This window comes from Marmota flaviventris, chromosome 13, assembly GCF_047511675.1.
Source record: "Marmota flaviventris isolate mMarFla1 chromosome 13, mMarFla1.hap1, whole genome shotgun sequence".
Classification (NCBI taxonomy): Eukaryota; Metazoa; Chordata; class Mammalia; order Rodentia; family Sciuridae; genus Marmota; species Marmota flaviventris.
In genome coordinates, this window is record NC_092510.1 from 36283651 (window position 1) to 36532066 (window position 248416).

Sequence of the window (248416 nt, forward strand, 5' to 3'; positions counted from 1 at the left end):
ATTTTCTAACAATATGGTGTCTTTTCTTGTGTTGGGGGTTTGGTTTTTTGGCAACCTACTCCTTGTGTTTAGGGAAGGGGAGAAAGTAGTTCAGCTTTTATTGATTGCCTCTCTGGACTTCTAAAAAGGTGACCAAATCTCCTGGACCTCTCATTAAGGAAGGGATATCATGTTTTCAAAAAACACCTTTCCTCTTCCTGCTGAAACCTGAGGAGGTGGCACTGCTTCCTACCCCTTAGCTTAACCTTAATGGCATTATATATGGCATCCCACACATTCCCCCTGCAGTGAGGAAGATAGGTCTCTATATCTAAAGAGAGACTCAAGGGGCTAGGTGTTTTGGCTCAGCGGTAAAGCACTCACCTCTAGGCGCTGGGTTTAATCCTCAGCACCACATAAAAATAAAGGTGTTGTGTCCAATTACAATGAGGGCAGGGAGAGAGAAGGACAGGAACAATTTTGAGAATGGTTACTAGAGTGGCTTAGTCATTTTTTACAAACATGTCAGTTATCAGGAGTTCATACAGAAGGGTGAAACTTGCTTGAGAATGTTTAGGGGGTACTGCTGCAGTGGATTCTGGGTGATTTGGGTAGGGTTTAGGAGCAGGGTAGGTGCTGCTTAAGTTTTTATAAGGCATATCTTATAAATAACCATACTTTGAACTTGCCATTGTGGTTCCTTAAATGGTTCCTTACTGGAAAATCACTTAAGAGTTTCCCCTTGCTGGTTACTTTTTCATGCTGCCTGGACTTGGTATTTTTGCAAAGCAAAAGGTTAGCCAGCTGTTGTTGATAGGAATTTTAACCAGGCAGTTACCTTACTCTCAGGTAAGATAAAGCTGAAAATAAAGATGCTTTAAAGAAAGAGGGGGCTGGGGTTGTGGTTCAGTGGCAGAGTGCTTGCCTCGCATGTGTGAAGCACTGGATTTAATTCTCAGCACCATCAACTAAAAAATTTTTAAAAAGAGAGAAAGTAACACCAAAACAAAACAAAAAAAATGAGGGGAAAAATGACCTTTCTGGTGGAAGAAAGGATTATGCTTCATCACCTCCACATTGTGAACAACTACTCTTTCCCAGTGTGATCCTGCCAGCACTTCCCTGAGGCTCATCAGGTGCTACAGTGGTTACTGATGTCATACTGGCAGAGTGTACATGAGGTTGTGTGGCTGTTGTCAAACATGGCATACCTCTTTTCGGGTGGGGCTAAGGGGGTAACCTTGGTGTCAACATGCAAGATCTTGCCCTTAGTGTGTACAGTTCACTTTCCAGGATGCAGACGTCATTTTTGACTTTCATGGGCTTCTTAGAGACATGGTCGATCTCCCTCCATCACCTGCAGCTCACAGTCCAGAGGTGAGTCCTGGACCATGCATCAGAGTCACAGATATTTGATGGTTTATCACAGACCTGCACAAAATGCTCCTTTTAACCAAGATTCAGCACACATTTATTGTTAAAATAGGGGTCTGTTGGGAAGGCAACTGCACTTGCACAGATTGGGACTCAAAAATGGGTTGAGTTTCCCAGAGGCTTTTTTTTTTAATTAGTGCATTTTAATTATACAAAATAATGGGTTTCATTGTCTCAGAGTACTCTTGAATTGTTTTTTTTTTTTTTTTCCCAGAGACATTTATGAATACTGGATGTAAAAATAGAAATGAAAAAGATATATGTACCAAAGCCCCTGCATTCTACCATACTTCTTTTACTCCAGAGTTATGCCATTGATTTGCAGTATCTAAAGCTTAGTGTTTCAGACAGTAGACTCTGCAGAGGCTCTGGGAAGAACAAAAAGTGGCAGGGGTTCCATGGGCAAGGGACTTGCAGGGGTAAGGAATCAGTCACCAACATCCATCTGGAGAGACCTGCCAATAATTTACCTCTTAGTTCCTTTTAACCCATATTAGGGTCCTTCTATTCCAGTTCACTTACAGCCATGTCCAGGAACACCTCTGCCACTGGAGTAATATAGCCTGACTTTCTTCCCTCTGACCTCACCCTCTATCCTTCCATTATAGGCCCTCAATTTGTCAGCTTTCCAACTCCCAGTCTTTATTTTTTGCACTTACTCATTTATCTACTAATTTATTTCTTCCCTCTTCAAGGTAGGCCTCAAGATCTCTCAGGCAACCTACATTTAGCACTGCTCCAAATGGGCCTAATTCAACCCCATTTAATCCTTACTCTCTGGCTAAACCCTTTCTCTCTACCTTTTCCAGGAATGTCTTCCTATAAGTGACTGATTGCTGTTGGATTTAAATCTTATAAATCTACTAGAACCACGCTAAATTCATGATACACACTAGCACTAAATAGAGATAATTCACTCATTCATTCCCCCAAATTATTATTCTATGCTTAGTTTCAGTTAACAAGCCTTATGGAGCTTAGGTCACTGATTCCTTATCCACTCTTCTATACTACTCACATTTTTTTCAAACCTTCTGCACTTTCTTCAAAATAAGGCCATCTCCACTTAGCAGATGTATTGGACTCATAAATCACAAAGGAACTGAAGCCATTCATATGGGATCTTGGCATGAAAAACACTTCACTATCAATTCCTCTTTTCCTCCTTTTTTCCTGTTATATAGAATGTTTTCCTTCCAAGGTCCCAACCTCAAAGGAATTACACTCCCAGAATGTCTTTACTGAGAGCTCAAATCTAGCTTTGACAGATTGTCCCAACCTTGTCAACCATTCTTTTTGGTCTTTCCCTCTCCTTATGAGGCAGTCAACATTTTCTCTTTTAAAAAGATTATTACAAAAATGTTTAAACATATAGGGATGGATTAAACAATAAAACTCCCCATGTACCCTATACTCAACTTTAATAATTATCATTTGACATGTGCGGTGTCCCCCATCTTTTATATTAAGATTAAAAGTCCATCTCTCAGGTGATATGCTATGTAGGCTGTGTCAATCATATTCCCATGATATTTATCATACAAGAAACACATGCAGAACACAGGTATATAGCATTGGCGATTAAAAACAGTGAGCATAATTTGACAATCTGTTCTGCTCTGCCTTTTAACACTGAGGAGTCATTCAATTCCTTCCCCAACTTCATTCAAGAAGTAACCTTACAAAATTCAGTGCACAATATTGTCTTCTTGTAACTACATAGAAAATACAAATGAAAAAAAGAATAGAAGTAGTAAAGTGTACATGTGTATGTCAGTCAAATTTGCATATTTGTGATGCAAATACCTAACAGAAAAAATGTAGAGGATAAAAAACTTATTTTGGCCATAGTTCAAGAGGTTTAGTACATGGTCCGCTAAGTTCATGACTCTGGGTATAAGGTGAAGCAGAACATCATGGCAGAAGGATATGGTGGAGGAGGTGGAGGAGCACTGATCCATTGATCCATTCACCCATTCATGGCAGCCAGGAAGGAAGGAAGTAGGGAGGGAGAGGGAAAGCAGGGGAGTAGGGAAGGAGGGTGGGCTGCTGCAGCAAAGGCAAATCCTTGTGGGGCACATCTCCAGTACCTACTTCCTTCAGTCATGCATCTCCTGCCTATAGTTAACACTCAGTCCATTCAAACTAAAATGTTCCAATTAGGTTACAGCTATCATCATCGAATCATTTCACTTCTAAATATTCCTTCAATAACATAGGAACTTTTTGGGGACAACTAATATCTAAACCATGACAGTGTAGATAAAAACTTGAGATTGTAAACATATAAATTGCTTACAAGAATTTAGAAGAAAATAAATTTTTCCTTTCACATGATTAAAATGAATTATGTTTCTAGTTAACTGTATTATACAGTCAAACAGTTGGGGGACCATCCTTCCCTAAATGCCATTAGAAATAAAGGATTTTATGAAAAAAATAGTTGAACTCATTAATCTTTGGGGAACTATAATTTAAAACCACCAAGATATTACTTCACACACTAGGATGGCTAGAATAAAAAATCAGATAATAAGTGTTTAAGAGAATATGGAGATATTGGAAGACTCATACACTCCTATGGGACTATAAAATTGTGTGGCTGTTTTCCATTTACTCAAAATGTTAAAAACAGAATTGCCATATGACCCAGCAATTCCACTCTTAGGTATATACATAAGACAAATGAAAACAAATCCATACAGAAACTTGTACACTAATGCTCATAGCAGTATTATTCATAATATTCAAAATGTGAAAACAACCAACATAACCAACCAATTAATGGACAATTGGTGTATGTGCATACAGTAGAATCTAATTTATCCATAAAAGGAATAAAATAATGAAGTAGGCTAAAAAATTAATGAACCTTCAAATCTTTGTTAAATGAAAGAAATCGATTACAAATCACCATATATGATATCAGTCTTATGAAATATCTAGAAAAGGGAAAATATACAAAGATAGAACATAGAGCAGTAGTTGTTTAGGGCTGGGAGAATGAAGGGTAAGAGGAATGCTAACTAAAGTGTACAGAGTTTATTTTGGAAATCACAAAAATATTTTAAAATTCACTTGTGATAGATGCACAACTCTCTAAATACATTACAATCATTGATTATACACTTGAATTTTATGTATGTGAATGTGTTGATTAGCTTTCCATTACTATGACAAAAAACCTGAGAAAATAAGCATAAAGGAGAAAAGACTTACTTTGGCTATGGTTTTAGATGTTTCAGTCCATGGTCACTTGGCCCCATTTCTATGGGCCTTTGGTAAGGCAGAACATCATGATGCAGAGCATGTGGCACAGCAGAGCTGCTTGCCTCATAGTGGCCAGAAAGTAGAGAGATGAGGGAAGGGATCAGGGACAAGATATACCCTGCCAGGGCATGCCTCCAGTGCTTTCCTTCCTCCCACTGTGCCCCACCTTCTACAATTTCCAACACCTCCCAATGGTGTATTCAATTATGAACCCATCGATGGATTAATCGACTGATGAGGCCAGAGCCCTTATGACCTAAACACTTCCCAAAAGTGCTACCTCTGATTATTGCTGGCTTAGGGCGACATTACAGATCCATAATATAACAGAATATATCTTTAAAAAAACTGCTTAAAAAGTAAAGTATTTAAAAAGAAAAATTGCTTCAGTATGATAAGGAGAGGATGTTACAAAGGGAGTCAATGCATTTTTTGAAAATGAGAATCCTGTGAAGAAGAGGTAAGTAACTTAGTAAGCAGAAAAAAAACATCTGAAAACCAATTACCACAAAATCCCAGAAGACATGTGACCAGTGGTACCAAATTGGAAAGAAAATAGGAGTTATATGCTATAAACATAGTTTCTTAAAATTTTGGCTCTTTGGTTTTACGTTGTGTATCATTAACAAATATGTATGTTTTGTTCTCTTCCCTAGTATTTTGTAAAACTCTACTGAAATATTAGTTGCTTTACATGTGAGAAAGAATCCTAGGTCCATGGTAGAACCTGAGACAAGTATTTTAAAGCAGATACTGAGCATTACTGAGGGTCGGGTGCAGTGGGAACAGTTGATGGAATTTAAAATCTCAAAGGTTAAATATGAGAACAACATAGTCGGTAGTCCATTTGAAAAATATCGCTATGAAAGTAATTAAACTTGCAGAAAAGTTGCACAAATGGGAAAATAGTGTACCTGCTATACAGATTTACCTATTGTTAATATTTTGATCCATTAGCAATCTCTCATTTTATGTATGACATACATCCACAAAAAATACACATTTATTCCAGAATATTTGAGAATATAGGTCATATAGTTAGTTTTTCTTAATATTTCATCACATATTAAGAATTATCCCCTTTGGTAAATTTAACTGGCATAAAATTTTAAGCTGATATCTCATCCATATTTCATTTGTTTGTGTCAGTTTATCCAGTAGTATCTAGCTTTATTTTTATTTTAAATCTATATTACAAAATCATGTGTATAAGCATGCATTGCATTTAGTTGCTGTGTGTCTTTAGTCTCCTTTAATCTGGAAAAGTTTCTTAGCCTTTATTTTTATACACCATTTCTGAAGAATACATTCTATGTGCCATTTTTTTTTATTAACCCCTTCACATCTGGAAATATTTGGTGAAGGTTATCTTGCTCAGATATTAAAGGATGTTTTTACATTTCTCAGTCCTGGGACTTCAGGGCTGCAGCACTAGATTTGTATAGACAAACAACAATCCCAAAGGCTCTATGGAGGCATTTTCCTGAAGAGCACAGATCTCCTGTGGTCAAGGGAGGGTAGATAAGAGGAGGCAGTCTTGAAGCAGACAATGGAGAAGCTGTGGATACAGAAGACAAGCAGAGAAAGGGGCTGTCATTACTGGAAAGCCCTCATCAAACAGGAAAGGAAAGGAGAGGGTGTCATGGGACCAAGGCAGATACATCAGACTCAGTGGGGAAACAGGAAAGAAATGGAAGGAAGTGACACATGGTTTATTTTCAGCTGTTTATAATCTAAAGAACAGAGCTTTGGGGGTTATAAATGTTAAGCATCTAACACAGGAAGATAACACAAACATATAAATAACATCAGCATAAGCGACATCTTGTTTTAAAAATATAGAAGAGGTCTGGGGCATTGCTCAGTGATAGAGCACTTGCCTAGCATGTTTGAGGTCCTGGATTTGATCCCCAGCACAAATCAAAATAAAAAACCAAACCCCAAAACAACAACAACAACAAAAAAATATAAAAGAACCAATCGGCCTGTTAGAAGAAAATGGATGGAAAAACTTATCATAAAGCCTTTTATGGAGGAAGTAACTATAGGTGTGCTTCAAAACAAAGACTTTGCTAAGTATAATTTCAGTTATGCTCACAAGAGGTAATATAATGATAAAAAGAAGCCTACTTCCTAAATCAGGATGGTTTTGGTGTGCAGGTTGTTGTCCAGCACAATTGTTCTGTGAAATTGAGGCAGATTTTAAAATGTTAAGGAAAGGACAGAGGGGATTTGGTACAACAGTGAAGGAGTAGCAGGGTGGACATTGTGTGGATAGAAGGAGCTGTAGTGAGAGCTTTTAAAAGCAGAATAGCTTACTAGGGATTTGGGCAGAAAGAATTACTAAACAGTGTTTAAGTTGTTTGCTATGGGTGTGCCATACCTGTATCTTCCTCCTATCTTGCCTTCTATTTCTTAGTTCGGATGACTGTGGACTAAAACACTTTTTATGTTTTTTTTTGGTAAACATGGATCTCTTAGAATATATATGCTGCTGAGTATATGTTTAGCTTCATACATTTCAAAAAAGGGAAAAAAAAGCATTGTGTTTTGGAGGAAGCTATAGTTGAAGACACAGTAGATTTTGTGGGCATGTGAGGTTTTCAAAGGTTATATGTTTTTCAGAGAGAGATCATCAAGCAGAAAAAGGGTCTCTTGTAATATCTATGTAGCAGGTGCAATAAATATAAAATGTTGTTGAGGTAAATATATGGTATAGTGAAAGATGTGGTTGGAAAGTACGGGCAGAGGGATCCAAAGGGCACCTGAGGGTAGACAGATCAATTGTGCTTAGTAATGGGGTGGTCGAGGAATATGGGCTCTTCTCCCATAGGTTTTGGCCACCTCTCCCCAAAGCCTCTAGTGTTGTGTTGAAGTTCTGGGATGTAGGCCTGGACCTGGGGTCTAGAAAGGGCACATACTCTCAGTCCCCAGTTTCTGGTGGTGGACTACTTCTTTGTCCAGGGAGACTTGCTAAGCTCTAGCTTGTCCTTTTATTTTCTTTTCTTTTATCTTTATGGTGCTGGGGATCAAGCCTAGGGGCTAGTTTACTTTCTGAAAATTCCTATTCTTGTGTTGGCTGGCTCTCATCCTTCTGTCCTTATGCTACCTGTGGAGGAATCTATGTTTCTCCATGTTTTGGAAACAGATATTAATAAGGTAAGCAAAGCACAACTGCACAGAGATTTTAGATGTTTTTTTAACTTTTAAAAAGTTTATTCTAATTTGTTATATATGACAGCAGAATGCATTACAGATTCATATTTCACATATAGAGCACAATTTTTCATATCTCTGGTTGTACACAAAGTAGAGTCACACCATTTGTGTCTTCATACATGTACTTGGGGGTAATGATGTCCATCTCATTCCACCGTCTTTTTTTCTTTTTAATATGTACATTTAATGCTATAAGTTTCCCTTTAAGCACTGCATTTTCTGCATGCCACATATTTTTAATGCTGTATTAAATTTTTTTTAATTGTAATTGAACACAATACCTTTATTTTTATTTGTTTTTATTTTTATGTGGTACTGAGGATGGAACCCAGAGCCTCGCATGTGCTAGGCAAGCGCTCTACCACTGAGCCACAGCCTCAGCCCCTAATGCTGTATTTTTATTTTATTTAATTTAAAATATTTATCTTGATAATTCTTTTTTTTAACATTTTATTTATTTGCTTTAATTAGTTACACATGACAGTACAATGATCTTGACATATCATACATTTGAATCAGATGGGATATAATTTCTCATTTTTCTGAGTGTACAGGTTGCAGAATTACATTGGTCATGCAGTCACGTATATACCCACAGCAATAATAATGTCTATTTCATTCTACTGTCCTTCTTTTCCCCCCTTCCCCTGCCCTCCCCTCCCATCACTTCTGTCTACCCAATCTAATGTGACCCACTTCTTTTTTTTTCCTCACTTGATAATTCTTTTTTGATCCATGTGCTAAAAGTATGTTGTTTAGTCTCCAAATATTTTGGGATTTCACAGCTCTTTTTCTGTTTTTGATTTCTGTTTTTATTCCATTGAGGTCTGAGAGCAGACATTGTATTGTTTCTATTTTTTTTTCAGTTATGGGGAATTTCTATTATTTTATAGTTGTTAAGGTGTGTTTTATGGATCAGAATATGATCTATCTTGGTAAATATTCCATGGGAACTTTGAGAGAAATGTATATTCATTCCATTGCTGGGTAAATTATTTCAATGTTAGTTGGATCAAGTTAAATGATGGTGTTGCTCAAGTCAAAGATATTCTTGATGATTTTCCTACCTGCTAAATCTGTCAATTAATGAAAGGGAGGTGTTGAAGTCTTCAACATTACTAGTGAATTCAGCTGTTTCTCATTGCAGTTTTTGTCTTATATATTTTGATACTCTTTTAAAATATATACATCTTAAAGATTATTGTGTCTTCTGGGAGAATTGACCCTTCCCTTTGTTATTATGGAATTCCCTTTTTATCCCTGATAATTTTTCTTATTTTGAAGGCTGATTTGTCTGAAACTAATAAGACTACGTCTGTTTTCTGTTAGATTAGTGTTAGAATAATACATTTTATACATCCCTTTATTTGTAGTTTATTTGTATCATTATATTTAATGTATCTTGTAGGTGACATTTAAAAAATTTTTTTAAACTTTTTTGAAATGGGGTCTTACTATGTTGCTCAGGCTGACCTCCAACTCCTGGACTCAAGTGATCTTCCTGCCTCCATCTCTTGAGTAGTTTGGACTGAAGGTGTATGTCATCATATCCAGCTAGCAATCTTGTTTATTTTATTTTTATTTTATTCGATCCATTCTCATAGTCTGTCTTTTAATTAGTGAATTTATTTAAATCACTTTAAAAGTGATTTTTAAAATGAAGTTATATATTTGGATTATAGCCATTATACCTTCAACAGTTTATTATTCATTGTATCTAGTCTTTATTTTTCTTCCCATTTTTTGAATTGATTTTAAACAAGACTTATATATATATATATATATTTTAATTTTGACATTCTATTTCATTTTCAGTTTCATGTATATTTACAATTATAGCATGAGGTTTTTATATACCTAGTGAAATGGTTTCTATAGTCAAGCTAATTAACAGCCATCATCTCATACAGTTACCTTTGTGTGTGGGTATGTGTGGTAAGAGCACCTAAAATATACTTTCTTAGCAAGTTCTCAACATAAATCCAATATTATTAACTATATTACCCATGATGTACATTAGATCTCTAGACCTATTCATTTTATGTAAATCCAGCTTTGTATCCTTTGACCTACCTCTTACCATTCTACCAACATTCATTTTACTCTGTTTCAATGTACACATTTTTTCCTCCAGATTTTACATATGACATCACACAGTATTTTTCTTTCTGTGTTTGACTTGTTTCACTTGTTTTAGCATAATATCCTCCAGTTTCATCTGTGTCATTTAAAACAACAAAATCTTCCTTTTTAAAGCATGCCTAATGTATGTGCGCATGTGTGCGTGCACACACACATCACAATATTCATCTCTTAGGGCTGCTTATGTTAGTTCCATATCTTAACTCTTGTGAATAATGCTGCAGAAAACATGGTTTCACAAATATCTCTACCAGATGAACATAAAGTCCATTTTGTTTGACATAAGTTTAGCCACCATATCTCCCTATTGGTTTCCACTGCATGGAATATCTTTCAAGCTCTCCATTTTCAGCTTATGTGTGTCCTTAAGGCTAAATGAGCTTCTTTTATATAGCATCAGATGGATCTTAATTTTTAAAATTAATTCAGCTACTCTACATCTCACTATGGACAAATTTAATCTATTTATATTGAAAATAATTATTGATATGTAAGGACTTACTATTGCCATTTTGTTTTTTGTCTTGTAGTTCTTTTGATCCTGTTCTTATGGGCTGACAATTTTTTTAAACAAACATTTTATCTGACTCAGCTATCTCTTAGTTTATTTCTTTTAAAAAATTAGTGGTCACCCAAGAGTTTGTAATGTACATTTACAACAAGTTTATGCTACTTTCACATAATGCTCTACTGCTTCACAAGTAGTATAGGTACCCAACACTAAAGACTACCCATTTCCTTCCTCTTGTGACTATAACATTTCTGTCATTCATCTTTTTACTATTCCATATATCATAATTACTCAGTGTGGTAGGGGTGTTATTGTTATTTTTATGCCAATTACAAATAAAAAAATAGCCACATTTGTTTCTGGATATTCTAGGAATACATTGCCTAACTTTACCCAGTTTCTAAAGACTTTGTTTGAAGCCCCTTATACCTTAATTAATTAATTAGGTTGTCCTGGGGATTGCAGGAACCCACAGCCTTCCTTGTGACAGGCAAGCACTACTATAAAGCAATATCCCCTGGCCCCATTTACCCATTTTAAAAACAAACATTAGAATGGCAGATAGAGGGATGTTCCATTTCCAATTGCTCCACGGCAATGGGAATAGTTTCTCAGTGAGGTGGGTGACAGGGGGAATTCACTGAAATTCAGGATCAGGCAGTCAGAGTTTCTTAGAAACTCAGAAATTTGGGTGCATTGGACAAGGAATAAGAAAGAGTATGTTAGAACCAAACCCATTGCAGCAGCAGCAGCAGCAGCAGCAGCAGCAGTGCTGGTTTACCTCAGAGGGGAGGGATAATACAAACAGAGAGAAACACAACTGACAGATTTGGCACAGAAAAACCTGTACATCAGAAAAGCAAATAGAACTTAACTGATGCAGACGTTGCACAGTGAATTGTGTTTAAAAAGTGTTTTGTATTTCTCAACTGGAAAATGGAGAGCCATCCTGAGGAGGTTACACTTCATCTTGCTGCTTTTGGAACTCATAGCAAACACTGCTATACTGCCCTGGCAAGCACATAACATGTGGCCTATGGTGTTCCTAGCACAATGTTTGAAAAAGGCACAAAGAAGACTGTAGTCAGGGAGATTCAAGTCAGAAAAAATAAAGGGGAGCCAACTTGTTTTTCTTTGGGGTCTGACAGCTCATACAACCAGCTGAAGAGGGCCAGAAAGCTGAACAGAGTGGCGTGAACACACTCAGTGACTAAATGTGGCAGCGTTGTGATTATGAGTAGCAGAGTGTGTGGAGGATTGGTTCCCATGCTCTGCAAGTAGAATTCTTGGGACGCTCCTGGGATCCAGACTCCCAATCAAGATTGGCATCTGCCAGAACCTAGAGGTGTGTTGATCTAATCCCTTCAGAGCAGATACCACCTAATGAAGCCTGTAAAAACCCATAAGACCTAGGCTCCAGTCATTGGAACTCCGCACACAGAACTCTTCAGTAGCCCTGTCCTGAGAGTGCATGATCTGGGTTGTCCAGACAAAATTTCAAAGAGTACTTTTCATTCCATCCTACCTTATATAGGTGAGAAGGAAATGTTGAAAGTCAGATTTAGGCCACTCCAACTAGCAGATTGGTGAGCAACACAAAAAGGAGAAGAGGTTAACAACCCCAGCCCTTGCTCTGCCTGCTACTCTTTCTCTCTCTCACCAGTCATTTTCTTATCTTTTATATGGATCGGATAACATTATTTTTCTTCTCCCTAAAGAGTTTAATTTAACTTTTTTTCCCCTCTATACTTGGCATTGAATCCAGGGGCACTCTGCAATTGAGCCAAATCCTCAGACTTTTTTATTTTTTAAATTTTAGACAGCATCTGGCTAAGTTGCTGTGGCTGTCCTATAACATTGCATTCTCTTGCTTCTACCTTCTGATTAGCTGGGGTTATAGGACAAAACCACCCTACTGGCCCCACATTTTTTGTCTTTTCTTGCAGGATGATTCTTCTAATAATGATTCCTTCTCTCTCTTTCTCTCTTTGTTAGAGAAATATTTCATTTATTTTTCAATTTTGAAGTATAATTTCTCTGGATATAGAATTCGAATTTGATGCTTCTTTTTATTTCAACCCTTTAAATATTTCACTCTACTGTTTCTTTATGTTTGCATGGTTTGTGTTGAATTTGTCTGCAATTCTTATCTTTGTTTCTTTTTGGATATTGGTTTTTTTTTTTCTTTTGGTTCTTGCCATTCGAATTTTATATGCTTGGATGTGGTTTTCTTTATTTTCTTTGTTGATTTGTTTATTTATCTTAGTATATATACTTTCCTGTTTTGTTTTATCTGAACTTCCATGATCTGTGGCTAATACTTTAAGTAATTTTAGAAAATTCTCAGCCATTATTCCTTCAAATATTTCTTTTGCTTGAATCTTCTCCTGCTGGTGTTCAAATTACTTGTATGTTACATACTTTGAAGCTTGTTCAAAGATAATTTGGATTACAAAATTGTTTTCCCCATTTCATTTCAGTTGGGAAGATTCTATTGAGATTTATTCAAGCACACTTATTCTTTATTTGGCCATATGTAGTCTAGTGATGAGCCCATTAAAGGCTAAAATATTTCATCCAAGAATCGCATAATATACATTTTTCTAAAGCTCATATGGAACATTCACAGATTATTTCTTTGTAAAATTTTTTTTTTGTAGTTGTAGATGGACAGCATGCCTTTATTTTGTTTATTTTTATATGGTGCTGAGGATGGAATCCAGTTCCTCACATGTGTTCTGCCACTGAATTACAACCCCAGCACTCACAGATTATTTTTTGCAACAGAAATATAGCCAGTTCTTCCCTCTTTGTGTAGAGTCTCTAGTGGCTGCTCTCCTGTTTCTAGGATCAATTACTCTCTAGAGTCTTATTCTATATTATTAAAAAGAATTTGTAATGCTCCTGCAGTCCAAATGTGGGATCAAATATCTCCTCCACGTCCTTAGTCCCACGCCCATCCCTCAACCAATATATGTCCCCAGCCATAACACAAGAGTCTCTTCTAGTAATCATCACTCAATTCTTTGAAGCCACAGTGGCCAAATAATGTCAAATAGATCCCCATCTATCATCAAGTTCACAGCTGTTTAATGGCTGAACGCAGTGATAGCTGGTAAGAAAAACATCAAAGAAGTTGGAGCACCAACAGAGGAAAGAAATGTGATATAGAAGTAAAGATGTAGTGAAATCATCATGAATTGAAAGTGAAAAGAACCTGACATACCAGTATTCAGACTTGCCAGGTGTAGGGGAGAATTAGGTGCAATAGGGCTCATCCTGGCTCCACCACAGTTTCTCCCCTTTGTCCTGGCTCCCTGACTACATGCCTATAAAAACAACCTTTAGATTCTATGAGACAACGAGGCTTATTATTATGGTTTGGGTGTGAGGTGTCCCCCAAAAGCTCACATGTGAGACAATGCAAGAAGGTTCAGAGGAGAAATGATTGGGTTGTAAGAGTTTTAACACAATCATTAGAGGGAATCAGTCAGCCAGCTAGCAGAAAAGCCAGTATGAGGAAATTCAGAGCATGTGACTCTCATTCTGGAATGATTTCCATGTACCCTAGACCTGAGGACTCTAATCAATCCCCTCATAGGGATTAACTGACTGATAACTGAAGTGGTAGGGTGTGGCTGGAGAAGGTGGGAATTGGGGGTGTGACTTTGAGGTCTATATTTTTTATCTGGTGAGCGGAGTCTTTCTCTGCTTCCTCATCATCATGTGAGCTGTTTCCTCTGCCATACTCTTCCACCATGATGTTCTGCCACACCTTGAGCCCCCAGGAATGCAGTCTGCTGTCTATGGATTGAGACCTAAAACTGAGAGCTCCCAAATAAACTTTTCCTCATCTACAGTTGTGTTGGTTGGGTCTTTAAGTCACAGCAGCAGAAAAGCTGATTAAAGCACTTATTGAGGAAGCAAATGATATGGGCTTCAATGTTTAATTTCTGTTATTATTAATACATTCAATGTAGTATACCTATCATCTCAAATTTGACTCACAGCCTGAACATTAGAGGGAATGAGTCACCCAGCTAGCAGAAAAGCCAGTACGAGGAAATTCAGAGCATGTGACTCTCATTCTGGAATGATTTCCATGTACCCTAGACCTGAGGACTCTAATCAAGAGATGTGGAGGATGAAAGAGTTTGAGTGATTGGCTTGAGGTCACATAAGAAGTCATACCTGGCACCCAGATATTCGCTTCTATTCAGAGAAACATTGGATGAGACAGTTAGAGTTTGCATTCACAGAGCATCTAGGAAGTAATCTCTCCAAATTGAGGTGAGCAAGGGTGAGCCCACATGATGATTATGTAAGTTTACCAATGCCTTACTGTGGGAGAGAGGTTATGCTGGCAACAAGAATGGGTGATTTCCTCTGTAGGGATTCTTGCTCTACCTACTTATACAACTTTATTTAGGTCATCTTCATTTGTGGCATGGTCCTTGACCAAGTTATATTCTGATGTTTCTACTCCCTACCAGAGGGAACACCCACAGGAATCAAAATTGTTTCCATCTTTGTCTCCCAGAAATTTCTGGGCTCTTGGATCCAAAAGTTACTAATATTTTTCATGTTTCTTAACTTAAAACAGAAGTTTTGAGACAAATGTTAGATAGTGTGTTGGATAGTGCCATCCAGATTTGCATGTGGGAAAGATATTTAATTAGTGTTCTGATAAGGGAAGAAGGAGGAGGGCAAAGTTGACACAGATCCTAGGTTGAAAGAGAGAGAGCTGTTTAATGGTAGTAGCAGCTCCAGTAACTTCAGAAAAACAATATAAAGATGGGTTTCTTAAGTGGATGGGTGCTATGTTGAAGTCCTCTAGGAGGTAGAAGGATTTTTTAAGGGATGAAATGATGTTTGCTGATAAGACTAGTAGTCAAGGCCCATTAGCTTATGAACTGAGACAAAACATTGCATTGTCCAACGTTGGCATATTGCTTTATACTAAATAAACAGGCAAAAGGTCCCCACGAATGACTAATATTGGATATCTTCCTACTTTTCAAAGTGGGTTTTTTTTCACCAAATTTAATTTAGAAACATCACATACTGCTTGTATTTAAGAACTTTGGAAAACATTTTCTCCTGTTCCTCACTTTTATTTTGTACTGCTAGGGATTGAACCCAGGGTCTCATGTATGTTAGGCTAGTGTTTTGCTACCGAGCCATCCCCCTACCCCCAAATTTGTGCCTTTATGTATATTATAACATTTAATCTTCATAAGGCTTTGAAGCAGGTAACTTTTCCTCTTTTTTCAAAAGGGTAACCTGAGGGATATAGAAACTAGTATATTTATTGGGCTAGCATGGAAAAGGAAGCCAGGAATGGACAGTCCTTACTCCCTTATTGTGAGGAATTAGTCATATATAAATCACCTTGAACATTATGGTTTGGATTTGGAAATGCACTCTCCACAACATATTAGCTAATTCAGAAATGTTCAGAGGTAAATGATTAGATTATGAGAGTTGTAGCATCATCAGTGGAGCAATCCATTTGATGGGATCATAATTTGAATGGACTACTGGGTGGTCCACATAGACAGGTAGGGTGTAGCTGGAGGAAGTGGGACACTGGGGACTGTCCTAGGGGAATGTATCTTGACCCTTGATGCTTGGGTGCTTTCTGCTTCCTGGCTGCCATGAACTGAGCAGCTTTCCTCCACCATGTTCTTCCACCATGTTGTTCTGCATCACTTCAGGCTCAAAGCAATGGAGTCAGCTAACCATGAAGTAAATCTCGGAGACTGTAAGCCCCAAATACACTTTTCCATCTCTAAGTTATTCTTGTCAGGAATTTTGGACATAGCAATGAAAAACTGGCTAGCACAACAAATATAATTCAATTGACTTAAATAAAAAAGAGAAGTTGTCAACTCAGGTACCTGAAAAAAATTGGGAAGGAAGGCAAGCTTCAGGCAGCAGGGTTCATGCTGGGCCTCAATTGATGCCATCAGGATCATTTTTTTATTTGTTTCTATTCATGCCTTTAATTCTAGACTCGCTTCATTTTAAGACTTTGAGTCTAGTAAGTTCGTAGCTACATCCTCTAAGTTTCAAGGGTAGGAGAAATGGGTCTCTCACTAGGTCCTTTCAAAAATCCCTTTGATTTTTATTGTCTCCACTTGGTTCCCACACCCTTTCCTTACAAATCACTGCTACCAGAAAAATGAAATGCTCCTTTTCACCATTTCTGAGTTATAGATCATCCTTAAAATAAGAGTAGAGAGGAAAGACAACTTCACTTGCTCATGGTCTGAAACTGAGAACGGAGTTAGTTCCCCAGAGGGCAATAAGGTGAGTGAATGCTAGGTGACAAAAACAAAACCCAAACAGATGTCTACTACAGCATTCTTTCTTACCATTCCATTTCTACTTTATTCTCCAAAGTGATGTCATTTAGTAAGCATAGAGTTGCAGGAAGAATGTTGATTCTGGGGAGTCTTTTGGAGAAGAAAGAGGTGGATTGATTTTCAGAACAAGGGGCTTTAAGTGGGAGGAATCACTTGGAGGACCCAACATCCAGTTGAATAGGCCATCCAATAACCTGACCTCTCATGCACCCTTTCTCATCTTGGAGCCAGTTACCCTCATTCCAGGTCAGTGATTGCCACTCCGTAGAACTTAAAACTAGGAATATCTGTGACCTCTGAAAAAAATACAGACTGACATTACACACTTTGTCCTTGTGGCTTATGCCCTCAATATGCCAATGTTTCAATCCTATTCATCCACCAATATTTCTCTAAATTTCTCCTCTTTCCAAGAAAAATTTCATAGCCTACCCTTAACCACAAATCTGAATAGCTTCACTTTAAACGGTCTCTCCCAATCTCCTATCATCTTTTCTGTGCAGCAAATCCAACTCTACCTTTTTTGGATCTGTCATCTAAAATGGGGCTACTTCTCTGGGGTAATAAACACACACACACACACACACACACACAAGTATATTGGTGCCACCATTAAGTCATCATCTACAATTAAATGGTCAGTTTCAATATACCTGAAGAGAATCCTTTCATTCCTTCTCTGATTGGTTTGTGCTAGGCACTTGGGACACACCACTGAGGAAACAAAGCTCTTATTAGGAGTTTATATGATTGCTTTCTTAGTCATTTCCCTTGCTTCTCTACTCAAAACTATTTCACTTTCTTAAACTTCTCTAGTCTCCTCCATTAAGCATATGTTTTGGACCACCATAGAAGAATAAAAACTGAAAAGTTACTCTAAATACCTTGAACTCGCATACCTCCTTTGCTCTTTCCTTCCTATTATTCTGCAAAAGATTTCCTTGGATGCCTGCCTTGATTCTCCCAGGCTGGAATCTGTCCGTGCTTTCCAATTCACAGCAGTGTGTTGGGACATTAAGCTTAAATTCTACCTCCCAGGATGCGACCATGTCTACCTTATTGATGGCTTTGTACCCAGCATTTGGTAATTGGAATCTAGTGGGGCTCAGAAACATCTGGAGGGGTGAAGAAGCAATGGGGAGGATTTCAGATGGATGCACTGGGGTGAGGCGATGCTGGGGGCTGGAGTGGTGCCGGGGAGGGCCTCTGCTGGGGGCAGGGCAGGGCAGGGCTGTGTGGGCGGGGCACGTGGGCGGGGCCAGAGAAGTCCTTGTTTGGCTTCTTAATGTTGGCAGTGGGTCTCAGCTCTGTCTTCTTGATCCCTTTTCCTTTACTTCCTGAAGATAAGAGTTGCAATTTGTCTCCAGATGAGGTTCTGCCAGGGGTTTCTGTCACCTGAGTGATCTTCTTCCTGCTCTGTCTGAAGGTCAATCTTTTTCCCTTCACCTCCATGACTGACCCGGAGGTGGAGCCTACAGGCCGCAAAGCTGCTGCACTCCAGCAACTCAGAAATGGCTCAGAGGCCTGTATGTGGGGCTGTGCCTGGGAAACACTCTTGGAGGAAGATTATACTAATTAGAGAACAATAGTGACAGCTGTTAAGGCTTCACTTCGCACAGGCTGAGTGCCCTTACCTAAGTCACATAACCTAAGTCTCTTAGCTCATATATGACGTGGGAGATACTAATCCTTAATGACAGGACTGGGCATGAGAAGTGGAATGAACTAGTAGATGAAGAGCTCTGTTCAGGTAGGACCCAAGTTAAGGAGTGGGCCCAGGGCCTTCTGCAGTTACCTCCTGGGCTTTGCCAGGCTCAGAGAGCCCAGTGCCTTGGCAATGCCTGAAGTGGATAGAAGGAACTGTGTAAGGGTCCAAGTGCCAGTTCCAAATGCTGCATTAAGAAAGCATCATCCCTAATTCTGTAGGACTAGAAACTAGAAGATGGATGCTCAGAACTCATTGTTTTCATAGGACTCAACAGTTGCTTCAATCTGCTGTCTCACATGGACTCCAGTGAGTCTAGTAGGAGTGGTTGGTGGGTACCCTGGAAAAAGCTTATCAAGACCTAGTGCCAAGGCTGACAGAAATGAGGTCTGCTCCTAAGGTGTAGAAGCAGAATTGTTTGTCACTCCCTTAAAGATCCAGGACAGTAAGATCTGAGGCTCTGCAGTAGATAGGACTGCAAACTTTTTTAAGGTAATTCTTTGTTTAATGATACATTCATTTATTTATTGAATTCCTACTGTGTGGTTTTGTAATTCTACCTCTTCCGAATCTAATCATGCTTAGATTCGGAAGACATAGAAGGGAATCCTTTTAGTAATTTTCTGTTTTAGAGAGAAATATGTAGCAAATTTGAAAGAAATGAAAAAGTAGAAGGAAGAACCCCACAGATTTCCAGCCTCAAAACAATTAGTCTTAATATTTTGATGTTTCTTTTCAGATATTGCTAAGTTTATCTTTTACATTGCTTAAAAAAATGCCCTTAAAAGGAAAAACACACTATTCATACACATTTTTGTGTTATATTATAAGCTGTATCTTTTGTACATTGTCTTCATTTTCTTCAGGTATATACCCAAGAACGTTATAGCTGGATCAAATGGTAGCACTATTTTTAGTTTTTTAAGGACACCTCCATATTGTTTTCCATGGTAGCTGTACTAATTTACAGTCCCACCAATAGAATATAAGGATTCCTTTTTTCTCCACATCCTCACAAGCATTTTTTTTTATGATAATAGCCATTCTTTTGTTTCCTGAGCTATTAGAATCCTGAGGAAATCTTTGCCTGTGCTGATATCTTAATGTATTTCACCTATGTTTCCTTCTAGTAGTTTCAGAGCTTTGATCTTATATTAAGGTTTTTGGTCCATTTTGAGTTGATTTTTGTACTGGGTGAAAGAGAAGGATCTAGTTTCAATCTTTATGTGGATATCTGGTTTTCCAAGTACCTTTTGTTGAAGAGGCTGTCTTTTCTTTAATACATATTTTTGCCTTCTCTCTGATGAGTAAGTTGACTGTTGATGTGTGAATTTATTTTTTGGACTCTCTTGCCGCTGTCTGGCTGGCAAAATCACGAGCCACTCACAGCCTTGTAGATTCAAATAGCAATTCTTTATTCTCGAACTGTCACCGGCACTCTACGTGCATGTTCTGGGAAAATCCACACACTCCATGGGGCTCTGCATACCAAATACTCTCTGAATCCCATGAGAACTCAATGGGAACTCAAGGAGCGGGCACCTGAGGCAGCAGGATACGCCCTATTCCCAGCAGGATCCACCTTAAACCTGGAACCACCCTATTACCAGCAGGATTGACCCTAAACCCAGATCCACCCTAAACCAGGATCCACCCTGGTCCTTGAGCACGGTCACCTTTCTCAAACATTCATGCAATGTTACTGCAAATGACCTGGGTCCAAGGCAAGCCCATTTCCACAATGGAGAGTCCTCCCTCTAAGCAACATTGGGTAGGCTGACAAGGAAATTGCCATGCGTAATTCCTACTTGTCTATGGCTCTCAGCACTCTCTATTCTACTCCACTAGCTTATATATTTTTGTTTATGCCAATATAATTTTATTTTTGTTACTATGGCTCTATAGTATATTTTGAAATCAGGTATTGTGATGCCTCCAGCATTGCTCCTTTTGCTCAGAATTTGTCTCTTTGTGCTCTTTTGTGCTTCCATATGAATTTTAAGATCCCCCCCCCCCAAGTTCTGTGAAGAATATCATTGGTATTTTGGTGGAAATTGCACTGAATCTGTAGATTTCTTTGGATAGCTCAGCAATTGTAACAATAGCAATTTTCCTAGTCCATGAACATTGTGTGTGGGGGGGTGGGGGGGTGTATCTTTCTACCAAAACCAAGACAAGACACCCAAAATAACAAGTACGTTTCCTCATTTAAAAAATTAAAAGTCTCATAAGACTAAAGATCACACCTTCCTAGGAGGTAGACACTCTATTACTACATCAGTTTGATGTGCATTCTGTTTTGACCTAGAATATGGGTAGTTTATTTATTTTACACTAAAAGGTATCATGTGTGTGGCTCTATAGCAATAGTTCCTTTGTTCAACAGATATCTTGTCAATCAAGTTCCGTGTGTGTGCGTGTGTGTGTATTTAACTGCTACATAGTTTTTCTTTAGATGGATATTTCATGGCATGTTTTCAGATTATTTTACATGTATTTCCTGTTTTTATCATTATAAAAATGCTGCCATAAATACCCTTCTAGATGCCTCATTGTACATTCAAGTGCTTTTCTAGATTGTATACCTAGAAATGGAATTTCTACATCAGACTGTTCAAATTTTTAAAAACATGTATTCTTTATTTAAAAATTTCAGTGAAGAAGTTGATATATGTAATCTATGTGATAAATGCACGTTAGAAAATCACTGGAAAATTTTGTAATGAAAATTAGTCTTCTCAGTCTGGAACCAACATAGTTGATGCTTAACTTACAATGAGTTAAATATTATAAGCCAGTTATTTTAATTATGTCTTTCATTTTGGGTTTGTGTGACATTTCTCATGTTTAGTTTCATGTTATATGTCTTTGGTAGGAATAGCACACAAGTGAGACTGACTTCTTATTTCATCCAGTCTGGTATTACATGATTTAAATTAATCCCATTTCTAATGTTGCTCAACTGAATCACTTGATTAAAGTACTGCCTGTTGGACTTTTTACTATAAATTTATGTGTTTTTGTTTGTAACTGCTATTTTGTATTCTTTGATACTAGTGCTTATTTTGTTTTTCATCAAACTTTTCATTTATTTATTTATTCATATTTAAATGGCCTAATGGTTTCTATTTTATTTAGTTAATTATATTTCATTCTTTTAATATTCATTTTGATGTTCATATTGTCAGAGATTTGGACAGTTGGAGACATTTCAAATTGACTTCTTGGTCCTTTTGAGGTATCTTCATTATTCTTTGAACACTTTCTTATCCAACTACACATATAAGGGTCATCTTATATTTTTTCCTGCACAAGTCCTACTATCAATTGTTTCTCTATGAAGCCTTAATTCTATTTGCTGGAGAATAATAGTTAGAATACAATATTTAGGGAATAAGTATATTCATTGCTATTGGGATATCATTGCTACCATGATTTCTTAGTGGACAAATCTTGTTAAATACATATAAAATGTATTCATATTTATTTCTCTATATTCATTGAAAATCAGAGTTTACACCTATATTCAATTCCAATTAAATACTCTATACTACAGGGTTCATTTGTTTTCTCCCTCTCCACATATGTGGCTCTTTTCATCAAAGGTAATTCTTTTCTTAAAACAGGGAAGATTAATGCTGTGCTTTTGGTAGACCAATATTAATTCTTACTTTCTCATTCGAGGTATGTCAATGACAGTAATCATGCAATATGAATGCAGTGGATTATAGAGCTTTATCTGACAGTTGAATGTGCATGTATCCTCTTAGGAGATGTCAAAAGGAGTAAAATATTTAATTTCACATTTGTAGATATTTATACTGTATTTTGACTGCCAAAGAAGCAAAATCTTAATTTGGTATCTCAGGAGATAATCATATTGTTACACTTCAGATGAAGGAAATAAATTTTGTAATATGAAAATATCTTCACAAAAAGAAATACAACTAATTGTATGATCATTAAAGTCTTTAACAGTTACTGATTGCAAGCTTCAACCTCAGGTAACTCTCTCTGACTTTAAGCATTATTTAGAAAATGATCTCTATATTTGGAAATATTTTTGATAATTATTTAACTTTTAATTAAACCATTTTAATTATATATTTTGTATATTGATATGTTTTTATTTTAAAGATTATTATTATTTTTTTTTGGTGGTAGTGGGTATTAAACTCAGGGCACTATACTGCTAAACTATGTCTCCAGCTCTTTTTATTTTACTTTGAGATACAGTCTTTGCTAAGTTGTCCAGAATTTTTAATCCTCTTGTCTTAGCCTCCCAAGTAGCAGAGATTACAGGCATGAACCACTATTCCTGGCTTACACTAATGTAGTTATTTAAAGGTGATGTTTGATTCGTTGATTATATTTTTTTCCTAAATACAAATATTTTAAATGCAGTATCAACTGTTCTTTTTCAGTCTTTGACCTGAGATCTCTTCTCCATCCACACATTTACTTTTTCATATCTTTAAAATACTGTACATATGCTGACCATGCTTTACTTCAACTTTGTATATCAAATTGTTACTTCTGTCAAATAGAAAGCTTAATCTTACTATGTACAAAACCAAACCCCTGTTTTTGTACATTTAAGTTTTAAATCAAACCTTATCCTCTCACATTTTTTTCTTATTTCCGTAAATGACAATATCTTTCTACAAGTTTCCAAGGCCCAAAACTTTAGAATCAGCTTTGACTTCTTTCTCATTCTCCTACCAAATAATTGGTTCATCATCAAATCCTTTATAGTATATCCAGAGTCTATGTAATTATATCTTTACCTCCTCTATCATTTGGGTCAAACCACCTGATTTCTTTCTTTTTTTTTATTATATATTTAGTTTTTAGTTGTAGTTTGATACAACACTTTTATTTTATTTATTTATGTGGTGCTGAGGATCAAAACCAGGGCTGCACACATGCTAGGTGAGGGCTCTACCACTAAGCCACAACCCCAGTCCCCATCTGATTTCTTGAAATAGCCTCCCAGTTGTCTTCCAGCATCCATTGTTTGCCTTTAAGTCTGTTCTCCACTTTGAAGCCAGTATTATCTTTTAAAAATATATATCATGTCATGTTACTTCTCTGTTCCAAACTTCCAGAATCTTTTAACTCAGTAAAAAGCCCAGTGTCCTCTGAGTTTCTTCCTTATGATCTTTTTACTTCTGTAGCCTAGTCTCCAACATTATTTCCTTTGCTTATTCTACTCTAGCCATAGTAGGCCCTCTTGCTCTTCTTTGAACAAATCAAGAATTTCTTATATGTTCCTTGTGTTTTGAACAGTAATATTGTTATTCCATTAATATTTTATGGAATAAATAAATTTAAACTCTTTCTTAGAGACTCTATTGTTCCCAGATTCTAATAGCAGCAGTCAAATTGCACCATTTCCTAATGCTTCCTTCTCCTCTCTTTGCCTAACTCCATCTCTGATGAAGCAGATTCCACACTTTGATTCAACACTTTGTGTGTGGAAATGCGAGTTGGGTGGATAGGAAAATGGATGTGGGGAAATAGGGAAGAGCAAAACTATGCCCTCCTCCCCTCACCTCCTCACTCCCCTTCCAGCTTGAGAGTACTACCCGTTTGGCAAGAAGGTAAAATTTTAACTTCAAAGGAAGTTGGTATTTTGATCAATAATCATTGAGCTCCATCATTTCTGACATTGTGAATGACTTAAAAGAAATTCTAGGTGTGGTGGCACACAACTGTAATCCCAGCTACTTGGGAGCCCAAGGTAGTAGGAGGATCCAAAGTTCACAAGTTCAAGGCCACCCTGTGGAACTTAGGAAGTCCCTGTCTTAAAATAAAGGGCTGAAGTTGTAGCTCAGTGCTTGTTTATCATGTGTGAGGCCCTGGGTTCAATCCTCTGTTAGCCCCTCCCCCCAAAAAGTAAACAAGTAAAATAAGAAAGAAGAAAAGAGGATGCATGTTGAAGTAAAATATGGAACCTTTAACCACCAACATTTCTTTTGGAAGGCTAGACAAAAATAAATCTCCAGATTGGTATAAAGGGCTTGTGAGGGCAATAAATGATTTTTTATTTTTATAAAAACAATTCCTTCCTTCCTTCCTCCCTCCCTTTTTTCCTTTCTTTTTTGCTTACCTCATGGAATTCTATTATTCAACTTAATGGTTATTTTTCTGCTGTTCTATTTATCACAATGATTAGTAATCTTTGTTTCTGTGCTTCCCTTTACCCAGCAGAAGACAGAAGCTGCCACAGTCTGGCTGGGCACAATTCACGAGCCACTTGTCAAGCAGGAACAAACTTTATTTTTAGAACACACGCTGCATTTTGATTTGATAGTGATCCATGAGATTCTATACTTTGATTCTGATTGAATGTGACCTGAGATATCATTGATTTGCATCTGGGATGGAAAATTGTGACAATAGGGAAGACTGCATTGTTATGAGAGTCAGCAAACTATGACCCATGGGCTGGTTGGAACATAGCCAGATGTTTTGTGACTCTTTAAGAAAATTAAAATATGTAGACTTATGATGTATTGAATTATTTGTCAACATTTATTTCTAGCCTCCCCCTCCCTACCCAACTAATGTCATATGTGTAGAGTTTACTTCCCTGTCCTGATAACTTACTGTCTATGTGAGTTGCTTTGGCCAGTTGAATGTGAGTGAAGAAGATGGATTATCATTTCTAGTATGAGGTCTAAAAAAGCATTGCAGTCTTTGGTACACCCTCCCTATTCTTTGACCACTCATAGTGACAGAAACATATACTGGGTAACTGCTGAGCCCCAATGAAAAGAACCAGTCATGGGTCTCAACAGAGGTCTCATAAGATTATATCAGCTAGTGATATTGTAGCTAACTTAGTTTGACTAATTACACTCTTTTGATATTTGCATCATAACAAACTGCCTGATAACACAATTTAGACAGAATGCATCCCTATTGTAAAGTTACACATGAATATACATCAAGTATATCTCAACCAAACCACAACTTGGGCCAAGCTCAGGTAATAAAGTACGCTCAGCAGAGACCCAACTGACATGAAGAAAGATTGATGACAGAAAAAATAATATCTGTTTTGGAAGCCACTGTGTAGGATAATTTTAAAAAATGAAGTCTTGTCCTCAGTTCTTGGCAGAGAGCTCCTAAGACAATTAGAATTATGGCATTTTGTAGGTTAATGATATGTAACATGATGAGAGGGGGTCCTAGATAGCTTCAAGATGAGGGTCACCAGAAAAAAACAACCATATTATTATAAGATTTGAAATTTTAGCCCCACATACAAGTCTCTGGGGAGAGGAAGGGTCTGCAAACTGAGATCAATCATCAATAGTCATTGATTTAATGAATCATACCTTTATAAAGAAACCTGTATAAAAACTCTTTAGCAATCTGATTCAGAGAGCTTCTGGGTTGACCAATGCATTCATCACATGCTGGGAGACTACTTCACCCAGAGAGTACATACAAACTCAGCCTGTTCATCCCCTCTCCTCCTCTCCTAATTCTTTTTTTTTTTTTTTTTTAATCCATCAGAGATATTTAGTAAGAAAATCCTTTAATATACCCTGGGTTTAACATCCAATCAATGGTCTAACCGTGCCATCTAAATTGTCCAGATTTCATAAATTGGAATAGAATATACATTCAGAAATTAAAAGGAAAATTACAAAATCCAGTTCCAAAGCAAGAGTATCCTAGATTGATGGTTGTAGACAGAGGTATTAGGACATGTTTACATTAATTACAAATTCACTGTTCTGAGATTGTCCCTCTCCTAATCCTTTACCATATATATCTCACCATTGATTATTCTTCTCTAGAGTCCTTTATGATAAACTGGTAATTGTAAGTAAAACACTTTCCTGATTTCTGTAAGTGGTTATAGTAAATTATCAAACGTGAGGAGGAGATCATGGGAATTCCTGAATTTTTAGTGTGCTGGGAAGAAATGGGAATAACTAACTACCCCATTTGCAAATGGTGTTTGAACTAGAGACAGTCTGTAGAGTCTGTGTTAACTCTGAAAGTTAGGTCAAAATTGAATTGTTGGATACTTGGTAAATAGAATTGGTATGACAAAAAGGCACATATTTGATGTTAGAAGGAAAAAAAAACCACACATACTATATTTGGGGGGATACATTTTAGATAGCATATTTGCAACACAAATGTGACAAATACAAATAACTATTTTTAACATAGATTTTTTAAAAAGCTACATATTGAAATGAATTTGATTAATTTACTATAAACTTAGGAATAAAGTTCCCAGTGCTTTTAATGTGATCTTGATGTACATAAATTTATTCAAGTGTAGCTGGATGCTTAGTCAAAAGAGGCAAACTATAGGAGGTCCTAAGAAGTTTTAACTCATTAATACAACAAAAATTGTGAGGTACTGAAGTAATACTTAAAATTTTTTGTCATTTATATCTTAGAGTAATTAAACTTATGAAAGTCTTGTTGAATGATTTTGTTTTTTTAAAGAAAACAAATGGAACATGACAGCACTATATATCAAACGAACTTAGAAGAGAGAAGACAAATTTTATTTTTAATTTCTGCTTAAGGCATAAGACATAAATGCCATGATGAACCTACTCCACTGGAATACGTTTAGTGGAGAAAATTTTTCTTTAACTTTTATATTTTTCAAAAGTTGTTTCCCCCATGTGATCTATTTTTTTCCCTGAGATATTGTAGGTTTTTGTTAAACCTTAGAGTTGTTTTCAGGGTAATTGCTAGTCTCCAAAGCAGACTGCATACAGGAGAACTTGCATTAAAAAAAAAAAAAAAAGTTTACTGTCCAGAATTCCACTAGAAGAGACAGGAACAATGGAACCAAATTTAGTCTTTCCAAGTAGTATCTCAAAATAAAAGTTTGTTCAATATAGCTTGGAATTTGCTAGAGATTTGGGGTGGCATAGAATTGCTTTAAGCTGTTATAATAAAAAATCAAAATAGCCTATTTAAAAAGAGTCTTTAACTGCATGTTTGTGGCACGTCATATAGTATTGTCATGCTGAAGGAGAATGGAACAAACATTAACTGAACATCTGACCCAAATATTGTATGACTTTGGAATGAGGCTTCTTAATATTTCCCTTTTTATTGCATAATATTGTGTATGGTTTGAAAATACACTGAAATATTGGATGAGTGACAGTAAAAAGTGTCTCTCCATTCTAGAAACACATTGTACATTATTTACTCCATAAATAGATGTACTGAAAGGTGAATGGATGTGGTTCACACTTAACTGCACTTGTACAGTTCCAACTTTTGAATATATGAAAAGACACAAGAGGATGAATTCATGAGCAATGTTTCCTGCTCTTTCAATTCTCTGGAAACCTCTACTCCATTAATGAGGTCTTGATCTTCTGTTTGAATGGCCTACCAATAAATTCTTAATCTTTATTCCGCTCTTTACAATGGTTCTCTTAATCACAGACAAGTTTCTTTAGCATGGGCAAGCTCACTGTACTTCCTTTGGGAATCAATTCCAGTCCCCCAGGACAGGAGCTACTCACTGTAAGTAGAGTCAGACCCTCATTTGGCCACTTGGATTCCTTGCAAGTATCGCTAAGTAACATCTGCTGTGGAGTGGCTCCCTAATAGCCACTTTTCTGAAACTCAGGAATTCATGACACTGTTCTCAAGAAGTCTGTGAGAACCAAAATTCAAACTGAAGTCTGGCAGGCTTATTTTCTTCTTCAGAAATCCAGAGTTCTTTGCAGACCAACAGAGCACACCACTGTTCTTGTTTACTTGCCACTGTTAGTCGGCTGTCCTCTGCTTCATTCAATCATTCTCTCCATCACAGTCTTGGAGCCCTGCCCTTAGCATCCCCTCTAGGCTTTACACACAGTGCCAACTATTGGCCCTGTGTACCTTGACTGGAGGGAGTGTATTTGCTCTTGTTTCCAGAGATAACTGGTATCCCAAAGACCCAAAAGGTAAAGCCAGAGGGCTTCTTCTCCATTCTGAATCTCAGGGACCCTGCTATATATACCTTCTTGTGTGCAAAAGGTAGTTCTGGGATTTTTATTTTGTATCTACCCCACTGACGTTTTTTCTATCTGTTGTGAGATACAGCTGGGACATTAGATGTGAGGTCAAATCCAGCTGGTTTTACTGATTTTCAGCAAGCAAAAGGTGACTTTTTAACCTTAATTTTTTTAATTTTATAGTTTAAAATTGGCATGCAGTCTCCATGGCTGGAGACTCTGACATAGATGACTGAAAAGCCTTGGAACATAACTATATTCAATAAACCAATAATTCTGCCTGCCTTGCTGCTGCTCCTACAGGGTATCTCAGAGCTGGCAAACAGAAGGGTAATGGGAATTAGAAGGAGGGGAAAAACAGCAATAAAAATATAAATCAAAGAAAGAAGGAAATCCATTTTCTCCTTGGCAGCAGAGACAGTGCTCCGCTAATCCATGCTGAGTGCAATCCAATACTCCTTTATATAATCCTGTGCCGGTGGAAGAAAATTAAAGTTTAATGCAATAATGGCTGACACAAATCACTTTTGTTGCCCAGAAGCAGATTAAAGAATAGTTAAAATCATACAAATTTAATTTCTTTTTTGTTGTTGTTGTCGCTTTATTCTGTAACATCTTGATGCTTTAATCCCTAGCATCGGTTTTTGATTATTAAACATATATTACCAACATAAGAGAGATTGTGGGAAAAACAGTGACAGCCAGGAAATTATTTGTGCTTAAATGGTACATGTTAAAGCTCTTTCAAAATCCATAAATTTTTCATAGGTTCATAGAGGTCCATGCCTTTAATAAATCTGTGTCAAGGAGATTTTAAAATAAGCATAAAGGTAATGGAATGCTATCAATCATAACTGGGCTGGAAAGACCCATCAGGGTCCATCAGCTGTCACTCCTGAATTATGTGTATGTGTATGTGTGTATGAGCACATGCCTTGGCATGATGTATTTCCATTATCTATCTTTGATTACTGCTAACAATGAGATAATTTGAAGACCTTGTATAAAGACGGACATGAAATAAAAATAAAATTAACTGTGGCTGTAATTTCTCCCTTTCTCTCCTCCCTCCACAGGAATTACTTTCTGTCCCTGTAAAGACAGTGACTTGTCTCCTCTGTGCAGTACACTTGCTTCATCAGAACAGAAGGGTTTTCAAATGTAAAGCTTTCCTACTTTTTTAATGTATATAAAATGTCCTGTCCTGTATACAAATGCTACAAAGGGTTGACAATTTCTGTGCCCTACCTGGAGACCCTGGATCCACACAGTTAAAGGGAAATTTGTGCAAATTTATTCATAGCAGAATTATTATGAGACAAAGAAGTTTTTACAAAAGCTCCTGCTGCAATTAAGTTCAACTTTGGTTCTTATGCCATGGGATTCCTGCAGCATTCTAGGTGTTTTCCATGGAAGGTTGTGAAGTCATCTCAATTTCATGGGAATTTTGTGGCTAATAGAAATTACTCTTCAGCACATAGTGTCAGCAAGAGATTTCTAAGTAAAGACAATTCTAAATTCATGCTTTACTTATCAATAGGATTCCTTTCTATTCATAAGCAGTATCTGTGTGTGTGTGTGTGTGTGTGTGTGTGTGCATGCACACATGTGTTTTAAATTTAATGATGGAAATTTCAAACATCAAAACAAAATATAGTATTGCTCAACTTGAGAAATTATCTACTAATGTCCAGTTTTAATTTCCTTTCACTAATATTTTATCCTTTCTTCTCCAAATATTCATGGATTAAACAATATGACATCAAAGATTTCACAGAAACAAATCTCTGATATCATATGGAATCCATAAATATTTCAGCAGAGATCTCCAAAGATAATTCTTTTTCATAATATAACATTATGTCAACTTAGAAATTAATGATATATTTTAAATATCATTAAATGTCCAATCACTGCTCAGGTTTCCATGATTGTCCCATAAATGCTTATTTTTAAAACTTCATTTATTCAAGTCAAGATTAAAATTTTTCCAATTGCAGTTCATAAATATGTCTCTCAAATACTTTTAATCGAAAGACTTCTTTGTTACATCTCCATCGCTTTCTTTCTGTCTCTCCTTTTTTAATTGGTGTAGAAATCTTCACACAGTTTCTTATTTGAATTTTACTGACCAGATTCCCTTTGTATCATTTAACATATTCCTCTCCTTGGTATTTCTTGCAGCTTAGTAGTTCAATATACAGGCTTAATCTGTTCCAAAACAGGTCCACCTGGCTCAGTATTATTATTGCTTCAAATACTGACAAGGTTTGATGGAAGGTATCTGAAGGCCACTCCAAGGGTGGGTTAAAACATAATAATTCAGTAGTCTTGCAAAAAAAAAAAAAAAATTACAAATGTCAGAGGCTTTGTGTGGAAGGGGTCGTTGCAGAGGAACCTGGGCCTTCCTGGGATTCATTGATTTCTGATTGACCCAAGTTATTTTTTTTTTCTTGTTCCATCCACTGTAGGTATATTTTTCAGTGAATTTATAGACCCTCAGAATTTTGAATCTGGATATGGTTATAGAAATTCTAATCTCAACTACTAAATATTTATTTTAAAAAGGACACTGGGGCCAAGAGAGAATGTCTAACTTGTTCAAGGTTGCATGACTTTTTAATCAGCTGACTCTAGAATTCCTATATTTACTAAATCAAGAGGTAGGCTTCAGTTCTACAGAGTCAGCTACTTCTCTAATGTATCATGTATACTTCCATAAGGCAAAACTTGTATTCAGGGTGCTCTGCACTTTAATAATCATTCTCTTTTTTGGAATCTTGTTGGTGCCATAGGATTCAACATTGTTTTATAACAAGTTAACTTATATGTATTTCATTCACTACCAAAGTTGAAAATCAAACCTCTATAAGTAGAAATATATGGCCAAAAGATTAACTTGTTGAAGATTCCTTCAGTATTAGGGAAGTTTTAAAAATCAGTGGTACCATTGCTTAAAGTAAATATTAATTTAACCATGTGACTTAACTACATTTAGAACCAAAAGACACATTTATGTTTTTATCACCTGTTTCTAAATGATTCCAGTTCAGAACTTTAAGAGGGAGCCCTTTCTGGTGGTATTGCTGATGATTAGTACTCAGTTCATAGAAACAAATGAAATATAATTTCAAGAAGGATTAAAAATAACTTCAATTGTTTAAACACCTTTCTGCACTTAGTGTAAATTAATACATATAATGACTCTAAGGAGCAGAGAGTTAATTATTACTTTATGCATGAGGAATTGAGCCTCACAGAGTTTAAGCAAAGTTGCCCAAGTTCACTCAGCTAAAATATGGAAATTCTGGGATTGAACCAGTATTGTCTGAATCCAAATAACATGGTCTTTCTGCCATGATACATTTTCTCTATAATGATGGGATTGGGAGTCAGAGGATCACAGCCCAGCTTCTAATTATCTGTGTTCAAACACAGCAAATCACTTGACCTTGACCTTCTAGTTTCTCACTTTTCAAAATAGATAATAAAAGAATTTAAATTTGTCATTAGAGTCAAAGTGCTAATGTATGTGAATGACACTTTATAAATGGTACTATATTATACAAAGCCCTGCCATTTTTATTTACTTTTTTACTCTAGCACATCCATGACAATCATTTGACCTGTGTGACTCACTAGAGAATTGGAGTCAAATGAAAGTCTCCATCCCATAGCCTAGATGGACTTCCAGGGTCAGTAACCAATGGGAATACTTGTGAATACTGTGTAGAAGAGATATCGTTTTGCATGGCATGCTGTGGTGGACATGGAGAAGCACTAATCAGATTGTTATTTAAGGAACGAGCTATTGCCCAACTTCTGGGAATGCTATCAGCATCCTTTGAATCCTATCTAAATTGTTTCAACTGCAAAAGCTGCATCCATCACATAAGAATAAACTCTTCTGGGGACAGTTTAAATCTAATGACTGAGTGCACCAAGGATATAAAGTCCCAGTCAGTAAGTTGCCCTAGAACACTTATCCGTATACACTTCAGAGTTTCCCATGAGTTTGCCCAAGGCTTTGGAGGCCTGAACCTCAGTTTGACTTATCTTTGGCCAATCTTGATTTCTTTTTCTCACTTCCACACATATGGATTCCTAATCAATATCTGGCATACCATACTCCATTTTCGCATCTGTTTCTAAACAGCCTAATCTCTAACAGGTATAATTCCAGTGATATTTTCTTTTTATGTTTCATTCTAGGGAAACAAACTATAATGTACTATTATAACTATCATAAACCTATAGTATAACTAATATAAACCTATATTATAACTATTATAAACATATCAGTTTCAAATATGCTTCCTTCAGACTTAAAGTACAATGTGTTTAGAAATTTGTAACTCAGGTAGGATATTTTGGGGATGATGTCTTTAAATAACTTGAATTAGGAATTTTTAAAAATTGCCTTTCCATGCTGCAATACCTGAATATATCAACTTGATGTCTTTAGTAACTATGCTTATGACAAAGAGAGTATATCATCATTCAACTCTTCCTTTATTGAGAAAAAAGTCTTTGTAGATTTGATATTTTATTTGGATTAATGACTAGATATGCTCTGAGGATGGAGTAGTAGAAAGATGATTGGGAAAATGGAATATAGGAAAACCATAGAATTAGAACCAGGCTATAGCCTTGCTGGTACTCCTAAACATACATAAAATTAGGAGGATGTGAATAAAGACAAAGAACTCATTGTACAAAATAATAAATAGACCTTTTGGTAAGAAAGTATGGTTGTAAAGTACATACTATCTTTTTCCAGTGCTACAGGCTAGTTTGAATTTTTATAAAATTATTTGTTTTTTTTTTAAATATTGAAATATATTAAGAAAATGGCCTTTTATTTTACCACTCAGATAGCACATATAAAAATTAGTTATATATAAGAGAAATAGAAAATCATTATGTATAATGAAAATGAAAGTTATAGTATATAACTTCTGAAATATATGAAGCAAACACAACAAAATTAAAGGGAATAATATACAGTTATACTAAGAAAGTGGGAGACTTCTCTTTCTACTCTCAAAAAAGGATAGGACAATAAGAAGATAATTAAAAAATAGAGAATTTAAACCAAACAAACCAAACAGATTTAACAGATATGTATATAACAGTGTAGCTACCAACAGCATTCACACTCTGGTCAAGTGTACAAGAGATATTTTCCAGGAGAGACCGCATGTTAAGCCATGTTAAGTTTCAATGGATTTTTAAAAGATATATAAAGCACCTCTGTGACCACAATGGGATGAAGTTAGAAATCAGGAACAGATGTAAAATTGTAAAATTTTATAAATTTGTAGAAATTAAACAACATAATCCACTACCAATGGATCAAAGAATAAATAAAAATATAAATTAGGAAAAACTTAATGAAAAATGAAAATAAAACATAACATACCAAAACATATGATACACAGCAAAATCAGTTTATAGTTATGAACACATCAAAAAGAAATAATGATCTCAAGTCAACGACTAACTTAAGGTACTTGAAAAGAAGAATAAACTAACCTAAAGCTAATAAAATGAATAAAATATTGAAGATTAGAATAGAGATCAATTAAATAGAGAATGGAGAAAATGAAACCAAAAGTTGTTTCTTTGAAGAGAACAATAAATAAAATAGACAAATCTTAATCTAACAAGAAAAACAAAAAGAGTAAGAGGAAGAAGAGGACAAGGAGGAGGATTATTCATCAAGTCACTCAAATCAGTTATTATTATGGATTCTACCAAATATAAGAATTACAGAAAGTTCTATGCACAATTGTGTTCCAGCAAATGGATAAACTACTGAAATGGAGAAATTCCTAAAAACATAAAAAAAAAAAAAAATCTTACCAAGATTAAATCATTTAGAAATAGAAAATATAAGTAGACTATTGAATTTCTGGGAAGTGACATTGGCCCAATTATATTGTTAAATTGTGTGCATAGGCAAATATGTAGCAACAAATCATTATGTACAACTATATTGCACCAATAAAAAAGGTGGAAAGGAAGAAAAGAAAAGAAACCCCAAGTAGATTTGTAACTACTAAGGAGATTTAATTAGCAATCAAACAACTTCCAACAAAGAAAAGTCTTGGACCTGATGGTTTAATTGGAGAGTTCTACCAAATACTTGCAGAACTAACACCAATTATACCAACTTTTCCAAAAAGTTGAAGAGACAGAAAAACTTCTTATTCTATAAGGTCAACATTATCCTGATACCAATGCTGGACTAAGATACTACCAGAAAATTACAGACCAATTTCCCCCATAACATTCATGCAAAACTCCTTGACTAAATGCAGACAAACCAAATTCAGCGCATATTAACAAGAGTATACTTCATGTCTAACTGATAAGTGATATTTACTCTTGGAATACAAGAGCAGTTCAACTTACAAAAATTAATCAATTTAATACACATAGTACAATAACAGAATTTTAAACTCTTTCATGACAATTACTTAACAAACTATGAATAGATGCATACTATCTCAACATAATAAAACTAATATGAAAAACCCACAGTGAACATATTACTCAATAGTGAAAATTAGAAAGCTTTTTCTCTAAGATCCAGATCAAAACGAGGATGCCTACTCTTACCACTTCTATTCAAGCTGGTATTGTAAGTACTAGCCAGAGCAATTAGGCAAGAAAAAGAAATAAAGAAGTCTAAATTGGAAAGGAAGAAGTAAAATTATCTCTGTTTATAGGTAACATGATCTTGTATGTAGAAAAACCTAATATACCCCACAAAAAATTGTTAAAACTAATCATTGATTCACCAAGTAGAAAAATACAAAGTCAACTCATTAAAAAATCAGTTGTATTTCTACAAAATAACAATGAACAATCAGAAAACAAAATTAAGAAAATAATTCCATTTACAATAGCATCATAAATAATAAAACATTTTTAGGAAGTAATCAATGAAGTTAAAGACTTACATAATGAAAATTATAAAACAGTGCTAAAAGAAATTAAAGGAAACATATTAAAAGGAAATATTATTGTTGAAGAATTGGAGGACAACATTGTTATCAAATATATCCAAAGCAATGCACAGATTTAATGCAATTACTATGAAAATGCCAATGTCAGGTTCTGTTGTTGTTATTATTGTTGTTTTGGGTAGAAACAGAAAAACAAATCTTAAAATTCTTTTGGAATATCACAGGGCTCTGAATAGCCCAAACGACCTTGGAGAACAATAAAGCTAGAGGAATAACATTAGGCATTTTTGCCTAAAACTTTCTTATTTATAGTTTTATTAAATTGTAATGTTATTTGATATACATTAGTAGACAGTATATACTCTATTACATTGCTTTTGCTTTTGGTTTGTGAAGAAAAACTTTTTTTTTAAGGGGGAAGGGATCTAAGTAACTTACTTTTTGATTTAACTGTATTTCTGATTTGCTGATAAGTGTGCTGGCCCATAAAATAGATCAGAAAATGCATGTATTGAAAACATAATTCACATGACCAGAAAGTGTTAAAATACTTTAAAGTCTTAAATTGAGGTTTGGATTTAGAGATTAAATTGTTAGAATAAATACTAAATTGTTATTTATTTTGGACATAAAGAGGAAAAATCTCAAATAGGGAATGTGTTCTTACTATATGAATTTACAAATTTGAGTAATTTTTGCTTAAACTTTAAAAAAATATGGCTTAATAGAATCCTTCATAAAAGAGGTTCTTTAGATTTTTACAAATAGGTCAAGAGTCTTGTTTCACTGGATCAGACTCTCAGAATTCTTCATGGCCTATTTTTCAGAATTGTTTAAGAAATATTCAGTGCCATGAATTATGCCTTGTCATTTATTTTGTCTAAAATTTGGTTCTTATCTTTTTGTTGTGGTGGTGGTAATTGAATCAGGGTTCCTGCATGCTAGACAAGCATTCTACTACTGAGCTACATCCCTATTCCTTTTTATTTTTTGCTTTCAAAGAGGGTCTCCTAAGTTGTCCAGGCTGACCTTGAATTTGAGATCCTCCTGCTTCAGTCTCTGATAGCTAGGATTATAGTGGCATACCACCTTGCCTGAGGTTCTCATCCTTTTATTCAACTGAGAACATGTTTTCCACCCTACTTAAACTCCTTTCTTCTAAAGTTAGATTTAGGGCTGGGTGGAAGAGCTCTGGCTTAACATGCCTGAGGCCCTGCAATCTTCTCTGTGAAAGCAGTGGAGAGTTAAAGTGATCCTTAACTTGATGGGTCACTTAAAATGAGTTTCTTAACTTCTTAGCATACCTGCTATGGGCTTGGGAATTTGATTAGATTTTTGTTTATTTGCAAATATTTAATCTTTTCAAATTGTTTATAAGCTTCTTAAAGGCAGAAGATTATATAATAGAGTTTTAAATTCAGTCAGAGACTCAAGGTCCTTTTCTGATAGAAGGAAATCCACAATGGATATTTGTCCATTAAGCAAAACCCATTTAACTATAAATTTGCCATTTTTTAAAAAAATAGTGATCATTATAGCAAGGCAATTTTATTACTTCCATTGGGTTTATTTGCTTTCTTTTGTTCAAAACATATTAAGTGGTGTGAATTAATGAATTTTGGATATTTCATCAAATACAAAGTCTTCTAGTGAGCAGTAGCTTTTGGCTGACTTTAGGTCTCTTCTGACCTTTTCAAGTGATATTTTGTAACCTCACTCTCTATATATGCATTTCACCTATCTATCTGAAATTTTATATTTGCTTGGGTTTTATTTAGTGTTTAAGAAAACTAATTTCTTTGTTTCATAAGTTTTGGGGAATAGTTTATTAAATCAAGTACCTTCAATTTTAGTTGTGGCAGAATTTCCTAATGCTGCTTACAATAGGAAAAACACAGGGGTGTTATTGGAATTTTGCTTTTTTTCTTTTTTCAGTTTTTTAATAATAACTTTAAATTTTTTTTCTAATTAGTTCTACATGACAGCAGAATGCATTTTATTTCATTTACACAAATGGAGCACAACTTTTCATTTCTCTGCTTGTACATAGTGTAGAGTTGCCTTAGTTGTGAAATTATACATGTACCTAGTGTAATGATGTTCTCATTCAACCACCTTTCCTACCCACATGTCCCTTCCCTATGGCCCCCCCACCCCACCCCTTTGCCCAATCCAAAGGGAACTTTGCTTTTTAGTGGACTATGTTGAATACCTCAGACCTTTCATGTTTCTCCTTTGCTGCTTAATTTCACTATGCTCACAGGGATGTTAAAAGTGCAACATCACAACTTGAGTTCCAGGGTTGTACCAAGGCAGTTGATTTAAATAATAATAATAATTTAGGAAACTGAAAAAATTTCTGTAGGAAAAAGAAGTCTGCAATAATCAGATGTGTTGTTGCATTTGAGATATTTCAATTAAGGTTGAACAATGGAAATATAGGGTTATCTGCTTTGATGTCTACTAGAGAATTTATTTTGGTAAACCTTTATTTTTATATAAAACTCATTCATAAATCCATATAGCCCTTTTAAAATTTTATTGTAAAATTTTTAGAAGGAATTAATATTTATAGCAACCTAGGATAGGCACAGCATGCTGCAAACAGCAGAAGTTATAGAGAAAGAAATCAATTTGACCACATACAAAATGCCAAATTCTATGAAAAGAAAAATCTAGACTAAAAAACACTTGTCATAAGGCCAAAGGAAAAACATTCTTCACATATAAAAGATGTTACAAATAAATAAAAAAAAATGCCAAACTATATCAAAATAAAAGTGAAGGATTAATCAAGTTTTAAAAGAAATATACATTCAGTAGCTACTATAACACTAATAATAGAACATGGGAACATGTGGAATAGTAAACAGGCAACCAAATGAAATATGTTATAAATCTATACTCATCCAACCCTCTTTAATCAGTGTATTTTTATCACGTACCATCTCATAAGATACCGAGTTTATTATCAGTTATGATGTCATTTTAGCTTTTTCTAGACCCAAGGGGCGCCTTTCAATTTCTGTAACAGAAATTTAAGTTATCTGCTTATTTCACTTTTTATATTAATTTAGGCAAATACTGGTACATTACAATATGGGCTAAGAAGTGAGCTGCCGTGGAAGATTTGTCAGTGAACAAAACTGATCAGGCCTCTCACCTGAGAAGCTAACATTCGAATATTTTGGGGATGAGAAACAAAATGAATAGACATATAGTATATATAGATGGTTATAAATGCTAAAGAGAGAAATAAGAAGGATAGAGAAGATAGATGATGGGGTAGAGAAATTGCAGTATTAAGTAGGGTGATTAAGAAGACCTTACAGAGAAGGTAACATTTGAACAAAGAAATGAAGAAGGTAAGTTTTTGGTAATTTCTTCAAATATTTATTATATTAATGCTTTTGATTGATGCCTTCCTGCTATATTAGTCATGAAATAGGAACAAAACAAATGTTGGTGAAAATGTGGAGAAACTGAGTCCCTTCTACATTGCTAGTGAGAATAATAAAGGATGCAGCTACTGTAGAAAAGAGTTTTTCAATAAGTAAAACAGAATTACCATATGACTCAACAACCTCATCCATGGATTTATATACCCCAAATCATTGAATGAGAAGCTCAGATACTTATATAACATATTCTTAGCAACAGTATTTATAAATAACCAAGAGGTAGAAACAACCCAAATGTACAATAAACCAGTTGTGCCAGTTACAAAATTATAAATATACCTTAAAAATTTGAACAGAATTTACACATGAAGTATTAAATGTAAAATGAAAATGGATATATAGAAATTAGAATTTGCTGGAATGCAGTTTGATTAGTTAATCCCCAGATTGGCTAATCTTAACTGGAACAGCAACTTTGCATATGATAGTTTTTATGATAATGATTCTCTTTCATGTCTTATAAAATGTGAAAGTAGAATTGTTTATATAGATAATAGGTAACATTATCTAGTATCTTTACTCACAATTTTACAAATAAATTTAATGAAAATGAATTTAATTTATAAAATTTTGCATATGCAAAAAGACAAATGAGGGGTTATTTAATGAATAAATGCTTCAAGAACTCGGAACATAAAATTAATTTCTGCATGTTTCCTACTATATGGTAGATATCAAAATATTATAGTCTACTATTAGAAATTAAGAAGTTACATTTTTGGCCAACTGCTCCCAAGAATATAACATCAATGATAGGATTAAATTATTTGATTTTTCTTTCTGTGCTCTAGTGAGTCTGACATACCTCTCTATTACCTTTGTAAAAATAGATTTTAAAAATATTTTGACTCACTTAAATTATTTGCAAAGGATATAAAGTTTTCTATTCCAATAAAAAAAAAAACAACTAAGTATTTTAAAAAGATCTATTTAATGGTCAAATGACAGAAGAGACTGAAATGACCTAAATTTTGATTAGGAAAACACTCAAGAAGTGTGGACTTTTAACCATGAGAATTGGAAACTCTGAATCAGAAATTTCTTGAGAACTGATCTTTTGAAATCTCAAAAGTTTCCCACATTAGCGAAAAAAGAAAGAAAAATATCTTTCTGTTGTGTTATGTACTAGAACCATGGAGTGCAGGCATGAATGGAAATGAAAGAGAGTGAAAAAACCTTAACAACCTTTTGAAACTCAGTAAAATTTTGTTCATGATTCAATTTGGCAATTTGCATTTTCCATGTTTCCTACTATTAATATTTATTTAATCTAAAAATATGAGACTCTATATATATTATTTTAAAAAATTTATATGGGCCTTGTTTTATCTATACAAACTTTATGTGAAGAAGATAATAAAATAAAAAGATATACTCTGTATTTTAAATAAGTTTTTAAATTTTATTTTTTAGTTGTAGGTGAACACAATACCTTTATTTTATTTTTATGTGATACTGAGGATCAAACCCAGTGCATCATGCATGCCAGGTGAGCTCTCTACCTCTGAGACACAACCCCAGCCCATGTATTTTAAATAATTTTAAGGTTTTACTGTTTTTGTACTAAATGACATTCTAGGTCGCATTTAATTATATTCATAATAGCACATTTAAGTGTGGCCAGTTGAGTTCTTATACAATATTTTATACTTATTTTTTTCATTTTCAGATAAATGTATTTTAGAATACAGTAGCTTCAAGCTGACTTTAAATTAGTGTGATGTGCAGACTTTTGTTTTTTTTTTTTTTGGTTAAAAAAAGAAATCCCATCTGGACAGAAAATGCTAGAGTGAAGTACTAGTAGCCAGGAAAATACAATTTTTTAAATATAAAATTAAGTTTGCTTGCTGTATAGGGATTCACGTAAGATCAAAATTGTATAGACTGATTCCAACAACTTTTAAAGACTTACAAATGAATATATGGCTTGAAATTTAAAATTTATTCCAAAACTAACTTGTCTCAACCTACTCAAGCTTAGTATTCAAATTCATACAATTAGAAGACAGATATTTAAATTGTGTTTGAAGTTTAATTTTGTTAAGCCTCATTGCAGAATGGGAATTAAATTTGGTAGGATGGTACATGAAATACATTTCATAATTTCAGAGAAGTTATTCAGTTTTCTGCTAAGTGTAGAGACCAAATACAGAATAAACTGTTTTTCAAATCAAAATTTGCAAGACAAAGGACAATTGTATTGTGTATTTAAAATTCTAAGGGAATCAGATTCTGGAGCATAAACCAGTAAAGAATTTACATAGTGAAATTTTTTCATGACAATATCACTTTTCATCACTTTTAGTCAGGAAGCTTGGTGCAGATAATAAGAAACACATTGGCAATTTATAAAAATTGGGGACGATGTCAGTGGATTTCTTTTGTTTTCACTTATTACTTCATAAATTTATAAGGGTGTTCATTGATATTATATGTAAATATATCTAAGCATCTACTTTAAGGTGGTGGGGAATTCATACCTCTTTTTGTTGTCTGTCATATTTAGGGGGAGAAGTATAAATATATAACATCTTTCCCTTTTCTTCTACTACATTTATATGCTTTCTTAAAAAAATTAACAAAAATCATCTGTGAACAGTGTACTTGAAGTGCATACTTAATCGCCAATTTCACAAGCCAAAAGAATGCTTTTACTTTATTAATGTCAGGGAATAGTGGAAACTGTACCATTTCTTTAAAAGTAAAGGATTACCATTATATGCTTATACTGATGCAGGCAAAAAATAGTTTCAACTGCTTCTATCAGTATCTGTAATAGCATTTTTACTAATCATTGGAGAAAATAGCTTTGTTTGTAACAAGGCAGTTTAAAAAGCACCATCACTTAAAAAGGTAATCTAAGCTATCTATGTAATTCCTACTTGCTTTATAGTGGAAATACAATGCTTGTGTAGTTACATAGATTTTTCTCTTAAAATACCAGTTAACCATTATTGTTAATAGGAACCAAGTCTATAGTTCTTAACATGATGTAGGTGACGAAGAAAATGCTTTTTTTAAGAAATTAAACTTCACTGAAGACCAAGATAAATTCATTTCTCATCAAAGGTAACTATGGAAGGGACTGATCTGCAATTACAGATTTTAGCAATTTTTTGCTATATGAAGGGGAACTTGTCCTTGAGTAAAATAATTTTTCATGGTTGCCTGAAATGGGAGTGTTCTTACAATTAATTTATAGGGGCTGGCACATCTCTAGGTTGGCTTTTTTAATCAAAAAGAAAGTTAAAGATTGGAAAACAGATCATTTTCCCCCTTTTACTACAGTTTTGCTCTAGGCTGCTTTCATGCAATATTCTCTGTTGCATGTTTTCTATTTGACAAATTTAAATAAAAATTAGGATCATTCCACATTGCAATGTCACCTCCCCAAACTTCCTGGGTGGAATGTATCAGAACAAAAGCATCCGTAGTTGTCTGCATTTAACTTACTAGGAATAGGTCTAAGGACGTCGGGGATGAGAATCTCCACCAAAGCCTGGTACATCCCATGGTCACAGTTACACATCCATTTCAGAATAGACTCATGTTTGCACAGAGTTATCAGCTTTGCTTTCGGTAGTCGACTTTCTATTTCACTCAGATTGCTGGTGTGAATAAATGTAGCAAATGAATAGATGGCAAATGAGGATAAAAAAGAAAATGGACTTTAAAAATAGTTTATCAAATATTACTGAGGTTAGAACTATACCACCACTGTACTGGTGCCATATGGCTGGAGATATATATATATATATATATATATATTCCCCCAGAGCTGCCTATACACATTAAAATTTTCTGACAGTCTGAAAGGCAGATATGATAGCAATTTCATGAGGATGAAATAGCTCTACTGTAGTCCCCCATATCAATAAAAATGGGAGCTATATATGTGTGTGTATAAATATATATATATACACACACTGAAACCTCAAGAGAGCAGTTTGTGGTTTATTTCTAGGATGGCCAAAACATTAATCTATTCACTTTATTTTATCAGTAAGGTTCACAACTGGTATACATATCTCTAATTCATTAGCTGTAACACCTACTCACTCATGAAAATGAATTGGAAAAGCATATTGATTCTGACCTTGATTCGGTAATAGTAGTGCCATCAGTTGGAGTAGAGGGAGAATAGCGCCAGAGTGTTTGCCACAATTTTTCTATCAAGCTAAATTGAAGATTCACAACAACATCCAATATTGCCTATAAAACAAAATGGTATCAGTATTACCTCACAATATTACTTACCGGGTAGGTGAAAGAGCCTAATGAGACTTTATATGGTAAATATCTCATTGGGTTCATAAGTTAACAAATAGTGAAAGTGAACTAAATTTTACCAATGGAAGTAAACAAAGTGATTAACTAGAAAATAAAAGGAAAAATAACTCTTGTAAAATTAAGCAGGATAACTTGTATTCCTTCTATAATGGCATCATATCCTAGCCTCGCTTTCACCTTTCTTTTCTTCTCCATTTTTATGCTTGTTTTTCTTTTCTCCATTTTCTTCCTTATTTTTCTTTTGTTCCCTTTCCTGCTGCTTCCTTCTGCCTCTATCTATTCTCAGACCAGGAACAGTATAGCAAGTGATCAATTCACATTTGTCCTCTTTGGGCTAAGTGACCACTGGTCATCAAATGGGGCACAAGAGTGCAGAGGTGCTTCTCTATGGAAAATGGAGTTAGGGTTGAATTAACTCTTCTAAGGCCACTGACCAGGATGTTCCTAGCCAGAGAGAGGCTTTAACAAAGTATACAGTCATCAGGCGTTCAGAGGATGGCACCTAACTGGGTAGAAAAGGATACAAGAAGCACCCTCCTTTGGTCACACAATGCCTTCCCTTTAACATCAAAGAATCTAACCCATCTCTGCACACTTCCTGTAGAGAGCAGCTTTAAGACTAACCCCTTTTTATCCCAAGGGTCCTCACCTTCATTTTCTCCTTAATTTTAGTTTTTAGAAGCATTTTCCAGATGCATCAAGGAATTTTCCTTTTCTTTATTTTCTTCGTGCTTTTTATTAAATGATGCTAAAATATATTACTTTTTCTATTAACTTTGATGATGACCAAATTTAATCTCACTCTACCATTACAATTAATTTATAAATTAGCTGTTAGATATGAAGCCAAAAGGACACTTATTTATGAAAAGACACACGATTCTGTGAATATTTTGAGCCTTTAAAGACAGAGGTAACTTATATGCATGTATAATGTGGAGTCATCAAAAATTGAGAACCAGAATACGTAAAAGAGCCCCATCAAGATCTTCAAAATTCACGGAAGGCAGAGAAAATTGGCCAAGTAGAGTCTGTCTGAATATTTTGGGCAAAAAGAACAATAATTTATATTCTATAATTTCATAATTATAGAATTGTGCTATTTATGTAGAGATAGCCCTATACATGATACACAGAATAGCTGACTTAAAAACCTAAGACTAACTCAAATATTTAAAAAAAAAAATCTGTTTAGAGTTACTCTTTTGGGAATGAGTAGGGAATGCTGCAAGTAGTTAGTTGGACAGTGAAAATGAAGTCAATACATTCCTCAGCAACATTCAAAAATATAAAACTGAGCTTTGAGCAGGGAGTGGTAGCATTTGTCTGTATTCCCAATTACTAAGCAGGCTGAGAAAGGAGAATTGCAAGTTCAAGACCACTCTGGGAAATAGCAAGACCACATCTCAAAAAAAAAAAAAGTTAGTAAAAATTAAAACAAGCCCTAAAAATAAAGGACATACAGATGTCCCTTAGCCCAAACAAAAATAAAAACTTTCTCCAAAAGCAAATTATTATAGTTGCTTTCCAAAAATGCAGTTTAGGCATACCAAGAGATATCTCTAAGTGTGAAGCAGCTATTATATTTTACATGCCTCTACTATGAGACTGTTGTAAGAACACTATCTATGTATATGTTAAAAGAAAAACATATAGCTGGAGCAAATTGTGTAGAAAATTGTACTTGCTCCTTATATAACAAAACTAGTGACATTTATAAAATCTTTGATAAACAAATTATGAGAATTCCAAATAATAAGCAAAGTAGGATTATTAGTCTTTCTTTAAAAATATAAACTGTAGGAAATGTGCAATAAAGTAAGGTAAATAAAGGGGTTCAATGCATCTTATATTCAATATATCCTTGAATTAAATAATCTCAAATAACTCTTTTGAAAAGGACATCAACATCAACCTCATTTGAGGCAGTTTTACAAATGAATAAAACATTTTATTATTTGTCCACCCACTTTAAGATATAAATTAAAATAATTCATATTCCACTGCCTTAGGGCAAAGGATTATTTACAGGATTGGACATGAGATTTAGGGAGCTGTATTTCAAAAATGTAAAAGTCTGAGAGGAAAAAATAATTAGAGTATTTCTTTTCTATGTACACCACCCACCCCATGAAAAGTGGCACAGACACTTGTGACTTTGAAATGAATAGGGATTATTTTATGGGCCATCATTTCCCACACAGATTAATTATTATACATGTCTTATCTCTTCATGCAGAGAATATTTATTCCTGACAATTGGTATGTTCATGAAAACTTTATAATCCAAAACATATTTTCACCTTATTGGAGGAGTCTCTTACTTAGAATAATCATACTGCAATTCTTTAGGAAGTAAATAATCTTACAGTATATTTATGCTCAAACTTACATTCTGAATAAATATGAGAAACTTTTTTTAAAAATTCAAACTATATTTTTACAGGCTGGTTGCTTAAAGCAGGGTTCATTTGAGCACAGAGAAACAAAAACTTGTTTAGAAAAAATTGTACACAAACATTCATTGAATTTGATGACAGCTGTAGAAAGAATTTTTCCCCATGTATATAAGGATAATCCAGAAATTTTCTCATCTTGGCGAAAGCACAACAGTCAAAGGTAAATGACACTAAGTAGCTTTCATCATGCAAAGAAATGTTGGGAACTGGTAGGGAATACTGAAGAACATTTCTGGCACATACTCTGCTAATAAGGAGAGAATTCACCCTGGTTGTCAATAACTTAGCATCCTTGACGAATACTTCGATTCACCCAAGCAATTCTTATTTCTGGAGTGGGAAAAAAAATCTGTGAGTGTTATAAGCTGAAACTTCTTACTGCACATTGCATTGTCAGCAGTCAGGAGGACTATCCCAGATATTCAACGGATAATCTTCAACTTTTAAGCAAATAACAAATATCCTTGGAATACAGCTATTTAAATTCTAAATAGAATCCTCTTTCAAAAGAAGAAGCACTTAAGAAAACTCTGTAATCCATGATGCCTTCCCTACCAGGTGAGCTGCAGATTTATTAATATGCTGGCATGCAGAGAGCTCACCTTCTAGACTACATCATGTGGGAAGGACAATAGGAACAGGGATCAAAAACACCAAGAGAAACTTAATTGACCACAAAAAATGAAACAAAATTAGAGCCTCATGCTCCCTCGAAGGAAAACCTGAAGTGCTTTATTGAACATTTCTAGAAATCATTTTTAATAGAAATACACCATGGTGTAAAATTCAAAAGGATAAAGGACACACTAAAAAAATCAGTCTTCTGATTCCCAGTCACTTGGTTTCCTTTATAAAGACAATCACTATTAACATTCTCTTGTTCTTTCTGGAGAAAGAACTTAAAAGAAAATATGCTACATATAGTTTTACACTATGATTTTTCCTTTAACATTAAATCCTGGCACTTGTTCCATTTTAGTATATTTAGAGTTGTCTGTTCTCTGGCTGTACAGTACCAGATTTTTATCTAGTTCCCTATTAGATATAGCCAACCTTTTAAATTAAAAAGAATAATGCAACAAATTCCCTGTACACTTGTCTTGTCACCCATATGTAAGTATTTTTGTAGGATAAATACCTAGAAGTGGAATTGCTGCATCAAAGGATTCAGATTAGGATAGGCTTAAGAAATGGAGAATAAAATGTACTCTCACTTTCCTGCATTCCTCACCTCTCCACTCTGAGACAAGAAAGAAGAAAAATGAATTTATTAGTGCTCAAAGAAATGCTCAAAAGAATTAGTACTAACTTCATGTGTACTCTAGGAAAAAGCTTGATTATTTTGCTTTAACAAATTTTCTGGCAAAACTTAGCGCATGTTCATACCACGTTTGAAAAGACTTACCTCACAGTGCTCTCGATAAAGACTTTGCAGTGACTTGATATCCTCAAAGGTAGTACCATCTGGCAGAGAAGAGATTTCAACTTCTCCAAACTCTGGAAGTGCTCGAGATGCATCTGTTACCATGACAACATAACAGAAAAAAGCTTCTGTGGATAGTGTCAATTACAGATTAATGAGGAAAAATTTCAGAAGACTAAAAAGAAAAAAAAAAAAAATTAGGTCAGAGGGCCAAAGAACAAGGACTTTTCAAATTAATATTTTGCAAGCAAAACTTAACAACATGATCAGCACAAAATATAAGAATAGAGGGTACACACTTAGGAATTTTTAGAAATCAAATTTTCACTCCAGTTATATCAGAAATCCTACAGCCCAGGCCTCTATTAAAAGAAAATATTTCAAGCTTGCTGGTATCAAATTTAGTTATTTTCATTATCATGCTACTTAACTTCACAAAAATAAATGTAGCCTTAAATTTATTATGTTCAGATAATATAATCAGAAGCCAAGAGAGTTATGAAATACAAAGAAAACCATAAAAATAAAGTTAAATTTAACAACATTAATTTGATGTAATGGATGATACTATTGTCCTATAACTAAATTACCTCTTGTAACATGAACATGGGATCGGCTGTTGCAGTACAGGACTTTTTGCATTTGATAGGCCTATTCCAACATATATTACATGATTGGTACTTCGCCCATTATTCTTCTGCATTCAAATGACTGTGAAACTTGCCTCCACAAAGAGAATAGGGGCATGATTTAGCCTTCCCTTGAGAGGAAGGCATAATTTACATAGTCTCTTTCTGTTCTTTTTGTTGTTTTTTTTTTTTTCATTAGCTCTGGACAATTATCATAAATACACTTTGGTGCTTGCTTTATCATAAACTCAAATATAAATGTGGCAAGTAAAACTGCAGAACTGTATTTAGTTTTAGCTTTTAGGCAAAATTCAGGACATGATTTCATTATTTTTTGACATTATTTGAAATTAATTGAAAGCTCAAGGGTCCACAAGACTATATCTAAGGACTTTAATTTGGGAAATACTGCCATATTTTCAACTTCAGTAATTATTCCAATTTGAGAATCTCTTCCAGTTGTCTTTGTTGGAAAGTGCATATGGATACATATATACACACACATAGGCACACACACTCTCTGACTGCATCTATGCAAGTTGATATGTTGTATGAATACTATGCATGCTCATTTCCAGAAGAATTCTGCATTAAATTTAACTGCTACTTTTGCTCTTAGGCTATGGCAGTAATATGTAAAATGTTGTAGTTCTACTTCCGAATTCTTTCAATAACAAGAAACATAGACACTATCTAAAAATTACAAAAATAGAAAGTACTAGGATCAATGTAAAAGAATAAATTACTTTTTTAAAGTTTAATACAATTTTCTTCTAATCTAATACAGTCTGCAAATACAACTTTGTACACAGAAAAAGAGAATTCTTTTTGGTCCTTGAAATAACTACTGCAAGTAAACAAAGCATAATTTTAATAACATAAGACAATTAATATAAATTCTGGAAAATACTTTTATAGCCTTTAATGGATTATGCATTTCAAAGTCCTACTTTGCTCAAGCCTTTTAAAAATAAAGTTCAAGTGGGAAAGTAGAGATGAACTAGAACTATATGATGTACATAGTTTCAACACCAAAACAATCTTTCTATGTAATTAACATCTGTAACGGACATTGTACTGGGAGAAAAGAATTATTGTTCTCTTCAAAATCCCAAGAGCAACTAATAGGCAGTACACCTTAACATACCTAAAAACTGTTGATGATGTTGACTTTGGGCAATTACAGTTTGCTCAACAGATGTGCCTGTCTGTTGACCACTTCCTGTGAAACCATCTGCAACCCCATCCACTTTCTGCATAGGCTTGTACCTAAAAATATTAGATGGAAAAAAAAAATTATTCCTTACTTTTTTGTACTATCCCGAACTCCAAGGCATTCAGTTGTAATTTATCTTTAATGTCTCATGATAGTTGTAGGAATTTTTTTCCCTTAACAATTTCATAAAGTTAGGATGTAGGCATTTTTTCCCGAATAGTGAAAAGAGCAAAGGGGAAAGAATAACAGGAAAAGGAACCATGTTTGAAAATCCAGGAATTTACATAAGAATGAAAGAATTATGAGGTATTTCTATGGATGGCAGCAGCAGATGTCCAGGCTTCTAGTATTAGTACATATTTTGAAAACTTTTAGAGGCCAATGGATCAAGTTAGAAACATTTTTAATACACTGGAACTTGAATTTGAACTAAGATCTAGGAGCCTACTGGGACCTAAAAAATGTTGATGAGTGGCTTTCAACTTATTAGTATTTATAAATATAATCAGTCTATAAATCTCATCATACTGTTTTCATATTTCCTAAAATCTCATATGCATCTCAACACATTCATTTCTCTAGACTCTTATCCACATTTGCAAATACAAAGACTATGTGCATCCTTTTGCAGCAAAATACATGCAATAATACATCTACAAACCTAGTTTACCAAAATAAAAGAAGAAAAAAGTCAGCTACAGCAGTGTATTTATCTTTAGATCTTATTTATATGACCTTATGTGCTTTTCATATTGCTAAAATAGAAAAAAATGTACATCAGCAGCAAGCAGAAAAAGAAAAATAAACTTTTTAGAAGAGAAAAATCATATATAAAACATCTCAGGCAAGTCTTCTAGGACAAGTGTACATAAAATAAGTAAGCGGCAGCTCTAATTTCTTCTTTTCTCAGATTGTAAGTATTTTTCTTCATTTTAGAAATGAGAGAAAAGAATTTTTAAATAATCTACAATAAACTTATCACCTAGAAATAGCTTCATTTCCATTATCATATTTGTCCTTCCTTTATTGCTATTTTCAACTGTGTTTATAAACATAAGAATTAGATATTCTCACCACCTACTTAACCCTTGTTTAAACCAAAATTCAACTACATCAATAGTGTGAAGTTATTGTAAATATCAGTGCCCCTAACTTGTGATTACTATATACTTAGAGATGTCTGTACTCTGACAACAGGTATGAAATGAATGGATCTGGTGAAACATCGCACAAATAATGCTCAGGCTACTTAGGAAATGATTCAGACTTGCATGTTATCAATTATAACTTAGAAAAATGAAACTTTCATGAAAATTTCAAAGTTTCTCATAGTGATATTGACATTTATTTTTTATGTTACAGTAGCTTACAAACAACTATGGAAAGCAAAGATAAGTCAAAGGATGAGCCGGGTGAAAATGGTACAACTCATCTCATTCTATGGTTATAACTTTAGGGATGACCTCCTCAACAACAAAATATTAGTTGGTACTTTCTAATATAAATATATAAAAATATACTCTTTTATTTATTGGTTCTTTTAGTTATACATGACAGTAAAATCCATTTTGACATAATTCCACAAGCATGGAATATATCTTGTTCTAACTTAGGAATGCAGTACCTCTCCTTCCCTTTCTCTCTCTCCCCACCATTTGCTCCCTTTCCTCTATTGATATTTCTGTCATTTTACCCATAGTTATTTCTTTTAAGTAATTTCTTGTGGATATACATAATGGTGAGATTCACTGTGTATTTTTTTAAATTTACATAAAGAAGTTATGCCAGACATTTAAACCTACTCTTTTATTGAATAGAAAAATATTCTGGAAAGTTTTTTTTTTTTTTTCCCCCATTAAGGACCATACCAAAGACGATGGAAGATGTGTTAGAAGTGTCATTTATGAAAAATCTAATGTTTTTTCTGCATTTTTTCTTCTTAATACTAACCCTAACCCTAACCCTTTGTGAGGCAAGTACTTTGTGTACTTGTGTAAGGGAGCAGTTACTTAATCATTCTGTTCTAGCAGACTTGAATGATTACATTCTTATTTCATTTAGGGAAGTTTCTTATTCTCATTTATTTTTAAATTTGATTTTAGCTCTTTTTTTCAACTATGAAATTTTATATCACTAACAATATATCTGAAAACTGTTTATGTTTCTTAATTTAAGTTAGTGGAGTTTGGAATTCACAGAGTTTAACCAAAGTAGTTAAAGGAATCTGAATCGTTTACGCTGGAGAAGAGGAAAAAAAAATATTTCCTATAGACTTTAACTTACTAAGTTTAGATGTGAGTTTATAAAGTAATTATGATACTCTGCCCAGCTGTGCTTTATAATGTTCCTTTGCCATATATAGCACCTAGTATTAAAGACATGAAACCAAGGACAAGTGGGGAAAAATGTCATATACTCCTCTTAGAATAAGTTTTCTGAGGACAGATGCTATGCCACAATCTACCTGCACACAGTGCTTAGCAAGCCTATAACCTACAAGCAAAATTACCTTCTTCTTTAAGAAGACAGCATTATCATTGTATCAAACACAGTGTAAGTGTCTATGAGTAGGAAATATTGTATTTTTAATATGCAGTCAAAATCACAATGAATCACAATTGATGTATGATGTTTAATAAGATTGAGTGGGAAGCACTAATTAGAGGTCTACTATATTAAGTGGGAGATGGCAAATGCATCAAGGCCAGCTTACAAGGAAAGAAGGAGATAAACTGACAAATCCAGGAGAAAATGTATAGAGCTTTAGAAAAGCTCTTACATAGTGGGGATGAAGGGAAACACAGAGAAAATACAGTCAGAGCTGGGAAATGAGTGCTTTTATTATAACCATAAGAATAAGGATAGAAAGATGAATATTAGATTGAAAGACAGGCACAGATAATACTGTATGGGTATTTCCTTGGTGGAAGTGCTGTAAACCGGAAACTTATATTGTGACTCATGCTAGACTCCAGGGACAGAGTTCAAAAAGCTCTACCAAGAATGGCACCAGCAAGGGCAGGGGGTTGCATTAGTGTGAGCCTGAAAGTATGGAAGAGCTTCTAGGTAATGTTAACTTTTGCTTTTCCTCTTTGTTAAGTAATGAATCACACAGTGGCACATTCAAAGTTTATTGCTTGACACTGGATTAGTGCTTGCAAGAAATCCCCAGAAACCAGAAACATTGGGCAGCAAGGGGCTGGATGTTCATCTGCCTGATTCCATATTTAAGAAAAACATTCTATCTCCTACCGTCATCTCAGAGGGTTGGGTCTTCCCAGAAGAGAAGGGAGTTTAACAAGGAGTCAAAAACAACCACATTAACAATAGGCTAAACAAATACCTATACCTATAAATTAAATATGTAAAATACCTAAAAAATTCAAATACAAAAATTCAAATATCGAGGCTCACTCAAGACCTACCTAATAAAATCTTTGAGAATGGGGCTTAGCAACTGGTATTACATGCTTCTGAGATGTTTTCTAGGCAGCATGCACAGTCCTAGTCCATAGGAGCCTCTTGACCCAGTAAGGAGTCCTTCAGACCAATGGTGTAGAAATATACCCATTAACATTAGAGAAGAGCCAATTAAAAAAAAAAAAAAAAATTCATCAGTTTTCTATTTCCCCCATGAACTAAATTTGAAATACATGATAAATATCTTTAAATGGAGAATGAATGAATAAGATAACTTTTCATTTTATCATGCCATCAGTTAATCTTAACATACTTTTAATGAATTTAACAAATATTTATTGAGCATTTACTATACATAGGGCACTATAAGTTCAGGGTTTTTAAAAGGTTCAGTATAAATGATTTTTTCTCTAAGTTTTAAAATATTCTATTAACATGATAATTCTACATTATTTAATTCTGGTTGAATTTCAACTAAATTTTTAGCAATGAAACAGAACTTATAGTTTCTTGCCTCTTTGCACTCTTTACAAATCATTTATAAATATTAAATTATAAAAACATTCTTTCTATTGAAAACAAACAAACCCCTCTGTGTTGAATTCTTTAAAACCTGAACTTTCAGTATTTAAAAGTATTATCCTTCCTTTACCCCCATTTATTTTACAAATGTATGCTCTTGAGTTATGGTGTGTTCTTGATAATGACCTGCACTGCATCAAAGGAAGAAACAGCTTTGGATTTCAAAATTAGTAAGAGGCAAACGATCATTTTAACAGCTTGCAACTCCATGGGCAATCAGAACTAAAGTTAATGATTAGGAAATGAAAGAAACTCTAATGCTTTAATAGCTGAGTATTTGTAGGAAAAGAGGGATGGAGTACAAATTAACTAAACAAGCTATGTTAGTGGATTAGAATAAATGTCCACCAGACTCATTAAGGATAAAGTTAATTCATTTATATTTCATTATTGTGGATTAGATATTTGAGCAAATATTTATTCAACTCTTGGGAGTTGACCAATATAAAAAAATATAGCACACTTCAGTATCTGACACTTAAAATACTGAGTTCAAAGCAAACTGGTGAAGATTATGTACTTTCAATTCTCACTATTCTCATATATTATCTGAGAAAATGTTTCTAATCTTAATGAAAATACTGTATAACTGCTGCTTCATGAAATGAAAATTATTAAATAGCTAGATTACCAGGTGGCTAGAATTTAAAAGTGTTTCAAGTTCAAGGAATTTGTAGGGTTTTTTTAAGTAAAAGAATAAAATTAAATACCAATCCCTCCAGTATAAAACAACTACAGTCCTTGCTACTCATGGTGGGAACTTCATTAAATTATTAAGGTGTCATGTGATTTCATTTTAAGAATCATAAAACTTCACTGCACACAAGGAGCAATGCTAGTATGGTAGCTCTGTGTATGAGTGGTTGTATATATGGAGGAAGAGAGAGAGAAGAGTGGGAAGAAAGGGGAGAGAGAGGGAGAGATGGATTGAAAGATGCAGATGAGGAGGAAAAGGGCAGGAGATGTGTGTGTGTGTGTGTGTGTGTATGTGTGTGTGTGTGTAAGGATGGAGTAAAAGACATAGTAGCAAAAATTTTCAAAAAATGCCCTGTTAACTGGAAGCTCAAAATACATCATGGCTTGAGTAAAAACTGATAAAAGTAACACAATGTGTCAATCAATATACAAGGGACTACTAATATGTATATACAATAAGTAATCAAAAGCAATCAAAATGAATTAAATAATTATTACTAGAATATAGAGGAAGACAGGGAAGGAGGAAGGAAGAACCACATCTTGTGGGTATAGTTAGTTATACAGAGAAGGGATAAAGTGGTGGTTGAGTAGAAAGTTGACAAATAATGCCCGACATTCTGATAGTGGCAGGTTAGTGAAAATTTTAGGTATAGAAAACAAGATAAGATGATACAATGTATGCTTGAGGAAGAGTAAGACTGACTGGAAGATAACTTCCCATTTAGGGATGGATATATTAGGTTAGAGAGACTGCACTGTTTTGACTGGGATCTTGGGTTAAAAAGGATGTGGGCCATGGTTGAAAAGTATTGAGAAAGGGAAGTAATCTGATAAAGAGAGTACTTCACATCATTAATCTAGTATAGGATACGAGAGAATCAGGACAGGAAAACCAATTTGGAAGTTATGATAATGCACCAGGAATGATGTGAGAGTGAAGAGGATGAATATAAATATACATTAGAATTAGAGATCTAAAGCTGCACAGTCTGAGGCAAAAAGGATGGTAGTGTCTTATTATTACTTGAAATGAACACAATGGTGTTTATTTCATCAGTGTGTGATTAGAATATTTTAAATACACATATCAAATCCATTGACATGAACAGATTCTAAAATGTTTTCCAGTTAATTTCTCTACAGGATGATCTTTATTCTAAAAATACTGATCATTTGGTTATTGAAATTTCAACTCTAGTACATACAGATTAACAAATATCTTTATGACAATCTGAAAGTCAAGAATAACTCTAGGCCTCAGTGATCTCTTTTCTTGGGCATTACTCTTTTTATCTCTCTGTCTTTTCCTTTCTCTTGGATTCTCTTTCAATATTTAAAAAAAAATCTTTGCTTTTTTCAACTTAATGGTACAGAGCCAAATAATATTTTTATGACTAAAGAATTCCCCCTACTCTCCTTTTTTCAACTAAAAAAACAGACATGGTAAACACTGTTCAACTTTGCCTTAAACATTAGATTATGATTTTTTGAAAAAAAAAATTAATTCTCTGAGCTAAGTTAACAGGGTCCAGTTGCAATGTAATTTACATAATCATCTGGGACTGAGTCACCAGTCGTATTTACATTCTTCATATGATTGTCTTAGAATACATGGTGTTTAGGAGTTAGGACCCAATTCATGGTGGTGCTGGATTTTGTCTCATAATCAGGTAAATACCTATGGCAATTCCTCCGAGAGCAAATGGTAGATCACTCAATTTGGGATGAGACACTCAGTCTGGAAAGATAGGCTTACAGAGCATTAAGATGAGATGAGGGTGAGACTTCGAAACTCCTCTATAGACCAGCAGCTAAGAAACTGATATTCACTTCAGCCTTATGGACACATAATTATTTGGGGTAATTTAAATTCTTTTCTAGAAAATAAAGAAAGACCTTTGGCAATATACTTGGAGTGATTAAAATCCCTTCAGTTTCACCATTTAAAACAGGATTTGTAAGAGAATAGAAATCTAATGCTGGTTATTAGCCTAGTCTGGGACCCCTTCAGCCAGTGCTGCTGGAAGCCATAAAACTTCTCAGTAAATGGAGAGGAGGTGTTATGGTTTAGATGTGAGGTGTTCACCAAAAGCTCCTGTGTGAAATAATGCAAGAGGGTTTCCAGGTGAAATGATTAAGAATAAAATCAGTGCATTAATCTGCAAATAGGGATTAACTGGGTGGTAAACTAGGCAAGTAGGGTGTGGCTGGAGAAGATGGGTCACTGTGGGCATATCTTTGGGATTTATATTGTGTCTTTGTTGAGCAGAGTTTCTCTCTCTCTCTCTCCTCACTACCACCACTTTCTCTTCCTCTTTCTCCTCTCCTCTCCTGTCTTCTCCTCTCTCTTTCCCTCCATCCCCTTCCTAGTGTCATGTCCTGAGGTGCTTTCCCCACCTCCCTCTTCTACTATAATGTACTGCCTCTCCTCATGCCCTAAGGAATGGAGTCATCATATATAGACTTGAGATCTCTGAAATTATGAGCCCCCAGGGAAACTTTTCCTCCCCTAATTGCTCTTATCAGGTCTTTTGGTCAAAGTGGCAAAAAAAAAAAAAAAAAAGCAGACTGAAATATGAGGATTTGTGGTGTGTTTTGATAGAATATGGAAATGTTAGAGGGCAGGCCCCTGAGGCAGATAAATGATCAAGATTGATGAAAGATTTCCTGGCCTTAGGAATGGTATGCCATCTCAAAGTCTCAAATGCTGCCCTGAAAGAATGCCTGGCAAAGTATGAAAAGCTAAAGCTCAGGTACAACTACCTACATTCATAGGCCAGATTTCTGACCACACATTAGCAGGAAACCAAAGACTTCATGACATCATGTCACAAAACAATATGCTACAAAGCATAATTAGAAAAATCAAAACTGGTTAGATCAACTAGCTATGAGTGCAATTTACAATGAAGATAATCCAGAGAAACTAAGACTTCTTTAGAGAGTAGAAGAACTTCCCTGTGCTCCGACCAATGGGCTTTGCTGTAACTTAATTTGGTTGAAAAGAGAGAAAAGTAACACCAAGGATATAAGAAAATAATTTTAGAACTGAGGCACCAGGTAGGAATGGAAGAATTAAAATAAATACAGATGTGATTCCGCTGTTTCAACTGAACACTGGATTCTCAAAAGACATGATCCCAGGGAATGGTATAACTAGTTTAACCTCAATGGGGCAAAAGGGTCTCCATACCAATTAATTTACTTCTGTTATAGAAAGAGGCATGGTTACAAATGTGGTAAAACATGAACACACAAATAGACTTTAGTATTTTGGGGGCAGATTCAAGAAAAAAAAAATACTTTGTAAGGCAAAGTATACAATTTGATTACACCAAATATACATATTTTGTGGCAAAGGAAGAGCAAAGGGAGTCTTCCATGATTTCTCATAAATTAAGGTGACATATTCAGAGAGGCAAGAGAGATGTAATATTTCACATTCAGAAGAAAAAATAATTACAGTATTGCCTTTACAAAGATAAAGCAACTCCTTTTAGGAAGTTGAACAAGACAGTATACTATTACTTAATGAAAGATACTAAGTGTGATAAACATGACTCAAACCATAGGCTGAAAACCCTTTGTGTCATGAAAATACTAATGCTGCCTTGTTAGAATCAAGGGTAGGTAGAAGCTTTCAAATATCCAAGGCCACACTGAGGTCTATGCTATATCCAACCCTGAATTAGTATAGCAAGAGGAACCTTAGAGGGCTAGGGTTGTGGCTCAGCGGTAGAGCACTCGTCTTCGCAAGTGCAGGACCCGGGTTTCGATCCTCGGCACTACATAAAAATAAATAAGTGAAATAAAGGTATCGTGTCCAACTACAACTAAAAACTAAATATTTTTTTAAAAAAAGAACCTTAGAAAAATCCCACCTAAACCCTAAAGAAAAGAAGTAGAGAGTACGGAGAAAAAGGGTCAAATGAGGTCTGAAGACACATTAATATTGTATTTGTATTCTCTTTTCCCAATCTCAAAGAAGAGATGAACAATATTGTCTTATTCCTATAACAGTGCATATTTTTAAAGAGAAAAACTGTAAAAGAAAGTTTCCTTGTTGTCATTACCCAGTGCTACTTATACTTGCCCACTGCCTTCTATCAAAAGAGAATCTTTCTAATATGGATGGGCTCATGATTTTCGGAGTTGCTTCTGAATGGTGAGAGATGTACAGGAGACTAAACTGATCTTAGATCTTAGCTTTGAGAAGATTGATGGTGAATGCTCATTGGACAGACTGGAGAGAAGAATGTGAAGTAGTTTTGTGTGACTAAGCTTTGGACAATATGGTACTAAGCCTTCAGTTCTTTGTCTTACAAAATTTTCAGTAAAATATATGCTATTCCCAGGTACTTCTGATATAAGTAAGATAGGTTGGAGTACAGAGCTCATTTAGGAACGGTTGATAATGACAAAAAGCTAAATTTCAGTTTGAAATACAAGAAAATGTGAAGAGCTGGTGTTTTGTATGACTTACATGGGATTAAAAAAAAAAAAAGGCCTCCCTGCACATGTGATTTATATAGACATGTATGTACATCAATGCAAATAAAATATTATATACAAAATTAGGATTCTTTCTTAATGTAAATATTAACATGTTATTCAACAACATTACTAATAAGACAGAAGGAAAATTGTATCATTTTACTTGTAGTTTTTATGGGTCAAGGCATATTCTCTTGACTTTTAAATGTCTTTTTAAAGTTTTTTTAAAGGCCAAAGGTCAAGATTTGTATATCCAACTATAATTATAAATTAAAATGAAAATATAATTAAAATTGGTGTCACACTCTATATTTTTTTCCATTTTACAACTATTAAAGTGATGTAAAATAGAATACTAGAATATTTTATGATTTGTAAATCTTTTTACATTAAATCTCATTTGATTTTCAAAACAACCTATAAAAAGTATGAGGAAGGAACATTATCTTCTCTTCCAAGATTAAAAAATTGAGGCTCTCTGGAATTGAAGGATTTTCATGAGATTACAAAGATATTAACTATGAGATCAGAATCTAAGATTTATCACTCTAAATTCAATATCATTTTCATTTTATAAAAAAATATAACATGAATCTAAATTGAGTGAAAGTATCTCATATTATTTTAATGAAAATATTCTATGAGGAGCGGATTATAATATCCTATGAAGAGCAATTATAACTTACTAAGTAATTTATTATTAATAAGATTTACTTTCCAATAGGAAAGGGTTTAAATGTGATTGCTAAGTATTATGAAAATGATTTAAATGTGTTCAACTTCCAAATCAACAAAAAGTTTTGACTGCATAGTTAATATTAATATTAAAAACAATTATCCTAATATATAATACGTATATTTTCTTATTAATACAACTTACTCTGTTAACCACCCAGTGAGCACTTTCTCAGAGAAATAACATTTCTGTTTCCCTGTGAAGGAATAGTAAATTCTTTAGAGAAATTCAGTCATGAGAATACACTTAAGACCAGAAACTTTTTTCTAGGTAATTTATCTTCTGAACTTTAGGGTTTTAAATTTTGTTTGCATCTCAGAAAAGGGAAAACCTAAATATTTCTACTTGATGACTTTTGTTTGGAAAATTATCTGTGATAGCTGGCAGGGACATGTAGCCACCACAGTTAACATGAGTTTGAAAAGACAATCTCGAATTGAGCGTGTGTGTGTGTGTGTGTGTGTGTGTGTGTAGGCTCTAAAAGGAGACTTCAATAATAAATAAAAAAAACCATTTGAACTTTATGTCTAGTCTACGAATCACTAAAAACAGAAGTTTTTCAAAATGTGGTATTGAGCTAGTAGTATCAGAATCAACTGGGCACTTGTTAAAGATGCCAGGTAAAAAATATATAAATAAACAAACAACAACAATAAAATTCAATAACAAAAACACCCAAGGTGGGTTCAGTAGTGCAATCTTGTAATATCAGCAACTATGGAGGCTAAGGCAGGAAGATGGCAAGTTTAAGGTCAGCCTTGGCAATTTAGCAATGCCTTGTCTTAAAAATAAAAAGGATTTGGAGTGTAGTTCAGTGGTAGACAGTCCTTGGGTTCAATTTCCAGTATTAAAAAAACTCCACAGCCAATGGAGAGTTTACAATCAGGTCTTACACAGGTACTGATAATGCTTTGACATTCTCCTCAATTTGCCCAAAGCAGAGTTGCAATGTTTTTTGTTGTTGTTTCCTTTGTTTGTTTGGTTTGGGTACTGGGAATTGAATCCAGGTTTGTTTAACCTCTGAGCACATCCTCAGACCATTTTTATTTTTTTACTTTTTATTTTGTGACAGGGCCTCGCTAAGTTGCTTAAGCTGGCCTCAAAATTGCCATCCTCTTGCCTCAGCCTCCTGAGCCACTGGGATTACAGACATGCACCACCGCACCTGGCAAAAGCAATGTTTTCTAGAATGTAAAATGCAAATCATCAGTGGGTTATAAAATCAATTATGTCATGATGATTCTTAAAAAAAATAAGGAAATTAAATAAAGTAGAAAATAAGCAGAGCCATTGTATACCATATGGATGTTTCATTTCATGGAACTTTGATTTTAGTCATATGTACATGTATACATATATAAAGCAGACATGTGTATAGAGATGTGCTTTCATGAACATAGATATGAGTCTGTGAGTATAAGGATACAGTGTGTAAAGGTATTTCTCATAGATACCATAAAACTTTGAATGCCTTGCACTAGCAGTTATATCATTATAAACTCCCTTTTAATCAAGGGACATCCTCTAAGTATCTACAGGGTATGTTTGGGGCCCTGGTGGCCTGGCAAATGCACAGAGAAACACACCTAATCAAGCTAAGGCTCTGGCTATGATACTGCTCTTTAAATTTTAAGTTCAAGTGAACTATTAAGTCATTATGTAAATGCATTAACTCCACAGTGTGGCTGAAAAAAATTTAACTGTGAGAGATTCAGGACATACTATTCTTTTTAAAAAATTTCAGAATGCCCCCCAAAACACATCTAGCCAGCTTTGCTTTTCATGTCTTCTTGAATTAGAAAGTAGCAAAGGATGAAATCTTGGTCTTAACACACTAAACATTTACAACAGACAAGTTTGAGATCTTAGTAATGTTCAACTATGTAAAAATCTTCTCCTTTCTGTTCACTGATAATTTTATGATATCTAGAGAAAAATTCTAAAATATTACACTTTCAATCTGAAATTTTGGTAATTTTCTAATGCCTTAATCTATTCTGAAATTTCTTAAGGCCAAAAAAAAAAAAAAAAAAAAACAACTTAGCTAAACATGTATAAACTAAATGTGTTCTGAAAACCTTTGGGATGGTAGGTTGAAACCAAGATTGTTTGTCGTTTGGGATTTTCTCTAATTACTTTGTCCAGCCCACATTCCTCCACCTCACAGGGACCCCATAAGGCTGCTATTATCAGTTTGTGATGATAAAACTAGTTTCTGAAACAGCAACTACAGAAGCACCTAGAGGTTAGAATAACCTTTAGGAATCTGCTGCATTAGCATTAAGTTATAGGATTTCAGATCAAAGTTAAATTTTCAAATGATCCTTGCCTTTTGCAATTTAATCTAAGTACTAAGAACATTTTCACTTTGTGTATGGTCTATATGATCACTAAAACTGAGATTTTTATTGAAGTGTGGTCCTCCACCTACTAGAATCATCTGGACACTTGTTAGAAATGCAAATTAATTATGGGGCCCTTGCTCACAATGACTGGATCAAAAGCCCTGGGAGTGAGATACAGTTATATATTTTAACCAAAGCTCCATATACACATTCAAATTAGAGGACTACTGCACTAAAACATAATCAAATTTTTTTCTTTGCTAGACAGTAACTACTTAGGTAGGTAGTATAATAAGCAGTCAGACAATTTAATTAAAGGGTGATTTTTGCAGTCAGAGGATTTAGTTTTGTACTTCTCTTTTAACTTTCTTGCTACCCAAACCTATAGAAACTTAGGGAATGCTTGAACTAATATTTGTAAAATTATCAGAAGAAAGGGACAATATAGCTTATTAACATTTATACCTTTAAAAATAATATGGTGAGAAACGTCAAAATTAATCACTTAACAAAAGTTTGAGGACTATTTGTGGATTTCCATTTTTGCCTTGGAGACGATTAGGTGGCTTTCATTGCCATGACTAGCTCCATTAGTCCATTGGGTGAACCCTCCCTTTTGTGGAAGTGCTTAGTGAACAGTGATTACTCATAAATGTTTGAGAGAATGAGTAACTAAAGAAAGTAATCCAAGGGTTTGGGGTATAGCACAATGGTACAACACCTGCTTAGCATGTGTGAGGCCCTAGGTTCAATTCCCAGCACTGGGGCGGTTGGGGGTGGAGGGGAGTGGTTAGGTTTAAATGTTATGAAATGTAAGCACTATGAAATAAGAAAATAATTTGGTCTAAATACATAAATACAAATACACAAATACAAAACATTCACTTTCATTCCAAAATAATGAATAAGAATGGATGTAAAAAAAAAAAAAAAAAAAACAACTAAATTTAGTGCAAGTTTCATTGTCTAAACTTTCAACAGTCTAAAAAAGGACTATATATAATGCATTAACTAAAGTAGAAATAAACAGAAGGAAGACTGATAGAGTAGAGAAAGGGAATCAGGGAGGGAGGAGAAGAGAGGGGTAGTACTGGGGACTGAAATGGAGAAAACAATGTTACACATATTTTTTTAATATGTCAAAATAAACACCACTATCATGTATAACTATAATGAAATAAAATTAACATTTCAGAAGGAGGACTTTGGATCAAGGTTTAATTTCAATTGTGACACCTTATAGACAAGCTTAATACTGGCACCTGAAGAAAAGGTATTTCAACTACATGCATTTGGAGAATAAGATCAATTAGATAAACTTTACAATCATTTCTACATTGCTTGAGATTTTAAAAAATAACAAATTACTTCTTAAGATATTATATTCATACACCTCCCACTTCTTTTTAGTTACATGTATCTATTATATGTCTAAAGATGTCTTTGTGCCTATATAAGCATGTACAAATACATGGTTTTATTTACACACACTCATACATTACTCCTTGATTTTTTAATTGCTTTTGGCTTTTTGTTTTGGATATCTTTCCACATTAAAGTATATATGCAATGTTTCACTCTATTTAAAACTACACTAAGGAATTGTAATTCAATGATAAACCACTTTTCTAGCATGCAAAAGGCCCTAGGTTCCATCCCCAGTAACACATGCACGCGCACGCACACACACACACACAATATATATATATATATTTTTTCTTTTTGAAAAATCCACAGAAAGGATAAATATTAGGATTTTCCACTATTTTAATTTAACAAGTAACTACAAGAAATATAGTTGTTTATGCAGTATTTGTGTGTGTATGTGTGTGTCAGTGTGTGTGTGTGTGTGTGTGTGTATCTGTAGGATAAATTCTAAGGGTACACTCACTGGTTCAAAGGATATGTGTATTTTCAACTTAATAAACATTTCCACATTGCTTTCCAATCTTGTACCAGTTTAGACTCCCATCAACAGTGATTGAGAATGCCTAATTTCTTATACACTTGTCAAGGCTTACTTCTTCAGCTTTGCTCACGTACAAGAAGAAAAATGGTATCTAATCATACTATATTTTTCATTTCCTTTTCAGTTGACAAACTATTCATATACTATCTCCATTTTTAATTTTTTCTATGGATTTGTAAAAGTAGTCTACATGTTAAAAGAAATTCCTCCTTTGACTATAATGTTTCAACATGTTAAGCCATTTTATTGTTTCTACACTGCCTTTGTTTATTGGGCTTTTTGTTATACAGAATAATTGAGTTTATCAATACATTCTTTATAGCATCTGGATTTTACATCATGCTTTCTACTTGAAGAGAATAATAAACACATTTTCCATCCAAGTGAAATTTAATTTTGGTATAAGGAATAATATATGGAACTAATTTAATTTTCTTTTCTAAACTGTTTATCCTACTATTTAAAACATCATTTATTTAATGATAATTTATTACTTCTCCACTGATAGGCAATGTCATCTTTATTCTCTACTATATTCCTATATGCATTACTCCTATTTCAGTTTTCTAGTCTATTCCATTTGTTGGTCTATTACTGTGCCTAGACAATTCTGCTTTAATTATAACTTTATACCTGTTTTCATAAGCAGTTGTCTGTTTCCTCCCTGCTCGTTCCCTATTCTTTCTCTTTTTACAAAAGTTTCTCTATTATTCTTATATATTTATTTATACAAAGAAAAAATATATTGGTATTTTGATTGAGGTTATGTTAAAATAGCTTCTTATGTAAATTTAGGGAGAGTCAACATTTGATACTGATATTTCTTATCTAAGAATATGGTATGTATTCTAATTACTCAAGTTTCCTTTTGTGTCCCTCAGGAATTTCAAAAAATTTTATTTAGCAGTTAGATTTATACACACATTAATAGTTTATTATCATATACTTTTGTTTTTTATTGTAAATAAGACCTCTGCTTCTATCAAATTTTCTAAAATTACTGTTTTTTGCATCTTGAAAAGCTGTTGATTTTATCATATACTAATTTTTAACTCAGTCACCTCTCACATTACAGTTTCATCTGATTCTCTATGATTTTTATTAGGTACACAATTATATCATCTATAAACTGTAACCTCTTTATTTCCTATTTTTATATTTAATTTCCTTCTCTTGCCTTACTGCATCTGTTCTGTACTTTGGAAAGCACAATTAAATATCACACCGTCCATTCTTATGAGACAGATGGGAAAGTCACTAAAACTCACACCAAGCAAATTTAAAATAAATGTTTAAAATTATTTCTAACAGTCTGTAGCTACATTATAAAACTCTTAACCCATGAAATTTACTGCCATCCACAGTTTAAATTAAACACTGTAGCTAGATTTTAAGACGAACCAGATAATTTCTGTAGCCAATAAACAGAACTGGAATTATACATACTGAAAGAGTAGTAATCAAATCATACAGTTTGCAGGATGAACAAATAATGGGTCATGAAGAAATTCCCTATTAGAAAAGTGATAACTAGTCATAGCCCTTGTGTTGTATTGTATCCCATTAAATTAGAAGAAACAGTACTGAAACTTTCTGGGTCTAACTTAGAAGCTATTCACAGGCAACAGTCTATTTCATTTTGCCACTAATACACTTCATGTTTTATCTGATTTACCTGATTTTTTTCCTAGCTATTTCTGGCAATGTTATGATACACCTCTGTTCTGAAATGCCATGTAAGTTTAAAATAGCTGAAAAATAAAATTACTTATTACTATATTTGCATTAAAATTTCAGGGGAATTCATTGGTTGTACTCAAGAGAGACTGAAGGCCATGTCATTCTGTTTGTCTTACTCTTCTAGTTTATCAAGATTTCTAGGAGAAAAATGTTTTACAGCCTTAACTGTAAAATTACTGTCTCTAGGTCTCATCAGCTTCAAGGCTGCAGCAGTGTGGAACTGACTGACAGCTAAATGGAATATAGATGAAATGATGGAGACCACAAGTCACTCAAAGTCCCATTTTATTAAGTGCTTTGAAAAATCATGTCCTAGAACCTTCAGTCAATTTATGATTTAGTACAAGAAGCAGAAGATTTGTACTGTGTCTAAGGAGTTTCATTTGATGGCTCAGATTGCCCTAGAGGAAAAGGGACATAGGAAAAAGGAAATGCTAAGATCATAAGAGAGATACATGCTTCTGCTTGAATAAGTGAAGAAGTGTTTATTCCCTTAATCATTGAGATTGACTAGAATATAAAATTGTTTTTTAAAATAAAAACTATGAATTATGCATAATTTGCATACTACTAACTTAAAAATTATTTTCTTTCAGTAATGCCTATATATATGATAATTAAACAGACACTTTTCATCTCATGTAATTACATTATTTTTTAATCTCAATATAGCCCAAACCAATAATCCATCATTATTTTAACACAGTGTTTCTTTTAGTAAGATAGATGAACAACTCAGCTACTTTTCTTTTGGCGAAGGGTGGTATTGGGGATTGAATTCAGTGGCACAGTACCACTGATTTACATCCCTAGTCCTTGTACTTTTTATTTTGAGACAGGCTCTGTCTAAAGTTGTAAATGCCGGCCTCAAACCTGCCATCCTCCTGCCTCAATCTCCGAAGTTTCTAGGATTACAGTTAATTACAGTCGTGCACCACTGCACCCAGCTCAGCTACTTTTAATATAATCACTTTTTATAAATATAAGGAGTCCTTCAATGTACTGATATGAAAAAACAAACTCCCAAATCATGCTGTAAGGTAGGGGGAAAGCAAAATTAAGTATTTTTGCTATAATATATCTGAAAAAATTAAAGGAATTCTGCTTGTATATTCAAAGAATGTTTCTCGAATGATGCTTAAAGAACATGATAACATTGGTTGGTTCTAAGAAATGAAATTAACAAAAAATTTCAAACAAAGCAAATGGCCATTGGCATCATATCAGCAAAAAAAATAAGAAGGTAAAATGATTTTTCAGGGAACTAAAAACATTCATCCTAGAAAAAGCATTTCCCTATTCCAAATTCATAAGCATATAAACCCAAGGATAAAAAAATAAAAGTACCTAAAAGTCTGATACAAACTCTTAGCTTTCATAAATAAGTTAAGCTAAACTTTTACAGCAGATAGACATTCATATTTTCTTCCAAAAACTAAAGTAAATTATAATATTTTATATTAATGAAAGAAATATGAATAACAATTTCAAAACATTTTCCTTATGCTTGTTATTGAAATCTAATCTTAGCAAAAGCCATTTAACATACATAATTACTAAAAGTAAATAAATAAAGGCGTTAAGATTAGCTTTCATAGCCCAGTCTGAAATGCTTAAAGTAATCTTATTTTATTATTAAAACCGCCAAAACTCAACAAATCAAACTCTATTTGATTATAGGAATAGAAACACTAAAAGGAGGCGCAAATAAAGCTTTTTAAAGCATATTACTAATTATTGTATAGTTTAAGATAAACTATGCTATGATGAGCATAAAACAACCAGCTTTCTTCATCAATGTATACCTTGAGAAACTGTTTATACATTAAGGTAAACTTTTCTTTGTGGCAGGATATCATTCCTAATAATTCTAAATGAATGTATGTCTGTATAGAAATAGTTTGAATGTAAAAGAGAGTCAACACAATTTTTCTGAGAACTATTGCAAGAAAATTTGTTAGCCAGGAATTGAATAAGAGTGGGCAGTTGCTATTCCCAAGTATCCAAATTTAACTAGTTCCACATCAACTGAATGTATTGATTCTACATTCCACTTACTTCTAAGCTTGTAAGCAATAGTCCAGTTGACTAAAAAATTCCTTGGTATTCACAGGCTACTGGTTCTAGGAACCTCCTCAGACACCAAAAGCTGTAGATTCTCAAGTCCGTTATGTAAAATGGTGTAGCAGTTGTATAAAACCTATGAGCACCCCCTCCTGTATATTTTAAATCATGTCTAGATTATTTATTATTTACAATACCCACTTAAATGTAAATACTATATAAACAGTTATTACATTATATCATTTAGGGAATAGTGACAAAAAATCTGTACATGTTCAGTACATATACAAATTTCTTTTTTTGGGGATATTTTCTACCTGAGGTTGGTTGAATACATGGATGTGAAACCTGTAGATATAAAGAGCTGACTGCATAATTTCCAGTCAGGAATTTTGTCCACAATATAGGATACTACTATGTAGTCAGTTGAATCATTCATGCTATAGGTTATAGGTTGAGCAAGAAGAATAACCAGAAAAACTGAACTAAGTGTAGTACAGTTTGGCCCAATATTTGGAAAGAAATAGATTGAATCTTGACCAAGTAGTTGCCAAAGATTGTGCTCAAATACACCATTTTGTGTGGTTCTATGATAAACAAAAAAGATGAATTCAAGCAAATTCCCTTCAATTAACTGGCAAACTAGCACCTACTTTAAAAAAAAAAAAAAAAAAAAAGCCTTGATTTCTACAAGTTGAAACAAACAAAAATTGACCAATTTTCTGACATTTGGTAAGAAGAGGCTGGTAGAAAATCTTAATTAGGTCCACAGTCCTTATTAAACACTGCTAACTTTACTACTATAATGTGAAGTGCATACTGGGAATCATTTTGTCACTCTGAATCAAACTCATGAAAACCTTCAGATTGAGAGGGGGATCTAAATAAAATACATCCTTTGGTAATAAATGCAAGGTAATGCTATAAACACTAGTAGATAAGTGTGTACCACCACATGGGATTTGATGAGGGTACATTGTGTTTTATTTTCATATAAAAGATATCTTCAATTTTTATACTTTTTGTTAAAAAATAAAAAATATTCTTATTAAAAAGGAAAACAACCCCAAAATAATTTCAGACAGAATTTTCATCATTAAGAAATCAATCTCAAATATGAATATTTTAAAATGTAAATGAATATGTATAATTGATATTATGAATTGATGATTCTTAGAAGAATTTTCAAACATTGCCAATTATATTTAGTAATTTTATGTGTCTAATTTATTGATGAATGTAGTAAAAATCACATATCATATTTGTGTATTGGGTAACTGAAGGGGTAATGTTACCTTTCCTGTACTATAGAGAAGACCTTCATCAAAAAATTCTATCCATCTAACTAAATATATATATACACATGTATATATATAAAAATACAAATATATAAACATATATATATAGATATATATATGTTTATATATTTGTATTTATATATATTTTTTCTGTTAATGTTTGAAAATATATTTACATGACTTGGAATATACATCTTAGCTAATTTAGTGATAGAACTAGTAGGTTTAATAAACCTAAATATGGTTGCTGGGGATGTTTAACAAGTAGCTAAAATAAGTGTGAAGGCAAGTGGGAATGGCAAGAGAAGGTAAGGTAGGAAAGGATGGGATACCAACATGAGAGAGGGTAGATGAAAAGAGAAGTGTGAAAGTACACATTTGCCTTGCTTTTCAGTTTTCCTAGGGCCTCAATAAGTGGCAAGTACTTGAATTCGCATGGAAAATAACTTTCTAGGTGGCCTTCATTAGGAGTGCTATCAAGTACTGGTATCTTTTTTCTCCTTTTCATTTTGTGGTTATGTTTACATAGTATTTTATAATTTAAAAAAAAATACTGTGACTCTTAAAAGCCAGAAGGAAATTAGGAAATAATTTACTTTAAACAACCCCTTATTTTATTGATAGGGGAACTGAGGTCCGGAGAGTCTATGATTTATTAATGGCAATTCTCTTTACTTTCTAATCTATATAAACATACTGGTGTGACCAAAAGGTTTAGAAATACTATATTTAATATCAGTAACAGCCCAAGACAAATACACAAAATGCTTCAAAAGCACAAATTACAGAAAGGGACTCTCCATTTAGAACAGCTAGTTATCTATTCTGATGTTAATAACAAATCCTGAATTAAAAACAAAAGGCTTTAAAAATGGATTAGGGAAAAAAATCACTAAATGATGAAAGTGTGAACATATGTAATCATCACAAATACGCAAAGTACTTACCACATACATATAACATCTTGAAGAAAACCCACTAAATAATAAATATAAATCTCTCTTAGTATTTCTCCCAACTTTATTTCTACCTTATTTCATTTCAAGAACAAACTCTATGGTAAGATGGTGGGAAAAGGATACATCTACTTAGTTCAAATCCCTACTACCCTTTTATATGAAATATCTATAAAATCAATTTCACTGCTACTTCAATTTAAATGATCATTCTCTCTTATATGCTTGGTTGATATAAAAATAAGAAATTCAGGTTATTAAGTTTGATATTTAATCTTATACTACTTTCTATGATTATTTCTGTGACATCATTTGAACACATTAAAGTATATTGTGTCAAAGTATTTAATTTTAAAAACTTGAAATCCCAGATACAAACATGCCAGGCAAGTTTGCTACTGCTGAGCCACAACCCCTGCCCCAACATAAATATTTTTCATCTGAATCAACTGTATATGTGCTTCACAAATCTCTGGTAGAATAGAACATGACTTTACAAATGGCACTTGGGCAGCCTTTTTAAATTTTATTAGTTAAGTACTGATTTCAATATGAATTAGGGGACAAAACTACACATGACTTTTTATTTTAAAAGTGAATCAGGCTTAAAATGTATTAAGTAAATAATATTACAGGCAGCAGGTGAATATGATAAAACTTAAATATCTAAGGTACGGGAAAACTGTCCTACATAACTAACACCTCTGTGAATGAGCTGGAATAAACGCAAGTGAAGAAAACTGAGGAAAATTCCACATTAAACTATATTTTATTTTCTATTTTACTAATTGACATTTACCTTATAAAGTAAGTAGCATAATAAAAAGTTATTTCAATAGAAATTGCAAGTATTTAATAATATCACTGAAGAAAGCCTATTAAAATCAGCAGTTTAGGAGTACAACTCAACTCTAACTTCCTATTACTGATAAAAAGTTCCTAATTCATTTAATTGGGGGCACACATATCAGTAACATTCTATGTAATAATATATATATATATATATATATATATATATATATATATATATATATATATATATATATATACTACATGCTATACACTATCATAATACTATAATTGCTTAACACATTCTTGCCCCAGTCCAGTCTTTGTGGTTCTTTTCCCCTACAGAGGAAATAATGTACAACAGAAGTCATCAAGAAGCTAAACTGACCAAATGAATACTTACTGTTGCTGGGGAGGCCCGAGTAGTGTGTGTCACTGAGTGACCAGAATTCTCCATTGAATTGCCAATCAGATAGGTTCCTCCAGAGCTGCTGATGAGTTGACCTCCTGTGACACCCATCTGGATCCCACCAGTACCCACCATACTGTGGGAGGAGACCACGGTAGTCACCTGTGCAGAACTCCCTTGAGTATCAAAGTAATTTCCTCCAGTGTTTTGGCTGTACATCTGTGTTTCTGTGTAAGGATAAGTTGTTGCTCGGCTTTAGAAGAAGAAGAAGAAAGGAGAAATTTACTAGCTGATTTATATCATCTGATTAATTTATCTTCTAATATGGGTCTATTTAAAATAGACAATTTAGTCTTTGGAATATGACAAGTTTTTCATTTTTGTAAGAAACTTAATTCCTGGAAATAGTTGGGTGTACTTTCCAAATTAAAGGTACATTTCTTAAAAAGGTATCTCAGCACCCTTCTATACTTTAGGGGGTTGGCCCTCTTCAGCTGCCAAATAAGCTCTGTTGTTAACTTCACTCAAAGGAATCTTGCTGATGGATTTTTTCACTTCCTTATAAAACCACCTGCCAGGCAGGCACAGAGATGCACACCTATAACTCCAGTGGCTAGAGAGGCTGAGGTAGGATGATCACAAGTTCGAAATCAGCCTCAGCAACTTAGCAAGATCCTTAGTATCTTAGTGAAACCCTCAACATAAAAAAATTTAAAAAATGACTCAGAGGTAAAACACCACCCCACACACCCTGGGTTCAATTTCCAGTTCCAAACAACAACAACAAAACCAATCCAAACAAAAAACCCTTACAAATCCCAGTTTTAGAAAAACAGCTGTGCCATGAATGGAGGCTGACAAGTGAACTTTCTATATCCCTTCACTTTCCTGAATGACTCCTAATACCCCTCCATGAATAAGGTAGCTTGCACGAATCTCCTTCTTATTACCATAAGGACCTTGAGCAAAAACAGTTTTCCCATCTTGGACCCAAAATCCCTATCTAACATCTCTTTCTTCATACCTAAGCCTCTCCATTATGAGATAGCTATGCCCCCCAACCCCCATCTTGTTCTCACTTTCTGCTTTCTAACAACTGTGGTCAAGCTTCTGTCCCTAGTCTTTTATTTAAATTGCTTTTAATAAGGTCATTTGTGACCAACTCTAAATATCAAGCTCAAAGGCTCCTGTCAGCCCTCATCTTTTTTTAACCAATCTGTAGTATGACATTGTTGATCACTCCATATGGCCCTTTTCCTCTTTTTTTTCTGTTCTGATTTCTTATTTTTCATTTTCAATTGACTCTAACTTACATTTTAAGATGAATTTCCTTTTAATTTTATAATACATAAATGTTCACAGAAGTTACAAAAATATACAGAAATACAAAAATGTACAGTCACAAAAATACAACATATTATGTTTTAAAAATTCAAATACAAAATTTAATTCCCCAGTTCGTGCTATTCTCTTTAATTTCACATCCCAGAGCTAGTCACACGTGACAGGATGGCATGCACGTTTTCAAAAAGTTCCTATACTTCTGTTAAGGCTTTTCTATCTTAACCACTCCTGTCCCTTAGTTTCAAAGGCATTTTGTTTCTACTTTTATTTTTTGTCTCCATTTTCCTGGCACTTTATTTTCTGAGGTTCAGATTTTTATGCTTATTTTAAGTTATACCATTGCCTTACCACCTACTACATAACAGATGCTGTTCATAGTAAGTAATCATCAGAGTTGATATCTCTGCCTCCTTTATTTTCTAGTTATATATTAAGAATTTTAAATCTGAGTTTCTAACAGCCAATCAAAAGTTATTTTTATTAGGAAACCCCACAACATATGGGCAGCTTCATATGTAAAATCTAACATATGATGAGATTACTTCTCTGTTTTGTTCTTCTATAGTTATCCTCTCAGTGAGCAGCACCACCATCTTCAGTTTTGGAAAATAATGCTGATTCTTCCCTCACTTAGAAAGACATGAATCACAAAGTGCTATCAATTTTACCTTCTAAATAAAATTCAAAATTTCCAATTCTCTTTTTTCTTCTCATATTCACTGCCTTAATTCATAATGTTCTCTATTATAACTGCTTATACTTGGTTTCCATTCCACTAATTGGGCTGTCTTCCAACCTACCTCCAACTTTGCTGCTCCAGTTTTGTTTCTACAGGAATTTTGTAAAATGCAACTGTGGAAACAAAACTTTACTTGAAAATCTTTCCATGATTCCCTCTTGCCTTCAAAATTCTCTCTTTCCTTCAGAAAATGTTCATAAACTTTGACAGATTTATAGAAAGCATGAGAGTATGATGCCTACATATTAGGACTCAGTTCTAGCCACATTCTCGAAGGCTTTTTTCACTAGTATTATAATGACCATTTTGCTCATGCTCCCAAAGTGTGATTTTTCTCTTGCTTCTGGTTTACTACATATGGTTTCCTCTGCCCAGAAGGTCTTGGTATTTATCTTCAACTCCCTGCCTTTGTCATAATCATCCTTAAACTCTCATCTTAAGCTACTTATTTTGAATTATTTTCTGCATCTTTTGCTTTCCATTACCACTCCTCAGAGTGATGTTATATTTTGTTTTCTGTATTTTTCTAACACTGTGTATTCCAGAAATACAACTCTCAATATGCTTATTCTCATAACTTTGTATTCCCATGAAATTTTTACTTCTTCCCATCTGTAATCTCAATACTTAATACATTGCTGGTACACAATGAGTACATTACATGGTCAAAAAATTAAAATATGATTCTATTTAAAGTATACTGGATATAATAACCAGGTTCATAAATTTCAATAATACAAATTCTTTTATATTTGTTAAAACATGAGAAAGCATGCCTAAATTTTAAAGATTTTCTGTATTTTTAAGCCATTGTAATGGCTATAATTTACAGTATGAATTTTAGTAAGATTATAATGGTGTTCAGAAAGTACTTCATATTGGATAATATTAATCCTTTCTAGAAAGCACCATAACAACTTCAGGTATAAATTTTAGTTTGGGGTGATGATAGAAACAATACCCTAGAGAACATTCTTTTAACAGATTAAAAAAAAAAAAGTCATTTAAATATATATGTATGTGTGTATACATTTGTTTCACCATTGCTCTATTTTCTGGAAACCTCATTTATTAAGTAAAATAACAATGTTGATTTCAAATTTACATAACAAGAGAAATGAGGCCATTTTAATTTATGCCCACATAATACAACAGTGGCCTCATTTAACTGTGCTTAAAGTAACACAACCTGATGTTGTTATTTAAGTATAGTCAAATAAGTTGTACAGATAGATATAGGACAATAAATACTTTGAAAGATATAGCACACTGTGATGACTTTCTTTTCAATATTCCAAACAGGGAGAATAAGTATACCTTTTAACAGAAGGTAGATTTTACAAATAAAAAATACAATAATAACTAATGGTAGCTCATATTTATTAACCATTTACTATGCAACTGACTATTCTATGTGCTTTTCACAAACTCATTTAATCTTTATGACTACTCTTTGAGGTAGGTATAGTTATGATTTTTGTTTCATTACACAAGCTGAATAACTGTAGTTTGGGTAGGTTAAGAAGCTTTGTCCAGAGCACACAGCTGATGAACCATGGATTTGGAATCTGAACTGAGCCCACACTCTCAATTATTTCCTAACATAAAAAAACTTTAACATTTTATGCATGTCAATGATAAATGAGAACAAATACTAAGGAACAGCCATAACAGTTGGTATATAGGGCATATGAATTTTCTGTTGCTATTTGGTACTTCCTGACCCCTTAACTCACTGTTTACTGGCACCTAACTAATCCCTGTTCTCACCCAGAATTCTCACCCAGGCTGATGATGCCCTTGTAATGGTGAAAAAGCACAGTTGGATAAGGCAGAGCCAACTGAAAAGATATTTACCACCACACAACTGAATATTAGAAGTTCTATAATCATGGAATTTCCACACCATTATAGGAGGAAATATCCCAAGGGATTTAAATCACTCTATCTTTCTGGCATGCCCTTTTTATGTAATTATTTCTTGGTGAACAAAGTAATACAAATGCATCACAGAGATATGTATAAACTCTATGTAACCCACTACTCAGTATAAAAATGTAACAGTAAAAAACAAACTACTTAATTTTCATACTTCCTTCTAGCTGGATGTGATTCATGAGCTATAAAAATAACCAAAGAACAGCAGAAGGAAGTAAGATGCTAAAGAGCATGTCCAATCTATAAACTATCACCATTACTCCAATATTCAATCATGGAGGATAGGACTATGAAGAAAGTTTGGCTACTGCATAAACACAATTCAGGCTAAAGACTGGCAATTTCTAAAGAGTAAAAAAATTATGTCAAGAAATGAAGTGTCATGAATTGTCTGAACTTCACTTGGACAAAAATACACTTGGAGACTTTAAAATACTGGGTTGAATAGAGGCAGACATGATTTCTTTAGTCACTGTTCTTTAAAGTTAAGAAAGCCAGCTTTAATCCATTTATTGGAATCATTTGAGCCTGAGCTGAAGTCATGCACAAGCATCTCCTAAAAGACTTTTCCATATCTAAGTGCTTTCAGCTCCTGAACAAAAACTGAAGAATTTATTTTTCAAAAGAAGTACCAACAGCAAAAGCAAGTAGTTCCTACTTAGGTAGTAGAAATAAGATTCTTTAATTCTGACACATCAGATCAGCTTGTTTTTCACATTGTATATATTTAATACTTCTTCATATGAGTTATTGCTTGCACACTATTTCCCCTAGAAATCTCTAAAACATATGTTCAAGAAAAGTACTCAATTTTTGGCATATCAAATTGAAAGCAGCTAACTATTTATGGACTATATATTCCTGAAATAGCTAAATCCTAAGCAATTTTGTACACATTTAAAAGATGCTGCTGTGTTCATTTTGTTTTATTGATTTCCACAGACTGTCATGAAAATAATGTGTCATATTGTTTCTATAGTAGAAGAGAAATCTTTCCATTGTTTCTCAAATGTATCCAGTAATGAATGTGAACACACAGATATGTGATACTTGCTGACAGAAGCTTCTTCAAATCTAACTCTATTATAAGGTTTTATGTAAATGTCAGAACTCTGATCCATTTACTTCAGTAAATTAGTGCTGCTTTCATCCCATCATGCTTTAGCATATACCTAGTCTAAGCATGACCCTGAATATTCTCTGCTTACTTATTTATTATAGCCAATCTTTCTGTTTCCTTGAGTTTCTACTGTCTTATCCACAAGTCCAGATACACAGTCTCTCTAAATCATGTGTTTTATGTTTTACCAAGGTTTTACATATCCTCCCAATAGGCTTGTCACTATAAAATCAAGCAATGATATGAAAGTAATACATTAAGAAAATAAAACGTCTTGCAAATTTCATGCCATAAATTATATTACAAGGATAGAATATAGTAATGGTGATCATTATAATATTTTACATTAGTTGTGAATAATGTAATGTAATTTTTCAGACTACACTGTATGCATTATTTTAACAAATATTTACTAACCATTTGCTCTGGCACTTAGAATATAATGGTACCAAACAAACATGATCTCTATTATCATAAGGGCTGTATAATATAAGGACTATGTGGGCAAAAATAAGAAAGGAAATAAGATAGGTAGAAATGTTTTTAGGTAATATAAAAATAAAATATTAAAACAAATGGGAGGAGACACACTAAATAGTCAAAGAATGTTATCTCTGAAGGATAAATATTTAGGTTGAGACTAAAAGATGAAAAGGAGTCAGCCCTATAGAAAATAGGGGTAAAGAATATATCAGGAAGAGAGTACAAGAATTCTTGCAACACAGGAAAAAGCCAAAACACAGAAAAGATGCTGATATTTAGGAAGAAATGATATAAGTCTATAAAATTCTAGATTTTTTAAAAAGGCTATTATAAAGAAAGGACGTTAAATAAGAAGGTAAAAACTAAACATGCCGGCAGAGTAAACAAACACTTTTTTTTTTTAAACTGTGATTCATGATCCAGTAGAGGGTCATTAAATAAATTTCAAAAGGTCACAATAGCATTTTTTTAAAAACAACAAAATAGAAGAGACAGACTAGATTAAAAGACATCAGAGCATATTATACTTAGTGAGAATAAGAACTAACTTTAGGAACTTTAGTTTCTGTCAGAAACTAAAACCTCTGCCTTAAACAGTATACATGTTCATATGCACATGCATGTACCTGAGTATAAAATGTATGTGTGATTTCTTCACTGGTAGATTCAAAAGCTTAAACGCAGTTGTTTTAGATAATCGCAAGAAGTTTGGATTTAGTTGGGACAGGGTAGAGGGGCATTTGGATAGGTGAATTCAGAAGAATCTTCTAGCCAAAAAGAAACAACCTGAACAAAGACCTAAGGCCAGAGAATGAAGGGTTACACCAAGGGGAAAAAAAGGTCAGAGAGGTGGAAGGGGAAGGGAGGGGGCATGGGGTTATTAATGATGGTGGAATGTGATGAACATTATTATGCAAAGTATATATATGAAGACACAAATTGGTGTTAATATACTTTATATACAACTAGAGATATAAAATATCGTGCTCTATATGTGTAATAAGAATTATAATGCATTCCACTGTCATATATAAATTTTTAAAATTAATTAAAGAAAAAGGAAAAAAAAAGGATTAGCCACTGTCTGAGGTCAAGATTCTAATAAACAAAAGAGAAGGTCAGCTACTCTTTTCTCTTCATTATTTGATAACTTGCTAAATTACTTTCAGTGTTCAGTATGGTGCATAAACTCTTGTCTAATTAAAGTTAAATATTGACCTCAAAATATCAAATAACTAAGAGTGAAACATGTTCCAGTTGAAGGGGACCCAGAAGACAGAGCAGAATCTGTTTTCTCCTCTTCGCATGATATACAGCCAGACCTAAGCCATTCCTTTCATCCCAGGACTCCACAGCACACAGTTAGACAACCAATGTTTAAGTGATGTGTGTGTGTGTGTACTGTGTGCTGTGGGGAGAGAGAAAGAAGAGATTTCTCCAATAAAACAAAGCTGACATAGTCACTACCCACATAGGAAAATTCATTAATTTCAGGGAACTGCTAATACCTTAAATACTATTGAACAATTTAAATTTTTGTAATTTATGGTCAGAATGATCTATATCCTACATTGTTGTGTAGAATTCTAGTCCTTTTTTTTATCACTGTGCATTCACTGATTCATTATAACAGATACTTCTGTAAATTTTTATTACACCTCACTCCCTATGCTTCTATAATTCCTTACTTTGTGAATGTTGATGGGGAGACAAATCCCACTTATAACTATAACAGCCCAGATTATCAGATACCAGCCTTCCCAATCTTCTTTGCAAGTGGACCAGAGGAAATCAGCTTAAAGTTCAAATAATCATATGAACTTGCCTTAAATCAGAGGCTAATACCAGCACAAAGCAACAGGAATGATGGTATGATGTAGGAGTCACACCCAATATCCAATGGCAGTTAAGAAAAAAAAAAGACCAGTAACAGGGGTGGCAATGGCCAGCATGTTTGGGATGACAGCAGTGGCATGTTATCCATGCGATGGTGTCCTCTGTGGTGGGGTTTTGTCTGTGGTCTAGTTGCTGCCTAATATCACTTGTACCTCCCTGATTCTCCAGACTTCCTGGAAAACCTGAAAGCCACAGATATCTTCCAATAAATTATTTTTTTTTTTTTTCAAATAAATCAGAGGTGGTTTCTGTTGCTTGGCACCAAAACCTCTGCCTTAAACAGTTTCCCATTATGAATTTTTTACATGGACCATCAAAGCCATGTATAGAAGTAACTACATCATATTGCATTCATGAGGTAGTTTCAAACTGGATCTTAAATTGACTGCTCCAAGTCAACTGAAGGCAAAAGACACACCAGAAAAGTGACATGTCCATTTTTTAAAAAATAGAAAAAGGACAACAATGCTTTCAGAATTCAAGTGACTAACATTTAACTTCTTAATACCAAATAAATTAAAAAATAGATTAAATATAAAGTAGTAATTACTAGTAATATCATTAATAAATCACTTGCTTTCATTTAAATTCAGACATATTTATTTCTGATAACTTTACCTTCCCTAACATTAAGTAAAAAATAAAAGCATTAATTATACTGTTGCCATGCCTACTGGAGAGCAATTCAAGAATGAATGCTAAAACTCATTAAAACTTCATGTACTTACTAATTAAGTTTTATTCTTCATATGTAATATTTTCAATACTGTATATGTTGAAAACTTACAGACTATTAGAATTATAGCTTCAAACTCATATCATCCTATGATATTTATGCAAATACATCTGCACATTTACACTTTGCATTAAATTCTTTATTCCTGTATTGTAGAGAGGGGTTTCTCATCAGAATCATCTGCTGGGCTTGTTTAAACACCAATAGCTGGGTTTCACTCCTGAATTTCCTCATTCAGTAGAAGCAGATTGGGCCCCGAAAGTTAGCATTTCTAACAATTTCTTAGGTAGTGTCAGTGTTGTTTATCTGCAGAAACACTTTGAGAACCTCTGTACTAAAGGATACTAAAAATGTAAAGCCCAAATTTCACAAAAGTTACAGAAAAGAAAGGTTCTTCATAATTATTAACTCTTTTAGCGCATTTAAATTTTTTTAAAGTCAAACTCTATTGTTATAAAGGATGTTTTATAGTCTGTGGCAGCTGCCTACAACATTACAAAATTTCAATTGCTATAATGGCTTTTGAAGCATATTAAATGCATAGTTGTAATAAGTACATATATAGGTCACTTGCCCTGAGAACAGAGATCAAAGAAGTGAATGAGTGGCAATCAACTTTGGCAAAAGTGACCTTGTAAAAGATTTAATCCACAGTCTTGATATAAATTTGTAAGAAAAAATGAGCAACTATATACATTTATTTATGTGTGTGTGTGTGTGTGTGTGTGTTTAAGTTCAAAGCGTTCCACCTGAAAAAAAGAATGAAATAAACAGAAGGTGAAAATTCCACACACACACAAAAATGAATAAACAAAGCTTTGTGAATATCAACTCAGATTAATTAATTGTACCTTTTGTACTTAAAACTATCAATTAGCCTGCTCCTGTCAGGCCTGTCACTACATGCTATTTTTTTCAATTATTTCAACAAATATAAATTGAGTACCTCTGATGTTCACTGTTCCATGTTTTAGAGAGAATGGGAAGCAAACAAACATGTTCCTTGTACACATGACACATTCTGGTGAGGGAAAGATAAATGATGGATAAATTAAAATAGTTGAGAGAATGACAGGTTGTGATCAGTTAAGAAAAATTTTAAAAGGTGGTCTTGGTTAGAGAATTGTAGGGAAACATCCATACCAATATGATTCTGGACCTTAGCCAAGAAACAAAAGATATTTGGACTGAGAGGGAGTCAATAAGGTAGGAAGCAAACAAAAGAATGTAAGAGTCAGAGAAGCCAAAAATGAAACAAACAATAAAGCATTAATTCAAGGACAGTGTGGTTGATTGACTGGTTGACTGCTAGAGATCAAATACAGTTAGTATAGAACATCTTTTAGATTTAACAACTGAAAGCCATCCACGACCTTGATAAGACCAGTTTCTGTGCAATCCAGAGAAGAAAATCAATTTGGAAGCAGCTAAAGAATATTCAATCAATCATGAAAGACTTTAAGATGGAAGCAGCTAAGACATGCCTGTATGTTGTTGAAGCCAAGAAGAGTACTGAGTCCAGGCCACCAGATGGCATGCCCACACCCAAATTAGGTGCATAATAACACTGAAAGCATCTAGGACCTTCTATCAGAGTCAAGATTATTTAGGCTGGGTGCTAGAAAGCTCAACCTTGTGACAGCCTTAGATTTTATAAAGTGGGGGACTTTAGTCTCTTTTTAAGGATTACAACATAAAACTGTGATTCCCAACCTTTTGATATTCATACTTCCAACAAAAATCTTTTAATCTTGCTTCAAATATTGTTCCAGCAGAGATTTTTATCAAGCCTTAGGTTCATGTGGAATTTCATAAAAATAAGTGTATCAAAAATGAATACTTTTTAAACAATAAAAATTACCCCACTTCCCACCCCCTCATTACTTCTTCCCTTTCCTAAACCTGGCCTGGTTATAAAATAATGCTATTAACTATCACTCCCAATTTTACAGGTTAAGAAATCTGGGGAAAAATATGTTATTTGCCTGAGGCTATACTAGTAGTCATGAGAGAAATGATACTTGAATACAAGTTTCTGAAGTCCATTTTAAGAAAATAAATATCACACTTCGGTTCTAAACATAAAAGAATCATATCAGGATCTCTTTCATTTGCTCCTTTCTCAATAAAAAGAAGAGAAAGTAGGTGAAAATTTAAGTATCTAAATTCTTTCATGTTTTATCATGCAGAACTATTCTGGGTGTCAATCAACTGAATGTGAAAATTCACAGTGCAAATTTCCCTTAGAAATTTGAACAACATTTGGTTCTATTAGTGAATAATAATAAAAAGGCACACAGATAGGGCAGTCAAATAATTATTCCCTTGAAAAGCTATTTAACTAAAACATCTGATGTTGGAAAATTATTAAATAAGGACTTTTCTACACATTTTATGACTACCCAAAAAAACAATTTATTTTATTTATTTACTTTGTGGTTTTAGAGATGGAACCCAGAATCTTGTGCAGGCTAGCTACATCCCTAACCCAAAGAATGCTTTATTTTAACAAAATTAATTTAGCTATAAAAACATACATATACAATGGGATTTTTAAAGAAACATGAAAAGAGATTGATAACAACAGATCCTTTAGTCTTTATAATTAGCCACTTAAAAATTCAGAAGTTTAATTATTATTTATCCACATCAGATAAAATAATATTATATTGCATATAATATTTACTAAAAGTATTTTTAGCTGACCAGTCCTTGTACCACTAAGTCCAAAGTAACTTAGAATCAAAAGACCAGTATTTGCAATCGATGGAAAGGATCATGTTTTGAAGGTCAGAAAAGACAAATTCTAAAGGTGAGATTATATTTCACCTCTCTGGGACTCAGCTTACTCATCTGTAAAGTGGAAGAACTAGAAAACAACTATGTCAATTCTAAGATATTTGAATGTCTTCCATCTTTGGAGTGATGGGAATATTTATGTGATCATTAAAATAGGTCTTTCCCTAACTACATGTTCTTCTCTACTGAAGGACAGTGCTGTCTCCAAGAGGGCTTCCTATGTAACCAGCCATATGCCTACTGGAATCTAAATGGCATTGGATTCACAATCCACTTCTCTTATACCTATCAGAATGTATATTAGTAGAAGCACAAGTGAAGAAAGCATCCTCTCTATCTCAACTGCAGAAATTCCATACAACCACTTCTAATCAGAGAGCATTTGAAATATTATAAAATAGTGCAACTTCTTCTGCAAATACTGAAACTTACTATTTTGCTTAAAGAGGGTAAAAAGAGCTTAAAGAGGCAGGATACCTTCTGAAAATGTGCTAACTACATGATTTTCAAAAGATGACTCTAAAAAATTAGAGTCCAGTTCACAATACTTACAGATTCTGAATAAGCTACCAATGTCAATAATTAGTGTACCATCTCCGGTGGCCTGAGGGATATTATAGATACTATTCAGATAAAAAGTTCATATTTTCGAATACTGGGTTTCTTTTCTATAGGACTTCTCAGAGCTTTTTAAAGTCTAACAGGAATTGAGGGTCCTCAAGAGGAAGGTAGTCTCAGTGTGGCACTGCTTCTCTAACCACAGACTCTTTTATGGGACTAAAATTCTGTGATCATGGTTTGGGAAATTTTGTACTAGAACTGATGACAAATCTATAATCTCAAGGGAAGACTGTGAGAAGGCTGGCCAATCCTTATTACAACAGATACTAATATGATGAACAGTTTTATACTTTACATTGATCGTCTCTAAATAGTAAGACAAGCTTCAGAGAGTGGCTAATACAGAAAAATTCTTATGAAATAAAGATTTCTTAATTTGGCCACGATACTGCATGATATCATTATTTCCACTTTGACTAGCACAATGTAGGAATGAGTAGGGGAAGTATGAGTCAATAAATGGCATGGGGGAAAGAAGAAAAATTATTTTATTTAAAACTGATTTCTTAACTACACTATGAGATTTTAACTGAAATAGACTCTATGTGTGTGATATTCCTTGGCAGGTTTAACCATAACATTCTTTCTACGCAATAAGAGATTATAGATGATAATTATTTGTAGAAATGCAGATGACCATAATTTAGATTTTGGAAAAAAACTCCTGGGAAAAACTATTGCAAGGAAATAAACAAAGGATAAAATAAACAGGAGCAAAAGGGAATTAAGTAACCTTCTCCCTTGAGTAAAAAGCTATGCAACTCTAACACCTAGCACTGTAAAGCAGTCTGAATTGTTCAATTGAAATATATGCTCACTCGAACTCATACTGTTAAGCCTGTTACACTGGCAGCAATTGTCAATATTCACTGTGAGAACCAGGTAAACACTGTAGTATCATCAAATTATAATGACTACATATTCTCACAAGCAATGACACATATCTGTGAGGGCTGTCATCACCTCTTGAGAGAGACCCCATGCATTATGGCTACACAATGTGAGAATGCTGGTGACAAGAGCATCAATGAACCAGTACTGACTAAGCATGAACAGGTTGTATACTGGGTGCTTGAAAGTTCATGATAAAGATCAGAGTCTCTATCTTATGGGAGTATCATTAGCAAACAGTGTTTATTATCACATAGAAATGGGACTCTGTGATCCCAGTCAGGGTTTAAATACTGGCTGTTTATAAATTCAATGGTATAGAATAGAAGAACATGGCACTATTCTTTACTAATATACATAGAAGTATATTAGTAAAGAATAAAATACATTAAAAAAAGGATTACAAAGAGTCTAAAATGAGCATTAGAGATAAAAATTTCGTAGTCAAATGGCAGCACTACGAAATTACAGAAAATTGGAACAGTTTAATCTGAAAAAAGAAGAAATTATATTTGGTCATGTTTGAGAAAAAAATATTCATAGTCTTCTAGTCACTAAAATTTTGAATATAACTAATGCCAGCACAATGATATTTCCTTATTAAGTATAAAAGCAATTCTACTGCACCTCTATTCAAAATTTATAATTCATAGTAATAAAAGATTGAAAAAGATGCATCTTCTCCTTCTTGACTAAGAGTACAGATTTGTGACATAATTGCTGCAGCTGAGTTTGCAATGTGGGCCCACAAAGACCAGATCAAAGCTAATTGGACTTTGTGACAAATGAACTCATGACCTAGACCCTCATTAGTCATGATCTAACCAACCAAACTAGTGGACCATAGAAAATACATGCTGGCACTAGATATTTACTTTGAATCATTTCTGTGCTTAAATGGTTCCTATAATTTTAAAGTACCAAGTTTAGAGATGCTGTTTTTCTAAGGTTTTGGGAATGAATAAATTCATTCAACTCACATTTACTTATCATATGGAGAACTCTAAGGTCAGTGGTGGGGTAGTTCTAAAAAGCACAAGACAATATTCAGAATTTATAATCACAAGGAGAATAGAAAATGTAAACAAATAACTAAAATACAAAACTGAACAGCAATAATTAATGTCTATTGAGTGCTTACTATTTCTCAGATGGTACATAAAGCACTTTTCAAAAGCTAATTATCTCCATTTTGCATATAAAAAGGGGAAGCACAAAGTCATGCATTCATGAGTGGTAGAGTTAATCTTTCCACCCTGCTTTGGACCAGTACAAAACGAAGAATGACTGTGACAGATAGTGCCCTTTTCGCTTGCCCCTTCTATCATACAGAAGTGAAATCTATAAACTTCTATTCTCATATTTCCCTATAATCATTACTATATGTCATAAACAAGGAAAAATGGAAATTGACAAAGGAGTGGCCTCTAGTAGTGTTCAGAAAGCCATTTATTTCCTCTGATAAAATTACAACTGGCAGGCATTTCTTTTATTTGGTATGAACATCAACAGTAGTTTGGGGTTATAATAGAAATTCCAAAACCATACTCCAAAAGGCCCTGGACCTACATCACCTATAGGTAAGAATATTCAGTGTGTCTAATATATGCCAAGAATTACTGATTTCACCAGAGTAACAGAAATTTATCAACTTTTTCTTAAGCTTCAACTACCTAAGTAAATGTAAACTGAACAACAAAATAAAAAGTTCCCATTCAGAGAGAGTTCTTCCTGGTACATGAAACATAAAAAAGCAATCATCACAGTGTAATGCTGGAGGTCAAATCACCATATAGTACTGTCCTTTATAGTGGAATGATAAGCTTATTGCAGAGGAGAGTGAAGGTCCATGCCACAAAAGTGGGAGTAGTGGGAGTCTGTAAAAATCACACCTCAGGGCTAAGAGGGGCTGGAAAGAACGAAGAATACATAGAATGCTATTTCATCAGGAGAAAAAAAAAAATCTCCAAAAACATGGACGAATGAAAGCAGAGTATTGGGGAAAATGCACAAAGTTGACTATATTAGGGACAGGTAGACGGTGAAGACAGGAGTAGTGGCTTTCTGAACACTACTACTCAGTTACCAAAAGTAGTAAGAAACAAGAGAGAGGTCAAAGAAATGCTTTGTTTCTGTTATATATCATTTATTATGTACCCAGGCTCTGTGTTAAGCACATTAAATATATTTCTTCAAATTCTCAAAATAACTCAATAAGAGAAAACTATCTTCCCACTTCCATGAAATGAATAATAGAAAGTTTAGAACATTTAAGTACATTGTCCACAATAATAAAACTAATGCATAGCTATATGAAGATTCTATTTTTTAGTTATAATAATATGCAACAACAATTGACCTCTTCATGTCAGGCATAGAGCTTATAGGTTAACATCATGGAGATCAATGAAATCACTCAAGGAAAGAGTAGATCAGTAGGAATAAAGAAAGCAGAGTTATCATCCTGGCATATACCAAGTCTGAAGGGAAGGGAGCAGAAAAGTCAATGAAAGATTGAATTCATTTTCAGGTAAATCCAGAAAGCCAAAAGTTGTAATCAAAACTCAACTTGAAGACCATCATGATGACTTTTAATAACTTTTAACCCCTTTATTTATAGAAACATTCTGACTCTTAATCCAAAGTAGAGGAAAATCTAATGAATTTGCTAATTTGCATTATTGTTAATGCAAAGGAGATAAGTTAGTGGGCAGATACAGACAGGAAAATAAAATTTACTGAGTAACAGGCAGCTTTATATAGAATATCTAACTTAGTAAATGTACAAAGACTCACAAAACTTCTAATGCTAGTTTCATACTAATTTACAGGTAAATACATACCCACAGAAACTCAACTTATATATAAAACAAATATCATAGATTTCATAAAGTATTATGAAAGCTCTAAACATCAGTTTAATTTCAATAATTTTGTTCTAGTAAAAAAAAAAAAAATAACTGTGAAAACAAGGAAACAATTTGGAAAGAGTGAAATGTGTTAGAAAGTAAACTATTTCTCTCCGAGTGAGGAAATTACAAAGACGCCCACATACAAACTTACATTGCCCCATTGGTATAGACAGTGTCACTTCCTTCCACATACTGCACCTGAGCTGGATAGACATGCTGTACCTGCTGCACAGTCTGTACCTGCTGTACCTGCAAAACAAATATTGGGATGTGGTGAGAAGCAGACATGATGGAAAGAACACACAGCAGGGCCAGGGATGTAGCTCAGTGGTAGAGCACTTGTACAGCATGCTCAAAGCCCTGGGTTTGATCCCTAGTACTCCGGTAGCGGGTGGGGGGAACACCAAAAAACAAGAGAGAATATATAGCTTTAGATTTACCTCAATAGTTTCTCTAGAGTGTAGATCAACCTGTGAATGCTAACTTCAAGATAAGCCTGTGTTGGGTCAAGATCAAATAGAGCATCATTGCTAAATAAATTGTGCAATTTTCTTGCAGGTATATATGGAATATACACTTCAGGCTTTCAGGTTTAAAATTCTGAAAGTTCCTATGTTGATGATTTATTCATGAAATGCCTTCCATTTTAGTTTTGAAAATAAAAGTAACTTAGTTTTTAATTAAAAACAAGTAATCACAGAAATTTTAAGCACTCAAACATGAAAAAATACTTCAGTAAATCCTATATACTCATATTCTAAGGTAAATACCCACCACCATCAACAGTCTTCTCCTTTTAAACCCTCAGAGGATTATTTAAAAGCAATCCCAGATAATACATGATTTCACTGGTAAATATTCAAACTTGTTAGACAATAACATCACATATTAAAAATTAACACTTAATATCATCGAAAATTTAGTCATTTTTTAAATTTCCCGAATTATTTCAAAGGCTCGGCAGTGTTGATTTCTTCAATTCAGAATCCAAACTAGGTATACAAATTGCATTTGGTTGATATTTTGTTTCTATTTTTGGATCTAACAATTTTTCATTCTTTTTATTTCCTGCCTATTACCGCTTAAAGAAAATGTATCATCTACCTAAATTTATGGCATTCCAGATTTAGCTAAAAGCAGTCCTAAAGTGCCATTTCGTATGTTCCTTGCATTTCCTATATATCATATAAACTGGTAGTTAAAGTCTGTGGTATTGAACAGTTCCATTTTTTTTAAAAGTACACTTCTTATTGTATCATATCAGTTGGCATATAACTGGATGTCTTTCTGTCCTTAAGTTTGATTGATGGGGTTGTGTTTTGTTAGCTGGATTGGTGTATTTAAGGCTCCCTATCATGTTTTACCTGAAGACATTAATCCCCAAGATATTATAATTAATAAAAATTTTAAACTTGTGGTAGTCCAATTCAGTTATTCTTTCTTCATTTACTACAGACTTTTTCAAACAAGAAATTTCTCTCATTAATTACTTATTTTGAAATAAGGCTCTTGCAGGAAGAATAAGACAAAGCAATATCCTACTATTTTTATTTTAAAACAATGATGAAATCTTCCAGCCCTTCAAAGGTGACTAATGCAGTATTTTGCTTATATTGTTTTGTTTTTGTCCTTATGATTTGCAGCTTTTGACCATATTTTATGTTTTCATCCCTAACAAGTCTGTTTTTCTTGTTAAAATTCTCCCATCTCTGGTCAATGATAGCCTCTTCAAACTGGTTCCTAGGAAATGACCACAATATCTTTCTTAACACTGCTGCTTTCTGTTATGAAATGATATCCCAGCCTTCTGTCTTATATATTCTACCCCAGAACTAGAGTCATATATTTCTTCAAAAAGACTGGCATATCTTAGTGGAAAACTGTATTTAAAGACTGGACCTATGAATGGTGACCACAAGGGTGCTTTGCATATTTCTACCTCTTTTCACTGGACTGAACTAGAAGATGCAAATATTTTTAGAAAAGAAAAAATATATATCACATTCTACTGATTTTTTTCAATTTAATTACATGTATATATAAATTTAACAGACTGTGACATAATATGTGCACATATTTGCTTTATGCTAAAAATTTTGCTTCATGGAGATTTTAACATGACCACTTATTTACTTTACTATGAAATCTGACATAGCTTTAAAATAAAAATATAAATATTACTAAAATACCAAATACTGTAACTTTGTTCCCTTTTTTCACCTTAACATGTAACTCAACGGTTATATAATAATGTTATGGCTTCTATCTGAAAAGTCCATTCAAGTTTCATGTATTGAAGGCTTGACCCCCATGCAGCGAAGTTGAGAAGTGGAACTCCTAGGAAATAATTCTATCATGAGGGATCTGACCTCATCAGTTGATTAATCCATTGAGGTATTCATAATCTGATGGCATTATTGGGAGGTAGTGGAAACTGTAGGAGGTAGGATCTAGTTGGAGATAGTGGGTCACTGGGGGCATTTCCTAGAAGAGCATATTTTGTTCTGGCCCCTTCTTCCCTGCATCTGTCTATCTCCCTCCACCCCTTTTCTCTCTCCTTCCTTCCCTCCCTCCCAACTTCCTACCTTCCCAGCTGCCATGAGATGAACAGTTTTACTCCACTAAATGTTTTTGCCTGGAAGCCAGCCACAAATAACCTGAAACTTCTGAAACCATGAACCAAAATAAGTCTTTCCTTCTTTAATTTGTTTTTCTCAGGTATTTTGACTCAGCAATGAAAAGGTGAGACATGGTGTATCCCTATGCTTTAGAATGTGTGGAACTAAGTCAACAACTTGCTATACAGTTAAATTTATTTGTTTAGCTTTTTGTTATTTTTAGGATTTCCTGTATTTAGTTTTAATCCTATTTATCATTATGGGAAGTAGTTACATGTTTTCAAAAGAAAAATTATAAAATAGGATCATATTCGGGTAAACAATCTTACTTCCAATCCTAAGTCTATCATACTTACTCCTTCTCCCTACGGGTAACCATTTTAATTAATTTGTGGTTTATCCTTTTCTTTTCCTTTATGTCCTTTTGGAAAATAAGCAAATATGTATGAATTTATGCATAAGTACCCATTTATGGATACATCTACACACATGTACACATGCTCGCATACACACATACATATGTATGCATACACCTTATTGTATCACAAAAAGTAGCATACTATACACATTATTGTGAACCTTGCTTTTTCCTTAATTACAAGAATAAACCTTGAAATCATTACATGATAGTATATTGTGCCATAAAACAATATATTAATGCATTTCTTTTACCCACCTAGTTGTTAATTTGCCTGGCTACAAAATTCAGAAGTAATAAAAAATATATTCATGAAAAAATTTTAAAATTGTTTGTATGAAGACATATATATATATATATATGTTTATAAATTATATATATATGCATTTATATACACACTAAGCAAAACTAAAAACAAATGTACATGTGGAATTTCACAAGAAAATGACTAATAGTTCCTGTTTCTATATTTTGCATATGAGAAAAAAAAATTGACCCTTGATTTTCTAAGTCTGGCTTATTTCAGTCAGCATATTGCTCTCTAGTTCCATCCATTCAGCAGCAAATGACATAATTTCATTCTTTTTTATGGTTGAGTAAAGCTCCACTGTGTCTATACACCACATTTTCTTTATCCGTTCATCTGTTGACAAGCACTTAGGCTGGCTCTATAACTTGGCTATTGTGAATTGTACTGCTATGAACATTAGTATTCTTATATCACTGTAGCACGCTGATTTTAGTTCTTTTGGATAAATGATACAGAGTAGGACAGCTGGGTCACATAGCAGTTTCATTCCTAGTCTTTTGAGGAATCTCCATACTGCTCCCAAAGTATAATTTGCAGTACCACCAACACTGCATGAGTGTGCCTTTTATCCCACATCCTTGCAGTTATTGTTATTTTCATTCTTGATGATTTACCATTCTAATTGTACTGAGATAAAATTTCAGTGTAGTTTTGATGCACATTCCCCTGATTGCTAAGGATGTTGAACATTTTTCATATATTTCTTGGTCAAATGTATTTCTTCTTTTAAGAAATGTCTTTTTAGTATATTTGCCCATTTATTGATTGGATAATTAGAAGGAAGAACAGTGGACTAGAAAAAGGAGATCAAAGGGGAAGGAGGAGAGATGGGAAGTGGGAGAAAATGTGGAATGCAATTGATTAAACAATGCTATATGCATATATGAATATACCATAAGGAACTCTACTATGTATAACTCTAATTCACCAATTAAAAAACAATTAAAAAAAGAAGGAAAACCAATAGAATAAATGAAGAATATAAGAGGAGGGAGGTGGAAGGGGAGGGAAAGGGAAGTACTGAGGATTGAAATGAACAAATTATGCTACATACATTTATGAATATACAAAAATGAACCCCACTAGCATGCAAAACTGCAATGTCCTAATAAAAACATTTTTAAAAGAAAAATATTAATAGTTATATAAAAGTGTTTATAGAAAATCTATATGGCCTTGGGTTTGGTGATATTTCAGATATAATACCAAAGGAGTGACCCATAAAACAAAGAATTGATAAACTGAATTTCATTAAATTTCAAAACTTCTGCTATGTGAAAGACACCACGAAGAGAACAAAAAGGTAAGCCACAGAACAGAATAAAATATTTGCAAAAAATATACCTGATTAGGACTGGAATCCAAAATATATTAAGAATTCTTAAAACTCAACAATAAGAAAATAAACAACTTTGTTATCAAAAGCACCAAAATAAGAAAAAACACCAAAGAAAATGTACAGATGGCAAACATGTGAAAACATGCTCTATATCGTATGTGATCAGAAAAAAAAAACAACAGTGAGACATCAAAATCCAGAATATCAAATTAAAATAGCCAAAATCCATCAGGACAATGGCAGATGCTGATAAGGATGTGGAAAAACAACAATTTTCATTGCTGGTGGGAATGCAAAATGATACACACTTTGGAAAGTATATTGAAAGTTTCTAACAAAACCAAACTTACTAATATAATCCTGTAATCATGCTCCCTTATATTTACCAAAGGAGTTGAAAACTTATGTCCACACACACACACACACACACAAAAAAAGGGCACATGTTATAGCAGCTTTATTTATAATCACCAAAACAGGCTAGCTACTAAGTTTATCTTCAGTAGTTGAATGGATAAATAAACTGTAGAGCATTCAGAAAATGGAATATCATTCAGCACTAAAAAGAAATGAGCTTCCAAGTCATGAAATGACATGGGTGCGTATTAATAAATAACAGGGGCCAATCTGCAAAGGCTACAAACTATATGATTTCAACTACATAATATTCTGAAAAATACAAAAAAAAATCAGAGACACAAAAGATCAGTGGTTTCCAGGAGTTAAGAGAAGGCAGGAATTAATAGGAGAACACACAGGATTTTTAGGGCAATGAAACTACCGTGGATGTTTCCATTATGGTAGACATATTTCATTATTCATTTGTTCAAAACCATACAACATGCAATACCAAGATTGAACTCTAATGTAAATTATGGATTGTGGGTGATAATGATATGGCAAAGTAGGTTCACCAATTTTAACAAATGTACCACACTGGTGGGAGCTATTGATGTGGGAGAGGCTTTGCACGTGTGGGAGTAAGGGGTATATGGAAAATCTCTGTATTCTCTCAATTTTGCTTTAATACTAAAACTGCTCTAGACAAATCTGTGTTTTACGAACTAAAAATATTTTAAAAGTGTGTATATACACGTACATGTAAATATTCTATTTGAAAGAACAAATATAAAAATGGATAGCATTTAAAAAAAACTGTGTAAATATTTATCATCTTGAGAGAAATCTTCCAAAAAATAGTTGAAGGCCAGCCATATTTGAAATAACAAAAAAAGAAAAACATTTGTGGGGTAAATAGCAACATAAACAGAGTTTAAAATCTTGAAGTACACCTGAATAAATACACTATATTTAATATCATATCCTGTATATAAATACTCTTATAAATCAATAAAAAAAGAACTAAAACAGTAGAAATTGGAGTATATTATTAAACAGGTCACAAAATTTAAATTACAGATGAACAATAAACATGGATTTTAGAAAGGCACAGATCTTCAAATTAAAAGAAATATGTGCATGTATGAGTATGTCACAATAAACTCCACTATTATGTATAATTATAAAGAACTAATAAAATATAATTTAAAAAGGAAAGTTACCTTTTACTCTAGAATCATAAAAATTACCAAAGGGATTATATCAACAATGGACAATTTCTTATGAAAACAGGCTTATGTACAGTACAGAATAATTATAAATATGGTCAATTTTGAAAGAAAATTTATGAAATGGCATGATATTTGATATATTAGTGAATTTCTTCTACAGGAAAATTTACCATCTGAAGAGTTGCTGTACAATATTATTTTTTAAAATACAGTTTATAAGAATAAAATGTCAAAAGAAAAATCTTAATGACCAGGAAAAGTAGAATCATTTAATAAATTACCATAAAACCATTCTGGAGAATACATGGTTGATATTTTTTAAAAGATTGTATTTTAACAGCAAAATCTTTATATTCCCAAGTAAAAAGGTATGTTGCAGAACAATACTTTTAATGATTGGATTTGTGGTTATATATAAAAGTAAATATATTTACACACACAAGAGTAAGTCAAGTGTGTTTACATGTGTTTTTATCTACACACGTGTATGTATACAGGAAGTTACACAAAGGAGATTAGGATACACAACCAAACTTCTTAAAGTGGTTACTCGTAAGTGACAAGAAGTGAGTTTTAAAAAGGAATTAATAAATTCCTTTTTAAAAATGTTTTAAAAAGGAATTTATTAATTGTGTACCTAAGTTTTTAAAAAAAAAAAAAACAGTATACAGGGGCTGGAGTTATGGCTCAGCGGCAGAGTGTTCACCTCGCATGTGCAAGGCCCTGGGTTCGATCCTCAGCACCACATAAAAATAAATAAAAGTTACTGTGTACAACTACAAAAAAAATAAATATTAAAAAAAATTAAAAAAACAATACACAGGACTTCCACTTCTGGCCACGGTGAGTAAATACTACTGGAAATGCCCTTATGCACATAAGACAAACTGTGTAAAAATGATGTTTTCAGTCATTCAACAAAAGGCGTCATAAGATTGTAATCCCCATGAAAATGAAAACAAAGTACATCCTGCAATGATCCTGGCTTCTCACCTAGAAGCATTTTCACACTGAGGTGAGGAGACAGAGAGCCTATAACTGGGGAGGTCTAAGGCAGTTCCAATTTGTGGCAGTTGTCAGAGAAAGGCTTAGGTGAGAAATAGATACATAAATATACATAGAGATCCCCCTGAGTCTACTGTTAAATACTAAGCTACACATATGTAGATGCAGAGAGTTCAAGGTCTGACCAGCCATAGTGCAAAGACTTTAGTGAACACATAGGGCATTCTATACACATGCCAGAAGAATCAAGTCTTAGTAATAGGGCTAAACTAGCCCTGGAGTAAAAACTACCTTAGGCCTATCTTAACAAAGCCAAGAAACAAGCCTTGAAAAGATCAAGCTAAATTACAAGGAATTGAATGAACACTGTACAAAAAGTAGTTAGACATTTAAGAATCACAATGCCTAGAAACTAATGAAAAAAAAAACAGACATATAAAGAAGCAAGAAAAATGTGATATATCACTAGAAGAAAAAGAAATCAAGATTATGATACATATCAGCAACAAACCTAGAAATAACAAAAAGTAGTAGGCAGATTCAAGAATAGCTAATGATAAATAGATATAAACATAAAAATGATGAGAAAATAAAGAAAGAAGCTATGAAATAAAAAAACAAGTACTATTTATTTAGCTGGAAAAATATAACATCCGAAATGAATAATTCACTGGAAGTGAACAGATTTTTATAATGAAGAAAAGACCAGTTGTCTGGAAAGCCCAACAATAAACATTATCTGTCATGAAGAACAAAGACAAGAAAGAAAAAACAGGGAATCAATGAATAATTTCAAATAGTCTAACTTGTCATATAGGAGGAGTCCCAGACAGAGAATAGAAAACATATTTGAGGAAAAAATGGTAGAATTTCTTCCAAATTCAATTAAAACTATAATTGCAAAGATCTAAGAAGTTTAATGTACACTAATGTATAGGCAAAAAGATTAGCCTTATAAATAAATTGCTGAAAATCAGTAATAAAGAGGAAAAAATTAAAGCAGACAGAAAAAAAAGATCCCTAATTGACAGGACAAGAAATATTAGAATGACTGAACACTTCTCAGTCAAAAACATCATAAGCTTAAGACAACTAAATATATATACATATTTTTTTTCTTTAAAGTAGTGAGAGAAAAAAAAGTCAACCTAGATTTCTATAACGAATGAAATAACTTTAAAAATGAAGGGAAATCATTTTTTTCTCTAGACCTAGAAATGCTTTTCCAACAAATATCTAAAAAAGATAACGATAAAGTTCTTTAGGATGAAGAAAAATAATATCAGATGGAAACTGGGCCTACACACAAAAATGAAGGCCATCAGACATGCTTAATTTGTAGACAATTATAAAGGGACTTAAATTTTTTGTATAAAAGGTAACTAAGTAAATCAAAAATAATATTATATAATGAGGTTTAGGACACATGTAGACATGAAATGTATGTATGACAAAAACAACACACAAAAAAAAACAGGAAAAGAAATTGGAAAAATACACTTTGCAATATTCTGATATATTAAGTGGTATAATATTAGTTAAACACAGACTGTGATAAATTAAATGTACATACTTAATCCTTGAATGAAGACAAAAAAAAAAACATAGAGCCAATATTTGAGAAATTATATGAAGGAAAAAATAAAGGAAATGAAAGGAGAATGGATAGGTTAAATAGAAAACAACAAAATGCTAAGATCCAATACAAAATTCTATGAATAATTATATTTAATGTACAAAACTTAAATCCTGATTGTTGGGATGGGCAAAATGTGAGCTCCCACTATAATGCAACCTATCAAAACATATTTAAAACTCACAGAAATAGGTTAATAATAAAAGGATATAAAGATATGAATCTTTCAAACACCAATCATAAGAAAACTTCAGCATTCTATTCTTATAATTGATAGGTATCAAAAGACAAAGAAAAGATGTAAAAATTATTAACCAACTCAACTTGAACAACTTTCACATGATGCTCCATGCAACAGAATAAACATTCTTCCTAGTACACATGAACATACATCATGAAAGCTCAAATGCTGAAAATAAATCCCAATTAATTTAAAAGGATTAAGACAATATAGCACATGTTCTCAGAACCCCAAAAAATTGAAATCAAAGAAAATAAGATTTCAGAAAAATATAAGATGTATTTTTTAAAATTAATATTTAATATAATCTATGATCCATAAAAGGAAAAGGGAAATTAGAAAAGCTTTTAAATTGAATGATTCTCAAAATATATGAAAATTTTCAGAGTATAGCTAGTTTTAAGAATCTAGAAAGTGAATAACAAATTAAATCTAAAATAAGTAGGAAGAAAGAAATGATTAAAAAAAAAAACAGTGAAAGAGAAATCTAAAAAAAAAAAAAAACAGAAAATGTAAATGAAATGATAAACACCAGGTACACTCATCAAAGAGAAAAAGATGACACATATTACAAATTCTATGGATGAAAGGGGGAAGCATCATTATTCATCTTAAGAGACATAAAGTAGACAACATAATGTCAATTAATTAAATCATTTACACAAAATGGATAGAGTACTTAAAAGAAACAAATTATTAACATTTGCAAAAAAAAAAAATCCCAACCCTAAATCACACATATATAAAAATAAAGTTATTCCCAGAGATGAAACTCTAGGCTCAAATGGTTTCACTGATAAATTTCTGCAAACATTTCAGATAGAGAAAAAAATGCCAATCTAACACATTTTTTTCAAAAATAGAGAATAAGGGAACCTCTCCCAACTATTTTTATGAGGCAAGCCTAATCCTGAGACCCAAACTAGAAAGATAACATAAGAAAAGAAGACTGCAGATTAATTGCCTTCATAAAGTCAAAAATCTTTAACAAAATATATCTAATACAATAATACAGTTAAAAGTGGGGTTTAGCCCAAGAATATTAGAAACACCATGAATATAATTCACAATATTTGCAATAAAAAATGAAAAAAAAACTTTTCAATAAATGATGGGAAAGCACTTGACAAAATTCAACATTTATTCATGATTATCAACAAAAAACAAAACACACACAAATGCACTCTCAGTAAGTTAAGCATAGAAGGAAACTCCCTCAATCTATCAGGGCATCTATGAGAAAAAGTACAAATATCCTATTTAATAGAAGAATACAAATCTTTAGAATTTAAGAATACCTACTCTTTCTGCATAAATGCAACTCTTCTGTTTAAATTAGTGTTTCCTTATTGCACTTTAGATAAAAATAAAAAAAGTAATCAGACTAGGATACAAAAATCTTCTCATTAATAATGACTAAAACTTGATAGTTATTTTCCAACAGTCTCCCAATTTTATATAATCACCCATTAAACTTTTGTATATTAATTTTATCTTTTCATGTTATGCCCATGTTGTTTTCTCCATATAAATTCTCTCACCAACCAATCCACTATTTCCTTCCAGGCCTGATCAAAATTTTATCTGCTTGGAGTGAGGGATGTGCTCAACAGTAGAGTGCTTATTTGACATGCATGTGGCACAGGATTCAATTCCCAGCATCATATTAAAGAAATTATCATTTCTCTACAAATTTCTTCTATAACTTCTTTTATCCCGTGAGAGAATATTCCTTTGTTTTTGCTCTTAGGACTCATTAAAACAAGTGGTAGCACATGGCTTAGTAATAATTTATGTTCTCACATGGTTTCCTTTGTGGAGGCCAGTAGATCATAATAGAAAGACCTGTTAATTTGGAAGTAGGATAACTAGTTTTAAGTCCTTGTGAGATACTAGATGTGTGTATATTGGGACAATGAATTTATTTCTTTAAATCACAACTTACTTTGTATAAAATAAAAATATCAAATCTATCCTAAAGGCTTTCTGTGAGGATTCAAAGCAATTAAGTAAAAATCATACATAGTATAGGCCTATATGATAATTATAAAAAAATCTTTAATAATTAGTATTATTGTCAAATACTTCAAAAACAATTTTATCTTTATGTCTGTGCAAATTTCATCTTTGTATCCCACTTGGCTTCAGTCATACATATATACAATAAATGTTCATCAAGGATCCTTTAAATCATTTGATTCTGTAATTAAAATAGAAATGAAACTTAGAAAATATCAAAAATTTTGGGAAAAAAATGGATCAATGCAGGCTAATTCGTCAAGGACAGCAATATATAAAGATGTAACTTGATTCTGTGGAGACTTTACAGTAGGATGTTAAAACAGGGCATAATTCTTCACATTATCTACAAGTTAAGGAAATGACAAAGTAAATGGAAACCAAACTAAATAATAAAAATAATAAATTACAGCATATTTTGAAGATAATGCACTTTTTACTATCTCCCAAGTATGCACAATTTTTCTATCTACCATTAAGAAAGTGGATAAAAGTTCCTTGAAACAATACAGTTACAGTGAGAAATGGAATTAGACATAACTACTTGTAGTTTGTGCAGGTATTTCTTTTATGAACATAATGATAGTGGAAGAAGTAAGAAATAAAAAAAAGAAGGGGGCAAAAATGAACAGAAAAAGATAGGAGGAAGAAAAAAATGTATATATTCAAATTCTTCTAATAGTATAGATATATGTATCGATACACACACACACACACACACACACACACACACACATCTAGTTTCACCAATTAGAAGATCCTTGAAAAATCTTATTTTTCTGTTTAGGGCTTATCATCTAATTTTGTTGATTTGTTTGTTTGGCAGTGGAGTTCTACCTTTCTCAGTAAAGGTAGAATGGAAAGTCCTAGAAATTCTCCCTTCTATCCCAAATTAAAATCATTGAGGTCCAGGAAAAAGCTGTGTCCCCAGGGTCAGTCTATCTGGACTTACGGATCCAGTCACAGGATGGAAAAAGAAAATGGCAGAATCCCAACCCATGACTACTCCACACATACAACAACTACATTTTTTATATGTTAGCATACTGTGAAAAAAATTATAAGTATATAATGATTACTTAATAATTAAATAATGCCCTGTACTTAACAAAGGAAATGCCCAGTGAATATCTGTAAAATATGTAATATCCTATAAATGTGAACAAATATATATATTTTTTAAAAAATAATGAAATCAACAAGAAATTCTTATCATTCCAAAGTAACCTGATGTGATCAAGTTTAATGTAACATTAAAAACTGCAGGTAAAATTATAAAATTGCATGCTATTTTCTCTTTCTAAAATAAGTGTGATTAAAATTGCTCAAATATTATTTGATATTCCTTTTATGTTAACATTAATTTCTGTTCAAATATTTGCTAAATTGTTATGTATTACAACCTTATTTCCTATTGTAATTACAATTACCTTAGTGCAACGAACTACTCAGGGTAAGCATCTCTAAAAGAGAAGGGAAACTAACATCCAGAAGTCATTTCATTACCAGTTTCAATAACTTTATTTCCCATCCTCTTTGTGAAATCATAAACTGACATTTGCTGCTTGCACTATCCAGGCCATTACAGAAGGAGGACATGATGAAATAAATTCTATATAAAATTAATTATCTCTTAATTTCATTTCCTTTTCTAAAATGAAAAGCAAATAAACAAATTTTTTTTAGTATTTTTAATTTTAATAAATAGTGAAGTATACAAAATGTGAACTGGAAAAAGATAGATAAAGGTGTAATTAGCAGAAATAATGAACAATCTCTGTTATTAACTATTCAATGAATGAAAGTGCACTGAACATATCAAGTTAAAAATGACCTTGGGCTAGTTTTTAAAAGGTTACCTGGTACATCAGAATGTTGGCAGTAATGAGGTCTAATGGTAATAATATTCTCTACCAGAAAGTTATCTATTGTGTCAACTGAAGGAAAAAAATTGTCCCTCCAATATAAATACATACAATGATGTAATTATATTCATAATTTATATTCTTTATATTCATAAAGACTAGATAAGACACTTACCACTCTTGTAGTATTTAAATAAATGAAAGCATCTCATGTTATTATTCAAATGTAGTATTACAAATGTATTTCCTTATTTTGTGTATATTTTTCATAGTTTATATTATTTATAAAGGAAGTGAATACCAAAACACATTACATACCACAGGAAAATGTGCTAGCTCACAGAATCAATTAGTACATTTTAATGACAAATTTATACAATATGTTATTTTGGATGTGCTTCAAGAAAAATAATGAATCATACTTCAAAACAGAAATCCTTTTTACTAGTAAATGAAATAATTTGTAATTGTTAAGCTCATTAGTCAGCTAAGACCCATTCTAGTATCATTGTAAAAAATTATTATGCCAAGCTCTTCATTATCCTTCCTTACATAAGAGCATTCCTCACACATTTAGTTGGCACCAAACATCTCAAACCTAAGTTCTCAGAAATCAAATGCTGCATTAAGATCACTTTACTAGATCTACAAAAGATATGAGAAAACTCTTAGCAGATTTAAAACATGGGATATTAGGAGTTATATTGGAGGCTGCTATGTTACTGACCAAATATGAAGCAGGAAAAAATAAGGAGTCACATAACAGGTAATAATAAAAGGACAGCAGCAAGAAAAGACATCCACAGCAGCAGGAGAGTTAATTAGAAAAGCTGCCTTGTGAGAAAAGAGATTGAATAGAACTCGCTATTTCTGAATCAGTAAAACTGAAGGAACTGAAGGGATGGAGGAACAACAAATCAAGAAGTCAAGAAAGTACAATGTGGGTATGCTAGAAGAGAAGATATAAGAAAAGAAAAAGCACAGGGGAAACTGATTTGCCCATGAAGCAGGGGGTTATAAAAACATAAATCAAAAACTGAAAAACGTATTTTTTTTCAGTTTTGGTAAAAATTAAAATTTAATACATCACAGATTATTTAATAAATCTTGACAAGAAAGAACCTACAAGTATTATGAATGTTCAAAAAAAATTGTAGGTAAAAGATGTTTATGTTTTATGACCACAGGATCACAGTGAATAACAACAACAAAAAGTTAAGTGACAGGATAGGCTGAAAGAAAAAAGTTACTTAAATTCTCGCTGTATTTACTGAGGAAAAAGAAGTTTCCTTGGATCTTTAATATTAATTTATAGAATTCTTCCTAAGATATTTGCTATTAACTACAAAATCACTGTTAATCTTATAGAAATAGTAGCCCTTTTGCACCAAAGAATGTGATAAATATAAAAGATTGAAAATTAGTGTATTGGGGATGGGGATGTAGCTCAGTGATAGAGTGTTTCCCTACCATGTGCAAGGCTCAGGGTTCAATAACTAGCACTGCTTAAAAAATAAAAAAAATACAACAGTAACAAAATAGCATATTACTGTTCATTTAAATGACAGAATTCATCATATGTAGAAAATTGAATTGGTTTAATTACATTATAAATTCATTCACTGGCTCTGTTTAAGATGACCTTATTACTTACAAACTATATAGCTTCTTCTGTTTTTAAGAAAACCTCAAATCTTTGGATAGAGTTTTCATGTAGTATACTTTAAATAAATGATGTGTCTAGCAGATTCAAATCCAACAAACATCACAAAGTTCCTCAATAGGGCTATGCTTAATCATGAATCTTAAGTTTTATAGAAATTATTTATTAAAATTCTGATTGCTTAGAGGTAACTTGAAGATGTTAATAAGTGTAGTATTATTGTTACACTTGGACTTCAAGTAGAATCATGTGAAGTCTAACATTCAATGGTAAGGTCCTGACTGGCTCCCTTGCACTTCTGATCACCTAGGAAAGAGGGAAATCATATGGTCGTGAATTAGCTCAATAAATAACTCTTAACTGAATACCATCTATCTCCCCCCAAATTGACTCTAATCAAAGAGCAGAAGTCATTTGAAAGATGTAAAGCAGGTTTCTAAAAGCAAGAGAGGAAATGTTTTTGGGAGCAGGAATGTAACTCAGAAAAATATTAATTTACAATGATTTCAATGACAAAACACAATGAATATTACACAAAATATTCAAACTTGTTTTTCTGAGTAAAAATGAACACAATAACAATTACTTCTTGCAAAGTGAATAACATTTCATCATGATTAAACAATGTCTTCATGTTATTTCCCTGGGGGCCAAGCCAAGCTGACCAATACCAAGAATCTAATACACTAAGTAATCATTGCTGGGGGAAAATATACTATGAAATTCTCTGGTGACCAGAGAGAGCAAAAGAGCTAAATACATCATCAGCCTTACTGCAATATTAGGAAAGGCATCCAGAACACAAGGCTTCTCTAGTCTTTCTAGTAATGAATAAAACTACAAACACATAAAATACCAATCAATGTAAACAGTATGTCAGAAGCTCTAACTCTGTACAAGTTTTTAAAATCTAAACAATTAGAATACTCACTTTAAATGTAATTCTTGATGAGAGTACACAGACACAAATTCTATACTTGCTCCCAGTATCTACTGAAATGATGGCTATTTACAGAAGAGAAAAATGGGTTCTTTTTTGGATAGAGTATTTGGGAATTAAGAGAATGAATTATTAAAACTAGGTTTTGGAAGCCAAAGCACTATATAGCAGACATAAATAGCAGATCTTCTTAGTCACATATTATTAAATTAATACTAATACTACTATCAATGTTATTTCACTTGATCTTTCCAAAAATCCTAAAGTGAAGTTAAGCTGGTAGGCATTTTTATCCCCATTATATAAATGATGATATAAGTACAAACAGAGATAACCCAAAGATATGGTATGGTAAGTAACACATGACAAGAGATTTCAAATCTTTTAACTCCAATCCTAGATTTCTTATCACAATTATCAGTGTTTCCCAAAATATGAGATTAGTGCAAAGGCAAGGCATTAAATAACAATGAGTCATATACTAAGAACTTAATCCATTTTTAATTCTTTGTGAAATCATTCTTATATGTCAATAAAAAGTCTCACTTCTAACATTTAATAATCTCCTATTTAATGGCAAGTAAGTCTTAGTGTCAGGTCTTATTAAGTAAAAGCAGCTAGCCAAATCATATAAATATTATTTTTATGTTTATGCTATATCCATGATCAGAGATTTTGGTTTTTCATTTTAGGTAAAATTTTTTCATTTTAAATTATTCATTTAAGTAATTTTATAGAAAACTCAAGTATCAAAATTACCTTACAGTACACTTCTTAGATAAAGCAATACTTCAAGGCAGTTTGGAAAAGATTAAACATTAAATACTATACTTATTTCATTGTATCAACAAGAAATTCATCTAAATCCCTGGGGGAAAAGTAAGTAGAAGCTATAATACTGCCATAATAAAGGCAATTTTAAAGTGAACCATTGGTATTTCACCCACTTTTTAAAAAGCAGCATCTTATGTTATTAATTCCAATATTTTTATAACAAGACATACATAAATATAATTTCCTAAAAGATTCAGTGAAAAAAATGTGATTATGTCTTTATGCCCACTTGCTTCCTGCTACTCCAGTTTATAGAGATAATAATGAACCATAGGATCATATGCATTCCTCCAATCCCACACCAATAAATTCAACATCATGTGTATGTATGTTTCTGTACTACCCAGAAGGTTAACAGTAACTGCCAAAACAGACAAACCCATGTGTGTGATGCCTAAATTACACAAGAAGGAAGAGAAACAGGCCCTGATCCAGATGGTCACTTGGAGATCCTGGTAAGAGGCTCTGTCAACTCATGGTTGTATCATCTTTTTATTTTATTTTATTTAGGGAAGAATTAAAATTTCTTCATTTTTTCTTTTTTGTAAGGACAACATGATCTATGTAGAAAATGTGTCAAAAATTATACGCATACATACATACACACACACACACACACAAGTACTAATGGTTTAGCAAAGTCACAGAATTGAGGTCACTATGAAAAATCAATTCCATTTCTTTATATGAATAAAGAACATTTAGAACTGGAAATAATTAAGAATAACATCACAAAATAGGAAATATTGGGTAGTAAATAAAATACGTGCAAAATTTATACTTTAAAACAAAATATTATCAAGAGAAATTAGAAAAGATTTAAAATGAGAGCAATTTGTGGTTCAGTAGACTTGATATGGTTAAAATGTATAAGTCTCTCAAATTAAATCTAAAGTAGGTCTTCTCCACCAGGTTTCTCAATTAGAATTAAGTCCTAATCCTCTATAGCATTCATTACAGATGACTTAACATTTCTTCTGTGAATACAGAATAGTACTAGCTATATACCAACCTTGAGGGAAATGACAAAATAGTTATTCTAATTATTTTCTGTAAGATTCTGAAAAATGCTCAATTCCTCTTTCGTAGAAACTAAGCTAAGAAATACTGATAGATCACCATGAAAACACCTGATGACTTCTTTGTAGACATAAATTATAAGTAGATTTGTTTTAAATATTTATTTTTCAGTTGTTGTTGGACACAATATCTTTATTTTATTTATTTATTTTTATGTGGTGCTGGATCGAACCCAGGGCCTCTAATGTCCTAGGTGAGCACTCCATCATTGAGCCACAATCCCAGCCCTATAAGTGGATTTTTAAGATTTATATAGAAGTTCAAAGGCCTAAAGTAACTAAGACTTATCATGAAATAGAAGAATACTTTCAGAGGACTTTGTGCCACCCAGTTTGTATACTCACAATAAAACTTTTAACAATTAAGATAGGGAAGTATTGGCATGGGTTAGTTAAAATGATCAATGAAACAGAATAGAGCTAGTCTCAAACAGTCCCATAAACATGTAGCAACTTTTCAACAAAGGTGCCATTATATTTCATTGGGAAAGTATTTGAATTGTAAAGAAAATTAATCTTGACATGTCCACTATACTCTTGACGTAGCCTTGTAGGAGCTGAGAATTCACAGAGGCATACTGAGATCATAAATGCCTCAGTTCAAAAATAATACACTTTTTCTCACAATCTACTCTACAGTGTATGCTACAGGGTCCAACCTAAGTATAAATGGAAAAAAAACACAGGTAAGAATTTTGTGTCTTTGATTCTGTTACTTTTTTCTAGGAGAGCTACATATGAACCACGTAAGATATAATGTGTTTCTTTCTATTACTTGCTTTTCTTCCCTTAACAATATATCTTAGAGCTGTTTTCAGGTTATAACCATGTGTAACTGCAGGTACATATATCCACAACTACTTTTATCTAACTTCAGAGTACTCTAGAGTATAAAACATATTTAGCCACTTCAATATTAATGAACATTTAGGTTCCTTTTTTCTCTATTATAAAAATTGCCATAAAGAAATAATACAGCTGTTTTTATTAAATACTCTTAAGGTAATGCTTCTTTCAATGTGTTTACTGGTGATTTTTTTTCATGTTTTATTGATGAACAAACAATATGAAGAACTAATATTCATATGGTTTAATGATTAATCTATTGCATTGGTTAGTCTTTACTGACCTGTAGACTCTTATTAAACATAATTGATTTTTTATTCTCCTAAGCTTCATGTCTTTTTATCATTAGGATTATTAATGATGTTTATTAACTATTTTATTTTGATTTTTAATGCATTTATTTATTTGTTTTGAGACTATGGTTGCCTGGCTGCCCTCAAATTTGCCAACCTCGGGCCTCAGCCTCCCAGTAGCTGGGATAGCCATGCATTACCACAACTGGCTTCCACAACTAGATTATTAACCTTTATTTGGAAAAATATATCAAACTTTTTCCTATAAGCCTGTGGTGTATTATGTTCTACATAAGTTGATCTCCTCTTCCTAAGATTAGGAAATAAGATTCTCTTGTTTTTGTTTCTACTAGAGGTTTATAGTTTTGTTTGTTTGTTTGGTACTGGGGATTGAACTCAGAGGGCACTCGACCACTGAACCACATCCCCAGCCCTATTTTTTATTGTATTTAAAGACATGGTCTCACTGAGTTGCTTAGCACCTCACCATTGCTGAGGCTGGCTTTGAACTCTTGATCCTCCTGCTTCAGCCTCCTGGGTCACTGGGATTACAGGCATCAGCCACCTCACCTGGCTTGAGGTTTATAGTTTTAACACTAATTAGCTCTATAGTCTATTGGGGATCTTAAGACAAAGTGGAACTTCACTTCCTTCTAAAAAAGACATTTTCCCTAAGACCATTTATTATACTATCCACTTTTTATTTGAAATGATACATTTATCATGAAACAAATTATCTTTTACAGAGGAATCTGCTTATTTATTCCTGATCTAATACCACTAAGTTTTTATTACTATGCATTTTTAGCATGTTGTGAGATTAGGCAGAATAAGTTTTCCTCCATCACCATTCTATTTTAGCAAATTTTATTGGCTATTTTTATGTATATTCTTTTCCAGAAACTTTGGAATCACCATTTCAATATTAAAGGAAACTCATCTAAGATTTTCAGTTTGATTATATTGAAATTACTCATTCATTTTAGAGGGAAATTCTCATTCCTTATAATACTCAGTCTTCCATCAAGAAATACAGTAGTCTCTCCATACAACCTTTGCAGCAAAATTAATTCTCATGTTAGTCTTTAGGATTTCTTAATTGCCCTTCTTATGTGAGTTGTATGATTCACCCCCAGGTCAGTGATCCTGAGTGAGCTAATATGAAGATTGTTGGTAGATTTCAAAGTGGTATGGTAGGGATAATTTTTAAAATGCTCCCCCCAAAGATTAAAAACCCTAATTCCTATATGAATAGGAATAGGAATATGATTTAAATATGATGAGAAATTCCTCCTATGATTATGTTTTATGTCACAGAAAATCTTTTTAAAAATGAGTCCTGATCTAGCCCTATAAGCCCTTAAAAATGGAGGGTTTCTCTGGCTAATGGCAGAAAGGGAAATAGGAGAGCCAAAGCATGAGAAGTCTTCATTATTGCTTTGAAGATGGAGCAGCATTACTGTTACTTTGAGCATGGAGGGACCACAAGAAAAGATATGAGAGTAGCCTCCAGAACCAGAGAATAGATCAGAGCATACAGCAAGAAAACAAATCACAATCCTCTAATTGAAAAGAAGGAAATAAATTCTGCCAACAAACTGAATGAGTTTAGAGTAAATCCTTCTCAGGACTTCTAGGGCCTAGAGGAATAGACACATTAATTTGACTCTTGTGAGATATGGAACAGAGAACCCAGTCAAGACCATCCAGACTTATGAACTACAGAAACTATGAGATAATATCTGTGTTGTTTTCAGCTAAGATTTGCTGCAATTTGTTAGAAAGGAAGGGAAAACTAATCCAGAGAGGCTCCAAAGCAACTGTTACCAAACTGTATACCTCATGTGTTTTCCAGATTCCCAGGGAAAAGAAAATACACTCCCAACCACTTTCCCCTTCTTCAATTTCATTGTTACTGAAATTCCCTCATCAAGACTAACAGACACAGCAACCTGAATACTGAATTTCCTACTATATTTTAAGGCTTCAGTAAAGTGAAAAAATAGTTTTTCCTCATAAAGTTTGAACAGTAAAGGTAAAGATTTAAAACAAAAAACATATCAACAAAATATATCAAAGAACAAGAAGGAATCTGAATATCACTGAGTAAAAGACCTAATAAAAATTTAGAACAATAACTATTATCAAACCCCCAAATCCAAAACTAATTTCACCATATATATGAGATAGACTTATTTCAGTATTTTATCCATATACTTGTAGTGACTATAATGTTTTAAGTATACTTCAAGCAATCTCACTAGTATAAATTGCTTACTGTTGACTCTCTACCTCTAAGTGAAAAAAGTTAATTTACTATATAATACATTAAATTTTTGAGATTTTTTTCATATTCTAAGAAAATACTTAATTATTCACATTCTGAAATCAGTTTGAAGAAATCTGTACTGACATATAGCTGAATTATATAAATTTAAAAAAAAGATATAAATTGAAAAAGATATAAATTTTAAAAGATATTTTAAAGAAAATTTATAATTGTACAAGGTTTACAAGACTGGAAATGTTTCACCTTTTTTTTTTTTTGTCTATATGCTTCTAAACTGTTTGAAACCTTTTTAATAAAATTGTTACTTTTAGCACTTATATGTTTTTCTAAAGGAATAAGTAAGCTAAAGAAAGAAAAAAGTAGTAAATATGAAAGATAATGATTTCAGTTCCAAAAGAATTGGGAGAACTAAATTACAAAATCGATGGTGGGAGATAGGAGGAGACAGAGGAAAGTAAAAATATGAAAAAAGAATTGAAATTAAAAGATTAAAAAATATATAATACAGAATGATTACCTTCTATTATGGTTTGGATCTTAAATGTCCCCCCAAAGGCCCATCTATTGAAGGCTTGGTCACCCAGCCTGTGGCATACTGGGAGGTGGTGAAGCCTCTAGGAAGTGGGGCCTAGTAGAAGGAAGTTAGGTCACTAGGGCATTCCCTTGAAGGGAATATTGGGACCCTGCATCCTTCCTCTCTCTTTCCTTCCCAGCCACCATGAGGTAGAAAGGTATCCTCCACCAAGTGCTTCCAACATGAAGTAATGCCTTGCCACAGGCACAAAAGCAACAGAGCCAAATAACCACAATCTGAAACCTCTGATACCATGAGTCAAAAAAATCTTTCCTCCTTTAATGCTGATTATTTTCAGATATTTTGTCATAGCAATAGAAATCTAACACCTACTTATTCAAACACTGACATGAGAGTTGATGAAAAAGACACATTCACTCATTCCACTGACTAAAATAAATTTCAGAAGTTAATTCTCTTAAAACTGATTTTTGGAATTACTGACCAATACCATTCTTCTCAAAATTCTAATTTTGATAAAATTTTAAAAACTCATGATAGATTTAGAAATCAGTGTCTTTCCTGAAGCTTTGATAGTTGGCATGTTAGTAAGAGATTTCATTTTTTTAAAATTGATATTCTTTAATTTCTCCATGGTTTTTGACTCAGTAAAAAAACTAGTTTAAAAAAAAAAAATATATATATATATATATATAAATATAAATAAAAATAAATATCTCCCCCCAAGGTATCCCTCACATTGTTGGGGCCAGTTTCAGTTAAATGACAATTATCAAAAACACCTGGCCACTAATTCCCACCTATCTGGCCAAATGTCTGGAACCTCACAAAAGAGAAAGATTCTTCTGAGTTAATGTTTTGCCCATTCCTGAACACAGGGCTTTATAATGTGAATTGGAAAGGGAGTTAACTTCCTTATTATGTCATCCATTTATAGCTTATAATAACTAGGTTCCCCCCAAAACAATGCCAGTTCTGATATGGATAAGAAAAAGATAAGCTGGATCCCTGAAGGCAGGGATGTATCTCACTCTTTTACTACTTATCACAATTCCTGGTGCAGAGTAAATCCTTAGTAAAGATTTGGCAAAGGAAAGAAGGCAGATTCAAACTGATTACAACAAATAGCTTTGTGCTATAAAAAAAAAAAAAAAAAACCACATAGGCAGATGGTACATCAAGGAAAAAGTATATCCTTAATTAAATTTTAGTGGCAGGAGCAAGAAAATTTCAGTTCTCATGCTATTCCCGTCTTGATCCATTTGGGCTGCTGTAACAAAATATCATAAATTGTGTAGCTTATAAACAATAAAAATTTATTTTTCATAGTTCTGGGGGCTGGGAAGCCCAAGATTAAGGCAGATGTGAAATATGATGAGGGCCAGCTTTCTGGTTCATAAACCACAACTTCTTATTTTGTCCTTACATTGTAGAAAGGGAAAGGGGTCTCCCTTGGGCTTCCTTGATAAGGGCACTAATCCTACTCATGAGGGTTCCACACCTCATGGACTAATCATATCCCAAATATCCTACCTCATGGAGGTAAGGATTTCAACATATGAATTTTTCCCACAAATGCAAACATTCAGATAGTAGTTTTATTTTTCCTGACTTCATGGTGTTATTTAATAGCTCCACAGACAACTCTTTTATTTCAAATTCTTTTATAAGGTATGTGATTTTTTTAAAAGAGAAATCCTATTAATATGTAATCTGTGAATTAGAACAGTGCTTCCTCCTGAGACTGGGAGATGGAGAGGGTAGAAGCTGACTAAGAAGAGACAGAGTAAACTTTCTAATGTAATAAAACTGTTAACATCTTGATAGGAATGAGGGTAATACAGATACAGTCACTTCTCAAAACATATTGAACTCTATCAATTAAATCCATGTTTCACCGTAAATAAAGCTCACTGTCAATTAAAGGCAAATAAATATGTATATAAAATATTTTTTTCTTTTCTTTACTACATATAAAACATTTAAAAACTAATGTTCAGGACCGGGGCTGTAGCTCAGTGGCAGACCACTTGCCTAGCATTCGAGAGGCACTGGGTTCAATCTTCAGAACCACATAAAAATAAACAAAACAAAAAATAAAGGCATTCTGTCCATCTACAACTACAAAAAAAATTTAAAAAAAAAAAAACAACTAATGTTCAAATCATGACATGTGGCCACCATAGTAGGATAAGTATCCACTGGGTAATGACAAGAAAATAATTAAAAAGGAAGAGCCTTTAAATATCATTTTAACATAAAATAAATCCTTTTTTAAGGAAGCAAATTACTGAATCATTTTATTCTGCTTAAAGGAAAAACTGATTAGACACAGCATTTAATTTACTTGATATTGTATATGTATCACTGAAATGGGACTTAATAAATGCTATCAAGGGTGAGTTCTATAAACATAACAGTTGTCTGTTTATATTTGTAGTAGCTTTTATTTTTCAAAATGAAGAGATTTCTATTTATAGTGCTAGCAACTTTTTTTTGCCAATGGAGTTAATAAGATAAAGAAAATGACTTTAGATACTTGCCAAATAATGTAACCAACTCATTTTTTTAGCAGCACAGTTAATTCCTACCTTTAATTTTAATACTTTATTTATATTAGAGCAAAGTGCTTAGGATTAAATCAGTGTTTCCACTTACACAGTTCTAAAATATATTATAATTAGCAATCAAATAATGGATACAGATATGCTATAACTTTGGAGATAATTTCAGTGATTTGTATAATTAAAATCATTTAAATTTCCATTCAATGAAGTAATAAATTATTAATCAACTATGAAGTTTTACATGTACCCAGAAATTTAAATTACATAAGACATGTATTTAATAAATGCATCATCTTGAAAAGGCAGCTATCGAAAATAAACTCATCAACTTAAGTAAGATGAACAGAAGCTGGAGAAAGTCCAAATTACTAAATGATTGGAAAATGGCTTAACAAAGGAAGCCTAAAATAATGTGGGTTATTAAAGAACAGAAAGCTGGGGTAAAATTTAGTAATATTTTTTATTCAGTAGTTGAACTAATAGGATGAGCACACTGACCTTCAGTAATCTCTGTCCATTGAGAAACAGTCTAAAAAGATAAAGTCAAGTAGTGCCCTGAAATGACTGTTTAGGTACCTAGAAAAATTCCCTTTCCAATTTAAAGACTTTAGAGACAAATACCAAAATAGCTATAAAATTCTTATCTCTGAAAATATTTAGCCACAGTAGAAATTACTTCTTAATACATATGTAGTGAATATTATGTGCTGTATGCCATGTCTACACATATACCCTTCACCACTCCAATGAACAAAGTGCAGCTTCTCACTACAGGGGAAATTTATCAGAACTTAAGGACCCTCTTGCCTACCTGAACAACAATCAGCAAAGCCAAGAAAGTACCAATCCCATGGATATCCCTCTGCCAACGACTGGCAACATTCAGTATATAAGTACCCTGAGCTTCCTCACAACTCAAGCAGAATAACTTTGAGATGTGCTGTGACAATGGCTCTCAGATTTCTCCATTGTGATTCATCATCAGTTATCCACAGTTGTAACTTGTATAATAATAAAATTCATATTGAATAAAGCCCCTCACTGTCTCATTTTTCCAATATCCTACTGGTATTTCTAGGGATTACCTCTCAACTAAACTACTGGTACTCAAATTCTTGTTAAGAGTTTGCTTCTTTAGTACTCAAACTAAGGTAACATATATGTCATTTCTATGTAATATCTCTTATACTTGTATTTCATAATCATTTTAATGGTTCCCCCAATTTTATTTAATTAAAAAACTTTATAAAACAACAAGAAAGCTGGGTAAAGAATTTCAGTTTTCCAAGATGAAAGAGTTCTTGGAATTAATTTTACAACAATGAGCACTTAACAATAAAATTTACCATCTTATCTACTTAATAATAGTTAATATGGTAAATTTTACCACAATTTTTTAAAACTACAGGTTTAAAAAAAATCAAAACACTGGACTAGATGATTGATATTGAAGATCTCTTCCATTGCATAGTCTTTGAATTAGTATTAACAAGAATTACACAATTTATCACTATCCTAATACAAAGTCCATAAACAAAATTAGAACAGAAAATTATTTATTTCATAAATATTATCCATGATATTGTAACCATTAATCTCTATGATCCAAGCTTCCACAGCACACCTCATAGCATTCTCACAGTTAAACCTAGGTCAAGACAAGTCATGCCCATTTCTGCCACCTCATCCTGATTCTGAATACCATTGAATAAGACCTTAGCATGCAAGACTGTCCTGTCTTGCCCAGCTCTATGGCAAATTGCAGCCACTGAGTTTATTAAATTGACTGAAATCAGCAAATCATCTGCCCATAAATTCCTAAGTTTCTCAATACAAGCTGATAAGATTTCTAAAGTAAATAAATTTTATTGTTTTATTGTAATATTTATTTCCTAACAAAATATGTTTATTATTAATTTATCATTATTAAATTATCTATATTCTTACTCTGTATTAAATTTAAAATTTTAAAAGATTATTTATACCTATTTAAGTGTATTGTGGAAATATATTTAATAAACACAAATTAACTGTTCAATAGTGGAAATAGAAGAAACTATTAGTGATCAAAGTAGTAAATATTTAGCTCACCAATAAACACATAAGGCTCAATATCATTATTTATCAGAGAAACACAAAACTATAGTTCAGCCACAATAAAACCCACCCACATGGATAATATTCAAAATATTGCCAAAATCAAGAAGGAATTATTGGAGTGATATACTTCAAAAATATATGGATTTTGATTTTGTAATGTTTCTACAGGTAACTATTATTTGTCAAAACACATCAAACTGTGTACTTAATTAGGTGAATTTTATTATTGGTAATTTATACCTTTTTCTATAAAATAACAATATGGTAAACAATATTTTAGTTCAATAGTTTCAAAAACATTTTTGATCATTTCCCCCTCTTAATGAAAAAAAATACTTATAATTTACATAGGCACTCTACTGTTTAATGAAAGAATATACTATATAGTATAGTACATTTAAAAATAGGGATTATGAAAGAAAAGGATAAAGATCAAATATTTAAATAAACTATTAATTCATTAGTGAATTTCATGGCATAATATATTATTAGGTAACAGGTTCATCATGGAAAATAGTAGACATAAATCCATACATCAAAAATTATGTCAATATTCAGAACTTTTAGAGGTAGCTACAGTATAGACAATGTATTTAATTTGTTATGCGACTGTCAAAAAATGAAAGGAACCCAACCTGTCATCTTCATTGATTCTACTTGCCATGTTAGTGCTATCTTTCAACCTATAGGCTATGTGTGGGAATTTTTTGAAGCCACTTATCCATACTATGAAATTAGTTTAATTAAAATTAGATCATGCATTCCATTAATCCATCTTCCTGAAAACAAAAAATGCAACAAACATGTAAAAGGCTAATAACAACTCCTCTTGCCTCAGGATGGCTCATTTACACATGTGATGTGTATGCTTGTATCTTAACCATATTTTTTAGGTAAAAGAAGAAACAAATTCTAATATTTCCTTCCTATATTCTAAAAGTCTTCTTGTACAAATGTGGACTAAACATGCTATACGTTAGATTTTTTTTCTTTTAGTCTAATTGCTGTGGCTAGGATTTCCAGGACTATATTGAATAGGAGTAAATAGTTCAGCCACAATAAAACCCACCCATAAGTAAAAAGAGGGCATCGCTATTTTGTTTCAATTTTTAGAAGAATGCTTTCAATTTCTCTCCATTTAGAATGATGTTAGCCTTGGATTTAGCAATACAATTTATATAATGTTGAGGTATGTTCCTACTATCCCTAGTTTTTCTAGTGTTTTAATCACAAATGTACGCTGAATTTTGTCAAATGTTTTTATGCATATTTTGATATAATCATCTGATCTTTGTCCTTAAGACTATTGACGTGATTAATTATATTTATCAATTTCCATATGTTGAACCAGGCTTGAATCCCTGGAATGAACCCCACTTGATCATGGTGTACTATCTTTTAAATATCATTTTGTATGTGATTTACTAGTATTTTATTAAGAATTTCGGCATCTATGTTCATCAGGGATATTGAAACTATCCTTATTTGCCGATGACATGGTTTTATATTTAGAAGACCCAAAAATCTCCACCAGAAAGATTCCAGAACTCATAAATGAATTCATCAAAGTAAGAGGATACAAAATTAACATCCATAAATCAATTGCGTTCCAATACACCAATGATGAGTCAGCTGAAAGAGAAATCAGGAAAACTGTCCCATTCAATATAGCCTGATAAAAATAAAATAAAATATCTGGGAATCAATCTAACAAAAGAGATGAAAGACCTCTACTTTAAAAACTACAGTACACTAAAGAAAGAAATTGAAAAAGACCTTAGAAGATGGAAAAATCTCCCATGTTCTTGGATAGGCAGAATTAATACTGTTGAAATAGCCATACTACAAAAGCACTACACAGATTTAATGCAATTCCTATTAAAATTCCAATGATGTTCTTCATAGAAGTAGAAAAAGCAGTCATAAAATTCATTTGGAAAAATAAGAGACCCAGAATAATCAAAGCAATCCTCAGCAAGAAAAGTAAAGCAGAGGCATCACAATACCAGACCTTAAACTATATTACAGATCTATAGTAACAAAACAGCAATGTTATCAGCACAAAAACAGACATGAAGACCAATAGAACAAATTAGAAGATACAGAATCAAACCAACAAAAATACAGTTATCTCATAGTAGACAAAGAAGTCATACCCATACATTGAAGAAAAGACAGCCTCTTCAACAAATGGTGCTGGGAAAACTGGAAATCCATATGTAGGAAAATGAAATTAAACCCAGGGTGGGAGGAAAAGGGAAGGGGTAGGAGAGTAACAAGGATGTGATGGTCATCATTATACAAAGTACATGTATGAAGACTTGAATTTGATGTCAACATATTTTATATACAAACAGAAATACAAAAAGCATGGTATTTATGTGTATTAAGAATTGTAATGCAAAAAAAAAATAACATTACGTTAGATTAGGTAGAGGGAATTGAAAGGAGGGGAAGGGAGGGAATGTGGGGAAAAGAAAAGTAGTAGAATGAAACAGACATTATTACTGTATGTATGTATGTGACTGTATAACCGATGTGATTCTACAATATGTATACTCAGAAAAATGAGAAATTATATTCTATCTATGTATGATACATCAAAGTATATAAGTGCATTCTACTGTCATGTATAACTAATTAAAACAAATTTTAAAAATTAAAAAAATTAATAAACCCCTATCTATCACCCTGCACAAAGTTCAACTCAAAGGGCCTTAGGCATTAGAACAGAGATTCTGAGACTACTAGTAGAAAAAGTACATCTAGGTTCGCCCGCCCACATCTAATCACCTCACCTCGGGCCTCGGGGCCCCGTCGCACGGCGGCGGAGGGGGGGCGGGGTACGGGCGGGGTCGCCGCGCCGACGGTGGAGCCGCGGTTCGCTCTCTGAGGCCGTGGGACGGTGACTGCGGTGGACGTGAACGCTCCTAGCTCGCTCCCTCGGCGGCTCCTGGGACCCCAAGATGGCGGCGGCGCTGAGGCGGCTGCGGACGCTGGGCCGGCGGCGGCGGCGGCCACTTTCACTCACTGAGAGGAGCGGAGCAGGGACACGGGGAGCCATGGCGGGGGGGAGGAGAGGCGCCATAGCCAGGCCAGAACAATCCAGCCGTTACTCGGCTGGCTTACCCCAGCCCCACCCACGCTCACTGCTACTCGCCAGCCCGTGGCCGCTCGCAGTGCCGCTGTCGTCAGTCTCGTGCAGTTCGTACCCCGCGGCTACCGCCTGACGCCCCGCGTGGACCGGGGTTCGGGGGAGACCCTCATCCATGCCATCTGCGTGCAGATTGGTTGGGGCTGGGACTAGCGAAGATTGCCGAAAGGCGGCGGGGAGGAGGATGTCTTCGCTAGAGTGAGCAAGCAGATCTCGCGGGAGCAAATCTCGCGAGAGCTCTTAGATCCGCAACCGCCAAAGAAAGGTTACTTTTCCCGGAAATAACGTCAATGGGAACCGCCCCGAATCCTGGGAATATTTGTTCTCAGAGAAAAAAAAAAAAAATTGTGTTCCCCTGACCCCAACTGACCAAGTGGAGAGTATGAAGTCTGGAGAGCATGACTTTGGGCTGTGTTCAATGGAAATGGGAATCAAAACATGATTCTGGGCAAGCATAGGTTCTTTGTGAACCCTTCAGACTCTGTGGCTATCATTGCTGCCAATATCTGCAGCATTCCATATTTCCAGCGGACTGGGGTCTGTGGCTTTGCACGCAGCATGCCTACAAGTGGTGCTCTGGACTGGGTGGCTAACGCTGCAAAGATGGCTTTGTATGAGACCCCAACTGGCTGGAAGTTTTTTTGGGAATTTGATGGATGCAAGTAAACTGTCCCTTTGAGAGGACGAGGGCTTTGGCACTGATTCTGATCACATTTGTGAGAAAGGTAGACTGTGGGCTATCCTTTCAGGGCTCTCCATTCTTGCCACCTGCAAACACAGTTCAAAGCATATTTGCAGAGATCATTGGCAAAAGTATGGCCTGAACTTCTTTACGAGGTATGATTACGAGGAGGTGGAAGCAGAGGGTGCAAGCAAGATGAGGAAGGACCTGGAGACTCTGATGTTTGCTCCTTTGTGGCAAAGCAGTTCTCTGCAAGTGACAAAGTCTACACTTTGGAGAAAGCTGATAACTTTGAATTCAGGGACCCCATGGAGGAAGCATTTCAAGAAATTAGAGCTTGTGAGTCACTTTTGCAAACAGTTCTCACATCATCTTCCAACTAAATGGCACTGGGAATGCAGGGCCCACCATTCGACTATACATTGACAGCTTTGAGAAGGATGTTGCCAAAATCAATCAGAACCCCCAGGTCATGAACTTATAATCTCCTGCCTCAGCCTCCCAATTTGCCGGGATGACAGGTGTACACCACCATGCTCAGCTCAACTCTATGGATTTTTGAATCTCAGAAAACCTTACTCCAGGAATTATAAAGTTATCATCATTTAAATATTGATAAATAAAAAAAATAACCACATTTAGAACTTCTCTTGAGAAATCAGAAGTTCTGGCAATCCTGGGTTCTGTTTCTGCTGGCAATAGGAGGCTGGAAATGAGGTGTGTGTCTCCAGTTCACCACAATCCTCACCACTTCTCCTGCCTCCTATCCCATCTACTTCCCTAAAAAACAGTGCCCACCCCCTAAGTTTTGATGAAGAGACTAAGTTCAAGGCTTGATCTGGTAGGTTTTCCTTCCTCTACCTGCCCTATCCCTCTTCAGTTCCTTCTCAAGGTCTGTAAGTGACTCTGGTCCTCTGTTGACATGTCTCTGCCTGGTGGGACACAGGTGGCACCACTGCCCTCCCCGACCCTCGCTACCACACATATGGACGCACGTCTGCTGCTGCTGTGAACTCAAAGCTGCTGCAGGCCCGGGTGATGAGCAGCAGCAACCCAGACCTGGCAGGGACACACTCTGCAGCTGACGAGGAAGTTAAGAACATCATGTCTTCAAAGGTAGGGAAGATGGCAAACCCTGTTTCTTTTAATGTGTATAATGCCTTGTACGGTATGGTTCATGTGAAAAACTAAGACATTAACACTGGTACATTACTATTAACTAAAACCGAGCTTCGTCAGGTTTTCTGTTAATGTCATGTGTATTTTCTAAGATAAATCCAGGATATCACATTGTGCAGATTTACCTTTGCTTTTAATATAACTTATTTAAATGTAAGCTTATATAATTTTTAAATAATGTCCTTTCACAACTGTCTCAAAAAAATCCAGAAAATTTATTAATCACCTCTCAGAAACTGCTGAGCCAACTTCAGCACATCCCTGGGTTGATTTTGTGAGTCTAAAGGATAGAATATCAATAAATTGGTTCAACCTATTGATCATCAGAATCTCTGGGAGTGCAATGTTTTAAAAGAGCCATAAATGATTCTTAAGTTCAGCCAGAGGTTAAGACCTCTGCAGGGGGAGGACAGAGGCCAAGGGCAGGTGACTTGCATAGGACCACACTGCAGGGTATGTCAGCACCAAGACCCAATGCTGGAAAATAAAATTCATGTTATTCACTATTTCTGTGTGGCTAAACCAGCTAATGCTCTGACAGTCTCCTACCACTGTTAACTGATTCTGAGCAGATCTTTAAATGACAGTCTTGCTGCTACATCTTTCAAAATGGAATCCATCAGTTCAAAAGAAATGAAGATTAATCACTCAAGTCGAGCATTAAGTATCTGACCGACACAATGGGCCTTAAACAGCTGCTTTTATGTTATTTCTCCAAATTCTAGTTTAAAAAAATTTTTAAAGGCATTTACAGGGCTGGGAACATAGTTCAGTTGGTAGAGTGCTTGTCTTGCATGCACAAAGCCCTGGGTTCAATCCCTAGTAAAACACACACACACACACACACACACAGGCATTTGCAAAGCTACAAATAGAAAGCAGAAGTTCTAGGGTTTCAGAGAGTGCCATGGTTAACAGCATTGTATTGAATATTTCAAAATAGGTAGAAGAGAGAATTCTGAGAGTTCTCTTTTTAAAAAAAAATATATATTTTTATTAGTTATTGATGGACCTTTATTTATTTGTTTATATGTGGTGCTGAGAATTGAACCCAGAGCCTCACACATGCTAGGCAAGCCCTCTACTACTGAGCCACAACCCCAGACCTCTGAGAGTTCTTACCACACAGAAATGATAAATATATGAGGTGGTGAATATGCTAAACACCCTGACTTGATTACCATACCCGTGTAGAAACTTCATACTGAACCTCATAAATATGGATATTTATTACGCATCAATTAAAAACAAACAAAAGAAAAATTTTTGTCTAACCAAAAGAATAAAGCATGACCCTTTCAGAAGTGGTTTTTGGCAATTTATTAGTGCTTAGGGGACTAAGTACAGTACCATGCTAAACCACAGAGGGGCACTGTTCTCACATTGTTTCTGTTTTCCCAATAAAGTCACAGAATGTTAAAGGAACTATTCAGTAACTGATTCTAACTAGTTTTTAGCTATAGGATGCTAAACACCAAATTATTATGGTGATTAACTTAGGAACAAGTGAAATTAGGTGTGAATTTACCTTCTTTACTTTGTTTTGACAAAGTATTTTACCTTTGTAAGTAGAAAAAAGTAAGAAATGTCTTAAAAATCAATTCTGAGCCTAGTAGAGTAGTGTACACCTGTAATCCCTGCCACTTGGGAGGCTGAGGCAAGAAGATCACAAGTTTGAGGCCAGCCTCAGCAACTTAGTGAGATCCTGCCTGTCTCAAAATAAAAATAAGAAGGGCTAGGGGTGTGGTTCAGTGGTTAAGCACCTCTGGATTCAATCTCCAGTAGGGAAGGAAGGTAGGGAGGGAGAGGGAGGGAGGGAGGAGAATTTTGATATGGTGATTTCCAGGCTCACTCACCCAGGGTGTCAGTGTAAGTTAGCTGACTGTTGAGTCATTGTTTGTGTGTTTCAGATTGCTGATCGCAACTGCAGCAGGATGTCTTATTATTGCTCTGGCAATAATGATGTTCCAGGTTCAACTGCAGCCCCAAGGCCAGCCAGCAAAAAGGTACTGAGCAATTTGGAGATAATTCCAGGACAAGGAAGGACTGGTCTGGACCCTGCATTATGATTGGAAATAGACACTATCAAAGTACTCTCCAGTATTGTCCCGGCCAAGCTAACATACTAACATACAACACACACACACACACACACTCACACTTACAACCTTATTCTTTACCCTTCATTTTTTAATCACCTAACTGTCCATGAACAACAATTCTCCAACTTAACCATGCATTAGAATTACCTGGAATGCTTCTTAAAACTGATTACTAGATCCTACCCCCTGAGTTTCTGATTCAATAGATCCAAGCTAGGGCTAAAGAATTTGCATTTCTAACAAGTTCCCAGCTAATGCTATTACAGGGATGACACTTTGAGACTCATTGCTTTAGCTGCTTTTTTAGTGAAAGATGAGCTTGGGATAATTCATCCATGACAAAAATGAATGGCAGTAATTAAATACAATTATTTCAATACTATTTAAAGTGATATAAATGCTTCCTCATAATTCTCTATAATCAGCCTTATCTCTGAGTTCAGAAACTTTACAAGATGTAGAATTTCTTAAACCAAAAGAATTCCTTAATCATAGCCAAAGCCAGGGTAGTTTAAGAGAGGCATGGGGGGTGGGGTGTGTTCAAAAGCTTTCTGTCAAGCCAGCCTTCTGACAAGTTTTCCCCTGAGCTAGGCACCCAAGAGTCTCACGATTATGGTAACTTCTTAAGGTCTATAGTGTCTTTCAAGACTCTAATTAAAATGTGAATATGCTAATTGCAAAGAAAGCCTCTTGCAAAAGCTAATGCCACAGGGGAAAGTTTGTTAAACAGGCAAGGAGGGAATGAGCCTCAGCACAGCTTTCTTTGGACTGGAGGAAAGATGAATCAGAGACACTGTAGGACCTAGTGCTGAAAACTTTGCAGTAGTCCAGGCCCTATATGTTAGGGAGAGGTACCAGGAGTTAATTATAAAAGGAAAAGTGAAAGATGTTCTTAGGCTAAAAATTTGTCATCTACCCTAAACGTTAGCATTAGCTGTCATAGCCCCTTCTCAGTGACTGGTTACAAGTACCATCTCCCTTCTTAAAAAAAAAAAACATTTGCCTACACCCTGACTTCCTTGTAGCGTGTCCTGTTTGGTTTTGCAGTTGCCTTCTTTTGACCTGAAATGACCAGAAGAGAATTGTTTCATTGCAGGGGGAAGTTTAGCCAATGTGTTTCCTTAATAGCTCAGCAAACAGGGTTTTGCGACTTGGTTATTTTATCTAATGTCTAGAGCAAGGTGTTCTTGTGATAATGCCGCCCAGTAAGCAGCAAGCTTCATAAATTACTTTAAGAAGCAGCTTATCCTTGTCTAATCTCTTCCTGCCATAAGACTCTGGTAGTCAAACTGACCTATTTTACAGAGGCTAATTCTGACGTTGGTGGAAAGTCTCTTTCCCACCATGGGAAGATCGAGGTGTGGCCAAGTTATATTGCGCGCACAGTTGACCACCTGCTAGACCTACCACTCAACCCCACACCTCTCCCAGATGGCAGAGCCTCACTTAAGACCCTAAACAGCAAACAAATGTGTTCACATGTATGAAGATTATTAAACTCTGACTAACTTGCAAAATAAAGTGAGACCACCTGATGAGCTGAACCAAACGGGGATGGAATCAGTTAGATCACACAAATGTCCGCACAGAAATTTTCCATTTGTCTCCTTTTAGTTTAGCTAAGTAGCTCTCAAAATTTTAATATTCATAAGAATTAGTAAATTGCTTGCATGCATACTGTATCCTATGGGTAATTTAAAGGATTGTTGAATGTGATCTTATATAATCAATTTTTGCTTTAGGCTGATTTTAAAACTTAACTCCACATCAGGATGTGATATTAGGGTCTTCAAATAGTTTTAACTTTCTAAACCACTAAACAATACAAAAAAAAATGAGCTACTTCATCTATATTTATTCTAGGTTCTGTAGGTATAAGATGAATGGAAGCCACAGAAAATTCCCAGATACTGCTTTTGCCTTTAGTTAGGGTTTTCCCAGAACTAATGGGGTCTCCAAGATGCAGGACTTTCCAATGTAAGACTAAGTCAGCTACGATGAATTTTGTAGTTCAACCTTGAGTCCTAAACTGCTTCCCCATTGAAACTACTGTCAAGAATATTATTAAGGGGCTGGAGTTGTGGCTCAGTGGTGGAGTGCTTGCCTAGTCTGTGTGAGGCACTGAGTTTGAGCCTCAATAAAAATAAATTAAATAACGATATTGTGTCTATCCACAATGAAAAATAAAAAACAAAAGAATATTATTAAATATCCAGAGAAGTTGAAGAATGGGAAAGATGGGAAAGGTAAAATTCTGCTCCATTTGCTATGGAGCAGACAGGGCTTGAAGGGAAGTGAAGACATAAAGTGGAGCTGAGGGATGTTCCAAGCTTCTGGCTCTGGGAAGGAATGTCAAGTTTGCAGGTTCCAGCTACCACCATGTCCCTCTTCTCATCAACCCATCCAATCACATTTCCTACATAAAGCCATCATGGGAGTATGCAAAGGAAAATTATCCAATCAGGAAGGGAGTTTACATACCCTCTAGATGGTGGTCCCCAAACTATGACTGGACCAGCAGCATCAGTGTCCCCTGGAAACTTGGTAGAAATGCAAATTCTCAGACCCTGCCCCAGACCTAGCATCTCCAAGAGTGATGTCCAGCCATCTGCGTGTTTTATTTATCAAAGTCACCAGGGGATGCTATTATATATCCAAATTTGAGAACTGTTGCTACCTATCAGCTGATTTTATAGATGAGAAAATTGAATACAAAGAGAGGAATGGTTTGCACATGGTCAAACTCGCCCCAGGCAAACCACTCATCTCTTTGTACTCCATGCCTCCAATTTCAACTGCTACCTTGGAGTGCTTCCCCTGTAGGTCACAGTTTCACTCACATGCTGAGTCTGTTCCTTCAAACCTAGCTCTCCTGCACAGTATCAACCTCACCTCGGGTTATGTCAGCACTGTCTTTGCTGTTCACTGCCTATGGCCTAGGACATCTAGGATATATGCTTCAGGAACTAACAGGCTATTAAATTGGGAAAGAAGAAGAGGGGTGTTGGTGAGTCCTGTCATCACAGCTTGGTTTTCCCAACTGTTGTCAGCATTTCCACGAGGAGCTTGCCCTGCAGATGGTGGTCAGCACTGGGATGGTGAGAGAAACTGTCTTCAAGTATGCTTGGTTCTTCTTTGAACTTCTGGTGAGTCTCGCATGTTCATATCTATGTTCTACAGGGCAAGAAGAGAACATGGCAGAAAGACAGTGATGCTTTCCATATCAGGAACTGACACCTTGTTCACCTAGTTGTTCCTACTGAAAACCTAGGGTTATTCCTTAAAGTATGACTCCTCTCACCTCTTCATCTATCTTCCATAGAATCGCATGGATTCTACTTTGAAAATCTGCCTCTAACCCATAGCATCTCATCCTGTTCCCCACCTGCCAAGCCACTGTCCTTGTTCACGTACCTCTTGAAGTAACTTCCTCTTTCTCCCCCCTCTATCCACCTTTGCCCTCAGCCCATCCATCCTACACAGGAGAGCCACCATTAAACAGTGTCACTCCTCTCTTCAAACCCCTTTAGCAAGTTGCAATGTACTGGCAAAAAAAAAGCATAAATACTTATCATGACTAAAAAGCCCTTGTATGACTCTGCTCTTTTCCTCCATTTCTCACTTCATCTCATTCCATATTCCCCCCTCATCCAGCCACATGGTTACTCTTGTAGTTCTTGGAAGGTATTAAGTTCTTTTTCAGCCTCAAAGTTTCAAGTTCTCTCACTAGTTCCTACCTTTCACTCCCTGCCCGATCCCCAACAAACATACACTGTGTTTTCTTTAGGCTTCAGCATAAATATCACCACCTCCAGTAGCCCTTTTCTGACCACCTTATATTGTAATGTAATTCTTTTTTTATCATTCTCCTTTTAAACACCCTATTTATCTCTACTTATCACCTAACCCAATTTGTAATTTCTTCTTTTTTCTTTTTTGGCTCACCTACTAGATTTCTAGAATTGGGGTCTGTCTTCTTCATTCTCCTATCTCTTGCGCCAGCACTACCCCAGATCCCTGCCAACAGGATCACTTGGGGGTGCTTGGTTAAAATAAAGCAGATTCTTGAGCTTTTTTCTAGAACTACTAAATAAAATCAGGAGGCAGTGGTGTTCAGTTGCCTGTCCTACCAAGTGGCTTCTAAGCACACCTACAATCCACAGATTCACATCACCTCTGCTCTGTAAGTCCTAAATAAAACTGAAGTCTTTGAAATGTGTACCCAGCCAGCACAAGCATTTTGCATTCTCCAAGCTAAGCTGGTTAAAGTGAGTGGCTGCAGCTCACAAGTCCTGGGACAAGACTGCCAGCAGTGGGACGTAAGTTCTGGCAGAAATGGATGGTCACAAACTACTCCCCTCTTTTTTCTTGAGGCATGAGAAGTATTAAAATCAACACTCTAGGACCTGTATATCCTGCTCTTACTTACCTACCTCACCCACCATCAAGCTTCTCCATAAAGAGGATTCACGTGGGTTATGATCCACCATCTAAACAATTTATACAAATTATCCTGAGTTCGACTGTCAAAATTGCAGTTAAAAAAAAAAAAAAGCATGAAGCAAAAACTAAATTTGATATCTTGGAGAGTCTCATAGAAAAAAGTCTCGAACAAAACAGCATTCCAACTTAAAGATGGTTGTATTACTCCTACACTTGAAGCACACTTCACCTAATCCATTTTTAGATATTATCTAATACTTACATGCTACAAAGCACTATAGTTGTTTGACCGGGTAACCAAGTCCCTTGGACAGTGTATCTCAAGCTCTGCTATGTAAGCATTCTAATAGCAGCTCTAGGGACTCTTTAACTCATCCTCGCAACCTTATTAAACCCCTGTGAGAAGGCTGGGGGTGTAGCTCAGTGTTAGAGTACTTGTCTAGCATGCTTGAGGCCCTGGGTTTGATCCCTAGCACCACAAAATAAATAAATAAATAAAAATAAAATTTGGGTGAGAGAGTAGTGGTTATCCCCATAGCACATACCAAGGCTGAGTAGGGAATTGCTAGCTGCTCTGCCAGTGAGGTACAAAGCCTCAGTTCTCCAACTCTGAAGTCCAGATTCCTTTCTTCTACCACTTTGCCCCTTTGGGAAGCCCAACCTTACAAACCATCTTCTTAGGCTAATGTATTGATAACATGGAAACCCTTTGCCTTTAGGAGTCAGCCGACTTTAATGCAGAGCTACATTGTTATTTCATACCTAGTAATCACAAACTCAGTATTGCTAAGCCTGAGTGGTTCCACAAGGCACCTTAGAGCTCTGTTTTGAAGGCCAATTTGCATTCTCTTCAGGTGTAATGATATCTCCTTCATATAACCCCAGTAACAGCTGACATCCCGAGGAAGAAAAAAATAATAGCATCCAAAGTATACTAGTCATCTTACTATATATATAATGTGCCAGGTGCTGTTTTAAGCATTTTGAAGCATTATCTCATTTAATCCTCAAGCAACCTTTGAGGCAGGGGTTTTTACTATTCCCAAAATACAGACATGGTTAGAGGAAGGATAGTAGCCATAAAGAGAGTCTCCAGAGGCTTCAGCAGTACTGCTTCACTGCCCCTAACTGCAGGGAGCTAAGAACCATTGAAAAGTTGAAAACTGCTCTTGATCTCACACATCTATTTACTAGGACTTGGTGGACCTCAAAGAGAGAGCAAAAAGTAAAGCAAATAGCCCTCCTTGCCTCCAGCGAGCCCCTGATGCTAAACAGATGAAGTAGTTGGGAACAAAAGTGCAAGTTTAAACACTCTAATGGGGTTGGTCAACTTGGAGATCAACCAAGGCAGCAGTTACACAGGACTCTGCAGGCTATACCCTGTCAGGGTTCTAGCAGGACAGAATTGAATAGGACTCAACAGGATTAACTGAAAAGCATTTATCAAAAGGCCTCTGCCTGAGGAATACACATGGTTACAGGAGTCAATAAGGATTGGTGAGGCATACGGGAGCAGCAGCTGCTGGAAGACTTTATCTATCCTAGCTGTAAAGCATGAAGAGTAGGGAACAATGTAACTGGGGCCTGGAGAAAGCTGGAGGCAGAGAAGAAGGTCCATACAACAGGAAGTGGAACCTTAGGAAAATATTGCCACCGCCAGAACCACACTATGGCAGGGATTAGGGCAGGAGGAGTGGCTAACCACCCAAACCCCTCTGTTCTTCCACACCCTGGTCCCCTGCTAATACCTCCCATTGCCAACTCCAACCAGCAGCCAAAGAAAGGGTTGGGGGCCCAAATAATGCAATACATAGGGACATCTTCCCAGCATTCAGAGGTAGAAATTTAAGGTAAGAAATTTAGCTGAGGACTGTAACAGAGGCAAATGGAAACTCTTAGTGTCCAAAGAAGACTTTGCAAGAAAATTAATCTCAGGGCACCCAGTCCTCCATGTGTTGTTATGGATTACCTGACCAATGCCTGGGAAGTTACTAAAATCCCAGTTTTTTACCCAAGGATCTTGATGAGAAAGAAACAACAACTTCCTTGGGCTTAGCCAACAACCTGGGCAGTTTAACACCCTTCGGTTTGTGTTGATGGCCAAGCACTAATGAACAACCACTTTGTCAAGAGAGCTGTTGAATACAACCCTTGGGTGAATTTCACACTTGGCTAATGAATAAGCCCCTGTGCTTCTGGGAACTGCTGAGCCAGACCTTGGAGACCCAGAGGTAAATGGGTGACCTAGTTTACTCACTGAGGACATGAAGTCCTGCATTAAGGAGTTCTTGAAAGCTACCCCTACTTTGAATGGGCTGCAGAGGCCAATATGAGAGAAAAGACTTTGCTGTTTCACCTCACCCTACAAATAATGAGCCACACATCCACTAGTATTTCTGCTGTGTGTTCTTCTCTGAAGACCAGGGACACAGTAGCTGGCAAGTGTTGACAGCCTGGATATAGGCCATTATTTGGAAGCACAGTATTGTGAGAATTATTTATTTGGTTGTAGGATGGCCAAACTCAGCAGGAAGGAGCCAAATGCAGCAGTGAGCTCTAAAAGCCTGGTACTGGGGTGGGTTAGTCAGCAGGGAATCAGGATCGGGGTCACTCAAACAAAAAGGCCTTGTTTTCCTAGGTCCTTGGTTGGGAGTGCAGTGAGAGAGGTGCTTTAATCAGACAAAAATGGCATCCGGTTCCCACCGTCATTCAAGTCCCTCACCAGCTACGTATGTGGGGCTTCCTGGGCTATGGACATGTCTATGGGTCCTAGACCAAACAGACCCCTGTGGTGGGGAGAAACCCTGATTCTTACACTCAATTTTATATGCTTAGTTCTTCCCCAAACTGGTCTCAGCATTATCTGAAAACATGCAATATATGAAGACTACCTCTCTGTTTTTCCCTTCTTCTTTTGCCTTCTGTCTTTGTCTCAGTGCTAGCAAAAATCAAGCATCCTGCTTTCTGAGAGACAGAAATCTACTGTTTGTGCATAAAGTTTCTCCCATCCAGTTCTCAGGAAGGGAAGTTCAACTTCTAGGGCCAGTTCCTTTTGCAGTGACTCTTTAACTAACACAGACAAATTCATGAAAATGACTTCAGAGTATAAGCACCCATCCACAGGGTCTCCCAGTCTTTCCCATCAGACTGTTCCTAATGGCTTCAACAACTTCCAACAAAGATGATAGTCAACCTCTGATGATGTCAAAGGAGAGTGTATTGACCCAGAAATCTCTTGTCCTCAAGAAATCCAAAAAATAAGTCTGGATTTTAAGTTGTGGTAGGCACTGAGCGTGTGTAACACCAGTCACCAATTGATGCACAGACTAGAGAGACAGAACTATAAGTTAGACTTATAGAACTCAAAAGGTAATTCTAGAATTATCATCAGAAGCAATATTCTAAATAGAGGTTAAGTTTCCACCTAGCCAACAAACTCCATTCAACCCATAACATGGCTTAAATTTATAGAAGCACAAAGGAGCCTGATTGTAAACTATGAAATTGTTTTTGGAAAAGCTGTGTTCCCCATTTCATCTTGAAACTCAGGATAGGAGGGACATTTCTCCCTTGTTCTCCTTACCACGATTCCAGGAGCAGAAAAGATCTCAGGATTTGCCTGTCCTGTGACATGCACTGTAATTGTCCTGCCTATGTGGTCATGGGAGCCCAGACACACCCTGCCTTCCAGGATGAAGGCTACGGAGGAGGCAGGTCCTATGACACTGGAGCTAAAGAAGGAAGCTCCTAACTTTGTCAGCAGCAAGAAGGGAGCCCCTGTCTTGGGGTCAAGAAGAGGACACCCTTCCTACCTCCTGCCACCATGGCAACCATTCGCCTGTCAGAAGCATCTGTAGTCCAGAGCCAGCCTGGGCAGCACCGGCACCGATACAGTGTCAAAAAGTCCATTGTGTAAAAGCTTTTCTTCAAGTCACTCCCCCTTTTGCACATTTTTCCAAGCAGCAGGTCACCAGTCTCCATGTTGACATTTCCCCCATCCCTCTGTAGGTGAAAAGCATGGCCCAGTATGTACATAACCTGGACAAACGGGACAGTTTTCGGAGGACTTGGTTTTCTGACCACTTCAAAGATGACATAACTACTATTGTTAATGTGGTCACCTCGGAGATTGCAGCCCTGCTAGTGAAACCTCCGAAGGTAACTGTGTTTCTTAACTTTCTAAATTGTTTACCTTAAACATGTTACTTGCATAAGCAGAGAAAAGTAAGGGTCATTTTGAAATGGTAGTTAAAATGCAACTGTACATTATCATTAAATGCAGCATGTTATGCTGGACTGGACCCTGGGGTGGGGCTGGGGATTACTGTAAGGAGATTACAATATACACAGTCATTTAAATCATTGCATCAATGTAGCAATGGAAGAAAACACTCTTGTGCTCAGGAAATACAACCTGAAGTATTGTGGAGTAAATGGGCATGATATTTGCAACCAAGTCTCAAATGGATCAGGGAAAAAACTGTATAAGTGTAGACAGAATAAGATGTCAAGTATTAATGAATCTGGTTAAAGGATACACAGTTCTTTGTACTATTCTTGTACCTTTTCTATAAGTTTGAAATCATTTCAAAATAAAAGCTAAAATATATAAAATGAACCAGATGTGGTGGCACATACTTATAATCCCAGAAACTTGGGAGGCGAAGGCAAGGAGATCACAAGTTCAAGGCCCACCTTAGCAAGTTAGCAAGGCCCTAAGCAACTTAGTAAGATCCTTCCTCAAAATAAAAAAATAAAAAGGTCTGAAGTTGTAGCTCAGTGGTAAAGTGCCCCTGAATTCAATCTTTAATATATAATAAAAACTTAAAAGTAACTATAAAATGTTAAGGAGCAATATTTATTATTAATGCCTATATCAAATTAAGAATTTGTATGGTATCAAGTGCTCAGGAGATTTCATTTGCTTATATTTCATGGCAAACTTTATTAGAACAACAATAGTATCTCCATATTGGTAGGCATAAAAATAAGGCACAGTGGATTGACACATTTTCTAAGTCACACAGCTTGCAGAAAAGTCCAGACTAGAAATTATATACCCAGGTATTCAGACAGTCATATAAACTACTCAAGAGAAATGGCCATGTGGGGAATGGCAGGAAAGCTCAAGGATTTCTTACCGTTGTTCTGGGAACCTGTTTATTAGTTCTCTATCCATCCCAGTGATTGGTCAGGTTGGCCTGAATTTTCAAACTGTAAATCATAAAAAAGAGGAAAATATTTTCAAATTATATTTTCAATAGTGTCAGAGAAAATTGGTTTATCATTCTAAGAATGAATAACATAAACATGAGAAGGTGCATCCCTGATGACTCTGAAGTACTGTAAAATTTCTAATTTATTACTGAGAAGTGATTAAAAAATGAAAATGAAAATTAAGAAAAAAAAAACTGGCCCCAATTTATATAAGAATTCACTTTACCAAGTATGACTAGAACCTCTTTTGGGCTGGGAATGCTGCCTAACTGGGAAAAAAAAAAAAAAAGTTTCTGGGCATGATGGTATGTGCCTGTAATCCCAGTGGTTCAAGAAACTGAGGCAGAAAGATCATGAGTTCAAAGCCAGCCTTAGCAATTTAGTGAGGCGCTAAGCAACTCAGTGAGACCCTATCTCTAAATAAAATTCAAAAAAGAGCTGGCTCAGTAGTTAAGTACCCCTGAGTTCAATCCCCAGTACCAAAAAGAAAAAAAAAAATTAGGTAAAAACTGATTCTTGGGGCTGGGGTTGTGGCTCAGCAGCAGCGCACTTGCCTGGCATGTGTAAGGCACTGGGTTCGATTCTCAGTACCACATATAAGTAAATAAAATAAAGGTCTATCAACAACTAAAAAGAATACTTTTAAAAAACTGATTCTTTTATCCTGACTGGATTTTCTGCAATAATCCTTACAAATTAAGAATGTGTGTCTCATTGAAGATAGTGATACATTTCCAGATGGCTTGGGGAGGAAAAAAAAAAGTCAGATCACAGCCTTGTAAACAGAGAAGGAGCTCAATTATAGATATACAAATACACATGTAGGGAAAAGGGTGGCTAGAAGGAAATGCACCAAAATATTAACAGCACGGAAAAAAATCACCTGAGTCAACCCAACAGTCATAGCATCAGATAAGAGCTAAGTTATATTAGCTACAATTTTTCATACTTAATCTGGTTTACCCAATGCAACCAGAGGGACAATGGCTAATATAATAGGATTTGCCTCTCCCAGTGTTCCCAACCAGGGACCTGATGTTCAGGGCTTACATGAAATTATTTGTATGTTTGTTTTTAAGGAAAATGAACAGGCAGAAAAGATCAACATCAGCCTGGCTTTCTTCTTGTACGACCTTCTCTCACTCATGGACCGCGGCTTTGTGTTTAACCTGATCAAACATTACTGCAACCAGGTGAGAGTTTCTGGGAGCTATTTCATGCCTTCCCTCTCCGATGTGCTGCTTGTTATGTTCATGGCCACGTTAGAGAGTGTGGCAATATGGAACGTTTCTCGAGTCTATGCCATGAACACCTCCCAACACACTAGTTTACTTGGAGTGTTTCCAACCCAGTCAGCAAGTTCCTCTGTGGCAACCAAAACTTGTTAGTGATATGATTTGATTTCTCCAATTTAATATTTAATAGAAATTACATGACTGCATTTTTTTCTTTAATCAGGCCTACTTCAAAGTAGGAGGTCTCTTTGTACCTGTTAGGGTAATTAATTAAATTGCTGTTGTGACATTTTGATGAAATCATATAGATTGAATTTCACTGAGCCTCAATGCAAATATGTTATAATCCAAATACAGTTTTTCAATGTTATCTCTCAATTTTGTTTTCAGTGATTTCCATATATATATATATATATATATATATTTTTTTTTTTTTTTTTTTCATTTGTTCTAATTAGTTGTACATGATAGTCGAATGCATTTTGACACATCATACATGAATGGAGTATAACTTCTCATTTTTTTGGTTGTACATGTTGTAGAGTTACACAAATTGTGTAATCATATATGCAAGTAGGGTAATGATGTTCAATTCATTCTACTATCATTTCTACCCCCATATCCCTGCCCTCTCCCCCCAATGTTTAATGTGATTCTTCCTTCTTTCATTGTCTCCTGTGAAATGCTCTAACAATGGTAATTTAATAATAGCTATCGTTGCTACTCATCTCTTAACATATTCCTACTCTAGCAACCACTACCACCATTATTGCTGCTATCACCACGATTGCCACCATTGTCATCTCCTGCATACCCACCATCTTCACCATCACCACCTCCACCAATATCACCATGTCCATCAGCATCACCATGTCCACCATCACCACCTCAACTAACATCATCATATCCATCAACATCACCTCTAAACATCATCACCCCCACCATCACCACCATTGCCACTTGGTGCTTTTTTTTAAATTTGGTCCTTTTTAGTTATACATGACAGTAGAATCCATTTTGACATAATGATACAAGCATGGAGTACATCTTGTTCTAATTCAAACCCCATTACCTCTCCTTCCCCTTCCCTCTGCCCACTCCCTGCTCCCTTCCCTCTACTGATCTTTCTGCCTTTACCCATAGTTATTTTTTAAATTAATTTCTTGTGGATATACACAATGGTGAGATTCAGTGTGGCATATTCATACATCTACATAGGAAAGTTATGTCAGATTCATTCCACCATCATTCCTTTCCCCTTTCCCCTGCCACCTGGATCTTTGCAGTTAGTAACTTAGTTACTTTAAGTCCTTCAAATTACATGAATCTTCAACTTCCTTATTTTTTAAATAAAAGAATTCTCCCTTGTAGCAGTTCAAGAGATGGTGGGGGGTGATTGAGTAAAAAGATACAATGACAAGAAACAGTGGCACTCAAGCTTCATTGGGTGGCATGTGGACAGGGTTGCATGAGAGAAAAGGTCTTTCCCAGGACAAGAGCTTACAAGGGGAACTAACCACTCCAAGGAGTAGGAAACTTCCAGGGGAGAGAGTGGGGTGAGGAGGCATGCCTATCTAGGTGGTGTGGCTCTGCAGCACAGTGGGGGGTCTCTGAGTCAGAGGAGGTCCAAAGGACTGTAGCCACTTGGTGCCTTGGAATTACAAGGCTCTACCTTATCAATAGGAAACAGCTGTCCAGTGAGGTTTCCTGGGATCTACAAAGCAGTCAGGTGCTGAAAGGCTAAAAATCTTCTTGTTAGATCTATTTTTCACATAATGGAATATGTAAAAATTCAAGTTTGGTGTGAGCTTATATGTTGGGTGTCAGTCAGGATAGAAAACTCAGGAGCCAGTCTAGAGAGACTATCTTTGGCTTGTTTATATAACATCCTTCTCCAAACAAAACAAAGCTCATGATTTTCTAAAGGACATCCTAGTAATGAAGCAGAATGATAGAAGAGAATACTAAGGCAATGTCAGAGTCTCAGAGCTTCGCCTGCCCTGCGGCAGACCATGAGATCCACCAGAGTTGATGACAGAGGAAATCCTTCATTCCTCTCTGTCCTCCTGTTCAGGTGTTCAGAATTCTAGGTCACTGGATGAATTTTGAATACAAGTTAATCTGTTTTCAAAACTTGAAGTCTGATGTTTAGAAAAGAGACCCTAGAACACAGCCGGAGGCCCTGTGCACACATTGCTATATGTGCGTTGTTGGTTTTCCTTTCAAAAAGAAAAAATACAATCCACAGTAGACATCCACCTACCCTGAAAAATGTATGTTTTAATTTCTTTTTACTCTATCCTTTCTTTTCTCTTCACTCTCTTTCTCTTTCAAATTCTTCCATTTTATCTTAGCTGCCTTTTTCCTCTTTGGTTTCAACTTCCTAAGAGCCTTAGATTGGGGGTCTAGAGACCTGTGTTCTAATTCCAGCGGTGCCATTTGCCACTTCTGTGATTTGGAACCACCAATCTTCACTGAGGCTTCCTCAGGGTAAAAAAGTCAGGCTGAATTGGACTTAATCAGGCTTTAACACTATGGTTCGTTGCTCTGTCTGCTAGTGACATCCATAGATATTGTCTAGCATCATTGTGGCACACGGTAACCTCAAAAGGTTACTGCCCTCAGTCACAGTCAATGGTACACTACCACTAGGCTACATTTCCAGTCATTCTTTTTCAGACAGGGTCTTACTAAGTTCCCAGGCTGTCCTCAAACTTGCAATCCTCTTGCCTCAGAAGTCACTGATATTACCAGTATGTAATATCAGTCTCTTACTAATAGTCGTTAACAACAGGTAAATCTGCTTCTTTAATTATTTGTCTCTTACAATGTGCCACTAGGTTAACACGCATCCCTCAAGAAAGTCACTGACACTTCGCTGTGGGTCCCCCAACCTCTAGAGAGAACATGTCAGGAACTGCACCCCCCTCCTCATTTCTAAACAATACTTGTACTTTCAAATTCTGATCACCCAACAGCTCTTTTTGAGTGACCTTAAGTGAGAAGATGTGACCAAATTCTAATTAGTTCCATTTGCTGGAGGCCTCACTGGTCCAAAGTCAGGCAGGAGTGTTCATGGAAAGGAGACAGATTCTAGTCACTATCCTTACACAGAAGTTTTATTTTTTTTTAAATATTATAATGGCGTTAATCTGTTTTGAGAAAATATCTGTGGCTTGAGTCTATAGGTAAAATGCCCCCACAACATGCTGACTTCTCTTAAACTGGCTGAAGATTTAAATTACATAGCTCAGAAAATTGCCCTTAAAGTGAATGAAGACCATCCTTGTCTATTTGCAAGGATGAGATGCCCTGTGCGACTCTGCTGGGGCAAGAGGGTGTTCATGATGAAATACTGGGGGTGCAAGGCCCATCAGCCTCCACACCCTGCTTTGTCTATGGGGAGCTGCCCTTGATTGTGGGTGCTTCTGCTGTTCAGCTCATCAGCAGGGAGGGAGGCGTTTTCCAAACTGTCCCCATTGGCTACTTTCATTGCTTGTTTCATGATTTACTTTTTAAGCAAAGGTTTACCCTAAGACCCCTTATAGCTCTCTTTCTTTCTCCCCCATTTCCTTTTCTCCCACTTTGGAGCAAACTCCTTGATTTTTTTTTTTTTTTTTTTTTTTTTTTTGTAGTTAGTTGATACTTTCCTAAGTACTTCGAAACCTTCCTCTAAGGAGCTGGTTTGATGACTTTCCAATGGGGCTTTTAATCAGAAACTACAAGAGAACACTTGGGGCCTTAAGGTCACCCAGTCATATTCCGTTCATTTCACATGGCCCTGTGGAAAGTCAACTCCTTTCATTTAGTGTCTCAGACACAGTGGGGTTTTCGGTAAAATTACTTCTGTTACACGGAGACATACCTCAAGCTTAGGTTCAATATGGGCTTGCCAAGTCGACAAAGTGGGGATCAGGGACGGGCGCCTCATTTGGGGCAGCTTATAGGCTAGAATCATTAAGGGAAAGTCATGAATAAAAACTTACTTATTGGGCCTTCCTGTAATGCAGAATTTGCCATCTGTTGCCCTATAAGATTAATTTTTATTAAATGATTATCCTAACCTGTGGAGGAAAGATATTACTGTCTGTCACCCTCAACTCCATTTATACTTCATTCTTCTTTTCATTTTCCTTTCCAGCTCTCAGCCAAGCTTAATAACCTTCCAACGCTCATTTCCATGAGGCTGGAGTTCCTGAGAATCCTCTGTAGCCACGAACACTACCTCAACCTGAACCTCTTCTTTATGAATGCTGATACTGCACCAACATCTCCTTGTCCCTCCATATCTTCCCAGGTAAGCAGTCAGCTAAAGGATTTATTCAAGCTGTTTCATTTAATTAACTAAATTCAATCATGTGTTTTCTACAAATATTGGTCTTATTAATTAGAAATAAAATCAAGTTATTCAAACCAAATCAGTTGATACAGATATGGATGGTGTGCTACTCTGAAGATGTCCTATCTTAACTAATAATTTATAAGCTAAATAATATGTTTTCTTCCTAGGCTCAAGGGTTCCTGATAAGGCTAAGTAGAGCAAGGAATCCATAAGCTTATGAAAATTAAGAAACTTACAGAAGATTCTCAAATCTTCCTTTGTCTGATTTTAACTGGTTATTACATTATGCATATACAGGATTCCAAAGTCAAATAAGTTTGGGAAATCTTGTGTTAACCAGGTGTTGGTGTTGTTTTGTTTTCTTTTTCTTTTTTTTTCCTTTGGCAGTAGACCATCCAAGAGCCTTTAGCATGTTAGTATAAATTGTTGATGTCCAAGGAAGTATGTGTAATGCACAGTGATTCCCAAAGTTATTTTGACTGTGGAAAGCATTGTTCCCTATAGATTTCTGAAGGGACTAATGTCCTCTAGAAAAATCTTAAGGAAATGCTGTTTTATAGTCACATTCCATTTACAGAAAACAAACTAATAGCTCAGGGAAGCTGACAAGATTTCTGAATCTTAGGTTCTTTTTCTGCTGCATATTCCTTTATATTGACACAAATTTGAAAACAAAACCTGAGTCCTCCATGGCAGATGGCATGCTGTATCTTGGATACCCACCATATTAATGTGAATGGAGAGATCTGACTGACAAGAAGCGATTTCAAATGTCTCCTCTTTATGCTACAGCTGCCCTGCAGGCTAGGTCCCAAGACTACCTTAGGCTCACCTTGCCCTTGGTCCTCTCCCCCAACATTTCTGACTTCCGAAGTGACCAGGCTCGCCAGAGCTCGAAGGAGTTCTCTTTAGATGCTCTTACTGAAGTGTAACTGGGCTCCCTGGATAAGAACACAAAACAGGCATTGTCTTGGACTGGTAAATCTGACATTTTCCTGCCTGACACTTCTTCTGGTTCCAGGCCCCTCAACTTCAGAGAGTGTGCCTGAGCCATCTTCAGAAGTGTTGCTGAATAAACAGGCCATAGCCACAGGCCTGAATGCAGTTCTCATTTCTCTAAACACATTTTATCCTGCAATTTTAATCCTCAGCTTGGATTTCAAGGGGGGAGGGGCATTGTCCATTTTTCAGTAGACCCTGAGAGCTTCGTCTTCATCTTTCCCAGTTGGCAATCCTCCATCTGTGGAAACAGGAAAGTAAAGTAACCATGCTATACCTCTGTTTCCTCACCTGTCATGTGAGACCTTTTCACCAGAAGTGCTCACGAGGCCAGGCCAGAGCAAGCGCTCCATACATACTAGCCCTGGCTATTTTAATTACAGTTCTTTCTTTAAAAAAAATATATATATATTTATTTTTTTAGTTGTGGTTGGACACAACACCTTTATTTATTTATTTTTACGTGGTGCTGAGGATCGAACCCAGGGCCTCGTACGTGCTAGGCGAGTGTTCTACCGCTGAGCCAACCCCAGCCCCTAATTACAGTTCGTATTACTCATAAAATTGTCATTTGCTTTTCTGTAGAACTCAAGCTCCTGCTGCAGTTTCCAGGACCAGAAGATTGCCAGCATGTTCGATCTGACTCCAGAGTACCGCCAGCAGCACTTTCTCACTGGGCTCCTCTTTACAGAACTGGCTGCCGCACTGGATGCTGAAGGGGAAGGGTATGTTTCTGACACTTAAAATGGAATACAATGCAAAAGGGGAAAAAACATACTCCATAATAAAGTTTACAGTTCAACTTCTTTTTTAAAAAATATTTTTTATAGTTGTAGATGGATATAATACCTTTATTTTATTTATTTGTGTGGTGCGGAGGATCGAACCCAGGGCCTCTCACATGCTACGCAAGTGCTCTACCACTGAGCTACAACCCCAGCCCCAACAGTTCAACTTCTTGTCCTCAGTGAAAAACTCTACCATTCAACAGCATCCTTGTTTTGAAAAAAAATGGCGCTCATGGGAATGTAGAAAGGCATGGACAGGGAGGAGAACCACAAAGTGACTTTTTTTTGGTACTGGGGATTGAACTCAGAGGCACTTGACCAGCCCTATTTTGTATTTTATTTAGAGACAGAGTTGCTTAGCCCCTCGCTTTTGCTGAGGCTGACTTTAAACTTGCCATCCTCCTGCCTCAGCCTCCGACGCCGGCTGGGATCACAGGTGTGCACCACGGCGCCTGGCAACAAAGTGACTTTTTAAAAGTCACTTGTTTATTCATTCAGTGGAATTTACCAAGGAAGCTCTGCTTAATGAGCTCCCAACGAATGAAGTTGGGTGGGGGTTTGGGGATTGAGCCCAGGGCCTTATGCGTGCTAAACATGTGCTCTACCACTGAGCTACACACCCAGCCCAAACAAAGCCATTTTAACAAAGGTGTGAGCACTCAAAGGCAACAGCAAGATGCTGCTTAGCTCAGTGCTGACAAAGGAAATAACTTCTGAGAAGGCAGTTGCCCTTTGTCTCTAGTAGGCTTCTCGTGGTCAGGCCTCGCCAGGCTAAAGAAGATGCCATAGGATCAGGACTTACCATTCTTTCACCTCCTCTATGTCTCAGCACCCAGGAGGTATACGGCAGTATCTGGCCTTGATATTGGTCCATGGCTTCAATTCCATATTGGTTTGACTGTAATTAAATTACTCCCAATTTTTTCACTAGAATTTTTTACCCTCTAACTATAGCAACAAAAAATACCTTGACACATATGCTGATAAGGTGCTGAGAAGAAAGTTGGAACACAAAGGATATTGCTTTCCTATACAAACATGCCCAATTTCCTAATTGTCCTTTGATACATTTCTTTAAGTGGTTTCTAATCTTTTGTATTTACTTTAGCACTAGGTGTTATACTCCATTCTGTCTTGTTGGAAATAGCTCTGACATCTGTTTTTGATTCCTTGTAAAATTGAAGCTGTGATATTACTAGCAACGGGGTAGAGTATGTTCAGAGACCATCTTGTAATTATGCTTAATCAGGTAGATACATTCTTCAAACACACAAACCAAGTACCTTTTCCAACCCCTAGAGAGAAACTAATTAACAGTGTCACTCTTTGGCAACACAATAATCCCTGATTGCTGAGTTGTCAGTTACACTCCTGGAAAGTTATTAGAAATACTGTCATGACTCTACCAGGTGGGCTAAAACCTCAGAAATTTTTTTTTTCCTTTTACAAAACTTCCTATTGATCAGTGTTTTCTTTTGCTGCCAAAACAATTAATAGACCTACCCACCTGTGGGGTAAGAGCCAATGGGACACATCTCAGTCATTGGATCCCTATAAGCAGCCTCAGCTTGTTTTCAGTGGGTCTCCCTGGAATTCTTGGGCCTGGGTGTATCCACAAGTGTCCATGCATCATTAATGCCGTGGTGTTTTTCAAGCATTTGGAAATTGCTTAGCATCTTTGTGTTAAGCTAGCAAATTGTAGTGCCTTATTTAGAACACGGCCCACTGCCAGGACCACAGACTGAGATGGTAGTCAGAACAAGAACAGCTTCTCAAAGGCAGGTTGTAAGAATCTGAGTCATTTGAAAATTCAGTTAATATTTTCTATCTAACCCTAGATTCTGAAATAGCATATTTAAAAAATTTTAAAAAGCGTATTTTAAAAACGGAACTTCAAAGGTTAGCTTCCACATACTAGGTTTTTTATCTCATTTACTGTTTATTGGGGTATAATTCATATGCATTAAAAGGCTGCAATCTGAAGTGTAATTAACTTTCACGTATGAACACTCTTGGGCAACTACCAGCCAGACAGAGATATAGGGTGTTTCTAGCACCCCAGGAAATTCCCTGTTGCCTCCTCTCAGCTTTAGTCCCTATAGACAACCACTGTTCTGATCTGATCTGTTCTACCAGAGACTAGTATTTACTGAACTTCACCTTCTTTTACTGAACATTATACCTGTAGTAGCCTTCAGTGTATGGTTGTATATATCAGGAGTTCTTTTTTGTTTTAGTATTCCTTTACATTAGTATATAACAATTTTTCTACTATAGACAGAAGCATCCATTTGGGGCTATTGTGAGAAAAGTTGATTTGAACATTCTTCTGTGTGGTTTTCGGTGGACATTAGAGCACATTTCTTTGGGGATAAATACAACCTACTTTTTTATTATAATTTTAGTTTTTACTATTCCTAAATAAGTAAATATCTATACATGGTTTTAATAAAATGTCAATTTTATTAAAAAATTTTCAAACTATGAAAAGAAGGGCAAATGAAACCCAAAGCAAGCAGATAGTAGGAAATAATCAAGATTACAGCCAAAGTAATGAAATAAAGAAGAGAAAAACAAGAGAGGAAAAAAATCAGCATAACTAAAAGCTCATTATTTGAAAATATCAACAAAATTGACAAACGTTTAGATAGGCTAACCAAGAAAAAAGTAAGAAAACTCAAATTACTAAAATTGAGACTGAAAGGACCTGGGGAGATGGCACACACCTGAAATCCCCAGCAACCGCGGAGGAGGCTGAGGCAGAAGGATCACACTTTCAAGGCCAGGCTGAGCAAATTTGTGAAACCCTAACTCAAAATAAAAATTTAAAAGAGTTGGGGATGTAGTTCAGTGGTAGGGCACCCCAGGGTTCAATCCCCAGTACAGAAAGAAAAGACAGAATAAAGGAGAGAGAGAGAGAGAGAGAGAGAGAGAGAGAAAGAGAGATCACTATTTTAGAGAAATAAAAAGGATTGTAAAAAATGCTTTGAAGAATTATACAACAAAAATCAGAAAATCAGATAGCCTAGTTTAAATGTACAAAATCCTAAAAAGACAAACTGCTAAAACTGACTCCAAGAAGAAACAGAAAGTCCGATAGATCTACAACAAATACAGCTTGAGCTAGCTAGTGAATAAATAAATAAATAGACAGATAAATAAATAAATATGTCCTAGGAAAAAATGCCCAGAACCAGGGAGTTTTACTAGAGAATTCTACCAAATATTTAAAGAAGAATTAACCCCAATCCCTTTTTAGACTCTTCCAAAGAATAGAAGAGAAGGGAACATTTTGCAGCCCTTCCTATGAAGTCAGCATTACCCTGTAACTAAAACCAGGCAAAGACATCACAGGAAAAAAGATTTCACACCATGGAAAATTAGGAATTATCCAGGAGTGGGAGATAAGTTTAGCATCTGAACGCCAATTGATCTAATGCATCACATCAATAGAAGAAAAGAACAACAACCCCCCCAAAAAAAAACAATTATTTTGATAGATGCAAAAAAATGCATTTGATAAAACCTCATATCCCTTCCTGATAAATACACTCGGCAGACACTTTACAAATAAAAACAAACAAACAAATAAAACCTCCTCATCTTGACTAAGGACCTCTGTGGAAAACCCACAGCTAACCTGATATTTATCAGTGAAAGTCTGAATGCTTTTCTCCTAAGATCAGGAACAAGACAGAAATGTCCACCTTTGTCATTTTTATTCAACATTGTGCTAGAAGTTATATCCAGAGCAAAAAAGGCAAGGAAGTATAATAAAAGACATTGGTATTAGAAAGGAATATTGATATTAGAAAGGAAGACGTGAAACTCTTTATTCTCAGGTAGCATAATCTTGTTTATAGAAAATCCTAAAAGAATTCACTAAAAAGCTATTAGAACTAATGAGTTCACTAAGGTTGCAGAGTATAAGATCAATGTACAGAGATCAATTGTATTTCTATACACTTACAGTAAACAATCTGAAAATGAAATTAAGAAAACAATTCCATTTAAAATAACATCAAAAAGAAGAAAGTACTTAGGAATAAATCAAGCTAAAGAAGTACAAGACTTGAACATTGAAAATGACAAAACAGTGTTAAATAAATAAAGATCTTTAAAAATGGAGGCATATCACATATTTATGAATAGGAAAACTTAAGATTGTTCAGATGGCACTGTTCCCCAAGTCCATCTACAGAGTCAATGCATTCCTCCCGAAATCTCAGCTGGCTTCCTTGCAGAAATTAATAAGCTGATCCTAAAATTTGTGAGGAATTTCAAGTAACCCAGCATAGCCAAAACAACTTTTAAAAGGAATTTTAAAATTGGAAGACTCACACTTCCCAATAATCAAAACTTACTGCAAAGCAAAAGTACTCAAGACTATGCAGTTTGAAATAAAGGTAGACACAGGGCAAATTGAGTCCAGAAATAAATCCTTACATTTATAGTCAATAGGGTTTTGTTTTTTTTTTTTTGAGGGGGGGGCGTACCGGGGATTGAACTCAGGGGCACTCAAACACTGAGCCACATCCCCAGCTGTATTTTGTATTTTATTTAGAGACAGGGTCTCTCTGAGTTGCTTAGCACCTCACTTTTTGCTGAGACTGGCTTTGAACTCACGATCCTCCTATCTTAGCCTCCCCAGCCACTGGGATTACAGGTATGCACCACCACACCCTGCTCTAGTTTTTATTTTAAGACAGGGTCTTGCTAAGTTGATCTCTTGTGATCCTCCTGTCTCAGCACCCTGAGTCGCTGGAATTGCAGGCATGTGAGCTTATAGTCAATTGATTTTTGAAAGAGTGCTTAAAACAATTAAGGGGCAGAGAAGAGTGTTTTTAACAAATGTTGCGGAGACAACTAGATATCCACATTTAGAATAGTGAAGTTGAATGTCTACCTCACACTATATACAAAAATTAATAGTGGTAATAATTTTTATCTAATAGATCAAAGACCTCAGTGTGAGAATTAAACTATAAAATATTTAGATAAAATCATAGTGGTAATTTTCTTAAACTTTGATTGGTCAATAGTTTCTTGGATTTGACACCAGAAGTGTACCACCACACCTGACAAGAAACATCATTATTTCAAAACTAAAAAGATATGAAGTTCTGGGGCTGGGGTTGTGGCTCAGTGGTAGAACGCTCGCCTCGCATATGCGAGACCCTGGTTTCGATCCTCAGCACCACATAAAAATAAATAAGTGAAATAAAGATATTGTGTCCAACTACAACTAAAAAATAAATATTTTAAAAAAAGAAATGAAGTTCTCATGCTACAACATGAGAAACTTGAAAACATCATGATAAACAATAGATTCAGGATTAGAACAGTCTGCCACTGGGTTCTAGACACTTCTACCCACAGATTCAGGATTAGAACAGTCTGCTACTGGATTCTAGATACGACTACCCTGTTTTGCTTAGTTTTCACGTTGTCACCTCATTGCTCAGGAGTGTCTTGATCACTTTTGTTTGTTTGTTTGTTTAGAGCATGTTTCTCAGTTTTCCTTCGCTGTAATCTGTAGCTCTCCGCATTGTGCCAACAGAATCAGCAAAGTGCAAAGGAAAGCTGTCAGTGCCATCCACAGCCTGCTAAGTTCACATGACCTGGACCCACGGTGTGTCAAACCTGAAATGAAGGTCAAAATTGCTGCCCTTTACCTACCTTTGGTTGGCATCATTTTGGATGCTTTGCCACAGCTCTATGACTTCACAGGTAAGGACCCCTTGTGTTTCCTTCCTGGACTGATGAGGGGCCCTGCCAAATGCCCACTCCCCACCCAGAATAAGTCTCTGTTGTTAGCTCTAGTGCTGGTACTCTTGTATGAGTGAGGCTTCGTAGCTGTGGCCTCCAAATCTTCTTAACTCAGGTCCCTATTAGTTAAAAAAAAAAAAAAAAGACACATAACCATATGTATGTTTTGTTCAGAAAGTACTTGTCCATTCATTCATGTACTCCTTGATCTGCTAGTGTATGATGAACTCTATAACTACACAGCACAAAGCATGATATATAATAACGGAACTATTGCCTTTGGAGATTACTTCTGTAATGCCTTGTATGAATTAGAGAACATAATTTTTTGGTTTTGATAATGTTACCAGGTCTTACATAATTTCTGTGTGCTATTTACTTCATTATTTGTTTAAAAACCCAGTTGCCTTAAAACACAACAGTGAATTGTTATTTCTAAAATTTGAGTCTGCTTTTAGAACTTTAGCACAAGAAATATTGTCTACACTTAATTTTTCTCTGAAAAACTGAAGATCCAAATTGCTATGGTGTTGACAGGTCCAATTGGTTTTTAGTGAACCAGTTGATGTCAGGTGCTTTAACATACTTTTCCAAAAATTGAAGGAATGGTCTCCGTATGTGACTGGTAGCATTCTTTAAAAGCAGCCTTTTAGGGCTGGGGATGTGGCTCAAGCGGTAGCATGCTTGCCTGGCATGCGTGCGGCCTGGGTTTGATCCTCAGCACCACATAAAAACAAAGATGTTGTGTCTGCCGAAATAACTAAAAAAAAAAAAAAAAATATATATATATATATATATATATATATATATATATATTAAAAATTCTCTCTCTCTCTCTCTCTCTTTTAAAAAAAAAGCAGCCTTTTAAATGGTTGGCCCCTTTTCGTTTGTGCATATCTAGTCCTATGTATAAATATGGATATGTCTATATTATATAGGGGCAATAAGTTAACATTCACTGCAAACATTTGAAATTTAATGAATTATTGCTGAATTTATGAAAATAACATTATTCTGGTACTTTTGGATCTTTGAGATCTATTATAAGATACTTGCTTCATTACATAATCATAGATTCTTTTCAATCATTTAAAATAAATAAGTTAAAAAATTATATTGCAGAAAGCTATTATGAAAGCTTTTATTTTTGCAATTTGAAAAAATCATTTCCAGCCTAATCTTGTGTTCAGCAACATTTTGGCTGCTTTTTGCTACATATGGTAACATTATTAATAAAATAATAAATAATTTAAACATCAAGTTTAAAATGACTGCTGATTTTAGTGACTAGGAAGGTCCCAGTCACTGACTGGACATTGGGTGATATCACAGGGAATGCCAACTTTGGCTTGACATCTCCTGTGATATTTTGACTGCAGCTGTTAGTGGGAAAAGCCGCACCAGTGGATCTGATGAAGAACAAGATGGACCCAGTGCAATTAACCAGAACGTCGCCCTGGCCATAGCAGGGAATCATTTTAATCTGAAGACAAGTGGAACGATGCTATCTTCCTTGGTTTGTAGTGCATATTTCTCTGGCTTAATTTTTGCTTGTGTCTTCTCCCCTCTTCAGATGAGGGAGCCCAGCTTACAGCTAGCAGTGATGGTTACTCTGTGCTGAAAGGAATTACAGTGAGGTTGGCTCTAGGAAAACAGATCAGAGAAGGTTTCCTACAACAGTGAGAGACTTTCAGCTCAGATCTAGGCAGCCCCAGTGGCTGAGTTCACGTTTCAGGAAACTTGGAAAGAGGTGAACTTGGGAACTCGGAGATCTTTACAAAAAAGATCAAACCAAGGCTTCCTTATGTTGGTGTCCTGGGCTGTGCTTAGTTGTACTGAGTCCGCCTCCAAAAAAAGATTGAAGTGGCCAGAAGCTTGGAATATATGCTTCTCAAGCAAAAGACTTCAGCTTTCCTGAGTCCCCAGGGAACCTATGAAATTTGTTTGGTTCTGTCCTTTTGCACAAACTCTGTGGCTTAAGGAGGTGCTACTCCAGGAATGGGCCTTCTAGTCACCTGAGGTGGGATTCATCACTATTTGTTGATGAGCTCTAACACTTGTCAAAACAGCACTGTGTCCCCCATCTTAATTTACTTTTGCATTTCAGTGTAAGATATATATCTGTAGAGAATTCAACCTGGCTGTATCTGAGAAGACAGGGTTTTGGCCCAGCTCCTCTTTGCTAGAAGACTTTCTTCTCTTCCTCCAGCACTTAGTAAGAAACAAAAGGAAAGAATGTTTGAGATTTGACATCACTGATCTTACAGTCTGATAAATATTGTGTGTTCTGACCTCCTCCACCTCTCTGAGATCCTTCTAATCAAAGGTACCCACTCGAGGCAGCCTTTGCCTTTTATATCATTTGCCTCTAAGGAAGGAACGCAGAAGCCCCAAGTGCACCTGTTGGAACATATTCCCTGTGAAGTTATATCTAAGGATTTCATTACTTCTTGTCAACACACCAAGGGTAATTCAAGTTGAAGTAACTTCATCATCTCTCTATTTCCATCCAAAACTAACATTTCCTTCACATAATTCACAAATACCTCATTGCAATTTCACCACTACATTCCACTGGATATTAGTTACGCCACATAAACCAAGGGTGCAGCTGCATATTGTTGTTGACTTGATGAGTAACAGAAAGTGTGCTTAGCACTTGTGGCCAGAGTAGAATAACAAATGGTTTGAGCATCCATACCCCACCCACTGCCAAAAAGGAATTACTGTTAAATTCATATTACAGAAGACTCCACTAATTTATGGATTTGATTAATTTATCAGGCAGTTCATGACTCTCATGTTATATTTCAGACTATGTAACAAAGAAGCTAAAATCTTAAACAGTTATTCATGGTGCCTAGCCAAACTAGTTCTCTTCTGTAAGTCCAACCTTACATCTGTCTGGCTTCAAGAAGTAATATTCAAAGATCTTAGCAGCAAGAAAACCCATTTGGGGGCTAAGGTTGTGGTTCAGCAGTAAAGTGCTCACCTAGCACATGCAAGACACTGGGTTTGATCTTCAGCACCTCATAAAAGTAAATAAGATAAAGGGATTGTGTCCAACTACAACTAAAAATATATTTTTAAAAAAAAGAAAGAAAGAGAGAAAACCCATTTGTATCACTGAAAAGTTTAGCCAAGGTCCAGAGCTAACCAATAGACCACATCACTCCCTAAGACAGAGTATGTTCTTCTATTATGTGGCTGAAATCTGCCTCAAACAGTGCCCCTGGTGAGCAGCCCAGCTCCAGAGAACACAGCTTTCCTGCCCAGGAAAGGCAGGGCTACTGGAAGCATCCCCAGACAAGGAAAAGATGGCCCCCATGTTCTGAGAAATCTCTGAGAAATTATCATCCCTCAGCTTTTGGTTTTTATGTTACTTGACTTCTTCCCCTGCCTCCTCCCAGCCCTATAAGCAGTATAATATGCTGAACGCCGACACCACCCGCAACCTCATGATTTGCTTCCTCTGGATCATGAAAAATGCTGATCAGAGTCTCATTAGGAAGTGGATTGCTGACCTGCCATCAATGCAATTAAACAGAATTTTAGACCTGCTTTTCATCTGTGTCTCCTGTTTTGAATATAAGGTAAGTGCAGGGTATCTCAAATTTATACCTGCACTAATCTCCCAAGTTCAATCCTGTCTTGTTACTCTTCCCCTTTGCAAGGCCAATGGTGGCATTGTTAGTTTTTCATGTTTCTGTATTCAAATACACAGCCTATTTGCATTTATACATATGATCATTCTAAAGGGAAAAGAGCTCAACCTTCTGCAGAAAGCCCCATTTCTGTTAATAGGGTTTCAGCTGTAAGACTCTCCAGAATGGTGCCTCTTGTACTACATGTCAAGCTACATGTACATGTTGGCCAACTTAACTGGAGTATTATGTTTTGATGATTCTCCCATCAATAAATACCTCACCAAACTGCTTCTATCCTGCCCAGGGAAAGCAGAGTTCTGACAAAGTCAGTACCCAAGTCCTGCAGAAGTCGAGGGATGTCAAGGCTAGACTGGAAGAGGCTTTGCTCCGGGGCGAAGGGGCCAGAGGGGAGATGATGCGCCGCAGGACTCCAGGTATGTGAGGAAGCCTTTCCCTGCTTTCTGTTAACCCCTCTGCATCCTTTGTGGGAAGGAAGTTCCTCTGGAAATCACTCTCATGGGACATTTGCAATAACAGCAGAGGCAGAAGATCCTGGAATTCTATGCGTGGTGTATATAAGATTAGCCCTGTGCCTCTAAGGGAAAGCTGCTACTCAGATCAAAGAATTCTCAAAATGGCCCCTGATGGCATGTTTGAGTGAAAACTTGGTGGTGGATAAAGGTCACATCCAAGAATATGAATCATGGATGAGTTGGGACATGTCTCCCTCCAGGCAGAGGCCTCTTTAGAGGATATTTGACTAATCCCTCTGGAGCATGATCAAGAAACTAGAGCCTTCTGGGCCTAAGATCATCTCCCCCAAATCATTCAGGGCATTATTGGAATGGAACCAATTTCCCAAACGGGCTTCAGAGTGTTCAAGTCCTCTAAGGACCCTGCCACACCAGGAAAGACCTCAGAAGGTGGAGCTCATCACTCTACAATAATAGAGTGAAATGTTCATGTGCTCTGGGTCTTAGTCTCTGTGCTCACAATACAACAGAAAGACAGCTCGTTCTGTTCAACAGGACTCAATAGCAGGGAGCTTGGAGGGAGCTCAGCATTTTCGGTGGTGACAAGGTACCTTCATTTGACACCGGCTATCTCCAATAATTCAGTGAAAATATTTAAAAATATGAAAAATATGCTCCTTGATACCCCAGAAAGGCAGGGATGCTAAGCCTGTACCCTGTGAATCAAAGAGCAGACCACCCCGACATAGGCACGGTGGCTTTGTCTCCTCTCAGCATCCTGCACAGACTAATTAACTGGAGAAATGGTTCTGAGTCCTCTCAGTTGAGCTTGTTATGGAATTTCTGGTTATCTTAAAGGGTTTCATGCTAATCAAATTCCTATCATGCATTTCTTAACTCCTAGGGAATGACCGATTTCCAGGCCTAAATGAAAATTTGAGATGGAAGAAAGAGCAGACACATTGGCGGCAAGCTAATGAGAAGTCAGATAAGTGAGTCACTCAGCAACTGTGTTCTACCTTTATTTTAAGTCCAAAACCATTTTTCCCAGGCTACTTGTATTACTGAAACAACTGCATCCTTCCATGGGTAAGAAAATGAAGCATCTTCATCTGTATAAATATTCTCCACCCAGGGACCCATGATGTTCAAAGGTTTAAAGGAGTTGTGATTGCCAGCTATTAAACATGCATCACATTGATAAGAATTTTAAAAAATTAATATTAAGCAACCTCAGGTAGCTTAATGAAAGCTACTAATGGAGAGTGGGGAATTGCAGAACATGGGACAAAGTGCCCAATACCATATAGTTTCAAATCCCTACTGAATCCTTTGAACCCTATTTGGAAATGCGTTCAAAGATGTATAGTCAGGGATATTCATGTCAGTATTACTTGAAATTGTTTTTAAAAATTAGAAACACTTTAAACACTACAACATAGGAAAACATGTAACAAAATATTAGGTTGCCATAAAAATGACAATTTTAATGACATGGGGAAATGCCTCTGAAAAATAATTAAGTGAACAGAAGCAGGATAGACATCTGGTTTTAGGATATAATTTCAAATCTTTAATTATAAATAAATGCATTTTTAATAAACTGGAAGGAAATTTATCAGAATATTTCTAGTGGTTTTCTTTGGGTATTGGGAATATAGGCAATTGTTGTTTTCTTTTTATACTTTGCTGGATTTCCTGCAGTGTTATGATATATATCACAGTCAGAAAAAAAGTATAAAGAAATGAAAGAATAAAAATCCTGTTTGGATTGTAATGAGAGAGATATATAGGTAGAGCACAAGACAGTGCAGCAATTATATGCAACAACTTAGACAAATGAGAGACAAAATTAAATATATTTGAATAGATGGTGCATATCTCCTCTGCCTCTTACAACAGATAGCCTAATGAATCCCACAGCTCACAGAGCACAACATTGAATTGTTGAAGACCACACACACACTTGACAAGGCATAAGCAGAACATCCCCTTGGCATATGACACACACATCATAGAAAAAGATGGGAAGACTTGAGTAACACTATTGCTTTGTAAATAAATACGAGTTCATATCTTTGCTGTCACTATAGAATATTCTGGCCCATTTATGGAACTTTGGGGAGTGAAATTTATTTTAGAACATCAAAGAAATTTGTTACAGATGTTACTTTGGAAAACCCAGTCATTGGTGTTATTAATAATGTCTGCTGGGCACGGTGGTGCATGCCTGTAATCCCAGCGGCTCAGGAGGCTGAGACAGGAGGATCAGAGTTCAAAGCCAACCTCAGCAAAAGCAAAACACTAAACAAATTAGTGAGACCCTGTCTGTAAATAAAATACAAAATAGGGCTGAGGATGTGGCTCAGTGGATGAATGCCCCTGAGTTCAATCCCTGGTACCCCCAAAAAACATAAAATAATGCCTATTTGCTTTGGGTATTTATTCTTGCTCCAAGTTCCCTAAACTGATTTGTAAGATACTTGGTTCTAAGAGTCTATACATTCTAGATTAGATAATGTACAACAACAACAATCTGCGTATAGTAAGTACAGAATTGCTTAGTTGGTTAGGTCATCTATGAGATTTAAAATAGAGAATAACAAAGTCTGTTTTGCCTGGGCCACATAAATGGATGATTTGGGAAACCTCTCCCTTTTTTTTTTTTTTTTTTTTGCAATAACAACACAATGCTGAATCTTAGCATGCAGAGCCTGCCAGTTCTGTCTAGGTTAGTTCTTAGCCCTGAGCTACCTGGTGGGCTGCTCATTATTAGAGCTAATGATGCACACCTGTAGACCTCAGTGGCTATAGCATAGAAAAATTAGAACTTCTCACCCTAGCTCTTTGGGAACTTTTTGTAATTACTTGAGTTGTCTCTTTCATCTTTTTTTTTTTTTTTTTTTTTTTGTCTCATTCACCAGAACACTTTTTAATTATTTTCACTCTATTTCTTTTAGAGCAGTAATTTTCAACATGGGCTGCACATTAGAATCACCCAGGGGGCTTTTAAAGCTCCCAATTTCAAAGTGCCCAAAGATACCCTAATTCATAATCTGCAGTGGTGGAGCCCAGGAATCAGTATTTGTAAAACTGCCACATGACTCTATTGTGCAGCTAAGTCTGAGAACATGGTTTTAAAGAAATAGCTGGTAGGCTTTTTGAACCCCAGAGTAGTGGTGGTGATGGTTGCATAACAATGTGAAGTTACTTAATCCCACTGAACTGCACATTCTAACATGATTAAAATAGTAAACTTTGTTCTATATATTTTAACTGCAATAAAAAATTAGAATTAAAAAAACAGATAAGGATACTCTAGATCTGCACTGTCCATTATAGTAGCCACCAGCCACATGTAGCTATTTTGAAATGAGAAGTAATAAAAGTGCATGCCATATTTTATATTTCACTAGGAAGTTTTGTGTTGATTACACATTGACAGTATTTTTGATACCAGTAATTTAACAACAACAAAGAAAGCTTTTAAATTTCATTTATAGTACATAAATGCTTTCTCTTGGAGAATGGGGTGAGGCATGTGAAGCAACTTGGGACCTGAGAGCCTATTCCTAATTGTGGAAACAGTTAAATTACACAGAAATGTTTACTCTGATCATCAGATGTATGTAATAAACTGTATGTCCTCCAGTGGGTTAAGGATACTGGAGAACATCTAAGTAGTAGCCTTGGTCATCTTAAGATATGTGAGCTGACAGCATGATGCCCCAGCTCCAAAATTACATCTTGGCCACTAGTGTCACTTTAAAAAAGTCATTTTTTCACACCTCCCTTCCCTGGAAACTAAATGTGGATGATGATACAAAATATAGTACTCCCCCTTGTCCACAGGGGATACATTCCAAGAACCCCAGTGGGTGCTTAAAACTTCAGATGTTACCAAATTCTGTATGCAAGCATGGAGAAACTGATAAGCAAGACAGCTAATAAGTAACCGATGGGTGGGTAGAGTGTACAGCATTGGAGATACTGGAAAAAGCAGTGATTCACCTGGCAGAATAGAGTGGGACAGCATACTATTCACATTGGCATACAATTTAAATTAATTAATTGTGTACTTCCGGATTTTTTCATTTAATTTCTTTAGGCTGCAATTGACCATGAATAACTGAACCATGGAAAGCAAAACTGTTGGGGGTGGGGGCTTACTTTATCCCTTTCCAATCTTAGTTGAATTTTGTGAGAATGCATGGACTAGTCCATAAAATACTCTGATTCCTTAAAATGAAACCTAATAGAAGAGCAGCACCTGGCAATTTCCCATTCCCTAGTGAGTGATACCAGTTAGATGATCTGCCCCATGGAAATGCAGTCTTTGCTTTCCATTGGAAAAAAAAAAAAGACAAAATGTCCCATACCTGGCTGACCAACCCCAACTCAGTCTCTTAGCTTCCCAACATGGTCTTTGGGAAGCTAAGAAACTGAACTGCCCCTGTTCTAAAGCATCACCCTTTTCTAACCCAGCATCTTCACTGTTTGCCAAATTCACACCACACCCAGTCTCTCCTGCATATTGCAGGGTCTTCCTCCTCCCCCACCACAGATCCAGAGTTCTCATGCATGAAATACAGGCATGGCCCTGAGGCTTTAGGCAATAATCTAATGGGCTCCCCTAATTGCTAATAGCAGCCAGTGATTGCTTCTCTGCCCATCTTGTTATTTTTATAGTTGTCATCATTATTAATAATAGTAGGGATGAGAATGACCTGGAAACTTTACCTCGATAACAGTATTTCACCACATAATCGTCACCACTACATTAATGTACATTCACGAGTATTCAGTGCATCCTAATCTTGCAGCAAAGACACATTAGTAATAAATGATTTCTAAGGAACCAGCATAATTGTTTTTAAAATTTCACATCATAGTTATACCCCACCTATTGCAAAAAAAAAAAAAAATGTTCTAAAATCCATGACAATTATATGGTGAAATACAGAATCTTTCTAACCACACATGAATTTCAGAAAATGCCTGCATACCTTAGTTACTTGAGGCCAGCTGCTTTTGTTTTCATTTCTAAGTTGACTCTTCCAAAGATTTCCTTATGCTCTGGTGCAAAGATCACCATTACTAGAACCTGGCCAGCTTTGATTTGTGTGTTAATTTGAACCTCTTTTTGTTTCTTAGAACAAAGGCAGAGTTAGATCAAGAAGCCTTGATCAGTGGCAATCTGGCTACAGAAGCAAATCTAATCATCCTGGACATGCAGGAAAACATTATCCAGGTGAGAAAAACTAACAGCTTGACCTAATTTGCTTAAGATGAATGTGTTCACTGGAATTTAAGAAGGAAATCTTTATTCAAAATTGTGAAAGAAATAGTGATCCTTTTAAAAAGTGAAGTTGACAGGTTACTACTTACAATAACATCCACCTTATAAACTCCAGAGACACCAAACATTCTTCTGGCTTCTTGGACTTACTGCTCACTTGGAAAGATGTGTTTGATGAGCTGACCATGGTTAAATTGGCCCAAGAGTATGCCAAATTTATAATTCAAATGGTGAAATTCTGATTTAATATCTAGACCCAGGGTGGTTAACTGTTGTTTTTTTTTTTCCTGATGGGTCTAATCCAGTTGAATGATGGTCCCTGTCTGATATAGGAGCTGTTCTTATGACTGGTTTAGATTAAAAAATAGTGCTAAGTAGGGTAAATGATGTTTATTTTGGATTCAAATTACTGAAGGAAAGTCATTTATCCCATAAGTTTGCCATTCCTGCTATAGAAAAGTACAGTCAGCCCTCCATATCTGCCAGTTCTGTGTACATGGAAACTCCAACCATGGATTGAAAATATTAAGGAAAAAATTGCATCTACGCTGGGCACAGTGGCTCATGCCTATAATCCCAGTGGCTCTGGAGGCTGAGACAGGAGAATCATGAGTTCAAAGCCCGCCTCAGCAAGGATGAGGCACTAAGTAATTCAGTGAGACCCTGTCTCTAAATAAAATACAATAAATAAATAAATAGAGCTAGGGATATGGGCTTAGTAGTTGAGTGCCCCTAAGATCAATTCCTGGTACCCCTCCCCCCAAAATATTTTCATCTATATTGAACATGTACAGTCCCTTTTTTCTTTCGTATCATTTTTTCCCTAAACCACATGTTATAACAAGGATTTATGTAGCATTTACATTGTTTTAAGTATTTAAAGTAATCTAGGGATGATTTAATAATATGTGTAGGTTATACGCAAATATTATACCATTTTATATAAAGGACTTGAGCATCCACAAATGACTCAAGTATATTTAATGACTTTGATATCTCTGATAACATAAATGCTTGACTTCACATTGATGGTATCTTTATATGACTCAACCTTAAACATTCTGTACCTAACATCAGGCCTCAAAATGTATTTGTAATTTTCCAAGAAAGGTGAAACTTAGTTACTATTATCCTTGGTACTTTTAGTTCTGCTGTAGCTGATAAATAAGCTTCTATGTAGAAACATCACTGACACCTCTGTTGTACTGGGAAACCCACATTGTGTTTTGAAGCCCACAAGGCAAGCTAGGCCTTGTATACAAAGAAAGAGCATTTCAAAAGCTTTGGCCCAGGATAGAGGGAGGTGTGCTTCATTTAGGAAGCCAGAATTGGGCAAAAGTCCCAAATCAATTAGGAGTTTGGAAATCAGTCTTCAGTTCTCATGGTTAGAGAATGACAATAGATGGTGGCTCACCAAACCCTGAAGACCTTCCAATGAGAGCAATGGAACATCAGGTCCTGAGATAACGTTCAGCAGCCTCTCCTGTCTTCAGCCCTCAGCTCACTACACATCAGGGATTAAGTAATGCTGTTCTTCCGGCCCCTAGGCAAGCTCAGCGCTGGACTGTAAAGACAGCCTGCTGGGAGGCGTTCTGAGGGTCCTGGTGAATTCCCTAAGCTGTGATCAAAGTACCACCTACCTGACTCACTGCTTTGCGACACTGCGAGCCCTCATTGCCAAGGTAAACATGAGACACTTGTTTTCTTACTCTTAATTAAGGGTAAGATTCTCATCTAGCTTCACTTCTGTCTTCAGGTGGACCAAAACCCACGGAGTATCTTAAATGGCATGCATTGAAGGTCTTAGTTCTTCTTAGGAAGAAAGCAGATACACTTCCTATGGAAGAAGTCACCATGAGAGGACAGCGTCTCTAGTACTTGAAACGTGGGACTAACTAAAGAACTTGAAATAGCCACTCACTAAAAGTCTATGATACAAGAGCAAAAATCAATGGAGCAAATTTGTAATTTTACCCTTTTCCTTTAATACCTTATCATAATGAGATTAAATCCTATACATGACTCCCATTAAGTCTTACAAAATATCGTATCATAAAATGCCAGAAGTTTAAATTAATTTTCTGAGAACCTGAGAATGTATATTATCTTTGGTTAGTATAGTCTATGCAGATTAAATTTTCTCCTTTGTGGGAAATCTCCATGTATGCCTTCTCCATAGGGTCTTTTAAATTTAGAAAGAGGAATTCTTTTGCTATCCTCTACTAGAATCATTTCTCTTTGTTAGTCACCAGTAGTTTCCAGGGAACCCAGGAAATTCATGATTCATTTCTTCAAAGCTATGATCTCACCAGTGAATTCAACCAGGTTAACAATGAACTTTAATAACATAGCCCTGACCTTAGTTGGGCGGTTCATAATTAAATCTTAAGTCAACTTCATTGCTTAAACCCATCTTCTGACTCACATAGGTCATTATCTTTATGGAGCAATGCATTAACTCTTCTGGGCTTTTTGCTTGTCCAAGCAGACATTTGCATATTTCAATAGGCATCTGGTCCAAAAAGCTTATCAAGTGCCAAGTGATGCCTGATGGTGCCTTGTGTCTCTCCTAGTTTGGAGACTTGCTGTTCGAGGAAGAGGTGGAACAATGTGCGGACCTGTGTCAGCGTGTGCTACACCACTGCAGCAGCAGCATGGACACCACACGGAGCCAGGCTTGCGCCACCCTCTACCTCCTCATGAGGTTCAGTTTCGGAGCTACCAGTGTAAGAACTCAGACCAGACAAGTGACCCAGAATCAGTAGAGAAAGTCAATGCAAAGCATCAGTAGAGAGAAAAACCTAAGGGAAATGTGTGCAGTGTTGCCATTTACCCCAGTCCTGCAAGAAAGAAACAATACAGTACCAAGATGGATAGCAGCTTTCACCTGAATTTGCATTTAAAGGCAACTATCAGGACTGGTGAATGCAGCAGTCCCCATCAGTAATGTCTCCCTAAGACACAGAAGGTCTTTTATACATAGATAAAAATGGTATGTGTAGGAACAAATGCAACAGACAGTATAAGAATTCAGAAGAATGAATCCTGTTTCTGAATTCTGAATTAGTACAGTTCTGGCTAGTACCTGAATGGGCTGTGGAAGAGAATTTTAAATGACCAGCAATAACTGGAACTGGGTTGTGTTTCATTGTTATTCTGTGGTACTGGGAAATAAACCTAGAGCCTTGTGAATTCGAGGCAAGTAGTCTACCACTGAGTCACATTCCCAGCCCCTAGACCTGAGTTTTAATTGAAGCCTAGAAGCCTTTGGAACTCAACTTTATTGAAGAACACTCAGCCTTTACTTTAGTTTGTGCAGATTTAGGGGTGTTCGTTTGGAATTTCTGTAAAAGATAAATTGGAACTAGACATGGTGGCACATGCCTATAATCCCTGTGACTCAGGAGGCTGAGGCAGGAGGATCAAAAGTTTGAGGCCAGTCTGGTCTCAAAATAAAATAAAAAAGGGTAAGGCTGTAGCTCAGTGGTATAGAGCTTTCTAGCACATGTGAGACTCTGGGTTCAATCCCTACTACCCCAAAGATGCACACACAAAGATAAATTGGCCCATGGAATAAAGTAGTATCTTCAGAGAGATATTAGTGATAACTATTTAAAAGTCTTTAGGACATTACCCAGGGTCTCTTGGCATAGCCTTATTTTCCTACAGTTCTGGAAGGAAAGGAGAATTAGAAACTTGCTGCTTTCTTTGGTCTAAAATCTCAGTAATTTCTGGCCTTGGAAGTTCTATTCCTCATTATAGTTTAAATGAAATTCTAAGAAGAGGATCTTGGTATAAAAGAATATATCCTGTGACCCAGCTTTATAGGAATCTTCTGGCCTTGCAGTATGGAGGCAACTCAATCCTCAATGAAAATTTAAAGGGAGCCTGACAGATTTATGTGAGCACAAGGTCCTTTCAGACCATTTAAATGATAATGTGAATCTTGTGCACAGTGTAGCTCACCTTGCATTGAGAGAAAAGGAAATGATTAAGACGGGGATGAAAGATAACTCAGGGAGTTTTGTGTCTGGCCCTACTGCCTTCAATTATTGACTAGCTGAGTGCCTCTTTTTTTTTAAAATGCAGAACTTTGCCAGAGTAAAGATGCAAGTAACTATGTCTCTGGCATCTTTGGTGGGCAAAGCACCAGATTTTAATGAGGAGCACCTGAGAAGATCCCTGAGGACAATTTTGGCCTATTCAGAAGAGGACACAGCCATGCAGACAACTCCCTTTCCTACCCAGGTAGACCAATGAACATACCTTGTCTCAAGCATGAATTTGGGATCAGCTGATTATAAACACATACACACACACACACACACACACACATAACCATATGATTATATGTATATAATTTGTATGTATTATATATATGTAATTTGCAAGGATGTATTGCCTGTCCCATAATCACATCCTCTCAGTGCTCTAAGAAACATATATATTTCCTCACTACTGTCCCCAACCTCAGGATGCCAAGAGTCTATCTAGAGAGCTCAGTCTCAAAACAATTAGGAGGAAAGACAAAACAACTGATACTTAAGTGTATGGCAAGAAACTACATGTGGTGTGAGATTAGAGAAAAGGAGGGGTTAGTTAATGAACAACTTAGTGACCTGGAAAGGCTGGGGTAGGATTCACAGGGCAATGATGAATAGGGGTGAGAATGAATTGTGCCTAAGGGATGCTAAAGGGACCAGCTTGACCCACGAGTACTTGAAGGAGAGGAAGGACCAAGTTTGAGATTATCAACAAGATTAGTCCTACAGACACTTGTGAGGGCAAATAATCTGTTGCAATGCTCAGGGAATAAAGAAAAAGATAAAGCATGTCACCTTTATCTTTTAACTTCAGCTTCTAGCCTACTCTAGGATAGGTTCCCACTAGAGTGAATGAGGGAATGTATGAATGAAAGAATGAATGGGTGAGGTTTTCTTTCTTCCCTTAGTGTGAGAGCCCTATTTGCCCAGAGCTCTCCTGCCTTCTCCAGTAATGTTACATCCTCATTCTCAGAATCTTTTTCCTCTCCTCTCCCCTGCACCAAATCCTGTCTCACCTGTTTCTTCTCCACCATGTTCCTGTAAATTAATCTTATTCATGCAGAGATATTAACCAACAAGACCAAGCAAAATATGGGCAGTACAATAGAGGTCTTCAATGAAATGAGTATGGTGGAAGAAATTTTAGGAGCCCTGGAAGTTGACAGAAGGGATAAGATGATATTCTGCAGCTGAGCCACTTGCCAGGGTCTGTGGATCAAGACACAGTCTATCAGGTTTTGTGTGATGCAGTCTCCCCTGTTGGCTTTTGTAACTAAGAACAAGTCGTTCTCAGAGGTTCTAAAAACTCTGAAGCCTTGGAGAGATCCAGGAAGCTTCAGAAACATGAAACCCAAGTTGTGGTCCCAAGCTGCCTCCTAGCTGGTATAAAGAACCCTGATGATTCAGAGTAGAGCTTAGAACCTTTCAGGTTACAAATAACTAAAACTAGTTCAAACAAATTTAAAAGAAAATTGTTGCAGTGGGAAGTAGCATGAAGATCCAGGGCTGTTTCACAGATCCCAAAGCCAACTCACATCAGGGCCTACGAAGCACATGGACTTGCAAACAACTGAAGAACCAAGAATCCATCTAGAGTCCCCTTCACGCTTATTATTCACTTTTTTCTGAGCAAAGCGTTTCTGTGCCTCCCACATATTCTTTCTATGTAATCCTATCTCCTTTCCACAAACTACAAAGCCAAGGTTATTTGAGGGCTTACATTTTTTGCAGGTGGAAGAACTTCTCTGCAATCTGAATAGCATCTTATATGACACAGTGAAAATGAGGGAATTTCAGGAAGATCCTGAGATGCTTATGGATCTCATGTACAGGTAAACTTTTCTGATAAAATCTAAAGGGCATCACCTGGGGATCCCATATTTGTCACTGTGAAGTTCTTACTAATGTAATTACCATAGGTAATATGGACAGAATTATTTTGGATGACATCCAAAAATGTGTATGGTAATCAGTAGAAATTAAACATTTATAGTGGTTTGATTCATATACATGTTTTCAAAAAGATCACCTTAGTTTAAAGTGATTTGCCCACTCTATAACACTATCTTCTGCTTAACTGTTATCTGAATTGTTTTCTAAATGATTTGGTTGCAATTATATTCAAACACACATATAAGTTTTACTTTAGAAATTCTCTCTATAGTTTAAAACTTTGACTTCCAGTCCTTGCTCTGTAGAAATGGTTTACAGAGGCAAAATTGTTTGCATGTAACATCGTAAGAGGCACAATACTTTTGTCTTCTGTCATTATTTTTGAGAAAAAGGAAAGGAAGATAATTGCTTGAGATTTATGTCAAAGGACATTATTTTTCATAGTCTTTTTTTCTCATAAAGCTTTCACTAAGTGCTCTTGGGGTCCAGCATACCTTAGACATGGAACAAAAACAGTTGAATTAAAGTATTTGACTTTTCTCTCATGTTTTCAAGATGTAAGGGAAAATCAGGGTGAAAAAAAAAAATTGTTGTACAGTGTCATTAGCCTGCTACCCTTGAAACTGTCACTCAATCTGTCTTCAGAATTGCCAAGAGTTACCAGACATCTCCTGATCTGTGGCTGACTTGGCTCCAGAACATGGCAGAGAAACACACCAAGAAAAAGTGCTACACGGAGGCCGCCATGTGCCTGGTACACGCTGCTGCCTTAGTAGCGGAGTATCTGAGCATGCTGGAGGACCACAGCTACCTGCCCGTGGGCAGTGTCAGCTTTCAGATGGGGACACGTTCAGCTTTACCCGAGAATAGTTAACTCAACCAGGAGACAATTCTGCCCACACCCCCTGCACTAACAATGTCTAGAAGCATTTTTCATTATTACATCTGGAGTTGGGAAGATGGGTGTTACTGACATCTAAAAGGGAGGGTGTCACTGAACATTCTACAATGCATGGGAGAGTCTTTGCCACTAAGAAGAGCCCAACCCAGTTGTCAACAGTGCACATTTGCCTTCTCTAATTGCTTTGCCATCTTCTTTATTGTTGTTTATAATAATGGTACCTAGAGGAACAGGCACTTTAATAGGTGTTCTGAACTATTACTCCTACTTCACAGCTGTAGGAATTGATAAAACAATTTTTCTAAGGTCATTTAAAGTCTTTCTCAAAGACTTATAGGTAGCACCATATAATGACAAGCAAGAAAGTACTTCTGAACATTGAAGAAATTCTTTCCCTCATGGCCCAATCTTTTGATTCCATTCCCCAATTCTGTAGGGTCCCACTCAGATCCAAAGTCAAGAAAGAATGAAATTGACCTGGAAAGGGAAACAAAAGGCTGAATCCATGTTTTCTGAGAATAACCTAAAATTACTCATAGTTGACAAGGGGAAATTGTCTGCCAGACCTAGAAGATGGCTCAGTGGCCACTTGTTTGTATGTAACATTGTAAGAAGCACAATATTTTTGTTCTTCCTACATAGCTTAATACAGTCTAGAGAGAGAAAAAAAAAACAAACCAAAATCAGTGTTATTAGTACTTTTTTTAAAGAGACACAGTCTGTAGAGATGGCCATCCCTGAAACCATGAACAATACAGCTACAATAATAGAATTTTTTTTCAAGCCAAACTTCCAAAGTCATTTATAGTGTTTGTATTATTCTTGTCTGAATTTCCATGACAGATTTTATGAAAGGCTTTGTTCTCAGTATTGTTCTTCAACATGGTGTTGTGATGCTTTGTGAACCAGAAAGAAAGGACAATTCAAAGTGGCTTTCCCAGGCTTAGAGAATAAGTCACTAAAATGATTGCTGAAAGAGTTGGGAGCCTCTCATTTCTAGTATAGTGTTCACCTGCAAAACTGGATTTCACCTCATGTTATTAACCCCTCCTTCCTTATGGTCCTCAATAACAGAAATGTGTATTCTATTATTTTATTCTCAGTAAATAAATTTTATTCTCAGTTCAGAAATGTTTGTTATAAAAATCAGTAATTTATTTCTCATCCCAAAGCATAAAAACATTACATCTGATTTTGAATAACACAAAAGCAAAACAGAAAGTTATAAAAATTCTTTTAGGTTCACCTTCTTTCATCAAATTTATTTTGGTCACTTGATATTACCAAGGATAAGTATTACAGTTTCTTCTCTTTTTTTGTTTATTTGTTTGTTTTTGGTAGCAGGGATTGAACCCAGGAGCTCTTAAGCACAGAGCCACATCCCCACCCTTTTTTTATATTTTATTTAGAGACAGGGTCTCGCTGAGTTGCTTAGGGCCTCACTGAGTTGCTGAGGCTGACTTTGAACTCACAATCCTTGTGCCTCAGCCTCCCAAGCCGCTGGGATTACAGGTATGTGCCACTGTGCCTAGCTTTGTATTACAATTTCACATTCCAGAAAATCTTCAGACTTTCAGTTAGAGGTGAATTATATCATCCCCTTTTCTTATTTTGTTTACTAAACTATTTCTTATAATTTACTATGTTTTATTTAATATACTATATTTTATTTAATATTCCCCTCTTACTATATTTTATTCCTGTTATTATATTTTATTTAATATTTAATAACTTAAGTTTTAATTTCATTTCATTTTTTAATTTCATATGTAATAAGCTCTCTTATTCTTATTTTACTTATAATTCAGTTGATTGGCTTCTAATGAGACATACCAAGGTGAGACAGAATTGTTCTTCTAGACCTAATAGAAAAACTCCACATTATCCCTACATGGGAACATAGACCTCCATCTTTTCATATAGCTTCATTCCTTCATTCCTGCTTTCAGAGCATAATTTATTGAGAATTTCTTCTGTCTTCATGACCTTTACATTCTAGCCAGAAAGATATCATATAATTAATTATTCCATTCTTAATCATAATTATGATAAATAATATTATAAAAAGACACAAAACACTGTGAGCTTTTAGACTGGGTCCTACCTTGGGGTCGGGAAAGAGTGCAGAAGGTGAGAAGGAAGGTGAGGAACCGTGAAACACGGGTCTTCGTGATGGACAGTACACAAAGACTAGGTGTTCTCAGATACAAAAATGATGTCAAATTATGTCGTGCTTATGGGTGAATTGTCATTTCTCTCAAATGAGACATAACCAGTCAGTTTAGAAATGGATGCTTAAAAGCGACAGAACTTACAACCCACAGTGCCTAAGGTACAAATGGAACTTACCAGCCCCCATGAGGGAGGCTAGCCCGGAGAAGTACTCACCAACTAGAGCTGGAGACCTCAGAGATCATCAGATCCCAGAGTCATCGCCTCTTCCTGTCCTAGCCTCTGTTGGGCTTCATGCTCCCCACATTTACTGAGTAAGATTTAGGTTTCCATCTCCAGGCTCAAGTCCAGAAGCCTGTTCAAAGAAAATCTCAGAGTATCTTTTCATTCTGATGGGGTCATGTGCTCATTCTGAATCAATCATAATTGCCAAAGAAATCAAATGTTCCAACTAACTGAGCCAGAGTCACTGGTCCATACCTACAACTATGAGGGTTCTTCCTAAGAAAATTAGGATGCTTTACATTGTAGAGTGAAGGAATTCTGGGCAGTGTTATCAGATGTCCACTGTTAATTTCTTAAATGCTCTTTGCTTCAGTTTTTATCCTCGTTCAACTCCAATAAAATCGAGCCTTTGGAAAATACTTGTAAATTGGAGATAAGTCTGTGCAAGGAAAAATAACTTTGAGGTCACTGAATTCCAAGAAACTGAAATCATTGAAATTCTATGCCCTAGAGAGCAACATTTATTTCACAAATGTAGATATGCACACATTCTCAGATTCTGCAACAAGTTTTACATCCCTAAGCCAGAAGCCAGGAAAGTCTTTCCCAAATCTTTTTCCTCTGGGTAATAAACTAATAAGTTGTTGAGCTTCATATCTATTTCTCTACATGTGGAAAATTGCATACAATTCTAATAGTACTAGTTTCCTGAGTTATTAGATTCTTCCAACTGAATTTGTTGAATCTTCTGTTATCTCCAGTTCAGAAACATAATAGGCCTTCATTCTACAACTTAAAGCATACTAATTTTCTTTGGAAGAACCCTTCATACTTTTAGATACGGACCAGTGACGCTGGCTCTGTTAGTTGAGCATTTAATTTCTTTGGAAGAAAGACTGGTAACAAAAGATTTTGAGAAACTCCACCTATATTCATTAAAGTGCATTACGATATTGGATAACAACTATTTCTTCATTGGTTGCTAAAGTTGAACTGGCAGACAGCATTTACTTTACAAGCCATCTCTGATCTAATAGGTAGTGGTGACTGGAGCAGTATGCTGAAAGAATTTTGAAAATATATCCAAGTTCAGAGGGGAAAGAGTGCTGTAATTAACTAGTTATGTCTGCCATGTACACAGCAATAGGAAGGAGTGGCATATGTGCTACTGGTTTGCAATACCTAAGCTAAGAAGGCTTTCTATTTCATTTATGCATTGTGTGCCTTTCTTCCATAGCTGTGAGAGAAAAAAAAAAGACTTTTAACCTATCAAGAGTTAAAGTAATTGCCAAGATCATAGCTTGGGTAAGGCAAGCAAGGAGCACAAGGTGCAGAATATAAAGAGGTACTTTACTCTCAGGACCAAACAAGTACAGAATTAGCACTTCCGTGACCCTGGGAATAAGTACTTCCCCAAATTTGTACCTTGGTTTTCTCATTCAGGTCATACTATCCCTGACCACTAGGCTCTAACTTCTATAATTTATATAAGTAAAAAATGTGTAGAAACAAAAATGTTCAGGGGAAAAAACACTAACTACTGCACTGCTGTAAAAACTTCCATAAAATCTTGGCACAGTGGTGCATGCCTATAATTCCAGCCACTTGGGAGGCTTAGGCAGGAGAATTTCAAGTTGAGGCTCAGCAACTTAGTGAGACCCTGTCTCAAAGAAAAATAAAGGGGAATGCTGGTGATGTAGCACGGGCATAGATCACTTGCCCAGAATGTGCAAGACCCTGGTTTCAATCCTTAGCACTTAAAAACAAAGAAAAAACTTCCATAAAGAAACCATTGCTTGTTAGTGTTATCTTATCAATATAAACACAACTGGCTATTTACCTGAAAGTCAAGACTTCAGGAGAAAAACAGAAGTCAGAGATTTATTGAGCTAATATGACAAAGAGCCGAGTTAACTGAGTGTTGGCCTTTGCTTTTTAAAAACCAAGACCCTTGCTGTTTGGCCCTTACGGTCGTTTTTGCTAATGAGGGGTTGCTTCCACTCAATTGTTGTTATACGAAGGGAAATGTTCCTTATATAAAAATCTCCTGGTGGTTAAAAGTAGAAAGGAAATGTGGGGGTTTGAAGACTGGCTGCTCAATGTATGCTTTCAAAATGAATGTCAGCCAGGAACTCTTCTGGGTAGAGCATCAGACCTGCCATAATCACAGCCTTGGTGAGGATCCTGGAGTTCTTTATTATTTTTTATTTATTTATTTATTTTTGGTACCAGGGATTGAACAACACAGAGGCACTAGACCACTGAGCCACATCCCCAGCCCTATTTTGCATTTTACTTGGAGTCAGGGTCCCACTAAGCTGCTTTTTGCCTTACCATTGCTGAGGCTGGCTTGGAATTCCTGATCCTCCTGTCTCAGCCTCCTGAGCCACTGGGATTACAGGTGTGCACCACGGCACCTGGCTAGGATCCTGGAGTTCTGCTTCCGCATTCCTACCTTCTGGATTCCTATGGTCCAGTATTTGACTGGTCCCATGTTCTCTGGGCTCATACTGTGTTTTCTTACAGAATATTTCTTCCAACGTGCTGGAGGAGTCTGCAGTCTCCGATGACACCTTGTCACCCGATGAGGATGGGGTGTGCTCCGGCCGGTACTTCACTGAGAGCGGCCTGGTGGGCCTCCTGGAACAGGCTGCAGAGCTCTTCAGCACGGTCAGTGTCCAGAGGGCAACCCAGGGCTGAGCTCGGGAATGCCCAGCCTTAACGGCCTAGTGAGCCCCTCTCCACAGATGCCAGGGGCATGCAGGACAGGGGCAGGGCCTAGGGAGGACTTTGATGTGCACAGATTGCATCAGCTCTCCAAGGGAGGTGAGAAGGCCTTTCATCACTGCTGTGTTCTGGTTTTCACTACATGCGTGTTGGCTGGACAGCAGTTTCACAGTATTATTTCCATTTAATAGGGATGGAAACTAAGCCACAGAAAGGTGAAATGGCTTGCCCAGGGTTACACAATAAATGACGAAGCATGTTCTTACTCCCTCACATTCTCTCTCAGAGAGAAAAATATGGGAAGGAGCCACTGCAGGGAGAGGGCAGAAATCCATGGTGTCCTCCCTCCTAACAACCAAGTCATCTTCAAGAGCCTTACAGGCAGGACCAGCTCAGAGAAATGCAGGAGCAAAACCACAGACACTCCCCGCATTAGCCTAATCAGGGTCTGAATGCTCCAAATAAGAGAAAAATATATATAGAAGACGTCACTGGATTCAGATCAAAGAGAAAAGCCTCTTATCCATTTTTGCTTTAATGATCTCCTTCCCCCACATTGTAAGCCAAGTAAATATTTAATATTTCACTATATTTAGAATAACCAATTTATTTTTCTCCCTATATTATTCTTTATTTTCTGCTTTTCACCTCCAAATTTTCTCCCTATAACTTCTATGTATATTAATTATTGTTTTAACCATTGTCTTCTTTTTTTTTCGTGCTTTCTCATTCAGGATTCAGAAAAGGTCCAATATACTCTTATTTTCTTGAAATTTTAGCTAGAATCCTGATGGGCATGCAATGAGCATCTGTCTAGAAGAGGACCTCTGACGCTATTTAAATACATAAATGCTGCCTTCCTGAATGTTCTTAGTTTTCGGTGCCAAATCTTCTCTCCTTTTAGTTTGAGAAAGCCCTTCTCTTTAACATCTTCATATAGGACCACTTAGCAATGTGTCTGGGCCATTTTGATTGCTGAGATGCAGGGACAGCATTCCTGCTGTGTAAAATACTGTGGCGCAGAGGTATATCCATTCTCCAGCACATTGTTTGCATAATAAACTCTGGTTGCTCTTAAGTTTCCATTGTATTAAATTTTCTTTGATGCTCTTCTCGTCTCTCTAAGGGAGGCTTGTATGAGACGGTTAATGAGGTCTACAAGCTGGTCATCCCTATTCTGGAAGCGCATCGAGACTTCCGGAAGCTGACCTCCACTCATGACAAGCTGCAGAAGGCCTTCGACAACATCATTAACAAGGTAGCTGGGTGTCTTTGCTAATGGGTACTGTTACTGAGTGGTAGATGACCCTGTCCTGGAGACGGTGGTCAGTCCTCCTTCCTCTCTAGAAACTCATTGACCTTGAGCACATTACTGCAGTTCTCACCCATCAAACAGAAAAGGGCTCAAAACTGACAGAGGTCCAGATTTCACAGTGTGAAAGGCAGCTTGACTTACTTTAAAACCAGGAAATGTGAGAATCTTTTAAATTCACTTAAAATAAAGTCCAAGAAATCTTTCATGGGATTTCTTTCGTTATTATTTCCAAAATTTATTCTATAAACATTGACTTTGCTTAGTAGAGGTATTTTTGTTTACATCAACTGTAGAATTGATATGTTTGTAACATAATAAAAAACCTTTTTAACCCAGTGGATCCTCAAGAATGACATCACTAGAGAGAGGTTTTCTTATTTTGCTTAATAGGATCACAAGAGAATGTTTGGAACTTACTTCCGAGTTGGTTTCTATGGATCCAAATTTGGGGATTTGGATGAGCAGGAATTTGTTTACAAGGAACCTGCAATTACAAAGCTTCCTGAGATCTCACATAGACTAGAGGTAAGAAAAGTGCTTTTGTGTGCTTGCCATTGTATACTTCACAACAACAAGTTAGAGTGAATCACTACCAAAAAGGAAAAAAAAAGGCCAGGATTCAGCATTGAGGTATACATACATTTTCCACATTACATTTATTATGTATTTATTATATGAAGGGTTAGCTGAGATCATGAGGTAAAGCAAGATTTGCATAGTTTTCCCCTAAGATCCTGTACATGTCTTTAAAATTTTATAAATTTACATCATGAATGTTTACTTTTCAGGTCTATATAAAATCCAGTCAATGTCACATCTTCTTATGCTCCATTCCCAATGTTAGTGATATATACTAACAGATGCAGAGTAAAAGGGTTTTTTAGGGTGAAGTTTGCCATCTTAACTTCTAAGCAATACAGTCATACTTCTGAGTCACCCTCCTGCAAAACGTTGTGGCTGTCATTGTGGTGTTGCTGGACAGCACAGGCTGTTCTGATAAGGACATTCTTGACAGTAGCTGCAACCTGCCATCTATACTTGGTCGGTAATGTAACCAAAAAAAGCAGCATGTTCTGGCAGGAAAGGCTGAAAAGATGGACAAAAAAGAAACTGTGTGAAGAAAAATCCAAAAAAAAAAAAAGTTATTGAAAGGAAGACTATCAAAAACCCAGGAAGAAACCCAAGGGGTGCCTCCAAAACAGCACCTTCTGGGGCTGAGTGACTAAGGTCCCCTGAAGTGCTGACAACTATTAACCAAAGAGTCACTCCTTATTCTTTCTTGCTATTGCTTGGGATATATGCCCTTTTATATCTATAAAACTTAAAACACTTTTGTTACCTAATTGTTCCTTGAACTATTATCCTTGCCAAATAAGAAAAGGACTTTTATCCTTACTTGACTCAAAGAAGCCATGGCCCAGAGTGGTTGGGCGTCTTGCCCAAAGACAATAAGCTCATAAGAAGGAAAAGTAGTCACTGACTCAGGCCAATTGGTTCCCTAATATTGTTCCCCCGACTTAGAATTAAAGGTGTATATGTTGTCTTCTTGCACATAGTGGTTTGGGAAGCCTGGTGACCTCTAAGTTCTCAAGATACAAAAAGAGGTAAACTGTGCCATACTTCTGCAGATGCCTCAGGAAATAGGATGACGCTCACTGAATACGAGACAGTGTACACTTTGTAGAGAATCATATATCAATTGACGGTGCTGGACTTCCTCATATTTTTATTTATGTCTCAGGAAATGCTGAACTGTGCTCATTAGCTCAGAGGGACTCTGAATAATCAATGAACAAACTGCACTTGTTCCAAACTTACTCCACTTCTGAGAAGACAGAAAGTTGCATTATGTTAAAATTACCTTTATAAACTATTGTTTCCTCTTACCTAGGGGTTTTATGGTCAGTGTTTTGGTGCAGAATTTGTGGAAGTGATAAAAGATTCTACCCCAGTGGACAAAACCAAGTTGGATCCTAACAAGGTATGGAGAAAATTTGCCAAAAAGAACCATCAGGTTCCTGAGTCCCCTTATGCTACCCTAAGAATACAAAATGACTGCCCTCTGTCTGAATTGATTCACCAGTCATTTTTTTTTTTAAAAGGAGAGAGAGAGAGACAGAGAGAATCTTTTTTGTAGATGGACACAACACAATGCCTTTTTATTTTATTTTTTTAATGTGGTGCTGAGAATCGAACCCGGGTCCCATCCGTGCTAGGTGAGTGCTCTACCACTGAGCCACAATCCCAGCCCCTCACCAGTCATTTAAAGGCAACCAAACATTTTTGTCTAGGGCTCCATTATAGATTTATTAGGTCTCCAATCCGCCCCTGCCCCTGCCCCCAGTACTAGGGATTGAACCAAGGAACATCCTACCCCAAAGCTACATCCCAAGCCCTTTCTGTAAATATTTATTTTGACACAGGGTTTCATTCAGTTGCCAGGTGGGCCCTGAATTTTGCAGTCCTCCTGCCTCAGCCTCCCCAGTAGCAGGAATTACAGGTGTACACAACCACATATTTGCATATGTGGTTATTAGGTCTTCAAGAAAACATACTCAAAGGCACGAATCACAACAGGAGCTTTCATTTATCAAGCCTCAACTGGAACTGGGGATGTAGCTCAATGATAGAGTGCTTTTCTAGCATGTGGAAGGACCTGGGTTCAATCCCCAGTATCAGAAAGAAAAAAAAAAAAAAAAGCACCTACAGTGTTCCTGGCACTGCATCAGACCCTTTATCATCCTTTCATTTCATTCCCAAACAGCCCTCAAAAATAGGCTTTGTTGGGGCTGGGGATGTGGCTCAAGCGGTAACGTGCTCACCTGGCATGCGCGGGGTGCTGGGTTCGATCGTCAGCACCACATAAAATAAAAAATAAAGATGTTGTGTCCACCAAAAACTGAAAAATAAATATTTAAAAATTCTCTCTCTCTCTCTCTCTCTCTCTCTCTCTTTCTCTCTCTCCCCCCCTCTCTCTTTAAATAAAAAAAATTAAAAATAGGCTTTGTTGTTTCTGTTTCCAGATATGAAAACTGAGGTAATAGAAATGTTGGGCAATTTTCCAAGAGTATCAAAGTGACAGAGCCAATACTCCAACATGGGGTCTGTCATGTCCAAACCCACATCACTGCTCTTTACTGGCTTTCTATAAACTCTTTAGACTCTCAATTTACAACATGTTTCAAAAATGTAGACTTCTGCCTGACAGCTATTTTTTCCCATACTTTTATCAGTCATTGTAATTGTACATAACAGTGGGATTTGTTGTTACATATTTGAACATGCCCGCAATGTAATGATATAATTTGGCCAGTGTCATTCCCCTGACTGTATTTAGAGGTATCATTCTTTAGCCTGCAGGTACTCCTTCCAGCCGAGTGCAGGATCTCTGTGCTGTTGGAGAAATGACAAAAAGGGCTTGACCTTCAGTTTTCCCATGTTTATCCCAGGCTATTCCATTTCACCCCCATCTATGTGTACCTCAATACAACTCTGATGCTTACCACCCAGAATTAGCATCAGACTCCCCAAGCTCAGTCCTCTATCGAACTCAGAGGCACTCAGCCACCGAGCCACATCCCCAGCCCTATTTTGTATTTTATTTAGAGACAGGGTCTCCCTGAGTTGCTTAGTGCCTCGCTTTTGCTGAAGCTGGCTTTGAACTCATGATCCTCCTGTCGCAAACTATCGGGCTGCTGGAATCACAGGCGTGTGCCATAGCACCTTGCCCACATTTCTAACTAGCTACAAATTTAGGAGTTCCCATGACACCTCTAAGGTCAGATAATTCACTAGAATGACTCACAGAACTCAAGAAATACCATTCTTCTGATTACAGACATACAATGAAGGGCACACATAGGCGAAGGTCTGGGATAGAGCACATAGTTTCTGTGCCCTTGCTGAGTAGAATCCAGGCACAGTACTCTGCCAGCACATCACTGCCTTCGTCAGCCAGAAAGTTCCACTGAGTCTCCGGGTGGCCAGTTTTTATTGGGGTTTCATGACATAGGTGTGTTTGAATAAATCAGTAGCCACGTGATAAAACACACTGTCCAGCCCCTCCCCCTTCTCAGAGCTCAGGCGGGCCCAAAGTTCCAGCAGTCTGATCATAAGATTGGTCTTTTTGGTGACCACCTGAAGCTATTCATAAGCCCAGGGCTGGTCGCCTTATTAGCATAACAAAGACTCCTGTCACTCAGGAAATTCCAAGGGTTTTTGAAGCTCTGTGGAGAAAACAGAGACAAAGAGCCAACATATTCTTTATATTCCCACAGGGGGAGAACTGCCTGCCCAGTCCACTTCAAAGACACATATGATGTTCTGGGCTGCTGGAAATAACGCAATGCAGGTGCTACAAAGGGCCAGGGACAGGGGGCACTCACCATCTGATAGCACTGTTTGTGACCGGTGAACCATCCAGACTCCTCCCTCAGCTCTGTCTTCTGGGATGTTATGAAGATGATGCAAATAGGGAGGAACTAGCCATATTTCAGAGTTTGCTTTTCTTCTACATTTTTTAGAATATTTGCTTGTTTAAGACACATTCCTAGCCTAGACTTGAAAATAGTAACTGTGATAAGAGTTGAACTAAGCTTTAGACAGAAATATCTGGAGCCCTTGGATTGGCTGAGTGGCCCAGAGCAATCTGTGCATAGTGTAAACTATGCAGAATCACCACTGACCTCAAGATTCACCACTAACACAAGGACCACGTCTCCCCTCTTCTTAAATCCCCAAGGTGGGTTATGAGAGCTTGGATGAGAGCCTAGAATCACAACCAGATTTCATTATACTAAATAGTGATTCACGGTCTGAGGTCAGTGACCCCACCCATCCACTCCCCTGAAGCATCTGTGCCCACTGCCATTCTTTTTCTTTCTTTCTTTACTTTTTAAAGATGCCTTTCTGCTGCATAGTGGTGCACACCTGTAATCCCAACAACTCAGGAAGCAGAGGCAGGAGGATGGCAAGTTGGAGGGAGGTTAGCCTCAGCAACTTAGCGAGACCCTGCCTCAAAAATAAAAAATAAAAAGGACAGGGGATATAACTCAGTGGTAGAGCACCTGAGGGCTCAATCCCCAGTACCACAAAAAAATAAAAATAAAGATACCTTCTTAATTAATAAGCACCTTTTTCACTGTGTGTGTGTGCACGCATGCACATGAGTGTGTTTAAATGTTGCACATACAGTTAAATTCAATGTTTTAGTTTTAGTTCTTTGAGTTTTGACCAATATGTGTAGCCACAATCATGATACATCACTCCAAAACATTTCCCCATGCTGCTTTGTAGTGATTTTCTGTTTCCAGCCCTGAAAGTCCCTCATCTGTATTCCATCTCTGTACCAGTGTCTCTTCCAGAAAGTACCCATGTGGAATCACACATAGCCCTTTGAGGCTGGCTTCTCTTACTTAGCATGGCCCATCTGGTGCATCCATAGTGTTATGGTTCAGTCCTGCCTACTGATGAATACTATTCTGCTCTCTTCCTGTGCCACTGTTTGTTTATCCCTTTGGTTTGGTTTATTTCTAGTTTTTGTCTTATGAATAATGTGACTATCGACATTTTTGTACAGGGTTTTGTGTGGCCCTAAGTTTTCATTTCTCTTGAACACCCATGTAGGTAGGAATGAGATCAAGGGCTGAAGGCCAGTTCATTAACTGTATGAGAAGTTGCTAACCTGTTTTGCCGGGTGGCTGTGTATCCTGCATCCCCGCATCTGTGCATGAAAGTTTCACCTGCTGTCGGTCCCTGCCAGCACTTGGTATTATTAGTTTTCTCAGTCTGACCATGCACACTTTCTAAGTGTGTTACAGTCATGGTAACTCTGGAAAATCAAGCTTGGCTCTTAGGAATAGCAGTTTGCAAATCTCCATTCTGAGGCTTCTGTTGGATCGGTCTGCTCTGCTTGGAAAGAGCAGCTGGAGTTGCAGACTCTTCCCACAGGCACATTCCTCTCCTCTTCCTCATGGCCCTTTCTTTCCCTGGGGTGGAAAGGAGGAGCTGCCGGTTCTGAATGCTCCCTTGATGCGCTCAGCCCCAGTAGCTTCCACGCGCCCTGTTCCAGCACGCCCTTCAGTGTGTCATGGATCCTCTTTGCAGAATGGCTCATCTCCTCCTTCCCCTTGCCTCTCCCTCCAGGCCTACATACAGATCACTTTTGTGGAGCCTTACTTTGATGAGTATGAGATGAAAGACAGGGTAACCTACTTTGAGAAGAATTTCAACCTGCGGAGGTTCATGTACACCACCCCCTTCACCCTCGAGGGACGGCCTCGTGGAGAGCTGCACGAGCAGTACCGGAGGAACACGGTCCTGACCACCATGCACGCCTTCCCCTACATCAAGACCAGGATCAGCGTCATCCAGAAGGAGGAGGTAACGTGCCCAGAGGGGAACAGCCACCATGAAGGAGTGGGCCTGGGTGACCCCCCGCCCAGGACACACACAGCTCAGCACTCCCTCAAGGAAGGCTGGAGTGGAACATGAAGAGGGGGGCACACTTAAAATACTGTGATTGACCCAGCAGCTCAGGAGGCTGAGTCAGGAGGATCTCAAGTTCAAAGTGAGGTACTAAGCAACTCAGTGAGACCTTGTCTCTAAATAAAATACAAAATAGGGCTGGGGGTGTGGCTGAGTGGTTTAGTGCCCCTGAGTTTAATCCCCAGCCCCCCTCCCCCCAAAAAAACAACAACAACAATATATGATTGAGCCATACCCTCAAGATGCCAGGGAATCCCATTTAGGCATGTATGTGTTTTATAGCCCTGTTTTATATTAACTATTCAACACTTTAGAGCTATATCTCTAGTGTAAATACGTTTACATATTTAATTGCAATGTTTAATATTTATTTCTATTTTAAATATATACTTAAATAAAGTATATATACAGTTGTCCCTTCATATCCTCCACAGCCATCCAGTCAACCAACCACAGACTGAAATACTGGGGGAGAATCATTGCATCTATACTGAACACATACAGACTTTTTTCTCCTCACTATTCCCTAAACAATATGCTTTGACTATTTACATAGCATTTGCACTGGGTTAGGTACTATAAGTCATCTAGAGATGGTTTAAAGTACAGGAAGTATGTACACATACTATACCATTTTATGTGAAGGGCTTGAGCATCCTCAGATTTTGGTATGGGAAGGGGTGTCCTGGAACCAATCCCCATGGGATAAATTATTTAAATTTTAAATATTTTATGTAAAATTTTTGAATACCTAAAAGCACATAAATGATTTAGGCATAGTTTTTTGTTAATTATTAGAGACAGGCGCCTGAGTGAGCAGCCCCATGGAGTTAGTGGTGTGTTATTGGAAGAGACCATGAGACAAGTGAACCAACTGACTTCTAGTCCACGCTTCTTCCTGTGACTTTGCACAAGCTACTTGTCCTCAGTTTCTTCATCTATATATTGGCAGAAAAGACCTCTGTGTTCAGAAGACTGTTGACCTGTTTTAATAGGACTGATAAAAAAAAAAAAAAAAAAAATCCACAATGCTGGGCTTGGTAGCACAGCCCTATAACTCCATCAACTCTGGAGGCTGAGGCAGGAGGAATGCTAGTTCAAAGCCAGCCTCAGCAACTTAGCGAGTCCCTATGTAATTTAGCAAGACCCTATCTTAAAATGAAAAGGGCTAGGAATGTGGCTCAGTAGTTATGCACCCTTGGGTTTAATCCCCAGTTTAAAAGAAAAAAAGAAAGTTCTTAAACCACAGAATTGTTCAAAATTATATGCTTTGAGCATTTTATTTTTCTTTAAAACAGCTACATATACCTATACATGTCATCTTTTTTTATATAGTGACACAACCTTCTGTGATTATGGGTTCACTGATCACAATTCAGCATTGTCTTTCTTGTATAAACCACACCCATAGTGCATTGTCCATGATTTTCAGTTTTGCTTTCTGTAAAGAAGAATGAGGCCTTAAAGATTCTTGTTCAACAATACGAGAGTAGAAAGCTTCTATATTTTTATGATTTCTTCCCTTAGCCTTTTATAGTTGTCTTGAGCATACCTAATATGACAGGAATTTTTATAACAGCTCACTTTCATATTGTCTTGCCCAAGCACTCAGCTCAGTTTTCTTAGAAACAACTCTTTTTCTATCCACACCCATAGTTCATCAGTTTAGGCTTTATTTAATTAGATTAGGTCATTAAAATAACAAGTATAACAGGCATCATCAAGTCAGTGAGCAGTAGATGGCTTGTGAATATCCACTTCATTGGGCAAGCACAGCAATGGCTGAGCCCACCAGCCAATGTTGAGTAAGACAACCGTGTCAGCAAAGGGGATTCACAGAGGGCACAGAGGGCATGACCTGGGGACTCAGTCAACAGGAGGTGGGTTTGGAAGGCATTCCTGTGTTTCTTTTTGTTTTCACTTTTGAACACTAAATTATTCTAGGCATAGCACAGAAATAACTTGATTACCTCACTGAAGGCCTCTGTCCAAATGGGGTCACATTCAGAGCTACTGGAGGTTAGGACTTCAACATATGAAATTGGGGGATAGGATTTAACCCATCACATTCAGGATCAGAATGGAAAGAACATATGAATGCAGACATAATAGGACCTTGCTATTGACTACCTGTGTCGTTTTATAGAACTTAAGCCTATAAATCCCCCTTTGAGTATAAAATGGACAGAACGGGAAAAATGTTTAAAAGAATAAATTTTAAATGTATATAAAGTTCCTGGAACATGGTAAGTACTCTGGACACGTTAGGTCCTTCCTTCTTTTAAACCTATTAAGATTACTCAGAAAGTCTTCACTGCTTCTTCAAATCCAGGTGCCCTCTCTGATGTAGCTCCAGGTTTGTTCATGGCTTGTGAGATCAGACAGTAACTTCCCCACATTTGTGTCTTATGCTCAGTTTGTTTTGACTCCAATGGAAGTTGCCATTGAAGACATGAAGAAGAAGACCCTGCAGTTAGCAGTGGCCATTAACCAGGAGCCCCCTGATGCGAAGATGCTTCAGATGGTGCTTCAGGGCTCTGTAGGAGCCACTGTAAATCAGGTAACAAGCGAGCTGGCGGCAGCTCCTCTAGTTCTCAGTGCTTTGGTTGTGATGTCTACCTCCCTCCTTGGGGTTGATAAGTCTGATCCACGTACAAACAATGTTTCTAAATTTAAACTGAACACTCCTGGGGTTTAGAAGACTTTTAGGAGGCCTCTTTTTTGTTTAACAACTTAAGGTAGAAAAGAAATCCTAGAGATAAGCAGACCAGGTTTAAGGAATGCCACATCAGGGCCAGACCTGGCAGTATGACCCAGGACTGGGGTCCTGTTGAAGAGAGCTTAGTCATGCCCAGTGTAGGCAAGGTTGTTTCAGGACTTCAGACTAAGCTAAGCCTCTCTGTAGGAGAGAGGAGCAAAGGCTTAGACAGTCTAGCTCCTGGATCAGTCACCAGATGAACTGACAGGCCAAGGGCCTTGCCAGCAAGGAGTTCCTAGGAATCAGGCTCCTTAGGTCACTTCAGACCTGACTAGACCTTCTCAGACTTCTTAGAACTCTAATTCCTAAACTCAGCTTGGGACTAAGCCTGTCTCAAATGGAGGGAGGTATTAGCCTAGAACTCTCTAATCAATGGGCCCCCTTAATGTCAGTTCTAGATGCTCACTTGTCCCACCCTCCACACTCAAAAATTCAAGGCGCATCGTGACTCTTTATTCACTGAACACATTTTCCATCTGAGGATTCACTAGCAAAATTCTGAGTCCACTTAACATCAGGAGAGCCGAATCAGCTAGAGGAGAAATGACTGTTGCCTTTCCAAGATCAGAAAATAATTAGGAAGATTTTTGTTTTTGTAAGTGCCAATCCTTTGATGAAAATGGAAGCCTCGGTAAACCCACAGCCACAGACTATCTGAATACTGTACAGCTCTCCGACTCTAGCTGGCACTTGTGCAAAATGATGTCAACACTAGGGTAACCAGATAAGTGGGTCTGAGCAGAGAGATAAGGCAATTGTTAGAAAAACTGGAGGCACATAACTTTTGATGCATTTGCTTTACCTTTATGTATCAAGGAAAGCCTATTTATACCTGTGAGTATTCTCCTAAAACTTAGGATTCCTCCTAAGGAATCAGAGTTACCTGAGAAGCTCAAGACCTTCCTTGACTTTTTGTTTTAGTCAAACCAACTACAAAATTAAATGTTAAAACTAAGAAGCCACTCCAACATTTTCTCCAAATAATGTAATTTTCTTTCCAATATCAATTTTGTTTTCTTACTTTTTTCCATCAGGGACCACTGGAAGTAGCCCAAGTGTTCTTGGCCGAAATTCCAGCTGACCCAAAACTCTATCGACATCACAACAAGTTGAGGTTATGCTTTAAGGAATTCATAATGAGGTAAGAATGGAAATGGGTGGGAATTTCAGTACAGCAGTGGTTCTCTAAATGTGTTCCCCATACCAGCATCTTTAGTATCACTTGAGAACCTACTAAAAAGATAAAATGGTGCTGGAGGTATAGCTTAATGGTAGAACACTTACCTAGCATGCACAAGACTCTGGGCTTAATCCCCAGCACTGCAAATATAGAAAAGGAGGCAGGAAGGGAGGGAAGGAAGGAAGAAAGGAAGGAAGGAAGGAGGGAGGGAGGGAGGGAGGGAAAGAAGGAGTCTCAGGCACCTCTCATCTACCCAATCCCATGGGGTGGGTTCCAGCAATTTCTGCATTAAAAGTTCTGCTGGGGACTGGGGTTGTGGTTCAGTGGTAGAGCGCTTGCCTAGCACATGTGAGGCACTGGGTCCAATCCTCATCACCATATAAAAATATATAAATAAAATTAAGTATTTTATTTTATTTTAAAAGTCCTGCTGACTGATGCTGATGTGCACTGAAGTTTGAGAACCACTGCAGTAGAGCAGTACTACATCTACTACTAATAAGTAATTTATACTTAAACTGTGAAGTGCCACTTCATGTCTACAATCTCATGTATGCCTCACAGTCACAGTGTAAAACAGGTACATCATCATCCTCATTTTACAAAAGAGGAATCAGAGGTTCAGAGACGGGGTGTGATTTCACTTACAGTCACATAGCCAGTCAGAGGCTGAGTTCAAATCAGGTGATCTGCATCTGAATAGTCCACATTTCCACCAATGTTCTGATAGCCCACTGATGCATTAGCATCCCAGAAGTTCTTAGCATTGACAATTTTTGTAATTTCCCAAATCATAAATAACTTGTTTTTAAAAACCGAGAAAGAGATACTGCCTCAAATGGAGAGGTAAAGGTAAGGTTCTCAAGCTGGGATTTTGCAAAAGTGTCATCCTGAAGACACTTCCCCTTGTCACACAGGCCTCATCTCTGCTTCTGAATTCTGCAGTGGAACTGGCTTCCAGAGCAGCTGGGTCAGCCTGGACAGGAAGTAGGTCTTTGGGCAGTCTTAGAATCTCTTAAAATATAGACAGGTGTATTGCATCTCTGAGACCTTAAAAGAATTACTAGGAAGGATGTGATGGCATTTCACCTACAAGAGAAAAGGACATCAGAAAAATGTATGCCAATGTTTCTTTTTATCTAGAATCTTAGAGCCGCAGTTGTGATTTGGATATGAAGTGTCCCCTAGGAGCTCCTGTATTAATGTAGGAATGTTCAAGGAGAAATGCTTGGATTAGGGGAACCATAACCTTATCACTCCATCTTAATTTGAATGGACAAACTGGGTGATAACTGTAAGCAGGTGGGACATGGCTGGAGGAAATGGGTCACTTGGAATGTGACCTGGAAGGGTTCATCTTCCCTGTGGCCCTTTTTCTCTTGCTCTCTCTGCTTCCTGGCCACCATGATGTTGTCCCTCACCTTGGGCCCAGAACAATGGGGTCAGCCAACCATAGACTAAACCTTGGAAACTATGAGCTCAAAATAAACTTTTCCTCCTCTAAATTGTTCTTGTCAAGTATTTTTGTCACAGAAACAAGAAGCTGACTAACACTATAGCATATAAAGGATAGGAATAAGCTTACTTGACAGATGAGGGAGAAAGGAGGCCAAAAGTTAAAGTTTGTTAAATTCATTGAAAACTCATCAGGATGCTGAGGTTGGAAATATGGCCTTCAAAGGTTGCAATGTTCCAAGGGCTCTCTGGACTTCTGAAGGGACCTGTGAAATCTTAATGAGTCCTTTCTGTGACCCAGGTATGATATTAGTTAGGGGAACAAGAGCAGGGAGCATCTGTTCTTGATGATCGTCCACACCTCCACACAGTCGAATAACAACACAAAGCAGCCTGCACTAAGAACGCTAAGTGTTCTAAATATAGGACTACAGAGATCAGAAAAGGCAGGTCCACTACAGAATGGAGTGATTAGAACAGGCTTTGTGGAAAAATGCCACTTAAACCTTGTCTTGAATATCTGTTGGGAAGAAAAGGGGTAGGGGAAGAGGAAGCCATTACTGGCAAATGAACCATCATGACCGCAAGACTTGGAGTCAGGAATGCCAACGGTGCTTCTGGGCTCCTCTCAGTCCTGCTAGAGCAGCATGTTCTTGAAAGCCTGCCAGGACAGGAAGCAAAGATCAGAGAGGCAACAATATTAGTAAACAGGACTTTGCGTACAGTTTAAATGTAAAGGGAAGCTTATTAGGGAAGAAGTGATTTTTCTTTTTGCTTATAGTTCAAATTGATTTTCTGCACTATATCTTCAATCCAGTATCTTGTGGGTGTGATCATTTCTAGGACTCCACCTGGTTAAGTGTATCTAAGAAATCCTTATTGAACTCACATTCCTAATTAGCTCCCAGCCCCAGGAAAAGTTACTACAAATGGAGCTGAGAAAAACTAGTCTCAGGCAAGAGACACAAAAGACAATGGGATTTTCTAGGAATGGTCCTTTAATGAAGTTATATATTTAGTTTTGGAGGATGTTATCTTTCTCCCCATATGGCCTGCAAAAAATGCTGGGGCCTGAGACTGCACTTCTAATCAATTCCCAGGTGCTGATGCTATAGCTGGATGGAGGAGACTGAGTAAGAGAGGCTATAGAGTTGCTTGATTACATCCCTTTCACATTTTCCCCCTCCCCCAGACCTAAACCCCTCAGGCCATCTCTGTTGTCATTGGCCTCTTTTACCTTCCCTATCTTCCCTTCAAAAAAGTAAATGTGCTCAAACTGCTACTCCTCCAACCAATGTCAGCAAACACTTAGCACAGCTTCCAGCCACATGTGTGGGGAGACAAAGTCCCAATACAAATGGGACAAGGCAAAGTGGGGCTGGCGCAGGGTCGCCATGTTGTCTCAGGACAGCAATGATGACAAAGATGTTTCATTGTTTGACACAGAAGAAGAGACAACTAATAGACCAAGAAAATCCAAAATCCGACATCCAGTGGCATCATTTCTCCGTTTGTTCTTCCGAGTCAGTGCCATTATAGTCTATCTTCTCTGTGAATTGCTCAGCAGCAGCATTATTGCCTGTATGGTGACGATTATCTTGTTGTTATGTGACTTTTGGGCATGAAGAATGTCACAAGTAGACTGATGGTAGGCCTTCGGTGGTGGAATCATATTGATGATGATGGAAAGAATCATTGGGTGTTTGAGTCCAGTAAGGTATCTCCTCAGGAGAATAAAACTTTCAGAGGCTGAATCAAGAATCTCTTGGTTAAGACTAATTGCCTGTCCAGTGCTGTGGGTGATATTTGCCTTTAGTGCTCTCTTCTCCTTCAGAGTAAAGTGGTTGGCTGTGGTTATCATGGGTGTGGTTCTACAGAGTGCCAACCTGTGTGGTTACATCAGGTGCAAAGCCGGCAGCCGGAAGAATTTAACCAGCATGGCTATCTCGTATCTTAGAAAGCAGTTTTTAAAACAAAACACTGGAAATGAACAGAGAGAAAGCTTATGTTCTCTGTGATATTGGGGAATGGGCAAAGAGATTCTTGATTATGAACTGTTTAGAGCTCAGTCCAGTTGCATAGAGGAACATTGTTTTTTTGTTTATTTTGTTTTCACTTACAAAGTTACTATGAAAACTGTTTTTTTTTTTAAACAAAGTTTTTATTTTCTTTTTCTAGTAGTTGAGGCTGGGAAGTATGATGATATCACCAGAAACATTGTCAGAATTTATTTTATGGTGTACATATGAATGCATATAGTAATGTATCAGTATATCCCAAATTAATGTGTTAGGTTTACACTTATTACAGAGATATTTGCATTTTGATCCATAGAATATAGGATATTCTTAGTCTTATCTCAAAGGTATGTGTGTTTACATACTATTTCTGTAGATTATTTTCAGAAATAAGTTGATTGCATGATTAAGAATAAGCACTTGGCTTGTGTATGAGTTAAAAAGTTAGAAAAAAATGTTAATTTTAAATATATACTTCATGTTGAAATTGCTTACCTTAGACATGCACAAGTGAAAACCAAATTCAGGCTGGTAGTGTTAACTAGTTTCTAAGATTTTCTTTTATTTTTATACTTAAGGCCTAAATAATAAATGGAATCTTTATAGTTTATGTTTAAAGGATACCCAGGGATTGCTGCTATTCTATTTATTTCATGGAAAGGATAGTCAGATTTTTATTTTGGAACTTCCTGGAAACTCTTTGGTGGTCTTTGGACTAATAAAATCTTTTAGTACTAAATTAATATTATTCTTACGTCATAGTAAGAATAATCATTTAAATACTTGGCGTAATAAATGCCTAGCGACATTTTATTTTATGAATCTATTTTTTCTTGCTATAAGGGAGATATTGTAAATCATACATTTGTATTAATAATATTTCTTAAACAAGGAAATATAGTTAACTGTAAACTAAACCAATCTACAAATTATTGTAGGCATTTGTAAATTCTGTTGTAGGTACTGGAAACTTTGTTGGAATCTTTTAATCAGCAGATTATGTTGTGAATGTATTTGTACATTGTTAAAATATTTTTAAAGATGTTTTGTTTTAGTTGAATAAATGTCTGTTGGAGTGATAGCTTGGAAGGTGCACAACTTTATATTTGTATAAAACTATTGTTTACAAAGCAAAAAAAAAAAAAAATTGGGATGGGGCTGCAGGCAGAACCACAAGCCCTCTCACATTTCATCTGTGTCAACCCAGGTGACTTTTCCTCCACTTTATTTCATATAGATCAAAAGTGGGAGGTGAGGTGGTATAAATTCACTAAAACTCACCAACACTACACTTAAAATAGGTGAACGGTGGTATTATGTAGATTGTACCCTTAGTAAGTAGTAGATAAGTCAGGTGTGGTAGTGCACACCTATAATCCCACCTACTCAGAAAGTGGAGGCAGGAGGGTTACAAGTTCAGTCTCAGCAACTCAGTGAGACCCTAAGCAACTTAGCAAGACCCCATCTCAAAATGTAATAAAATTTTTAAAGAGCTGGATGAGGATTTGTGGTAGAACTGTGCAAGGTTCCAGGTTCAATCCCTAGCACTAAAAAAAGGAGAAGAAGAAAAAGAAAACAGTAGATGTGAAAACCTTCTCTTCTGCCCCCACCCCTGCTTTATTGCTTCTAACTCCAATCAGGAAGTTATAGCTGTTCAACGTACAGAATAACTGTTTTGTCAAGTGCGTTTGTTGCCATCTCACCACTTTGCTTTAGAGAGTGGAGGTGACAGGAGTGGGAAGTGGGGGTTGAATTGCTCTCAGACTTCCCCTTCAGTGAGCTCCAGCTTCCCACACACCTAGGCTGCCGATCAATAAGCCCAGAGTTCTGAGGAGTCCAAAGTGAGCCTACTGATGCAGAACTCATAGCGGAAACATGACCTTGCCAGGTCCACGTGGCTCGTTCTGCTGCCACCTGGCAGTGGCCTCTCTGACTCAGCTGTAGCGGAACCAGACACAGCCACAAAGAAGGCTGGCAGCTGACCTGCTGCAGCCAGCACTCCTCCAGCCAGGCCTGCTGTCCTTCACACAGCTGCCAAGTGGGACCTCTGTCCTCTACTGCCTTTCCCTGAAGTAAAAGAGAACACCTCAGAAGCCAAGAGTTGCCAAGCTCTGTCCCCTTTGGGCTCCCCAAAGCACCCAGACCCTTTTAGGCACTGCACTCTTTCTAAATTTTCTTCTTACATATCTGGATTTTTCCTTCTATAAAGACTAATTGATTTAATTTTTTTAAAATTGTACCAGGGATTAAATCCCGGGGGACTTAACCACTGAGTCACATTCCCAGCCCTTTTTATATTTTTTTTATTTTGAGACAGGGTTTCACTAAGGTCTCACTGAGGGCCTCGCTAAGTCACTGAGTCTGGCTTTGAACTTGGACTCTTCCTGCCTCAGGCTCCCAAGCCACTGAGATTACAGGTGTGACCCACTGCACCTGGCTAAATTTTATTTTAATATTTAAATCAAAGATAGCAGTACAGGTGCCCTTAAGAACAGTGTTTCAGATACTCTCCAGGAGAGCTCTACTGCACAGGTACAGTTATTGAGTCAGAAAACAGGGTGTTGTGGCCATGGTTTTAAACTGGAATTAGGGTCTGTGAGAGAAAGAAGAAGAGATTTGCCCAAGTAGTGCAAGGAAAGCCAAGTGCACATAGTGAGGGTGGAAGAAAAAAAGTAAAGGGAAAAAGAGCTGAATATTTAGTGGGAAAGTAAACCTTTATCATGAGAGGTTGCTCAGAAGCAGGTCAACTGGGAAAATATAAGTGACTTGTCATTTTCCCAGGGCCACAGAGACTGCATTAATGGGTTAAAGATACTAGGTAAAAAATTGAAAACCAAGTGGAATAGCTAAAGTGCTTGTGGGCATGGCACACACACACACACACACACACACACACACACACGACACTTCCCCCTTTCTCATCCCACCTGCAATAACTCTAAAGAGAAAACTCCATTTTGGCTGCAGTGTGTCTCTCTTCTCCTCTCCTATCCCACCTCCCCTCTCCTCCTTGGACATGCTTTTGGTCCTCCTGCCCTCTTGCTTTCAGGATGGGGTCACCTTCCCAAGCCCATAGCCCTGACCTAGCCCCCTTCCCACAGTGGGCCACTGGGCTGCTGCACCTGTGCTGGGGAGGCAGCCATACAGGCGCCTCTGGGCTGGCTCATCCAGAAGAGGTACAGATGGCTCCAGGGGGACAGCAGGAAATCAGGCCACAGCTGCTCCCTGTCTGCCCTGGGGTCCACTCCCTGCCCCCACAATTGTGGGCTTTTGGTCATGTGCTTCCCCATCTGCAGGGAGGGGGTCACACAGGAAGAGTGACTTCCTTGAGCTGTGCACCCCTTTCACACCAAGGACTGACTCCAGGCTGTGCTGAAGGAGCATTTCCTTGGCTAGGTGCTCACACAATGATACCATTTCATCCCCGTGGACCATTTTATAAAGGAAATGAGGCAAAGAAAGGCAGTTGTGATTAGCCCAGCATTACACAGCAAGCAAAAGGCAGAACCAGGATTTAAACTGAGAATTTAAATGGGCCTCACATTGGGCCAGGCTGCCCTTGACAGCTGGGGTGGACAGGTCAGGGTATAGGGGAGAGGCAATGCAGGGGGCAGGTGGAGAAAGCCACTGAGATGGAACCCGTGGAGGTGGCCATGCTCATGGGACTCTCACATCCACTGTAGCTTTCCCCATGGAGAGTTCAGGTTCAAGATTCCAAAGGAATTAAAAAAAAAAATGCGCTGCAAGTTAGGCGGGCCTGCGACCCACCAGCAGAAGAGGAGCAGCGGCCTGCTGAGAGGCAGAGCCGCCCCCTCCCCCTGCGCCTGCAAGGTAGAGGGAACTGGGACCACCCACAGAGCAGGCCCAGCGGACTGCTGAGGGGCAGAGCCGCCCCCCACCCCCCGCGCCTGCCAGGTAGGTGGAACTGTGACCTCCGACAGAAAAGGCCCAGTGGCCCGCGGCGGGACAGAGCTTCCAATCACTCCTGCAAGGTAGGCGGGCCTGCGACCCACTGGCAGAAGAGGAGCAGCGGCCTGCTGAGAGGCAGAGCCGCCCCCTCCCCCTGCGCCGGCAAGGTAGAGGGAACAGGGACCACCCACAGAGCAGGCCCAGCGGCCTGCTGAGGGTCAGAGCCGCCCCCCACCCCCCGCGCCTGCCAGGTAGGCGGAACTGTGACCACCATCAGAACAGGCCAGACCTGCAACCGACAGACAGAACAGGCCCAGTGGCCTGAGGAAGGGTAGAGCCGCCCCGCCCCCCGCGCCTGCAAGGTAGGCGGACCTGCGACCCACTGGCAGAACAGCCCCAGAGGCCTGCAGAGGGGCAGTGCCGCTGCCTGCGCCTGCAAAGTAGGCAGAACTGCAACCACCGACAGAACAAGCCTAGCGGCCCGCAGAGGGACAGAGCCACCACCCGCGCCTGCAAGGTAGGCGGACCTGCTACCGACCGGCAGAGCAGGCCCAGTGGCCTGCCAGCGTGGTAGGCACATTGCCCCAATTGGAGGAGGGGCAGAGCCGCCACCCGCGCCTGCGAGGGAGACTTTGCAACTATACAAGACCAATATAAATATATAGGGGGAAAATTCAATAGCACAACAGTTTCACCAAGTAGAAAGGAACGCGAACAGTATGAAGAGACAAGGAAAGAAAGGACCACAAGCAATGCAGGTCAACTCAACTTTAGAAGAGGTAATAGCTGCAGCAGATGGAATGTCAGATAAAGAATTCAGGATATACATGCTTCAGATGATCTGGAGTCTCAAGGAAGACATCAGACAGCAAAATCAGACAATGAAAGATCACTTCAACAATGAATTACATAAACAAATCCAAGAAGCAAAAGATCAACTATACAGGGAGATAGAGGTTATAAAAAACAAACAAACAGAAATCCTAGAAATGCAGGAAGCAATAAACCAACTTAAAAACTCAATTGAGAATACTACCAGCAGAGTAGAACACTTAGAAGATAGAACATCAGACAATGAAGATAAAGTATTTCAACTCGAAAAGAACATAGACAGCTCAGCAAGACTGTTAAGAAACCATGAGCAGAACATCCAAGAAATATGGGATAACATCAAGAGACCAAATTTAAGAGTCATTGGGATACAGGAAGGGACAGAGTTTCAAACCAAAGGAATGAGCAATCTATTCAATGAAATAATACGAGAAAACTTCCCAGACTTGAAGAATGAGACAGAATCCCAAATCCTAGAAGCCTACAGGACGCCGAATGTGCAAAATCATAAGAGACCCACACCTAGACACATTATAATGAAGATGCCCAACATACAGAATAAGGAGAGAATTTTAAAAGCTACAAGAGAAAGGAAGCAGATCACATTTAGGGGTAAGCCAATCAGGATAACAGCTGATCTTTCAACACAGACTCTGAAAGCTAGAAGATCCTGGAATAACATATTTCAAACACTGAAAGAAAATGGGTTCCAACCAAGAATTGTGTTTCCAGCGAAATTAAGCTTCAGGATGGAAGATGAAATTAAAACCTTCCACGATAAACAAAAGTTAAAAGAATTTGCAGCTAGAAAACCATCTCTTCTAAACATCCTTGGCAAAACATTACAGGAAGAGGAAATGGAAAATAACAATGAAAACCAACAGTGGGAGGTAGGACAGTAAAGGGGGGAAAAATAATCAAAGAGGAAAACAAACCATGTTTAGTAACATAAATAAACAAATATGGCTGGAAGAAAAACCCATATCTCAATAATAACCCTAAATGTTAATGGCTTAAACTCACCAATCAAGAGACACAGGCTAGTAGAATGGATCACAAAACAAGACCCAACAATATGCTGCCTACAGGAGACGCATTTGATAGGGAAAGACATACATAGGCTGAAGGTGAAAGGTTGGGAAAAATCATATCACTCATATGGACTTCAGAAACAAGCAGGAGTGTCCATACTCATATCAAATAAAATAGATTTCAAGCCAAAGTTAATCAAAAGGGATAAAGAGGGACACTACATACTGCTTAAGGGAACCATACACCAACAAGACATAACAATCATAAATATATATGCCCCAAACAATGGTGCAGCTATGTTCATCAAACAAACTCTTCTCAAGTTCAAGAGTCTAATAGACCACCATACAATAATCATGGGAGACTTCAACACCCCTCTCTCGCCACTAGACAGATCTTCCAAACAAAAGTTGAATAAGGAAACTATAGAACTCAATAACACAATTAATAACCTAGACTTAATTGACATATATAGAATATACCACCCAACATCAAGCAGTTACACTTTTTTCTCAGCAGCACATGGATCCTTCTCAAAAATAGATCATATATTATGTCACAGGGAAACTCTTACACAATACAAAGGAGTAGAGATAATACCATGCATCCTATCTGATCATAATGGAATGGAACTGAAAATCAACGATAAAAGAAGGAAGGAAAAAGAATACATCACTTGGAGAATGAACAATAGGTTACTGAATGATCAATGGGTTATAGAAGACATCAAGGAGGAAATTAAAAAATTCTTAGAGATTAGTGAAAACACTGACACAACATATCGGAATCTATGGGACACATTGAAAGCAGTTCTAAGAGGAAAATTCATTGCTTGGAGTTCATTCCTTAAAAAAAGAAAAAACCAACAAATAAATGATCTCATACTTCATCTCAAAATCCTAGAAAAAGAAGAGCAAAACAACAGCAAAAGAAGTAGAAGGCAAGAAATAATTAAAATCAGAGCTGAAATTAATGAAATCGAAACAAAAGAAACAATTGAAAAAATTGACAAAACTAAAAGTTGGTTCTTTGAAAAAATAAACAAAATCGACAGACCCTTAGCCATGCTAGCGAAGAGAAGAAGAGAGAGAACTCAAATTACTAGCATACGGGATGAAAAAGGCAATATCACAACAGACACTTCAGAAATACAGAAGATAATCAAAAACTATTTTGAATCCTTATACTCCAATAAATTAGAAGATAGTGAAGGCATCGATAAATTTCTTAAGTCATATGATCTGCCCAGATTGAGTCAGGAGGATATAGACAACCTAAACAGACCAATATCAATTGAGGAAATAGAAGAAACCATCAAAAGACTACCAACTAAGAAAAGCCCAGGACCGGATGGGTATACAGCAGAGTTTTACAAAACCTTTAAAGAGGAACTAATACCAATATTTTTCAAGCTACTTCAGGAAATAGAAAAAGAGGGAGAACTTCCAAATTCATTCTACGAGGCCAACATCACCCTGATACCTAAACCAGACAAAGACACTTCAAAGAAAGAAAACTACAGACCAATATCTCTAATGAACCTAGATGCAAAAATCCTCAATAAAATTCTGGCGAATTGGATACAAAAACATATCAAAAAAATTGTGCACCATGATCAAGTAGGATTCATCCCTGGGATGCAAGGCTGGTTCAATATACGGAAATCAATAAATGTTATTCACCACATCAATAGACTTAAAAATAAGAACCATATGATCATCTCGATAGATGCGGAAAAAGCATTCGACAAAGTACAGCATCACTTTATGTTCAAAACTCTAGAAAAACTAGGGATAACAGGAACATACCTCAATATTGTAAAAGCAATCTATGCTAAGCCTCAGGCTAGCATCATTCTGAATGGAGAAAAATTGAAGGCATTCCCTCTAAAATCTGGAACAAGACAGGGATGCCCTCTCTCACCACTTCTGTTCAGCATAGTTCTCGAAACACTGGCCAGAGCAATTAGACAGACGAAAGAAATTAAAGGCATCAAAATAGGAAAAGAAGAACTTAAATTATCACTATTTGCAGATGACATGATTCTATACCTAGCAGACCCAAAAGGGTCTACAAAGAAACTATTAGAGCTAATAAATGAATTCAGCAAAGTGGCAGGATATAAAATCAACACGCATAAATCAAAGGCATTCCTGTATATCAGCGACAAATCCTCTGAAATGGAAATGAGGACAACCACTCCTTTCACAATATCTTCAAAAAAAATAAAATACTTGGGAATCAACCTAACAAAAGAGGTGAAAGACCTATACAATGAAAACTACAGAACCCTAAAGAGAGAAATAGAAGAAGATCTTAGAAGATGGAAAAATATACCCTGTTCATGGATAGGCAGAACTAACATCATCAAAATGGCGATATTACCAAAAGTTCTCTATAGGTTTAATGCAATGCCAATAAAAATCCCAACGGCATTTCTTGTAGAAATAGAGAAAGCAATCATGAAATTCATATGGAAAAATAAACGACCCAGAATAGCAAAAACAACTCTAAGCAGGAAGTGTGAATCAGGCGGTATAGCGATACCAGACTTCAAACTATACTACAGAGCAATAGTAACAAAAACAGCATGGTACTGGTACCAAAACAGGCGGGCGGACCAATGGTACAGAATAGAGGACACAGAAACCAATCCACAAAACTACAACTACCTTATATTTGATAAAGGGGCTAAAAGCATGCAATGGAGGAAGGATAGCATCTTCAACAAATGGTGCTGGGAAAACTTGAAATCCATATGCAACAAAATGAAACTGAATCCCTTTCTCTCGCCATGCACAAAAGTTAATTCAAAATGGGTCAAGGAGCTTGATATCAAATCAGAGACACGCCATCTGATAGAAGAAAAAGTTGGCTACGATCTACATACTGTGGGGTCGGGCTCCAAATTCCTCAATAGGACACCCATAGCACAAAAGTTAATAACTAGAATCAACAAATGGGACTTACTCAAACTAAAAAGTTTTTTCTCAGCAAAAGAAACAATAAGAGAGGTAAATAGAGAGCCTACATCCTGGGAACAAATCTTTACTCCTCACACTTCAGATAGAGCCCTGATATCCAGAGTATACAAAGAACTCAAAAAATTAGACAATAAGAGAACAAACAACCCAATCAATAAATGGGCCAAGGACCTGAACAGACACTTCTCAGAGGAGGACATACAATCAATCAACAAGTACATGAAAAAATGCTCACCATCTCTAGCAGTCAGAGAAATGCAAATCAAAACCACCCTAAGATACCATCTCACTCCAGTTAGATTGGCAGCCATTATGAAGTCAAACAACAACAAGTGCTGGCTAGGATGTGGGGAAAAAGGTACACTTGTACACTGCTGGTGGGACTGCAAATTGGTGCAGCCAATTTGGAAAGCAGTATGGAGATTTCTTGGAAAGCTGGGAATGGCGCCACCATTTGACCCAGCTATTCCCCTTCTCGGTCTATTCTCTAAAGACCTAAAAAGAGCATGCTACAGGAGCACTGCTACATCGATGTTCATAGCAGCACAATTCACAATAGCAAGACTGTGGAACCAACCTAGATGCCCTTCAATAGATGAATGGATAAAAAAAATGTGGCATTTATACACAATGGAGTATTACTCTGCATTAAAAAATGACAAAATCATAGAATTTACAGGGAAATGGATGGCACTAGAGCAGATTATGCTAAGTGAAGCTAGCCAATCCCTAAAAAACAAATGCCAAATGTCTTTTTTGATATAAGGAGAGTAACTAAGAACAGAGTAGGATCGAAGAGCATGAGAAGAAGATTAACATTAAACAGGGATGAGAGGTGGGAGGGAAAGGGAGAGAGAAGGGAAATTGCATGGAAATGGAAGGTCCCTCAGAGTTATACAAAAGTACATACAAGAGGAAGTGAGGGGAAAGGGAAAAATAATACAAGGGGGACAAATGAATGTCAGTAGAGGGGGCAGAGAGAGAAGAGGGGAGGGGAGGGGAGGGGGGATAGTAGAGGATAGGAAAGGCAGCAGAACACAACAGACACTAGTATGGCAATATGTAAATCAATGGATGTGTAACTGATGTAATTCTGCAATCTGTATATGGGGTAAAAATGGGAGCTCATAACCCACTTGAATCAAAGTGTGAAATATGATATATCAAGAACTATGTAATGTTTTGAACAGCCAACAATAAAAAATTTAAAAAAAAAATGCTTCTTTACCCAAAAGCTCTGGATCCCATATTACTGCAGCTGCAGGAGGAGCGGGAGCCACTGCTGAGCTTCTCCCATCTCATGAGGTTCTCCCCTCATTTCAGCAGCTTTTTCTCACCAGGCCCCAAGTGGAGATTTGCTAGTTACCAGGAAGAATCTAAGAAAAGCAAAAGACTACAAATCGAGGCTCTAGAGGAAGGCGCTTCAGCTTGATACCAAGGCCCTAGCCCTGGATTTTAGCTGGACATGATAGTCTTTCCCAGACAGCATGTGTGGTGTTGGGGTTAAGAGTATGGACACTTGTGCTAGATTGCCTAGACCCAGATACCCATTCCATTTAACCAGCTGTGTGACTTTGGAAAACTTACCTCAGTTTTCCCAAATGTAAAATGAAAATAATAGTAGCTATCTTCCAGAGTTAGTGTCAGGATAAAATGAATTAATACAGGGAACTGATCAATTTGAATAGGAAACAGACTCAATCTGATTGAAATATAGAGAATGTCTACCATGACATCTGTCTCTCTAATGTACCTTAGGATACAGAGGGGCTGATGAGACACACTGGCTGAGAGCATCGGGATCTTTGGTTTATGTCCTGCCCAGTTGTTCTCACAGGTAGGTGAGACTCAACAGGGCACTTACCTCCTTTGCACCTTAGTTTCCCAACCATAAACTAGAGGAACTGGAATATAAAATTTCCATTGTTGGAGAGGATGCGAGTCCAGCATGGTCATACTGCACAAGTGGGTTCGGGTTGGGTGTAATAATAGCAAAAATACTAAAAACAACATTGAACGTTCTGGGTTTTATCTATGTGTCCATCAGTTCCTGTCTAAGCATTTGATATGCTTTAACTCATTTAATTTCAACATTACTTTATGGGGTATTCTAGTATTATCTTCACATCACAGATGAAGAAACTAAGACACCAAGAGGTGAAATAACTGTTTTAATGTCACAAAGCCAGTAGGAAGCAAAGCAAGATTGGAAGTTGAACACTCTGGCTCCAGAGTCTGTCCTCTTAACTAAGATGATTTGCTCTTCCTCTAGGAATTACATTCAGTTGCTAATAACACAATATAAGTAAGAATGACTTAAATAAGAAACTTATTTTTCTCTCACATAAAATAAGGCCAGAGATCAACACAGAGCTGTGTAATGGCCTTATACAGTCATCAGAGCCCCTGGCTCTCTCCATTCTGCTATCCTGGGAATAGCACACTCATTCTGATGGTCATGATTGGGCTGCTAGGGCTGCCGTCATCATGACTACTAATACGGGCATAGAAATGAAATTTTTTCAAAAAAATTTTAAATGCTCTTTAAAAATTTTCCAAGTGATTTCATCTTGTATCTCAGCAGCCATGCCTACCTGAAAGGGAGGCTAGGAAACAGAACTTTGCAGATGGGTACTTTTCCTGAAGTTTGGTTACTAAGCAAAAGAGGGAATGGGAAATAGGAAAGCAACTAGCAACGTTTTGCCACATGGAGGCAGATGCCTGGGCTGTGCTGAAGGAGCATTAAAGAAGAAGGGGGCAAGAGAGGGCCAGTGACCACCCTCTCTGTAGGAGACAGCTGACTCCCTTGTATGGTGACCCCAGACAGTTGGGAACCACCTTATGGAGGACCAACTTGCTTCCCTTTCCAGTCCCCACCAGCCTGACTTCTGTAGGACTGTGACAGCTGGAAAACCCTGAGCACATTCATTTTAAGAAAATGCTGTGTTCAGGGAGCATACCAAGGAAGGGAAGAGCACAGAGTGTCTTCAATGGACATCCCTAAGTGAGAGCAGCACAGCTCAGGAGTCTGTGGACCTAATGAAAATGTCACAGATAAGACTGTTTTTACAAAATTGTTTGCACCATCCATTGTTTCATGATCCTGTGTGCATTTCCCAAGAGATATGGCTATTCTCTAAGAGGGAAATTTAGTGCATAGTCTTCTTTAGTTTATGGATTTAAAATAACATAATAGAAATTATTTTAATTTTAGTAAAAGACCCTGGAGAATATGACCCAAATGGTAAAAAGAAAAAATATATAGCAAATATACATTTTTACAAATTATAAAAGTTGTTAAAATATAAAGTAATATCACTATATAAAATCAATATTTTAAATCTAGCTATTAATACTGCAAAACACCATGTTTCTCTGTTGCCATGTGACAGAGTACCCAAAGCTTAGCAGCTGAAAACAACAGCACTAACTTGTAATTGCTGTGTGTGGCTCTGGGCTTAGTGGGAGGTTCTTGCTCTGAGTGTCTCAGTTGCCGTCAGTGGCTGGGGCTTGAGTGGCAGGTGGCTTCCTCTCTCCTGTGTGGTGTCGTGCTGAGGTACTCCAACAGCCGCTTCTCCTCCCTCTACCTTCCCATCCTCCTTTCCAGAGTTGGCAATTGCAGGTGATTGGACTGTTCACAAGATGGCTCAATCCTGTGGCATGTGTCTAGATAGGGAGGGAGGGAGGGAAGCCACATTGCCTTTTCCTCCAGTCACACAGCATCACTTCCACCACATTCTGCACACAGAGGCAGCCACACAGGATCACCCACCTCTTGAAGGGGGAAATGGGAAAAGTTCTAGACAGTATATTCCTGTGGCCATTTTTAGAAAAGACAGTCTGCCACTCTATGGAAGCACGAATCTACCTTATCCTCACATCTTCTTTAACTCTCCCAACAATCCTAGGAGATTATATAAGATTCTATCCCCATTTTCCATCCTGATAAAATCGAAGATGTCAGTGGTTCATGCTGCTAATGAGTAGAGTTGGTTTCAACCCTAGTCCTGTCTGCATATAAAACATTGAACCCAGTCTAGCACACAGGGTAGGAATCATATATGTTAGCTTGCTGTTACTACTACAAACAAAGAATACAGAGGGTTAATTCTGACAAACTTGTTAGAGTAGACATCCTCAAATTCGCAGTTACCTTCTGCAGACCTTATCCCACCTCTTGGAGTCTGCCAGTGTTGCTAACCTTGGCCTTGAAGTCATCCTGAGACTGATTTTATTTCACACATGGTGGTAGCTCATAACTGTAAGTTAAGGAGCAATAAAAAAATAATAAGGGGTGATATGGATTTCTCAGGATTCAAAGGCTATATAACCTCCCTCCCAGGTCTTCCCTGAAACCTTTGATAAATAACTCTTTGGTATCCTACAATTTGCTTCAATTAATGTCATACTTAAAAGATAGGTGAAAATCCAGTTAAGGGAGTTCTTTTGGTTTCAGTTAAATCAGTTCCTTCTTGTGTAGCAGGCTATTTCCATGATGAAGCTGTGGTCATAGGTTTAATTTTCCCAGGGGCCAGGTAGCCTTCTCTTGCCTCATAGCTGTGTGCCACCTTCTTCATCTTTGACTGTCCTCCTGAAACTTTGTTTGGTGTTTGTAGGGATATCTGGTAACAGCATTGGGGCATGCCAAATCTAATACCATTATTAGGAAAATACAACATATTGATCACAATATTGATCATATTGAACCTCATTCATTTGAAAAAAAATAGAATTATTACTAATTATTACATGACAGTTCAGTTACAACCATTACTTTGTCCCTTTAGGGATTATTGATTTATAAGTCCCCTTGGATAGAACGGTATAAAACAAGACGACTTTATCATATTTAAATTGCATGATTTTCTTTTTTGGTAAGTAGCATACTGTGTGGAAGACTGTGGAAACTAAGTCTAACAATCCACAAGTCAGACAACCACGATGAGTTTTAAAGATTTTTCTGTGTCTTTAATGCTCTGCGGTTTTGTCGTGATGGGGTCAGGCATAGATCTGGTTTTGTTCATTAGAAGATTTTCATCTGTTTTTAACTCTAGAAATCATCTTCTGTTATCTCTTTGAATATTGTCTCTCCCTCATTTTCCCTTCCATTGGAGATTCTATTAGATGTGGGTTTGGCCTCTCCATTACATCTTCATGTCTCATTATCACTCTGGTGACATCTGTAGATCTGTCACATATTTCATTAGTTCTCTAGTTTTGTCTAGTCTGTTTTTTAACCTATTTATTGAGGGTTTTATCTATTTTATCTTTTTTTCCTCTTTCTTTCTTTCTGTACCAGGTATTATACCCACGGGCGCTTAACCACTGAGCCACGTCCCCAGCCCTTTTAATATTTTATTTAGAGACAGGGTCTTACTAAGTTGCTTAGAGCCTCACTAAGTTGCCGAGGCTGGCTTTGAACTCTTGATCCTCCTGCCTCAGCCTCCTGACCTGCTGGGATCACAGGCGTGCACCACTGTGACCAGCTAGAGATTCATTCTTATATCTAGGGGTTCTATTTGGTTCTCTTGAAAATTTCCTAGTCTCTCTTTATTTTTCAGGTTTCCTGTGGGTTTTCATTTTTGTTTCGTTTTGTTTTGGGCTTTTCGTTGTTTGGCTAGTTGATTTTTTTTTTTTTGTCTTGGATTTTGTACCTTTCACTATTTCTTTATGCTAACTAGTTTTTTTACATTCTTTTATTATCTCTAATTCTTTTTTTTATTGGTTGTTCAAAACATTACAAAGCTCATGACATATCATCTTTCATACATTTGACTCAAGTGGGTTATGAACTCCCATTTTTACCCCAAATACAAATTGCAGAATCACATCAGTTACACACTCACATTTTTACATAATGCCATATTAGTGACTGTTGTATTCTGCTACCTTTCCTTTCCCCTACTATCCCCCCTCCCCTCCCCTCCCATCATCCCTCTCTACCTCATCTGCTGTTGTTCAATTCTCTCCCTTGTTCCCCCCCCCTTTCCCCTCACATCCTCTTATATGTAATTTTGTGTAACATTGAGGGTCTCCTACCATTTCCATATGCTTTCCCTTCTCTCTCCCTTTCTCTCCCCCCACTCATCTTTGTTTAATGTTAATCTTTTCCTCATGCTCTTCCTCCCTGTTCTGTTCTTAGTTGCTCTCTTTATATCAAAGAACACATTTGGCATTTGTTTTTTAAGGATTGGCTAGCTTCGCTTAGCATAATCTGCTCTAATGCCATCCATTTCCCAGCAAATTCTATGATTTTGTCATTTTTTATTGCTGCATATTATTCCATTGTGTATAGATGCCACATTTTTTTTATCCATTCATCTATTGAAGGGCATCTAGTTTGGTTACACTGTCTAGCTATTGTGAATTGTGCCGCTATGATCATTGATGTGGCAGTATCCCTATAGTACGCTCTTTTAAGATCCTCAGGGAATAGTCCGAGGAGGGCGATAGCTGGGTCAAATGGTGGATCCATTCCCAGCTTTCCCAGGTATCTCCATACTGCTTTCCAAATTGGCCTTACCAATTTGCAGTCCCACCAGCAGTGTACAAGTGTACCCTTTTCCCCACATCCTCGCCAACACTCGTTGTTGTTTGACTTCATAATGGCTGCCCATCTAACTGGAGTGAGATGGTATCTTAGGGTGGTTTTGATTTGCATTTCTCTGACTGCTAGAGATGGTGAGCATTTTTTCATGTACTTGTTGATTGATTGTATGTCCTCCTCTGAGAAGTGTCTGTTCAGGTCCTTGGCCCATTTGTTGATTGGGTTATTTGTTATCTTATTGTTTAATTTTTTGAGTTCTTTGTATATTCTGGATATTAGGGCTCTATCTGAAGTGTGAGGGGTAAAAATTTGTTCCCAGGATGTAGGCTCTCTATTTACCTCTCTTATTGTTTCTCTTGCTGAGAAAAAACTTTTTAGTTTAAGTAAGTCCCATTTATTTATTCTTGTTATTAACTCTTGGGCTATGGGCGTCCTATTAAGGAATTTGGAGCCCGACCCCACAGTATGTAGATCGTAGCCAACTTTTTCTTCTATCAGACGCAGTGTCTCTGATTTGATATCTAGCTCCTTGATCCATTTTGAGTTAACTTTTGTGCATGGCGAGAGAAAGGGATTCAGTTTCATTTTGTTGCATATAGATTTCCAATTTTCCCAGCACCATTTGTTGAAGATGCTATCCTTCCTCCATTGCATGCTTTTAGCCCCTTTATCAAATATAAGAAAGTTGTAATTTTTGTGGATTGGTTTCTGTGTCCTCTATTCTGTACCATTGGTCCACCTGCCTGTTTTGGTACCAGTACCACGCTGTTTTTGTTACTATTGCTCTGTAGTACAGTTTGAACTCTGGTATCGCTATACCTCCAGATTAACACTTCCTGCTTAGAATTGCTTTTGCTATTCTGGGTCTTTTGTTTTTCCATATGAATTTCATGATTGCTTTATCTATTTCTACATGAAATGCCGTTGGGATTTTAATTGGCATTGCATTGAACCTGTAAAGAACTTTGGGTAATATCGCCATTTTGATGATGTCAGTTCTTCCTATCCATGAACAGGGTACATTTTTCCATCTTCTAAGATCTTCTTCTATCTCTCTCTTTAGGATTCTGTAGTTTTCATTGAATAAATCTTTCACCTCTTTTGTTAGGTTGATTCCCAAGTATTTTATTTTCTTTGAGGATATTGTGAATGGAGTGGTTTTCCTCATTTCCATTTCAGAAGTTTTGTTGCTGATATACAGGAATGCCTTTGATTTATGCATGTTGATTTTATATCCTGCCACTTTGCTGAATTCATTTATTAACTCTAGCAGTTTCTTTGTAGACCCTTTTGGGTCTGTTAAATATATTATCATGTCACCCGCAAATAGCGATAATTTAAGTTCTTCTTTTCCTATTTTTATGCCTTTAATTTCTTTTGTCTGTCTAATTGCTCTGGCTAGTATTTCAAGAACTAAATTGAATAGAAGTGGTGAGAGAGGGCATCCCTGTCTTGTTCCAGATTTTAGAGGGAATGCCTTCAGTTTTTCTCCATTTAGGATGATGCTAGCCTGAGGTTTAGCATATATAGCTTTTACAATGTTGAGGTAAGTTCCTGTTATCCCTAGTTTTTCTAGTGTTTTGAACATAAAGGGGTGCTGTACTTTGTCAAATGCTTTTTCTGCATCTATCGAGATGATCATATGGTTCTTGTCTTTATGTTTATTGATGTGGTGAATAGTATTTATTGATTTCCGTATATTGAACAAGCCTTGCATCCCAGGGATGAATCCTACTTGATCATGGTGCACAATTTTTTTTATATGCTTTTGTATTCGATTCGCCAGGATTTTATTGAGAATTTTCGCATCCAAGTTCATTAGAGATATTGGTCTGTAGTTTTCTTTCTTTGAAGTGTCTTTGTCTGGTTTCGGGATCAGGGTGATGTTGGCCTCATAGAATGAATTTGGAAGAGCTCCTTCTTTTTCTATTTCTTGAAATAGCTTGAAAAGTATTGGTATTAATTCTTCTGTGAAGGTTTTGTAAAACTCTGCTGTATACCCATCCGGTCCAGGGCTTTTTTTGGTTGGTAGTCTTTTGATGGCTTCTTCAATTTCTTCCTTTGTTATTGGTCTGTTTAAATTGTGTTTGTCTTCCTGACTCAATCTGCGCAGATCGTATGACTTAAGAAATTTATCCATATCTTCACTATCTTCTATTTTATTGGAATATAGGGTTTCAAAATACTTTCTAATTATCTTCTGTATTTCTGTAGTGTCTGTTGTGATATTGCCTTTTTCATCCCGTATGTTAGTAATTTGAGTTCTCTCTCTTCTTCTCTTCGTTAGCATGGCTAAGGGCCTGTCGATCTTATTTATTTTTTCAAAGAACCAACTTTTAGTTTTTTCAAATTTTTCAATGGTTTTTTTTTGTTTCAATTTCATTGATTTCTGCTCTAATTTTAATTATTTCTTGTCTTCTACTACATTTGCTGTTATTTTGCTCTTCCTTTTCTAGGTTTTTGAGGTGTAGTATGAGTTCATTTATTTGTTGGTTTTTTCTTTTTTTGAGGAAAGAACTCCAAGAAATGAATTTCCCTCTTAAAACTGCTTTCATTGTGTCCCATAGATTCCGGTATGTTGTGTCTGTATTGTCATTTGTCTCTAAGAATTTTTTTATCTCCTCATTTATGTCTTCTGTAACCCATTGATCATTCAGTAACATATTGTTCATTTTCCATGTGATGTAGGATTTTTCCTTCCTTCTTTTATCATTGATTTCCAGTTTCATTCCATTATGATCAGATATGGTGCATGGTATTATCTCCATGCCTTTATATTTACTAAGAGTTGCCCTATGGCATAATATATGGTCTATCTTTGAGTAGGATCCATGTGCTGCTGAGAAGAACGTGTATCCACTTGATGATGGTTGATATATTCTATATATGTTGGTTAAGTCTAGGTTATTGATTGTGCTATTGAGTTCAATAGTTTCTTTATTCAGCTTTTGTCTAGAGGATCTGTCTAATGGTGAGAGCGGTATGTTGAAGTCACCCATAATTATTGTGTTGTAGTCTATTTGACTCTTGAACTTGAGGAGAGTTTGTTTTATGAACGTTGCAGCTCCATTGTTTGGTGCATACAAATTGATAATTGTTATGTCTTATTGGTGGATGGTTCCTTTTAACAGTATATAGTGTCCTTCTTCATCCCTTTTGATTAACTTAGGTTTGAAGTTGATTTTATTCGATATGAGTATGGCCACTCCTGCTTGCTTCCGAGGGCCATGTGAGTGATATGATTTTTCCCAACCTTTTACCTTCAGCCTGTGTATATCTTTTCCTATCATATGAGTCTCCTGAAGGCAGCGTATTGTTGGATTTATTTTTTTGATCCAGGTTACTAGCCTATGTCTCTTGATTGGTGAGTTTAGGCCATTAACATTTAAGGTTACAATTGAAATATGATTTGTACTTCCAGTCATGTTTATTTATTTATTTATTTTAGTTTGGCTAGTTTTTACTTTTGGGTTATTTTCCTCCCCCTTTACTGAGATACCTCCTGCTTTTAGTTTTGGGCACTATCTTTCAGTTCCTCTTCTTATAGTATTTTGCTCAAAATGCTTTGCAGTGCTGGTTTTCTGGCTGCGAATTCTTTTAGCTTTTGTTTATCGTGAAAGATTTTAATTTCATTGTCAAATCTGAAGCTTAATTTTGCTGGATACAGTATTCTTGTTTGGAATCCATTATTTTTCAGCGTTTGAAATACATTGTTCCAGGATCTTCTCGCTTTCAAAATCTGTGATGAAAAATCAGTCGTTAACCTAATTGGTTTACCCCTGAATGTAATCTGCCTCCTTTCTCTCGTAGCTTTTAATATTCTCTCCTTGTTCTGTATGTTGGCTATCTTCATAATTATATGTCTTGGAGTTGGTCTATTACGGTTTTGAATGTTTGGGGTCCTGTAGGCTTCCAGGATTTGGCAATCCATTCCATCTTTCATCTCTGGGAAGTTTTCTAGAATTATTTCATTTAATAGGTTGTCCATTCCTTTGGTTTGATTCTCTGTGCCTTCTTCTATCCCGATTACTCTCAGATTTGGTTTTTTTATGACATCCCATATCTCTTGAATAGATTGCTCGTGGGATTTAAGCATCTTTTCTGTGTTGACCATATTCTTTTCAAGTTGATAAACTTTGTCGTCATTATCTGATGTTCTGACTTCTACTTGATCTAGTCTATTTGTAATATTCTCGTTTGAGTTTTTAATTTGGTTTATAGTTTCCTGCATTTCTAGGATTACTGTTTGATTTTTTTTTTTTAAGATCTCTATCTCCTGGTAAAGCTCGTTCTTTGCCATTTGAATTTGTTTGTTTAATTCATTTTCAAAATATACTTTTTTTGCTTGGACTTGCTGTCTCATGTCTTCTCTAATATTCCTTTCCATCTGAGTTAGGTATGCCTTGAGTTCTTTCCCTATCCCTGTTTCTGATGCTTCTAGGTCCTCCTGTAGATTTAAGTTGTCCTGCATTGTTTGTACTCCTTTTTTCCCTTGTTTTTTCATGATGTTCACACTACTTTCCAGTTCTATTTGATTGCTGTGTTTCTGCTCTCTTCTATACATTTGTTTTGGTTTTTTTATATCTCTGTTATCTCTCCTTTGTGTTGGTAGACTATGCTTGCTAAAGTGGATTCTGCTGAGAAGGAATTCCGACGGCCGAGCTCCAGTGACGTCACCTCCCTGCTATGGTGGGCCCCAGGCTCCTTACTGGGGTGTCCGAATGGAGGGGTGGGACTGGACTGTCTCTGGTTGGTTTCAGCTCCCGGACGCTGGGGGCCGGGCGGTCTCCAGCCGCCCAGTCGCGCTGGCAGCCAGTGGGCAATCGGTCGCCGGCAGGCGGGCGGACTCCAGCCGCCCAGTTGCGCAAGCAGCCAGTGGGTGATTGGTCGCCGGCTGGCAGGCGGTCTCCAGCCACCCAGTCACATGGACAGCGGGTGGGCTGTCGCTGGCAGGCGGGTGATCTCTAGCCGCCCAGTCGCAGGGTCGGTCGCCAGCGGGCGGGCGGTTTCCAGCCGCCCAGTCGCGCAGGCAGCGGGCGGATGATCGGTCGCCGGTGGGCGTGCGGTCTTCAGCCGCCTAGTCGCACGGGCAGCGGGCTGGCTGTCGCCGGTGGGCGTGCGGTCTCCAGCCACCCAGTCACAGCGGCAACAGGCCGGCTGTCGCTGGTGGGCGGGCATATCTAGCCGCCCAGTCGCAGGGGCAATGGGCCGGCTGTCGCAGGTGGGCTGGCAGTCCCCAGCTGCCCAGTCACAGGGGCAATGGGCCGGCTGTTGCTGGTGGGCGGGCAATCTAGCTGCCCAGTCGCATGGTCAGTCGCCGGCGGGGGGCGGACTCCAGCCACCCAGTTGCGAGGGCCTGGCCTCTAGTCCCCTGGTTTCTCCTGCTAGTCCTGGTTTCTCCTGCTAGACCAGATTTCCCCTGATTGATGCCTCTCGGCAGTTCAAACTGTACTCTGGGCCTGCCATTTGTTGGGCATGGAGGGTGGCTACTGAGAACCCGCCCCCGCACTCTATTGTTTTGATTTTTTCCGCTTGCCCCTCCCCCGGCGCTGGCAATACAGGTTTCATTTTTCCCCGCTCATGGGAGGGGGAGTTGAAGGTTGGGTGTCTCTAGTTTTCCCTGCGTCTTTATGCAGGCTTGCTCTGATAATCCCTCCCCCGGAGAGCCTAGGAGAGATTTTATGCGAATTCCCCACTGTATGGGAGATGAGCTGAGTAACACGCACCTGTTTTATTGTTGCAATCTGTCGGAGAGTGGTGGTGGTTACTTCAGCTCTCCAAGATGGTGGCCGCTGGTTTCTATTATCTCTAATTCTTATTGGGCTAATTCTCTTTGCCATGTCTGTGCATTCTCCCATCCTGGTTAGTTTCCTCATATTATAGTTTTCCTCATTATAATTTTCTATTATGAGCTCATCTTTGGCAGGAGTCACTCTTTCCATTGGTAGCTCATGCACCCTGATTGAGAAAGTGTTCCTCCAGTGTAACTTCACATAGGTTTCAGAGGCTGAGGGATTTCAGTAATCACAGGTTTGCTTGTTTGTTTTGTACCATAATTTCTCACTTTGGAACATTCATAAGGAAGGAATGGGAATTTATAACTCATACCCATATGTGATGCAAGCCTATAATTTCAATTTCTATTCTTCTTTCTTTTTTTCCCTCTCTTTTATTTTATTTTATGTTTGGTACTGGAGATTGAAAACACAGGGTGCTTTACCACTGAGCTATATTCCAAGCCCTTTTTATTTTTTGAGACAGAGTCTCTCTAAGAAGCTGAGGGCCTGGCTAAGTTGCTGAGACTGGCCTCAAACTTGCCATCCTCCTGCCTCAGCCTCCACACTTGCTGGGATTATAGGCATGTGCCCCCACACCCAGCACACCGAGTTTTTTTTAATAAGCCTAGCAGGTTCTACCCACAGTTCCTCACAATGCCATCTTGGGCAGGCATCTTAACATGTTCTGAGCTTCAGAGAAAATTAAACCTGTAATGTATATAAAACTCCTTGCATAGCCTTTACCACATATCAAGGCAGAGGTTCACAGTTCTGACTCAGGAGTCCTTGATACCCCTGGGCAACTTCCCCAAAACACAGTTTCCTGGATGTTATCCTTCAAACCGTCTGATTCATGAAGTCTGAAGTGGGGCCCAGAAATCTGCATTTTAAAGAGCTCCACACAGAATCCTGGTAGGCCTCCAGGTTTACAAACACTCTTAGAGGTACTCAAGAAATGTACAACACTGACATCACCCCTAAATTTCTTATGAAATAAAACCTCATTTTTTTCTCCCACTCTGATATTTCCATCTCAGATGTGGCGAGGCAGTAGAGAAAAACAAGCGTCTCATCACAGCAGACCAGAGGGAGTATCAGCAAGAACTCAAAAAGAACTATAACAAGCTGAAAGAGAACCTCAGGCCAATGATTGAGCGGAAGATCCCAGAACTCTACAAGCCCATATTCAGAGTTGAGAGTCAAAAGAGGTAAGAAGCGGGAAGGGGAGGGCTTTTCCTGGGGGACGAGAGAGGCTTGATGGGCAGCCCCCCAGCATGCTCTGCTGCTCTTGTTGAGCTGCAAACCTCCCAAGGTGGGAGGGGGGCCTGGAATCAAAGCAGCCTAGAGCATGAGCCATGGACCTTCCCCTTGTCTGTCCGTCACCCTCCATTTTGACCTTGTACCAGTGGACTTCCCAGGGCTGGGTGCCGCCTGTGTTGGTGTCCTTGGTAGCACACAGTGTGAAGGGGATCTCAGGACCTTCACTTATTTACAAGTTCCCCAGGATCCATGTCCTTTTCTGGCGGGGGATTTCCTTCCTCTACCTCTACTTAAAAGGCTAATTTATCTTTTTTTTCTATGTTCTCCCCTCTACCCCACTTCTTAATTTCAGGGACTCTTTCCACAGATCTAGTTTCAGGAAATGTGAAACCCAGTTGTCACAAGGCAGCTAAGAAAAGCCATCTTCACCCATGGAAACTGAGGCCCAGAGACCTGGAGAAGGACTCGCTAGTACTTAGAACCAGACAGCTGCCACTCAGGACTGGTGTACACTCCATGCCAGGCAGTGCTCTGGAAACTTCAGGAGTCAAGAGACCATAGAATTACACCCAAATGCACTCTGACTAGACTCTGGCCATACTAGGGGGTTGTGTGGGGTGAGAGGATGGGTAATCAGGCTGACTGTATTTATTGAAGTGTATTTTCACGATGTACAAAAGCAAGCTTAAGCAGCATTGCTGACTGAGTGGTCAGTCCCTGTCCAACCAAGAAGTGATTTCCTCTTGCTTGTATTTGAATCTACAAGAGAAACTCAAATTGCACAAGAAAAAGTGGAAAAGTTTCCCAGAAGCCTGTTCTAAGTGAACTTCACTAGTCCCCTCTTCATGGGAAGGGAGGATGAACTCATTGAAGCACAGAACATTTTCAATAAGTCCATGAGGTAGAGGCTTACTCAAAATCTGCATATTATGATGATTAGAAATTTGGGAATAGATTATTCATGAAATTGTTATACATTCAGTAATGCTAGACTCATTATTGTATAGTTATTTTTGCTTCATTGTTTCTGTTAATTTAAACATGCATTTTTGGAGGAACACACTCAAAGCACTGATTTAGGATACATGGTACTCTGCCCTCAGCCAAGAATCGCTGAGAACACTTTCACGTAAATGGAAGCAATTCTATAACATTTAGCTTCCCCACCCCCAACCCTTATGCTTCTTCTTTCTTGCTTGCTTTTTTCCCTCTCTGGGACCAAGTGTACTTTTTTCTAAAAAGATAATATTTCTGCTTTTGTTCAGAACATTTTGCTCTTTGCTACAAAATATATTCATCATTGAATTCATTTGACTCTGTACTTTAGGAGAAAGATGAACAAAGTTATTATTTGAGAATTAAATTATATATTTTAATATGACTGATGATCTTGACTGTTACTACAGCTGGAATGAGAATTGCAAGCAAAATGTTTCCCTTTGCAACTTGTATTGTTACTTAGGCAATTTAAGATGTTATAAAATACCCAAGAAACTTTAGGGAAGAAGAAAAATGTATAATTGGGAACTTGGTCAAGTAGTATTACCCAGATGGCACCTCTAATGCACTTTTTAATTTTGGTGATCATGAGAGAGAATTTAGCTTGGATATTGCAGAACTTTTTGCTTATTAGGTGGGCATTAGTTTATATTCTGAGAGAGGACTTTTTTTTTTTTTTGGCACTGGAAATTGTGCACAGGGCCTCACACATCAGGCAAGCTGTCTACAACTGAACTACATCCCAGCCCAAGAGGACATTTTTTTTTTTAATTTTTGTTAGTTGTAGATGGACACAATATCTTTATTTTTATTTATTTGTTTCTGTGTGGTGCTGAGGATTGAACCCAGGGCCTCACATGTGTGAGGCAAACACTCTACCAGTGAGCTACAACCACAGCCCAAGAGGACATTAAAAAAAAAAAATGAAGTTTAGTAGTTTAAGTGCCAAGGTTTTATTTTTTAGGCACTTGGAGCAGAACTCTTTCAAATTATATTATATATTTAATTGCCTTCTTAAATGAACACACATGACATACTTCAATTCCATAGGTACTTAGTACTATCTGAATGGGAAACAAGAGTGAAACCAAAGTTGAAAAACATTGTACCTGCCCTCTGAAGTCTCTAATTTTAGTGATGAAGATCATATATGCATGTGGATAGCCACAGTACAAAACTAGACTAGAACAGAACCTATAGCATGTCACCTTTTCTAAGTGACTCAAGGATGGCCATTATTATCAACATTTATTTTGCCTAAAACGATAGGGGTTAGGTGCTTAGTTATATAGGGCTGGCTTCTAACTCCAGTAGCACTAATAGCCCAGGATACTCCTGATTAAATATCCCCTGCTTTTAGATACCAGGAGTCTAGTTCTGTTTTTTTCAATCTCTTTTGGTCTATGGTGAGTACACTTGTTTTATAAGTGCAGGAACTGTGTTCATGGCAGGTTCTTATCCCTTGGCCCCACACTCAACACACAGAACACACTCAGTAACTATTTGTTGATGGAGTAAATGAATGAGTGTGAATTTCTAGAAGACCTCTGCCTGATAGAAATATAATGCAAGCTACCTACATAACTAATTTTTCTAGTAGCCACATTTTTTTAAAAATCATAAAAAGGAGCCAGTAAAGGTAATTTTGTCAATATATTTTATTTAACCCAATATATACAAAATATAATTTTTACATGTCATCATTATAAAAATTAATGAGGTATTTTACATTTTTTACACTCATTTTACATTCTTTTTCTACACTTAGAAATTTGCTGCTTTTTATACTAAATGCACATCTTCCTAAGTCACTTTTTTATTTCCTTTGGTGGTACTAGGGAACCCAGAAGCACTCTAACACTAAGGAACTGAATACTCTCCCCACCTTTTTTTTTTTTTTTGAGACAAGGTCTCACTGAGTTCCCCAGGCTGGCCTCAAACTCCAAATGCTCCTCCCTCAGCCTCCCAAGTAGTTGGGATTACAGGTGTATACCATGGTGCTCAGCCTTATAGCACATCTTAATTAGGACTAGCTACATGTGGCTCCTAGCTATAATACTGGATAGTGCTGCTCTAGAAACTTCCAACTTTGCTAACTTGATGGCTCTGATGTGTGGGTCTAGAATATAGATAGCCAGGCTGAGTGTGGTAGCACACACAATTCCAGATATTTGGGAGGCCAAGGCAGGAGGATAGCTAGTTTGAGGCCAATCTGGGCAACTTAGCCAAACCTTATCTCAAGTATCCCTGAGTTCAATCATCAGTGAAAAAAAAAAAAAAAAGATTAATAGCCACAGTAGTGCAAATTTCCGTAAAACAACCAGAATTCTAATTGAGACCCCTGGGAACAGACTTAGAAGGGAAACTTAGACATTTAGGCAGTTGCTTAGCTTGAGCTCATCAACGTTGGCTTTGACTGTTTGTTCTCTTTCTAGGCTAACTCCAGGTCTTAATTCAGGTCCTTTATTTTTTTAAGCAACAATGATAAATAAAGCATGGGTATACCTGCACTTATGGCCTAAACAAAGATCTCAGACATTGGTCCTCTGATCACTGATTCTAAAAATAGATATTTTAAACATTCTGAGGCAGAGAGCAAATTTAGCCTTTTGTTTCCTGGAAATTAGAGAAATCTGATACACCACAAGAGCCCTCTTGGTTACTCTGGAAGGCCTTTCTAGGAAGCTCATCAGAGAATTTTCCACTTAGATCCATACCTCCCCTCCTTCAGAAAGGTCCTGGGTGCAAGTGTCACGACCACATAAGAATCTCAGGAAGATGAAACATGAATAGACAGCATATACCTGTTTGTGTTGTCTTAAACTCCATAATTTCTGTTCTATAAGAAGTGCTTTCCGGGCTGGAGCTATAGCTCAGTGGCAGAGTTCTTGCCTAGCATGTGTGAGGCACTGGGTTTGATCCTCAGCACCACATAAAAATAAATGAAAATAAGAAGGGCTTTCTGCTGGGCGTGGTGGTGCACTCCTATAATCCCAGCAGCTCCGGAGGCTGAGGCAGGAGGATCTCGAGTTCAAAGTCAGCCTCAGTAAAAATGAGGCACTAAGCAACTCAGTGGGACATTGTCTCTAAATAAAATATAAAAGAGGGCTGGGATTGTCGCTCAGTGGTTGAATGTCCCTGAGTTCAATCCCCAATACCCCCACCATACAAAAAAGAAGGGCTTTCCATGACAACAGATTAGTTTTAAAAAGAAAGCCAACTTTTAAAGCTGGTGTTGGTAATTGTGGTTGCAGGTATGTTTTCAAAGACAGAGAACCCTTGTTTTGCTTTGATTATATTTTTAAGTGCTTGTTATCTCAAATGTGTCATACAAATGTGTTGATCTGCATCATTTTATAAACACACTCAACTCTAGGAGTTCTAAATATATTCCCAGAATGCTAGGGATGTTCAGAATATAAATATTCTATTCTTTTGAGGTCTAAAGGCAATGCCTCCCAATCTTTTTCACATCACGGTATAATATTATCTGTTGAGCCATTATAAATAGCCCCAAACTCATCAGCTTGAAACAATAGTAAGCGATAAATATCCTACCCAGACCTTGAGGATTAGGAATTTGAGAGTAGCTTAGCGGAGCAGTCTGACCTGGTCCCTGCATGTGGTCACAGACAAGATGTTGGTCAAGCTGCCCCCACCTGCAGGCTTGACCAAGGCTAGAGCATCCTATTCCAAGGTGGCTCATTCACATCACTGGTAAATTAGTACTGAATGTTGAGAGGCCTTAGTTCTCCATGTGAACCTTTCCCTAGATGTCTTGACTATACTCATGGCATGGCGGCTTATTTCACCTAGGGTGTGTGAATCAACAGAAAGAAGGCAAAAGTGATCACATCTTTCATGACCCAGCCTCAAAAGTCGAATACTCTCATGTCTGCCATATTCTATTTTTTAGAAGTCACCAAGGTCAGCCCACATTCAGGAGGAAAGCAATTAGTCTGAATTTTGAATGAGGAGTGGGTACCATGGATTAAACTCAGGGGCACTCAACCACTGAGCCACATCCCCAGCCCTAATTTGTATTTTATTTAGAGACAGGTCTCACTGAGTTGCTTGGCACTGCCTCACCATTGCTAAGGCTGACTTTGAACTCGTGGTCCTCCTGTCTCAACCTCCTGAGCTGCTAGGATTAAAGGCATGCACCACTGCACCCGCTAGAATAATTTTAACACATTTTAATATCATCATAATGGGGCACTTTCAAAATTTTAATTTGTTGTCTTACTGCAGGAAATGAATAGGGCTTCTTGCTGGTGGAGATGACCAGCTCCGGAGCTCTGCCTGCCCCTTGTCCACACCACAGGGCTAATGCGAACAGCATCGAGGAATATCTACAACCTAGCATTGTGGCACACCACTTGGGAAGCTCCAGCCTAAGGATTGGTCTCAGCGGGACAATCTTTTGTTTTGTAAGGAACAGAAAAGCAAACTTGAATTGGCATGTTTTAAAGGGGGTGGTATTTATTAGCTCACTTAAGAAGAATTCAGAGAGCCAGGTGCAGTGGCACATACCTATAATCCCAGTGACTCAAGAAGCTGAACACGCTCAAGGCCAGCCTGGGCAACTTAAGTGAAACCTTGCCTCAAATTTTTAAAAAATAATAAAAAGGACTGGGGATGTAGCTCAGCTGTAGAGCATTTGCCTAGCATAGGCAAGGCCCCGGGTTTAACTCCCAATACTGGGAGTGGGGGTACACCAAGAGAAATTCAAAGATAGTGTTGATTCAGACCCAGATTTCCTAAGGACCCGTACCACATGTCTTGGGTCCATTTTCCATCTCTGCTTTCTCTTGGTTAGCACTGCCTTAAGGCTTTCATTAGTGGTCCTTAGAAATTCTGGACTCATCCATCTTGGCAAAGACAGTCCTGAGCCTCACAACCTCATATCACTGAACCTCACAAATAAGAGAGCACCTACATCCCAGGATTCCCAACGGAACTGCTTGAGGCCATTCTGATTGGAGTGGATCATGCTAACCAAGTTTCCTCTATTGAGCTAGAAGTAGTCAATACCAACTCAACCCATGTGGCCAATGAAGGGGGTCTAGTAGTTCCTGAAGGAACCAGAAGGAAAGAAAAAAGGAGTTAACTACAAGGGCAAACTACAGGGTATCTTGCTTTAAACCAGATGCATCTGGAAGGGCCTTCTGTGTAGACCCCGATTAAAGTCTAATTTCATAATGTCTGCAACCACTAGACTGGCAGGACTATCCCTAGGAGGAAATAGCAATAGAAAAAAAAAAGAGTAGGGACTGGAGCAGATGAGGGTGGGGTGTTTTGCTGTAGTAGTTAGGAATTCATCTAACAGAGTGACTTGCCGAAAGTGGTTCAAAGTATCACACATCTCAGAGCTACAGAGCTGGAGGTGATGGGGGGGTAGGTAGTGGGAGGAGAGAGAAGGCAACTGGGAAGTAGCATTAAATATGGCTTCAGCATAAAATTATTTGTTGTGTTTTGAAAGCCAAGCATCAGAATGGTGTCTTTTGCTCAGTGCTGTATTTCCAGTGACAAGCCCCCTAAGTGCTGAATAAATGTGTATAAGTAACCAAAATAATGAATGAAGGTTTTAATTGGTGATGATTACTGCCAGACTATTCCCTTTCTGTAGCTCTGGGCTAAAAGCAGCACCCAAAGGAGGATAGACAACAGGATCAAATGGTTTCAGAGGAGTACCTTTTGATTCACTCGACTTTACTTATGATTAATGCATTGCAAGAACTAAGAGGATTTTTCTCCTTTTTCTATTGCTTTCTCTTAAACTATCTTTAATAATCTTAAAACCAAACTCCCAGAGCCTGATTAAAAACTAAATCTCTGATAGTCACTAAGTCTTCAGTCATGAAATTACTGGGAGGAAATGCAACGTAGCCTTGGTTGAAAACCATTTGGACAGTTGTCTGCATTCCTAATTCCTGAGTCCTTCATGCTGCAGTGTATCTCTGGGGAGAATTGCTCTCTGGAATAATACTACTGAATCCATCCCAATTCCTAGTTTGAGGAGGGTTTTTGTTGCATTACCTTGACAGCTAAATGGTTTTCACACATTGGAAGGCAGTAAATCACTGGTAGCAAGAAAGGGATGATTTTCAGGCATTGCAAAGCTCTAAAAGAAACAGCTGGGAAATCAGGTCCCCCACCTCTGTTCCTCATTAGTTCCTTTATGCAAAGAGAGCACACAACATGGTTGAACAAATTGTTCTGTTATTCAACAGGATTATTGGGGTTATTAGTGCAATATTTTAAAAGTCTGTTTGACTGCCAAAAGACTAAGGATCAGAAGTCCTGGTTTCCCATTCTTCCACTTCACAGTCTCACAATGGTGGCCAAGTCACTGTACTGCTCTGAACTTTGGAATTTTTCACTGTGAAAGAGGAATAAGAGTTGCTCCTCCTTCTTCCAACGTACTTAGGAAATCTGATGAAATAATTAATGCAAGGGGTCATGTTTTGGAAATTCAAAAGTGCTGCCCAACATGTAATGTAGCAGTATTTACAGTTGACACTTCCAGAAAGTTTAGACAACACCCCCACACATTGCCTTTGCTGCTGGCAACATTAATCAAAATCAGGTCAAAGGTGCAGGCAGGACAGAGGTCTGACTTACCAGAATATAAATCCCTCATCTACTTCACTTGCAGTGCCAGTTTACATGTCTGGCAAAGGGCAACAGCAAAGACCTCGGGGTAGAAGGGAGAGAGGATATCAGCGGAACCAAGAGGGTATGCAGTGGCGCCTGGAAACCCCACCTGACCCGGCTTCCCTGTCTGCTCATGTGCAGCATGTTTCCAGTGCATTCCTCTGAAAGGTAAACACACGGCGTGCAACAGCCCACCTGTGTCCTCCAAGCCTAGACGTGCCCCCTGAGGGAATCAAAGCACACAGACTTCCACTTGAAACAAAGCCCCTGGCCAGCTACTTTCCCAGTTAATAACAAGGAAGAACGAGAGGACTTGGCAGCCATGACGGATTTGCAATAATTAAACTGACACTGCTAGGTCAGAAGCCTGGGGTTTGTGGGCAGCCTCCCCTGCTCCACTCCCTCAGATCCAACTTTAGAGGCGGACGTGGATGCCTCTGGATTCATATTAAGCAAAAAGTTTCTAAGGAGGATAACGCAGAACCCAGCAATTAAGAAACTCAAAGGCCCTGACCCACCGGGAACTGACCAAAGGACTCCCCAGCAAGCACTACAGTTTAAACAGAGCTTAGAGAAATCAGGTTTCTCCTGGGGTTGTTAAGGCGCATGACATGGGGCCGGACTGGCATGGGTGAGGATTGAAAAGGGAGATGCCTCACAGCCTCAAGGAAGGGGTTCAGGGAGGCTCAAGTGAGGAGCAGTCAAGTAGGAATCAAGTAAAAGTCATGACAAATGGGCATGGTCCTAGGGTGTTCTGCTGTCCTTCCAGTTGGGAAAGTGCAGAAAATGCAGCTAAATGTATATTTGGAATGAAAGGGTAAAAGGAACTGGGAAAGAAGGGGAGTCTACTGAAGGCACCACAGGATAAGAGGAGAACCTCCTCTCAAAAAGCCTTTCCTGAAAAGATGAAGAAACAAGACCCAGCTCTGCCCTCAGAGAACACCCCCCACTCCAGTGAAGATACCTGTGTGGGTTCAGCTTTGAAGAAGGTCCACTCTCCATTACAGCCTCCAACCTGGAACCCAGTCACAGACTGAGCCCCGTTCAACATTCCTTCTGGAAACTTCATTCCCTTTCCATCCCATCACCCACTGACATTTCACGATCTTTTTTTTTTTTTTTTTTTTTGTGGGTAGGATCCATTTGTCTACTTGACTGTAAATTCCTAGAGGACAGGAACTATCCCTCTTTTTATCAGGGAAGAGAATTGAAGATCAGGAAGTTCTTCAAATGGATACCAGGTCTCCCTGTGTTGTTAGAAGAGAGCCCTGTGTAGTCAATGTAATTCTGGTTGCAATGCCAGGATTATTGTTTGGCAAGGGATGAGTCATGTAACACCAAAATGCATTGTCCCTGGGAAATAAGTTAGAGGTAAGGGCTGTAGACTGAGGGTATGAAAGAAGGAACTGTAAAAAGGAAGTGTAGGGAAGGGGAGGAGCACACTGAGGAGAGAGGACTAGAGATGGGGCTACCCGGGTAGGTAGTATAGGGTCTTAATTTAACATCTGAGCAGCCATCTTAAATGTTAACCACAATCTTATGAGATAAATTTCGCTTTCCTGTACTTCCTCTTACCCAAACTCCTCCCATCCCCATTAGTGATCTACCCCATGGTACCATAATCCTAAGCCAAACCCAGAAGGACAGGACCCCTTTGCTCTGGAAAGCCCCAGGGTGCCATCGACCTCAGCCAAACCCATGCTATTCCCACCCACCTATCTCTGACGCAAGCACCCCCAGCCTATCCCATAGCGCTACAACCACAACTCCAAACCCCTACCCCACAAAAGCTAAGCACCCGAACATCTGGGGCCTCTCTCCTCTCTATAGAGAGATAGATGGCCTTTATTTGTCAGCTTTGTGGATCTCTGCCTGGTATCCATCCTTCATTTCTCGCTTGCCTGTCTCTCATCTCTCGCTTTCTCACTTTCCTTTCAGGTAGGAATCCTTCCTTTCTCAGAGCCTAAATCTGCCATCTTCCCTGAAGTGGGATTGAACCAGGTTAAGATAGAGTTCAATTTCTGGTCCTTCTTCACTCAGCTGTTCTATGAGGTTAGCTGACGTTTCAGTAATATAATGTATTTTTCTGTACGTCCATGGTAAGAGGGTGTTGATGGCACAAGAAGATACGTGAGCCAGCCAGCAAAGACTGGGATTGACTCCCTAGGGACCATCAGTGAGAATAAATTTATCCCTCATTCCCAGTCCCAACTTCCATCAGAGTCAGTGAGATACACCCTACATGACTAAAAAGAAGGCCGCCATCTCTCCTAGGGTCACAGTTATATCCCACAGGTATATTACACTTCTTTCACAGTTCCCCTGGCCTCCATTCCAAGCCATGGGTGGCTGACCAAAGAAGCCATTGTGACTCCAGAAAGACAAGACCCCAAGTTGCTCTCTTCCTACTTTCCCAAGGTGTAGTCACACCTCATTTCTGGTAGCTTTCTGGAAATGGAAGTGAAACAATGGCACAAAAACTTGCCTGCTCCTCCCCCCACCATGGATCAGGGATGGCCTTATGAGTTGGGTAGGCTCTTGAATGCAGTGAGGTAATATGTGTCATTTCCAGGCTAGATCTTTTTTTTAATTTTTTATTTTTTAGTTAGACACAATTTTATTCTTATGTGGTGCTGAGAATCGAACCCAGTGCCTCATACAAGCTAGGCGAGCGCACTACCACTTGAGCCACATCCCAGCCCCATCCAAGGTAGACCTTAAGAAGCCTGCTAGCTTCTGTTTTTACCCTCTTGAGTTCTGAGCCACTGTGGAAAGAGATCTGGCCAGAAAGACTGGCTAAACAATTTTCGGAGTTCAGTGTAAATGAAAATAGAGGGTCACTTGTTTGAACAACATTAGGGATTTTAAGGTACTGAAAATAGTGCATTAAACCAAGCAGAGGCTCTTCTGAGCATGGGGCCCCACATGACTGCACATGCCACACAACTCAAAATTGATCTTGCTGGCCACTCTGATGGGGAGACCTCATAGAAAGAGACTCCTGGTCAGGTCCTACTGATGAATCCAGCCTAATTCCATTTTAAGATTGGGAGCCATATCGTCACAAAGTCATGAAAAGTTCATTTCTGTTTTACTATAAGTTACTGCAATTTCTAAACTTGTTTGGAATTCTTGCCCATGCCTTGAATTCACCCATGCCTGGCTATCCCTGACCAGATAACAACCCTCTCTGAAACCTCAGTGGTGCCTCATAAATTCTGATGTTTGGATCTGAATTTACTCCCTACCTTGAAATATCATGCCATGTAGATCATTAACCTACTTTCTGCCTTTGTATTATGCTTATCAAAATCCTGTGAGCTGTAAGTTCTCAAGACACCCCCCTTTGCAACTTTTTGTGCAAAAAAAATGTTGTTCCTGGAAAGCTGGGGTTCTAATCTCTAGCCTGGGGTTTTCAGGAGAGACAGTCCTGTCCAACTCCAGTATACACAAATACAAGCTTGCTTTAATTTGATTTAAAAGTGGAGTTGGTGGACTTTTCTTTCTGTCGTGGTTCAACACTAGCTGTTCCAGTCATCCAAGCCAATGTGCCAGACATGTGAGGAAGCCATCTTGGATTTCTAATCCCATTGGAGTTTTCTGCTAGCAGGGATGAATGCATGAGCAACCTCAGGTGAGACCAATAGAAGAACCGCTCAGCTGAGCCCAGGTTGCAGAACTGTGAGCAGATAAATGGTTGTTACTCAAGCAAAGTTCACTAAAGCTCTTCATGGTCAATGTGCTGTCCTTAAAGCTATTAAGGTTGGGATAGTAGGAAACAGTTATTTACTAATTAACTAAGCGGGAGTTAGTAAACTAACCAAGCCAGAGTTCATTAGGGAGCTGTCTTTATGTAATGGAATCCAATACAAAAAAGGCTTTCTATTTTAATTACTCATTGTTTTGAATTTTCTACACCACACCTTACTGGGAGACTGCAGTAAATAACTGAAACAGGAAGGAAGAGAGTTTGCAGGGAGTGAATGTCAACCATGTTCCAGGATCTGTGCTGGTGCTCTGTGTCTGCTAGCTCACCTGATCCTCACAACACACAGGACTGTGATTTCCTTTTACAGGAGAGGCCACTGTGGTTCTAAGGTTAGGGGATGGGTCCCACTACTCCCCAGTCAATAAGTGGCAGAGGCAGAATTTGAATCTGAGTCTGACTGATCCCAAGACCCATAGAATATTCCTACACTGAATGAGGGAAAGTTCCAGGAAAGGTGTGTGTACCTTGGAGACTATTGTAGAGGGATCTGCTGCAGACCCTCCCAAGTTTCCTCACAATGGAAATGCTAGACAGGGAAATGACCACCATGTGAAATTCCCCAAATGGTCATCTTTACATCCCAGCTCTCTGATCTTCCACCATGATTCCTACAATGCCAGGTGACCTAGAGGTGTCCAACAATGAGGCTAACTCTGAACTTCTTTTTTTTTAATATTTATTTTTTAGTTTTAGGTGGACACAATATCTTTATTTTACATTTGTATGGTGCTGAGGGTCAAACCCATTGCCTCATGCATGCTAGGCAAGCACTCTACCACTGGGCCACAACCCCGGCCCCACTCTGAACTTCTAATAGGGATCACACTGAGAAAATGTGATGTGGTTAGCTAGCAGTAGTCATCACTTATTTATGTATATATTATCCTCATAAACCTCAGTCACAGGTGATCATCTGGGGATGTGTTCAGGGATGATATTTGTTGGGTCAAGGCTCAGACCTGGGAAACAGATTTGGGATTCTAGCAGGTGAAAGAAGATGCAAGACACAATTGGGATGGTAGACATGCTTTATTTGGAAGCAGCAGCAGGTTATAACCACCCCCACCCCCACAGGCCTTTCTTATGTGTAGGCCAGACAAAGAATGTGCACTGCCAACAGGTGACATAAGTGGGTGCATGCTCACAAGCACACGTTTATGATCTTTAGTACATATGCTGAATCAGGGTGTTCATGACTTTGGCCACATGCTAAAACCATAGCCCACCAGGAAGGCTTAGCCAGGGAGCCTAACTATAGCCATCTTGATCCTGCCTTACAATCTTGCACTCAGAAGGAATAAGAGTTAATTTCAACATTAGACTAAGCCAAAGTTAATTAGGGAGGTGAAACAGCTGTCCATATGTGTCGGCATCTAACACGAAAAGACTTTCTATTTATATCATGTGGTGGTTTTGACTTTTCCTCACCAAGCTTTCCTGAGTGTCTGTCTGCCATCAGTGGTGAATATGTCCTTCTGGGCCAGCCATGAGACCAGTGTAAATGCTAAATTGGCCTTCAGTGAAGTAGTGACTCTCCTTTGCCTAAAAGCAGTATAGATGAGTATTTATGAGCACACACTGTAGAGTCGGAGACTGAGGTTCAAGTCTTCATCCTGCCTAATTACTAATCAGTGATGTTGGGCAAACTGATTTAGCTTTGTAAGTCTCAGTTTCTCACTTACCTGTAAAATGAGATGATGTGAGAGCTGAATGAGATAATGAATGTGACTTTCAACAAGGTGCCAGACCTGGTTCCGGGCTTGTAAATGTCAGCTACTATTCATTTGATGAATAAAAGAAGGTAAGAGTTCTTTCTTTGATGCCCCCTGCCATTTCCCATGTCCTTTCTCTAAAATAGCATGTGTGTGGGTAATTTCTGTGGGTTCCTTCCACTCTCCCCAACATCTGCCACTCTTTTACTATCCATCCCCACTTTTTCTTTCTGGGTCCCTACATTTCTTCCTTCCTCCCCTAAATTGGGGTTGAGCAGGGGGAGATGAGAAGGCGACAAGAGACAGAGAGTCTTTGGTGGCAGGGTGACAGTGAAGCTCTATGGGGCTGTCAGGTCTTTCTTATTTCTGAGGATACTATCCCTCCACATAGGGAGAGACCTCAGCAATCATTGATTATGTACAGACTTATCATTTTAAAAACAAGGAAACTAAACCACAGAGGATTTCACATGGCCTCCACACAGTATTAGTCAAGCCTGAGCAAGATCCCAGGTCACTTATATCCCCATTCAAAATAAAAGAGGAAGCCTAACTCCATGTTTCCATCTAAGTCAGGTCCTGTTTTCCCATAGCCCTTCCTTCTCTTGCTTTCCTATTCAGCTGTTAAAACAGCAAAGCATAGCAAGAGTTGAGCCATGATGGACTCCATTCTGTGCATACTAAGATACTGACCTCCCTGGCCATCAGCAGAAATTTTGTTAACAAATGGCACTAACAAATTTACTTTCCATTTATTGAGAGCTCACTGTTCTGTAAGCATCAACATTACTTTTTTTAATGGATTTTTGTTTGGTTATTTTAAATCTGTGACATTTTCTTTGTTTTGCAGTGCTGGGGACTTGCACATACTAAGCAAACATTCTTACCATTGAGCTACATTCCCTGTCCCAAATTTGTAGCATTTTTTTTTTAGTTGTTGATGGACCTTTATTTTATTTGCTTATTTATTTGTGGTGCTGGGAATGGAACCCAGTGCCTCACATGTATGAAGTAAGTGCTCTACCGCTGAGCTACAACTCCAGCCCTAAATTTTTGCATTTAAATAGAATGTTTAGCTTCTGAGACAAAATGAAAAAAAAGCAATAAATGTACAAAGTTTTGCAAAGGCTTTTCCCCCCAAATGAGTCCTGTTACATTGTATATGTCACCTTTTCTAAGCTCCAGCTTCTTATCTGTCCAGTGGGGTGTTGAACATCTACAAGGTTATTGTAGAGCTTAAAAGCCCATTTCTGTGATACCAAGTATTTAATAAATAGCAATTGTCATTACTCCATTTTGCAATTTGAGCAAGGGTTGACAGGGAATTAGAGTGATAGGATAAGGTAAAGGACATTATGGAAAGTTTGAAGGCATGTAAAAAAGATAATATATTTGAAACTTATTCTTCTCTTTCATACTTCATGAATTTTCTTTTGGATCTCATGTCTCGTGGAAGTTTAAGATTTTTATGGTAGGAATACAAATAGAAAAAAAAATAAAAGAAGAAGAAACTACTAGTAGGTCTAACTTTTGACTTCCAAATTTGAGTTCTTAGACAGTCTTTGAAAGTCAGAGGTTGCAGAGAAAGAAAAGGATTTTCTAAATTCCTATAGCTTCCATTAGCATATCAAGGATCAGAACCAAGTGAACCTAACCTCTGAAGTCATTGGTAGAGAGAACTAAGTTTTGGCATGAAGGGTTTTCCTGCTGCACACAAATATGGGACATTTTTCCTTTCCAAAAGAAAGGAATGTCAGTGGAAGAAAAGGTTTGAAGGAGAAATGAATTTTGTGGTCCTGGCTTCTCCCTGCAGGGCTGAGATCAGGACTGGTAGATAAATTGAAAGAACTGCAAAGGAGAAGGAGCTTGTGTCCTGATCCTCATTTGGAACTTGATGAAGGAACTCCCACATGAGGGGCACCTGCCAATACATACCACTGAAAGAGAATAAAAATAACAGCATGGGTCTTCAGCTTTGTCTTAGAAAAACAAAAATGTAGCCTCCTTTGATTTTCCTGCATCTGGGTTCATCCAGCCCTGGTAAGGGCTGCAATGCTGCCCATGTTTGACCCCAAACAAATCAGTCATAATGAGGTACACTCAGTGAAGAAGTCAATGCTATACTTTTCTTGGACCCCAAGATGGGCCCCTGGGGTTTGTAGCCAACAAAGGAGACATGGCCATGCAACAAGTGATTGGGAGTGTCAAGGGATCACAATGAAATTGACCATTCAGAATAGACAGGCTCAGATCAAGGTGGTACCTTCTACCTTCACCCTGATTATCAAATCCCTCAAAGAATCATGGATAGAACAAAGGAGAAAAACATCAAGCATGATGGAACTATCGCTTTTGACAAGATTGCCAACATCCTTCAATAGATACAGCACTAATCTTTTGTCGGAGTCCTCTCTGGAACTATTAAAGAGATCCCGGGGAATGCCCAGTCTGTGGGCTAAAATGTTGAAGGTTCCCATCCTCATAGATGACATCAGCTGTGGTGTAGTGAAATGCCCAGCTAGGGAAGTATTTCAATAAAGGATCATTTGATGCTGGGTGTGGTGATACACACCTGTATCAGCAAGACTCTGCTTCAAAATAAAAAGAAGGACTAGGGATGTAGCTCAGTGATAAAGCATCCCTGGGTTCAATCCCTAGTACCAACAAGGAAGGAAGGAAGGAAGGAAGGAAGGAGAAAAGAAAGAAAGAAAGGCAACACAACATGGTTATTAGAGGGCTTGCATGAATACCTTGAATCTCTTTGACCAAGAATCAAGAGTGGAATTGGGTGGGGGGAGTCACAAAGGAAGACCATTGAGCCAGAAAAGACTATAGTTCCCCAAGTGCAGATGTCACCGGTACAAGTCAGACAAGTAGTCGGAAACATTGCTAAAAAATGATCATAGAACAAGGAAAATGGTATGCAAATCTAGAGCTCACTGTCTCCTGCTTCCATGAAGCTGCCCACATGCCACCCCAATACACCAAGGAACCATCTGGAAAGGAGGGCAAGAAACAATAAAAGATTAGCTATTTACTTAAAAAAGAAAACCAAGGGCTGTGGATATAATTCAGTGGTAAAGTATTTGCCTAGCTTGAATGAGGTCCTGGGTTTGATCCCTAGAACCAGTCAGAAAGCAAAAACAAACAAACAAAAATTAAAAAAATAAATAAATAACCCTGAACTTTTTCCATATCCAAGAAGACAGATATAATTAATGACAGATCTAGAGTTAATGAAAAAGATTTTGTCAGGTGTAGAAAATGAATGAGCCACATGGACTTTGCACAACTGAATGTAGTTTGATAAATGTCTTACTCAATTATATGAAAAAAGACAAAGAATCACCATAACTCTCTCTCATGGTAAACATTCATTACATTTTGAAGGTATTTCTTTTCTACTTATTTGGCAAGTGCATAATTATTTTAAATAGCTACGACACATATCATTCACATAATTTTATGTCTTGTTATTTGTAAAATCGCTTTTCCATGCTCTTACGCGGTCTTCTTAATTACCAATGTTAATAGATTCATAAGCTGTTAATCAAAATTCTTGCAATAGCAGATAATATAAAATGAGTAAGTAGCTTAAGGAAAAGGGAGATTTAATGGAAAACTACTGAGATAGCTTATGATATTAACAGAAACCAAACACGTTTGTGTTTTTTTCACATCAGAATTTTTCTTTCATTCTTTCTTTTTCTTTTTCTTTTTTCTTTTCTTTTTTTTTTTTTTTTTTTTTTTGGTACCAGGGATTGAATTCAGGGGCATTAGACCACTAAGCCATATCCCCAGCCCTATTTTGTATTTTATTTAGAGACAGTGAGTTGCTTTAGAGCCTCACTTTTCTTTTTTTGTTTATTTCTTTTATTTTCTTTCTTTCTTTTTTTTTTTCCCTGAGGCTGTCTTTGAACTTTGATCTTCCTGCATCAGCCTCCTGAGCCACTGAGATTACAGGCATGTGCCATTGCGCCTGGCCCATTTATTGGTTCTTGATTTTAGTTCTTGTGCTTGTTAAGGAAGTCAGTTCCTAAGCCAACATGGTGGACCTACTTTTTCTTCGATTAGGCACAGGGTCTCTGTTCTAGTGCTACTTTGATCCACTTTGAGGTGAGTTGTTTGCAGGGTGAGAGATAGGGGTTTAATTTCATTTTGTTATATGTGGATTTCCAATTTTTCCAGCACCATTTGTTGAAAAGGCTATCTTTTCTCCAGTGAATATTTTTGGCACAGTTGTCTAGTATGAGATAACTGTATTTATGTGGGTTTGTCTTTGTGTCTTCTATCTTGTAGCATCTAGATATATGTCTGTTTTGGTGCCAATACGATGCCAATTTTGTTTACTGTGGCTCTGTAGTATTGTTTAAGTCCTGGTATTGTGATGCCTCCTGTTTCATTCTTCTTGCTAAGAATTGCTTTGGCTATTCTGGGTCTCTTTTTTCCAAATGAATTTTATGATTGCTTTTTTTAGTTCTATGAAAAATGTCATTGGGATTTTAATAGGAGTTGCATTCAATCTGTATAACGCTTTTGGTAATATGGCCATTTTGACAATATTAATTCTGCCTATCCAGGAGCATGGGGGGCCTTTCCATCTTCTAAGGTCTTCTTCAATTTCTTTCTTTAGTGTTCTGTAGTTTTCATTGTAGAGATTTTTCTTCTCTTTTGTTAGATTGATTTCCAAGATTTTGTTTTGTTGAGGGTATTGTGAATGGGCAGTTTTCCTAATTTCTCTTTCAGTAGGTTCATTACTGATATAAATGAATACATTTGATTTATGGGTGTTAACTTTATATCCTGCTACTTTGCTGTATTCATTTATTATTAGTTTGAGAAGTTTTCTGGTGGAATTTTTTGGATCTTCTAAATATAGAATCATGTCATCTGCAAATAGTTATAGTTTGAATTTTTCTTTTCCTAATTATATCCCTTTAATTCTTTCTTTTGCCTAATTGCTCTGGCTAGTTTCAAGGACAATATTGAATAGAAGTGTCAAAAAGAGGGCATCCTTGTCTTGTTCCAGTTTTTAGAGGAAATGCTTTCAATTTTTCTCCATTTAGAATGATGCTGGCCTTAGATTTAGCATATATAGTTTTTACAATGTTGAGGTATGTTCTTATTATCCCTAGTTTTTATAGTATTTTGAACATGAAGAGGTATTATATTTGTCAAATGCTTTTGCTGCATCTATTGAGATGATCATATGATTCTTATATTTAATCTATTGATGTGATGAACTACATTTATTGATTTCCATATGTTGAACCAAACTTGCATCTCTGGAATGAACTACACTTGATCATGGTGCACTGTCTTTTTTTTATGAGATTTGTCAGAATTTTATTGAGAATTTTTGCATCTATGTTCATTGGAGATATTGGTCTGAAATTTTCTTTCCTTGATGATTTTGCAATTTAAAGTTATGCTATTTAAAATTGTGTAGCAACTTCTTTGGATTTTTTTTTTCCTTACATGAGAAGGAAATTCATGTTTATTGTTTACCTGGATACCAGGTGCTTATCCATATTAGATAATTTTCATTAGCCACATTTTCCAAGTGGGGAAGGTGAGGGTAAGAGAGTTAAATGGTTCACTGAAGATGATTCACCTGCTAAATGGCATTGATTTGAAAACCTGTATCTTTTTTTAAACTGGGGATTGAACCCAAAGGTGAGTATTTAAGCACTAAGCCATATCCCTAGACCTTTTTCTTTTCTTAATTTTGATACAGGGTCTCCCTAAGTTGCTTAGGGCCTCCTTAAGTTGCTAAGGATGGCCTCGAACTTGTTTGTGTTTAGCATATACAGCTAAACTTATAACATATATAGCTAATATATAGCATATATAGCTAATCCTGCCTCAGCCTCCCCAGTCCCTAGGATTACAGGTGTGCACTGAAAAGCCTGGTAAAAAACTGTGTCTTGATTAAGATCAATGGATTAGAACACATTGCAAGGACCATACTTGGGATTTTTTTTCCTTTCTCCTTCCTTTTTTTCTTTTAAAGACAGGATCTCAGCCAAGCACTATGGCATATGCCTGTAATCCCAGAAGCTTGGGAGGTTGAGACAGGAGAATCGCAAGTTCAAAGCCAGCTTCATCAACTGCGAGGCACTAAGCAACTCAGTGAGACCCTGTCTCTATATAAATACAAAATAAGTCTGGGGATGTGGTTCAGTGGTTGAGTACGCCTGAGTTCAATCCCCGGGACCAAAAAAAAGACAGGGGCTGGGACTGTGGCTCAGTGGTAGAGCACTCACCTAGCATGTGCGAGGTCCTGGGTTTGATCCTCAGCACTACGTAAAAATAAATAAATAAATAAATAAACAAATATTTAAAAATAAAGTCAGGATCTCATTAAACTCTTGGGCCCTGGCCTGGAACTTGTGATCCTCCTACCTCAGCCTTCCAAATCACTGGTATTAGTCGTGCACCACTGCTCCTGGCTACTACCAAAGACCATACTTTTTAAAAATATACAAAATAGTTATAATATAAATAAATAAATAAATAACAGATTTAAAAAAAAACTATAGCTAAAGGATAAGAGAAAAATTCAAATGCCTTCTATTTCCTCCATGAGAGCAGCTTCTTTCTTCTCAGACTCGTGATCTGAAGTCTTCCTGACCCCTGGCTGGGGCCAGTACTGTATTTTCCTGTCTCTACTTGCAAGAAAATAACTGGGCCTCCAGTGAGTATAATTGGTGCTAACAGTGATTTATTATGTACCTGGTTCTCCAGATTATCCTTCATATAGAGATTATTTTTCCTGAAAACAAAAAGGTATGGGCTTTTTTTCCCTCATCAGGTTATAACAGGTTTGCAATCCACTCCGTCAATACTAGAACCAGAATTTGACAGAGTTCCCTTAAGACAGAAAGAAACACAAGAAACACGTTCCGTCTGGTAAATAATTGCTGGAGTTGCATTCTTGTGCATTCAGGCATGAGCTAAATTTTGTGCAGCATAAAGCTGTGAAAATGTCTAAGCCTAATGGTGCAATATGAGATAAGATCTACTTAGATTTATCATATACCCAATTGCAGCCTTCTGGAGTGCTGGTGCATCTGAATGGCTCAAGTCACCCACAATCTGATGAGCTGAACAGATGCAAGATTTTTCCAAGATGTCTGAGAAATCTCACACTTCAGTGTAAAGGTTTGAATGGATATGTGCAGCTCTCACTGTGTGAGAGTGAAGGAGAATGTTTGCCAAGAAGGATGTTTTCAGAAGACCGGAGTCAAATGCTGTTCCAAGTTACATGCATGCTTCCAAGAAGGTATCTAAAAGTCTTCTATTGCTAGGTCCGGTAACGTAACGCATGCCTCTAATCCCAGCAATTTGGGAGGCTGATACTAGAGGATTGCAAATTCAAGGGTAATCAGTAATTTAGCGAGACCTTTTCTCAGAATAAAAAAAAATAATAAGGACTGGAGATGTATCTCAGTGACAAAGTGTCCCTAGATTCAATCCCGAGTACCAGTAAATAAATCAACAAATTAAAAAATAAAAGCTTCTATCAACCTCATGCTGGAATGCTTATGCAAAAGAAGAGTATTCAGTAGTAAAAAGGAAGCTATCAGAAGGATGTAAAGTAGTTAGTATGTAGCAGGTGACTCTAAATTGTGATTTTTCATCCAGGAGGAGCTATTTTAGTTTTCCACCAAGGAGACAGACTTCCTCATGAGCTCTCTGCCTCATCAAGCACAGAGATGTTGTGGTGGAAGACCCAGGAACTGGGAGAGCTGAACTCAAATTAAGACTCACTTACTCAGATACTCTCAGGAGTTGGGCAGGTAAATTAAGAGTGTGAAACCATAAGGCCTCGAGCTGAACTGCAGAGTAGTGGACAGGTACCCCTCCATCAACTCCTAAAGGCATTCAAAATTTATATATATATAAAGCATTGGGCTGGCCAAAGAAAACACCTCTGGAAAGATCTGGCCTGGGGCTGGGGTTGTGGCAGGTTCAATCCTTAGCACCACATAAAAATAAATAAAATAAAGGTATTGCATCCAACTACAACTAAAAAATAAATATAAAAAAAGGATCTGGCCTGTTTATCAAGAGGACTTTTTTTTTAGTTGTAGATAGACAGAATGTCTTTATTTTATTTGTTTGTTTTTATTCAGTGCTAAAGATCAAACCCAGTGCCTCACACATGCGAGGCAAGTGCTCTGCCACTAAGCTACATCTCCAGCACCTTTCAGCCTTTTTGACTTCTGAGTTCTGTAATGTTGGACATTAAAAAAATTATACACCTTTATCTATTGATCAAACACTTGCCTTAACCTCTGTGGTAGGAGGAAGCAGAGTTCAACAGAAGTATGAAATATCATCTCTAGGAATTAAAGAATACTTTGAGGTCTGGGGATGTAGCTCAGTGGTGGGGTATTTGCTTAGTATGCATAAGGCCTTGGTTTCAATCCCTAGCACTGCAAGATGAAAAAAAGAAATTAAATAAGATTTATCACCATATAAGGGTCCAAGGAGGTCTCTGCAGAGGTAAAAAAAAGACTCCAAACATTCTAGACCAGGCAGCAGAAAAGAATTTAAGGTTGAGTCAGGTTTTAACAAAGAGAGGAAGAGTTTTGTTAGCAAGTGAAAGATGAAGATATACACTCTTAGAGCGGAATGCAGGCAATCTCAAGAGTGAGATGCCCACCCGGCTTGAAGTAAAGTTTTTTTAGGGTACACAATTAGGTGGACTATGTATGATCAAAAGGGACTGCATTTCACTAGGGATTGAAAATACCACACAAAATTGTATTTTCCCATTGGGGTCTGGTCTGGTATGTAGGTTTCAGTCCACATCAACTTTGTTGGCAATTGATGATTGGGTGATTGGGTCAGAGCATCAGACACAAGCCTTCAAAGTTAATGGTCTCTTTCTATTAAGGTCTTCTTTATCTTTTGCTGCATTCCAGAAAACTTATAGGGAACTGAAAAGTTACCAAGTAATTCATGGGCGTAGGCTCTTTTTGGTCCTTTAGGCCCCTTTGGCTGGCTCACAAGTTGTTTATGAGTTGTTTGTTCTATAGTTTGATGATTATTTTTCTTTGAGGGGCTAAGTGTTCTCTCTGTATCCCTAAATTTCTCTTCCTATGCTCACAGGAAAGCACCTAACAATGACAGGCAGTAGTCCTGAAGGCCAGGGGAAGCATTAATAAGCTTTGTCCAGATGGCTCTGGAAGGAATTGTAGAAGGAGGAAGGCTTGAAAGGATGAATGTTCAAGTTCAAGTCCGTGGAGAGTAGCTTTCTTAGATGATAATAATACAAAAACCCCAAGGTGGAGGAGGGGCTCAGACTTGGCTCCCTGTGAACCCCCCAATTTCTTCCCTTTACCCTAAAACTGGATTCCAGTCACCTATTCTGTTCTGAGCCTCCTCCTCAGCCTATGGAATGCTCCCTTAATTAGGAACTAAAAGTTTTTTTAGGGCCCCAGTTCCCCTAGACGGGCTACACCTTCTGTCAGAGCCCTTGGAGCTCCCCCTGCATATGCCTGCCTGGTCCACACCTCACTCTCTGCCTGTTTGGAAACTTATCAGCATGTTAAGTGGGCTTCCTCTAGGACAGTTAACCTTGATGCTAAACCATCAAGGCAAATGAATTCAATGTTCAAGTGAAGAGGGTAATTCTGAACACTTAGGGATCAGAAATGATTTTGAATATGTCCTTCAAAGTACATGTGGTTGACTTTGATGGTATACTGATTGCCATCAATAGCTTACTGCCACTAATTGCCTACACCAGCCTGAATCAGTGCTGAACCAGCTAGGCAGGCCCACACTTGCCTCCTTAAACAGTCTCTAAACTGGGGTCCATTATTATCCCTTCTTTAGAGATGAACAAACTGAGTCTCAGAGGGTTAAATAACATACTCAGAGTCATACAGTTGGCAGAGGGGTGCCGATTCAAGCCCAAGTCCTCTGTCTGCAGAAACTGACTTCAGCCATCACAGTCATTAACCATTACAGAATACAGCTTCATGTTATTGTACTTTTTTTTTGTGGGGGTGGGAGTGATACTCAGGATTGAACTCAAGGGCACTCAAACACTGAGCCACATCCCCAGCCCTACTTTGTATTTTATTTAGAGACAGGGTCTCACTGAATTTTAACGCCTCACTTTTTTTTAATATTTATTTTTTAGTTATAAGTGGACACAATGTCTTTATTTTATATTTATGCGGTGCTGAGAATCGAACCCAGTGCCCCATGCATGCTAGGCGAGCGCTCTACCTCTGAGCCACAATCTCAGCCCTTAACACCTCACTTTTGCTGAGGCTGGCTTTGAACTCCAGATCCTCCTGTCTCAACCTCCTGAACACTGGGATTACAGGCGTGCACCGCCATGCCTGGCTATTGTACTGTTCCTATGGATGTGTAAAAACATATGTATGCAACTGTCCAGAGTTATCTGCTGGCCTGTCAGTGAATGTAAGCTTCCCCTCTCAAACAAAACACCCATTTGATGTGTCAATTTGTGTCAGTGGCTCTTCAAATAGTGCAGCATGTTCAAAACATGTGAATCACCTGGGCCACTAAAAAGAGCAAAACAAAAACCAATGCTTCCTCACCTACCCCCACCCCCACAGAGATTTGGATATAATGGGTTTGGATTTGAATCTGACTTTAGAATGCTCCAAGAGCTCCCCAGATGATCCTAATGTGCAGGAGGACAGAACACAGGTGAGACTGGGAGCTAGGAGTGAGAGCATGAGGCTGAATGTTACTGCAGAATAGTTATGGTACCTGTGTGAACCTTAGTCTTCTCACCTGTAAAATGGGAATTATAGAAGTGCATACATCATGGGGATCATGTGAGGATTACCTTAATGAAAACAATGGAATGATAATGATGCAGTTCCTGGTCCCACCTCTAAAAGCCTCCTTGATCCATAATAAAATTAAAGAGTACAGTTTCCCCGGCAAAACACAGGGGTTACCTGAGAAAACATGTATTCCCTGTTTTCTGCTCATATCTCTGGACCCCACAGGGTATATAGGAGGGACCGGGGCATTACAGCTTAGCAACACAAAACTGTAGAGTATTGGTTGTTTCCACTCCTGATCCTGGGGCAGAGGAGGAGCTATGTTTCACTGTCTCTGCCCAGCATCACCAGAGAATATCATACCACCTATCACTAGCCCAGAAAAGATCAGAGGTCCACATTCAAAGTATGGTTTCTACTGAATGTGTATCACTTTAACATCATTATAAACTCAAAAATTCATAAGTCAAACTATCTGTGAACAATTCGATGATTTCAAATATATTTGTGGAGCAACCCTCACAACAGTCTGGTTTTAGAATACTTTTATAATCTCAGAAAGATCTCTTATGCCCATTTGTGGTCATGGAGACTTTAGCTGAGTGGTTGAGGGAGATTTGAGTGTTGCTTTTGGCAGAGCCTGTTTGCAGTAGGGATGTCAGAAGCCTGGAGGTCTGTGGAACATCACATAGAACCTGAGAATAAAGCACAGTGTAGAAGACAGAGCCAAGAGAGAGAGAAACCGAGTCTGGAGGTTACTAGGTAAGGTTCTGATCAGACTGAATGTGACCTTTTAGCTACAGGAGCCAAGAAGTTACCCTTTGTCTTTAGACAGTTTGACTTGGGTTTTCCATCTCTCACAGTGGAAAAAAATCTCACTGACTCCAAAATTTATTGATCATATTCTAAGGACTAGAATTGAAACCTTTATTAATCAGATATTAAGCAGGAGGGTCCATTTCCAGAGCTGTTGTAATTATAGAATTATTCTATGACCATAGAGGCCATTTACAAATGAAGATTCAGCCCTGTGGAGGTAAACTGGTGACTCAGGATATTCAAGAAAATCTGGAAAAGTCCTTGGTTTCATGTAACTCTGAATTTCACCCTAAGTTATCACCATCATCCTCATTGCCATTACCTCCTATAAAATAATCATTATGTGCCAGATCCTATACTAAGTATTTTGCAAATATTAGCTCATGTTAGCATCACAACTGCCCTACAGGATGGGTACTATTATTTTCACAGAATAGAAAACTGAGATCTAAAGAGGCTAAGTAATTTCTCCAGGGTAATTTGTATAACACTCTCAACCAGTGCATTGTGCCACCTCCAATAAATAAAAATTAACCAAACCTTAGCTTCTAACTGGAGTTCCATTGGTCTTTCATCCGGAGATACTCTCTTTTCCTGAACTCTTATTTTGTTCATTATAAAAATTAAAAAGCAAATAGGAACCCCAGCTCTTTTCCATATTCTAAGACTCTTTAATTACATACACAATTTTTACCTGGATGATTTCAAAGAGTCCTAAATATTTGTGCTTCTAGCATCTTAGTGCTGCCCTTTTCGACACATAGTATAAGTAAGATCTGATTACAACAAGTCTTATTTTTAAGCCTTTTTATGATGAAAAACTAGATGACTGCACCACCCTACAAACATTAACTGATCTTTAATATAGTGCAATAATAAAGCACTATATTAATAATATCATAATTTAATATGAAATTTTACGTATCAGTTAACTGACAAGAAAAAGTAGGACAGGTACGTGAACAGCTTGCTTTATTGAAACAAAACATACAGGTGCTAAAAGTGACATAAATCTGACTTCTCGGATTTTCTTGAAATTAACTGAAACATGTGAAGGGCTTCAAAACTCTGAAACACTACATGAATGTAACATCCTACATTCTTGTTATTTTTCTCAGTTGATCCTTCCCTAAGCCGTGTGGTTGAACAGGGATTATCAGGAGAATAAGTACTGTTGTTTCTAAGGCAGTGACACTGAAGGCTTTTGCTTTTATATAGAATGACATGGGGAAAGTAGTCCTTTAGATAATTCAGCTGATGGATATATACAATGGTTGGGGGTGGGATGGGAACTGAAGGCAAGGAAAACAGCTGAGAAGGCCACTCTTGCAAATACCTCAAACCTATTTATTTAACGTAGGGGGTCTACACCAGGATTTAAGAGTGACTTGGAGGGCTGGGGTTGTAGCTCTGCATCACATAAAAAGGTATTGTATTGATCTACGACTGAAATAAGTTTTTTTTTAAGTGACTTGGATCCAACTTGTTCCAGGTTCTAAGGTCAAATTCTATGGGTCATGAACAGGTCACTATAAACAATTGTGCAAAAGAGAATGACAAGCAACTGTGGAAAACAAGAGTCTGATCATGCCAGAGGGTCGGAGTGGGGATTGGAGAAACCAGTGGTGGAACCTGGCGAATGATCAGGCACATCTGCTCATTCCTCATTTGAGGCAGGTAGTCTAGAGCAGGGCTGACCAAACCCTCTGCCAGAGATGTTTCACTGGAGAAGGTGGCTGCTGTCCACAAGAGTATGGTCATAGCCAGTTTTATCTTTAAAATTCTTGTGAAGAAAATGCCCATAACCCACCATTACTCAGGAGGCTGAGGCAGGAGGAACTCAAATTGAAGGCCAGCCTCAGCAACTTAGTGGGATCTTGTCTCAAAAAAAAAAAAAAGAAAGAAAGAAAAGGAATGAGGATGTAGCTCAGTGAATGAGGCCCTAAGTTCAACCCCTCAGTACCACAGACCAAAAAAATAAAATAAAATAAAAAAACTTGTGAAATTTGTATTTCATTCTCTAAGAAATGGTGTAATGGTGCCTACTTTGGGGTTAGAATCAGGAGGGAAAGTCTCTGTATCAGGCAAGATATTAAGGTGTCATACATATAATTGTCCCTTAACATTCACAGGGATTAGTTGGTTCCAATAGCCTTTCCCACCAAGAATACCAAAATTTTAGGATGTTCAAGAATTTTATATAAAATGAGGTAATATGTGCATAGAACCTACATGCATTTTCTATATGAATCATCTTTCCTGTATTTTAAATTATCTGTAGATTACTTGATAGCTAATACAATGCAAGTGCTCTGTAAATCATTGTCATACTATACTATTCAGGGAATAATGATGGGAAGAATATGTATTGTACATGTTCAGTACATCTGTAATTATTTTCAATCCTTGGTTGAATCCACAGATGAGAAACCCATGGATATAGAAAGTATATTTTTTAAAATTATTTTTTAGTTTTAGATGGACACAATATCTTTATTTTACATTTATTAGGTGCTGAGGATCAAACTCAGTGCTTCGTGCATGCTGGGCGAGCGCTCTACCACTGAGCCACAATCCCAGCCCTGGAAACTAGATTTTGACAGCAGATTTTTTCCACCTTTGTGTCCAACAGTTTGTTGTTCATTCGTGCTTATAAGAGGGAAAAAGGAAACAAACCAAAATTTTCATTTACCCTCAGATTTATTCCAAGTTGGGAGACAGAAAAATCTGGATTTGAGCCCTGTTTTTTCCACTTACAAGTTGCTTCGATGGCAAAGGGACAGTTAGAATAACATCCTTCCTGTACCATTCACAGAGTTATGGGGAGAATGTATAAGTCCATACATTTGAAGAATGCTGCATACCTACAGCATAAATTGTGATGGTCTTGTAAGAGGGAAGTGACAATGACAACTGCCACTGTCATTTGAGGTTAGGATGCACTATTGCTGCTGTCAACATCTGTAATCTCAGCATTTTAAGTTAAATAGTATTAGAATAACATAGCTCCTATGTCCATAATTTGCAAACCACAGATTATGATTTTACGGTAATGATTATTTCTTCCCAGGTTTAGATATAATTTAATAATAGTGCATTTCCAAAATAAAAGTTATCATAAGTGAAACCATGAAATTTCCTAACACTTGATTTTAATACATTGCACTTATATTCTAAAACAACTCTGAGGAACCAATATTTACAATAGATGGAAGATTTATGAAAAATCTGCCATCAGGTATATTTTTGTGTGTATATATTTCTATATATAGAACCTAAGAGATTACATGAAGGAAGAAATAAGAGTCTGTATGTCGTGTCTTAACAGCAGAACAAGAGTGCAGAGTGTGAAACTTTTCAAAGCATGGGGTCTGGAACAGGAGCAGACGTCTTGTTTTCTTAGGACTGAAGTCAAAATCTTAACTGCCATAGAGAAAGGGAAGCTTTTCCAGATTTAATTGTTCATCTGTGTCAGAAAGTCCAGTATCCCTGAGATAGGAACCACTGCAATAAGAAGGGAGTGATAGGTTCTCCCAAAGGAAGATTGTTGCTTAATTTGGACGACTTACCCTGGTCATCAGGTGTAAACTTTTGTTTCCCAGCCTGATGCTTCACAGCACCAAGACGTTTCAGTAATGGTCCATCATAAACCCAGCATTCTCCGTCTTCATGGAATAACCTTGTCTCCCACTGAATTTCCTTCTCCTTCCTTTCTTGGGCTTGTGCTCTTTGTCTTTCTTCAAGTCTGTGCTTTGCTTCGGTTGCTGCATCAATGTCTCTGATTTTTAAATTGAAAGTGATATCCTTCCAAAGGCAGCGGGACTCATATTCATTCTGATCTTCCAATTTCCTCACTTTCTTCTTGATTATAGGCAACTTCTTGGTATCTACAAAGACCGTATTTTCCCCTGTTGTATATTTTGCATACACTACCCCATTCCATTCCCCTTCAATTGAGCAAAAAGACTTCTTGTTATTTGGAGAAAAAATCTCAGCAGTAATTCTGGGTTTCTTGCCTCCATAGAAAGGTTTAGTGTGGAAGACGATATTTGCACTATAACTAGTTTTGGAACAATTAATATTGCATTCTCCTCCTAGTTCCATCCAGGGCACTGTGAGGATAGACCTTCCATAACCATTGGGGAATGTGAGAATGTAATGCTCATCATAGCCTAGACATGAGACACAGCCTTGCCCTATGTGGTGCACCCCAATGGACATCCCAAGAAATTTTGATTTAGTCCAGATATGAGCACTGAATTGGATTTTCTTGTTAAAACAGTCAGCATAAAAGGCTGAAATGGATGCATGATGGGAAACCTGCTCAGCCATGAATGTTACACTGTTTTTGTAAACCCAGAGAACTGGTCCTTCTGAAACTAGCTCTGTGTTTGTTCTCTTCAGTGTCATTTGAAGAGACATTCAATGTCCAGTGACACTGAAAGCTCTCACCCTAAATGGGGTTGTATGGCTTTTTGGCAACCGATCCTTTCCTTCCTGCATGAAAGGCCGAGAGGTACCATTTCACAACCTGAACCATTTGATCCCTGGGATCTTTCTGGTCACTAATGCTCACAAACAGGTCCGGATGTGCAAAAAAGTCTGCCTACATTTCTAAAAGAGATCTTCTTTCAAGAATAAATGTTGGAAGAACTACCTTAGTAAGATCCATTCCGAGCCTAACCTGTGACAAGAGGTGCATGATAACACTCTTGTGCTCCTCCACTGACCTGCCTCCCAGTCATCGTCTCTATTGTCATGTGAATCAAAAAGGTCAGCATCACTTATACCATTGGACATGGAAGAATTCAGTGATTCTGTGGTATCTGGGCACTTTAGGATATTTCCCAAACTGCTGTGGGTCAAGACTGAGGCAGAACCAAAAGAATCTATTAAGCGCTTTGGGGATGAGCCACCCTGATGGAATTCATCAGCATCATAGAATTTATCTTCACTGCTAGAGTAAGAAAACTCTGGGACTGTATTTGGAGACAAGTTGACATGACTTGGAGAAGTTAGACTGCTACTAGGTGGTGAATGCCCACTGCCTGTACTATTTGGTGTTGGAGTCTGATGATGTCCCAAGGTAGCTAATACCGATCCAATGGGTAAGGAAGACGGACGCTGCTTTGACTTACACAACTGAGCTGTTTCTGGAGGTAAGACAGTCTGGGAAGGCATTGTGCTGACTACAGGTTACCAGGGACTGAGTTGATATATTGCATCTACAGGATTAATAGTACTTTTAGCAATCTGCATCAACCTAATGCATGTTTAATAGATTCTACCATGCTATTTGTTGTTTCTTTGAGAGTTTCAATTTTCTTTCTCTGTTCATCATCTTTACAGTTTTGAAGCTTGTTATCAAAAAGCTTTAGTTGTTCTATCAAGATTTGTAGGTAAGCATCTGCCTCTGTTAGTTTCTTGTCATAGTCTTGGACACTAGGAACAAATCCTGAATCCAAACCCCCAAAGGGCAGCGAGAAGGAGGCAGGGGAACGACATTGGCGCCTCCAGTCTTTGCCAGGGCAGGCAGCAGGGACCCCAGAGACTCAGGGTGGGGACCAGCCCCTCTCCCAGACCTTCAGGGTCTACTCACTCCTCAAGCTGCCAGCAAGAAAGATATTTGAGGCCCCCTGCCCTTCGGTGCCTCCTGGGGGGGAAGGGAGGAGGGCTGCTCCTGCGCATGCGCACCCCTCTTCTAGTCCCTCGATCAGATCCAGGCCCAGCCACAAGTTCAGCCCGTCCCCGGGGCCTACAGTAATGATTATTAAAAGGGGAGTATTGGGGAACATGGAGGACTTAGAGTCAGCATATAGTTTTCTTTTAAAAAAAAATAAATGAAGATGTTAGATAAGAGTTGGAAACTTAAAAAAAAAAACAGACTTGGAGACTTGACATTAGTCCCTCAGTGATTGTTAGCCAGCATAGCACTATTCTGGACCTCAATTTCCCTAAACTAAAATGAGAGGCTTGGTCCATTGTTTCTTAGCTGGGATAAATTTTGAAATCACCTGGGAAGATCTCCAGAGGTAGAATTTTTGTTTTGTTTCTTACTGTGCTACCAAGGCCTAGAAAAAAATGCTTGGCATGAGGTAAGTAATCAGTAAATCTACACATATTTTGTGAATAAATAAGTGAAACTTAAAAATTCACAGGTCTGGCAGACTCTGAATCCTCAGGCAGCATAGAAATAGCCTGTGATTATATTTTGGAAATTCCATCCTGATCAATTTCACCAAGCACTCCTGGCTAAGAACCACTGAACCCAGCAGTCTTCAAGGTCTCTTCACATATAATTGCCAGATGTAGCAAATAAAATTACATCTAGATATGTTTGAATGTCAGATAAACAACAGATAATTTTGTAGTATAAGTACAGAATTTTTGGTTGCCACAATTTCTTTCAGTATAACCTTATAAGGCAACTGATTTGACAAATGATTAGGGCCAGAGAGTGGACCTTGAAATTGGCCCCGATTGAGGAATCAGAGAGATACTCTTGGTTTGAGTCTCAGCTCTGACTGTGTGATATAAGAATATTGCTTAACTTCACTGGACTCTGTGACTATAGTACTTACCCTGTGGAGGTAGTGGACATATTTGAGATAATATAGATATGGTGCCCAGGTCTTAACAGATGTTTATTAATGCTTTTTTGGTACTTATTAATGATTAGCTATTATAATATAGTTGATCTGATCAGTGGGTAGAAGAAGAAATTCAGTGTCAACAAGACCTTCATTGACTACACTGTCAACTAGTATATTGGTAACTCTGAAATGACCAACGTTATAGTTAATAGTTGTAGGTAGAGCTGGGCAAAAGCTGAATGAATGCTGACCTTCTATCAAACAATACCTCTATGTCTGGGTGAATAAAACCATCCTAAAAATTAATATACTATCCAGAATAAATAAAGAAGGAAGTCTTTCATTTCATTCATTGTGAAATTTCATTTGCTTAACTGACTTCTTCTGATGTCAAAGGTAAATATTTGCTCAGGTTTTATAAGATCACTGTATAGAGAGACAGGCCATTATGTGGGCAATGAAAACACACCAAGCCTACCTGATTTCTCTCTCTTCTAAGTTAAAAGAATCTTCTATTTCCAGAATTTTTGTTGTTGTTAAACATTTTTAATATATCCCCTCTGAATTAAAAAAAAACCAAACATGGAATCACAAGTAAAATGTTCATTAAAAGAAAACAATTCCCTCCAGAAACATCGATTCAGATAAAAATCTTTAGATAACTTCATTATCAATTTTAAGGAGGTATGGCTAGATAATAAATCAATAATTCACTCTTCAATAGAGTTACTCTGATATCAAAATACTTTAGGCACCTTGTGGTTATTTTAGGGATTATTCAACAAATATTTTTTGTTGCGTGTGTATTATGTACCAAACACTGATGTGAGTGGTAGGGACCATCAGTGAACAAAAGAGACCCCAAATCCCTGTTCTTTGTGGAGCTTGACTTTGTGACCTAGGGAGACAAATATAAGCAAACTAACTGAATAAATGAGGATATGGATGGTGATAAGTGCGATAGGGAGAAGAGGAGAAGGAAGATGGATGTATGGGAAGGGCTAGACTGCTAGTTTTAAATAGCACAATAAGGGCAGGTTGGCTGGAGATGAGTGGGGTGAGAGCAGGAGGAAGGAAAATGGAGTAGTTACCAATGTCATAATCATCTCTTCCATAAAGGACTCCAGGATCTTGACTTCCAGTTTAGTTTATTTATTCTATGACTGTGGGGAGATTCTAAACTACTTACATGGGATGATAATTTTCAACTTGCAAAGCATGAATAGGTTGAAAATTTATTTCAATAACTAAGACCCGAGGAAATCAGCATGGCTTAGTGATGGCATGTGTACTGTTATGGATAGCTCTGAATTCATATTCTGATTTTCTTTCTTACCAGATTTGCATCCTTGGGCAGATAACTTAACCTCTCTGTGCTTCAAGTTCCATCTCTGTGAAATGAGAGGACAAAAAAGAGCCTCCTTACTGGGAGCGGGTGGCGATGCCTATAATCCTAGTAGCTCTGGAGGCTGAAGCAGGAGGATCACAAGTTCCAAGCCAGTCTCAGCAAAAGTGAGGTGCTAAGCAATTCATTGAGACCCTGTCTCTGAATAGAATACAAAAAAGGGCTGGGGATGTTACTCAGTAGTTGAGTAACCGTGAACTGAATCCTTAGTACACCCCCACCAAAAAAAAAAAAAAAGCCTCCTTTAGCATAGTGAGGGTTATATGTCAAATGTTTACCACAGTGCTTGGTGCTAATGTGGGAGGATTGTAAGTTCAAAGCTAGTCTCATCAACTTAGTGAGACCTTGCCCAAAGTTTAAAAAAAAAGAAAATTAGCATCTATATTGGCTGTATAGCATTCTACCCTATTGTTATCTGGAACATTCCCTATTGTAGGACATTAGTATTACTTCTAGTTTTTCAAAATAATAAGAATCACAATAAAAATAATGCAAATTAGGTGGGCAACACACTGAGAGTTAAATAGACAGAAGTCCCTTAGATTCATAAAAGACAAACAGCATGTAGAAATAAGTTCTCCTAAAGTACACAAACTTTGAATAAACATTGAATACATGCAAGTGTTAGATAAGTGAATGACCTTTTGAATGACCTGAGGCAGCAAGTGAAAGGAACTGAGTGAACTTATTTATTTAGACAATAATAGCTCTTTTAAATTCTGTGTGTTTCCTAGAGAAATATAGGGGTGACAGTAGACAATAAAACCTTGTACAAATCCTTTACATAATTGCCTTGGCTCTAAGGGTCAAGGCAGAATTTCATATAGGGTTTCCCTGAACTCAAGTCATTGTCCTTCGCTATGAGTTTTTGCCCCCTCTTTCTCTTCCCCTTCTCTCAGTGTGCTTTGTCAGACTACAATCGTGGCTGGAAGAGAAAAGATGACTGGCCCTTCTTTGTTCAAATTCAGTACTATGTTATACATACCGGATCTCGTTTGAATGCAGCATTCAAGAGAAGGCTGCCACCTAACCAGATCCTAGGAGCAGGGAGCCATTGTTCCTCTCACTTGGTTTCTCCAGACTGGCCGGCTCAACTTTGACCTTACCTACAAGGCTTCCTGACAAGGTTTTGAGGACCACCAGTTAAGCATGCCATCTATTTTTTTTTTTAAGTTGTTGATGGGCTTTTATTTTTGTTTATTTGTATGTGGTGCTGAGAATCAAACCCAGTGCCTCACACACGCCAGGCAAGCACCCTACCACAGAGCCACAACCCAGCCCCATGCATGCCATCTTTTAACATTCTAAAACAATTCATGATTTAAAGGAGCTACACTAAATACATCAAGGAGCATTAAACATGACTAATTCTAGAACTCCATTGAGGCCCAGGCCCATAAATCTGCTGAACCAGATGCAGTCTTGCCATAAGGCAGGGGATTGGGGGAGTTAACTTGCATTTAGTGACAGGTTTTATTGACATCAGAGTGCCTTACTAGGTTTCAGCTGGAATAATCCTCAGTTGAATGTGGGGCAGCCTGATTTCCTTCTCTTGAGGACCCCATCTCCCAGGGAAGACTGCCCCCTCCCCCAGCCACCTTCAACTTCACTCAGAGAATCTTTGTTTTTATCTGTCATTAAAAGTTTGTTTGATGAAAAGGCTCTGAGTCTCAAAAAATGGCTGGGTTGTGTGAAAACTACTAGGTTAAGGGTCAAGGCCAAAAGATCAACTGGGTCAAGGTTTCTTTGCTAAGGGAAAGCTTTAGTGACAACTTTTACTCCGTACAAGTTATCATCACTGACATAATTAAAACAAAAACCCAAAACAACAGCAGCTACCTAATACACACACTATCCTGAACTGGATCCTCCTCGTGAGTCCTGACTATGCTCTCCAGAAACCTAGATTCCAATCCTTTTTTCCACTTAGTAAGAGAGGAAACTTGGAGCTCTGGTCTTCTTTACTACAAACTGTAGATTCTAATCCATGAGTACCTCACAGGAGAAATTGGCTCAGGGGATGCTCTTGGTATAGCGCCATGTGCCAAGGTGCTCAGTGAATCAGGAGGCTGAAGCAGGAGGATCATGAGTTCAAAGCCAGCATCAGTGACTTAGCAAAGCCCTAAGCAACTTAGCAAAACCCTGTTTCAAAATTAAACAAATAATAAAAAGGGCTGGGGATGTGGTTCAGTGGTTAGACATCCTGGGAGGTTCAATCCCTGGTACCAAAAAAAGTAAGTTCTCAATAAGTGTTAGCAATTATTAAAATTAGATTCTTGTTTTAATTGCAACATTTCATACCTCTTTCAAACCGAACTCTGTTAGTGTTAAAGATGTGTGATTTATACACATATATATTATCTCCCTAAAGTCAAACTGCTATATTACAGATACACACACACACACACACACACACACATTATTTCCCTAAAGAACCAGTAGTTTCTTGGGATTATTCATTTTGTTTCCTTTATAAAACCTAACCTAACACTTTAGGCAGAGTAGGCCCTCAATAAATATTTGGTAAATAAGTAAATATTCTAAATAAAATAAGTCTTCAGGTACAAGTTTGTAAACCCAATCCCTCTACTCAGAATCCTAGTAGAATGTCACACACCTTTTGAATTCTCTATAAATATTTTATAGCCACAATAATATAATGATTATAATTATGAATAAAGATTACTCTTAGCACGAATTTCCTGAATGAAGGTTGTGTCCAACAGCAACACTGAAAATTTATTCACAGAGGGTGCCAGCCAAATGCAACCTGAATCCTAACTTACTTTTTAAAATAACTAAAGCAAATGAATCTATGTGTTTCTACCTTTCAAACAGTTGTTTCCAGCAGCTATGAGCTTGGGGTTATCATACTGTAGATTGCAATAAATTAGGTCACTTTTTCTTTCTATATTTAGATAATAATTCTTTGACTTGTTTTCTGATGAAGTCAGCAACTGGATTATTTTCCATTCACTTCCTAAGCTTTGTAATGCTGTGACTTAGTGGCAAACCAACTAATGCACTCTGAATTAGGAGCTTTGGGATACAGAAAGAAACAGAGCAGGACATGTGGGCCACTCCCTTCTGCTTTTTCTGTTTGAGTTTTCTCCAAACAAGGGTGTCTCAAAGCCCTATTTGGGCAAAGGAAACCACAGAACCATCAACTATAGGTGAGTCGTCCACATTGTGATTCACAGATCTAAGTTTTGAAATATTAATAAATGATCTACGTTTAAAAAGTATCCTTAGTGGCAGTAAGACCTTGGGCTAGGGTGAGGGAACATAGTTTCCATTAGTAAATCTGGAGTCTCTGAGGGCTTCCTGCGGTGGTGGCTCCATCTGTCCCAAAGCTTACCTCTTCTTCTGAGGAGACTCACTTTTCTTCATGTGTGCACATGATTTCCTTATTCTCTCTCTCTCTCTCTCTCTCTCTCTCTCTCTCTCACACACACACACACACACACACTCTCACACACACACACCTTGCCACTATGACTTCCTTATAATATTCAAGACACAATCCCTTCTTTTATAGCCCTGCAAAATACATCAGTGTTATAGACTCTTCTTCCCCCAGCCCCAAAACAAAACAAAACAAAAAGAACCCTCAATTATAAATATGGTATATAACCATTTTTTTAAAAGTGAAATGAATCAGCATACAAAGAAGAAAATTATTTCCAGGGCCTACCCCAATTTTATGTGTCCCCAAAATATGATTTGACTTGGTGACCTCCCGCCTAGGTGTTTTCCTCACTCCCTCCTGACTTACCTCCTTGCTGCCCTCTACCTTCTTGGGCCTACACTGGACACTCATCAACAGAGTCCTACCTGCAGCATGCCCAAGATCCATTTGCTTCAACTTCCTCTGGGAGGTTTATTCCTTATTGTAGCTTGATGTAAAGAGGCACAGTAGGTATTTGTTTCCATTTTATAGATGAGTCAGTTGCTGCAGCAGATGACTGAGTATATTACACGAAGTTGCATTACACAAATGAGCTGGTGGTGGTATGGCTCAGAACCAGGGCAGATGCTGTTTAACTGCAAAAACACTTGCAGTCATGTCTACTATTAATATGTTAGATGAGAAAATGTTGAAGAATATTTCACAGAGGAGACAAGTGAAGTACAGCTCACCTTTGAACAACCCAGAATTAGGGGCACCCACCCCTATATAGTCAAAAATCTCCATATAATTTTTGACTCTCTAACAACTTGACTGTGAATTGCCTTACTGTTATTGATAATATAATCACCACATACTTTATGTAATATGTATTATATATGGAGGAAAAATTCGTGAGAACCTGAGAGATCATTTTTTACTGCAGTTTGCAATTTATTGGAGAGTTGAACTGCTCACACCAAGGTGATTAGCATCCCAAAGAGTTTTCAGTGGACACTCTCAATGTTTGTGCTCATTGCAATAGCAACAGCAGTAGTACTGTGTGTATACTATAGTTAATTACATGCAATTATGATTTAATACTGCTTCTTTACATTTGTTTACAGTTCTCTGGACTGCTAATGGCTCCATGTATGGTCTGTGTTTGTGTGAGTTTTTATAAATTTTAACTTTCTGTAACATATTTTTGTAAATTTTATAAATGATAAAAGAGTAGTAAATGATAAAAAAGACTTCTGTCTCTACTTATCTTATGCATTTATGACATGCTGAAATTTTTCTTTGCTATTCCTAGGCTATGCAGGGTTATTTTAGCAAGCAAATTTTTTCAAATTGTTGTGAATCTCCAAAGATAAATAAATAAACCCATGTAGAAGTGGATTATAAAGTTCAAACCCATGTTCTTTAAAGATTGATTGTATTTCTTTTTTGGGGGGTGGGACTGGGGTAGTGGCGACTGAACTCAGGGACACTCAACCACTGAGCCACATCCCCAGCCCTATTTTGTATTTTATTTAGAGACAGGATTTCACTGAGTTGCTTAGTGCCTCGCTGTTGCTGAGGCTGGCTGTGAATTTGCGATCCTCCTGCTTCAGCCTCCTGAGACACTGGGATTATAGGCATTGCACCACCGTGCCCTGGTGCCCCATAATTGACTGTATTTCCATGTCCTGAGTCCTCCTTCCTTCCTTCAATACTATACATTTGTGTAAATGAACCATCTCAAGATTGGAAAATTGAAAAGTGACAGTGGAACCTCCAAAAAGCCCTTATGAATACTTTTTTTCTTTTGTGACTGGAATTAAATAGGAGTGGTGTGCCACTGAGCTATATAATCAGTCCTTTTTAAATTTTATTTTGAGACAGGTCTTGCTAAGTTGCCAAGGCTGACCTTGAACATGGGATCCTCCTGCCTCCAGTCTCCCAAATAGCTGGAATGACAGGTATGTACCACTTAGCCCAGCCCTACCAAATACTTGATATCTTGTTTACTGGCAAAGGTGACAACATAGGACTATACAAAAAAAAAAAAAAAAAAAGAGGCCAAGATTACTCCAACAGTGGCCAAACCACCCTCTTCCTCAAAAGTTCTACTGAGAGTGAGATAGCCAAAACTATCTGATTTGATGAGTCTTCAGACATTTCATGTAGATAAAAGTTGAGAAAAAATTAATTTCTGTTTCCTGAAGGCTTGGTAAACATGAGATTACAGCATGGCTGGTAAATATAAATGGAATTCTAGGCCACCATTTCTAAAAACCAAATGGTCACCAAATAAGTGATTGCAATTTATTATTCTAAGATGTCAGCCTGGTGTTGGGCTATAGGCCTGTAAACCCAACAACTTGGGAGACTGAGGCAAGAGGATTACAAGTTCAAGGTCAGCCTGGGCAATTTAGAAAGTCTCTGTCTCTTTGTAAAAAAATAAAATAATAAAAAAAAAAATAATAATAAAAAAAAATAATAAAAAAAAAAAAATAAAAAAAAATAAAAAAAAATAAAAAATAAAAAATAAAAAAAAAATAAAAAAAATAATAAAAAAAAAATAAAAAAAAAAAAATAAAAAAAAAAAAAATAAAATAAATAAAATAAAAAATAAAAAGGGTTGGAAATGCAATTCAGTGGTAGAGTACCTCAGGGTTCAATACCCAGTACCAGTGAGGGGAAAACAGAGAGAAAGAAAGAAAAAAAATCCCCAAAGTTTCATTTTTAAATCCATGCCAAGAACTCTCAACCAAGCCAATTACTGCCCAAACAATTCAACAAACTGGTTATATGGTCTCAACAAGATGTCTGTCACAAAATCTCCAATACCAGATTTACTTGTACCTCTGTTTTGTTTTTCCCTGAAAATCAGAGGGAAGAAATCAAGGAACTCAGGCCAAAAAAAAAAAAAAAAAAAAAAAAAAAAAACACACACACACACACACACACACAAAATGTTGTATTGAATACAGAAACCCATACTCAGAAACTAAATGCTTCTGCCTTCATTTATAGTTAAGGATAAATGCTAGATTTTCAGATGGGCATAGTGGTATGTTCCTGTAATCCCAGGTGAAATACAGCAATAAATATATAATGGGGAGAGAAGGGTACAGATACATATTACAATTTGGATAAACCTTGCACTTATTAAGTGAAAGATCCAGACCAAAAGACCACACATTGTTTCTTTTGGGGGAGGGGGAAGGGGGTACTGGGAATTAAACCCCTGGGCCTCCAGCTTGCTAGGAAAGCACTCAACCACTGTGCTACCTTCCTAGTCCTTATGTTTCTATTTATATGAAATGCCCAGAATAGAAAAATTCATGGAGCAAATTTAGTGCTTGTCAGCAGCTGGAGGAGAAATAGGGATAAAAAAACCTCTAATGGATATGGGGTTTTTACTGGGATAATGAAATTATTAGAAACCATCACCATTAACAGTGACATTTTTAGATGTATTCATAAATATATTTATGAATATATCTAAAAATCACTGATTTGTTCACCCCCCCCCCCCCAATCTGGGGATTACACACAGGGGCACTCTATCACTAAACTAGGTCCCTAGCCCTTTTTTATTTTGAGGCAAGGGCTTCCTAACTTGCACAGTTTGGCCTTGAACTTGTGGGGCAAGTGCCACCTCACCTGACAGAACTGTGCGCTTTAAAAGTAAATTCGATGATATGAGACTTGTATATTAATTTAAAAATAAATCCAAAATAACAATTTCAAATACAAATCTACTAAAAGTTCAAGTTCTGCCATATTTTATTGATTGGGTTTGTTTCCTTTGGAGGGCCTATGAATAAATGTTTACTGACCAAATGTAGAGGAGGATCAAGCAGAGGTGAAGACTAGGAATTCTGGGGGGTGAAAGACACTTTTAAAATGCAGGCTGGGGAGATAGCTCAGTGGTAAAGTGCCTGCCTAGCATGCATGAGGCCTTGAGTTCAATCCCCATCAACAAATAAACAATAATAATAAAAATGATATTAAAAATAAAAGGAGGCTGGGATTGTGGCTCAGCGGTAGAGCCCTCGCCTAGCACGGACCCGCGTTGGATCCTCAGCACCACATAAAAATAAAGGCATTGTGTTGTGTCCTTCTACACCTAAAAAAATAAATATTAAAACAAACAAACAAATAAATAAATAAAATGCAGTGATCCCCTCTGCTTCTGATCTCCCACCTCTTATCACAATGGGAATAATTAAGATAATTATCCTTTTCACAGAATCTTAGACAATTGGCCCAGAGGCATTTTAAAGAACGTCCAGTGTCGAAATGCCCTATTTTACAAATGAAGAAACCAAGGTCCAGAAGGAGGAGTCTGCTCGCTGTTACCTAGAGAGAGAGCTGGGAATAAAGCTGAGAATCAAAAGAGATTTCCTGACCCAACTGTTTTGGGTTGTCCTTTAACAGTCAGGGTCCATCAATTTCAGGAATGTGCAGGTGTGCTTTGCAGAGAAATATAAGGAAGAATTAATTCACAGCCTCTTCTCCCCAGAGGACAGCACTTAGCCACGTGAGATTTAGTGACTTCCCTTTAACACACTAGCAAAAAGATTGTGGCGTGTGTAAGGCTAGCTGGGTGCATCCTGTGGGGAATCCACTCAGGAGGAGCATCCCATTAAGAGAATCAGTGGTCAGAGAGCTGGCATAAACGTCTTGTCCTCGGGTTTTAAGGCTGTTTTCCAATTCTCAATACTTCTTCCCTCTTGGACCTACTTGCCATTGCTTGGAATCAGGCGTTTGCAACTGAACTGACTTCCTTAGTTCAGTCCTAAATTCTGGAGGTAAGACCTACGTTTTCTCTGGGAGTTCTCGGAACAGAACACCTGCACCCTTAAGGATAAATGCTAGATTTTCAGATAGGCAAAGTGGTATGTGCCTGTAATCCCAGGTGAAATACAGCAATAAATGTATAATGGGGGGAGAGGGGTACATTGGTCCTGCAGTGGGGCTGGGGCACATGCACGCACAGAGGACACCTGGCCCACGGGAAATTTCTGGCCGGGGCCAGAAAACAATTTCTTAGCGGCTTGAAGGGAGGGGGCAGTAAAAAGGCGCGAGGCGAGATTATTAAGCGTGTCATCCTCGCGCATCCAGCTCCTCTCCCCGTTAGGGATAATAAACCTAAGGGTCTTACTGGGAGGATTGATTCCTCTCTCTCGGGGCTGATGACAAATAAACTCAGGTGGGTAGAAGAGATGCGAGGCAGAGGGAGCAGGTGGGCAGGAGGCTGGGAGGTGTGGTAAGGTACCTTCTGGGCCCGGTAAAGGCTCGGCGGCGCGCAGGCGCACTGGGGCCCACCCACCGGCCGGCTCCGTGGCTACAAAGGCAGCGCCATCCAAAGCCCAGCTTCCTCGACTCTCAGGGAGCCTCCACCGGCCCGCATGTCCCTCCCGCTCCTCTCCGGAGCGCAGCCACAGTTGGTCCCCGCCCTGTGAGGCTTGCGGTCCTTCTGGCTAATCCACCCTCGCAGTGGCTTCCGTGCCTGACCGCTGCGGCGCGTTTCGGGGTTTAATTCTGGCGCTGCCGGCAGGATCCGACTCCGCCCCGCCTCCTCCCGGAGCTCTGCGAGCCGCGGCGGAGCCAGAGAGCGAGTGGCCAGCCCCGCGCGGCAGGTTGGGAGGAGCGGCTGGAGGTGAGTGGCGCCGGGGGCTGCGCTGCACCCCCTTCCCTGGCAGGGTTGGCCCGGGCGGCCAGTCTCCGACCCCTGCTTGGGGCCGGCCTCCGCGCCCAGCCTGGCAAACTTGGCGCGCGCCGGGGGCGCAAGGCGGCGGTGGTGGAGGACAGCCCCTGCGGGCTCCCGCTCGCCCGTGTTACTCTGGCGGCCTCAGGACGGCCCCTTGAAAGAGGGGTTCAAGGGGTGGCTTCAGCTCCGGGGCCGCCCCAGTTTGGCGTGCCCCACGGCGGCGGAGCTCGGTAGGTCTAGAAGAGGGAGCGCAGCGTCCCCGGCTCTGGGGAGCGGGAAAGTACTTGCCCGGCCGTGGGGCGGGAGGGTGCCGGCGCCTCCCGACCCCGACCCGGCGCGCTGGCCTTAGGGTGCCTCTGGGCCCTATATTAGCCAGAGGTAGGTTGAGGCACCCCTCTTTGAGACTAATCTCCGTTAAGGTCGATGAGCAGCTCCGCAGGAGACGAGAGGGTCAAGACTCCTTTATCCTCTGTCCTAGAGCGGCAGGTGGCCTAGGGTCGCCCTCAGCCGACTCCGAGATGGCTCCGGCCAGGAGGTGGGGGAGGGGCGTGGGCTCTGCGGCGCTCTGGCCCTTGGTCCCTTGGCCGACTGCCCAACCCAGCTGGGACCGCGTGGGTTTCTGGAGGATTTGCGGTGTCAGTGCGAGAGAGCGTGTGCAGGCGTCCGTCAGCGGACTTGGTCCCTGAGCACCCCCTTCTTCCATGTCACGTCGGCAAATACTGAAGGAGCTGCGTGCTCCCGGCAGCCACCTTTTCTTGATTGTTCTTCCCCCTTTATCTGGAGCCCCCTGGAACTTGCAGAGTCAACTTTTTGTGGTAAGTCTTGCAGGTCAGCAACAGCTGTGCTGCCCCAAGGATGACCAGGTGAAGGCCTTGGTGGTGCTGGCATTAACGATCTATGGCGTCCTGCGCGCGGCTCTTGCTTTTTATACATCCTCTCTGGTAGCTCATCTTATTAATGAATAGATTATTATACCGGACAGAGAGACCTAAAACTAACAAGTTTAATCATTCAGATCTATAATCGTTCAGTTCCTTCTCCCACCTTCATGCCCCCACCTCTTGAGCTGAATGGAAATCAGGGTCTCCTTGCAGATTTTTAGTTTTCATGAATTTATTTATCTTGATTTTGGATGTGATGTGCCTGTTCGCTAGTTTCTCCTTTCACCCAACTTTCCCTACTAAAATGTTGGGCACGTTCACGTTTTATTTAAACTTTTGAGATTTAGTAAACTGTGAATTTACCCATTTAATGTGTACAGCTCAGTGGCTTTAGTAAAGTTATGCAATCATCAACACTAATTCCAGAATATTTTCATCACCCACTCCAAGCATTTCTATCCCCATTAGTAATTCTTCATTCCCTCTCTCCAGCACTACTCCCTCATTTTAAGGTAGCTATATGCGGTAGAGATTGAAAGAGATTACAGACATAATTAACTTTCGTCCTTATGTTGTTAATGAAGGGTGCTGCTCCTTAGGCAGTTGAAGAAAAATTAAGTATGGGCAGTCCTATGGGGAGATTAATTAAAAAGCCTGAGGAGGGAGGAGAAGCTGCTGGTGGAGGAAATTACAGAAACTACAGAAATTACAGAGTGCATTTTATGTCTTAGGGCACAGGTGTGCTTTGGATATGCTTGTGCCCTAGATTTCTCTCCTCTAAAAATCACTCTAATTGAGGATCAGCTGCAGCAAAAGTGAGTTCTGGGGTGTGTGTGTGTGTGTGTTTTTAGATAAGATGCTAGAGGGGGGGAAATGGACTGCAGATTTAAGACTAATTTTTTTCGTTTCCCTGTGGTGCTAGGAATTGAATTTGGGGTGCTTTACTACTGAGGTACATCTCTGGCCCTTTCTAAAAAAAAAAAAAAAAAAAGTTTCAGATGGGATCTAGTTAAGTTGCCCATGCTTTGAGCTTGCCATCCTCCTGCCTCAGCCTCCTGAGAAGTTGGAATGACAGTTGTGCACCATCATGCCTGGGTCTATAACTTTCTAATCTCTGCAGAATCCTATGGATATGCTTTTATTTAATAATCATTGCACCACTGGAAATATGTGTTAATTTGGGAGTTCTTTCTAGTGTATATTGCTGCATGTTTACAAGTACACATTGTGAAGTATAGTGTTTTTTTCCTCCCTTTTTTGACTGTTTCATAAACCAGGGATTTTCTTTTTTACAAATCTATCCATAGAGTTATCCTAGAACCCCCCTCCCCCTCAGTGTTGTGGATGGAACTCGCGGCCTCAAGCATTCTAGGCAGACACTACCATTGAACTATAGCTGCAACCCTGTAGGTTTTTTTGTTGTTGTTGTTTTGTTTTGTTTTTAATGTGATACTCTTGGTAAGGGTATTGAGCAAGAAGCTTTAGAGGATATGAAAAAGATCATATTAAGTATTTTTTTTTTGTGCCCAAATCATATATTAAAATTACCAGGTAGGCAAAATTCTTACACATGGCAAAGGAGTTAGTTTATTCAATAAATAGCAAGTCCTTGTTTGAGTTCTGAGAAGAGGTCTTTGTTGCCTGCCTGGTTAAGAGAAGCTTGTCAGAAGAGAACAAGTTGGGCTAGGCTTTTAGAGATCTTTAAAAATTGGTGGGGAGTAGGTACCTCTGAAGATAAGGGACCCCACTGAGCCCTCTCAAGGGAGAGATTAACCAAGCACAAGGAGCGCCTTCCCTGGCCACTCTGGACAATGGGAGTGAGGGTGGCTTCCTGGCCATTCTTCTGGAAGATAGTGAAAACAACTGAGCCAATATAAAAGCAGGGGGGAAATGCAGCTTTTGGGGGAGGAAGGTGTTTTGTACATGCAACTCCAAGTCATGGGGCTTGGTTACCAGAGTCCTGGGGCTTGGTTGCCAACACCTGGCAAAGACTAGGATGCAGTGGGCTGCAGCTTTCTCAGCAATCACTCTTAACCCTTCTGCTTTCCCCTCTGAGAAAATTCAGTGAACATCTCCCTAACACTCTGGCTGCAAGATCACCCTTCATTTAGAATAAGCTATATGTCAGTTAACATTAGCAAACAATAATTATATTTCTTTGACATGGGACACTCTGGAAGAATTCAGAGACCAAAACCCTCAGATCCTAGCAAGAGAGACATACAAGGAAACAGCTGTAATAGGCCAAAGGGTGGAACAAACATGTATAAATCACCATTCTGGAAAGGTAGTGGATGGAAAAATTAATACTGAGAAACCTGGGTAACACTGGGGGAATTGGACTTTGAAAATGTGTACAGGTGGAGATTAAAGAGCATTGAATTTAGGCAATAGCTTTAGAAAAGGATAGTTGGCAGTACTTGACACAGAATTCTGAGGCTAGTCACATGCTTGGAGACCCAGGCGAATGGCAATTTAAGATGGTAACATTTGTCCATTGACTTGTGCCTGCTAAGTCATCTTGGTGATCTTTGTGCAAATATTGTAATTCTACACTCAGACTGGCTAATTGGAATCTTATCTTTTGCTTGCCGTGTGACCTTTGGCAAGTTTCTAACCTTCTCTGTGCCATGATTTTTTTTTCCACCTATAAAACGGGGATAATCTGGGTGTGGTTGATTTACTCTTGTAATCCCAGCCACTCAGGAGGCTGAGGATTGTGAGTTTTTGAGGCCATTCTGGACAACAATCAAAAACAAAATACCAGACATATTCAAGGCACCTCTGTTATAGGGTTTATTGTGAGGATTAAATGGGTTCAAACCAGCTCTGTTGACGAAGGTAGCCACAAATCTCTCCAGCATCAGGAACACTTACAAGAGTAACCGCCACACCCTGTTGACTGTTTCTTAATTTCTGAATTTTAAAATTTCTAACATTTTCAAGGAATGAATAATGCAAAATAACAAAGGGTTTAATGTGAAAACTAAAACCTGTCACTCTGGTCACAGCTCAGCCGTAGTGTCTTTCAGTGTGATGAGTTCTGTTTCTGTTGTTAGGTCTTGGTGGTTATAACAAATGACTCCAAAATTTAGTGGCTTAAAAATTGTTCAGTGGTCATGGTTTCTGTGGGTCAGGGATTCAGGGGGACTTGGCTGCAATATTCTGCTCCTTGACGTGCTGAGGTTGCTCTATGGCACATGCTGTTGAATGGACTTCTCTGGAGGGTCCGAGAAGACTTTAGCTCCTGTGACTTATGTTTTGGTGGGGGTATCTGGAAGTCTGGGCCCAGTACTGGCTCTTTACCAGAGCACATACTCATGTTAACTTCACTTGTCATCTTGGTGATTTTAGCATAGTGGCCCCAGGCGGGTGGACTTCTCACATCCTAACAGGTTTTCCTGTGTGTTGGTGTTCTCCAGAGAAGGAACCAATAGATGTGTGTGTATCAGTGAGATTGTTTTTTTTTTTTTTTTAATTATCTTGAAGGCTGGCTTTTCTAAACTCTGCAGTATGAGCCAGCATTTGGAGTGCAAGACAACCGTGGTATAGAGGAAGACTGAACATAGTCTGGAGAATTCCCTCTCGTTCAAGGAACCTGGTCTTCTTGTTCCAGGTCTTCGCTGGATTGGACGAGGCCCACCTGCATTATGATGTGTAATCTGCTTTTTTCAGAGTAGAATTTATGTTAATCTCCAAAACAACCTCTGAGACATACAACATTAACCATCACGCCCCACAGTGATCAGATGTTCAAACATACTGAAACTGAGACTTCATGGCCTTTTGCGACCTGTGCCCCCAAAAGTTGCATGACTTCTTTTTCCCACATTCTTCAGTTGAGCACGGACCCTCAACCCTTCCTTGATGGGAAGAATGTCAAAGAATTTGCAGCCTTCTTTTTAGATGGCTGCTCTCTATATTGGATATCTCAAATTCGACAACCTCTTTCAACACCTTTCCAAGAAATGGAAATACTTATAGCTCTTTTCTCTCTCTCCTCCCTTCTGCCTATCCATTTCCAAATTTTTATTAGATATTAGTTTTATTTTTCCTAGTTACCTTTATAAGTTTAAATAAAGCATTCCATTCTTTTCAAGACTGGCGATATGGAAAACCTGGGCCTTTGGAGAGTGCATGAGTTTGGGAGGGAAGAAGATGTCTCCAGTGGCCGACAATGAGGCTCTTGTTAAAACTCACAGACCTGCCAGAAGTAAGGATCCTCATGCTTTTTTCATCACTGAAGTAATCAGTTAATTGGAAACAATTATATATGATGGTGTCAAGAACCCTGTAACTGTCCCCCCCCCCTTTAATTCATTTAGTTAATGGAAATGAGCAATGGAGCTTGTTGAACTCTCAGAAGACAAACTAATCCCTTTTTATAATATCTGAGCCCCTGAGGAGCACCCAACAACTTCCACTCTGGTTGGCTGACAGCTGTTGCATATTACAGATAAAACCTCATTTGATTTTTTTAATGTAAATTTTGGCTTGATTAGATGCAGAATGTAAATTTTCTGGCCTGCATTACATTTTTGTAATTCACGTTGTCATTGCAATTCTCACCGCCTTATTCGTCGACCTTGGGTCGGGAAGTGACAAACTAATGGGAGCAAAAGTAGAAATC

The 248416-nt window shown here is 37.3% G+C and overlaps 1 protein-coding gene and 3 pseudogenes across 1 annotated transcript; 3 read left to right on the forward strand and 1 right to left on the reverse strand.

The window, feature by feature from the left end:
- Window positions 1-115502: 115502 nt before the first annotated feature.
- LOC114081993 (phosphoglucomutase-1-like) lies at window positions 115503-117078 on the forward strand (annotated as a pseudogene).
- On the forward strand, window positions 117012-202456 carry LOC139701380 (dedicator of cytokinesis protein 8-like; the record flags this gene model as incomplete). The annotated part of the gene is made up of 27 exons (XM_071600588.1): window positions 117012-117185; window positions 119159-119254; window positions 122401-122496; window positions 127802-127951; window positions 130090-130203; window positions 134387-134542; window positions 136172-136311; window positions 141935-142104; window positions 143523-143659; window positions 145554-145736; window positions 146095-146224; window positions 147168-147255; window positions 151418-151514; window positions 153110-153244; window positions 154136-154288; window positions 155652-155810; window positions 157337-157437; window positions 158144-158333; window positions 163320-163466; window positions 164650-164781; window positions 165229-165363; window positions 166730-166819; window positions 170983-171219; window positions 173741-173884; window positions 175117-175223; window positions 200853-201023; window positions 201428-202456. Coding segments are annotated over 27 exons (3693 nt in total), but the record flags the coding sequence as incomplete, so codon positions are not given.
- On the forward strand, window positions 176985-178904 carry LOC139701510 (Golgi apparatus membrane protein TVP23 homolog B pseudogene; annotated as a pseudogene).
- A 26706-nt stretch (window positions 202457-229162) lies between the features above and the next one.
- LOC114107368 (oxysterol-binding protein-related protein 9 pseudogene) lies at window positions 229163-231304 on the reverse strand (annotated as a pseudogene).
- Window positions 231305-248416: the final 17112 nt, after the last annotated feature.